The 288,358-nt window shown below is 42.5% G+C and overlaps 2 protein-coding genes and 2 long non-coding RNA genes across 4 annotated transcripts; 2 read left to right on the forward strand and 2 right to left on the reverse strand.

The window, feature by feature from the left end:
• Positions 1–12,652: 12,652 nt before the first annotated feature.
• Positions 12,653–59,647, reverse strand: LOC137352488 (uncharacterized). The gene is made up of 3 exons (XR_010969724.1): positions 59,521–59,647; positions 17,931–18,069; positions 12,653–12,731 (listed from the first exon to the last, which is right to left on the reverse strand). It is a non-coding gene; the product is annotated as an uncharacterized lncRNA (long non-coding RNA).
• On the forward strand, positions 40,249–73,479 carry gldn (gliomedin). The gene is made up of 10 exons (XM_068017999.1): positions 40,249–40,569; positions 51,932–51,983; positions 59,354–59,380; positions 59,497–59,595; positions 60,104–60,259; positions 64,912–65,019; positions 65,118–65,204; positions 65,291–65,416; positions 66,144–66,297; positions 69,041–73,479. Exons 1-10 carry the CDS (start codon positions 40,249–40,251, stop codon positions 69,510–69,512), a joined length of 1,602 nt encoding a protein of 533 aa, XP_067874100.1. The 3' UTR covers positions 69,513–73,479.
• Positions 72,701–225,259, reverse strand: dmxl2 (Dmx-like 2). The gene is made up of 44 exons (XM_068017998.1): positions 224,920–225,259; positions 200,206–200,331; positions 198,292–198,363; positions 190,015–190,093; positions 188,938–189,079; positions 188,050–188,116; positions 187,634–187,812; positions 186,179–186,362; positions 183,925–184,099; positions 180,225–180,440; positions 178,428–178,690; positions 164,639–165,296; positions 162,577–162,698; positions 160,417–160,506; positions 152,726–152,843; positions 152,005–152,121; positions 142,121–142,330; positions 138,463–140,151; positions 133,444–133,554; positions 129,471–129,640; positions 125,516–125,613; positions 119,815–119,980; positions 119,122–119,386; positions 115,685–116,787; positions 113,043–113,234; positions 112,343–112,419; positions 111,912–112,039; positions 111,495–111,743; positions 108,500–108,672; positions 107,977–108,113; positions 107,123–107,208; positions 104,871–105,072; positions 103,658–103,775; positions 99,964–100,029; positions 99,497–99,583; positions 96,452–96,573; positions 96,185–96,320; positions 94,795–94,855; positions 91,545–91,672; positions 81,802–81,879; positions 81,379–81,470; positions 80,730–80,782; positions 76,487–76,704; positions 72,701–74,281 (listed from the first exon to the last, which is right to left on the reverse strand). Exons 1-44 carry the CDS (start codon positions 225,004–225,006, stop codon positions 74,072–74,074), a joined length of 9,120 nt encoding a protein of 3,039 aa, XP_067874099.1. The 5' UTR covers positions 225,007–225,259; the 3' UTR covers positions 72,701–74,071.
• Positions 111,919–162,739, forward strand: LOC137352487 (uncharacterized). Its single transcript, XR_010969723.1, has 3 exons — positions 111,919–112,023; positions 113,707–113,865; positions 162,565–162,739. It is a non-coding gene; the product is annotated as an uncharacterized lncRNA (long non-coding RNA).
• Positions 225,260–288,358: the final 63,099 nt, after the last annotated feature.

A 288,358-nucleotide genomic window follows, 5' to 3' on the forward strand; every position in this document is an offset into this window, starting at 1 on the left:
GAAGGTAGTTTGGAGCAATATTGATGGCAGGTTACATATTCCATTCACCTGTGAGCTGAAATCTTCTCCAGTGGTGCACTGATAAAAGCACATGCATAGGATTCCTCTTTACACTGGTTTTAAGTTTTTAATCAAACCACATTAAATTAGCACACAGAGCAGTTCTATGCAAACACAGTAATCAGCATGATATCAGGAGAAAGTAACTCTCCCTCCACAACAGCACGCCCCCCCAACCCCAAATTGTTAATATAGTTAATTGAATCTTCCCCCTTCTCCTAGTGTGAGCCAATTACTGGGAGTGGGGAAGAAGGAATGAGAGTGAATAAGTCACATTTTATTTTATGAATTGTTATCTGGTGTATTGGGAACATAGCAATTGTCTGCTGGAGAAAGTTCAAGGTCCATTTAGTACGTCTTTGACCCTCCTGGTAGTATTATGATAAAATTCTAATGGATTTGTTGACTAACCATAGTAATCGGGGCGATGGTGGCACCGTGGTAATATCACTGAATTACTAATCTTGAGGTCTAAGCTAATCCCCTGGAGACACAGGTTCAAATCTTACCATGGTAGCTGGTGGGCCTTAAATTCAATTAATTAATTAATTGAAAGCTAGTCTTAGTAATGGTGCTATGAAATTGTTGTAAAAACCCATTTGATTCAGTAATGGGAAGAAAGTCCCTGGCCTACATGTGGCCCACGAACAATGAGGGTGACTCTTATATGCCCTCTGCAATGGCTTAGCAAGCCACTCAGTTGTCAAGGGCAATTAGGGATGGGCAACAAATGCTGTGCTTGCCAGCAATACCCACATCCCATGAAAGAATTTAAAAAACAGTCTCTATTAATTAGTCTACAGCAGGCTCAGATATAAGCAGAGGAAAATCCATCCCAGTGGTGAATAGCTTTGGGAACCATAGGTCCAAAGTTACCATTCAAAATCTGGGCTGATGTTCCAGTGTAGTACTGGGGGAATGCTGTACTGTTGGTAGTGCTGGCTTTCTGATGAGATGTTAAATTGAGGCCCCATCTGCCCTCTCAAGTGGGTGTAAAGGATTCCATAGCACTATATTGAAGAGAAGAGTATTCTCCTTGGTGCCGTGGCAATATTTATCCCTCAACCAACATCATTAAAAACAAATTATCTGGTTATTATCTCTTTGCTGTTTGTGGAACCTTGCTGTATGCAATATGGCTGCTGCATTTCCTACTTTACCACAGTGACTACAATGCAATATGTTGTACCAAATATGTAGTTACTCTGAACGAACTCGCAAACACAGTTTTTGCTGGGTCTACAAATAGTATTTTATTGGCTGTAAAGCACTTTGGGACTCCTGAGGTTGTGAAAGTTGTTTTGTAATTACAAGTCATTTTTCTTTTTCGCAATACAATAACAGCAGCTATTTATGGTTTAGTTTTTCTTTAATTTCCACTCCTTTTCTCCTGTTTATTTTTCTTTTCTGTTCATTTTCTCTTATTCACTTCTTTTCCTTTCTGGCTTTGCTCTTAACATCTCTTTATGTCCCTAATAGGGTGATGGTGTTATGTAATAAAGTAAGTTCGAGAATAGTAGCCAGCAACAGGATCCATTGGAGACACCTAGTCTGATTCAACTGTCAACAATAAGTATTCCAAGAGAAGAGAGATCTCAGCAAAGGAGAGTATCATGTGGTTGCATTTGCACTTAGAACCAGTCAAACCATTTATTCACATGCAACACATCTCTCTGTGTTCCTGCAGTATTTTGAACTACCTGGTGAGATTGCTATCACCATCACAACACCATCACAACAGACACGTTATTGTTCAAATTGTCAGGGCAATGTGGAGCTGGTGGTCAGACCTTGGGAATGAGTGATGCTCTGAGCTGCTGGAGTGAGAACCTCAACAGGCTCCTCTTCACCGGTCATAAGGAAAACAGAGAGGGTGAAATAGGTCTTGGGCCCTGCAACAACATAGACATGCAAGTGCAGTTGTAAATAAGGTGAGCTGTTTGATGAGTAATGTGCATTTTGTCTCTGTGATTATGCATCAAGATGAGAGTGAACTGTTGTTTGCATTCATCATAGTAAGGCCATATACTAAAAGTACACCATATGTCAACAAATATATCCTGCCTGCCTACCTGAGTCATGAAAATCTTGTCCTCATTGCTGCCATGTTCTAATGCATATGTCTAACAGCATTCACATCCTAAGTCATCTTCATTCAGGCATTGCGTGCAATGGCCAGGATTGAAGGTTAACTCTGAGCTCTGAAGAGCTCTGCTCCTCTTTGCACCACTTCATGGGATAAGAGCTCAAAGGCAGCACACGCCAAAGAAGCTGGCCAAATCCTCACCCTTCTTCTGTCATGGTAAATTTGCAGGCACCTCATTGAGTAGGACAGCTTTAAAACAATGATTAGCAGCCCTGCAAGAACTGGCAGCACTGACTGGATATCCTACTCAATGTACTTGGCGCTGTTCTTGCACATCAGACAACCTGTGCAGGAAACAGCTTGATCATGTTAAAATGAGCTGACCTCGCAAAATGATGCAAGGTTAGCTCCCTTTGTTGCTGGCTGATCGTGCGTCACAAGTACATTGTTCCCTCTTGCACTGTAATGGGGCCACATAATCAGTCCCATGGAAACCCTACTGGAATTATCCTAGGTACATCTAAAGCAGGTCAGAGAAACTCATGTCAGAGACTTACCTTTGGTGATGACTGACTTTCATGTAATATTCAGAGATACGTATCATTAAATGTTGAACCCTTGGCACAGATAATTGCATGGTATCCCTTACTCTGATGCATAGACATCAGTTGATGCTGTTATTGCATTCCATGTTCTCCTGGTTCTACTGGGAGTCACAATCTTTTGCTACTGGTCATTCAAAGAGGAGTACTAGAGCTTCAAAGGGAAAATCACCAGGGGACCTACAACCACTAAAAGGAATGGCCTACTCCTGCACCTAATTCATATGTTCGTATGAACTTTCATTAATAATGTAACACCTTTCGTAATCTCAGGATGTCCCGCAGCCAATGAGACATCTTTTGAAGTATAGTCACTATTATAATGTAGGGAAATATAGGGGTGAATCTTAATGCCCAGAAATGGGTGGGTTGTGGTCGTGTCAGAGGTTAAAGTACAAACATTCTGGAACAGGACTGGAACCCGCCTACTTCCATTTTCTACACTTTGTGCCCCACTCCCAATTGGGACACCCACCCCACCCCACCCCACAAACAATTTCTCACTCCCCAAATACACCTACATGCTCTTGTAGGCTTCAGCTCTGTGAAGCAGGTTCCCGCCCAAAAGGCTTTCAACCTGTCAATCAGGCTGCCTGTGGGCGGGAATTGGATTTAAAAAAATGAAAACAGCCCTGCAGTTAAATTCTGCGTGGGAAACCTGTTCCTCCGAGTTTCCCAAACTCACAGCAGCAAACCCCAACCCCCGAGTGCTCCTCCGCCACATTCCTGCACAGAACCTGTTTCCAGGCCAAACTCCAGGCTCTAGTAGCCAATTTATGCACAACACTTCCCACAAATAGAAATTCAATAAATGACCAAATCGTCTGTTTTAGTGACAGGACAACTCCTCTTCTCTTGCCTTCTGCACCAGACAATTCATCAAAATGGTTGATTGAGTGTAGTGCTTGTTACAGTCTTTTCAAGTACATGAGAAAGCATAATTGTTTGTAAAAGTTGAATTTTGCTTACAAATACATCTCTACAATTCTTCTTCTTCGGCCTCCTTGTCTCGAGAGACAATGGGTAAGCGTCTGGAGGTGGTCAGTGGTTTGTGAAACAGTGCCTGGAGTGGCTATAAAGGCCAATTCTAGAATGACAGACTCTTCCACAGGTGCTGCAGATAAAATTGGTTGTCAGAGCTGTTACACAGTTGGCTCTCCCCTTGCACCTCTGTCTTTTTTCCTGCCAACTGCTAAGTCTCTTCGACTCGCCACTCTTTAGCCCCGGCTTTATGGCTATCCGCCAGCTCTGGCGATCACTGGCAACTGACTCCCACGACTTGTCATCAATGTCACAGGACTTCATGTCGCGTTTGCAGATGTCTTTATAGCGGAGACGTGGACGGCCGGTGGGTCTGATACCAGTAACGAGCTCGCTGTACAATGTGTCCTTGGGGAGCCTGCCATCTTCCATGCGGCTCACATGGCCAAGCCATCTGAAGCGCCGCTGGCTCAGTAGGGTGTATATGCTGGGGATGTTGGCCACCTCGAGGACTTCTGCGTTGGTGATACGGTCCTGCCACTTGATGCCAAGGATTCTCCGGAGGCAGCGAAGATGGAATGAGTTGAGACGTCGTTCTTGGCTGACATACGTTGTCCAGGCCTCGCTGCCGTAGTGCAAGGTACTGAGGACACTTGGACTTTTGTGTTACGTGTTTATAATTCTACAATTATAAATTCATAAAATAATTAATTCCAAAAGTTCTGTACACTGCATCACTTTGGTTAGTGGCTGAATAGGATGAATTTCTGACCAAACATTTCTCCTAGAGGTGTTAAACTCTACTTCAAATTTACCTTAAGTGCACAAAAAAGGGAATGCAACATCAGACTGGTTTCAGTCAACTCCGCCATTTTGTAACTGGTTTAATTGGTAGCTTTTATCATTAAAGTTCAATGTGTGTCTTTGCCGCAACAGCAATAAAAATTGATTCAAGGCAAAGCTAGCCACACTAAAGTAAACCCTAAATGTATGAGAATATCACAATAGCCAGGATAATCCAATGCTGAGGCCAGTGAATGTTTTTTTTATTATCTTTAGAGTGTAGTAAGAGGATCAGATCACTAGATGGCAATCTCATCCCAACCCAGTCTTCACATCATTCACATGTAGGGCATTAGAGGAAGGAATGGGCAAGTGAGGAACAGGGTGGTGGAGGGGGAGAGGGGAATGGGGTTGGATAAACCCAGATTTCTACCTCCAATTTATTTCAAAAACAGGTTATATATATCAAGGGCAGGCCTTTACCGGCAGGCTCTAGGGCAAGAAAGAGAATTTTAGAAATGAGGCTTTGGTTGTCTGGGAACCATTGTAGGTCACAACGCATGGGGCAGATGGTGAATGAGATTTGGTGCAGTTTAGGACATGGGCAGCAGAGTCCTGGATGACGTCAAGTTTACAGAGGGTGGAACGTGAGAGACCAGCCAGGAGTGCATTGTAATAGGTCTAGCGGTAACATAGGCATAGATGAGGGTTTCAGCAGCAGTTGGGCTGAGGCAGGAGCAGATTCGAGCAATGTTAAGGAGGTGGAAATAGGTGTTCTTGGTGACGGGTCGGATTTGTGCTCAGAAGTTCATCTTGGGGTCAAATATGACACCAAGGTTATGCACAGTCTGCTTCAGCCTCAGTGCAAGACTTTAAACCAGGGAGCCTCACAACCCTACCAGGTCTGACTCTGAATCCAGATAGTCACAGAGGAGAAAACTGCTGAGTATCTGTTACTGCTGGATGCAGTACCTTTATTGATGATTCAACGAATGACAAGTACTCACGATGCTTAACTTCTGGCTTGCCCGAGAAGGTGAGATCGCCTTGTATGGTTGGTCTGCCAATGATCCTTCTCTCTGCACCTTCCAGTGACTGATCAAGGTGCTCGTTCTCAATTATTGTTTATTGTGGCCCTGGTCTGTTGGCCTTGGGCCATATTAGGTAAGGTTTGTTTCTGGCCAACTTGATTGGTTTTAGCTATTCTGCTCGCAAGTTCCTCATGATCAAGTGTTTCTCGTTTTTGCTGTTTTCTGCAACAGATCCAACATTTAAACTTTCTGCAATTCTGTGGTTTTCATAACTGTTTGCTCTAACCTCCACATCCTGCAGATAACTCTACAACTTTCCATTGGCTCCATGCAAATGTCAGTTCAACAGATTTGCTTCATGTGGTTATTGTTTTCCTCTTCTATCTTTCCCGCATAACCCTTTGCACACAATCCATCTGTTAAAGCTACAGATCTGTATACATGTATCAGGACAAGCTTACAGCAATACAAGGCATTGTAAATGTTATTTAGCAATAGCGGAATAGCATTTAACAATTATACGCGATACAAAGTTCTGGGCCCCCAGGAGCCTCAACCACCCTATGTTTCCAACGGTGTTTATATGTTTCAGTTAACAAATATAACACTATTACTTGCTGTACAATCATCAAGACATGCAAAGCTATTCTTATCCAAAGGTGTATCTGGGGATTCATACCTCCATTCCACAAATTGTCGCATCATGAATGGTTTCTCCCCAATCCAGGTATTTCCCGTTCAATTTCCCCAATCTGTTGGGAGATCTGCTAGAATCTAGAAATGAATGGATCCATTTATTTTATCCCTGAGGTTGGTGAGGTGTTCTGATAGTAAAGGAATATCATACCCGAAGTTGGCCAAGCATGCAGCCAGCTCGTGACCACTCATTTCATTTTCTACAGTAATATCAATGCTAGATGGCAAGTTAATTAGGTATATATTATGTGCCCCAATGGATCCCGTCCATTCAGGAACAATGCACCCCTCATGGTTTAAGGGATATGATCCATTACAAAAACCTTATACTTGCTACTGTAACAATATTCCTCAGATCCTTTGTAAACTATCCAAATAGGGACACTTTCCAAGTCTTCCAGTACCACGGTGCAGTTGATAACCTCACAATGCCAATCAAATCCGCACACGGGAAGTTCATGATCTAACAGGTCGTAGGGGCAAACCATACATTTCTTTTCCTTTGATATCCACCTAGATCTGGGGCCACTCGGATGGTTCCGTCCATCCAGGCCAGCCTGGAGGGAGGGTGTGAATACCTGACTCGACTGGAACCTTGAATGATGCCCAAATTCTCCACCTTAAATAAGGGGTTAACATGATCAAGGAACCTGCCTTAGTCCATTTTTGTCACAGTTCAGCAGGACTGGAATCACTTGAGTTAATTCTCTCGTTAAGCTTAGAGTATCATTCGACACCTCATGTTTGAGGGCTTGTTTCAGGCGTTCATTTGTAACCCAGGAGGGTAAATCCCCCTGCACGATCTTCCTAAGATTGGCCCTGGTCTGTTCCATGAGACAAGAACCATACATCACAGACGTCCTTCTTAGCTTGCTGGTCGAGATACATTCCTCCCTTCCCTGATTAATTCATTGATAGTGTGTACCAGGCATCCTTCATCTTCCACCAAGTTACTTAATTCCACTAAAACGAATTCCTCTTCCATAAACATCTGCTGCTGAGTTTCCATTATCCTGTAGACAGCTTGGCGGTTTCCATCTTAACTCCACATTCCTGACTTCCACTGGAAAGTTCTGGACTTTATAGAAATTTTACACTATATTAATTAATTTCAACATTGTTTTACTCCAAATGTTTGAGCCTTAGAGAAACTTTATTGTCCAATACTCATAGCATCTTTAAAATAGTAATCAAACATTCCCATTTAATTCCAGGCACTGCCATATTTTGTTTGTTGTCCTTTATCTTAGATGACATTTTGCTTTCTTAAAAATTACTTGCTAATTTATGTCTGACTTTTTGCATCTCAGAATTATCCCAATTTGACTGTCCCCTAGAGATGAATCTTCCCCTTGTGTGCTTGAAATAACAACTCATATCAATTTAGTTTATTTTATCAATTCTAATTTCCTGTGCCCAGGCTTGATGGGTTTAAAATAGTTCTTTTACAACAGAGACAGAGGTCCTTGCAAACAGTTTAATGGGAACGTCCATTTCTCCCATTTTCAATCTTTTTGGTCTTGGAAGATAACAAATAAAAAACGTAATTGAAAAGGCAGAGCCTTTAGTTAAAATTGTCAACATAGGTTTTTAAATTGTTAAAACCGTTGGATCACTTGCTATTTTTTGCTTATATACCATCATTATTTGTTAGAAAAACCTTCCTGCCCTGAAGCCCTCCATCTCATTACCCCTTCTCCTTCTTTATTACTCCCCTTAAAACATCATCTTTTCCATTAAGCTTTTCTCCACACTTCTTTGGGATTTGTGTCCATTTTTTGTCTGATTATGCTTCTTTGAAGTGCCTTGGGACCTAAAGGCAGTATTAAAATTTAAGTTGTTGTTGAACTTTGGAACCAATTAAAATGTGCTTATTGCAGAGCTTACTTAACCAAAATATATTTCCCATAGCAGTGAACTGGTAGGTAGAATAGGTAGTGCACTTTCACAAAATTATTCAGCCTTTGTCAGTTTATCCATGCAGGAAGAATCTACAGTGTCCAAATCATAGCATCCAGCTGCCAATGATTCCAGGGATCTGACCAGTTTTCATTGAAGTCGATATCCTGTTTGAATTTGGTCAGCTTTCACACAATTTGAAGGCAATCCTAACCAAAAATACCTTAGTTTATTTCACACCACATTAATCACAGCAGGTGCCATTAGAATTTTGCTTCACTGTAAATTTTGACAGCTACTCCATAGCCAACAGCTACTATTTAGCTATTCTATACGCCCAAATACAGCTCTACAATCACATATGGGGGGAAACCCAGATGGTGCAGTAAATTAGGCAATGATTTGTTATCTCTGGGAACTGAGTTCAAATCTCACATCTCAGGAGGCACAGAACTGTCGTTCGCTTGGCATTAAATAGGCAAAACCTCACTCCATAAGCAATGGGAAATACCCCACAGCTGCACTTTTCCAAAGTTGGAGCTATGGTGCTTAGTTGAGCAGAGTTCAGGAAACTCTACTTTGCATTTTTGTTTGCTATCCTGACCAGTGAGTGCTCGATGCTAACAGTAGATGCTTAAAATGTGAAGATGCTCCATTTCCCAGCATTAAAGCTCTCATTTCAATTAGTACAACCAAATATATTTAAAGATATGGTTGAAACTAGAGTATTTGAAATAGGGACTGATCACATTGCTGAACAGCAATTCCTTCTCAATTACAATGTTGACCTACTGCGCTGTAATGTTCTAATTCTACCTTTTTGACAAAGCTTCCGGTCACCTGTACTTATGTCTTCTTTGGCTCATTGTCATTATTTTAATCTGATTATGTTCCCATAAAGTACCTTGGGATGTTTTACTATCTTCTTCTTCTTCTTTGGCCTCCTTGTCTCGAGAGAAAATGGGTAAGCGCCTGGAGGTGGTCAGTGGTTTGTGAAGCAGCGCCTGGAGTGGCTATAAAGGCCAATTCTGGAGTGACAGACTCTTCCACAGGTGCTGCAGATAAAATTGGTTGTCGGGGCTGTTACACAGTTGGCTCTCCCCTTGCGCTTCTGTCTTTTTTCCTGCCAACCGCTAAGTCTCTTTGACTTGCCACACTTTAACCCCGCCTTTATGGCTGCCCGTCAGCTCTGACGATCACTGGCAACTGACTCCCACGACTTGTGATCACTGTCACAGGACTTCATGTCGCGTTTGCAGACGTCTTTATAGCGGAGACATGGACGGCCGGTGACGAGCTCGCTGTACAATGTGTCCTTGGGGGTCCTGCCATCTTCCATGCGGCTCACATGGCCAAGCCATCTCAAGCGCTGTTGGCTCAGTAGGGTGTATATACTGGGGATGTTGGCCACCTCGAGGACTTCTGTGTTGGAGATACAGTCCTGCCACCTGATGCCAAGGATTCTCCGGAGGCAGCGAAGATGGAAACAATTGAGACGTCGCTCTTGGCTGACATACATTGTCCAGGCCTCGCTGCCGTAGAGCAAGGTACTGAGGACACAGGCTTGATACACTCGGACTTTTGTGTTCCGTGTCAGTGCGCCATTTTCCCACACTCTCTTGGCCAGTCTGAACATAGCAGCCTTTCCCATGCGCTTGTTGATTTCTGCATCGAGAGACAGGTTACTGGTGATAGTTGAGCCTCGGTAGGTGAACTCTTGAACCACTTCCAGAGCGTGGTCAAAAATATTGATGGATGGAGCATTTCTGACGTCCTGTCCCATGATGTTCATTTTCTTGAGGCTGATGGTTAGGCCAAATTGGTTGCAAGCAGCCGCAAACCTGTCGATGAGTCTCTGCAGACACTCTTCAGTGTGAGATGTTAATGCAGCATTGTCAGCAAAGAGGAGTTCCCTGATGAGGATTTTCTGTACTTTGGTCTTTTACTATCTTAGAGGTGCTAAATTAATGTCAGTTGTTGATGGGTTACACTCAGTTTAATGTGAATACAGTTTTGGTAAAACATATTCCTAACAAGAAATTGAAGTATTAATAAAAGTACAACACATTGATTGTAGCAAAGTATTGTTAATCCAGGGATTGTGAAAGGCCTAGTGTATTACTGTTCTAATATGCTCCACAAAGGAGAGGCAGCACTGAGTTATTAGCCATAATTCATTCGTCAAAAAACTTACAATCTTAGCCATGCCATCCAAAGGACATACTCAAGCAGGGAAGGAAGGAGAGAACTCTGCTAGTCAACGAACTAACCAGTTGACATTGATAGAGGTATCTCCTCTGCACCATACATGGTGGGAAGGAAACCTGAAGATTTGTTTTGCTAAGATGGAGCAAAAAGGGAAAGCAAAAAGAAAGAGCAACACACAGCAGTAATAGAAGCTAATAGTTAGGCAGAGTGGGGAATTCTACCCAAGAATGAAACAAGAGTGATTCACTTTCAAAAGTTACAGTGAAGGATATTGCTCATCTCAGAAATATGCCTGAAATAATTTATTTCTTCAGAAAGTGTTTTCGCTGATCTAACTGACCAAAACAATTACTCAGAGAAACATAAACTCGAAGTTGAACATGATGTTACTGATAGGAGAAATTTGGAGGTGCCTCAACTTCTGCATATCTTTTGAAATACAAAAGGCTGTTGTGAAGTGTTCCAAAGTTGCTCTTTGCTCTACTATTTATCAGTATGAAAGAAGCCTGTGAATTCACTAAGCGCCTACACAGGGACTCAGAAACTTGCAGTGTTCACTGAGAGAGCTTCATAATGAACAAAAAGTATGATTATACTTAGTTGTTTTATGTAGAAAGCTGCAAATTCTTTGGCACTAAATTCTTTTTTCTGGTATTTATTTGAAATGGATGATTTTAAGATCTGTCCCACACATGCTGCCACTGATTTATGCGCTCAAAATACTTCAGTCTTGCAACAGAAAAAAACCACGAGCAAAATGAATAGACAGTGAGTAAAGCTTAGATGAAGAGGCACATTATCACTTTCATCGGGTGCGTAAGGTCACAAACAAGAGAAGGATGGCATTTTGTGAACACAATTAACAAAAGTCTAATGAGAAATTATAATGATACCCTGTAAGTAACCATGGGTTGGTTACACAATGGAGAACACAAGTGGCATTATCCATTTCTGAGAAAACGGATGAGCTATAATATTGGCTGGCAATGTGGATGCTAATTACATACCAGCAGAATCTGGGCCTTATACACATCAGCGGAGACACAGAAATCCACATAACATTTTTGGCTCAGCAAAAAAGCTGATTGAGATCAAGAAGGTAGACCACTCTCGTAGAAAATAGACTTTGTACCAAACATTGCTGGAAAAAGACTCTTTTGATAATTTTAGTTCCTCTGAGTACAGAGAAAGCAACTGAAGACATTCTATTTTGAGTTTAGTACTGGAAGGCAAAATAATAATTAATAATGTGAAGCTAGATTTTTCAATAATTCTTAGTTAATAGTAAAAAAAAATCACCCATTGTCCATTTTAATCGTTGATAGTTTTTATAATATCCCAAATTAGAAGGCGCTTTGGAAATGGGTCTGGTGCCGTGATTGAGCCTCAAAGCGAGTTGATAGTTGTGTAAGTATAACAGGGCAGTTTGCTGCCATTATCACTGATGACGCCAGCATGGAATGGGCATTGGATGGGAAATCCAGCAGCGATCAATCTTGTATCTGACAAACTTTCGATTAGGCTTTAAAGTGGACCTTAAAAACTCTTGCCAGTAACGGGGGTAATTTTATCTTAAATCACCAGGCAGATTGGGTGAAACCCAATATTACTTCTCCCATGACTTCACAGGGGGTACAAAACCAGCATTGCACTCCATCCTGTCAATTTCCCACAGGTGGGTTAGAGTAAAATTGCCCCCATTATTTCTGGTACATTTAAAATGTCAGGCATAATTATTTGTCTTTTATCCAATCTCTGCTGGCCAAATCATGGTATTATTGCATGAGATCAAAGATTCAGAGAAATGAAGGTTGCCATTTAGTCCTTAGCTTACCAAGGGTCACGCCAACTGAGTTGGTTTAGGCAGGGAAGAAGAACACCACATTAAAGCTATATTGGAAGATTTATTTTCAATCAAAAACATCTTCCAATTCAACTTTGAAGGACTGATATTACCGAAGACCTATTGCTCCATCATAGGCTGGTCTTGTGGTGTAATATCCCAGTAGAATGATGAGCGACTGAGTGACATTTGACTTCACAGACCATTATCACTGGAGCACTCCAATGTGTGCTAAAGATTAGCCAAATAAATGAAAGCCCTGTTATGTACAAGAGCAATAGTCACAATAAAAGCCAAACAGGTCAAAATAAGAATAAGCACTCCGCCTGAAGATAATTATTTCTATTTTTACAAAGCAACAAGGCAACCAGTCAAAGCCATCAGCACATTTATCTTTAGACTCACTGAATAACTGGTGTAGTGACAAATCTCACTTCACGCTGCTGTAAGTTCTGTTACAAAATGTCACTGTGCCCCTAAAACATCACCATTTTGTTGCTTGTGATGTGATGACAGCTGGGTCTTCTGAGATGTTTCATTTCCTGAAATGGTAATATCCATTAAAAAAAAACATGTTTAAAAAGGAATTTGTGACTATCTAGAAACTAGTTTATTGCATTGGGTAAAAGCCAAGAACAATACTCTTACTTTTTTTCTGATTGTTTATAATCTTTTACACATTGTGTGGAAATCTGCACAGTAAACGGTCACACACAAAACACACAAAACTTTTCAAAGAACACATTTTGGTACATTAGAAGTTGACAGCCACACTCGGTAACAAGATAGCTTGGCATTAATTCTGAGGCTTTAACAGTTTGGTTAAAATGTTTCTTCGGTTCATTAATGTTAATGAAAAGGTCAACATGTATTTATTCACTTTATACTTGCGCTGAATTTTTTACTGACATTAGTGAATGGAGGAAAATATATACCAAGGTGTTGAGGTTAAACTTTATTCATGATTCAGAACTGTTCCTACTTATAATAGGGATGCCAGCTCTGGTTGGATGAATTCCTGGAGGTTTTATCATATGATCTGTTGCCTCCAGCCGCCTCACCCCTCACACACTGATCATTGGTCACCCAACACATCCATCCTTGCAACCCACTGCCTTCTCACACTAAGGGCTGGATTTTATGAGCTCACAGCCGATCTCAACAGTAAGCTTCAAAAATGACAGCCCACCCGCGGGGGCCGCACAGCAAAGAGCTGGCGTAATCTCAAATACAGCGGCTCATTTAAATAGCTGGAGCAGGCCGCACCCCCCACCCCCCCCACACCCCCACCCCTGCAATCATGTGGAGGGGGCGAGCTGACTGTCACCGGCAATGGCATCAGCTGCCTGTGTGCAGGCGCTGACGCCATTTTTAAAGGGCTTTCAGCCCTGCCCGCTTATTAAAACACATATTCAATAAAATTAAATTAATGCATTTCTTTTGCCCCTCTCCCACCCCTCAATAACTATTACATTACCTATTTGCCTTTCCCCCTCCCCCCAAAACACTTACCTTTACCATCTGACCTTCCCCACCACCGCCTCCCCCTCAACTGCACAAAGTTTAAAGTACAACCCTTCTCACCATCCCCTACACCCATGATGTTAATTTGACCCGGTTCCCCCCCACCTCCCGCACTGACAAACTTACCTTCTCCCCTTTCCCCACCAGTGTGGTGCCTCGTTTCCCCAGACGGTGATCCGAAGGCATGGGAGTGCCAGCCACTAGACCAAAGATCACGGCGGGCCATCAAGATCAGAGGTAAGTAGATGTAAATACATTAATTTTATTAATTTGCATATGCTGATTGCAGTCCCGTCGCCAAGCAGCGGGTTGGGGGGGGGGCGGTGTCGGGTGGGTGCCACGACGATGCCTCACTGCTGCCAGGAGGATCAGGCTGGGCCCTGCCAATGTCGAGGTCTGTGGCGGGCCTCGTCCGGAACCATCTTCACACTCCCCACCCCCTGCGCCACAGATCCGGGCATTGAGGTCTCCTTAAAATCCAGCCCCAAGTGTAAAGTGAACAGACTTTTTGCTACTCAATTGGATGATTCTTGACTGTCGGTCAAATTTTCCCATATTTTAATAACTAATAAATGAAAGTGCTCAAAGGAAATAAAAACAACATACACATTCTTTTAATGGCTCTATGATTTTTCTCCTGGATTGATGCCAGCAATATCATAGAGGTTGACCTTTAATTCCTGGAGACTCTGGGCCAATGCCAGGGGGTTGGTAACCCTAACTTATAGAGGCCCTGCAGGTCCTGGGTCTCCTGCCACTAAGAGCTATTAGACTCTAAACGGGAACTAGAAGAGTTTTGGGGGAGAGAAACAAGAAGGTTTTGTTAGCTTCTAGACTTGACGACTCCAATGCTCTCCTGGCCGGCCTCTCATATCCCACCCTCCATAAACTTGAGCTCATCCAAAACTCTGTACCCCTATCCTAACTCGCACCAAGTCCCGTTCACCCATCACCCCTGTTCTCACTGACCTGTAACACCTCAATTTTTATATTCTTATCTCCGTTTTCAAATCCCTCCATGGCCTCCTCCCTCTCTATCTGTCACCTCCTCCAGTGCCTGAACACAAGAAATAGGAGCAGAAGTAGACCATATGGCCCATTGAACCTACTCCACCATTCAATACGATCATGTCTGATCTTAGGATTCAACTCCACTTTCCTGCCCGCTCGCCATATCCCATGATTCCCTGGGAGACCAAAAATCTGTCTATCCCAGCCTTAAATCTATTCAATGATAGAGCATGCACAACCCTCTCGGGTAGAGAATTTCAAAGATTCACAACCCTTTGAGTGAAGTAATTTCTCCTCATCTCAGTCCTTATGATCGGCCCCTTATCCTGAGACTGTGCCTCCGTGTGTTAGGTTTCCCGACCAGCGGAAATAATCTCACAGTGTCTACCCTATTCAGCCCCTTTAGAATCTTATATGTTTCAATGAGATCACCTCTCATTCTTCTAAACTCCAAAGAATACAGAGGATATAGAAAACTGAGATCTCTGTGCTCCTCTAATTATGGCCTCTAATTACGAGCCCCAAGTTTTGGACTTCCCTCCCTAAACCTTTCCACCTCTGTCTCCCTTTAAGATGCACGTTTTAGAGGAACGTATTTTTACACAATGTTTTTATTCAGTGATTGGCTTGTAACAGTTTTGCTGCATTTCAGTTTGTGGTTTAACTGCTCCAACAAATTGTGAAATGTGATTGTTACAGATGTAAACCAAGACTTGGTGATTTCATGTGCAGAGTCTGATGAAGGGTGGTAGAAACATGGAGTGTGGAGGACATTGGGATGAAGGGAGAAGTCTGACCGAAGACATCATCGCTGTGGCTCATATTGGACTTTTTAAAAATAAAGACAGCTTAACTAAACAGAGACGCACACACACAGGACAAGTCAGGACATGTCATTAAGGTGGTGGCCTAGACTATTACAACATCAAACACTCTTGTCTACAACAACTCTCATAGACAATGGCCTCTCTGGATATGGGTGAATGGCTTACTTCCTTCCTTATCAAGATGCAGATGTCACATCCATTGCATTATATGCATCTGAGACCACTCCTCCCCCCCCACTGCTGAGAGCAGGAAATGACCACACGCAGGTGGTCTTTTATAGCCATGGTGGGATTGATAAGACACTGAAACCCAAACGTATGTCCCAGTTCGAGATATTACTTTATATCTCCAGAAATCAGGGTCAGAAAGGGGTATAAAGCCACAGCCCAAAAGGACATTGTTGCTGCAGTTGGGAAGATGACCTGGTCAGTCACTGAAGACGTGAAGAGAACTCATTCGGCAGACCGACATCCAGGGACAAACTCGTGCATGGTGGGGTGGGGGGGGGGGGGGGGGGTGGTGAGGGTGGTGGTTACCAACTGCCAGTATAGTGAGTATATCTGTAGTTTGGGTATAAGGTAAATAAACTAGTTTGTGAAAACAAATACTTGTTATGTGCGTTTGATATCAAGAGTAAGGCAAGATCCCGCAATATTTGGGGAAAGTACCTAGGGTAAAGGGATGGCCAGGTTACAATCTTAAAACTTCCCTTTTTCATCATGCATTTGGTGAATTATCTGTGAATATTTAATGGTGTGATAGGTATGAATTACTGCCAAAACTCTCTGGCACTGAAAATGTACTTTTACAAGTGTAGAGTCTCCTTCCTTCAGATTTTAATTATTGCTGGAATGTTTTAAAAAATCAGAAATTTATTTTTACTTTTTCTTTTTCATTTTTCTCTCTCTTGATCCAATCTTTCACTCTATTTTGCTTTCTCTACGCTATTTTACATTGACTTAAATATTCTAGCTTACACTTCCTGGTTTAGACTCTGCTGTGCAAAATTTGGATTGGTAGCTCCCGTTAAGTGGACAAGTGTTGGGGGGAGGGGGGCATGTCAACCATCCTAGTAACCTGTTGGAGGGCAGATCGCCGGACTGCTGTGATACCCTGGAAACCCCTTGGCACTCTTTAATCCAGGACCATGATGGCAGCAGTCTGAGCTTGAATGGCAGAAAGCAGACCTTGCGTGACTTCAGAATGAGCTTCCATTGCAGCACTCAGACTTCTGGTGAAACTGCTTGCATTGCAATGAAAGATGAGACATCAGCCATTAGGTACTGCATCGTGCTTGGGTGTGCTGATGGAGTTGGCCACCTTTCAACGCCAGAAAGGATGGGCTTCAAGCTCTGCATAAAGCCCTGTGCCATATTGATGCTGGACCCCTCCATGCTCCTTGACGTGGCGATGTCTCATCTGACAACCCACAACACAGTCAGAAGCTGACCGCATAAACTCTGCGGAGAAGCATCGAAAGTGCAAGCAGACAGAGCAGGACACTGGCTCGAGTATCCCCCCTCCCTCAGGGCAACACGTATCCTCCCTGCATTCCAGGATTGGCCTGCTGAGTCATCGAGTCATCTGAGGACACACAAATCATGAACCCTGGCAGATCTCATCCTCGTTTCGAGGGACTGGTGATGGCAATGCTCCTTGTCATTGATCATAGGCCAGGGCCAGATGGTTTGCATCTCAGGTTGTTAAAGGAAGCCAGGGAGGAAATAGCAGATGTGCTGAGGATCGTCTTCAAATCCTCACTAGATACAGGAGAGGTACCAGATGATTGGAGGTCTGCGAACATTGTACCATTGTTTAAAAAGGCTGTGAGGGATAGGCCAAATAATTATCAGCCGGTCAGTCTGACCTTGGTGGTGGATAAATTGTTAGCATCTATTCTGAGGGACAGGATAAACTGCCACTTAGGCATGGATTAATCAGGGATGGTCAGCACGGATTTGTTAAGGGAAGGTCATGTCTTACTAACTTAATTGAGTTTTTTGAGCAAGTAACAAGAAGGATTGAAGAGGGTAGTGCAGTGGACGCATTTGACAAGGTCCCGCATAGCAGACTGGTCAGTAAAATGAAAACCCATGGGCCACAGGGGAATGTGGCAGGTTGGATCCAGAATTGATCCAGGCACAGGAAACAAAGGGTAGTGATCGACGGATGTTTTTGTAAATGGAAAGCTGTTTCCAGTGGTGTTCCACAGGGCTCAGTGTTGGGTCCCTTGCTGTTTGTGGTATGTATTAATGATTTGGACTTAAATGTGGGAGGCATGATTGGGAAATTTGCTGATGACACAAAAATTGGCCATGTAGTTGATAGTGAAGCCACTTGTTCCCGGTGTCTTACCACGCGTAGATCTAGCCTCTTACCTTTCCTCTGAATGACTCACAGTGTTAGTATCTGAGCTGTTGGCTGCAAGCGTGAAATCAAATGATGGTGCTGTATCTTTATCATCGCTCTCTCACTGCTGTGCCTGCACTGCCTGGGCATGTTGCACTTCTTGGGTATCTGTAAGGAAAAGAAGGCACAGGAGTACAAGGAGTGGGGAGGAAAGCAAGAGGTGCATGCTTACACCATCTGAAGCTTGTAAATCAGAAGAGTGTGGGATGAGGGGGAGGTGGGATGTGAGAAGGATGATTAGGTATAAAGGATACCATCATCTTCGATGGTTTCAGTGCCTCTGCTGGCCATGTACTCAGAAATAGCCATCCCAATAACAGTCAGCACCGCCTCCTCCATGGGGGTCAGCATATGCCGGTGCTGCTGTCTCCTGCCAGTTATCTTCTGCTGCCTCCAGTTGCATGCCACCTTGTCCTGCAAGAGAGATGCATGTGTGTCAATGAGTGTCGTGCAATCTGTTTGGCTGATGTGACTGTCATGGTTGAATAGTTGGCAGTGTCTTCAGGCTGAGATGTGGGTGTAAGGCTTGAAGCAGTGTGGAGTAGCGTATAAATACCGAGCATGAGTCATGACTGACAGAGACTGTTGGTAGGTGAGTGATGGGGCTGTGGTGAATTGAGTAGTGTGTGAGGCTAGTGGTGCAGTTAGTGGGATATGGCATTTGAAGTTGCACTCACTGACCTTGACCACTCGTGTGAGGTCATTGAACTTCCTGTGGCACTGCATCCTCAGGGTTAGACTTCCAATTAATAAGATTTAAAGCATGGATAGGATCAGACACAAATTGAATGAAAGCTATTTGCACAACATGGTACCTTAATTAATTATTCAAGAAACAATTTGTTCCCTTTAGATACTGATTTCGAACATTAGATTGGACTCTTGTATTGAAAGGGTATGTTGCAGCTCACTGCTCACTTCAAAGGATCACCTGGATTTTGTAACCCGGTCACCCTTTTACCCCAGGTACTTTCCCCCAAATATTGCGGGACTTGCCTGACTCTTGTATTTGTTAAGTATTTGTTCTCACAAACTATTTATCTTATACCCAAAGAGATATACTCACTATACTGGTAGCTGTTAACCTCACGTGCAAGAGGTCATCCACGGATGGTCGGTCCACCAAATGAGTCTATTCACTTCTTCTGGAAGGTCACTCTTCCAGACTGCAGCAACAATGTCCTTGCGGGTTGTGGCTTTATACCCCTTAATGACACTGGTCTCTGGACATATAAGGTAATATCTCAAATCAGGCTATCTGATTGGGTTTCAGTGCCTTATCAATCCCACCATGTCTATGCAAGACCACCTGCATGTGGTCACTTCCTGTTCTCAGCAGCGGTGGGGGGAGTGGGGGTGGGGGGTGGTGGGAGCAATCTTAGGTGCATATAATGCAAGTCTGTGTTTGCTGGCATCGCAATCACTAGGTGGCGCAGTACTTGCACATGCGCAAATGCAGCCTCTTCCACTGGAACGTCACTGTCTGCGATGTTCAGGCAGCTGCCAGGATTAAAGATGGCACTGCTCAATTTATCGCAGGAAATACTTATGGCTAGTTGATTCCGGCAAACTAACCTTGCATTAAGTTGGATGGAAGCCCAGTAATATGCTATGTAGTTATAGGATACTAACTGTAATCCTCAGATCCATTTAATATTCCAGTAATCCTATTAAATACAAAAAGTATTTTCTGATAGACTTTCCATTGGAAGATAGTGAATTGGCACCCCAATCGATGGAAATGAAAATCGGGCAGTGTATAAAATGTGTTGCCAATTCGTTATTGTGATTCATTTATATGACTGACCAGGACTGATTCCACCCGAACGCAGCTACTAGCTCCCGCCCCACTGGCAATTCTGACCCCTCGGCAACTCACTTTCTCCCCCTCCTCCCGCTCAGCCACTCGCTCCAGACTTTGCTGCTTCTCCCTGCCCCTCTTACCTGGCTGATTGTTCCACACTTGCGCCACCCCGCGAATGCGCTACTTAGTCCTGGCAAGATGTAGCTGCACATGTGCACAGCTTGGCGCACTCTCATGTTGTCAGCGGGCCACAGCATTGTCAGGAGTCACTTTGATAATGCAATGGATGTGATATCTGCATCTTGATAAGGCATGAAGAAAGTCATTCACACATATCCGTGAGGCCATTGTCTATGATAGTTGTTGTAGACAGAGTATCTGATGTTGTAATAGACTGGGCCACCACCTTAATGACATGTCCTGACATGTCTGTGTGTGTGTGTGCCCATTCAGTTAAAACTGTCTTTATTTTAAAAAGTCCAATATGCGCCTCAGTGATGATGTCTTCGGTCAGAATTCTTCTCCCTTCGTCTCGATGTCCTCCACACTCCATGTTCCCACCACCCTTTGTCAAACTCTGCACATGAAATCACCGAGTCTGTATTTACATAGAGTTATTTCTGGCACTGAAGGAGGCCATTTGACCCGTTGAGTCCATGCTGGTTCTTCACAGAGCTATGCAGTCAGTCCCACTTCCTGGCTTGATCCCCGTAGCCCTGCAAGTCTATTTCTCTCAGGTGGCCATCCAACTTCCTCTTGAAGTCATTGATCATCTCCACTTCCACCAACTTTGTGGACAGTGAGTTCCAGGTCATTACCACCCACTGCATAATAAAGTGCTTCCTCATATTCCCCCTGCATCTTTTCCCAAAACATTCAATCTGCTAATGGGAGCAGTTTTTATTTGTCTAACTTAAGCCTGTCATAATCTTGTACATTTCTATTAAATCTCCCCTAAATCTCCTTTGTTCTAAGGAGAACAACCCCAGCTTTCCCAACCTGACCTTGTAACTAAAATCCCCATCCCAGGAATCATTCTAGTAAATTTCCTCTGCACCCTCTCAAGGTCTCTCACATCCTTCCTAAAGTGCAGTGACCAGAACTGGTTGCAATACTCCAGCTGGGACATTTCCAGAGCCTTGTAAAAGTACAGCATAACTTCGCTGCTTTTGTACCTTTATTTATAGAGCCCAAATCCCATATGCTTTCCTAACCACTCTTTCCTTATGTCCCACTACCTTCAAAGATCGATGCACATGCATCCGCAGGCCCCTCTGTTCCTGCACACTCTTTAGAATTGTTAAGTATATATTGCCTCTCCTTATTCCTTATGCCAAAATGCATCACCTCAAACTTGTCAGTATTAAATTCCATCTGCCACCTCTCTGCCCTTTCTGCTACTCTATGTCCTGTTGCAGGCAGTTCATATCATCCTCATCCTGTTTGCCTCACCTCCAAGTTTGGTGTTATCAGCAAATTTTGAGATTCTACTCTGTATTCCAGGATCCAATCATTTACATATAAGCAAAAGAAGCAGTAGTCCCAGCACTGACCCTTGGGGAACACCACTGTCCACCATCCTCTAGTCTGAAAAGGAACCATTTACTATGACTTGCTGTTTTCTACCCTTAAGCCAATTTTTTATCCAATTGGACACTGACCCTCCTATTCCATGAGCTTCAATTTTGTTAACCAGCATTTTATGTGGTACTTTATCAAACACTTCCTTAAAATCCATATAAACAATATCCACTGCATTTCCTTCATCAACCTTCTCGGTTACTTCATCAAAGAATTCAATTAGATTAGTCAAGCATGATCTGCCTTTTACAAATCCATGCTGGATATCCTTAATTAACTTGAACCACTCTAAGTGTCTGTTGATATTTTCCCTAATTATTGTTTCGAAAACCTTATCCACCACTGATGTTAAATTAACTGGCCTGTAGTTGCTGGGACTGTCCTTACACCCACTCTTGAATAAGGGTGTCACATTTGCCACTCTCCAATCCTCCCACGCCTCCCCCGTATCCATATTACATCTTTAACAAGCACATTTTGCAATTTGTCGGCGCAGTTAAAGCACAAACTGAAATCCAGCAAAACTGTTACAAGCAAACAGCTGGAAAAAAAATGGTGTAAAAATACTTTCCCTTTACAATTTCACTCATTATCTCAGTTTTTTTGCTTCGCACTCTAATAGATATATGAAGACATATGTCAGTGATTATTGGAGCTTTGCAAAAGGTACGTGTAATCCTTCACAGAATTTATATATGATTCCTAAAGCTGTTGTGAAACAAAAATTTAAAATAAAAGACTTGTTTCCTGTACAGTTAAGCCAGAGCAGGTCACACAAATCCATGGATTTTCATTACCATGAGAGATCGAGACGTGACTTTGTTCCACCCATACTTGGGTGGGGTAGAGAATATCAAGGAAGAAGTGGTTGACACTGCAAGAGCGCACATCAATTTCCTTAAGATAGATCCGAAAAAGCACAATAGATTTTTGAAATGTTCTGAGCAATAATACTGGGCATTATAGCCCAGCTGTTGCTCTTGGCGAAAAGCATTGCTGAACAGTACTGACCAGCAATGTCAAGGGCGCATGATTCCTGCCTGGTTTCTCTCTGGGCTGAAATTCTTGTGCAAGTTTTAAGGGCAACATGTCCATTACGGCTAACCTGAGCTTGTTGATTTATACTTAAGGCCCTGGCCCACTAAGTTCCCATGTTGCATGGATGACATGCTCCTACTGGCTATATGAAACAGGCATTGCATCTGAGGCAGGTTCTACTGTTGGAACATTGACCCTTCTTATTATTCCTAATTTTCTCATTTAACTTTATATATCCCTGCATGCCCCTTAATTGTATTACCTCAAAGCTCCTTTCTTTCCCTTTCATCCCTGGTAATATATTCTTGTTATTTAATTGAATTGCATTCTGACGCCTCTTTTCAGGATAGTTATGAAGCATGCAGCAAATGACCATGGCCTATAAATTGGGTGGCACAGTGCCCTTTTCTCAGGCACTATGTGGCCTCCTAAGACCTAAAAATGGCAGTCAGGAAGTGCACCACCTGCCATATTGGATAAGGACAAACAAGAGGCATCCTTTACCCACACCTAAAGCAGGTATTAGACCCTTTGTGTCTCCAAATAAGAGGCCTAACAACCGCTTCAGATTCCTTCTACAATAGTGCTTTGCCCTCAGTGAATCAAACCTAGAGATCGCCTGCAACAAAAGGTAAGTTACTTATCTGCAAGCGCCAACCGAATCGCTGCTGCTCTCAGGCCACAAGATCCCCCATCCTTGACCTCTAGGTCTGGTCCTGATTTCTGGCCTCTGATCTCCTTGACCTCCAGGCTCGTGGAACTCAATTGCTCCCACCACCTGCCGCTTTGGCCTCTGACCTCTAGGCTCTCCACCCACTGATCTCTCCATCCCTCTCTGGCCATTGATCACTCACCCTGTAATATTACTTGATACTTGATTACTTGATATTCCGCCAGGTCCAGTGTGATGCCACTACCAAATGCATCTTCCCCTCCCCTCCCCTGTCAGCATTCCGAAGGGATCATTCCCTCTGCAACACCCTGGTCTACTCCTCCATTTTTCCCACCACCTTGTCCCGTTCCCACGGTACCTCCCCCTGCAATTGCAGGAGGTGTAATACCTGCCCATTTAGCTCCTCTTTCCTCACTATCCAAGGCCCCAAACACTCCTTTCAGGTGAAGCAGTGATTTACTTGTACTTCTTTCAATTTAGTATACTGTAATTACTGCGAATTTGGCCTAACCATCAGCCTCAAGAAAACGAACATCATGGGACAGGATGTCAGAAATGCTCCATCCATCAATATCGGTGACCACGCTCTGGAAGTGGTTCAAGAGTTCACCTACCGAGGCTCAACTATCATCAGTAACCTGTCTCTCGATGCAGAAATCAACAAGCGCATGGGAAAGGCTTCCACTGCTATGTCCAGACTGGCCAAGAGAGTGTGGGAAAATGGCGCATTGACACGGAACACAAAAGTCTGAGTGTATCAAGCCTGTGTCCTCAGTACCTTGCTCTATGGCAGCGAGGCCTGGACAACGTATGTCAGCCAGGAGCGATGTCTCAATTCATTCCATCTTTGCTGCCTCCGGAGAATCCTTGGCATCAGTTGGCAGGACCGTATCTCCAACACAGAAGTCCTCGAGGCGGCCAACATCCCCAGCATATACACCCTACTGAGCCAGCGGCGCTTGAGATGGCTTGGCCATGTGAGCCACATGGAAGATGGCAGGATCCCCAAGGACACATTGTACAGCGAGCTCGTCACTGGTATCAGACCCACCGGCCGTCCATGTCTCCGCTTTAAAGACGTCTGCAAACGCAACATGAAGACCTGTGACATTGATCACAAGTTGTGAGTGTCAGTTGCCAGCGATCGCCAGAGCTGGCGGGCAGCCATAAAGGCGGGGCTAAAGTGTGGCGAGTTGAAGAGACTTAGCAGTTGGCAGGAAAAAAGACAGAAGCACAAGGGGAGAGCCAACTGTGTAACAGCCCTGACAACCAATTTTATCTGCAGCACCTGTGGAAGAGTCTGTCACTCTAGTATTGGCCTTTATAGCCACTCTAGGCACTGCTCCACAAACCATTGACCACCTGCAGGCGCTTACCCATTGTCTCCTGAGACAAGGAGGCCAAAGAAAAAGAAGATTCACTGCTCACAATGTGGTCTCCTCTACAGTGGGGAGACCAAACACAGATTGGGTGACCACTTTGCGGAACACCTTTGCTCAGTCCGAAAGCACAAGCCCAAGCTTCCGGTTGCTGGCCATTTCAACACACCCCGCTGTGCTCATGCCCACATCTCTGTACTGGGATTGCTGCAGTGTTCCAGTGAACATCAATGCAAGTTCGAGGAACAGCATCTCATTTACCGATTAGGTAGGCTACAGCCTGCTGGACTGAACATTGAGTTCAATAATTTCAGAGCATGAGGGGCCCCCCTTTTTATTTTTATATTTAGTTATTTTTTCATTTTTCTTTGTTCATTTTATTTTAGTTTGTTTAATTTGTTTCTACTGTGCCTACCCACTGTTTTTTTCATGTTTGTGCTTGGGACCAGGGCTGTTCATTTTTCTGTCAATTGACACCCTCTCTGGCCTAACACTTTGTCTTTCACCACACTATTAACATACCATTTGCCTTTGCTCCATGACCTTCTGGTCGGTAATTGTCTGTAACCCTGTCCTATCAATACCTTCTCTTTTGTTATCTCTTACCCCACCCCCGCTTTACTTGCTTAAAAACTATTACATTTCTAATATTTACCAGTTCTGATGAAGGGTCACTGACCTGAAATGTTAATTCTGCTTCTCTCTCCACAGATGCTGCCAGACCAGCTGAGTATTTCCAGCATTTCTTGTTTTTATTCCAGATTTCCAGCATCTGCAGTATTTTGCTTTTATATTACTGTAATATTACTTGTTCCTTTGATATATGAACTATTGTAAGATACACAGAACTACAAGTAATAGCCAAAGAAAACATGAGTTTTTATTATAACTTAACTGGAACATATATAGATAAACGTACTGCACGAGCCACATCTAAACACCTCTCACACTGTCGGACAACCCCCACAACATTCTGGTCTTGTGTGACTCAACATCATTTCCTTCAGTGATCTTCACTTCCAGCTTCTTAAGGTGGTAATCTTAAGTTGCTCCCACAATGCCAGAAAGAATTGACCTTGCACTTCGACTCGCAACTGTGTGATGGAATGCAGATCTTTGTGAAGACCCTGACTAGTAAGACCATTACCCTTGAAGTTGAGCCAAATGACACAGTAGAGAATTTCAAGGCCAAGATTCAAGACAACGAAGATATACCTCCTGACCAGCAGCATCTAATCTTTACTGGGAAGCAGCTGGAAGATTGGCAAACCCTGTCTGACTATAACATCCAGAAAAAAATTAAATGTTGCCACAGTGTAATATTTAGTGGTCTTCAGAAAAAATATACCCCACTGCTGGCATGATATACTATTACACGTTCCATTGATATGTGAACTATTGTAAGACTCACAGGACTACAAGTAATATCCAAAGAAAACATGAGTTTTTATTATAACATAACTAGAAAATATACCTATAAACAGTTTGCTGCACGAGCCACATCTAAACACATCTTACTCTGTTGGGCTACAACCCACAACTCTCTGGTCATGTGTGACGCAACATCACTTCCTCCAGGGACCTTTACTTACAATTTCTTAAGGTGGGCCTCTTAAGGTGTTCCCACAACGCATCCCCTCCCTGGCCACCGATTGGTCGCACCTCCTTGGACCCGATCCCTTCTCCAAGGCCTACGATTTCCCCCCCTGCAAGGCCTGCGATATTTCCCCCTCCAAGGGCTGCAATCCCCCTTCTGAGGTTCACAATCCCTCTTTGAGGAAAGCATTGGAAAAAGTGACAAAGGCATAGACAACAATGGGATGAGGTAGGGTCAAAAATGGAAGTGGAAGTAAATGGTTTTAGTGATTGCTAGAACATAGTGTTGAACAAGACATTAAAAATGTGCACCATCAGATTCAGCCCAACCAAGCGGGCAAGAATGGGGTAAAATATAGGGCTAGGATATGGAATTCCTGGAGCCAGCCAAATGGGCTGGTTTTGGTTTTGCTGATATTTAGTGGCGAAAGTTACAGCTCATCAATGAGTTAATGTAGGACAAGCAGTCGGAATAACAATTGTGATGTCAAGGTTGGTGATGGAAAGGTAAAGATGGATGTACATATGGAAGCTGACCCCATGAATATGAATAATGCCATGTAGAGAAGGAGTAGGAGGGGGCCAAGGATGGGACTGCACACCAGAGGTGATCATCATGCCATGGGACAGAAGTCATTGCAGAAGATGTGCTGTCTATGTTGGACAAATTGGATGGAACCATAAGAGGCCCATGAAGCAGATACAGTGATGTCGACATTAAGTATGGTTGCAGAGGGGTTGAGATGAATAAAAATAGATCACACGTTGTCATTTTAGTCACTGTTTCAGTCAGTCATGGTTGATGAGTTTGATAAAGGCAGTTTGGTGCGGTAAACAGAAACCAGGCTGAAGGAATTCAAACAGGTGTTCGGATGAAAGGTTAGAATGGAATTCAGGAGTGACAAGGACTTTAGAGAGGAAGGAGAGGTAAAGCTGAGTTCATAGGGTTGGGGATGGGCTTTTTAAGGAAGAGGGTGTTAACAGTATAGAGTCTTAGAGAGAGATACAGCACCAAAACAGGCCCTTCAGCCCAACAAGTCTGCACTGACCATCAACAACCCATTTATACTAATCCTCCATTAATCCCATTTTCCCTCTCACATCCCCACCTTCCCTCAATTCTCCTACCACCTGTCTACACTAGGATCAATTTTTTTTTTACAATGGCCAATTTATCTGTCAACCCACAAGTCTTTGGCATGTGGGAGGAAACCAGAGCACCTGGAGGAAACCCACACAGTCACAGGGAGAGATTACAAACTCTGCACAAGCAGTACCCAGAACTGAAGCCAGATCACTGGAGCTGTGGTGCTAACCACTGCACCACTGTGCTGCCCTAATAGTGTAGGATTAAGGACAAAAAAAGCTCTCATCAAGTATAAGACCGTATGAATGAGTGTAAGAATAAGATTTGGGAGTCGAAGAAACCAGTTATAACGTTTTGTGTGTTAAATTTGTGATAGCCACAATAAAAGTGTTATTTTAGTTACTTGAACAGGCCGAGATTTTAGCCTAGGCGGACGGGAGCCATCCACCGACTGAAAAGTCAGTGGCGAACTCCCTTCTGCCAAGCCTGGAGATCCAATCTGTATTTTGTGGGTCCCCAGGCTTTAATTGGTCTGAGGTGGGACTTCCACCCGGTTGAGGTAGGAAGCCCTGCCTAATAGAGCTACCGGCCAATCAGCAGGCCGGCAGCTCTCTGTGTCCCAGCAGCGCCACCGGAAGTGGTGGCCACTGCTGGGACTGCACCCAGCATCACGAAGACGACGTCGGGGAAACCCAGAACACAAGTAAGTTTCTGTTGCCTCGCTGGGGTGGTCGGTCGGGCCCCGGTGAGGCAAGAGTAGTCGATTGGGGGGACGGAGGGGTGGGGGGGCCTGTTGAGTGTTGGGAGTGGTTGGGGCATTGGGGAGGCCCTCTGTCAGGCACAGGGTGCCGGATCATGAAGGACCCCCCAGGACGTCAGAAAGCCGCCTGCTTTTAACATGCAGCTTTTCTCGTGCCTGGCCGCCCGACCAGCCGCAGATAAAATCCCCACGGAGGAGGAAGGAGGCCCTTAAGTGGCCGTCAAGTGACCACTTAAGGGCCTTGATTGGCCTGGGGCAGCCGGGCCATTTTTAGCCGCTGCCGCCCCGTGTAAAGTGACGATGGAGGCGGGAGCGGGTCGGGAAGGGCCCTGTGAGCCTCCCGCTCCATTTTACGCTCCCGCAACCCCCGCCACCTTCCCGCTCTTCGGGAGGGCATAAAATTCCGGCCACTAAATGTTTCTAGCAACAGTAATTCTTACATTTCCAAAGTTTTTAATGTGATGTAACAGGAAGGCACACCTGCTTTCAATCCTCTACAAAATTATACTCTTACCAAATATCTATTGAGAATATTAATTGATTTTTTTAAATGTAAGGCACTACCAGCCCTGTCAACCATTGCTATAATTTAATTTTCTTGCTTCATAGTAAGCCAAGTATCCACAATACAAAAGGGATATTGATTTTGCACTTCACTAGCATTTTGCATAAACACAGGACCAAAAGTTTATTCTCAGCTGATTATTGAAGAGTTTCTGAATTACTGGCACTTTCATTTATTATAGTAGAAAATACAAAGTAGCTTTTGGACTTTCAGGGCAGTGCATGTGAAACGATCTTGGTGTGTATGGACCGTGGCCTGTGTAATATGTATTCAAAATTACATTAACAATTGACAATGAATTATCCCTAATAGATGGTTGTAAGAACTACAAGAGACAAATGCTTTTGTACTGTTGTTGAATATGTAAAAACTGTTGAGTTATCTGATTTCTATGTAGGGCTCACAGCCTGGTTATTAGGCTGTGTCATACTGCAGATATCAGCATGACACCAGCTCTGCTTCATATGGAATTTAGCGCTAACAGGCTGTGTGTGTGTGTGTGTGAATATTTGGATCAATGCAGGCAGCTCTACTCTCTGGGTGGCTAATGGTTGGTGTAGCAGAGCGTGAGTGGTAATGCCAATCATCTAGTCATAGAATCATAGAATCTTGCAACACAGAAGGAGACCATTCGGCCCATCGTACCTGTGCCAGCTCTTTGAAAGATTATCCAACTTGTCCCACTCCTTCCCCAATTTTTGTTTTCCTTTTCAAGCATATATCCAATTCCCTATTTAAAGTTACTGTTGAATCTCCTTCCACCACCCTTTCCAGCAGTGCACTCCAGATCATTAGGAATGCACACCAACACACTGACAAATGGAAACAGTTGCCCCTTATTTACTCCATCAAAACCCCTCATAGTTTTATTATAATGTACTATAATGTTATAATAATATTGAAAGGTAAGTTTGTAAAGTATCCAAATAGTCAAATGAAAACTTCTAAAATGAGGCTTTGCATCAGGTTGAAATTACGTTACACCCAATGAGAAGCTCAAGACCTGTGTCTGGAATTTCAGCGAAAGAGCAGTGGATACATTGGAGAAATGACATAAACAGCCATTTACATTGTCTTTTTCGGAGGCAGACGTCGATCTTCCACCAAAGTTACAGCAGGAAGTCAGGGAATCCTTATGGAAAATTAACTCCACGACTCATGTAAGTTGTTGTATATCTCCCTGTGGTTCACTTGGGAGTGAGAGCACGAATTTGACTCGAGTTACAAATGGTAATTGTCCAAGTGTGCAACAGTGACGGGACACCTCGCTGTGTACTTTTATGTTCTATGGTGATGGACGATGTTCCCCCATACGTGGAACATTGACCTCATACTGTTACTTTGTAGCCTGTTGAACAGAGAGCACAGAGGGCCAAAAAGTACCCAGGATATGATCTTGGCAGTTGCACCAGAATTGCGCTCGCTGATGCCCTCCAGCCCTGTAGGATGTAGGGTGAGTGGAACAGCACCTAATCTGCATGGCATTGTTGGGGTTCCCACTCTACCACAAACACATCAAGGGCACCCGCCTGCTCCACACTGCTAAAAACCACAGTCCCTGCCTGCTATCTGGAAAACTAGCCAGTTCTCCATAACCAGGAAACACGATTCCCACCTTTCCTTGGTTTCCTTACAAAGGGGCTGAGACCCATTTACACTCATCTGAAGAAATGTACATCTCACCTCACTGACTGTACCAGCCTCCTAAAATATACGTGGTCCCAATTATACGTGCCAGGTAAGCAGTAACCTCCATTGTTGGAGCTCCTGCTTTTAATATCACTGGCTTTGTATCGGAGGGACATTTGCTCCCAGCAATTTTACATACTCACTAGAATTACTACAGAGTCCAGCAGAATGGCTGAGTAGATTTGGCCATTGAGTGCCATTTTTGCAGATGTTTATTGTATAAGAACAAACATAAGAATTAGGAGCGTGAGTAAGGCATACAGCCCCTCGAGCCTGCTCCACCATTTACTAAGATCATGGCTGATCTTCTACCTCAACTTCACTTTCCTGTCCTCTCCCCATATCCCTTGATTCCTTTACTTTTGCTCTTGAATTTGAGGCTCAGCCCATGGTCTATTGCTTTATTATTAACCACTGTTAGATATTTCTCAACCTCAGTATCACTGCCCTCTCATAACTGAACACTGCATTCCCTACAATCAGCATTTACCTTAACTGCAAAGCAGCTGGTCATACAGATTTTTAGCAGTGTGAATCAGTACCTTCAGAAGCAGTGGGGAAAAATTGGGGCATGGTGTGTGATATCGCTTAAGAAAAGGTCTGGACTCAGCAGTCATGTCCTCCACAATGGGATAACTTATCTACACTCGGCATTGATGTTGACACGTGAAGAATGACAAATTGAGCAAGACACTGGAGGTGTCGCAATCCTCCATGAAAGTCCACCTCCCCTGTGAAGCAGTACCTTTAGGAAAGGAGCAGAGAAATTCAGTTGGGGAGTGAAGACTGTCTTCCAAAAGTGACCTAATTCCAATTTGCATTGGCAAATCTTAGAAGCCAACATATTGGTTTCATTTAGTTTCCAATTTCCTGGCCCTAACTGTCTCTTCGTCACCATGGACATCCTTCTACACCTCCATCCCCCACCAGGATGGTCTGAGGGCTCTCCACTTCTTCCTTGAACAGAGGTCCAACCAGTCTCCATCCACCACCACCCTCCTCCACCTGGCTGAACTTGTTCTCACATTGAACATGTTTTCCTTTACCTACACTCCCTTTTTCCAAATAAAACATGTTGCTATGGGTAGTTGCATGGCTCCTAGCTATACCTGCCTTTTTGTGGGATATGTGAAACATTCCTTGTTCCAGTCCTACTCAGGCCCCCTCCTTCACATCTTTTTCAGCTACATTGAAGACTGTATCGGTGACATTTCCTGCTCTCGCCCAGAACTGAAAAATTTCATCAACTTTGCTTCCAAATTCCACCCTTCTCTCACCTTCACATGGTCCATCACCGACTCTTCCCTTCCCTTCCTCAACTTCTCTGTCTCCATTTCTGGGGATAGGCTATCAACAAATATTCACTATAAGCCTACAGACTCCCACAGCTACCTCGACTACACTTCCTCACACCCTGCTTTCTGTAAGGACTCCATTCCATTCTCCCAGTTTCTTCTTCTCCATCAATTCTGTTCTGCTGATGCAACTTTCCGCACCAGCGCTTCTGTTATGTCTTTTTTCCTCAACCGAGGATTCCCCGAAACCATAATTGACAGGGCCCTTGACCAGATCCATCCTATTTCATGTACTTCTGCTCTCACCCTTTCTCCTCCCTCCCAGAACCGTGGCACGGTTTCCCATGTCCTCACCTTCTACTCCACCAGCCTCCATATTCACCGGATCATCCTCTGCCTTTTCCATCACCTCCAGCATAATTCCACCACCAAACCCATCTCCCTTCCCCTCCCCTTTCAGCATTCCGAATGGACCATTCCTTCCACTCCCAATCACCCCCAACACCCCCTCCCCTTCCCACGGCACCTTTCCATGCACGTGCAGGAGATGCAAGACCTCCTCTCTCCTCACCATCAAAGGCCCCAAACATTCCTTCCACGTGAAAGAACGATTTGCATGTACCTCTTTCAACTTAGTACACTGTATTTGCTGCTCATGATGCTCTACATTGTACAGAGCAAATGTAGATTGGGTGACACTTTGCAGAACAACTCCATTCAGTTGGCAAGTGTGACCCCAAATGTTTGGTTGCCCGTCATTTTAATTCTCCACCTTGCTCCCACACTGATCGTCCTGTCGTAGGTCTCCTGCAGTGTTCCAATAAGCTCAACCTAAACTCGAGGAACAGCACCTCACCTTTCGATTAGGCACTTCACAGCCTTCCGAACTCAACGGGGAATTCAACAATTTCAGACTGTAACCTCTGCTCCCATTTTGTTTCCTTTTTCTTTGCAGGCTTTGGTATTAACCTCTTTTTCTCTTGCTTTTGCTTTTGAATGGCATCTGTTCATCATTCTGCTACTCACAACCCCTCTAGACAATCTTTTGTTTCTTTATTTGTTGCATTATCACTCCCTTTGGCCCTACACCATCAACTCTTCTGTCATTTAATCTCTCCTGTCTTCCACCCTATCACAGACCATCCCTTTTGCTCAGTTGCCACCTGTCCATTTGCTTAAAACCTATCACACTTCTTACTTTCCCTGTTCTGATGAAAGGTCATTGACCTGAAACTTTATCTCTATTTCTCTCTCCACAGATGCTGCCTGGCCTGCTGAGTATTTTCCAGCATCCACAGTATTTTGCTTTTGTATTGGTTTCATTTGTTATCTCCGTAGCTGTAAAAGTGTTCACAGCCATGATGATTGGTCTGTCTAACCCTACAATTGTAATGAATGAAACTCTTTTATTGAAATGTCTGACACTGATACTCTACTTAATCAGTTTGCTGTTTACATTATCAGTTGTTTTATGAGTTCAAGTACCAAGCAGTTGCTTCACAGATATTGTCTAGATATTGAAAGATATTTTCCCATTCCAACCACAAATACTGTGCTGGAGAGATTTGTTACTACACTAATAGCTTCTCTACTAATGCTCTTCACTGCCATCTATATAGGTTTTTCATTGATCTGCACCCTGAAGAGATAACAGTCTTGTCCATCTCTCAAAACCATTCTGACATCTATAGGTACCAGTTTCTAACTAAATTAATCAGCTTCACTTTCACTAAATGGAACCCAGAAGTGAAAGAAGCACATGAGGTATTAGAATCAGAGTTGACTAGGTATCAATATAATTACACCAAAGATTCAGAGATCAAGCAAAGGTTCAGCCTATTTAGAAATTAGTTTAATGTGTCACTTTCAGATGTACTGAACACAATTAAGTGAATTGGTCCTTTAGTCACTATCCATCTTCAACTGATACGGTTGAACAGTTCTTAAAAGTGAAATGGTTTTAAGAATTTATAATATTAAATGTAATTTCTAAGATTCTGATAAAATGCAGTCCAGATTATCCCATACAAAGTTGACTTTCTTGATAGCACAGCCAATGCATTAGATATTAAGTTTGCCTTGTATGCCACACAATCTTTATTTGGGCATCACCATTCTGTTCTGTCTCTGGGCGGTATCTTATATTCCCATTATAAAGTGTTATGAAGGTGCTTCCATTATTAATATTTTTTAAGGACTTGTGTTTAAAAGACTGTGGAAAATACCTGAGGAGATGCTGGACTTGTTTTTTTTTTAAAGGGTCACTGGAAGGACACTTGGTGCTTTGTTTAAAAACTAACACTTACTGGAAGTCACATGTCTGAAGCTAAGTAAACATCCAGAGCCTTATGGACTATGGAACAGTTTGGACTTAGTGAAGTCACATGTCTGGGTTTATGGCTCAGGAGTTTTGGTTTCATTTTGCACAGTTTGAATGTTCAGTTGGGATTGCAAGCTGCTGAGAGAGAGAAGCAGCTCATCCTGTTCCACCTCTTTGCGAAACCCTGAGAATCCAGTGTGAGAGCTGGAGAAACTGATGCAGCATTTCTCCTGAGAAGCTTCTGCAAGACTTCCTCTCGACATCTCCTGCAGAGAACTGCTCCAGAAAGATCCCAGTGACAGCCGTCTATGTGTACCTGGACTCCAGACCAAAGGGCCATCTGGAACATTCCATATCTTATCTGTTTTCTTCAAGAATGATTAAGTCTTTGGTCAAAACATTTTTGTTTTTGTAAAGCTGATCTCTGCAGAGAAAGCTTCTTTATTTTTCCTTTAAATGGCCACTTAAGGGCCTTGACTGGTGTGTGTATGTGTGCGTGTGTGTTGGTTATTTAGCAGGGAATATATTTATACTTTCATATTTCAACCTGTATGTTGATAAGCATTATACCCTCATTGAATATGTCTTATTCTATAATAAATTAATAATTTTGTTATTTATTTTAAAAACCTGGTTGGCAGTTTTTTTATTCTAAAACTAAAATAGATAAAGTATAATTGGCCATATCAGTAATTAGGTAAAACATTTACATATATGTTGCGTCCCGTGGAGAATCAGAACGAGAGAAAGACAGTGCATTTCTCCAACCTCGGTCGTAACAAATGCTACTTGAGACCACTGCAGCTTTCTACCAGTAGGTTAAGCTCTGGAAGCTATCTGCAACCTCATGAATGCACACTGAGGATTCATTGACATTTTTAAATTTTGTGCACAGTAGGACACTATATTAGGGTGTCAGCAAATTGGAAATGTCCCTTTCTACATCTGAGAATAGGCGTGTGCAGAATGTGAAAAAGGACGATGTATTGTCATATCAATTACATTTCAACTCTGTATCTCTGTAAAAGCGTATTCAAATATGTGTGTTAGTCTAAGAATCTATGATGTCTGTAATACTAATGACCACAATACTCGACTATCTACATCATCTTCTTCAGCACATCCAAATACCAAACCTCCAACCTTATGTGTGTCACTTCAAAATTCCACCTTTCTAGGATGCAAAATGTGAAATTCTGTTTAACTTGGCAAACATGTCTCATTCAAACAAGTGCTTAAACTGAGGCCTCAAAGACAGCTCTCAGCAACAGATTCTGATGGGTGCAGCCTTTTGTTCCTAACAGCTAAATTTCTCCAGTTATGAAATAGTTATGAAATACTGCCTTGGTTTTTTAAAATCAATTTAAGTTATTTCATGTGTGCCTCAAGTGACTCAAATATCACTGGAGTTGGGGTTAAGACATTTGAACCAATTTAATCCTTCACAATATTTTGTGGCAGGAAGAAAGGACAGTTGGCATATCTATTTCATCCATTAGCTTACCATTTGTTTCTTTTTTCTGTATTGACTTGATATGGATATCCATGTACAGACATATCTAATTAATTAGAAGCCATCAAATGGAATTGGGTCAACCATACATGTCCCCTTCAGTGAGGCAGAAATCTGCATCTTCTTGTGTTAGTTTGCTTACTGTGGTACTTAACATCATTGCATTAATTACTCAGCTGCTGCTCAGAATCATAGTGGGACATAGGGGGAGAGGGGAGAGGTTTGCATGAAAGTCTGATTCTATGAAAACAATTTCTGAATCGCCCAGTCCCAATAAACTAGTTGGTTTACATTTCTCCAAAATAGAAATCATATTTGAATTTCCCCAAAGGCTCATTCAGATTGCTAGTTGGTAGGGCTTTGGAACATAGGAACATAGGAACATAGGAGCTGGAGTAGGCCATTCAGCCCATCGAGCCTGCTCCACCATTCAATACAATCATGGCTGATCATCCACATCAATGCCTTTTTCCCACACTATCCCCATATCCCTTTATCTTATTGCTATTTATAAATCTGTCAATCTCTACTTTAAGCATACCCAATGACCGATCTTCCACAGACCTCTGGGATAGAGAATTCCAAAGTTTCACAATCCTCTGAGTAAAGAAATTTCTCCTCATCTCTGTGTAAGTGGCTTCCCCCTTATTTTGAAATTGCGTCCCCTGGTTCTAGACTCCCAACCAGGAGAAACATCTTACCAGCATCTACCCTATCTATCCCTTTCAGTATTTTGTAGGTTTCGATGAGATCACCTCTCATTCTTTGAAACTCTAGAGAATACAGGCCCAGTTTCCCCAATCTCTCTTCAAAAGATAGTTCTGCCATCCCGGGAACAAGTTTGGTGAACCTTTGCTGCACTCTATCTATGGTAATAATATCCTTCCTAAGGTAAGGGGACCAAAACTGCATACAGTATTCCAGGTGCAGTTCAAACAAGGTTCTGTACAATTGAAGCAAGACTTCACTACTCCTGTACTCAAATCCTTTTGCAATAAAGGCTAACATACCATTAGCCTTCTTTATTGCTTGCTGCACCTGCATGTTAGCTTTCAGTGACTTATTGACGAGGACACCCAGGTCCCTTTGTACAATAGTGGAGGACTGCATCCAAATACAAGGCCAGGATGAATTAATTTTGAGAGAAAAACACAGATTAGATTCCTTGAGATGTTAATAAAAGGTTATGTTGATAGCCAAATACATGAACGAAGTAGACAAAACCGACACAATTCCTTATTGATTAAACTGAATACACAGTTATGCACTGCATTTCATCCATGGCTTCAAAGCAGTGTGCTAGTTGGCAGGACTCCTTTAGCCAAGTTTATTGTCTCTTTCTCTCATCAACTTGTACCAACCACCCTCTTCTCCTCGTCTCAAGGATGTGATCAATCAGCCCTCCTTTGCATGCTTCATTGGGGCAGCCTCAAATCCCACTATAACTGATGTGAAAACCTTTTAGCAGCTTATCCTTTGGAAGGTTATGCCAATAATATCTCTAGAAAATAATTCATCTTGGCACTATATTTGGGTGCAATCTTCCACTGAACCACACCCATTAGCAGTCTGAATGACCCTCAGCCAAGTTTCAGATACACATTAAGTGTTTCATCATTTATTTAACACACACTGTTACTTTGCCTTGGACTCCAAACCTTATGCGTCATCAAAACTCTTTGATCTTTTAACAACTGAAAAGAACTGTCCCTTTATCTTTAAGAACAAAGTTCAGTGTATATCTGTACCCATCACTATCCATTTGTATTTCTGTTTCTTTCACAGTTTAGTCTGGTGAATTCTACAATGAGAAATTCCTGTCTGTACATAATATTGTGTCTACATATAAAAAGTACTAACTCTGGTCTTAACCTTTAGTCTGCCCCATATAGATTTATACTGTGCACTCAAATAAAGTTTCCTGCAAGCTAAAGGCTAAGCTTCACTTCTCATAAATCTTTCACAAAGGTTACTTCTCAGATATGAACTTAATGTGCAGACTTCATTCACGTATTGTTATGGGCAAGTTCATTAAAGACCATTGTTCATATTTAAATAAAAGTAGCTTTTACTACTAAAGGACTGAAATTGGTTGCTTCAAGGATGAGCTTCTTCAATTAGATGTAGTATATTAAGTTATAGTGAGGCTACAGCACAGAAACAGGCCATTCGGCCCAACTGGATAATCCTGGCATTTTGGCTCCACACAAGCTTCCTCCCACCCATCTTCATCTGACCCTATCAGCATTTCTATGATTATCCACATTTATATAAAGACTTAACATCTACCTACATATAGTAACCAAGGGGTGTAAGTGTCTGAACATTGACCAGCTGGGCATTGATGAAGTGGTAAAGTATGTGGTTCGTGAATGGCATGAACATAATTGCTCTGTGTCGAGACGCCTGGATAGCCATTTGGGTGCAAACAAGTGACTTCTTTCATCTTATACCACTTGAAGCATCAAGTGTTGTGATTGGGATGTTTAAAAACACATCTGAACATTCATTTCACAAGACCAAATGATAGTGGACTTGATAGCTTGGCGTTAGATGTCTTGGTGCTCATGACAATGGAATTAGTATTTGAGGAGGCATTTCATAGGCTTCCTCTTTATTAACGACACCTTGTGAAAAGTAACTCTTCAAATTGTTTTATTTCTGCTTTTCTACCAATATAGATTTTGGCTCCTTATTTTGACCGGAAAGTTAACATTTCAAGTCAATAACATTTCCTCAGAACTGGAAAAGGTTAAGGGATGTAACAGGTTTTAAGCAAGTACAGAGGCTGGGAAAGTGGGGTGGGGGGGGTGGGGGAGGGTAGAGGAAGAAAGAATGAAAGGGAAGGTCGATATAGGGGTGGTATTTAAGTGATCGGCGGTGAGCTCAAAAAATGATGGCCCGCCCGCACAGGTCGCACGTCAAAGAGCCACCACAATCTTTAGCGCAGTAGCTCATTTAAATAGCCGGGGCAGCCCAGACCCCTGCCCCCGATCAATCTCATGGAGGGGGTGGGCTGTCCATCCCTGGCAATGGCGTCAGCTGGCACCATTTTTAAAGGACAGCCTGCCCTGCCGCCCAATTTAAATTTTTTAAGTCCTACCCCCCAAAATTAAATAAATAAATTTATAGCACCCCTTTCCAACCCCCCAATAACAATCACAGTAACTATTTGCCCTTCCTCCCCAAAACACTTAGCTTTTACATCTGACATCCTCAACCCTTGCAAAACTGCATAAAGTTTAAGGTTCAACTCTTCCCACCATCCCCTACACCCATTACATGCATTTGACCCCAATCTCCACTCCACCACATTGACAAACGTACCTCCTCGCCTCTCCCCACCAGTATGGCGCCTCGTTTCCCAAGATCTGAAGGCGCAGGAGTGCCGGCCCTCAAGATCGCAGGTAAGTCTATTTAAATTTATTAATTTTATTCATTTGAATATTTAAATTGTGGTCCCGTCGCGCAGCGGCGGTAGTGGGGAGTGGGGGGTGGCGTCACGGAGCTTCGCCACTGCCGGGAAGATCGGGCTGGACCCTCCCTGCATCGTGGTCGGTGATGGACCTCATCTGGAGCCACCTTCAGGCCCCCGCCTCACCTCCACCACGGAATCCGACACCTGGGAAGAACAAAATCCTGCCCATAGGGTGAAAGGCAGGAGGGTTTAAATGGCAAAAGGGATGACGCTGCAAGGCAAACGAGGGTGGTAATGGGACAGGTATAGATGCAAACAAATAGAGGAGCTGCAGCAGAGCCATTACCAGGACTTTTCCAAAGAAGGGAGCAGTGATCATAATATGAAGTTGTTGAAATCAAATGTTGAGTCTGGAAGGCGGTATGGTGTTATTTTAGAGTTAATTTCTACTGCCCCCCCCCACTCCCCCGTCCCCCCATAAATAATAACATTCAGGTACTGTCCCATCCCAACCTTGATAACATCAGTAAATAAAGTTGCTATCCTTCTCTGAATATAATTGGGGACCCCTTTCTTTTGTGCATAAGAACAAAAGAAGTCGGAGCAAGAATAGACCATACAGCCCCTCGAGACTGCTCTGCCAGTCAACAGGATGATGGCTGATGTTCTACCTCAACTCTACTTTCCTACTTTATCTCCATATCTCTTGATTCCTTTATTGTCTAAAAAGTCTGCGATCTGAGTTTTAAACATACCCAACAACTGAGCATTCACAGCACTCTGGGATAGAGAATTCCAAAGATTGGAATTCCAAATAATAAGTCAAACAGATTGTCCTGTTTTACAAGGGACTAAATTTGCCTAGCTGCCCCCGAATAATAGCCCACTCGATCAGCTTGGCTACCACGTGTGGAGGGGCAAGCCAGAGGCACGCAGATTATCAGAGCTATGGCACAAGAATTACCACAGGAGATCACCAGGGGCATGGTAGGATATTATCAGGATGTTACAGCAGGTTGCGATCACTGCAACAGGATATTATCAGAGTTGTAGTAGGGCATTTTCAGGGATGCTGCAGAATATAATGAGAGATGCAGTGAGATAGTATCAGGAATACAGAGGGATATTATTAGGGATACTGGATATATCAAGTTTGCATATATTGCTTTACTCCGGGCAAAATAAAATAAAAATCCTTCGTTCCCGTGATTGGAAGTTCTGTAAGTACAGTTGGCCATTGTGGCATTGAAGGATACATTACACATTCTGAATGATGCTGCCCTGTATGACTCTTGTTGCTGAATGTCATGCTTGTAACTTTTCCACATCGGGCATGAATGAAGTGAATATGATTAATCTCAAAAGCAGCCTCCAGCCACTGACTCAGAGCAGCGACTGCATATAAATCAGGAGCCAGTCAAAGCCATAAAATGCTGCGACCAGAGGGTTGAATATTGGGTGAGTTCGTTAGCTTTGGAACCGTTTCTCTTTTTCAGTCTGACTGCAATTTGGAATTGCGCTGCCTCAGAGTTCGATGTGCCTGTTCTTGCCCATTGAGGGAGTATAAAGATGGCTTTCCAGACGGGACAGTCCAGCCCAGTGAAAGGGAGGGTTTTCCTTTCGGGGCTTTTGCTGATCACTCTGTTAAACTGTGCCGGATTGGTTTACCTCTTCTTGCAATGCAGTAACCTGAGATCCCGGCTGGAAACTATGGAGAGCCGCCTGGAGGAATTGTCTGGGACTTGGCCCATGGACTTTATCTCGCGTCTGACCCAAGATGACTCCGACTTGACTGAGCAGAGGAATCGCAACAAGAGAAGCCACCAGGAGCTGAGGAGCCGGGAGGAGGCCGAAGATACCATCATGATGATGACTTACTCAAGGATCCCGGTAGGTGAATTTTAATGATATTGTACCCCTCAAAAACTAGGAAGCAAAGATAACCAAATGAACCAGCAGCAAATTAAATACAGAAAACATCTATACTTAAAAAGCAGCATATTATGGAGTAACTTTGAGGAAACAGCTGAATTCTATCTGACTCCAGATTGGAATGTAATTGAGCCAAGCTGTCTCTGCACTTTCGCTTCCTAGTCATGAAACTTATGGCTAGTGTCAGAAGATTAAAGAGGAAATGGAGGAAATTGGGCCCTTGATTCTTGGAAGAAAGTGATTTAGGAGGTGAATACAATATTCAATGATTTAGAAAAAAGATACATTTAGAATCCTACTCCAGGAAATGCCAGGCCTATAAATTTTGAACAATGGTCTCAAACTGCTGGAAGGTTGATTTAGGACTTCAGGCAACAAATAATTGAATAGTGGAATGGATTTTTGGATAGGCAGAAACCTTGGGGTCACTTAAATGGCATTTGGATGCTATGATGGGGAGGACTGTGGACTTTGCTATATGAAACAGTTGAAATGGACAGAGTGATTTCCTCTTCCTTAATTAATATAGGTTATTTGACATCTCACTTTCTGCCAGCCCATGCAGTCTGGCTAGTTCAACACGTACACCTGCCATTCACTAGCAGGTGTTAACATTGAGTTATACATTAGGGGGGGCGGTCTGGCTATTCAAGGCCATGTTTAACAGCTGATAGTTTAATGTTTATGTTGGTCCTCATCAGCGTAAAAACAATCTAAGCTAATATAATTGCTTGAGCACCTTAGATAAAACTCCTGGGCTTTGAGTTACAGCTGAGAATTCTCACAAAGGTCCAAGGACAATGATCACAGTGCCATGTAGCAACACAAAGCATAGCTAGCATTTTGACAAGAATTAAGCAGCTTTTTAAATATACATGCAGGAGCTAAATTGAGGGAGTTTAATACAAAGCTGAGATTCAGACATACAGTAACATAGTTAAGGCATTGAGGTCGGGCCAGATTTTGCTGAAATAATAATCACATCTGAATGGCGCATGCTGTTATTAATGTGCAAATTGATCAGCAACTTGTGACGGGTCAGTGATGTCCCATGAATTCTGATTCGTTATTAGTTTGTGCCACTCCTGAGTTGCTGCATTTGCACGTTAATTGTCCATTAAACTTACCACAGAAAGTTAAGTCGAGTAATTATCAGTATAAGTACCCTTTTAATGACGTAACGATTGTTAATGACTGCCAGTCAATCTGTCTTTCCCAGAAAGTGAATAGTTATAAATGTGAACTCTCATTTCTTTGGGTTGTGAATTGTTTCGGAGATTTTAAAAATCACAAACTAACATTTTAAAATTTGTTTTGTTTCCTTTCTGTCTCCTTTTTTTCTCTTTCTCTTAATCCTATCTTTCTTTGCCTCTCTTTATTTCTCTTTCTGTACCTAATTTGGCATTGAGTATACCCATTCTAATTCACCCATTTGAATTCACCCTCCTTCTCAGTCCTTGCTCTCAAACATTTAATATCATTGATTAAGGAGATACACCGTTCCATTGTTCATCAGGGTTCCAGATGCCCTTAAACTTCCAGCAACTTTGTGGGCAAAAAGTATTTAAACCTAAACGTAGGTCTAACTAACAGAACACACATCAGATGCCCTGCTCCTGCAAAATCTGTCCCAACAGATCATAAACAGTGACTTTGCTGTTGTCTCCACCTAGGATATATTGGGGCAGAGATAGTAAGATTGGAGAAATGTGAGGGAAACTGCATAAACAGCCATTTATGCCCTCCTCCTGAGTGTTTGCTGATGGTCTGCCAAAATTATGGTGGAAGGTTGGGAAACCGCCACAGAAACTCTATCCCCTAATTCTTGAGGTCGTCTTCCTAATTATGGGTAACATGGTCATTTGAGACTTCAGGGAGTGGTCATCCCTGCCGTTGTGCGAGTTTCCCCAGGCTCAGGTAAGGGTTCCATGCTCAGGGTTACGCGCCTTGGCCAAAGGCGGAAGCCTTGAATTTTTGGTGGTGATGGCAGAAGAGCTAGAACCTTGAAGGCTGCTTACAGGCAGAGGATCCTTGGGGAAGAGGACTTTATATTTCCCTTAAAGTACACACGAGGAAGGCAATGGGAAACCACCTCATGTACTTTTTCCCCAGTCATATTGCTCATTTCTCATGGAAGGTAAGAAAAAGGGAGGCTCTTACGAGCAACTGAAGAGGAAAGCACAAGACCGTGAGGCATTGAGTAAGGAATAGAGGACCTGCCCTTGGGCAGATCGCCACTACTTTATAATCATCACCACTTATTCCTGGTATCATTCTAGTGAATCTTTATAGTCCTTTTTCCATGCCTTTAATATCATTCCCATAATGTGGTTCCTGGAACTGCATGCGATGCTCCATCAGTGGCCCAGTAAAACTCTTGCGCAAATTTAACAACACTTGCTTTCATATTCAATGGTAATTGTAAGATCCAGAATTTATTTTCCTTTTAATGAACTTTTATACCAATACTTACAACATTAAAAACGTGTATCTGTACCCTTAGATCTACTTTTCCTCCATTCTAACATTTTGGGGCCATTTGTCCGAATATGTGTTGCCTAAGAAAATTGCTCCTTTAGGGTAAACACAAGTATGCATTGTCTCTTTGGGGTTGTGTTAGTTCCTAGATTTCTTTTGGGCCTCCTTATCTCGAGAGACAATGGATACGCGCCTGGAGGTGGTCAGTGGTTTGTGAAGCAGCGCCTGGAGTGGCTATAAAGGCCAATTCTGGAGTGACAGGCTCTTCCACAGGTGCTGCAGAGAAATTTGTTTGTTGGGGCTGTTGCACAGTTGGCTCTCCCCTTGCGGCTCTGTCTTTTTTCCTGCCAACTACTAAGTCTCTTCGACTCGCCACAATTTAGCCCTGTCTTTATCTAGTTCCTAGATAACACCTGCTGATTGAAGCCAAGTTGATCTAAAGTGCTTGAGACTCGTTGATAGGACATGTCATACAGATGATCACAGAGAGATGATTCTTCCCACTTGGGTAGCGCGATCCTAGCTGGATAAGCAAAGGGAAGCTTAGCAGAATTTTCTGCTAGTAAGCTGCATGGTTTTAGTTAGTTAAATTCCAGCAGTACCTTGTGCATCGTTAGACGACTTAAATCTTTGGCTGTGGGTCAACCTGTGCCTAGGTTTTTTGAGTTTAGGTAAACGAGTTTGGCCCAATGATGAGAGGGTTCAACCAATTCCACATCTGGATTGCATTTAAGAGAGCGATTTTGACCTCACACTGTTCCAGGTGGCTTAATCCATCCCAGTTGTTGTACTGAACCCCACAAACCAGAAAGGGCCCTGGTCCGTTCTGCATTAAATGAACTAAGGCAGAGTGGTGGTGGAAATGTTACAATTGACCTCAGTTTGCCCCCAACTTGGGGGAGGGGAATCAAAAATGAGCATGAATTTTTCCTCCTGATAATTGTCCAACTATCCCTACTGGACATTGGTTGAAGCAGAATCGGTCTTAGCTGTAATACTCCTTTCTTTATATCTGTCACATTAACCTGATAACAGGTAGAATGGCCACGAAGGTGATATACCAGAGGGCCACTGAGAACCATAGAATTGCATTCCTGTCTGAGTCAGTCCCTTCAGAAGACGAGGTGAAAATACAGAAAAGAATGCAGTATTATTTGATATCATCATTAAATTACATTTTTAATATGTTTCAATCATTCTGAAATAAGAATACTCCTTTAGCACTAAAACCCCAACTGGTTCCAGTTTCTTTTCCTGTCTACCTTTTCTCATTCGCTTTGTGTTCCGTCTTACAGTGCTCTTAATACAGTTATCTACACTGCCTTCTATATACCTTTCATACATTCCTGTAAATTGATTTGAGCATTGTCTTTTTTTTTACCAAACTGTTGCTTGTGCTATATTGCACAACAACTCTATTCTATATTGATTGGTTCTTCTCCAGTGCTGAGGTGCTCTTTTATCAGCAACAGTAACACTGCAGTTCGCTCCTCCTCTGTATTAATGTGCAGTTCCATTGATAATGGGTATGGTAGTGAAATGCTTAGGTTACTGAACTAGTAGTTCAGATAGCTTGACTAATAATCATGAGTTCAAAATAAAAACAGAAAGTGCTGGAAATACTCCACAGGTCAGGCAGCATCTGTGGCGAGAGAAGCAGAGTTAACGTTTCGATCTGTGACCTTTCATCAGAACTGGCAAAGGTTCGAAAAGAATTAGGTTTTAAGCAAGTGAAGGGGGTGGGGAGAGGGTTGGTGGGGAAGAGAACAAAAGGGAAGGTGTGTGATAGGGCAGAGGGCAGGAGAGATTAAATAACAAAGCTGTCCTGGGACAAAGGCAAAGAGTGTGTTAATGCTTATGATGAAAGACAAAGCATTAGTCCAGAGAGAGTGTTAATAGCAGAATAATGAACAGCTCTGTCTATATGAAAAACAGGTACATGGTTAAAAAATAAAATAAAATAAAATGAAAATATAAAAATATAAAAAAGGCCAGTCATGCTCTGAAGTTATTCAACTCAAGGTTGAGTCCGCAAGGCTGTAGAGTGCCTAATTGAAAGATCAGGTGCTGCTCCTCGAGCTTGCGTTGATGTTCACTGGAACACTGGAGCAGGCCAAAGACACAAATGTTGGCATGAGAGCGGGGTGTGGGGAGGGGGGTGTTAAAATGGCAAGCGACTGGAAGCTTGGGTTCATGCTTTCAGACTGAGCGGAGGTATTCCGCAAAGCGGTCACCCAATCTGCGTTTGGTCTCCCCAGTATAGAGGCAACCGCATTGTGAGCAGCGAATGCAGTAAACTAAATTGAAGGAAGTACAAGTAAATCGCTGCTTCACTTGGCAGAAGTGTTTGGGGTGTTGGATAGTGAGGAGAGAGGAGGTTAAAGGGCAGGTATTACACCTCCTGCGATTGCATGGAATGGTGCCGTGGGAAGGGAACGAGGGAACGGGGTAATGGAGGAGTGGACCAGGGTGTCGCAGAGGGAACGATCCCTTTGGAATCATGAATTCAAATCCGGCTGTGACAGTTTGCGAATTTGAAATATGTTTTTTTTTGAATAATGTGGAATTAAAAGCTGATATCAATAAAGTGGCCATTAAACTGTTGCATAAAACCCAACTCATTCACCTCTGTCCTTTCGGGAAGGATGCCTGTCATTTATACTTGATCTGGCCTATCTGTGACTCCGCACCAATGTGGTTGACTCTTCAGTGGATATTCTTGAATATTCAGTGTATTCACACCTAATCTGTACTAATGCTTTGTCTTTCAACACACCATTAACATATTGTTTGCCTGTTCTCCGTGACCTTTTGGTCAGCTATGTGGCCTGGTCCAATCTGCACCTTCTCCTTTGTTATCTCTTGCCCCACCCCCACCTCACTTGTTTATAATCTGTGACTTTTCTAATATTTGTCAGTTCCGAAGAAGGGTCACTGACCCGAAACGTTAACTCTGCTTCTCTTTCCACAGATGCTGCCAGACCTGCTGAGTGATTCCAGCATTTCTTGTTTTTGTTTCAGATTTCCAGCATCCGCAGTATTTTGCTTTTATTTTAGTGGTTGACTCTGATGTGTCCTCTATCAAACTGTGGCAAAGAATAAGAACCACATGCATTGGCCCATATTTTGAGAATGAATTAAATAAAATGGATGGCAGTTTAGAGGAATGAGTTATAAAACTTAGCATGTGTGGTGTCACTCCCCCCACTCCACCCCGCCCCCCGCCCTCTGAGCTTCACCAGTACTGCATGTGGTAAAATACAAATCACCTGCAGCCTGAAAGTATAGCCAATGCAGAACCTTCATTTGCAAGGGACTCAGCCTTTTATTCCAAGACTTAAAAGGAAAAATTTGCATGGCTATGGGGAAAGGTCAAGGCACTAATTGCATAGCTCTTTTAAACAGCTGGCACAGGCATGATGTTCCAAACAACTAGATCATTACAAAAGAATTCACTCTGGATATAGTCTGGCTCTTTCTCCCCAGCCTGGCTTCCTTGGCACATTAGCTGATGTTCTGACAGTATGTTGTAAGTTGCCTTTACGATCATGTCACTTCACACCTTTTAAAGTTTGGTTTGAATAATTTCAGATTTAGCACTGGGTTATTATTCAGTAATAATACAATAAAACTGACAAACACAGTAGCTTAGATGAAATATAACTTATGTATATGTTACGACCAGGTGAGATAGGGGTCTGGGGGTTCCCTCTCAGCCTTTGCCTGGTCTAATCGTAATAGGGTTTAATTTTAAAAACAGTGTTTTTAGTTCCCCCTCAGTGAATCCTTGATCACTGCTTTCCAATTGTAAGGCAAAGAAATCAGACAGATTTTCTTAGATTTAAACAAGAAGTTTATTAATTTTAAACTCTAATTCGGTTAACAACTATGAATATACGACGCGACCACGCTAGCATGCATATGCAATAAACACACACGCAGATAGAGACAGAAAAGGTAGAAAGAATAAAGGGGAAAAGTTTGAGGCAATATCTGGTCATTATTTATGGTCCTACAAGTGCAATGTGGAGTCTTTGGTTGCCGATACGTCTTGCTGTTCATTGGGGCCCAGTGCACGCTTCAACTTCCAAGTCACACACCATCCTGACTTGGAACTATATCGCCGTTCCTTCACTGTCGCTGGGTCAAAATCCTGGAACTCCCTTCCTAACAGCACTGTGGGTGTACCTACCCCATATGGACTGCAGCGGTTCAAGAAGGCAGCTTACCACCACCTTCTCAAGGGCAATTAGGGATGGGCAATAAATGCTGGCCTGGCCAGCGATGCCCACATCCCATGAATGAATTTAAAAAAAACTTGTTTTGATTTTGGAGTCTTTTCTCTCTTGATGTTTACATGTCTTCATTGGGTCCGGAGGTTTGTGAGAACGCGAGAGAGAGCCAGGCAGGAGAGAAGCTGTCTTGTTCCAGGTTCCGTTACAAGCTCTGCAGTCTGACCAAACTGTCCTACGTCTAGTTCAAAAAGCCTGGACCAGTCAGTTAGTCATGTGACCAACTGGCTTAACCACTCCTGCGTTTCTGGATTCCAAAGCTCTTGGTGGGGGGTATAGTGCTGTCTCCCACCCCGACAAGATGTGGATCACCATTGCTCAACCCAATCTCTGTTAATTGAATCAGTGAGCAATTCTTTTGTCTCTCCAAGCACTGTTGCTTAGTATGCAAATGTCCTCCAGCCAAGTGTCAGGTGATCTCTTTTTAAACAAGTAATTTCTTCACTCCAGCAACAGTTTAAAATTAATGTTTATATGACAAAATTAATATGCCTCATTCTTGGCAGGTGGGGGTCTTCATGACATGTAGAAAATGATGCTTCTCATTTAGGTTGATGAAAAAGACAAAGCAGTTTAGACTAAAGTTAAGGTTAAAAACAGAAATCTGTATGCATGTCATTAAAATAAGAATATCGGTCAGTTATTCTAATTTGTTGGAGCCACACTTATTGCTTTCTTTGAGCAAGTAAACATTACTTCTGAACCTTTCTTCAGCACTATTAGTCATAATGTTCAAAATGTCCACCCAGTCTTATCTATATATACAACACAAAGTGGAATGAAAATCAGGTGGACTCTATAAAGAGCAGGCAACCATTGTACCTGATAGCCATCCAAATGGTGAAAATCCACCCCATTCATTTTAAAGAGGCAGTGAGGCAGCAGAAATAGAGAGAACGAGAGAGAGAGAAAGAAAGAAAGACTTGCATTTATATTGTATCTTACATAACCTCAGGATGTGGCAAAATGCTTTACAGCCAATGAAGTGCCTCCTTTTGAAGGGCAGTTTCTGCCATATTGTAGGAAATACAGTAGTCAATTTGCGAACAGCAAGGCCCCACAATTAACTAGGAGTTAAATGACCAGCTCACCTGTTTTAGTGATAGCATTTGCAAAACATTGGGATAGCACACATTAATAAATTTACAATATATTCAGTAGAGGAATTCTTCCGCCAAGTTTGTCATTCTTGATCCATTTCAGTGATTTCAGGATACAAAACAAATGTTGCAAGCAGCGAGATGAGGAATAATATAATCCATACACATGGAAATATTTGTGGGCTTTAGCTTTTCAAAGTGCAACTTTTGTTTTCAGTTATAATGATGGTTCAGATCAGTATTATATTTTAACAGTAACCACAAAAAACAAGTGCCCCGTAACAAGTTCTGTTGTCAAAGAGCATTGGAATTTAACTGGCAGTGTGATATTTTAATCTGCTGATTTTGTAAGTTGAATCCACTGGTTTTACTGCATGAACACGACTGCTCAGTTCTGTTCTCCCCAATGCTTTCCCAATGGGTAAAGCACAGCCATCAAATATTACTAAAAATAGATATGCTCTACTAAGTTTTCAATTGTTAACACAATACAGGTATAATTTGCATTTGTTAATAAGCAGAAATAAAACTAATGCATTAAAAAAATTAATTGGCTGATTTTTGAATAGCAGTCAATTACCTTTACAGCTTCTCTCAGAGAAACCACTAACAGATGACTGTGAAATATCTGAAGAAGTTTAAAGACAAGATGATCACATCAAAATACTGTATTTTGTAATTGATTTGACTATTGACACCAAAGATCCAAGAAAAAGGAAACTTTCATAAGTGTAATTCTGAAAAGTACAGTTTTAAACCTGTAATAATCAAGGACACATGAAATGGAGCCATGGGTAGATTGCTAACTTTGCTATCATTATAGATTTTTAAGGTCCATTTCGTATGGACATTATGGAATTAATAAGAACAAAGTGTTATCAAAGTAAATATGAACTCATATTTTATATCTTTGCCCCTCAGTGAATGATATTAAACATTGTATCCAAAACAACCAGATATAGGAATTAATTTATTACAAAACTAGACTTGAGGCGCCCTCGCGCCTCCCTGCATACTTCATCAGTGCCCACCTCTAATGGTGGGGCTGCCAATCTTTCAATGCTGGATGGCTTCCTATTGACCCTCCAGCCTCGGGAGCCGGCCCACCGTCCTTAATTGGATGCGGCACCCAGAGGTGGCAACGAAATTGGCAGCCTCCAAAATCTCTCTTGGTGTCCCATCGGCAGCATTTCCGGGTTGCCGACTTGCATTTTATCCCGACGGAGGGTTCTGGACCTGGGAACAAAAATTCTGCCCAAGGTGTAACCAGGAGGAATAACTTTTTTAAATAGTTGTATGAACATCATAGGGAACAAGTGTAAATTGCAAAGTAATATGTTTAAGAATGAAATAATAGATAATACTTAATGTAGAATAACGCTGCGACTGGGCCAACTTTGTCACAAGCCAACAACTTGCCTGAAGCCAACCCTGCCAACATTCTTCTCATTCTGAAAGTAAAAAACTAGCAAACTCAATTCAAGACTCCAAATTTCAAAAGAAAGGTACAATATTGAAGAAACCTCCTCGGCAATACTTTGGGCCAGGGATAGACGTAGGGTCAAGTTAAGATCAAGTCATAAGGTGCATTGTACATCATCTTGACATTTATCCATCTGCTTAATTTGAGTACTATCCGTCCTTTTAATTGCCCCGTGTTCACATTTCTTAATCTCATTAACAAATCTGATAAAACTAAAGAAGTGCAGTAGTCCTCTTCTATATTGTTGGAACAGTTGAAATATCAGATCCAGAACCGATCGTTACAGTGGGAGAGAGAATGCCCTGAAAGTTGTTCGCACACTTCAGCAACAACTTCTTTTCCATTCTTTCACGGGATGTAGGCGTCGCTGGCTAGGCCAGAATTTATTGCCCACCTCTAATTGCCCTTGAGAAGGTGGTGGTGAGCTGCCTTCTTGAACTGCTGCAGTCTGTGTGATGTGGGTACACTACCAGTGCTGTTCAGAAGAGAGTTCCAGGATTTTGACCCAGCGACAGTGAAGGAACAGTGATATAGTTCCAAGTCAGGATGGTGTGTGACTTGGAGGGGAACTTGCAGGTGGTGGTGTTCCCATGCATCTGCTGCCCTTGCCCTTCTAGGTGGTAGAGGTCGCGGGTTTGGAAGGTGCTGTCGAAGGAGTCTTGATGAGTTGTTGCAGTGTGTCTTGTAGATGGTACACACTGCTACCACAGTGTATCAATGGTGGAGGGAGTGAATGTTGAAGGTGGTGGATGAGGTGTCAATAAAGCAGGCTGCTTGGTCCTGAATGATGTCGAGCTTCTTGAGTGCTGTTGGAGCTGCACTCAGCCAGGCAAGGTGGAGTATGCCATCACACTCCTGACTTGTGCCTTGTAGATGGTGGATTGGTTTGGGGAGTCAGGAGGTGAGTTACTCGCAGAAGAATTCCCAACCTTTGACCTGCTCTTGTAGCCACAGTACTTATATGGCTTGTCCAGTTCAGTTCTGGTCAATGGTAACCCCCAGGATGTTGATAGTGGGGGATTCTGCGATGGTAATGCCATTGAATGTCATGGGGAGATGGTTGGATTCTCTCTTGTTGGAGATGGTCATTGCCTGGCACTTGTATGACTTTATCAGGCAGCGGGACTGATAGAATAGCTCCTTGGAGAGATGGCTTGGACTCTGGGCTGAATGGCCTCCTCCTGTGCTGTAAATGAGTCTATGACTCTATGAATGCAACTCCACTTATCAACCCAAGCCTGAATGTTGTCCAGGTCTTGCTGAATGTGGACACAGACTGATTCTGTATCTGAGGATTCACAAATGGTACTGAACATTGTACAATCATCAACAAACATCCTCACTTCTGACCTTATGATGGAGGGAAGGTCATTGATGAAGCAGCTGAAGATTCTTGGGCCTAGGACTTGCATTTATATCGTGCCTTGCTTTTTAAAAAGCCCCCAAATCAAAAATGACTTCACCTTGATATGAAAGTGGCTGTATAGTCACACTCTTAATTTTCTGGACTAGTCAACTTTTGTAGATTTCCGAAGAGGCAAAGAGGCAGCAATTTCCTTTCCACTTCCACACCCCCCTGTCATTTCCACTTTGTCTTTAGGCAGTATAGTTGCAGCTTAATGAGTAGTTTACCTGACTTGCCTAATTAGTGAACAAAACCTCCAGTAGGCCTTGTGATGAATCACCATAGCCCACAGCAACTGCTAATATTGTTAAAGCCACCAACTCGTTCAATAGCATTCTGCTATTACAGCTGCCGAGCACCAACCTCTGTGCCAAGCTGCCTTCTAATGAAAGCTTTTATAATAAGAGAAGATTGTTTTGAAGACGTGCGGGGGATGGCTATTTGAATCTAAGCCATTTTGATATCTCCAACAAATTTTAGATGTTGGAAAATATGCAGTCCTAAAAGTACATTAATGTTTTTATGAGGTTTTTATTATAACCATGGTTACATTTTTCTTTAGATTCGAATATTCATGGACTTGTGCAACAGCACCAGTGGAATATGCTTAACAGGTAAGTTTCTGAAAAGATTCTCATTTTGCATGGAATATAAAAGCAGAAAATTGAAATAGATTAAGTGTGGTTACTATCTATGAACTGTTCTTTAATGTTATGAATATAGCTAGTTATTCCCCAGAATTGTGTTGTATTCTGATAATTTTTTCGAACATGTGTTGTGGGTAAAATCAGGATTCATGAATTGTCTGTGGGGCTTGTGTGGGACGACACATAAATTGGTTGATGTTATTAGGAAAGTCTTAATGGGACAGTTGTGTGGGGGTGCCATAGCAACCTTCAAGATTGCATGTCTACATTATCATGACTTAGTTGATGTGAACTTTGATAAGCCTGCGAACTGTAAACAGCACTGACACATTGAAGTAAAGACAGAAAATGCTGGAAATACTCAGCAGACCTGGGAGCATCTGTGTGGAGAGAGAAACAGAGTTAATGTTTCAGATCAATGATCTTCCATCAGAAGTGGGAAAAGTTAGAAACATGAGAGGTTTTGAGCAGGTGAAATGGCGGAGGGTGGGAAAAAGAAGAAAAAGGGAAGGTCTGTGAAAGGGTGGAAGACACGAGTCATTGAATGACAAAAGAGTTAGTTGTTGCAGTCATGCAGGGCCAAAGGGAGTGGTAATGGGGCAAAAAAAACAGAGAAGCTAAAGATATTCCCAGAGCAGATGTGCTGTTGTCCGAAAGCAAAATCAAGGGAAAAACGGAAACATGCAAAGAAAAGGAAACAAAATGGGGGCAGGGATTATGGCCTGAAATAGTTAAACTCAATGTTGAGTCCAGAAAGCAGTAAAGTGTTTAATCGAAAGATGAGGAGCTGTTCCTCGAGTTTGCGTTGAGCGCCATTGGAACACTGCAGTCGGCCAAGGCCAGAGAGTCAGTGTGAGAGCCAGGTGGAGAATTAAAATGACAGGTGACCAGTCGGTCAGGCTCACGCTAGTGGACTGAACATAGATGTTCCGCAAAGCGATCACCCAATTTGGATTTGGTTTCCCCACTGTAGAGCCAACTGCATTGTGAGCAGTGACTACAGTATACTAAATCGAAAGAAGTACATGTAAATCGCTGTTTAACTTGGAGGCCTTGGACGGTGAGAAGAGAGGACGTAAAAGGACAGGCATTGCATCTCCTGTGCTTCCATGGATAAGTGCCGTGGGAAAGGGAAGAGGTGTCGGGGTGATGGAGGAGTGGACCAGGGTGTCGCGGAGGGAACGGTCCCTTTGGAATGCTGAAAGGGGAGGGGAGGGGAAGATGTGTCAGGTGATGGCATCATGCTGGAGGTGGCAGAAATGGTGGAGGATGATCCATTAAAGATGGAGGCTGGTGTGGTGGAAAGTGAGGACAAGGGGAACCCTACCACGGTTCTGGGAGGGAGGGGAAGGGTAAGAGCAGAAGTCCGGGAAATGGAATGGACACGGTTGAGAGCCCTGTCAAACATGGTGAGTTGGGGAGACCTTGGGTGAGGAAAAGGAAGACCCATCAAGAGCATTGGTATGAAAGGTTGCATCATCAGAACAGATGTGCTGGAGTCGGAGAAACTGCGAGAATGGGATAGAGTCCTTACAGGAGGCAGGGTGTGAGGAAGTGTAGTCGAGGTAGCTGTGGGAGTCCATGGGCTTATAGAAATTATTTGTTGATAGCCTATCCCCAGAAATGGAGACAGAAAAGTTGAGGAAGGGAAGGGAAGAGTTGGAGATGGACTACGTGAAGGTGAGAGAAAGGTGGAAATTGGAAGCAAACTTGATGATGTTTTCCAGTTCAAGGCGAGAGCAGGAAATCGCACTGATATAGTGTTTAATGTGCCAGAAAAAGAGATGAGGGAGGGGGCCTGAGTAAGACTGGAACAAGGAATGTTCCACAATCCCGCAGAAAGGCAGGCATAGCTAGGACCCATGCAGGTACCCATAGCAAAACCTTTAATTTGGAGGAAGCAAGTGGAGTTAAAGGAGAAGTTGTTCATGTGAGAACAAATTCATCCAGGTGGATGAGAGTGATGGTGGATGGGGACTGGTTGGGCCTTTGTTCAAGGAAGAAGCGGAGAGCCCTCAGATCATCCTGGTGGGGGATGGAGGTGCAGAGGGATTGGACGTCCTTAGTGAAGAGTCGATGGTTAGGGCCAGGAAATTGAAACTGTTAAAGTGATGGAGGGCATTGGAAGAGCCACGGATGTAGGTGGGAAGAGGCTGGACCGGGGAGAAAAAAAGAGCCAAGATAGGAAGATATCAGTTCAGTGGGACAGGAGTAAGCTGATAGGTCTACCAGGGCAGTCCTGTTTGAGGATCTTGGGAAGGGGGTAGATGTGGGCTGCTCGGTGTTGGGGGTTTATGAGGTTGGAAACTGTGGAGGGAAGATCTCCAGAGGAGATGAGGTCCTGGAGATAGTGTCTTGAAGTTCGGTGGTGGGGTCATGATCCAAGGAGAGGAGGTGTTGGAGAGCTGTTCAGCCTCTGCTTGGTAGAGGTCAGCTCCAGAGTCCTTGTTTAATTCCCTCCTGTCTCCCACCCAGAGGTGCAGGGATCAGTGGGCCACAAGATGGTGATGATCTCGCAGTCCCTCTCCTGCAGCCCCCACCTCTGCCGGTAGGGCTGCCGTACTTCCACAGCTGCAGTTCCTCTGATTGAGACTGCAGCCTTAGGAACCTGTCTGCCGTCCTTAATTTGACTGAGTATGGCATCAAGGAACCCTAGTAAAACTGGAGTCAATGGGAATCAGGGGGAAAACTCTCTGCTGGTTGGAGTCATACCTAGCATAAAGGAAGATGGTTGTGGTTGTTGGAGGTCAATCATCTCAGTCCCAGGACATCACTGCAGGAGTTCCTCAGGGTAGTGTCCTAGGCCCAACCATCTTCAGCTGCTTCACCAATGACCTTCCCTCCATCATAAGGTCAGAAGTGGGGATATTCGCTGATGATTGCACAATGTTCAGAACCATTCGCAACTCCTCAGATACTGAAGCAGCCCGTGTCCAGATGCAGAAAGACACGGACAACATCTAGACTTGGGTGGATAAGTGGCAAGTAACATTTGAGCCACACACGTGCCAGGCAATGACCACGTCAAACATGAGAGAATCCAACCATCTCCCCTTGATGTTCAATGGCATTACCATCGCAGAATCCCCCACTATCAACATCCTGGGGGTGACCATTGACCAGAAACTGAACTGAACCAGCCACATAAATACTGTGGCTACAAGAGCAGGTCAGGGGCTGGGAATTCTGTGGCGAGTAACTCACCTCCTGACTCCCCAAAGCCTGTCCACCATCTACAAGGCACAAGTCAGGAGTGTGATGGAATACTCTTCACTTGCCTAGATGGGTGCAGGTCCAAAAACACTCAAGTAGCTCGACACCATCCAGGACAAAGCAGCTCGATTGATTGGCACTCCATCCATAAACATTCACTCCCTGCAACACTGATGCACAGAAGCAGCGGTGTGTACCATCTATAAGATGCACTGCAGCAACTCACCAAGGCTCTTTTGACAGCACCTTCCAAACCCACGACCTCTACCAACTAGAAGGACAAGGGCAGCAGATGCATGGGAACACCACCACCTGCAAGTTCCCCTCCAAGCCACACACCATCCTGACTTGGAACTATACCACCATTCCTTCACTGTCACTGGGTCAAAATCCTGGAACTCCCTTCCGAACAGCACTGTTGGTGTACCTGCATTCCAAGGACTGCAGTAGTTCATGAAGGCAGCTCACCACCACCTTCTGAAGGGCAATTAGCGATCGGCAATAAATGCTGGCCTAGCCAGCGACACCCACATCCCGTGAACAAATTTTAAAAAAAGGTATGGATCCATGATTATTTTTAAAGGGGATAAGATTCTGCCCAAAAGGTCCATCACCAATTTTGCAATAAGAATGTTTGTGGGAAGTTTTAAAAAGGGATCTTCACAGAAGGTGTTTGATGCATCGGTAATGATTTACAAAGTCACATATAGGTTTCTTTAATAAAGATTTATGGTGGTGGGGGGGTGTGGGGGGCAGCTCCTCAGAGCTGCTCCACTGGCGTTACATCACCAGATGTGTGGTGGGAACCCCACTTACGCATGTTAACAGAGATTCTGCTGTACTTCCAGCAAAGTAATCCCAGCAGAGCAGGAGCAGCTCCGAGGAATTTCCTGGCCATTGTCTTAACCCTAGTCAGTAAGGAGAAGAGTAGGAAGGACAGTGAATGGAGCAGCATCTGCTCTGTACAAAGGCTCATTGCTGATAAGTAGCTTTATTACAAAAACGTGATGGGCAATTCCCTCCTAACACACATTCACAGACACACATATCCACCCACCTACACCTGCGAATACATTCATCCACACAGACACATACCCTTTTCTGGAAATGAGATACTGAAATGAAGTACCCATTTCTGTGCCATACTGGAGTACGCAGTAGTAACTCGTTTATATTACACTGCCCATTTAGCAATGTTTTATTTGGGATAATTGGGTGAATTTGATATGTCTGTTCACTCACAAACTCCTGTTTGTAGATATTGAATTCAGTAATTAACACAGAAGGTAGAAATCTAAACCTTCATCCATTGGGAAAACAGTAACCTCATTTAACCAGAAACTAACACTTAAATACTTTGTTTTAATGAGATGCTAATAAAACTGCACAGAAACATTTATCAGTATATAAGCAGATAATAAATTAAAGGTTTTTATTTAAACATTTAATCTGATCTACCTAATTTTTTGTGTTTGTGACAAAAATAGTTTATTTATTTTAAAGATACAGCACTGAAACAGGCCCTTCAGCCCACTGAGTCTGTGCTGACCATCAACCACCCATTTATACTAATCCTACATTAATCCCATTACCCTCACACATCCCCACCTTCCTCCTACCACCTACTTATACGAGGGGTAATTTATAATGGCCAATTTACCTATCAACCTGCAAGTCTTTGGCTGTGGGAAGAAACTGGAGCACCCGGTGAAAACCCACGCGGTCACAGGGAGAACTTGCAAAGTCCACACAGGCAGTACCCAGAACCAAACCCGGGTCGCTGGAGCTGTGAGGCTGCGGTGCTAACCACTGCGCCACTGTGCTGTTATTTTTGGATAGTTTTAGTTACTGCCTGTCCTTTTCAATCCAGTTAATACACAAGTAGTTTAAAACAAAACACTGCAGTTCAATGAAGTAGCAAACTTATTTTGAAAGTTTGTTGCAAGTATAGGAGAGCATATGTGAGTGTGAATGTGTGAGAGCGTGTGAATGTGTGCGAGAGAGTATGTGAGAGTGTGAATGTGTGTGTGAATGTATGTGAGAGTGTGTGTATGTGAGTGTGAATGTGTGAGACAGAGTGCGTTTGTGAGAGAATTCAAATATAAACAATACTGTCTGATTGTTTCAGTATTTGGCATTCTTTTGAATTTGAGAGTTCAGATATTCAAACTTCAGGGAGTCCCAGAATTTGTATTAAAATATTGTTCCATTGAATCATGGGGGAGAAGGATTTAGAAAATCCCACAAGATTGGAATCTCAGAGAAGCAACAAACCAGTATTGGGCAGTTCGGGAGAAACACTGGGGGTATTTTTAAATTCTAGTGTAAATTTAGCTGGTAGTGAGCTGTGCCCATGTGAAGGGGTTGGTGTGGATTGAGGGCATTTTCATAGTGAGGGCTGACTTACATTACTTGGACGAGCTGCCCTATCTGGGACTGATTGTAACCATTCCTGTCAACAATGTTTGCTATCATTTCCACCTTACTATGGGTGGTCGGAGCACCAATCTGTTTCAGGCGGTAAGCCTCCTTACGATGCAAATCAGGGTCTTACGACATAGTTAAGACCCTGTTAGTAATTTTCAGGGACACATGGGTGGACTGGCAAACCACGCCAGCATCCCGCCCATTCCTGCTGGCGGCTGGTCTTATCCACTTGGCGCCCCAGGACTCATTTCCATGCCACTGGTGAGCTGCATGCCCTGAATGGGTAGGTTGCTGGCTTCGGGCCTGCGATATTGGATGCTGTGCCAGCCTGGAGGTAGGCCCGGGGGAGTGGGGTGGTGAAGGGGAGAGGGGAATGCCTGGGCTGGAATGGCCTGCTGTATTTTTGTGCAGTCAGGAGGTCAACTTGGAAAATGCTCTGAGGCCATTTTTGGAGTGGGCAGCAGCAGTCTGTCACAAACATTCTCTCTCTTACAAACGCCTTTCTTAAAATTGTATACTTAACATCCATTGTGTTTTCTTTATCAATATACTCTGTTACTTCTTCAAAGAACGCTATTAAATTTGTCAGACATGACTTGCTTTTACAAATCCATGCTAGTCGTCCTTAATTAATCCATGCCTTTTGAAGTGAGTTAATTAATTTTATTCTGAATATCGCCTAGAGAAATTTATACTCAACCAATGTTAGACCGATTGGTTCAACTTTGATGAGGCACCACAGTGTGATTGTGCCCTTGGTGGAAGGCCCAGGGTCCCGCTGCTGGCACTGAAATTGGGCGCTGAGCCCGCATGGAGGACGGCAGGACCCCGAAGGCCGCTAGTTCAACAGTCTTGGCAGAACCACTGATAGAGGTGGCCGTTGCTGAAGCAGCCACCTTGGGAGCTGCAGGGGTAGCCACTGCTGCCAGGGGGCCTCTTTGTGGGCCACGGAGTGGCCATAAAGGAAGGCACTACCCCCTCCCCCTCCCCACCAGGAAGCTGCTGGGAGGCTACCATCCTATACCTGGAGGTCTCTCCACGCAGCAGTTGGGGGGCAGGGGGCATCACAACACCTGTAAAATGCCAGTGGGGGCAGAATGTGGTCAGTAAGTGCCCAATTAATAGAATTAATTGGCCACCTGCATCCACGTGGCGGGCAGCCATGCCACTGCCGTTCCTGCTTCTGGGAATACGCACGGTGGCGGAAAGATATTGGGCTTCCCTCCAAACACATTCCGCCACCATTTTACCAGCCCTCCCGCCTGCCAGCCCATTTCCAGAGGGCTGGTAACATCCAGCCCTGTAACTCAGCAAGAGAGGTATTTATATAAGCCCCTTTCGGGTCTTCCAAAGCACATTACAGGCAAAAAAGGAACTGATGTCTTAAGGAGAGGGAAGAAAGGGAGAAGTTTGATGCAAAAATGCAAGAGAAGTCAGCCCTTTCTGACTATTTTAAAAAGCTTTCGATACCCAATAACCAATATCCCTCTACTCCTTTGCTGAATGAGAAATTAATCCAGTTCCACGTTGAACATATCAATATGTATGGCATTTAATTGTTTACGCTAATAAGTTACACTCATAGTAAGGGCAAGCTATGATGTACTTACATTTAATACTGGTAATTAACATACACTTTAATCTATTTTTAATTAACCATATCTAAAATTCCCTCTCTTCTAAATTGTACAAATCAGGCCCACCAGGACCAGCTGGACTGCCAGGTAAGAATTAATAATTTACATCAATATTATTCTTTAAAACATCTGAGAAATTTTGACTAGCTTTTGTCACTATATGGATTTTAGACATATTTATTTCATTGATTATATCTCTTAAGGCCTTCCAGGTTTAGATGGATTACCTGGAATTAATGGCTCTGATGGACCCATTGGGCTTCCTGGACCACCTGGAAAGGAAGGCAAACGAGCTCGGAAAGGTAGTGAACCTTTTAAGTGCCTGTAAGATTCAGCAGTTTAACACAGAACCAGTCTTCCTGTTCATCTCAAATGGATTAACCTCACTGAGAATAGGGTGGACAGAGGAAGTGCACGGAACAGTGTTTAAAGCATTTGTCAGATATTATCACAAAGAGTAATTTCCAACCTCACCTCTCCTGAATGACTTAATGACGCATTTGGAGCCCTTTAAATGCTTTTGTATCTGCATACAAAACTTGCTGACATGAGGTGTCAGTCAAACCACTTGATCGGCAACAAAATATTTACAGCTTCTTTAGTTTCACCAGTCCAATTGACCAGGTGAAATATATCATGAGTTGGATGGCGAAGTTTAATAACCAGTCACTAAGGAATCGGTTGAGAAATTCTTGGATCTTGTGAGCATAAGACCTTATATTATTTATACATGAGTGCTTGTGTTTTCATAACAAAGTAATCAGTTGATTAGCATTTATATTAAAACAACATTTCTTCTTCAAATCGCAGCTGCCCCTGGGCCAAAAGGTGAACCTGGTGATTTGGGACCAAAAGGTGACAAAGGAGACCCTGGACCACCTGGTTCAGATGGGTCGCCGGGTCCAAAAGGTGAGCCAGGACCAAAAGGCGAAAGAGGGGAACCTTACAATGAGATCTTTTTAGAAGGTAAATTATTAGGTTATTTTGATATGGGCTTAAAGCTTTATTGCTAAGTGTGAGATACCCAGTATCTGTTTGCTAAAGAGTTATTCCCTTATATTTAGTAATAATATTTACGATGCTGAATCTATTTACAGAACACAATTCTAGTTGGATCTGTCCAAGTCAAGGTGTTGAAGAAAATTTAAAGTAAAACATGGTAGAGGTGAGGTTGAACTATCTCCCCTCTTATCTGAAAACCAAATGGCCAACAATTGAAAATCTTGGCGGGGGCTCCTCCATCACTAATACCCGAGGCCAGCCTGATGGTTGTCATTTTCAGGTTACAAATAGATGGTTGCACGCCCCACCCGGTTGTATCAGATTTTGAGCTACCTCACTCGAGGCCCAAAAAGGGACAGCGAATGGCTTTTGAAAAAAACAACTCAGGAAATGTAAATTTTTTTTTTTTTGGTGGGTCCAGGAGGAGCAGGATTTCCAGTTCAGTGTGGGCACGAGCTGATTCCCAGAACTGGCGCAGTGCAGCGGGCACCTGCAAGCTCAGCAGTGCCATGTTAATGAGCCCCAGGCTTCAAAGTGGCTTGGGCCTCACATTGGCACCAATGAGCGGGCTCCACCAGCTTTGCACTCATTTTGGGCGCTATTTGAAAATTCTCCTGGAAAGTCATAGAAAATTCCTCTTAGCTTAGATAGCTTAGAATTGAAGAATTCTTTACTGGGTAGATTTTTAGGACTAGTGCTCCTGGTGTAGAAATTCAGACATGGAGAAGCTTTTGCTGACTGTACCAACATTTCCAATGTGTTGCATGGAAAGAGGATGGTTAACAGCCAGGAGGCAAAGAGTGGGCATAAACGGGGTAGTTTCAGGTTAGCAGGCAGTGAATAGTGCCGCAAGGATTAGTGCTGGGGCCTCAGCTAGTTACAATCTATATTAATCACTTAGATGAAGAGACAGAGAGTAATGTATCTAGGTTTGCTGTTGATACAAAGGTAGAGGGAAAGGTGAGCTATGGGGAGGACACAGAGAGGCTGCGAAGAGATATAGACAGGTTGAGTTGGACTTTACCAAACCCACGACGTCAGGTTCTGTGGCGGGAGTTGTGGGAGGGAGGCAGAAAATGGTTCCGGCAATGGTCTGCCATGAAGGTTGACGCCGGGAGGGCCCAGCCCGATTTGTGGCGGCCTCTCTGCCGCTGGGCAATGGGACCTGGATTTAAATATGTAAATTAAATAAATTACAATACACTTACCTGGGATCTTACAGGCCCATCACGGTCTTCAATGCCACGGCTGGCACTCCCGTACCTTCAATTGCTCCGTCCCGGGAAAGCCAGCGTGACACTGGTGAGGAGGGGGGAGGAGTTAATAATTTCTGTGGTGGGGGGAGACACGGGGTCAAATAAATGTAATGGGTGTAGGGGATGGTGGGAAGGGGTGAACTTTAAACTTTGTGCAGTTTGTGGGACAAGGTGAGACTTAAAAGATAAGTGTTTTTGGGGCAGCTGGAAGGGCAAGTAGTTAATGTAATTCTTATTGGGGGGGCAGGGGTGTTAGAAATTTATTTTATAAATTTTGGGGGGATACTGCTTTAAAAATTCCAATTTCCCGCAGGGCTGGCTGCCCTTTAAAAACGGCACCAGCGCCTGCGCACAGGCAGCTGACGCCATTTCCGGGGATGGACAGCAAGTCCCCTCCATGTGTTTTGGGGGGCCACCCCGGCTATATAAATGAGCCGCCGTGCGGGAGATTGCAGCGGCTCTTTGGCGTGTGGCCCACACAGGCGGGCTGCCAATTTTTGAGATCAGCAGCAGGCTCTTAAAATCCAGCTCATGAAGTGAGTGGGCAAAAGGGTAGCAGATTGGGTATAATATAGGGAAGTGTGAAGTTATTCACTTTGGTCATAAGAATTTTTTGAAAAGATGTGAAACTTGTAAGTGTTGATGTTCAAAGAGACTTGGGTGTGCTTGTGCAAGGAATGCAGAAAGTTAGGATGCAGGTACCGCAAGCAATTAGGAAGGCAAATGGAATTTTGGCCTTTATTGAAAGGGGATTGGAGTACAAGAATAAAGAAGGCTTGCTATAATTGTACAAGGTTTTGGTGAGACCACATCTGGAGTACTGTGTGCAGTATTGGGCTCCACATTTAAGAAAGGATATACTTGCACTGGAGGCGGTGCAACGAAGGTTCACTGTATTGGTCCCTGGGATGAGAGGGTTGTCCTATGATGAGAGGCTGAGTAAATTGGGCCTATAACGCTCTGGAGTTTAGAAGAATGAGAGGTGATCTCATTGAAACATAAAAGATTCTGAAGGGGCTAGATAGGATAGACACTGAGAGATTGTTTCCCCTGGTCGGGGAATCTATAACACAGTCCCAGGATAACGGCCGATCGTTTAGGAATGAGATGCGGAGAATTTACTTCACTCTGAGGGTTGTGAATCTTTGGAATTTTCTACCCCAGAGGGCTGTGGATGCTCCATCGTTGAATACATTTAAGGCTGGGATAGATAGATTTTTGGTCTCTCAGGGAATCAAGGAATATGTCGAGTGGGCGGGAAAGTGGAGTTGAAGCCTAAGATCAGCCAGGATCGTATTGAATGGTGGAGCAGGCTGAATGGGCATTATGGTCTACTCCTGCTCCTATTTCTTGTGTTCTTGTGTATGAAGCTCTGCTTCAGGAGCATTAATTTATAAAATCTACCCTTCCGAGACATTATTCTTGTGGGCGTCACATTTATTGCCTATCCCTAATTACCCTTGAGAAGCTGGTTCTACTTCAAAGAGAATAGTATCCTTTCCTATGTAAACTTTCAGGGTTTATGAAGCACATCAACAAGTTATGTTATTAGCAATGTGTAAAAACAGAAGTTAAGTTATAGGGCTGATATAAGTAGAAAATGTGTGAAAGTTCTTGTCATTTTAACAAAAGTAGAAATGAACCAGTTAGTCTCTTTGTTAAAACAACAGACAGAGCAATTTAATGGAAGTTTTTAATACATTTGTTACTAATGATGCAGTGTGATCTAAACCCCTGTAAATGAAAAGGAAGAACTTTCTATTTATACGACACCTTTTAGATTCTCGGGTCCCAAAGCGTTTCGGAGCCAATTAATTAATTTTCAAATGTAGTCACTGTTGCTGTGTAGGCAAATACTGCAGCCAATTTGTGCACTAGGAATTTCCATGGTGTTCTCCATTGGTATATTGGTGAAACTGTAAATGAGAAGGCCTAAATGGCAAAAAAACTGTTGCTTTTCTAGGGTTTCCACCAATGTTCTCCTAAAGTTGCAGCAGGAGATCGGAAGAACCCCATGGTAATTCTCCCCTTTTATATTTAACTGTCATATTTTAAGCTCATTGTTAGTTTGAGGTATCAGTGCAGTATTATTTATTCTATAGTGCTGATTTTAACGGCCAAAATACTGGCAACAGGGTAGTAGCTGCCCCGAAATGGATTTGGTAATCTTACTGCGTTTATACCTCCCTAGCCATTACAATTTCCTAACAGGGGCCTATCACTGGACAGCCATTGTGTCCATCTGTTTCAGGCAGTAGATGTGAATCAGAGTTCTATGACATATATATGACTCTGATTGTCATATTAGGACAGAACAGTGTGGAGTGCACGCTCCAATCAAGTTACTGGCGGTACAGCCAAAGAGGCCCAGGAAATGTAAGTTTTAAGTCATTTTTGCAGGAGTGCTTCTCTGGGCTCCCCAAAAATAATGTGATGTCCCCTGCCCCAGCCTTCCCCTTCTTTACGATTGCCTGGTGTTGAGCTGGCCCGAATCTGGCGAGCTGCATCGGGACGCCTATTTGGAGTGGGGCAGCTCGCGGTTCTATTTAAACGAAGTGCGGGACTCAAAATGGCCCTGACCCCCTTGCTCCCAGCTCGGGCTGGTGAAGGTCTCACTCTGCTGGTTGACTACCTGGAAGAAGAGATCTTAGCTGTGGCACTCTCGCCTCGAAGTTCAGTAGGTTGTGGGTTGAAATTGCACTCCAGGGACTTGAGCAAAAGAAATTCTGGGCTGACTCTAGCATTCCAGTGCTGAGGGAGTCCTGAACTGTGAAGGTGCCCTCTTTTGGCTGAGTCATTAAACCAAAGCCACCATCTGCCCTCTCAAGTGGATATAAAAGATCCCACAACACTGTTTCAACAAAGAGCAGGGGAGTTTTCCCTGGTGTCTGACCAATATCTATCCCTAAATCAATATCACAAGAAACAAGTGTCATTATCACACTGCTGTTTGTGGGAGCTTGCTGTGTGCAAAGTGGCTGCTATGTTTCCTATATTACAACAGTAACTACACTTCAAAGGTACTTCAATTGACTGTAAAGCATTGAGATGTCCCGAGGTTGTGAAAAGCACAGTAAAAATGCAAGTCTTTCTTTTTCTTTTATGAAAATCTGCCCCTATGTGTGAGTGAACCTACTAGCAACTGAGGCTGAAATAAAACATTGCATCAATTCATTAATACAGTCTGGTGACTGTAAACACCAATAAATAAATGCACATATTCTGTAAACAGATTGTGGTTATTGTTTGTATAAATGTTCTGTTTATAGCCATTATTTTCTTTCAGTTAAGCTACATACCATGCAGATCATTAGTGAATCTTTACTGAACAGGTTTACATTTTTAAATACTTTTTTTCAGGTCAGAGAGGCCCTCCAGGACCACCAGGCCCTCCAGGTCCGGTAGGACCCCCAGGCCCACCTGGTTCCAAAGGGAAGTCCAGAAATCAGCAGAACACAGTCAGTCATGGTATTGTATCTCTAAATTCAAATGCTCTATAGAAATGTCTTTTGATATTTGATGAGTATCGTTGTCGGACCGGGCCTCACGATTGTGTTTAAATTTAGATGAAGCGCACGCTGTACGAAATGATGACACTTTAATCGGAAGAACATCTGCACAAAAAACATTGAGTTCCTTTTCGAAGAAATCCGGTACGATTTCATAACCATTTGTGTCTTAATTTTGGGATTCTATTGTGGTATTATTGCATTAATGCTTAAGTAATATCCTTCAATAGGACGCATCATAGAATCAGTGGATGGCCCTTACAATGTGACAAAGATAAAAAGCACATTTGGAGCATGGATGAAGGATGCTGCATCGAAGAATAATGAACCAATTTGGATTGTTGAGCACTTTTCAGGTTTGTTATATACTTTCATATGTTTTATTTTGCTGAATGAAATGGAAACGCAAGACTCAAGACACCTCAAAATGCTCTACATTTTCCTCTTACTAACATATCTGTTCAAATTAATTCAGTGCTTCACTGAGAAGTTGAGGATACACAGGTCAATTCTAGGATAAGACCATCAGATGAATAAAACCTTCAATTGGCCCTTCCTAAGTTCTGCCTATTATTGCTGTTTTTAAAAAACATGTGAAAATAAAGACAGGAAAAGCCCAACTGGTCCATTGAGCCTGTCTCAGACAATCATAATGCAAATGAGCACCAGTGTTTCCTCTTGCCAGCAGTCATGTAATCTCCTAGAAAGACAAATAAAATCCCTGGGCTAATCCAGGGGGGGAAAACACTCTGGGCAATTCCTCTCCTACCCCGAAGATGATCAAAACGAGTTTAGATCAGTGAATATGAGGTAAAATCCAGAATTCCCCACCTTTTTATATGCAGCACTAGCAACAGCTACGACTGTGTCCAGTTTCTGTTTGAATTGTAGTATTGGTTCACTTGTACCACTTTAAAATAGTAAAGATATCTTATTTTTGTGTCTACAATCTTCTGTTTCCATATCTCGACGACCAAAACTGAACACAATATTCACATCTTACAATTTATTGGCATTTTGGTTTTGTCTGCAGTTTACTTATTGATATTCTTATGAAGGTTTATCAATTCTTAAATTTTACAGGATCGACAGTTAAAGAATATGAAAATTTAGAAGCACTTAAGATTGGGAGCAACTTTAAGACGATAACATTGGAATACTTTTTTCATGGCTGTGGAAATGCAGTGTATAATGGTTCAATTTATTATCACAAAGGAGGATCTCATAATATTATAAAGTAAGTATATTATTTTGCTTTTTTAGAACAATACTGGGTATTAACTGATCAGTAATGACCTTCATTGGTAGGTTATTGACAGGCATTCCCTGCAGCCAGTGGTATTCCAAACAAGGAGCTGCAATTGTTTTCTGTGTCTGACTCGGTTAGCTAAACTATTTTTTTCCATGTGGTTTTGTGATACTAACATTTAAGTATATTGTTTAGATTATAAATCAACATGTTCTGTGAAAAGCCTTTATTGTTCCATTTCAACTTTTAATATGAAGATACATGCACTTTCTTGATTAATTTCTACAGATAAAAATCCATCATTTTTTATTATTGCAGATTCAATAGAAAATTATAATTTTGATTTTAACAGCCTTGTCCACAATTGCAGCTGCTTTGCAGTAAGAGATAGCAAGCTATTTAAAGTGCAAAGCAAGATGTGAATGTTTTACTTAATACTGCCTTGCAGTTATTTATTATAATGTATAAACTATTTATCAGGCTTTAAGCAATGACAATTAGGAACTGAACATTGGACAAATCAGGTGTGAGAGGCATGCATAAGGCAGAACATACCATATGTGGTAAGCTCAAGTCCAAACAGCAACTGCCTAAGAAAATGAAAGTCGTGCTGCCTGCCAGTATATCATTTCTGTCATTGTGTGGCAGCCATGGCTCAGTTGGTAGTTGTCTCACCTCTGAGTGAGAAGGTTGCAGTTTCAAGTACCATTCCAGAGATCTGAACACAAAAATCTAGGCTAACACTCCAATGCAGTACTGGGGAAATGCTGCACTCACAGGTGCCACCCTTTGCGTGAGATGCTAAACCTAGGCACCATCTTCTTTCTCAAGTGGAAGTAAAAGATTCCATAGCACTTTCATTCTAAAATAGCAGAGGAGTTATCCCCAGTAAAGGCCTGCTCGGGTCTGCAAAAAAAAACCCCGACTCGAGCCCGACAGAACCACGTACAACCCGGCCCGATTCCTTCCAATTTTTTCCGCGCGGGTCCCGTTGTGTTTCGGTCGGGTAGCAGGCCTTTAACTCCCCAGCACCTTGGCCAATATTTATTCCTCAATCAATATCACTTAAAAAAAATCTGATCATTACATTGATGTTTGTGGAATTTGCTGTGCACAAATTGGCTGTTGCGTTTCCTACATTACAATAGTGACTATACTTCAAAAGTACTTCATTGGCTGTAAAGTGCTTTGGAATGTCTTGAGGCTGTGAAAGGTGCTATATAAATGCAAACCTTTCTTTTTTCAATACTGCTTATTTGAAATTCAAGTTACCGCTAAAAGTAGCATTGCTGAGATTACTGCCAGAAAGAAAATATAGGGGTTTTTTTTCTCTCATATTCATCCATATAACAAGTAAATACATCTTGTAGTAATTCATTGCAAGTATTGTGATATCCACCCCAGAAGGTTGTGGATGCTCCTTCATTGAGTACTTTTAAGGTGGAGATAGATTTTTGGTCCCTCGGGGAATCCAGGGATATCAGGAGTGAGCAGTTAGGTGGAGTTGAGGATTGTATTGAATGGCAGAGCAGGCTTGAATGGCCGAATGGTCTACTCCTGCTCCTATTTCTTATATTCTTGTGATATGGGATAGTTTGGAGATATTGTAAAGGTTACAAAAAAAAAAAATCTAAAACTGGCTTTCAAATTTCTGTTTAAATGTTTGGTTGAATCTACCCCACAAATGTCATAACACAACTTCAACACAACATTCCCTAGTTAGATATACACAGGAATGGTATTAAGCCAGAAAAGTGAGTGGGATCATATAATTTCTATAAAGAAGCAGTTTATCTCATTGTGAGAGACTATCTAGGTGGATTATTGCATACCATCTGCTTTTCTAAATGAGATGTGATCCCTAACATTGATGACAGCAGTATTGGCTTGGTTTTGTCCTGTGTGGATATGCAATGTGTTGATCATTATTCTCCTCATATATGATCTCCAAAATACATTTACCTGACCTGACACGTTTAGGGAATGTAAACTTGGCTATATCCGTGACTAAGCTGTAAATAATTTTTCAAAAAATGTAGCCAATAGTTTCCAAGTTGTTGCCCGTCATTAACAGTGTGTATGTCCAGTGTTCACAGGCTACAACTGTGTCCATTTTCTTTAGTGGTTAGAAAACGGTGTCCATTTTTCTGTTGCAGACCATGCTAAAAGGTCTCATAAGCCTTCACGGGGCCGCTACACACACACTTCCAAGGGCAGTGACAGTGGCCTGCCTTTCCCTGTTGCATTGAAGGGTTGCTAAGGCAAATTATAGCCTAACCTAGAACCTTCCAGGTCTGTTTCAGCACCACCATGCTTCACATTTAATCATTAAATTAATCATCTTGAAAATATGTATGTACATATTTCTTTCTGAAATCTAACCATTTTGTTCAAGTTAGTGGGATGGGGTCTTCGCTCTGTATTATTGGCTAGGTCCATCATTATATGATTTTACCTGCAAGTTATGACAGATTTGCAAGATTCAATTTTTTTTTTGGATGAGAGGAAAGATGACTGAAAGACAGATCTAGGCAAGCTCATTAATCCCATCAAATCACACTTCCCATCACAATACAGGCAGCACTCACAAATGTTCCTGTAAAATGCATGCCCAGTCTAATCTGTTTAGCAGGAAGCTGGAGGAAAAACAATTTATAAAAATAGAGTAGATTTTAGAAAAGAATTGCAGCAAAGCACAAAAATGTACTGTTTTTCTTGGTGTTCGTTTTAGATTTCCACTTGATGGGAAACAACTCCAGCGCATGAAAATAGAAAATGCTTTGCACAACAATCGCAATTACCTCTTCCAAAATGCAAAGACATATTTTGACTTAACTGCAGACAAAAGTGGACTTTGGGTAATCTATGCTTCGAGTCATGATGAAAACATCATTGTTGGCCAAATTGAAATCAATGAGGAATCATTCTCGATTATTCAGAATATTAACACCACATACCCCAAATCAAAGGCTGGCAATGCATTCATAGCACGTGGGATTCTCTACCTCACTGATACTAAGGACTCCAGAATAGTTTTTGCGTTTGATTTGTTGAAAGAAAAACAACTTGACGTAAGCTTTGATTTAAGATCATCAAATGATACGCTTACAATGCTAACCTATGATCCACATGATCGCAATTTGTATACGTGGGAAAATGGCTACTTAAGGAAATATGGTCTACATTTCTTACCAGCTGAATAAATGCAAATGATTTTACAATAGAGAGCAATTATTCATCCACGTGTAACTGGTACAGCTACTAATTAATATGTTCATAATGTAAAATGTTTTTTCTCTAATGTAATATTGGCAAATGTTTTTAATTTTTGGCATATTTGCACACAACATATCTAACATTTTAAATAGCCCATGCAACTTCTATAATACATTGTATTGTATATTAAATTGTTATATAACATTTTCCTTCCATTAGCATTTAGAGATCTAGTTGGTATCAAATTGGTTTATGTGCAAATTTTAACAAAATAAGTATATGTTACATTTATACTGTAGTATGTGTTGCTGTGAAGTAGCTTCCATTTTGCAGTGACACTAAAGTTACAGTGCAATTCTGGGTTTAGGAATGGTGATGGACCTCTGTAACGCCCTCCCCCTCCTCCCCCACCACACCACCCTGCCTTCTGAAAGCAGTCTCGCAACCCATGGTGAATACTTCCAATGCAGTGTTGAATCTGGCTTACAAAGTGCTCATGGGGAATCTTTGACCATCTCCACACTTTTCAAACTCCCCAGACTTCGGTTAGATGTACTGAGTGCAGATGCTCTCACCCACACTCTTAAGACTGGTAGCCACATTATAAATGAACCCATACATAAATACCAAACATTCTACCTACATCTAAAAAAACTAACTGTACAAAATCTTGAATAAATTGTGGCTGTATATTCATACGTGCACATTAGATAAATGTGTGATTAGATAAATGCATCTATAGTAAACATCAAGTTGCATGCACAGTATAAACAGCATATTTAAATCTTTACGAAAAGACTTGCAAACATCTCTCTATTGCACAATTACACAAAAATTACCATGCCAGGTTTTAATATTGAACAATTAAGCAGATAGTATCGAGAATGAATTATATTGTGGAATCAATGACAATGAACATTAAGTGCATCTATGTACTTATTTAACAGATATTCTATCAACAGACAGCCCCGACTACCAATTTTATCTGCAGCGCCTGTGGAAGTCTGTCACTCTAAAACTGGCCCTTATAGCCACTTCAGGCGCTGCTTCACAAACCACTGACCACCTCTAGGCGCTTACCAATTGTCTTTCGAGACAAGGAGGCCAAAGAAGATTCTATCGTAAAGGAATTGAATCATAGAATCAGAGTCGTACAGCAGAGAAACAGGCCCTTCGGCCCACCGCGTCCATGCCGACTATAATGCCTATCTATACTAATCCCACCTGCCTGCATTAATTCCATATCCCTCTATGCCTTGCTCATTCAAGTACCTGTCCAGATGCCTCTTAAATGTCGCTACTGTTCCTGCCTCCACCATTCCAGATACCCACTATTCTTTGTGAAAAATTTACCCCTTTGATCCCCTTTAAACCTCCTTCCTCTCACCTTAAATCTATGCCCTCTAGATTTAGTCACCCTTACCATGGGAAACAGACTCTGGCTATCTACTATTATGCCTCTCATAATTTTATATACCTCTATCATGTCCCCTCTCAGCCTCCTTCGCATTCACATCCAAATCATTAATATATAGGACAAACAACAGAGGGCCCAGCACCGATCCCTGCGGCACACCACTGGTCACCGGCCTCCAATCTGAAAAACAACCCTTCACTACCACCCTCTGCCTCCCATCACCAAGCCAATTTTATATCCAATTTGCTAGCTCACCCTGGATCCTATGTGTTCGAAACATCTGGACCAGCCTACCATGCGGGACCTTGTCAAAGGCCTTGCTAAAGTCCATGTAGACAACGTCCATCGCCCTGCCCTCGTCAATCCTCTTGGTCACCTCCTCGAAAAACTCAATCAAATTCGTGAGATATGATTTCCCACGCACAAAGCCAAGCTGACTATCCCTAATCAGACCAAGCCTTTCCAAATGCATATAAATCCTGTCTCTCAGAATCCCTTCCAATAACTTTCCCATCACTGATGTAAGGCTCACCGGCCTGTAGTTCCCTGGCTTATCCCTGCTGCCCTTCTTAAATAAAGACACAACATTAGCTATCCTCCAGTCTTCCGATACCTCACCCGTGGCTAACGATGATACAAAAATCTCTGCCAGGGCCCCAGCAATCTCCTCCCTTGCTTCCCATAGCATCCTAGGATACACCTGGTCAGGCCTTGGGGATTTATCCACCTTAATGCGCTTCAAAACCTCCAACACCTCCTCCTTTGTAATGTTGATATGCTCCAGGATATCGGTGTTCCCTCCCTTGAACTCACTAGCTTCCATGACCTTCTCCACGGTAAATACGGACGAGAAACGATCAGTGGTTAATTGAATTTTGAACTGCTTAACATGCTAGCTGTATGTTGTTTATTTAGTAAGAAAGGAGTCATACATTTTAGTTCTATATTTATAATGAACTTCAATTGCATTTGCAATGGCAATAAATTGGTATATGTAAAGTAGACATGATAACACTGAATCATTCTTATAAATATTATCAAGAAGATAAGTTTAAGAAATTGAAAATACACCTTTAGCTTTTTGCAACATGGGAAACTGCAAAACCAGCATTGTGACATAGTAAATGTGCACAGTTGCTCCTGCGCACACAAGACTCCTGCTGTGTGCAGAGCAGTTGGGACACCTGAACTAATAGCACCTGCACTTTCCAGTTACCCATGTAGTCTATGAAAGATTTTTTGCACATACATTAAAGTTGGGTCCTTTGATCTGGATTTTTAGTTGTGTGATGTGTCATAAGAACAGGGTCTAGCTATAATTGTTATATGGACAGACCTTTCATGAGATTGACCTTAGTGTTGCCAACACAAAAGACCTAGGGAACTTATGCAGAGGTGGCAGATTTTAAGGTTGAAAACTTTTATGGGCAGTTTTATTTAAAAGGAGTGTCACTAATGGTAGGTGTGCTGTTCTCCTGCTGGTTGACAGCATTCAGATATCAAGATGATTCTCCCAGAGATCCCACAGCTTTGGCATATTACATTTTAGTGAGTCCCACAAGCTACAGTGGGATTTTTGCTTACATCTTTTATGGTAAGATTTATTTTCCGGGGTGACGATACAAACAAAGAGGAAGCGGGACTGTCACAATTTCAAGTGCCACTCTCCTGCAACTATATATCAATTTTGAACTCTCATCGATTAGCACTATTTTCCAATAATACAACAAAGATAATATGGTAGACAATTAGCTACACACATTAAAAATAATTTATTTGACTTACAAAGGTAAGCACAACTATTGTTTTAGTTACAGTTTCAAGCGCAGGATGTCCACAAGTCCATAACTTGCTCAGTCCACAAAGAAATGCAATGAATTTGTTAGAGAACACAGACACTATGTATTAGCAGAAGACAACTTCACAGACATGTCAAAATACTGATTGAAGGTCCTCAAATTTGACTTACCATATTTGTTAGCAACATGTACATACTGAAAACATAAAAATACCATGAAGTAAACAGTATATTACAGGCAAAATAGCAGACAATACACAGCAATGATTACAAGTCATGTTAATTCACTGATCAAAATAACTTAATTGGACATAATACATAAAATGTTGGGCCAATTAAGCCAGACATTCATCTAAGGAAATGCAACCTTTTACACATCAATAGAATTCTTTTTTTTTTTTAAATACCAAAGTTTTCATAGCTTCCTTTTAATTAGAGTGCAATGTTCAGATTTAACGGATAAACTAATAATACTAGTCCGGAATGAATGAAAACAAAAAAAACTACCTGGTTCCTGTAACTTTCAAGTATAGATATATAATGCCATTATTACAATGTGCTACACATTAGAATGTAAAGGTAAACAGCTTGTAATAGAAGTACAACAGTCTCAGAAGGCTTAATAAGTGTGCAAAAAAAAGACATAAAATTGTTGTTTCAATAGCTTTAACTTGTTGAGTGATCAAATTAAAAGTTCAGAAATAATTATAAACTGACATAATTAAACTGTATATCTTAATGACTGTGGATCTCTTTTTTTATTTTGCAAAAACTTGTTTTTGCATTGTAACTTTCAGATAAGACCATCTACCTGCTTCAGTGTCAACACTGAAAGTTCCCTCTGAGAGGAAAAGAATAAAATAATGAATTCAAATTCTATAGATCAACTCACGCCATCATTACATACGGGATTTCCCATTACCGGTGTGCTGATGGATTTTAACCACGGGCACATTTTTTTTTAATGTCCATACACTTACAGTACACCAAAAGATTTTGCATTGTGTTCACAAAGCATTACCAACAACCTGCAACTGCATTGCTTTTAAAAGAATAATACAGTACATGCATGCCTGTCCTCTGGGTTTATAATATATGAAATTCTTCAAGTCTTTATACCACAATGCCACACTATATTTCTTCAACTGACTTTCTTTTGCATTATATATATTTCAAATCTGCTCAGATCCACTGCTAATAGAAAACTTCTGCAAAAAGCTGAACCTTGGGTCCCTTCCCATTCAAACATAACTCTCTAGCAGCTTATGCATTCCCACAGCATATATGAGATGCCCCTGTTTTTAATAACCAGAACAAGCAACCCCAGCTAACTATAAGATGTCGAATATTCCAGGAGGGGTATTAAAATTGTCTGGTAAAACTCGTGTCTTCAAAGTTCCATCTGCTCCACAGGAAAAGATACGGTTGGCTGGCCTGATTTCTAGCTGGACAACTCCTGCACCAATGTTTCGAAAGATTGACTGTTTGGCATGTTCATTTGTAAATGAATGAATTAATCCATGACCTGTTAACCTCCACACCTGCAAGCCAAAGGGATGTAATGTTAGGAAAAAAGCTTGATAAGAACACTAATAATACTGAAGCTCAAAAGCCAATTAATGTTAGTTCCAAATCATTGAAAATGACCATTTATTCAAGATGTCAGTTTTCCATTAATTTTAAATTTGGTAAAAAGGTTATTTATAATACTGTTTTGTCATGGGAATGAAAATTGTTATGTATGGTTAAAATTTTAGGTTTACTGATTGCTTCTTAAAATTGTCAGGTATTTAATAGACTTTAAACAAATTGTTCAATAACACACCCCAACAATCAGTGTGTTCAATGACAAGCACCAACAGCTGGTTTTGAGACATTATCAGATGCTCCTACAAGTGCTTTGGGGCAAGGGATGGGAAGGACCGAGAGAAAAATTGCTCAAGAACATAGACAGTGGAAGTAGGAGAGAGATTATTACACAGAGTGATAACATAAGAGAACAGTGCCAATTGCCAAGTTCACAACTGGGTTACACGAAAGAGAACAGGCAGGGTTGTGCAAAATGATATGGAGAAGAAAAAGTGGTGCAACAAGGTTCATTTTGTGGGCCTGAAAATGGGTGATACCATTGGGAGACAGCAAAATATCATTTTATTTTCCTTCACAGTCAGAGTGACCGCACGCACAAAACTTGGAACCCAGGCAATCAAGACCCTTGGGCCAAAATAAAGTGCCAAATTGCATTACTAACATCAATCTTACAACTTTGCATCTAAAATAATAACTCTGCCAAAAAAGCTAGTATACCATCAGTATTTTATAATATTTTGCACCAATTATTCTTTTTACATAGGACTGGTGTCAACAGTTTGTGAAAAATGAACCACTCTTCTCACAGCCAATCTAATTTTAGGAGGTGCAGAGTCACAGCACAAGCTACTTCATATTTGCACATGAACCTGGAATTTAAAAAAATATCTGAGTCAACGGTCAGTGTGTGAAGATGAAATACGCACTGCTGCAGTAAAAGGCTCTAATTCTAATTTTGTCTAAAGAAACATTACTGGTGAGCATAGAGCAGCTTTGTTAAGTATCTGGATACACTGTGCTGGATTTTACTCCAGCGACAGGGGTTCCAAAAGCAGGCTGGAAGGCAGGGGGAGAACCCACGTAGGCCCTTCATTGGATCCTGGTGCAATTCCATGGCAGGCAGATAATTAACTGCTCGCTGTCAGAAACACTGTCAGAAACGGGATGAGCTCCTGCCTCCAGAGCTGTAGGCCAATTGGAAGGCCACCAGTGCCACTGGGAGCAGTGGACATTGCCAGTACTGCAGGAGGCCCTGCAGCATCGAAGACAAAGGAGAACCTGGGACAGATAAGTGGGGTCGGGGCCTGTCTGCCAGGCCGCGGGAGGGGGTGGGCTTGAGGGAGCAAGGGTGGCGATCATCTCTGGGGCCCTGGAATGCCCCCCAAAGGAGGGACCTTCCCTGACCCCGCTAGGAGGTCACCAGGCCTTAGCTGGTGATATCTTCCTGTGGTGACGAGACCCTCTGCCTTCTACAAAATTGAGGTGGAGGCGGGAAGAGGCCCTTACGTGGCTATTAATTGGCCACTTAAGGGCCTCAACTGGCCTGGGGCGGGAAAGCCGTCCTTGGCCTTCCCCACTCCGGACAAAATGGCAGGGGCCCGGGCAACATCTGGAATGGCGCCCCTGCCATTTTATTTGCCTTCCCCCCCCGCCTCCGTGCCCGTTTCCAAGGGCATCAAAAAATTCTGCCCACTATAAATGACCAGGAAATATTAGATGCTGACATTTAATTGGTCATTGTGTGGGCAATATGGGACGAGCACATGAACACCTATATTTTTGGAATTTTATAGTCTCAACTTTCAAACAGTATGCAGCTCAAATAAAAACACAGAGGCCCTGGACGTCTAGAGGCTGTGATCCCAGTTGTAACACTAGAATTGCATCCATTGGTGTTCCTAGTGCTGATCTTATCTGACACACAAGCAAATTCTGGACTTGTATCATTGATGTGCAATGGCCTCCATTCAGTTGATTTTTTTTTCTGTAGGGTGAGCTTAGAAATAAAATTGATGTGAATTATTTTACTGATCTAGATGAGAACATTAAAAATGTAGCCTAGGGTAATTTCAATGGGTAGAACCCAGGAGCTCAGGATTTAGACAAATATCTTTGCTGAAGCTGCCTCTAGAATAACGTTTTGCCTGAAGCCTTACCTTCATATTCCCTTCTGCTGAACCTGTAATGAAATAATCTTCAGTGGAGACCAAAGCAAGGGCCTTAATAGCAGAATCGTGCGCCTGAAAAGTGTGTAGCAACTGCCTCTGCCTTATGTCAAAAATGCAGACAAAGCCTTTCCTGCCTCCAGAGATCAGAAGTTGCTGCTTTGGTGCATATTGAAGCACTGTGGCACCATTGTCATGGCAGACAAAACCTAAGGAGATTAAAAAGAGAAAAAGAAAAACCTTCAGTCTCAAAATATATGGTCATAGAGTCATACAGCACAGAAAGAGGCCCCTCAGCCCATCGTGTCCGTGCCCGCCATCAATCACCTATCTATTCAAATCCCATTTTCTAGCACATGGCCCGTAGCCTTGTATGCTCTGGTGCTTCAAGCGGTCATGTAAATACTTCTTAAATGTTGTGAGGTTTCCTGCCTCTACCACCCCTTCAGGCAGTGCGTTCCAGATTCCAACCACCCTCTGGGTGAAAAGTTTTTTCCTCTAAACCTCCTGCACCTTACTTTAAATCTATGCCCCCGGTTATTGATACCTCTACTAAGGGAAAAAGTTTCTTCCTATCTACCCTATCTATGCCCCTTATAATTTTGCATACCTCAATCAGGTCCCCCCTCAGCCTTCTCTGCTCTAAGGAAAACAACCCTAGTCTATCCAGTTTCTCTTCATAGCTGAAATGCTCCAGCCCAGGCAACATCCTGGTGAATCTCCTCTGCACCCTCTCCAGTGAAATCACATCCTTCGTCTAGTGTGGCTACCAGAACTGTACACAATACTCCAGCTGTGGCCTAACTAGCGTTTTATACAGCTCCATCACAACCTCCCTGCTCTTATATTCTATGCCTCAGCTAATGAAGGCAAGTATCTCATATGCCTTCCTAACCACCTGTGCTGCTGCCTTTGGTGATCTATGGAAAGTACACCAAGGTCCCTCTGTACTTCCTAGGGTCCTACCATCCCTTGTATATTCTCTTGCCTTGTTGGTCTTCCCAAAATGCATCAGCTCACACTTCTCAGGATTAAATTCCATTTGCCACTGCTCTGTCCATCTTACCTGCCCGTCTATATCGTCCCGTAATCTAAGGCTTTCCTCCTCACTATTTATGATGCCACCAATTTTCGTGTCATCTGCGAACTTACTGATCTTACCTCCTATATTCACGTCTAAATCATTAATGTACACAACAAACAGCGAGACGTCCCAGCACCGATCCCTGCGGTACACCACAGCTCCAGGGACCCAGGTTCGATTCTGGGTACTGCCTGTGTGGAGTTTGCAAGTTCTCCCTGTGTCTGCGTGGGTTTCCTCTGGGTGCTCCGGTTTCCTCCCACATGCCAAAGACTTGCAGGTTGATAGGTTAATTGGCCATTATAAATTGCCCCTAGTATAGGTAGGTGGTAGGGAAATATAGGGACAGGTGGGGATGTGGTAGGAATATGGGATTAGTGTAGGATTAGTATAAAATGGGTGGTTGATGGTCGGCACAGACTCGGTGGGCCGAAGGGCCTGTTTCAGTACTGTATCTCTAAATAAAAAAAAATAAAATCTTCTGCCTCCTGCCACTAAGCCAATTTTGGATTCAATTTGCCAAACTGCCCTGGATCCTATGGGCTCTTACCTTCTTGACCAATCTCCCATGCAGGACCTTATCAAAAGCCTCACTGAAGTCCATGTAGACTAGATCAACTGCTTTACCCACATCTACACACCTAGTCACCTCCTCGAAAAGTTCAATCAAATTTGTTAGACATGATCTCCCCCTGACAAAGCCATGCTGACTGTCCTTGATTAATCCCTGCCTCTCCAAGTGGAGATTAAGCCCATCCCTCAGAATTTTTTCCATAGTTTCCCTACCACAGATATTCGACTCACTGGCCTGCAATCACCTGGTTTATCTCTACTAACCTTCTTGAATAATGGTATTACATTCGCTGTCCTCCAGTCCTCTGGCAACTCTCCTGTGGCCAGAGAGGATTTGAAAATTTGTGTCAGAGCCCCTGCAATCTCCTCCCTTGCTTCACATAGCAGCCTGGGATACATCTCATCTGGGCCTGAGGATTTATCCACTTTTAAGCCCGCTAAAACCGCTAGTAGCTCCTCCCTTTCAATGCTAATTTGTTCAAGTATATCACAGTCCCCCTCCCTGATCTCTACACCCACATCGTCCTTCTCCATAGTGAACACAGATGAAAAGTAATCATTTAAAACTTTACCCACGTCCTCCGGCTCCACACACAGATTGTCACTTTGGTCCCTAATGGGCCCTACTCTTTCCCTGGTTATCCTCTTGCCCTTAATATACTTATGGTAAGCAGAACAAATTACCTGCACATAAACACAACTGTAGAACCTGAATAAAAATTGTAGCAAGTTTTATTTTAGATTATGCTCGTCAGCATTTAACAATTTCCTGTTAAACCACCTGCTACAAATTTCACAACAGCAGGCAAATGGAGTGGCAGATATCATGAATTCAGCAAAATTGGGAAGGGGTGGGGAAAAAAAATCAAACTTGTGGCATATGGTGCTTTGCATCCAGAAATTAAATAATTAGCACAGACACTTTTTCATATGACTATTTCTAGAAATCAGTCTCAGCATTCAATTATGTCAACAGTGAACCTTTTTTTTAAATAAAAAAGTCCAGATTTATACAATGTGGGGCCTCTATCTCACTTTTCTGCTTTCTCCCGAATTCTTTGGTGTTTCCCCCTTCTCCAGCCCCATAGGCAGCCCCATCAGACCACCCATTACCCTGCAGTAAAACTGTTTTGAAGGCAGCCAAAAGCAATCCAGAATGAGCAAAAACATCTTCTTAGAAGTCTAAATTGACTTTTGTCAGTAATGGGCTGAAAGACACCCAGAGGTTAATCAGCAGCCTTAAAGGGCAAACCAGCAACTAACCTTGATGTAGTGACTGAGCCCTTCAAACTGCACTGCTGAAGGGTCCTTCCTGCCTGTTAGCGTCACAAATTGCTAACCAGGTTTGTCATGCAGGTGTTGAGGCTGACCAATATCACAAGTGTAGGACCCTTATTTATATATTTTATTCATTGTTTTACATATTTCTGGCTCACACCTTTGACACCGACACAGCAACCTGCTCCAAAATGACGGGCAGCATCCTTTTGATGCAGAATGAGCGCACACACCCAGACAAGTGACAGAACAGTCCAGCAACAACCCCTTCTGGGGTGATGCTGCATAAAGGTGTTTGAGATGGTCACCTTTGCACCATTCCAACGTACCATTCCCAAAATTTGATACTGCAGCATGCCCATGTTAATTAGAGGTTAAGTATGCCAGAGCCCCATAAATGGCTAGTGCCATTTTGATACGTGTGACTCTTGATAAACCTGGTATGCCTTCTTTCCTCCAGTACTTTGATTGGACTACTTCTAAAGAGTTCATCAGGCATAATGATTAGTCAAACATTCATATATTATAGGGATGTCACTGAAGTCTGCTAGTGAAGTTCGAACAGCTTCTGCCCGCATGACATCTGCCAAAGTGAGGTAATTTCACCTCAATGTGCAGATGCAGGTGCCAGTGGGAGGGTATGAACCAGCTCTCGAGCCACCTGACCTGCTTGGTATTGCTCAGTATGAGTTCCTCTGTTCATGAGTTTCCTTGTAGGAAACCGTTCAACACCATTAAAGGGAGCTGGAGACAGAAAATAATAAGAAACAGCTGGCTCAAAGGATCATGAAAGTCAGCAAGGAAAAAAAAGCAAATTCCAGAAGAGGTCAAAAAACACATTTTGAAATTTGTACCCTTTAAATGGCAGCTTGTCTGAAGGTACATCCCTGGCAATTCTAGATAACAGGGCCCTGAATTTCTTCAGGGCATGGGATCCTCCCACCAACAGATGGAGGAGGCTTTCATCCCATCAGTCTGGGTGGAATCTAAACATTGGTTCCAGGATTAAAAGGCCGATGATTAAACCAGCACACCACTAATGTTTTTCTTTATTAGAAGACGATGGATCAAAGAATACTAGACAAGCTATGTCTTCTGGCTGTAGGTCAATCACAATGTTTGCATATGTAGAATAAGTTTGTGTTTACAGACAGAAGTCACAATAACCTTTTAAAAGTAAACTCTTTGCATTGATTCTCAAAAAAGGGATAATTTCATAGGATATTATTACAATGTAAAAAAAAGCAAAATAATCACAATTTTATCACCAAGAATTTTAAGAATTACAACCAGTCATCTTACCATGCACAAGACTGTTGTGTGGTGAAATTAGTGTGTCCCATAAACAAACATTTCTGGAAGGAGAAACAGAAAATGCCCATTAGTATACAAACTAACATTTTCAACATCTTGCTAAAGTTCAGTAGTTCCATCTTTACAGGGAAGACAGATGTAGGTAAACAGATTTCCAGTCACATTAGGGTTAGGGTATATTATTCATTTCTTGGTCCTGGACAGTGGTGTCTTCTGTACCATCAAGCTATAGCATGTGGCTGTGAACTCCATGCCAGACCAACTCTATCCTTACTGCTGAAGGTTCCTTGGGTCACAAACTCCAATGTTATTTCAAACGTGCTTTACAAAATAATAGAGTGCAGGGGAAGGCATATATCCTGTACCATGCAGAAGAGCTTCTTTACATGGTAGCAGGAACGATTCAGGAAACGATCTGGTTCAGAGTTCAACCCTAGCTATGCACTACTGAATTAGTTAACAAGATAGAACCTCCAAAAGATAGTTACAGAAGCAGTTAACAAATTGGATCCTAAGAAAGTATACTTAAATAGATTGAGGAAAAAAACTTTTAAAACAATGATTTTTAGAAATGTACCTTTTTATATCTGGCAACAAATGTTCTCATATGTCAATATCTCATTACAGTTCATTGTACCTGTTGTCATTAGAATGTCCTGCTGTAGTTATGAGACTTGAGGAGGTAACGAATGCAAAGTCACCAGCAGCTTTACTGTGACACTGCCAGCTCTGCAAATAAACAAGTAAAAACTTCTATTAACACAACATTTTGAAAGGAATTCTACAGCAGCATTTCCTTTGGTAAACTTTGCTTTGCCTCCTAAGCTGATAGTTCATGTTGTTACAAATTACTTTAAGAACTCTGTCCCTGAAATGTCAACACATTTAATCAGTACATTTGTCTAAAATCAGACATTTAAACTCATCTGCAGAAGGCGCTTGGAAATATTGAACATAATTTTGGCATGTCTGCAATATCTTCAAAGAAATTATTTATTTCAACAAAGGCAAGAAAAATCATGTGTTCTTAACAAATTACAAGACTGCTGATATAACTTACAAGATAAGGTTTAGGATTAGACCCAGTTTGGTTGACTTGCCAAAGGCTCAGAAAACCTTCTCCATCTGCCACCCCCAACTGTTAGGGAAATAAAAAAAATAAGAGTCATAAAAGAAATCATTTTATTGAAACTCTTTTTCTGGCTATAGCCTTCTTCAGAAAAAAATATTGAATGGAGTAACCAGCAATGCAGTAAAATGGTGCACGTTTTAATCAACAAAGAACAGAAACACAATATGTAATAGTTTGATCAAGTTAACAGAATAAATGCCATAACTGTTAAGAGATCTTTTACAATTCTTAAACTTGCTGGTATCGATTTACATTTAACACTTATTAGAAATTAGAAGAGATATGTTGAAATTCATACTTATGAGAAGCAAAAGAGGAATATCAAAGTCAAAATAAAAGCAAAATACTGCGGATGCTGGAAATCTGAAATAAAAACAAGAAATGCTGGAATCACTCAGCAGGTCTGGCAGCATCTGTGGAAAGAGAAGCAGAGTTAACGTTTCGGGTCAGTGACCCTTCATCGGAACTGACAAATATTAGAAAAGTCACAGGTTATAAGCAAGTGAGGTGGGGGTGGGGCAAGAGATAACAAAGGAGGTCTAGATTGGACCAGGCCACGTAGCTGACCAAAAGGTCACGGAGCAAAGGCAAACAATATGTTAATGGTGTGTTGAAAGACAAAGCATTAGTACAGATTAGGTGTAAATACACTGAATATTGAACAGCAGCAGTGCAAACATGAAAAAAAACAGTGGGTAAGCAAACGGAACAAACAAAGATGAAATGAAATAAATGCAAAAAAAAATTGTAAAAAATGTAAAAAAGAATGTTAAAAAAATGAAGAAAAAGATAACTAAAAATGAAAATAAAATGGGGGGCTGTCATGCTCTGAAATTATTGAACTCAATGTTCAGTCCGGCAGGCTGTAGTGTGCCTAATCGGTAACTGAGATGCTGTTCCTCGAGCTTGCGTTGATGTTCACTGGAACACTGCAGCAATCCCAGGACAGAGATGTGAGCATGAGAGCAGGGGGGAAGTGTTGAAATGGCAAGCAACCGGAAGCTCGGGGTCCTGCTTGCGGACTGAGCGGAGATGTTCCGCAAAGCGGTCACCCAGTCTGCGCTTAGTCTCCCCAATGTAGAGGAGACCACACTGTGAGCAGCAAATACAGTATACTACATTGAAAGAAGTACAAGTAAATCGCTGCTTCACCTGAAAGGAGTGTTTGGGGCCTGGGATAGTGAGGGGAGAGGAGGTAAATGGGCAGGTATTACACCTCCTGCGATTGCAGGGGAAGGTGCCATGGGACGGGGGTAATGGAGGAGTGGACCAGGGTGTCGCGGAGGGAACGATCCCTTCGGAATGCTGACAGGGGAAGGGAGGGGAAGATGCAACTGGTAGTGGCATCACGCTGGAGGTGGCGGAAATGGCGGAGGATGATCCTTTGGATATGGAGGCTGGTGGGGTGAAAAGCGAGGACAAGGGGAACCCTGTCACGGTTCTGGGAGGGAGGGGAAGGGGTGAGGGTAGAGGTGCGGGGAATGGGTTGGACACGGTTGAGGGCCCTGTCAACCACAGTGGGGGGAAAATCCTCGGTTGAGGAAAAAGGAGGTCATATCAGAAGCACCGTCATGGGAGGTAGCATCATCAGAGCAGATGCGTCGGAGACGGAGAAACTGGGAGAATGGAACGGAGTCCTTACAGGAGGTAGGGTGTGAAGAAGTGTAGTCGAGATAGCTGTGGGAGTCGGTGGGCTTATAATGGATATTAGTAGACAACCTATCCCCAGAGATGGAGACAGAGAAGTCGGGGAAGGGAAGGGAAGTGTCAGAGATGGACCATGTAAAGGTGAGAGAAGGGTGGAAATTGGAAGCAAAGTTGATAAAGTTTTCCAGTTCGGGGCGGGAGCAGGAAACGGCACCGATACAGTCATCAATGTACCGGAAAAAGAGTTGGGGGAGGGGGCCTGAGTAGGACTGGAACAAAGAATGCTCGACATATCCCACAAAAAGACAGGCATAACTAGGACCCATGCGGGTACCCATAGCGACACCTTTTACTTGAAGGAAATGCATGGAGTTGAAGGAGAAGTTGTTCAATGTGAGAACAAGTTCAGCCAGGCGGAGGAGGGTGTTGGTGGATGGGGACTGGTTGGGCCTCTGTTCCAGGAAGAAGCGGAGAGCCCTCAAACCATCCTGGTGGGGGATGGAGGTGTAGAGCGATTGGACGTCCATAGTGAAGAGGAGGTGGTTGGGACCAGGAAACTGGAAATTGTCAAAATGACGTAGGGCGTCAGAAGAGTGACGGATGTAGGTGGGAAGAGACTGGACCAGTGGAGAAAAGATAGAGTCTAGATAGGAAGAAATAAGTTCAGTGGGGCAGGAGCAGGCTGACACAATGGGTCTGCCGGGACAGTCCCGTTTGTGGATTTTGGGAAGGAGGTAGAAGCGGGCTGCCCGGGGTTGTGGGACTATGAGGTTGGAAGCTGTAGAGGGAAGATCTGTAGAGGGAAGATCTCCAGAGGAGACGAGGTCAGTGACAGTCCTTTGGACGGTGGCTTGATGTGCGGTGGTGGGGTCATGGTCCAGAGGGAGGTAGGAAGAAGTGTCCGTGAGTTGGCGTTGAGCTTCTGCAAGGTAGAGGTTGGTACGCCATACGACAACAGCACCACCCTTGTCTGCAGGTTTGATGACCATGTCGGGGTTAGACCTGAGAGAACGGAATGCCTCAAGTTCAGAGGGGGACAGGTTAGAGTGAGTGAGGGGGGCAGAGAATTTGAGACGACCAATGTCTCGCCGACAGTTTTCAATGAAGAGATCAAGAGCGGGTAAGAGGCCAGGGGGAGGGGTCCAGGTAGAGGGAGAATGCTGGAGGCGGGTGAATGGGTCTGCTGGTCGGGGGGAGGACACCTGGTCAAAGAAGTGAGCCCGGAGGCGGAGGCGACGGAAGAAGAACTCAACGTCATGCCGAGCACGAAATTCATTGAGGTGGGGGCGTAAGGGGATAAAACTGAGACCTTTGCTGAGTACAGAACGCTCAGCATCAGAGAGGGGGAGGTCAGAGGGTATAGTGAATACACAGCAAGGGGTCAGATCAGAAGAGGGAAGTGAAGCAGAGGGAGGATCTGGAGGGGCATTAGTCCCCATCAGCTGCTGGAGCTTGTGTTCCTTAACACCTGAAAGGAAGAAAAAAAAGTTTTTTGTTAATGCGTCGGATGAGACGCAAGATGAAATGAAACTGCGGAGCAGAACAGCTTTGAGATAAGATGAGGCGGTGCTGCTGGAGAGAGAGGTCCAGTGTGTGCATGTGGCAGCGCACATTCCTTTTTTTAACATTCTTTTTTACATTTTTTACAATCTTTTTTTTGCATTTATTTCATTTCATCTTTGTTTGTTCCGTTTGCTTACCCACTGTTTTTTTTCATGTTTGCACTTGCTGCTGTTCAATATTCAGTGTATTTACACCTAATCTGTACTAATGCTTTGTCTTTCAACACACCATTAACATACTGTTTGCCTTTGCTCCGTGACCTTTTGGTCAGCTACGTGGCCTGGTCCAATCTAGACCTCCTTTGTTATCTCTTGCCCCACCCCCACCTCACTTACTTATAACCTGTGACTTTTCTAATATTTGTCAGTTCCGATGAAGGGTCACTGACCCGAAACGTTAACTCTGCTTCTCTTTCCACAGATGCTGCCAGACCTGCTGAGTGATTCCAGCATTTCTTGTTTTTAATATCAAAGTCAAGGTGGCTGAATGGAGAATAAAAAGCATAAAGTGAGTTGATACTGAATAATTCTACATCAGAGTGCCACTTTTACAATCTAAACTTCTCTAATTACAGTGCAAGCAAAATATTCAACAATTACACATATAGTTATTAGTTTGAATACATCAGGGTACCCTGAAGTTTGATGAGCCTCGAATGTTATCTGCTGTCTGAACAACTGTCTGTTAAATCATGATGCCCTCAATGTGTTTGCATGAAGCCCAGCAAAGCACTCGCTCAATCAGCTTTGTGCTCATTCAGGTTTCTCAGTGTTAAAATTCCTCCACAGTGCTCAAACATTTTGTTTAATAAATCTTAAGAATTGTTTGCAAATAGCTACAAACATTCCCCCTTTCATTCCTTACTTCTCATGGGATTTATTTAAATTTTCCTTTTTGTCCTTTCATAAGTTTGAGAGAAAAAAAAAACTCTCACCACTTCATAATGATCAATGCCAATGTTTATCTGCACAGTTGACCAATTAAAAAATACATGAATAGGCTGGCTTGGATATGCAGATAACCACCCGAATAGTACAAAAAGTCTGGATATTAACCTTCAGAAACAGAACCTGATTGAAGTGCTAATAAAGATGACAAAGCACATTAAAAGGTAACCTACTCTGTAAATTTCAGTCCAAACTAACCCTATAACATCTGTGCCTTCCTACCCCCAAAACCTTCCAATCCAAGTATCATGTTACCTCCATGGCAGCAGACAACACACCAAGCATCTAGGAAACCTGGGATGAGATGTCAGCTGCTAATTAATAGAAGAGAGATGGAGAAAGATGTGGAAACACATTAACAATCTGCATTCACAGTAGAATCTCCAAGAAGCTCAATGCAAAATCATTCAAATGTACAGGAACCCACATAAACTCAAATTTCCCTACTCCCTCAGAAATATTGGAGGACCTGCAATTAGAATCCACTTAAACATACTCCAAATCCAACCATTCTGAACAACCTGGAAAGGCACAAAGACCACAATTAAACTTTGCAAATCCCGAGATCTGACATCTGCCTTGTAATGGGGACCCTTCCCCTCTAAGGTATATGGATTTGCATACCACTTAAGTGCTGACAACAAGAAGGTGCACACTTGAGGGACTAGATGGCCGAGTAAGCTAAACAAAAATTGGTCCTTCACCTCTGGGACCTTGGTCCAAATGCAATTAAAGTCTTATCAGCTGGCTGTAAAGATCTTGACTGAAATTACTTTGAGTGGTCTCAATTCAGTTTGTCGTAGACATAACCCGAGCAAAAAACTATGACCAATTTGATATTGAAGACTCGCGTCTTCCCCTGCCATGGCATATTACCAGCGATGGGAACTTCAGCAGTGCTACTGCCTGCCGAAAGGCCAGTTGAGCCACTTAAGGGCCGCTTCCTGCCGCCATGTGGGGAGACCAACAGGTAAACCCTGGCAGTCTCCCAGTGGGTTCCGGGGCGCCACAGCTACAGCACCACCGTTTGAAGGTGAGCACCCACCCGATCGCTGGGGCCTAGGCATTGAAGTGCCCTCATCTTTCAGCCTCACAGTGGCCATCGTTAGTGGTGGCGCTGTCGACCTTCTAATTGGGCTGGCCATGTTGGAGGGGGCGGGCCACCATCCTCTATCAGACAGCGGCTTGTTAATTGGCCACCACCGGCAAAATGCCATCCCAGGGACCCACTGCCCGCTGGCTTGGGGTAGGTTCCTGCTTTCGACCCCAGCAGCAGCAGTTCTCACCATCCAAAAAAAATTCAGTTCTTTGAGTTTGAAGTCGAGGCACATTGTTAGACAATAGTAGACTGAGCTTGACTCTAACATCATTATGCTTGACCTGGGAATGCTGACGCTGGGTGCCCAAAATGGAAGTACTAACATTCCACACTAAAACGAACCTCAGTGATGTTGAGAAGCAATAATGAAAAAGGACCAATGGACTACATGCTTCCAATTCACTTCAGTATGCTACAGTGCCATACTGTGTTAAGAACAAGGTACTGCAAGAGGAAAGGCATGAAGTTCGCAACTTGTTTGGTGTAAAGAACTGAAAAGACAGCACAAAATCAAAATAGAAAAATAGCTTTAAAATAGGCAAAGGAAAGCTGAATTAGGCTGTTTTGAACTTGATTTTATATCAAACCTGTGGGGTGGAAAAGCATTTCATAATGAAAGTAATCCTTCGCCCTCAACAACAACTTGTATTCATGTAGCACCTTTAAAGTAGTATGTCCTAAGGCACTTCACAGGAGTGTTTTCAAACAAAATTTGACACAGCCATATAAGGACATATTATGATAGCTGACCAAAGAAGTAGATTTTAAGTGCCTTAAAAGGAGAAGAGGGAAGTACAGAGACAGAGAGGTTTAGGGAGGGAATTCTAGAACTTGGGGCCTAGGCAGCTGAAAGCACAGACGCCAATAGTGGAGCAATTAAAATCAGAGATGCACAAGGGGCCAGAATTGGAGGACTCTCAAAGGCTTGTAGTGCCAGGATGGAATCATTGTAGGTCAATGAGCACAGAGATGATGGGTGAATGGGATTTGATGCGAGTTAGGAAGCAGGCAGCTTTTTTTTTAAAGATTTGTTTGTGGGATATGGGTGTCACTGGCCAGGCCAGCATTTATTGCCCACCTCTAATTGCCCTTGACAGTGCTGTTAGGATGGGAGTTCCAGGATTTTGATCCAGCTGAAGTATATGTAGGGTGGAAGATGGGAGGCCGGCCAGGACAGCATTGGTATCATTAAGTTAACAAAAGCACGGATGTGGGTTTCAGCAGATGATAAGCTGAGGCAGGGACGGAGTTGGGTCATGTTATGGATGTGAAAGTAGGCGGTCTTAGTGATGGAGTTTATATACAGTTGGAAACTCATCTCAGTGTCAGATAAGATAGGAAGGTTACAAACGGTATGGCTCAGCCACAGCCATGGAGAGGGAGAAATTCGATGGCTAAAGAGCAGAGGTTATGATGGGGACCGAAGACAATGGCTTCAGTTTTTCCAATATTCAGTTGGAGGAAATTTATGCTCATCCAGTACTGGATGTTGGACAAATGTGACAAGTCAGACAGTGGAGAGGTCGAAAGAGGTGGTGGCGAATTAGAGCTGGGTGTCGTCAGCATATGTGAAACCTGTCTTGTTTATGGATGATGTCGCCAAGGGACAGCATGTAGATGAGAAACAGGACGGGGCCAAGGATACAGCCTTGGGGGAATCCAAAGGTAAAAGCGAAGAAAAGCCACTGTAGTTGGTTTTCCAGGTACGACTGGTCAGCTAAGAGTACAACCAGACAAGGGCAGTCCCACTTAGATGGATGACAGAGGAGAGACGTTGGGAGAAGGATGGTATGGTCAACTATGCCAAAGGCTGGAGGAGGCAGGTCCAGAAAGATGATGAGGGAGAGTTTACCATGATCACAGGGTAATATTTGTGACTTTGACTAGTGCCGTTTCACTACTGTGGCAGAGGTAGAAACCCAATTGGAGGGAATCAAACGTGGAGCTGTGGAAGAGATCGAAATGGATTTGGTAGGCGCCAACTTGTTCAAGGACATTGTAAAGGTAAGGGAGGCTGGTGATGGAACGGTAGCTTACGAAGACAGATGAGTCCAGGGTGGGTTTTTTGAGGAGAGGATTAATGTTTATTTTAGTCTTTGGGGTGAAGGATAATTGAGTGCCCATTAGATTGTAAATTAATATGCTGCAGTATTTTCAACCATTCTTTTTCCTCCAGCCACTGAACCTTATCATCACTGCAGCAGCAATTTAAAAATAATCGACTGGCCCATGAAGCTGAACCTCCTGGGCACAGCAAGTACAGGATTATCAGCTGGGTTAGAATGCATGCACATAAAGGAGACTAATTGATTTTCCTGTCCCTTAATTTAAATAGATGAATTATCAATTGGGCCTATATGAATGTGCACTCCTCCCTGATTTTCCTGTATTTGCTGCCTCCAACATTCCTTCGAAGCAGGAATGTGCCATGCAGGGGACACACAGACTGCGTGCAAGCAGTGGTCCCTATAAGATGTGCTCATGCGCAGCCTTGTGGCAATCTTGAAGGGACCACGCAGTGCCAGCTGCACATGGCAAAGAGAAATTAGAGGGAACATTGGCTGCACCCAAGTTCGCAACCAGGAAAATCTACCCAATAAGATTTGAAAGCTTTCCAAAAACTAAGACTTTAAGCAAAACATGTCAGCACTCTTGCCTGAGTCAGAAGGTTGTGTGTTCAAGTCCCATTCCAGAAATGTGAGCATTTAGGAATGGGCAATAAATGCTGTCCTAGCCAGCGATGCCCACATCCCATGAATGAATAATAAAAAAAAACATAATCATGCATACTGAGGGAGAACTGCACAGTTGAAGATGCCGATTTTTGGATCAGACGTTAAACTGAGGCCACACTTGTCTTTTCAGCCAGATTTAAAAGATCCCATGATACAACCTGAAGTATTGTGGGGAATTTTTTTGTGGGATCTTGTTGTATGCAAATTGGCTGCTGCCTTTCCAACATTCCAACAGTGACTACAGTGCTTTGTGACATCCTGAGATTGTGAAAGAAATATGGGATCATACAGCACAGAAGGAGGCCATTTGACCTGCTGTGCCTGTGACAATTCTTTGAAAAAGGTATACAATTAGTGTCACCCCCCACCTGCCAAAACTGAGGTACACATGAGTTCTCCACATGAACATTAAAACTTCAAGTTGCAAGCGCCTGACTGTAAAGACATTTGCATGGTAACTAGCAGAGTTGGAACAAGGGACAACGGACCATGCCCTGACCCATTCAACCAACAATGGACTTTTGATTACCAGACATTGAAGGTGGGGGAAGCTAGAATTCCAGGTTGACTGCTGAGATAGCAGAATGCACAAAGACAGAAGAAGTGGTCAGACCAGTTTTAGTCACATGACTAGCTGGCTGTTGAGATTTGAACTTCCAACAAAGGATTTGGACTCAAAGCTCCTGGCTTGAGAACACCTGTCTCCTGTCTGCCTGCTCCCATCTCCTTCCCACGGAACTGAATCTTGTGAAAACACATGAACCTCAAAGACAGAAAAGTCTCCTACGTGAACAAGATTTAAGCAGAATACTGGGCCCCAACGAAACGCAAGAATTACCTACAAAAGGACTATACCGAGAGCTCGAAGCACAGTAACAAGATATTGCCTCAAACTGTTCCATTTTATCTTTTCTTCTCTTTTCTGTCCCTATCTGCATGTATATATCGCGTGTGCATGCTAGCATGGGCGCGTCGTATATCTGTAGGTGTCAACTGTATTAGAGTTTAAGTCTGTTTTAATAAATTTCACTTTTCTCCTTTAAACCTGAGAAAACCCAGTGTGTTGATTTATTCACCTTATAATTGGAAAGCTGTGAACAAGGATTCACAAAGGGGGAGCTCAAAACACAGTGTGTTTAAAATTCAACCCTGTTACAATAAGACCAGGTGAAGACAGCAAAAGACCCCTAGCCACATTTCTCACCTGGTCGTTATCGTGTGCTTTCTTTCTTTGTAGAATTGTTCTGCATCGTGTTTAAGTGCTTGAAACTTTCAGCAAAAGCTAGCACTATGTTAACTGATTCCTTTAAAAAAACGAGATATATATCTGGGTTGGATTTGGACTGAAGTTTATAAAGAAGCGTATGTCCCTAGATGATCAAATACTTATCGGAGACATTAGCTATTCTGCTGCAAGGACTGTGGAAAGTACATCTTTATTCAACATTGACTGGGTGTTGCACAATGTTACAATAAATATTCTGCATTTTCACTTCAGTACCTTCGGGAAACCCATAAAAAGAATTACAGAACCTTCCTCAAAAATTAAACAAATTGGGTAGAATGTTAGAGCAAATGTAACCAGATTTTGGAGAGAAAAGGTTGACAGCTGTATTTGTTCCTTTATGCTTTATATTATTAGTTAAATTAAATCTTACAAAGACTGCAATAAATACTAACCTTATTGCCTTGGGAATTGAAATGTAGTCGAGTAACCCTGGCATTGCCAGCTTGACGGAAACATATAACCTGCTGTGGCCGATTCCATTCAAACATTCGGACGCTTCCATCTTGCGCACCTGTAAGATCTGATTGACGTAATTGCAAAGAATAAAATCTTAGTTCATGGGCTAATCAATACAAATATGTAAAAATACATTATTTTTGTGCCTAATAAAAATTGAAAAATGTGTGTTTTGTTTTCCTTGCATAAAAAAAAGTATCCTCTTACCAAGCCTTAAAATGGTGACTCAGTTCTTTCTGTAACTTCAAGGAAATTAGCTCTTATCACTATGAATTAGATTAATGTGCTAAGTGCAAATGCCAAGTCCTGTGGTTTGCAAGTGTTAATGCAAAGTGTCTCTGAAAATTGGATCCTGCCATTCAATTCAGAATCAGGAATTAACAACATAAATGTCACCAATATGTAACATCAGACTTTTTTTTTAAATGATGCATGTTGTAGACAAAATCACAAATGCAGCAGTCCTCTCAAAGGCAGAGTTCCCAACTGTGTTGGCACTAATCAAACAGAGGGGGGGATTCGGTGGATCGGACATGTCTGCAGCATGGAAGACAGTTGCATACCCAAGGACCTTCTGTATGGTGAGGTAGCTGCGACCAGACGACCAGGGGGGTGCCCAAAGCTCCGCTTCAAGGATGCTTGCAAGCGTGACATGAGGCCCTAAATGTCGACTATTGCACCTGGGAGTCACTAGTTGGCAAAAAATGGAAATAGTGACACATCCTGTGGACTGATGTACACTACCATGATGATCAATGACTACAGTAGCTTGGCAACAGGTGCCAACGCCGAAAACAACAACTCACAGTGCCACTTGGCAGCTTCACATGCAGTACTTGGTGCAGAACTTCCCTCTCAAGGATTGGCCTTCATAGCCATCAGCAAACGTGCACCAAGAGAAGACACCTCACCTAAATGGATTGTTTTCTGTGTGTCCATCATCTTTTGTCAGTGGAAGGATACCAACAACAGTGCATGTTGAAATTGGCTTATGAGCACATGTGAAAATGCTCATGGACGGTCCTGGAGCTATAATGTATTGTATCTTCTATCTGTTCAGTAATGTCTTTAATGCTCATCTATTCTCCTTCTTCAAAGTAATTAAGCAGGACCCATCTGCACACACGTTAGTCCCTTTTCACCTTTTACTGAAAGATGTCGAGGAAAAAGAGCCGTGCGAGCACATGGCTCATACGTTTCATGTGAAACGCCTTACCTGAGGGATACAGCTTGAGACTATATTCTATTATAAAAGGGCAACTTTATTATCATTCACCGTGCCATTTCTCAGAACTTTGTCTTGTATCAAAACACTTTTTTAAAAATGCAGTTCATGTCCCAAAACTTCATTGCACAGTTTACACATTGCACAGATGATTATCGTGAAAATTGAATACAATGTTCTTTTGGGCTTATTCCTTCCACGAAATAATGATGATCTCTTTAGATAATGTCACTTTGTCTTGGTCGCAGTACTCTCACCATTAAATCAGAAGATTATAGATTCATGCCCCACAACAGACTTGAGCACATAATCTAGGCAGACATTTCAGTGCAGTACAGAAAGCAAGGCATTGTTAGAGGTGCCATCTTTCTGATGAGACATCAAACTAAGACGCAACGGGGTGGGATTCCATGACATTTTTGAAGAACAGCAGGGAGCTCTCAGTGTCCTGGTCAATATTCCTACTTCAACCGATAACAGCAAAAAAAAATGAGGTTAACTGCAAATTCATTTCATCCACTGTTTCTTGGAACTTGGTGAGCAACTGGATTCCACAAACAAACAAAACACTTAAAAATCAATCTGTCACTAATAAAAATCTTCTATTCTGTTATAAGGCACTATATAAATTCAAGTTCTTCTTTCTAATGACAACCAGCTGCCGCACAATTTGCACTTTTTTCTCTTTTTATCTTTCTCTCCTGTAGACAGAGACTCAATAGGAGTTTGGCTCTTTTGGTGTTAGTAATACTCTAATCCTTTGCCCAAGGATGGAGTATTCTAGTTAGATTGAAGATATGTCAACATATTATATAAACCTAGAACTTTGTATCAGCCACAAATTAAGTACTAGTATTTTCTATTTCTATTCAATCATTGGCTAAGGCTTTAGCAAAAGTAGTGGGCTGAATTTTGTCAACTTAGTTTTTTTTTTAAAAAACAGGCGGTCCCTTAATTTCCAGGTCCATAACTCAGAGGCAAGAGCAGCGCACTTTCTGGTTCAATCTTGCAGAAGGCGTCCAATTAAGAATCTGCTTCCGGGATTGCCGTCCAATTAGGGATGGTGGGCAGGTTCAGGAAACTGGAGGGCGAATCAGCACACATGTTCTAAAGGATGGCCGGTAGCCTTCACTGTGGCTGCAGTGACAGTGCTGCTGAAGAGACTGTGATACAAGATGGCGGAGCGAAATGGATGCGAGATGTAACTGAAGGAGTCGGCAGGCATTTCTTCACCCCATGTACCAACCATGACAGCATTCTCAATGAGAAACTACTGCAATGGTGAGCCTCTGCCTGCACATGACTCAGGTTTGCCATTTTCCCCATTTAACGTACAGATAACATGTCATTTTCATGTCACTCCGACCTGTGAGTTGATGAGTTATAGACACAGCGAGGGTCCTGTGCGCCTCTGGTAAAATTCCAACTGTCCTGGGAAAGTGGCTCTTAATTACTTCCTAAACAACCTCAATTGGCTTCCTGCTGCTAATGTGCAGGTAGCCGACATCGCACTCAGCCCGCCCTGGGAAAAGGACTGGAGGTGGAAACACGTGGGCAAACCGGCACAAGGCACTTTTTTCAAATTTTTCTGACTCTTGCCTCCAAACCCACCTCCAAGGGCCTGGGAAAATTCCCATTAAGTTCGAATTGAGTTAAAAACTAAGAGAAAAAAAAAAAGATGAGTAACAAAATCAGCTTAATCTCAAAACAAAAATGTTGGAAATACTCAACAGGTCTGGCAGCATCAGTGAGAGAAACAGTCTTAACATTTCAGGTCATGACCTTTCATCAGAACTGGAAAAAGTTAGAAATGTAACAGGTTTTAAGCAAGTACAGAGGCAGAGAAAGAGGAGCTGGGAGAGAACAGAAGGGAACATCTGTGATAGGGTGGACGGCATAAAGGATTAAATGACAAAAGGGATGACAGTACAACATCAGCTTAACCTCATTTTAGTACTCACAATACCGGTGAGCTGGATGGGAAGTCATCCTCTTCACATTGTTTAAGTTCCTCTTTATGAGCTACGACGACAGAAAAGACATCAATCATTTACAAAAGCAGTATCATAGATTCATTTTTTTTTAAAACATCAATGTAGTATACAGAAAACAAATGTAATTGTCACTTTATTATTTTTGTGTCAACATTTCTTCTAATTTATCTATGCTGACTTTTTGAACAAAAGAATTCCAGCCCAGTTATATATGGATAAATACCAAATGCTTTTCATTTTACTGAGCAAAGCAGCTTATATTCACAAAGTTAATTTTGACAATTTATTGATTTTGTAGTCATTTTATTAACAAGGAATTGTTTCTGTATATTATCACATTATTTAAAAAGGTGCAATTACTAAAATAATTTACAGTTGAGACATTGAAAGAAGCAAATTCTTAATTATATTCATTTTGCATTTTTTTTTGGAATGGTTGCCGTTTTTCTCTATCAGTTTTCTTCCTTCACCTCCTCTCCTGAAGGTGTTGACTGCTTGCTGGGATAGAGTTCCAGAAGTGCAGTCTGCCCTACAGTATCTATCTCTGACTCTGAGGCCAGTGTGAGCAACCTTTTTGCTTTCCAGGCTAAAATCAGCTAATTAAACAGGAACTCAACAGAGGCCTGAATTCAATCCAGAGACCTTCCTTGTCTGGAAGGCTCAGCTATTTGCTGGATACATGTACTGAGCAATTGGGGAAACTGAATTAATTTCTTAAAAGTACATATTTCACATCAGATGTAAATGCTCTATAGATCCACATGCAACAGCTAACAGAATTTAACATATCAAAAACCAACAAAAACAATTCTTCGAGTAACCTCTTCTGATTGGTAAAGTTTGCAAATGAATGCTTACAAGCTCATTCTACATTATCCATACGCAGAATTGAATTCACATAAAACAAGCAGTTCAAGTTTCAGGATGCCGTGAATAAATAGAGAGGTTAGAAACAATTTAAAATTGGAGAGGAGAATATATGGAGCCTATATATATGAAGATATTATAAAAATGAGAAAAAAAGAGGTTGAGAGAGGAATAAAGAAAGCAAAGTGGGAATGCAAAGCAAGCTCAAAAATGTATCAAAAACAGCAAGATATATCAGTAAAAAAAAAAGCATTGTTAAATGTGAACAGAGTTCCCGAGAAGAGGTGAGTGTGTTAGTAGAGGATAAATGCAAATATTTACTGAATCCTCAGCATTTTGCTTTTAACTGCTTCATTATCTACCTCCTCCCCAATATCGTTTTTGTAACCAACTGAAGAGGAGGTAAATCCTAAATTTGTTAAAAGATGAGCTATACTAAATTTAAAAAAAAACAGTATGAGACAAGTTAGCTGTTTAACTCTGGACGTACCACACTAGCTCCTGTACTCGTTTGCCCACTTCCTAGCCAAGGCATCGACGAAGAGGTAGAAAGCTGGCTAGATCCAAAATGAGTTGTACTAGTTTGGCTAGTGCTCACAGTTGAGCGATGCTCAATATCATCAGAACTATAAGAAATCATCATGAATGAGTTACAATTTTGGGTAATGCAAATATTGCATTTCAAATTTAAACACAAAAGCATCTGGATACATATTACATTTAAAAGTATTTCAATGGATTAAATAAAGTTTAGTACCTTCTAGAGTCTCTGTCTGAATCTTCACCAATCCAGGTATAAGGCTGAGCAGCTAGAATTGCAGATACATCAAGTTCTTGCACATCATGAGTAGAAGCCAAAGCCATCTCATTGGAATTTGCCTTTTATAAGGGGGGAAAAAAACAATTCAAACAAAAAGAAACCAAAATAAAAGTACAGAAGAAAATAGTCTATAATGAACTGGTATTACCAATGACATTGAATATTACAGGTAGATCCATCAAAATACCAATAAAAAGAAAAAACTGCAAATTGCTAGTTATCTGAATGGAATAGAAAATTATGGAAATACAAGGCTGGAGATTAGTTCAAAAGTAGAGAGTGGGGAGGGGCTGGGGATGGGGATGAGGAATTGATGCTTTGAGTCCAGGAAACACAGGACACTGTTTTGCTGAATGTCCTGAAGTTTTTGACATTTTTTTTTTTGCATGTTTCCTACCCACAGCCAGGCTGGCGGCTAATCAGGTGGGAAATCCTGCAACACAGGACCACAGCTGAACTAAGCTCAGAGCAAGCAGGTGTAGTGCGGGGGGTGGGGGAGCTTGTTGTGGGGGGCAGGGGGTGGCAGATTGTGTGGTCAGGGTGGGAGGCAGCCATGCAGGGAGGGTCCAATCAATGGTGGGGTGGGGAAGCAGATGATGGTTGGGAGAAGGTTGCGTCAAAGGGGAGAGGACTGGGGGGGTTTATTGTCAAGCTTTTTGTGCCTGGAGAAAACACTCCTGCTCCTCCTGACCCACAAGCCGTGCTTTAAAGGCACTTACATTCTGGACTCAGCCCTTCTTGCCTTTGTTCACCTGAGGCCTGGGATACCCAGTTGACTATGTTCAAAACTAGAATCACTGCTAAAGTGAAGGCACACACCCTTATTAAAATATTTAAATGACCAACCCATCTCCTGTGAGCAGATTGGTCGCCTGCCCTTGTTAAAACCGAAAGTGGCAGGGTTCAAGGGACATTAGTTCCCGATTCAGATATCTGGCTTTTTAATCTCCCACCTGAACCAAACCCACCCGCTTTGCAGGTTAAAACATCTCCCCACCCAGAGTTAATCAGTCCGCATCTGTAAAGTGAAGTGGCAGGTTAACATCTTGTTAACCTTCATCAGAATTGAAAACTGAAAAATAAACACGACCTTTATGTAGGGGAGTAACAGATAATACAATCGCAGATAAGTAAAGCTGATGGTTCAATGACCTACAAACTGCTAATGAGAAAACAGATGACATAAAAGACCATCTCAGTGAGGTAACGAAAAGATATTAAAACAAAGGAACATACAAATAGCCAAGACGTGAAAAGGTATGAGCGACCTCCACCGAAGAAAAAGAGTAAGGAAATAGGAGAAATTTGGAAAAATTTTTAAAAGTGCAGGAATGAATTACTCTAAGATCAGACTAACTACCTACCCTTCATTCTACTATCATCCATGTACCTATCCAAGAGTCGCTTAAATGTCCCTAATGTATCTGCTTCTACTACCACCGCTGGCAGCGCATTCCACGCACCCACCACACTTTGTGTAAAGAACCTACCTCTGACATCTCCCCGAAACCTTCCTCCAATCACCTTAAAATTATGCCCCCTAGTGATAGCCCTTTCCACCCTGGGAAAAAGTCTCTGGCTATCCACTCTATCTATGCCTCTCATCATCTTGTACCCCTCTATCAAGTCACCTCTCATCATCCTTCGCTCCAATGAGAAAAGCCCTAGTTCCCTCAATCTTTCTTCGTAAGACATGCCCTCCAGTCCAGGCAGCATCCTGGTAAATCTCCTCTGCACCCTCTCTAAAGCTTCCACATCCTTCCTGTAATGATGCGACCAGGCGGCACAGTGGCGCAGTGGTTAGCACCGCAGCCTCACAGCTCCAGCGACCCGGGTTCAATTCTGGGCACTGCCTGTGTGGAGTTTGCAAGTTCTCCCTGTGTCTGCGTGGGTTTCCTCCGGGTGCTCCGGTTTCCTCCCACCTGCCAAAGACTTGCAGGTTGATAGGTTAATTGGCCATTATAAATTGCTCCTAGTATAGGTAGGTGGTAGAGAAATATGGGGACAGGTGGGGATGTGGTAGGAATATGGGATTAGTGTAGGATTAGTATAAATGGGTGGTTGATGGTCGGCACAGACTCGGTGGGCCGAAGGGCCTGTTTCAGTGCTGTATTACTAAAACAAAACAAAAAAAAAACAAAACAGGAAGTGCTGAAAATACCAAAAGCAGAAAACAGATTAAAACCTGAGCCTTAAAATGTCTCTTCCCCTCAGAAATATGTCCTGAAAAAGGCTCTACCTCCAAAATCAACCTGCTTCTCCTTCGCCCAGAGCCTAACAGACCCACAGCACATTTTCAGTAACCTAAACTCCATTGAAAATGAAAGACGTTAGGATTTGAAGTTATCCCAAATCCTCCTTCCATGTGAGAAAGCAGTTTATATCGACTACCTCCAACCTGGTCTTGTGTATTTGCTTTTCACAATGTACTTTTGTCTATACTGGGGAAACCAACTGCATATCATCGAACATCTCTGCTCCCCGACCTTGTCACTTTTGAGCTCCCATTCGCATTTTGACCTTCCATCCTTTGCTTCCTAAAATGTTCCAACCATGCTCAATGCAATCTTCAAGAACGGTACCATAACCTTCTCTTGGGCAATTTAGAATGCAACAAGTCTTTGTAATGTTATATACAAGTCTGGACACTACCAAAAACTGAAAATTTACCACTTGAGAGCGCTGAGTTTATTGCACAAGCCTAAGCACAAATGCGGAGGCTACTCTTGGTCATACAAGATCCAGCAAAAATGTGAAGTGCGGTTTTAATAATTGTTTGAAATATACATCACAATTAATACCTACTGGTAGGTGTAGTATATCAGCAATGGTGTTTCAACATGCCAAAAAGAGATTAAAAGGATACAAAAAGAACAAGACTGATTCCAAAGGGTTGACAGTTAATGCCTGTTGGTAAAATATTTCATCTGATGGATTAAAAAGGACTTTTTATGGCATTTATAAGTCACTTATTTTTCTTACCTTATTAATTGCAAATGCCATTATGGCATCAGAATCTTTGTGAATAATTTTTGCTTTTCTACCTGGATAGCCCATGTCTGCTTCAACCTAAAAGATAGTATTACACATAATAGAGTATTGATCAAGGTTATTAATATATCTTCACACCTTAAAAGCGATGTACCGATGATGCTGTTTGCCAGTAGAAATAAAATATGCAGCAAAAAATTTAAAAATCACCAGCGTTACTATTTGTTTAATGGTTTTAGCTTTGCAGCAAACAGTTGTATATAAACTTGCAATGTAATCCTTTTGAATTTGCACTGAATGACATATTTGCACTTGCAATGTAGCCTCCACAGACATAACAACGAGATAGACCTCTGCATGTGTACAATTATTTACTTTCACACGCCATTAAACAAGATGTTGAAGCTAGTGCATTTACAACAGCTGCTAAGGATGAGGGGGTGGGTAAGGGATGCTACCTTGTTGCTTCCATGATGCTCCGCTACGCAGTTTGGTTTGACTTGGTCCACATGGTCTTCTACTGACTACATAACACAGCACACAGTCACAGCACATTACACATGCACAGAAATAAAAAAACGAAAATGAATAAAATGTTTTTACTGAATTAAAAAAAAATGAAACCCTGGCAGTATTACACTGGCAAAAACGGCTAATTTAATGTATTGAGCAAATTCTTACCTATAAACTTCATCAAATTTTGCCTTCTCTTTTCATACCAATAGGGTTTCAACCTTTTTCTTATGCAGATGAGGCACAATTACCAAACTGTTCATCAAATAAGTTAATGCGTTTGAAGCATAAATCCAGGTAATTACTGGGTTTCTACATTTAGATCTGTGGCTCAACCATTAGAATCAGGAGTGGCAAAATGTTTCTATTGCAGAGATCATGCTGGTTGCATACAAGAGGAATGGAACTAAAACTACAAGAACAACCTTATTGCGGAACACCAAGAACAATGACTTTGCAAAAAAGGGGGCAGTGGAGAGAGGGATATAGGAGGGGGCAGCAGACGATGGAAGAGGGAAGAAAATGAGCCCAAATGATTCCCACACCGAAGACAAAAAGAGGGCACTGAAAATTGATAAGGTGAGATAAGTAAGACAAGCATATTGTCTGCAGCATCTGTGGAGAGAGAGGCGGAGTTGACGTTTCGGGTCAGTGACCTTTTGGATTATACTTCATGGTGGATTTTCTTCATTGTTAGTTCTGTTTATGGGCGGCACAGTGGTTAGCACCGCAGCCTCACAGCTCCAGCGACCCGGGTTCAATTCTGGGTACTGCCTGTGTGGAGTTTGCAAGTTCTCCCTGTGTCTGCGTGGGTTTTCTCTGGATGCTCCGGTTTCCTCCCACAAGCCAAAAGGCTTGCAGGTTGGTAGGTAAATTGGCCATTATAAATTGCCCCTAGTATAGGTAGGTGGTAGGGAAATATAGGGACAGGTGGGGATGTGGTAGGAATATGGGATTAGTGTGGGATTAGTATAAATGGGTGGTTGATGGTCGGCACAGACTCGGTGGGCCGAAGGGCCTGTTTCAGTGCAATATCTCTAAACTCAACTTTAAAATCTTACCATAAGTATGGGGAAAATGTTCCCAGACTCACTGAACAAAGTGGACACCTGACTGAGCAGATAACACTACTAGAAACACTGTATAGTGGGGTGAAGGACAGCTTCAAATGGGAAATTTGGATCCTGCCTTGTCAGGGAAAATACAAAAATATCCTTAATCTACCAGTTCGTATCACACTACTACTGGTGGCAGTGGTAGGGTTTGCGAGAGACAAAAACTGTTGCTGCAGTACATCATTAGCTATTGGGACTAGTAGCAAGTAAGTTACGATCACCAGCACACCTCATACAGAAGTTAAAGGTATGATCGATTACCAAAGTAGTAGTCAGAATATGTTTGGAGTAGTTGACTCCATTTTGAAGTTGGAAATCCTGGACCTACTGAGTGACAAATGCAGTGGTTTCTTTTAGAGGTGGTACAGGCAGCTAAGAGCAAGGAGAATTTATTCCTTCAGTCTATAATGCTGATCCTGCTGGTGAACATGGTCATCTCCCATTCAAAAAAAAAATCTGAATTGCTTCATTCGTACCTGCTTGAATATCGAATTAATCAATGGCTAATCAACCCTTCTAACTTGCCACCAGGCAAAATGTGCAAAACTTTGAGGGAATAAAAAGTTCATAAAAATAAAATCTAAGTAAATACTGTTTCCAAAAATAGATTGTAATAAACGAAGTCAATATTCTGTGAAGTTAAGTGAAGAAATGTCATGAAGAAGCAGAACTTCATGACAATGCTTGTGAAGTTACCATGCGGTCACAAACAGTACCCGAGTTCACTTTGGTTCGCACAACTTTTGTGGGAAAACCTGCAGTTTGCAGAGAAAAGTAGAAGGTGGTTGATTTTATTTGTAGTGTGAGAATTATCTACAGCCTTACTATTACAAGATTCAAATCATGATGTGATCTGGGGAACAATAGGATATTTATTTTTTCATCTGTGAAGAGACTTCTTGCAATCTGATTGATGCATTTGGAAAACCTAATGTTATGTGTAGAGAAGGCAAAGAGGAAGCAAGCCACAATTCAGAATAAACAGGCAAGTTATAGGCCTAAATGAACAATACTGCCAGGACTATAAAACAAAGAGGCAAGCAGTAGATTGATGATGTGCCTAACTTATTCAAGGTAATTCAGTGTGCATTTCCTGATGCTAATATTAAACCAAATTGGATTAGCATTTAAGAAGTAATGAAGTTGATAGGGTTTCTAGATAATTCATTTTTTTAAGATGATTTCCTTCCAATGAGTCTGACATGGAATGCTAAGTCTGCATGTACTGTAACAACTGAGATTGCACAATAAGTGTAATATTTGGATCCACCCCACCCCTATGTTCTTCCTTTTCCTACTCTTCCTGAAGGTGGGCATAACTCCACCAGCATTAGTAGATCTCTGGTACCTCACAGACTCAGACATTCTTCATACAAAACTCGAGACAGACTTTGTTATGGGCAGACCTGTTGATGGAGGGGGAGATGGGGGCAATCACACCCAAGCACAGTTGTGGCCTTACCCAATATGCACACACTTGACCACTTTTTCAGCAAGGTTCACTGGGTACTCAACATCAGTCTTAGTATGGCTTAGCTCCACACCCTGCAATGCGATTACCTAGCTCCTAACGTATTTCTTAAACATTGCAGTCACATAATTGCTAACAGGAATGCTAAAATTTAGTTTAGTGAAACCTCTTCCATTAACAAAAAAGTTAATAAATATGGATGCAAGATTACCAGGTTTAATATAGAATATTGTAAAATAATTAGAAACACAAGTTAACAATGGGCAAAGAATTTCCATACCCTTTCTGGTTTTCAAGTGTGACAATGGTTAGACAAGTTCAAAACTTGGGTTGTAAATTGGACAGTGAAAGCTGTGATTACATGGTCAGCATAAGGCCTGGACAATTTTAATTCCTGACCTGAGGATACAAGAGGTAGGGTGGTGGGGGGGCCGGGGGTAGGGTGGTGGGGAGGCCGGGGGCAGGCGGGGAGAGAGGTTTCTGGAGTTGCTGTCAGTCAGAAGGTGAGGGCAGCAGAAGCCCAATGTTTTCTTGCGAGGGTTGAGAAGCAGTCCTGTTCTTGGTGGCTCACAAGGAAATCAAAGAAATGTAATGCAATTCCTAGGCCTCATAGATTGATTGACTTGCACTTTCCAGAGTAAAACTTGCATTGGAGTCCTAATTGCATCATAGGACCCTAACATTTCAATATTAATGAGCTCTCCCCTGCTTGCAGTGGAGGCCCAATGTTGCCAAAAACCCAGCAGTTAAAATGGCAGCAGGCAGGAACACAGCGGGAAGCGCCTGACGGTCATTTTAACCAACCATCTGCTTCGTTCCCACCGGATGAACAAGTTTAAAATCAAGCATTCGGGCTCTAGTTTAGTATTATAGTTAATACTAAATTGACTCCTTCAACTGAATTAATACAAGTTGACACATCATCATTAGCATCATTTATGTTAAGCTTTAAACAGTCATACCAAATATGCATCAGATCTTTAAACCTATAATACTAATTCCAGATATAAAAATTTAAAAAAGGCAAGAACTTTTGTCTTTATCCCCATTTACCTCACTTTGTTTTCTTTTCTTTGTGAATATAAATCTTATAAATGTGTCTTGCAAAATTTCTTGTTTGACCAAGAAGTGCCACAGCCTTTTAACAGGAAAAGTGGAATAATGTCTTGACCTGAAGTAAAACAAATAATAGTGAATTTGGTACATATAATCATAACTGAGCCAATAAATTCACAAGTCTAACTTTAGTGAAAAATATTATTTATCACCTACCAATAATTTAAATTTTAGTTGGAAGTTCATATTAAGGCAAGATATCTGACTAAAACATTTCATGTAAACACAATTATTAGCATCATTTGCGTTAAGCTTTGAACAATCAGGACCTTGGCTTATCTTCCCTTTCCTAATGCAGAATGCTGAGCCCGGTGGCAGCACCCTTGCTGAGATCAACCAACTCAGCACAGTCCAAGATCAAGCGTAGGGTCTCCTGGCCTGTGTGGTTCAAACAATCATTGGATAAACTCTTAGCAATTAGGGAAACACTACTTTAATTTTTGAAGCATTACTTAATGTAGATTATAAATTGAATAGTGCTCAAGTTAACAAATCAGGAAAGATGTCAGGGAGCTTTTGGTATGTAAGTCATTAAAATGGGCAGCTCAGTGTTAGCAGGTGCTGAAGAACTGAAATTAAATGATGGGTTGTATAGCTAAAGGTTTGATTCATAATTCTAAGGGGATGTTGTTGAAGTTGTATCTGAACTTGGCAATATTGCATCTGCTGTTTAACTTTGACCTCCATATTTCAGGCAAGATATGGAATTATTACAAGGCCAGAGGAAGGTTATGAGGTGATTCCTGAACTGAGAGCATTGAGACTCTCTGGAGAAGAGGAGAATTATTTGATTGATGACTAAGATTTTCATGGATATGGAGAATTTGGATCCAGCAAATTAAACGCAGACTTTAACTAGAACTGTCATCAAGAAAGTACTATTTTTATATTTCTTCAGCTAATCTAGCAATCATCTATGATGAAAGAGTTTTCGGCAATTATTTTATACCTTGTGATCTTTGTTTCTTTTTCAACAGATTTAGAACAGTAAAATTAAATTCTCTGAACAACTTGTTTGTTTTGAAAATATCTAATGCATTTTTTCTATGGAGACAGGATACGCACTGAAGACACATAATCAGAGTTAGCAAAATACTTATTTGACCTTCTCAAAAAAGTATTCAATCATCTTTTCAGTTTGTTCCCTTACTTGAATGGAGTGTTTTCTGGTTCAAGCATTGCTTTGTGTCGCAGAATGGCTGGTCCACCAGCTGCAGAGAAATCACTTGGATAGGTGTTAATGTAGTTTGGAGGTGGGCCTTCAAACTGTTCCATTTTCGCCTGAAGTAATTGTTGCCAGTTTTCTAAGGTTTTAATAACAGCATTACCCAATGGCGACGTTACTGGGAGATCTGTGAACAAAAAAAGGCATTTACTTTGAAGAATACAAAATTGAAAGTCACTTTATAAACTGTTTACACTTCTTTTTAAAATAATATTTTGCATTTCAAAAGAAAAGTGAAGGACAATGAAGGCTTTGGTGAAGACACAGAAGAGATTTACTAGGAAGATTCCAGGGATAAGGGATTACAATTACGTGGATAGACTGGAGAAGCTGGGGTGGTTCTCTATAGAGCAGAGAAAGCTATGAGGAGATTTTATATAGGTGTTTATAATCATGCCACCATCAGGTGGCAGGACTATATCTCCAACACAGAAGTCCTTGAAGCGGCCAACACCCCCAGCTTATACACACTACTGAGTCAGCGGCGCTTGAGATGGCTTGGCCATGTGAGCCGCATGGAAGATGGCAGGATCCCCAAAGACACATTGTACAGCGAGCTCGCCACTGGTATCAGACCCACCGGCCGTCCATGTCTCCGCTATAAAGACGTCTGCAAACGCGACATGAAATCGTGTGACATTGATCACAAGTCGTGGGAGTCAGTTGCCAGCATTCGCCAGAGCTGGCGGGCAGCCATAAAGACAGGGCTAAATTGTGGCGAGTCGAAGAGACTTAGTAGTTGGCAGGAAAAAAGACAGAGGCGCAAGGGGAGAGCCAACTGTGCAACAGCCCCGACAAACAAATTTCTCTGCAGCACCTGTGGAAGAGCCTGTCACTCCAGAATTGGCCTTTATAGCCACTCCAGGCGCTGCTTCACAAACCACTGACCACCTCCAGGCGCGTATCCATTGTCTCTCGAGATAAGGAGGCCCAAAGAATAATCATGAAGGGTTTAGAGTAAATAAAGTGAAATTGCTTCCAATGGCCGAAGGGCTGATAATCAGAGCACAGATTTAAGATGATTGGCAAAAAAAAAGGTGACAAGAGGAAAAACTTGTTTCTTTACATAATGAGTGGTTAGGATTTGGAATGTACTGCTGATAGGATGCTGCACATAGATTCAATAGTAGCCTTCAAAAGGGAAGTGGATAAATACTTGTAGGAGAAACAATTGCAGGGATATGGGGAAAGAGCAGGGGTGTGGGACTAACTGGACTGCTCTTTGAAAGAGACAGCACAGATGTGATAGTCTTAATGGCCTCCTTCTGTGCTGCAATATTCTGTGATTCTATACAAAATAAAGTATGGTATTGACCATCGTTCTTTTGAACAGCTCAAAGGTCAATTTAATGTGTACGATTACTAATTTAAATATGAAATCTTAATTCAAACAAATTTGTTAGGCGATACTTAATTTGAAATTTTATTTGGCTTTTAGAACAATGAATTATACATCATTATGGGACAAGTGTTCTTCTCCTCCCCCAAAAGACAAGATTCAGAGGGTCCTTTTTAACTCAAAGGTGGCATTACAAGAAACTTTGAAGAAAAACTGATGCTTTTCACGCCTGATTGGATTTTTATCCCCTTTAGAACTGTCAATGGGAAATATGGATGCCCAGGACCACAGGCTTCAGTCTGTTAGTTGCCTATTATCCCAGCCACATAAACCTTACATTACTGGATTTCCTTAGATAGAAATTACAGCAGTTTTCAAATTCTTTACAACTACTGAAGGTTACAATGTAATCATACATCGGCATTTTGGCAAGATTAACACTTGCTGTTGCAGTATGGATTGGAAATGTTTGCTACGTTACTGTGAAATAAGTACCTTTTTAAACCTGCTCCTGATACTTCAAAATAGTTTACTTTTAAGCATTAAAATATGTTAAAACTTTTACACCTGTCCCTAAATGTAGAAGAAAATAATGATATAATAAAACCGCAAGACAAAGTATTCTAACTCTTAACAGCTCATTAACAACTGCCTCCACAAACAAAACCCTTTCCATAAAGTAGCAAAAGGTTAAATATTAGTTGTTCAAGAATTGAAAAGAGTAAACTTTTAAAGACATTTTAAATTTCAGATTATGATTTCGTTTCAAATGCAGGCTGATTTGTTCTGGCTTTCACATAATAATTCAAATAATAACTTCAATAGAAAAATATCATACCTGCAAACTCCAATCCTGCAACAGGAAAGAAGTTTCTCACATTGTTCAGTGCAAGCTTAACCATTCCTAAACGTATCAGTGCCCAACTGTAAAATAAATGCAAATGCCTTTACCAGACACAAACTTTTTTTTTTATTCAAACAGCAACATTAGGGCTAAATTGCAGAGTCCCAACTAGGTCCATCCTACCTGTTAGGTAACTCCAATGAAATATATTATGGGGAACTTTTGTTTTTACAGCTTCAGTGCAAACAACAGGAGGACGAGTCTTAGGGCTGGGTTGGCCCAGTCGAAGCCATCTGGCCCTAGGAATCCCCTTTAAAGCTTTACAAATTCTTCTTTGGTACATGCCAGCATTTACAAGTTTCTGGCTCAAGCTCCAACAACCGCCCTGGCTACCTGGTCAAGTCATAATAGAGGTACACAACCTTACCATTGTGCTCAACAAGATGATCTTATTACTCTACATCCAGTCATAAAGTCTATACTTTTCATACTCTGGAACATTGTCTGTTCATGTCCCTATCTTCCTCTTTCTTTGCGGCTTAAACCCTAATCGCTATCAGTGGAGAAGCCTATCAAGAATCACCAAGTTTGTGATACAACTGACATCTCGTGAGAGCATCATTTACTTATATAAAAAGGAGGAAATACTTTGAATAGCGAAACAGAATTGAAAGAACTTCCTCTACACTTTATTCCCTTCAAAACTGCATTATACACATTCTGTAGCCTCTTAAAACAGTTATAACAAACAACTCTACAAGCAACTTGCTGTCTCTTGGCTTTTTAATAGTAACATTTAAATATTGAATGAAGTGGTTGTTACTGTAACAAGGATCCTTTTAACTAACCTGTAAGAGTTAGGATCTGAATGCTCTTGTAGCTGAGTGTCAGAAATAAAAGCATCATCCTCGCTGTCGTCATCATCACTTGGGATACTTTCATCTGAGTCATACATAAATCCACTCTCAGATGGGGGTAGGAATGGCTTAAAGCACAAATACAATAATGGATTAAAATGGGATTAGGTGAAGAATTTTGACAATATATGGCCGTTGACAATATTTGTGCTATCCTGGTTAAATTCAATAATGATGCAATGTGTTCAATGAGAACCTTGCTCCATTATTTTGCAGCTATTTTTGTACAGAATTTGTCAGAAGCATTTGGGGAGGGGGTGGGGGGAGAAATTCATTAGTGTAGCATTGCTTCTGATGCCCGTGGAATTGCTTGCCCCTAGGGAATCGAGTGCTAAGCATGACTTACCTTGATTATGAAAAGGCTGAAGCAAATAATCAAGTTATGACTAATTCAATCAAAATATTATTGGATCAATAAAATAATTACAATACATTTTAAATATATTGTTCGCACCTTGGCTACAAAATAATCCCACATACTGAGCTCAGGTGGAATAAATTTTTCTTTGTATGATGGTCTCTCTGCAGGCACAGGTGGTGGTGGTGAAGTCTCCTTTACAGGTCTACCAGGAACCAACATCTTCATGTTAAATCTCCGTCGATATCGGTCAATATCCTCTGGAGGAACTGCTCAGAGAAATGTGATAGATATGCTGAGAGAAATCTTTTGACTGTGTAGTTGCATATATAGATAATAATGGTTGACCTAAACTCAAATAGCTCAGTTTAGCATTATCCTCCCAAGATCCTGAGATTAATAATCCAAAGAAAACAGACTGATGGCTCCGCACCTTCAACAGGTATCGTTAAAACTTGACCAGAATCATACTCAAACAAAAAAAGTCTATTTGTCCAAATTATTAATACTGTTTGTTTCAATCACCATAAGCACAGAATATATTCAAAATTAATTAAAAACTGTAAATATGCTTTCAAATGAAAAGCATGAAAGTTAGCAATGATTCTACACAAATCTTTGTCCAGGTGTGAAAGGGGAACATGCATTGATCAGTTGATGCAAAAGCTGATAATCAATTGAAGTTCTATTAAAATCCTTATTTTGTACAAACTCAAAATTCTACTCAACTCATGTGAAATTCATTCATATAGCTGATATGAGCACAGTTCCAAAATTTATTTCAATTTAAAATAAACTTTGCAGAATTATTTTTTTAATCAACATTCCAAGTCAAAATCAGTACTGCATCAGTAGTTACACCTTAAAATAATGGACAGTGAATTTGGATGGGCTGTCAAATCGGAGTTCGATCTGATCCAGCCAGTGTTCCGCTGAGCAAGTTGTGTTAAAATTATCTCCAGTGAAAATTAGTTTACAGATCACAGCAAAATAGCATGCCCTATAAAACAGCGGGGTCAGATAATTATGTTAATTTACTATAGTTTTGCTACTTTGATCAGACACCGCCAAACTGCTCAATTATGCCAGCCTTGCACTATACTCAAAATAATACTATTTTTAATCTCATTATGCTAATTACAAAATGATATTTGTTTCTAAAATGTTTAGCTAAATATAAAAAGCTAATCAATAAAGTGTATTCCTACAATAAAATGCACCTTTGAGATTGGATACCAGCTTTAGGGAAGTTTAAATCTTTTAACTTTTTTTTGGAAATATAGCCTTATTTACAGATCCACAGAATTTTTGGGAAGAGAAAAAAGGAAGAAATAATTCACTCACAGGGCAGGAAAGACTGCAAAACGAAGGAAAGCACACAAAACTCCACAGCAACCAACACTGCCACTCACCATCCAGTCCTGTTATGTGTTGTGTCCCTGTCTCACAGCTGGGAGACACAGGCACAGCTACTGGTTCTGTCTTCAAGGCAACATTTTGCTCCAAATTTGGTACAGCTGAAACATATGGTTCACCTGCACCATAAATTAGGTTTTTCTATAAAATTACCTGCTATCCAAATTTAAATGGTGCTAATTCTGCAATGGTTGATGCTGGAAAAATACTTCCGCAATGGGCTTTACATTCACCAAACTCAAAATACTTGGTAACTGCAGATTATTGTTTTTAAATGACAAATATATTCAATAATTTTACACTGAATAAAACTAAACTACCGTACCCTTTTAAAAGGGAACCTTAGGGCTTTCAATGGTCATTTAATCAATAAGCACTACCTAGTTATTGAGGGACAGGGACTGGAAGAGTTCAAAAGTTGATTGCTATTTTGAATGTTGGAAAAACATCTGGAACTCACAACAGTTGTGACACAGCCTACGTGTATAGGAAACTGTTACGTTTTCTACATAAAGAATTTCCTAACAGTTAAAATAAGATTTAGAGCTTGTAAACCAGAAGAGGGACAAAAATAATTCTCAAGTGTGATGAAAAATACAAGTATAAAATATCCAGCACCATCAATAACAATGCAACAAATGAAATCTAATAAAAGATATAAAATAATTAGAAAGCAGCAACATTCATGTATCCCCCCATACTGATGGCTTAATTTTATGGTCCTCTGGAAGGCAGGATTTCAGGCGGGTTGGGGTAGTCAGAGAATCCACGTGGAGACGTCTGCCATGGAATCCGATGCCGCAATGCTACATCACGATTCTGTCAGAGGCAGTGAAGTGCCATGGTGGCACTTCTGCCCTGAAACGACAGCATGATTGTTTAACATCTGTTAAACGCTATTTAGTATACATTTGAATGTCGATCATTGCGATATTACCAGGTGTTCGCAATCTTGTGTTGGACGTGAGGCACACATGTGCCTTCAGTTCCGCATCTTTGAAAAGCTGGCGCCAGCGAGGCAAGACTCCTCGATGTCTTGAGAGGGTGAGTAACCTTACTGGTGTTGTCTAGGAGAAGTGGATAGGTGGGAGAACTCTGCAAGTGGTTTGTCTGTGAAGTGGGGTGGAGGGCAAGAGACACGGACATCTGCCATCATTAGATGAATGCCCACGAGGGCTGCTTGCACAGAGCATGAAAATTTTTAAACAGATGCGAAGCCTCAGGAAGGCACTGGTGACAGCACACTAATGCAAATGCAGGACTGGCAGCCATTTAAAGATGGCGCCGGCACCTGCTCCAGTATCAGGCAATGCCGTGAAGGGCATCTCCATTGCCACTCCGCCATGCGATGTTAAAGGGCCACCGCTATCACAGGTGGGACTGCTGCCATTTTGCGCACCCGCCGCTGGACTAATAAAATTCAGCCCCGAGAGTGCATGAAGAAAAGGAGTACAGGGCCAAATAAATCTGGATGTGATGCCAGAATCAAAACCTAACAGTTTAAGACAAAACCCATGCACCCCCCCCACCTATCGATCTCAGTTTTAAAATTAATTGATCTAGCATCAATTGCCACTTGCAGAAGAGAGTTCCAAACTTCTATCACGTTACTATGTTAAATGCGCTATACAAATGCAAGTTGTCATTGCTGTTGTTTTACAGGAAATAGACTTACCTGGTGTAAGCTCTGGCCGTTTTTTTGGTTTTATTATAGTTTTTGCACCTCCTCCAAATACTGCAGCCCAGGTTCGATTATTTAGTGGATGAGCAACTAATCGAAAGAGCTCTTTACTATCTTGAGTAGCAAGACCGTGGATCAAAAGACTCAGATAGACACCAATCACTGCCTCACAAAGCAGCACGTTCAATTTGGGTTGATCTTCTTCTTGAGCTGTTCCAAGAAGATTAATCAGTGATGAAACACCTGGAATAAACAAATGGTATATTTTATTAATTAGTCACGTAGGAAGAAAGCATTCTAGTAGATTAATTGAGTAGTTGCCATCTTGTCCATACATACCTAGTCACGAAGTAGAAAAAATATAAAGTTTATATCATGTTTTTAATTTTACAATATATTCTTCCATCTTACCAGGCCAATGTGAAGGTGAAGAGTTTGGGGTTACATGCTCTTCGATGCTTTCAGTCCGCAATCTACGCCTTTCACCCAATAGAAGTCCCTGATAAACCATTCCTGTAAACAGGTTTGTAGCTGTTTGACTGTTAAAAGAAAATTACAATTTTTAAAGACATCCCTTCCATAAACTGAAGACAAAATTCTGATGTTTCTTATTAAAAGGACAAACTAACCACTCTAGAATTACTACTATATAGAAACCAATTTGGAGATGTTCATTTAAAGTCTGGTTATAGATTAATTTTTGATCATAGAGTAGCCTGGATTAGTCAATTGGATCTCAAGCACATTTTTCTTTGTGAAGACATTTTACAGTAAAACTGACTGAATCATTCTATCCCCACTACACCAGTTTGAAGAATGTCATCATAAATGAATAAATTTACCTGTAGCTGTGGCTGTCACATAGAGATTGGTAAATACAGGCTGAGAGCGAAGCTGCCAAAGTGTGCAGAATGAAAACCTAATAAGAAATGTAATACATTCAAAAGTTGAAGGATAGTTGGGGGAAACACTTCACATCAATATAAATATGGCCTATAATTGCATTATCTTTTCAGCAAATACTGCCTTCGTTACTAAATACAATGCTTAAAAATAAGTGAGGCACACATTGGAAAAGCCAAGGATTAATGGTCCCCAAGTATGCACAGGGGTACTGCTAGAACTTAACCAACTGAAACGGTACAGTCTATCAGCCCACAGCTTGTTTAGTCAGGAACAAGCTAAATATTAAGCTAGTGCTTTTGTTTTATGAGCTAACTGGAGCCAAGTGGGAAGAATTCCAGTTTGCAGTGACAAGGCAATCTTTCTCACACCTATTAATGAGCCAATCTAGTTGGACAGTCATCAATCATACCCTGATGTGCTATAGACCGATCTGGCTCAGATACTGGATACTAGTTTTTCACTGAGGTTGGCTTGATTGCAAAGTTCTATTGCTTACATGTCATTTTGAACCCCATTGGGTATGAACCCCATTGGCAGATCTCTATTTTCTAAAAGATGAGCTTCATAAGTAAACTAACTACTGTAACCAATACTACTAGTGTTTTCAAAGACAGCAAGCCATTCTAAAATTACCACCTTTTCATCCTTATGACCTGGAAGAGGTGGAAAACTCATCTGTACCACTGTGTACATGACATCATGGATGTGGTTACTCAAATGCATCACAGGGTTGGCTATCACAGTTTTGGTTGAAGCAATGCTTGCAGAAAGGAGGGGCAAAGTGGTAGGTAAAGGAAGAGGAGACTGAAGCTGTTTCACGGTAGTTTCCTATCAGATGAGAAAAATCAGTATGAGACATAATCATATGCAGCCATATAACAGACTTAACATGACATTCAATTGCTATAAATTGTTTACTCGTGATAGACTGAACAACCGGTTATGGGGACGAAAACATGATAAAGAATCAGCATTTCTCTACAAGTAACCTGCTTAGCAAATCCTATGTTGTACAAATATAAAATTTGTTCTAATATCTTACATGCAAGACAAAAGCTCTGGAAAGCTGACAGTCCCAAAACAGTACAACTGAAAGACAGCCCTGGATTTAGGTCAATGGCTACTACCACTGCATCAAGGCAACTGAGTAACTGTAACTTAAATTCTTTATTACATTGTGGGCTGGATTTTGTGTTGGAGGCAGACTCCCAGCGCCAGGCTGAAAAAGTGGAGGGAAAGCCTGCTTCTGCCTTTTTGTGCCCCCCAGTGACTCTCTGGTCTTTTTAAATCTATGTTTCAGGAGTCGGATGCCCATCTCTTTAAAGACAGGGATCCCACCTCCAAGAACTGCCAGCCAATCACAGGGCAGGAAGCTCAGCAGCATCACCAGGAGCAGTGGCCGCAGCCAGTACTAAAGAGGCCTTAGACCCAGGCCCAGTGCCAGAGACCTGCACGTTAGGTAAGTGAGGCAGGGTCGCCAGGGACAGTCCAGAAGGCTCCAAGGGGGGGGGGGGGGGGGGGGTGGAGGAAAGAGGGTGGGCGTGATGTCCAGGTGGAGGGGAGTCCTGGGAGGTGCACTGTTTCCCAGCTTGGGCCCTCTGTGGGCCACAGATTGCCCGCAGAGGAGGGAACCCTCACCACCTGATCGCTGGTAAGATCCCCAATTGGCCTCTGGCCGGGAAGGTCGTTGTCAGCCTATCCCGCCGCGGGAAGATCGGAACCAGGAATTCCAGCATCAGGTTCTGCAGTGGGCAGTTCTACCACTATTCTCTGGCAGCCCCCCACCCCACATCATGATGTAAATTTGAATAGTACAAAAACTCTACTGGACGCAATGCTGGACACAAAGAACGATATGGCATCATACCAGTGCACAACAATGATCCTGAGCATTTCCCTCTGTATTAATGGATGCTTCTTCTTTTAAGAGACATTGTAAGGATATAGCCATAAACCACAGGAGACACATTGGGCTGAATTTTCCCAGCCAAACGGAGACAGATCTGGAGGTGGAGCCAGGAGCAAATCGGAAAGTTCCTGCCTCTGAGCACTTTTGCCGGAGGCGGAGTCACCATGGCACCGGCTACCCAGCAGTGGCAGGTAGTCAATTAGCCCAATTAAGGGCAGGGTGAGGAGGCAGCGTCCCTGCGGCAGGTGGGGAAGGCCATCAACGTCGCCACTCGATCATGCCAGCACAGACCTGCTGGGATGCAATAGCCACAGTCATGGCCGCAGGCATTTCTGTGGAGGGGCGTCCCCTCCATAGTGATGGCCTGACTGCTGTGACCACGCAGGATTTTTTTTGTCTCGATGCTGCAGAGTGTGCCTCCATTTTGAGGTGCCCTCACGGACTCCTGCCTGCCTTAGCAGTGCCCACCTCTCCCGGTGGGGCTGTCAGCCAGGCATCACAGCGGGTCGTCCTATTGGGCTTCCCGCTTCCCTGGTCCATCTGCTGTCCTTAACTGGATGAGGCTCACGGAGGTGGCTTCTTAACTGGCTACCTTTGGGAAGATTGTGACCGACTTTCTGCTATGGCCACTTCCAGGTTCTCAACCTGGAATTGAGGCTGACGTCAGGATCACAACACAACGGGAAAAATTCAACTCATTCATCTTATTTTTACTTTGGATGCACAGTGACAAGATCCTCCCTCCACCACCGCCCACAGAGCCATTTTGATGGATAGGACTCAGCTGCATAATATTGGTGAATTAGCACTCAGATGCAGGGAGGTGGGGTGGGGGGGGTCCCTGATTTGGGGTTGAGGGAGGGCGTAATCCAACAGCTCCTGCACAGAGCTGAGCTATAAGTTTGGACGTAAAAGAGGAGGATGTAACTGGCCAGGTTTGGCAGGGGGTGGGGGTTGGTAGGGTCTTACTTTGTATATTACAAGAATGCTCCCACCTGAAACAGACAGACGTACTGGCTGCCCGTTTCATGATGGGTCAAAAATGGCAGCAGGCAGATTGGCAGTGGGAATAGGAAGGCAAGTTCAGTGTTGTAATTTACGCTACTGCCCTCTTCCTGCCAGTGGAGGCCATGAAAACCAGCCCCATTCTTTTTTTCTTTATGGCGTGGGAAATACAAAAGCGAAGAGAAAAAAAGTGGAAAATAGAACACTTTTAGCCACTGTATTTGAAAAATGGGTAACGGCATGAAGTATAACATGTTACTTCATCTTGGACATTAGCAAGTAGGGCTTTGAGATTGTCACAGTTAAAACCATGTGGCTGTATTTCATTCTGCTTCATTTATTAAGCAATTCTTGAGTCCTTTACCTGCTGTGATTCTTGTAATAGAAAGATAAGTTCCATTCTGACTGAGGCTAAGCCACCACCCTGAGCTCCATGCAAACTGCAGTAGCTTAGAAACACTCTAAGCAAAGCTTGATTTTTCCGCAGCCATGATTTCCGTCTTTCTGCATGTTCTTGCTTTGCTTGCAGCCTCCGTCGATCAATCTGATGCCTCTCATATGAAGCTCCTTCCGTGTTCTCAGTTAATTCTTCCAGGTCAAATGAGCTACTGGTCTTTTTATCTATTTCAATAGCAGAGTCTTTAGGTTCAGTTTTATAATTGCAGATTTGATGCATGGCATAGATCTCTTTTTCTAACCAGTTGTACAGCTGAAATCGGAGCTTCCCTCCATCAACTTCATATCCTGTAGCCAACGTCCTAAGTTCAGTCATTAGAATTTTCAAGCATGCTCTGAATTTTAATTGTTCTGCTATTACATCAACTCGAGAGTCAGAAGAAGTGGAATCCTCTTTCGGAAGAGGTTGAGCCTCTTCAGGAACACCTTTTTTCTCATCTTCAGCCATATGCTCTATTTCTGCATCTTTCATGGTCAACCCACCTGCGTCCTTCTCTTCAAATTCATCTTCGTTTTCATCATCCCACTCAAGTTTTAGCGGTTCTTCAGCAAATGTCACTACTGGCTGACTCCAATCAAAGCCAGCAGAATTACTAATTCCCCATTCCAGACCACATGAACCTGTTACAGTCTGTAACCAGTCAGCATCTTCGGTGCTTTCTCCATGTTTTGTTACACATACAGTTTTAGCACCATTTTGGTCTTGGGCACTCAACCTGCAGTTTTCACTTTTGAAGGATGTTTTTGATTTTTTCATGACTTTTGGTATTTTAGACAGTACTTCAAGAGCCAAGACAGGACAACCAACTTTAAAATGAGCATTTGCTGTGGAGAAAAATAACTTCCTCTCAATGAGGTTGATTTCGTCTTCACTGCTTTTCTCTGATGCAAGTCCAAATGTAGCCATAGAGCCTTCAGGGGTAGCAAAATGTCTACGCATCAGCAAGGGGTGGGCACGGACATAATTGTAAAAACTGAACACTACTGGATTGCAAGATTTTATGAGGACTCCTGAAACATAACAGGAAAACATGTTTACAGTGGTTACTATTTAGAATTACAAAGTTAGACATAATCAGCTTGAATTTTATGAGCAACCCTCTATGCAGTGGAGTTAGCCTTCACACAAATAGTGAGGTCCGAGGAGCCCCAGATATTGAGCCTTGGGATCTCATTCCTTTAGAAACGGCATTGCGGGAGCAGCTCCAACCAGGCAAGTGGAGGGAAGTCTGGAACACTTACAAAGCAGCAGTAAGTGATGGCCTTACTGGGGGGTGTGTGGGTCTCGGTGGGGGGGCGTGGGTGAGTGGGTCACAAGGGGGTTGAACATGGGTCTCGGGACGAGCAATCGGTGGTGGGAGGGGACAGCTTCAGCCAGAAGCAGACTACGGGATTGGGGCCTGGGGAGCTGGGAGCAACAGTGAGTGGGATAGTGCTTTTTTTTGCATGTGACTTTTAAGGTTCTTTTCCGAGTGCAGCATGCGATAGCGCTGGCTGCCTCAAGGCAAACCAATGTTACGCAGCAGGCACCTGAAGCAGGCGTTTGGCCTCTGATTTGCACATAGTTAACAGACATTTCATTTGTCTTTACCAAATATGGCAGGGCTTTGCACTTCCAGTCAGACGTTTGTGCATGCTTACAGCCCACCATTCTGGGACACTTGGGCGTCTGCCTTGTGCCTGAATAAAGGGCGCGACGTGACTCTATTTCTAGGATACGTGGCTAAAATCTAGACACACAATAAAAACCACCCAATATATGCAGATAAAGTGCCACATAACAGGCTGGTCAGCAAAGTTAAAGCCCGTGGAATAAAAGCGTCAGTGGCAGCATGGGTACGAAGTTGGTGGAATGACGAGAGAGACTAGTGGTGAATAGTTGTTTTTCAGACTGGGAACAAGGTATATAGTGGAGCTCCTCAGGGGTCAGTATTAGGACCATTGATTTTCTTGATCAGTATTGATGACCTAAACTTGGGTGTGCAGGTCACAATTTCAACATTTGCTTAGATAAAACTTAGAAGTATTGCAAACTGTGAAAAGGATAGTGATGGACTTCAAGAGGACATAGACAGGTTAGTGGAATATGCAGAAATTTAATGCAGAGATGTGTGAAGTGATACACCGGCACAGTGGCGCAGTGGTTAGCACCGCAGCCTCACAGCTCCAGGGACCCGGGTTCGATTCCGGGTACTGCCTGTGTGGAGTTTGCAAGTTCTCCCTGTGTCTGCGTGGGTTTTCTCCGGGTGCTCCGGTTTCCTCCCACAAGCCAAAAGACTTGCAGGTTGATAGGTAAATTGGCCATTATAAATTGTCACTAGTATAGGTAGGTGATAGGGAAATATAGGGACAGGTGGGGATGTTTGGTAGGAATATGGGATTAGTGTAGGATTAGTATAAATGGGTGGTTGATGTTCGGCACAGACTCGGTGGGCCGAAGGGCCTGTTTCAGTGCTGTATCTCTAATCTAATCTAAAAAAAAACCTTGGTAGGAAGAATGAGGACAGGCAAAATAAAATAAAAGATACAATTCTAAAGGGGGTGCAGGAGCAGAAGGTCCTAGGGATATATGTGCATGAATCACTGAAGATGGCAGGGCAGGTTGAGAAAGAGGTTAATAAGGCATACGGGATCCTGAGTATTACAAATAAAGATAGAGTACCAAAGCAAGGAAGTTATGGTGAACCTTTATAAAACACTGAATTGGCTTCAACTGCAGTACTGTGTACAATTCTGGGCACCACACTTTAGGGATGATGTGAAGGCATTAGAGAGAGTGCAGAAATAAATTACGAGAACTGTTCCAGGGACAAGGGACTTCAGTTATGTGAATAGATTGGAGGGGTTGGGGCTGTTCTCCTTGGAGAAGGTTTAGAGGAGATTTAACAGAAGGGTTCAAAATTATGAGGGGTCTGGACTGTTCCCACTGGCGAGAGGGTCGAGAACCAGAGGACACCAATTTAGGTGAATGGCAAAAGAACCAAAGGCGACGTGAGGAAAAACTTTTTTTTTTTAGGGAGTGGGGGCTTAGGATCTGGAATGCAGTGCCTGACTGTGGTGGAGGCAGATTCAATCGTGGTTTTCAAAAGAAACTTGGATAATTATCTGAATAGAAAAAATGTCAGGGATACGGGTAAAAGGTGGGAGAAGTGAAACGAGCCAAGTGGCTCTTGCAAAGAGCTGGCACAGACATGATGGGCTTAACGGCCTCCTTCTGTGCTGTAACCATTCCATGATTCTATGATCACTCAAGAATTTGACCTTAAATGTATAGTTTTAAGCTGAAAGTATAACACTGACAATCAAATGATTAATATTGTGTATTCTTCACTTGATTCTTCATACCTGGATGCTCTTCACTATCCTTTGTAGGTTGTTCCAGTAATGTATCTAATGCCTTAGAGTAATCTTTCAGAGTCCAATATGCAATGCTTCGCAGAAATGGATCTGGATGCAGTTGGCTAGGTACAAATCTGGACCCATCTGTCTTACAGCCAAGAACTTTTCCATAAAGGATGGATTTACAAGTAGAAGATGTTTCATAGTCAGATTCATATAATCGTGCAATAACCATGGCTAATTGGATATCATCCATTTTTTCGAGACACACCTGTTAAGACATGGCCAAAAACCCGGCATCTGAGTACGTTCAATAAAAGTCAGAAAAACACGCGCAAGCCCCGATTAAATAATTGCAAATCAATGTGAAGGAAAAATAAATTTTATTCTGCTTTGCAACACTTGGATCTCTGAATATTAAAAATAAGGTAAATACATTTTCTCCCCAAAAAATAAAAAATGACAAGCAACCATTTTAATGTTAAATGTTATTGAAACTTAAAATTAAATGCTGTTATCTATTAATTTAATAATCTTGGCCCTTTAAGCAAATATCCTTACAAAGCTGAAAAAAAACTTCACAGCTTTAGCTCTGAAGAGTTATCCAGTTACGGCAGTTAAATATTAAAAATGAAAATGCTGTTTAGACTGGATGTTGCCTTGAAGAAAGTCAATGATTTGAACAAAGAAGAACATTACCTCAATAGCATCCTTTAAAGAACCAGCCAAAAGAAAAAATGCTGCAGACTGTTCAAAGCGCTGTTTACCCAGCAAAGCAAATGCATTTTTCAAAGCTGCTTTACGCCATCTGTCTTCACTAAAATTATGTTTGAAAAATTCCGTCATCTTTCGATCATGCTGAGATCTAAAAAAAATACACACAACTTTGAAATGTATTCCTGTTAAATTTGTACGTATGCAGTTGCATTAATACCAGTAATTGGATAAGTAAAAAACAAATCATCTACTTTGCACGCTCCGCTTCACTCTTCAAATGTTATGCAGCTCAAAACATCTTAGGAGTGAATTGGTAAGTTTTCTCGGTTCGACAGAAACCAAGTTCTTTAACATGCGCATGGACAGATTTTCAAGATGTTGTATGTAGACGGTAGTGCATGTGGTTTTCTACATCACATAAAGTATCATTCTGCCAGTTCTTTTTTGCCAGTAAGACCACTCTAAGTAGGGGAGGTGGTGGCGTGATGGTATTGTCACTGGACTAGTAACCCAGAGACCAATGGTATCTCTCTGGGGACACGGATTCGAATCCCACCACAGCAGAAGGTGGAATTTGAATTCAATTAATAAATCTGGAATTAAAAGCAAGTCTAAGGATGGCCATGAAACCATTGCCGATTGTTGTAAAAACCCATCTGGTTCACTAATGTCCTCTAGGGAAGGAAATCTACTGTCCTTGCCTCGTCTGGCCCACATGTGACTTCAGACCCAGACCCACAGCAATGTTGTTGACTCTTACATGCCCTCTGAAATGGTCTAACAAGCCACTCAGTTGTATCAAACCTCTACAAAGTCAATAAAACAGTAGGAAATCGGACAGACCACCCGGAAACTAGGCATTGGAAAGGACAACGGCAAACCCAGCCCTGTGACCCTGCAAACTCTTCCTTACTAACATCTGGGGGCTTGTGCCAAAGCTGGGAGAGATGTCCCACAGACTAGACAAGCAACAGCCTGACATAGTCATACTCAACGAATCATACCTTACAGACAATGTCCCAGTCTCTGCCATCACCATCCCTGGGTATGTCCTGTTCCACCGGCAGGACAGACCCAGCAGAGGTGGTGGCACAGTGGTATACAGTTGGGAGGGAGTTGCCCTGGGAGCCCTCAACATCGACTCCAGACCCCATGAAGTCTCATGGCATCAGGTCAAACATGGGCAAGGAAACCTCCTGCTAATTATCACCTACCGTCCTCCCTCAGCTGATGAATCAATACTTCTCCGTGTTGATCACCACTTGGAGGAAGCACTGAGGGTATCAAGGGCGCAGAATGTACTCTGGGTGGGGGACTTCAATGCCCACCGCCAAGAGTGGCTTGGTAGCATCACTACTGACCGAGCTGGCCGAGTCCTAAAGGATATAGTTGCCAAACTGGGTATGCGACAGGTGGTGAGGGAACCAACAAGAGGGAAAAACATACTTGACCTCGCCTTCACCAATCTGCCTGCCGCAAATGCATCGGTCCATGACAGTACTGGCCGAGTATGGCATCAATGAGCCCTAGCAAAACTGAAGTCAATAGGAATCGGGGGGAAATCGCTCTGCTGGTTGGAGTCATACCTAGCACAAAGGAAGATGGTTGTGGTTGTTGGAGGTCAATCATCTCAGCTCCAGAACATCACTGCAGGAGTTCCTCAGGGCTCAACCATCTTCAGCTGCTTCAATGACCTTCCTTCAATCATAAGGTCAGAAGTGGGGGTGTTCGCTGATGGTTGCACAATGTTCAGCATCCGCAACTCTTCAGATACTGAAACAGTCCGTGTAGAAATGCAGCAAGACCTGGACAACATCCAGGCTTGGGCTGATAAGTGGCAAGTAACATTCGCGCCATACAAGTGCCGGACAACGACCATCTCCAACAAGAGAGAATCTAACTGTCAACCCTGACATTCAATGGCTTTACCATCGATGTATTCTCCACTATCAACATCCTAGGGGCTACCATTGAACAGAAACTGAACTGGAGTAGTCATATAAACACCGTGGCTACAAGAGCAGGTCAGAGGCCAGGAATCCTGCGGTAACTCACCTCCTGACTCCCCAAAGCCTGTCCACCATCTACAAGGCACAAGTCAGGAGTGTGATGGAATACTCTCCATCTCTCTGGATGGGTGCAGCTCCAACAACACTCAAGAAACTTGACATCATCCAGGACAAAGCAGTCCGCTTGTTTGGCACCCCATCCACATTCATTCCCTCCACCACTGACACACAGTGGCAGCAGTGTGTACCATATACAAGATGCACTGCAGCAACGCACCAAGGCTCCTCAGACAGCACCTTCCAAACCTGTGACCTCTACCAACTAGAAGGACAAAGGCAGCAATTGCATGGGAGCACCACCACCTGCAAGTTCCCCTCCAAGCCACACACCATCCTCACCTGGAACTATATTGCCGTTCCTTCACTGTCGCTGGGTCAAAATCCTGGAACTCCCTTCCTAACAGCACTGTGGGTGCACCTATCTCACATGGACTGCAGTGGTCCAAGAAGGCAGCTCACCACTACCTTCTCAAGGGAAATTAGGGATGGGCAATAAATGCTGGCCTAGCCAACGACGTTGACATCCCATGAATGAATAAAAAAAAATGTTTTGTGTAATATAAAGGTAGACAAATTGTACCTTCTTGTTCAGGTCCAGACCTTTACTGTTGCACTCTCGAAACAAATTACTGATGGTGGCTGGAGCTGGGTTTAAGACTGCCTCCTCCAGTATAACCTTACCAACTAAGTCAGTGCAACTTTCGTATTTATTTGGAAAAATTTAATCTACATGAGGACTTCTTTTAAGTAATTAAATGAATAGTCAATTAAACCTTCAATACGCTATGTAGTTTAGTTTAGAGATACAGCACTGAAACAGGCCCTTCGGCCCACCGAGTCTGTGCCGACCATCAACCACCCATCTATACTAATCCTACACTAATCCCATATTCCTACCACATCCCCACCGTCCCTATATTTCCCTACCACCTACCTATACTAGGGGCAATTTATAATGGCCAATTAACCTAGCAACCTGCAAGTCTTTGGCATATGGGAGGAAACTGGAGCACCCGGAGGAAACCCACGCTGACACAGGGAGAACTTGCAAACTCCACACAGGCAGTACCCAGAATTGAACCCGGGTCGCTGGAGCTGTGAGGCTGCGGTGCTAACCACTGCGCCACCCCACCCAGTATGAGTCAGCTGGAATGAAACATTATAGTGAACCCACTGAAAATCAGTTCTCTCAGCACGACTACCTTAGAAGAGGGTTCGTAGCTGCAATGTTAAAATGCAATCCTAGTCTATATGGTTCAGCTACACACTGGTTAAATGTGCTAATCAATGAAGGAAACCCTAGTTTTCATAAAATTCCCAAAGCCACTTTTACTCAAACTGTATCTGTTGACAGTCTTGATTTGTGATTGTGAACATTGGTATAAAGAAATAATTTAATACATGTGGCATTTCCTAATTCCTCAATATTTTTAATTAAATATAAACCTTTCTGGTCCTCAGCACTTAGCTACTTCATGCACAATTCCAAATCTTTTCTGAAGGTGAATATGCATAACAGTAACCCAAAGTCCAATATGTCAAAATTACATATATAATAAAAGCAAGAAATGCTGGAAACACTCAGCAGGTCTGGCAGCATCTGTTCTGAAGAAGGGTCACTAACCTGAAACGTTAACTCTGCTTCTCTCTCCACAGATGCTGCCAGACCTGCTGAGTGTTTCCAGCATTTCTTGTTTTTATTTCAGATTTTCAGCATTTTGCTTTTAATTTATGTTAAAATTGCAATTGTCAAAATATGTTCCTCCACCAACTTTGATTTTTACAACTATGCCAACACTTCAGTTTAAACTAATTCCAAATTTTTGTGGTTTCAGTGCAGAAGGGAAGTGACCATAGGATATTATTGACTTCAGTGTCCTTTCATAGGGCTTCCAGTAGTCATGAGTATGAGGTGATAGCCACCCATTCAAGGCAAAATGTTCAGTGCTCTCGACTTGAAACAAAAACATAGTAGCAATGAATTTTTCATAATGTACCTATACTGTCATCAGAGAATCTTGCCAAAAGCAATGATAAAAACTTCCGATGGCCAGTAGAAAAGTATCTATACTGTTAAGACTGAAGCGGGAACAATGTACTGTCAATTCAGTCCCATCACTCCACAGGTTGCAGCATATTATTAAAGTTTTGCCACCCAACCGGAAAACTGCCGAATTAAACACTCTAGTAATCTCAGAGTAAAACAGAGCAAACGAAGTATCTTTAGATAACAAATTAACTATTTAGTAAAAACTAAATCTTAAACACTATTAAGATAAACTTATGTCTAAAGATCTTATAACTTCATATTTTAACCTAGCTCCACCTCCCCCCCCATTCACACACACACTCAAAAATCAACAGTTAACCAGTTAACCAGTTTAGTGTCCTAGTGTAAAAATAATCAAATGCCTATCGAAGTCTTCACGTGGATTTGATGAAACAGTCCTTCAATAGTCATTCAAAGCACTTCGGCTACAGCAGGCATCAAACAGTTCTTTAAACAAGGAGTACAGCAATGGGTCCACTCTGATTTTAAAACCAAGTCTCTCAGTCAAAACTTTACTGCGAATTCCAGAAAGCACAATCAGTCAAGACAGATTCAATCTTGACGTAAAGACTTCTTGGACTGGAAGTAAAGAAAAAGGAATTTTGCTACCTCCAGCAATACGAATGGTCTCTTCAAATGTTTTTTTCCCTCCTTAGTCAATTAACACGGCCTGTAGCTCATTGTAGAATTTCTGCCGAAAGAAATAGACAGCTCCTTCCTCCAGTAAGCATGCTTCGCTGCTGTCTCTCAAAACTGATTTTATCTGGTTTTTACAGTCAAATGGAGACATTATACCATGTGACCTCCTCACTCTCCTGCAGTTACCTAGGTAACTGGTGCAGCTGTGTCACACTGTTCAGAAATCTAAAACTTCTCTCTCTGTCTTAAAGGCACACTGTTTCAAACAGAGGAGAAAAAAATATAGTTCCGTGATAATACTGAAGATAAATTTGGTGCAGCAGGTATCAAAAAGAACACAAGTCCGATATAAATATTCAAGCTAGCTGAAGGACAGCAAAGGCTGGAACTTTTGTGAAAGATTATAAAGTATGAGTGTATGAAAAGCAGTCAGCACTATGGAAAGTACCAATGAGGATTTAAAGTTAACTGTGCCAAAATCATCCAGTTGACAAAACACCCATCATGGGCTAATGATGGAAGCTTGGGATAGCAGCAGCAACATAAGAGATGTACTCATTCTTTCAAATTAACTAAAATAAGGAGAGGATCCTAATGCTTGAGCAAAAGTTAAGAAAAACTAAAATACCCTTCCATACTGAAAGACAATTTTGATGAGATGAAGAACAGGACGTCATTAAACATGAAAGAATTCAGACCAATTTAGTCAAATCAGTTATATAAGTAAAAATAGACAGCTTTATCATTAGGGTTTAGATAAGGAAGATGCCTTTGCTCTAGAAGTATCTTGCACATGCTTCTTAATATTCAGTGTTAGCTGTGTGCAAGACACAACTTGGGGGAAGAATAGATATTAATGAGAAAGCGTCAGAGTGTTCCATTTGTACTAACTGACCTTAGCATGCATCTTTTTCATTGGACTTACCTGAATAAGCCCCAGAGTACAGCCTTTTTCTTTATAGCAAGATAAAATAATGCAGCATCCATTGCAGCATTATTTCTTTGGAAAGCAGCTTTTGCAACCTGTGTAAAAAGAGAAAATATAACATTTACATAAGAACATAAGAAATAGGAGCAGGAGTAGGCCATTCAGCCCCTCAAGCCTGCCCCGCCATTCAATAAGATCATGGCTGATCTGTCCCAGTCCTCAACTTCTCTTTTGGGCCTGCTCTGCCTAACCCTCGACTCCCAGAGATTTCAAAAATCTATCTACCTCCTCCTTAAATACATTTAGTGACCTAGCCTCCACAACTCTCTGAGGCAGAGAATTCCAGAGATTCATCACCCTCAGAGAAGAAATTCCTTAGCATCTCAATTTTAAATGTGTGCCCCCTTATTCTGTAATTATGTCCCCTAGTTCGAGATCCCCCACTAGAGGAAATATCTTCTCAACATCTACCCTGTCGAGCCTCTTTAAAATCTTATATGTTTCTATCAGATCACCTCTCATTCTTCTAAACTCCAATGAATAAAGGCCTAACCTGTTTAGCCGTTCTTGATAAGACAACCCCTTCATCCCAGGAATCAGCCTAGTGAACCTTTTCTGAACTGCCTCCAATGCCAGTATATCCTTCTTTAAACACGGGGACCAAAACTGTACACAATACTACAGGTGTGGCCTCATCAACATCCTGTACAGTTGTAACAGGACTTCCCTATTTATAAACGCTAACCCCCTAGCAATAAAGGCCAAAATTCTATTTGCCTTCCTAATTACTTGCTGCACCTGCATGCTAACATCTTGTGTTTCAAGCACAAGAACACCCAGATCCCTCTGTACTGCAGTTTTGTAGTCTTTCTCCATTTAAATAATCTGCCTTTTTATTCTTCCTACCAAAGTGAATTACCTCACACTTTCCCACATTGAACATCATCTGCCAAATTTTTGCCCACTCACTTAACCTATCTATATCCCTTTGCAGATTTTGTGTGTCCTCATCACAACATGCCTTCCCACCTATTTTTGTATCGTCAGCAAATTTGGATACTCGACACTCTGTCCCTTCCTCGAAGTCATTAATGTAATTTTACAAATCTGTCCTCTCAATTTTGCAGAATTGGGAATTAAGAGTCATTGATTAAAATAGAAAATTGTGACTTAATAGCTCCAATTAAAGCATGGTTGCAGCTGAGTCAGGATTGGCAATGATATATAACTGGGTATATCACTTCTAAGGGAGTAAGAGTAGTAAGAATAATTAGAGTACTAAAGCATAAGGATTTAAATAGACATGTGGTCTAAACAGAATCCCTTTGGGATTGAGCTGACAATAGCTGGAGGTCAGCCACATTGTTTAGAGCCTATTATGGATTGCCAAACTGTGGAAAAGAAATTGCGGATAAATCAGTAGACAGATTGGTAAACAGGACTGTAGATTTGTAATTTGAAGTATTTAGAAGATCAAAAAGGCAACATGTATTGCAGTAAGGAGAGAAGGTAAGGAGCATCCTGAAGATGGGAGTTCCATAAATCAACTTGAAACTTAGAAAAAGCATTTAGTTCTTATATAGCAGATAATGAAAATGAAAGTCAAGGCAAATTTAAAGATGATACAGAAAAATGACAAAAATATATAATGACAGCAATGATAGCAAAAGGACAAAACTTACATTTATATAATGCCTTTAACATAGACAAAAGTTGCAAGGTGCTTCACATGGTGTAAGGAAAACAAACCCTGAGCCAAAGGAGGAGAAATTCATTAAGGTGATCAATACACTTGATCAAAAAGGTGGGTTTTAAAGAGAGGATGGTGGGGAGACAATGGAGTTCGGACCTTAGTGGCTGAAAGCATAGCCTCCAATGGTGGAACAAAGGGGAAATACACAAGAGGCCAGAACCAGAGGAACACAGTGTTCATGGGTAGTGAGGGGTGGGGTGGGGTGGGGTGGGGTTGTTGGAGGTTACAGAGATAGAGAATGGTGATGCCAAGGAGGGATTGGAGCACAAAGATTTTAAATTGGTGGACTAGGAGCTAATGTAAATTGGGGTGCGATGAGTGATCGTGACTTGAGTGCTGATTTTAAAATGGCCCATCCAGTGAAAATGGGCTGTAGTGGAGGTAAAATGCTATACACCACTTACTGCCCGATTACCACTCTGCCATATTTACTGGGTTCTTCCAATGGACAGCCCAGGCACCCACCTGATTTACGAGTTAAGTCAAGAGTTCCCTGTTCATCATTGCCGTCAGTAATTTTTATTCATATTTTATGGATATTCATTAAACCAGTAATGACTCCATAAAAATAATTCCGCAAAAAGAATATACTATAGTGCAGCCCAAAATGTCACTGGTAAAGAATGCCATATAATTCCTGTGTGGGCAACCCTCAGTAGTACTGCTTTTCTTTCAATTACCTCTTGTGAAGGAAGCAATGCATGCAGAGGTATTTATCATTCATGGACATTGGCAGCCCTCCAATATCACACCGAAGTGGTATTTTTCATGTAGAGTCCAGACAGTGAGCTCTAGCAGGTTATTCAATCAATCATCACAGAAATCACGACCAAACTTAACCTTGGACTGAATTTTATTCTTGCAATGAGGGCCCCGACAGTGGGCCGGAAGGTGGGGGTGGGGGTGTGAACCCACCTCTGCCCTCCATTGGACCCCGAAGCAATTCCATGGTGGGCAGCCAATTAACTTTCTGGGAGTGGAGGGGGAGGGGAAGATGGGAAATTCCCCCCAATTCTGTCCGGCGGCAGGCCCCTCCGCCTCCCTCAAAAATGAGGTGCAGGTGGGAAGAGGCCCTTAAGTAGCCATTAATTGGCCACCTGAGGGCCTCAATTGGCCTGCAGCGGGAAGGCCATCCTCGGCCTTCCCTGTCCTAGTACAAAATGACAGGGGAGCCCGGGCAACGCCAGGAACGTTACCTCTGCCATTTTGCTTGCCCCCCCACCCCCCACCTCCAAGGGCAGAATAAAATTCTGCCCCTTGTCTCAACCAAACTCAACCAGTGACATAAGCACCCCTTTCACCATCAGTAATTAAAGGCTATTTCCACCCCTCCCCCGCTAATTCCATTTAGTGTGCTCCTTCTGACACTCGACTGGGACAGGTAACTCAACACAGACTAAAATCAAAAAAGGTACAATCTTGGTCCACATAGCTCTATTCCACATCATGGGCTGTAGACTTCCACTGAATTATCAGGGAAGTGACCATTCCACAGCTACTTAAAAAAAAAAAATCTGTTGTTAGTTTAAGAAGAATGAGAAATGATCTTACTGCAACATATAAGATCTGAGGGGTTTGACAGGGTAGACGATGGGAGGATGTTCCCCCTAGTGGGGGAATCTAGAACTAGGGGGTCATAGTTTCAGAGTAAAGGGTGGTCCATTTAAGATGGAGATAAGGAGGTAATTTTCTACCCATGACAGCTGTGGAGGTGGAATCATTGAATATATTCAAGGCTGAGATAGACAGATTCTTGAACTATAGGGGAGTCAAGGGTTATGGGGAACAGCCAGGAAAGTGGTGTTGAGGCCAAGATCAGATCAGATGGCCCTCCTGAATGCCGGAGCAGGCTCAAGGGGCCGTATGACTGACTCCTGTTATTTTTTATGTAATGTTCTTAGAACTAAGCGTATAAATGGAAGGACCTGCATCACTACAACAAGTCCATGTTGCGAAGAGGTAATGACAAATTATGAAAGAGTGATATTTTTATTTTTAAACTGAAAATTATCAGCTTACATTTTACTGGCACGAAACCTTTCTCAATAAAGCAAAACACTTAAGACGAGTTTTAATATTTCCCCCAATGCCCCGCGCCCAAAGTTTATGGAAGTTTGATTTTATTTTAATGCATATGTTTATCCACCATTCTTATGTACTCGTTTGTGAATTCCTAACATGAAGTTATAATTAGAATACCTTCTCAATGGTCTTGCGGAGTGTATTAATGTTTCGAACCCACCAGCCTACTCCCATGGCTTTCAGCTCAGACCACTGAGGATCTCCTTTCTGCATGGCAGGAATCATATTGAGCAACTCTTCCTCAGCTTCAGAATGAAAGGCCCAGGCAAAGTGGCATGTAGACAAGCCTACAAAAAACAATAAAAATTTTCATGTCCAATAAAAAGGCATACTGCCTCAAGTAGAAATTTGAACATGTCAAACATAATCCTACATTAAAGATTTGCAAAACAATTAGACTGGATACCTCAATCCATGACTGAACAGCTTAAAAGCAACAAATAACATGACTAAATAATCTATATGGAGAAGAAAAATCGTTAACACACAGAACATAAAATACATTTTCTACCAAGTATATTTAAGAGTTCTGATTTAGATACAAATTAATATCTACTTAACATATATATTCAGACAGAGAAATGAAAGTCAATCCCCTGCTCCATTACTTCTTATAACTTAAATATGTGAAAGATGTGCTCATCTTTCCCACAATTTCCTATTTGTATCCCATCAGTCTGTTTTTTATCCTCCCATAGGACCAAGACATAGGATTAAGATTACCAATGGCATCCTCTGTGACTGCAACCTTGGTGCAGGATACCTGCTTATCCTCTGCAAGTTCCCTGTGGACTACTCCATCCTACTCTACTACCTCTTCTCTGTGGTCCCCTCTTTATAAAGATCTTTGTTTGGTTCCACTTCCACCTGTCCCAACATAGCCAGTGCCGGTTGTCTCTGCATACAGTCATCCCTGGAATACCCAAATATGTCATCCTTGACCCCTCCTTTTACCATTTACATGTTGCCCCTCAGAGATGCTTCCATAGGCACTGGCTCAGTTTCCACATACATTATAAGGACTCCTACCACTCAACTCTATGACCACCTGTGCCATTACAATACTTATCCAACATCAATTCACAGCTGAACCAGAACCTCTTGCGGCTACATATTTGGAAAACTGAAGCTAATTTATTCAGCTCTTGCCCGACTCCATTTCCCTCCCTGGTTTTCCGTCATCTCTAATCCTGCTGCTGGTCACCATCTTTATCTTCTCCTTGAAGCAGCTTGGGACACTTACAAAATTTAAGTTACTGTAATTTAGACAACAATTTACTAATTGCTCCAATAGCTTCTGTCAATTTTTTCAAAGTTAATGGTATCTTACAAAGTCAAAACAATTCCATAAAGAATAGTCTGTTTCTCATGGGATACAAATGGCTCTGTGGCTGAATGCACTGCTCAGTGTCCCAGTAAGCTATACAGAATTAGATGATCCTAGGTTGATCCTTAGTCTATATGGAGTTAGCAGAAGTCAGCTATGGAACAACCAGGTGCTACAATGGGCCTTAGAACCTCTGGGCTAGGAAAGGGGACTGTCTTGATTGCAAGTGCACATTTTGACTGTGGACAAGGACGTGGTTTTGCTTTGCTATGATGCTCTCATTATTTAGGCACACACTCAAAGGGCTGAATTTTATTAGTGCGCCGCATGTCATGGCAGTGCTCTTTGAACTCAGTGGCCTTCCAACACGGAGGCGCCACCGCTGTGTCCTTGCGATATTTTGCGCGGGGGCTCAGTTAAATAGAGGAGGCGGAGCGGCCACCCCCGTTGACTTAGAGGGGACGGCTGCTCCATACCCGGCAATGGCGTCCGGCGCCATAGCGCAGGTGCCATTTTTAAAGGGCTTTGTGCCCTTAGCAACAATTAGAATTTTTAAAGAAAAATGATTTGATAATTTTTATGAAAAAAATCATCAAAAGCTGGAAGCCCTTTCCCAACCCAAGGGCTACTTTATAGGTCAGTATGACAAACAATAAATTTATTCCCATCCCGAACTTTCCACGCCAACCTCATCACATTTGCCCTTCAACCCATTCCCACCATCCCCACAGCCAGTAAAAAATGCGTTCCCCGCTTCTCCCCACACCCCCCCCACACTAATTTCAGTCCTCCCCTTCCCCATCAGTGTCTCGCCTCAGAACTCCGGATGGGACGGCCGCCTGGACCAGGTAATTTGATTAACATGTTATCATAATTAATTTTAATATTTAAATGAAGGTCCCGCTGCTTGGCGACGGGGACCCGCACCGAGACCTCGCTGCTGCCAGTAAAGTTTGGCGGGGCCTTCTCAGCATCAGGGGTTGTGCCGGGTGGTTCCCGCAAGTATTTTACGGGTCCCCCGCCATGATCCCCGACGTCGAGGGGCTGGTAAAATAGAGCCCAAAGAGTCAGTTAGGTAAAATACTAAAGGATTTTTACTGCATAAGAGAATGACCAAGCACAAGTTAGCATCTACAGAGAAGGAAGAAAATTGTACAGAAAAAAAGAAACACTATTGCTGATGTTCTCCATTATCCCCAATTGTTAACAAAAAAGATTTAAGTTAAGCACAACATAAGCCTATGCCGAATGAACAAAATATTTTTAACCACAGACTTGGCACTATAATAGTTTTTAAAAAAAAGGTCTTGCTACTATCAATTGTTTTTAAGAGTAACTGTGTTTCAAAGAACAACCAGAACTTTTTTATTTTAGACAAAACATTTACAATCACTATATTCATAATTTTTCATTTTGTAGCTCCCCAACTGCAGCAGTTTCTTCCTTCTGTTGGACATGATTATGTTATGAGACATGTAGCTGTCACCATAGCTTTCCAGCTGAAAAAAAGTAGTTCACTTCATTTTTTCCCTTTGTGCAGTGCTCTACACACAGCCTAATTAAGATTTTGTTACATTGAGACAACTGCAACTTGCATTTCAATAATACTTCAGTAATACAAGTCAGGAGTGTGATGGAATACTCTCCACTTGCCTGGATGGGTGCCACTCCAATAACACTCAAGAAGCTCGACACCATCCAGGACAAAGCAGCCCGCTTGACTGGCACCCCATTCACCACCTTCAACATTCACTCCCTCCACCACTGACGCACAGTGGCAGTAGCGATGCACTGCAGTAACTCAGCAAGGCTCCTTCGACAGCTTCCAAACTCATGACTTCTACCAACTAGAAGGACAACGGCAGCAGATGCATGGGTACACCACTACCTGATAGTTCTCCTTCAAGCCACACACCATCCTGACTTGAAACTATATCTCCGTTCCTTCACTGTTGCTGGGTCAAAACCCTGGAACTCATTTCCTAACAGCACTGTGGGTGTACCTACACCCCAAGAATTGCAGCGGTTCAAGAAGGCAGCTCACCATCATCTTCTCAAGGGCAACTGGAGATGGGCAATAAATGCAGGTCTAGCCAGCAATGCCCACATCCCACGAACAAATAAAAAAAATACTGATTATGGCAAAGAATGGGCACAGAATTGACATTGAGCAGGATGAGAAAAAGGGTGAGGAGGGGAAAATGTACAAAGACAACAGCCTTAAAAGAGATCTGTAAAGGCAAGGAGGGAGGTTGCTGGCAAAGATGGTGAGGGAATTCTAGAGGGCAGGGGCAAGAAAGTTAATGAGTAGCCACCACTAAGTATGACAAGAAATGAGAAGTAGGCTGGAGAACCAGTGGGTGTAGACAGGAGCGTAGGGCTGGTTGAGCTCTCCAGGTTAGGGTGGCCAAGAAGGGAATTGTTGCTTAACAAAGGAAATTTTAAAGTTCAGTCACTGGGACACAGGAAGCCAGTGAAGCTTGGTGAAGACAGGGGCAATGGGGATGTCAGCCATAGGCCAGACAAGTATTAGCCTCAGTGGAACTGCAACTTCATATGTTCTGGGTTAGAATCCAGTGCTCAAGTTGAGTGCTCAAGGCTTTTTCTGAGAGGGGATTGAAAAAGAAATGACAGACCACATTGCTAGTTTACCAAAATAACTTTGAACATAGTCTTCATTACACTATTTATGGGAGTTCTACAAATAATTAGAATAAAGCTCATTATTAAATTGTCCAATGATACTTTGCCCAAATCTCATACCTTGATGCAAGAGTTGAAGCCTATAGACTGGAGGCAGAGATGTCAGCAGACATGTATGCAAGCGCATGGCAAGCAAGTAACGTAAACCGCATTCATCCAGAGTCTCACCTCCTACAAAGAACAAAAGAAATCACAAAACATTCAATCAGATTTTACTTGAGCTGGCAATAAACAGGACAAACCAACAGGGATGCTTACTTTGAGGTTTCACTCTGCTTACTATTACATTAGCTTTCACTTCAAATATTGTTTGCATCAGAATTATAGTAAATATTTGTTTTAGAATGGTGCCTACAATTAATGTGCTTTTTAAAAATTCCAATACCAATTTTTTTGTTCAACAATTGTGATTGTACAGCTGTTTAATGTTACTTCAATTTCATCCATGTTAACATTTTTTAGAGATTAGAGATTAGAGATATTTGTACTATTCAGAGACAATTCTATTTTTTGCACCTAGGTAAAGATGGTTAAAATTAATATTGTAGTCAACAATATAACATTGATTATATCCAACATTGAGGAGGGAGGAATTGTACATAACACAGCAGTGTCACATGAAGGAGAGAGAAAAACAACTCATTGACGGCTGCGATAAAAATAATTTACATCAAGTACAAATTAAAAACTTAGAAGTTTTACAGGCATTCCTTTGGTTCACATTGATGCGTTTTATTTTAAAAATACAGCATCACTCAAAATATTTCTTTACTCATATGGAAGAGAAAAATATCATAATAGGGAATATTGACTATTTGACCTAGCAGGGATTTTCAATTAAAACTTCAATATATTTGTACTGTGAGCTTAGAATTTTAATACTTAATCCTAAAAAGTCTAGCATTCTCTTTGTCACCCTAACAGAGAGAAACTGGTGCCAGAGGGAGTTCATATGTTAATGAGTTCATCCAGAAATTAATGAGCCAGGCAGTGAAACTTTTATCCATAACAACCTGGCATAAAAGGTAATTTATCATCTCATTTCATACATTTCTAGTAAGCATTAGACAGAGACAGGAAGAGTGACGAGGTCCTGCAGAGGGAGTTAGGTAGAAAGTTAAAGGACAAGACCTCCAGGGTTGTAATCTCAGGATTACTCCCTGTGCCACGTGCCAGTGAGGCTAGAAATAGGAAGATAGTGTAGCTAAACACGTGGCTGAACAGCTGGTGTAGGAGGGAGGGTTTCAGATATCTGGATCATTGGGATCTCTTCTGGGACAGGTGGGACCTGTACAAGAAGGACAGGTTGCATGTAAACTGGAGGGGCATAAATATCCTAGCTGCGAGGTTTGCTAGCGTCACTCAGGAGGGTTTAAACTAGTGTGGCAGGGGGGTGGGAACCAGAGCAGTAGGTCAGCAGGTGAAATAACTGAGGGGGAACTAGTAAATAAGGCCAGTAAGACTAAGAGGAAGAGCAGGCAGGGAGATATTGCTGAGCACAGTGGGACTGGTGGTCTGAAGTGCATTTGTTTCAATGCGAGAAGTATAATAGGTAAGGCAGATGAACTTAGAGCTTGGATTAGTACTTGGAACTATGATGTTGTTGCTATTACAGAGACTTGGTTGAGGGAAGGACAGGATTGGCAGCTAAATGTTCCGGGATTTAGAAGCTTCAGGCAGGATAGAGGTGGATGTAAAAGGGGTGGGGGAGTTGCATTACTGGTTAAGGAGAATATCACAGCTGTACTGCGGGAGGACACCTCGGAGGGGTCATGCAGTGAGGCAATATGGGTAGAGCTCAGGAATAGGAAGGGTGCAGTCACAATGCTGGGGGTTTACTACAGGCCTCCCAACAGCCAGTGGGAGGTAGAGGAGCAGATATGTGGACAGATTTTGGAAAGATGTAAAAGCAACAGGGTTGTAGTGGTGGGTGATTTTAACTTCCCCTATATTGACTGGGACTCACTTAGAGCTAGGGGCTTGGATGGGGCAGAATTTGTAAGGAGCATCCAGGAGGGCTTCTTGAAACAATATGTAGATAGTCCAACTAGGGAAGGGGCCGTACTGGACCTGGTATTGGGGAATGAGCCCGGCCAGGTGATCAAAGTCTCAGTAGGGGAGCATTTCGGGAACAGTGGCCATAATTCCATAAGTTTTAAGGTACTTGCGGATAAGGATAAGAGTAGTCCTCGCGTGAATGTGCTAAATTGGGGGAAGGCTAATTATAACAATATTAGGCAGGAACTGAAGAATTTAGATTGGGAGCGGCTGTTTGAGGGTAAATCAACATGACATGTGGGAGTCCTTCAAACGTCAGTTGATTAGAATCCAGGACTGGTATGTTCCTGTGAGGAAGAAGGATCTGTTTGGCAAGTTTCGGCAACCTTGGATAACGAGGGATATTGTGAGCCTAGTCAAAAAGAAAAAGGAAGCATTCGCAAGGGCTAGAAGGCTGGGAACAAAGGAAGCCCTTGAGGAATATAAAGAAAGTAGGAAGGAACTTAAGCAAGGAGTCAGGAGGGCTAAAAGGGGTCATGAAAAGTCATTGGCAAACAGGATTAAGGAGAATCCCAAGGCTTTTTATACATATATAAAGAGGGTAGCCAGGGCAAGGACAGAGGAGGGAATCTATGCGTGTAGCCAGTGGAAATGGGCGAGGTACTAAATGAATACTTTGCATCAGCATTCACCAAAGAGAAGGACTTGGTGAATGATGAGTCCAGGGAAGGGAGTGTAGATAGTCTGGGTCATGTCGCTATCAAAAAGGAGGTGGTGTTGGGCATCTTGCAAAGCATTAAAGGTAGATAAGTCCCCAGGGCCTGATGGGATCTACCCCAGAATACCGAGAGAGGCAAGGGACGAAATTGCTGGGGCCTTGACAGAAATTTTTGTATCCTCATTGGCTACAGGTGAGGTCCCAGAGGACTGGAGAATAGCCAATGTTGTTCCTTTGTTTAAGAAGGGTAGCAAGGATAATCCAGGATATTATAGGCCGGCGAGCCTTATGTCAGTGGTAGGGAAATTATTGGAGAGGATTCTTTGGGACAGAATTTACTCCCATTTGGAAACAAATGAACTTATTAATAAGAGGCAGCATGGTTTTGTGAAGGGGGGGTCGTGTCTCACTAACTTGATTGAGTTTTTTGAGGAAGTGACGAAGATGATTGATGAAGGAAGGGCAGTGGATGTTGTCTATATGGACTTCAGTAAAGCCTTTGACAAGGTCCCTCATGGCAGACTAGTACAAAAGGTGAAGTCATACGGGATCAGAGGTGAGCTGGCAAGATGGATACAGAACTGGCTCGGTCATAGAAGACAGAGGGTAGCAGCGGAAGGGTGCTTTTCTGAATGGAGGGATGTGACTAGTGGTGTTCCGCAGGGATCAGTGCTGGGACCTTTGCTGTTTGTAGTATATATAAATGATTTGGAGGAAAATGTAGCTGGTCTGATTAGTAAGTTTGCGGACGACACAAAGGTTGGTGGAGTTGCAGTTAGTGATGAGGACTGTCAGAGGATACAGCAGGATATAGATCGGTTGGAGACTTGGGCAGAGAAATGGCAGATGGAGTTTAATCCGGACAAATGTGAGGTAATGCATTTTGGAAGGTCTAATACAGGTGGGAAGTATACAGTAAATGGCAGAACCCTTAGAAGTATTGACAGGCAGAGAGATCTGGGCGTACAGGTCCACAGGTCACAAAGTGGCAACGCAGGTGGATAAGGTAGTCAAGAAGGCATACGGCATGCTTGCCTTCATCGGTCAGGGCATTGAGTATAAAAATTGGCAAGTCATGCTGCAGCTGTATAGAACTTTAGTTAGGCCACACTTAGAATATTGCGTGCAATTTTGGTCGCCACACGACCAGAAGGACATGGAGGCTTTGGACAGGGTACAGAAGAGGTTTACCAGGATGTTGCCTGGTCTGGAAGGTATTAGCTAAGAGGAGAGGCTGGATAAACTCGGATTGTTTTCACTGGAATGACGGAGGTGGAGAGGCGACATAATAGAGGTTTACAAAGTTATGAGTGGCAAGGACAGAGTGGATAGTCAGAAGCTTTTTCCCAGGGTGGAAGAGTCAGTTACTGGGGGACATAGGTTTAAGATGCGAGGGGCAAAGTTTAGAGGGGATGTGGGAGGCAAGTTCTTTACACAGAGGGTGTGGTGAGTGCCTGGAACTTGCTGCCGGGGGAGGTGCTGGAAGCAGGTACGATAGCGACGTTTAAAGGCATCTTGACAAATACATGAATAGTATGGGAATAGACGGATATGGACCCCAGAAGTGCAGAAGGTTTTAGTTCAGACAGGCATCAAGATCGGCACAGGCTTGGAGGGCCGACTGGCCTGTTCCTGTGCTGTACTGTTCTTTGCATTCACTCAAAATGGTGGCAGAAATTATACTGCCGATTTCAACTGGGGCGGGAATTTGGGCAGTCCCACGAAATTGTGAAGCCAGGAGATTTTAATTCCTGGACTGGATTTGCAAAGCCCAACACTGAGGTGGCTGAAACCGACGGGAATGACATCACTGCCTGTGGATGGCATTGAAAATTGGTGGTGGGGGAGGTCAGGTCACTGCTGGGAAATGGTCCCGAGCAAAGAAAGTTCAGATGTGGGGGAGGGGCCAAGTCCACTGTCAGGGGCATGGGAGGCACTCTTGTTCCACAGGGAACCTTGAATAATTTATTCTGCCTAATATTACTTTCCATTGATATCAATAGGAAGTAAAATCAAGTGGGTTTAAAACAGGCAGCTGATCAGATTCCCACGAGATAAAAAATTTCCCCCTCTATCTCCGTTCAAAAAATTACATTGTAATATTTGGTATATTAAATACATTTATAAAGAATTTAACAGTCTGGAACTATTTATGAAACTGAACAATGAACCAATTATCTGATGCACTGCAATCTTTAATTGTTGCTCTTAAGCAAATAAATATGGTGCTGAGCTGACAAAGTAAAATTATTGGTCAAACCTTGTTCCATTGCTACTGTACAAATGCTTAGGATTGTGCTCGCACCATTGACAAATCATATCTTGATTTAGAAAATAATCAAACAAAGTTATTATATACATACCAGAGTAGTTCTTGTCTCTATTTTCATTAACTTCTGTGCTAGTGGTAGCCACTGTGTCAGCCAAAGCTACAAGGAACATCTGTTCTAGTCGTGTAAGACCTGGCAAGCTTGAGTGCATCAGGTGACTGGAAAGCACACGGGCATGTTCTGGCCCAAAGTATGTTGGTCCATACTGGGACAGATTTATGACTTTAGATCTAGATTCCTTCTTTTCAATTACAAAGTCAACAAAGTCATCTGTGGTTACACTTGGAGACTGAAACAAATCAGCATACTGATTGTCCATTTTCCTTTTACTTTGAGCTCGTGAACCTTTGTCTACTTTTGCAGTTTCTTCAACAATTTTGTAGGATGTATCTTGATCCGCAGACAGCAATGCGTAAAGTGGTAGAGGTGGAACTGAGTCTATCTCAGTATAATCACGCGCTCCTTCTCTTCCTGCTATAATTGTATCTTTTCCTGTACTTCCACTTACACTGATGGTTCGAGAAAGGTGACGTCTAGGCCCTCCTCCCTCTCCTGGGTCTTTATCCCTAAATACTGCAACTTCTCCAGCAATACATTTAACCAAATGTGAAAGAATTGCCGTAGCTCTGCGCACCTTGCCCAAATCCATAAGCTCCAAAAGCTGAGTGGGGTGATATTGAGGAAGAGTAGGAGAAAGAATGTGAGCAGCTTCAAACAATCCACCATCTTGAACCATTCCTGGGACTCCAAATACATCATCTACACCAGTTGGTGCATCAGCAACACTGTGTCGCTTTGAAAGAATTTTAGTCTCAAACGGGGAAGCATCAGCTAAATCTTCAAAAGATGACAAGCTCCCACTGTCAGCGGCATTTAATGATTTTGTAGAATATTTCCACTGTGCATACACATGCATTTCACAGTCCATCCCAATTACCAGGATGCCATCTCTCACCCAGGACAGAGAAACTGGAAGCGAAGGAGTTCCATCTACTGAAGACACCAAATCCACACATCTCAGCAATACCCATTTTGACTTGGTTCCTTGTTTAATGCTTCCCCCTAGTGGCAATGTAATAACAGCCAGTCCATCTTTGCTACTGGCTTGTTCAGTTACAATCCCTGACAGTCTTCCATACATGAGAATTTTGGAACCGACTCCCACTGTAAGAATGTGAGAGCCATCTTCTTTTGATACCCAGTCCAAATGCACTAAATGTTTTATGTTAGACGTCATGTGGTGGCCTTTAAGATGAAAGTCTGATTTATTATACACAAATAAATTGCTGTCTACACTAACCCTAGAGTCCAGGACACCTCCAACCTGTCCTATACCATCTAAATGAACTGTCTGCTCCAACACCCACTCTGATCCTCCAGTAGATTCACACTCAAATATGGAGACATGCATCGTGAACTCTTTTGACGTAATGCCGTTAGGCTGTACAGGTTCTTTATAAGCAACAGCCAAACGTCCGGTGTATGAGCAGCTCACAGCCACTGGTCGTCCAGTAACACTCACTGCACTATCACTGTGTTCTCCTTCCTCATTCATCAAAGGCCAGGTTTCCCACTGATATGCATGTACTTTCTCTAAGTTTTCAGAGTTTGAATATTTATCCACAGTACATCGCCAGAATCTCACTTTACCATCAGAGCATGATGTTACTATTAGATAAGGTGCGAGGCAGACTGGATAGATTGAAGATGAACTCAAGTGACCTAAAAGAAAAAAAGAACTATTGTAACAGTGAGACATTCGAGGTTTAATTTGTAAAAATAAAATTCTACCCTGATTTGTGCCCAGAAAGTATATCACAGTGTGTTTAAGGAGTGTTACTATTGGTCTCAGTGGCCCCTGGTTAAAAAGGGTCTGGGAACACAAAAGAACAGCCAGAGTTGCTCCCCCTGAACACTATTTAGTAACCCTTAATGGAAGGTTCAGATGTAGGGCTCTCAATTTTACCTACGCGTAATAATTGATATTAATATGGCCAAGTTTTCAAAAGCTCAATAAAACAATTTTATGTATATGCATGTTGTACATATGCTTTTACATTAGCTGTTCTGTATTTAAAAAAGCAATGCATAAATCTAAATAAAAACACAAAATGCTGGAAATACTCAGCAGGTCTGGCAGCATCTGTGGAGAGAGAAAAAGAGCGTTAATATTTCAGGTTGATGATCTTTCATCAGAACTCGTAGCAGGTTATAAGCGAGTAGAGGCAGGGAAAACATGGGAGAACAAAAGGGAAGGTCTGTGATAGAGTGGAAGGCAGAAAATATTAAATGACAAAAGGGATGATGTTGCAAGGCACAAGGAGATGGTAATGGGACAAGAAACAAAATGGGTCTCGAGGAGGTGTAAATGACAAAAGGCCATGAGGCCTCTATCATGTATGTTCAATGACCCAAGGGTAATAAAACACCCAGCAAAGTTAACCTCAGCAAGAATAAGACAATGGAAGCTTTTGTTTAAAATGGTATAAAAGACATACAAAGCTTTACATAGCAATATATAGAATATAGACAAATTTCTAGTCATAGGAGTGTGTGTACTGCATAGTATTACATAGAATTTACAGCACAGAAACAGGCCAGTCAACCCAACATGAACTGCCAGTGTTTATGCTTCACATGAGTCTCTACCCACCCATATTCATCTAACCCCATCAACATATCCTTCTATTCCTTTCTCCCTTGTGTTTATCTAGCTTCCCCTTAAATGCATCTATGCCAGTCCCCTCAACTATTCCTTGTGGTAGCCAGTTCCACATTGTAACCATTCTATGGGGCAAGAAGTTTCCCCTGAATTAACTATTGGATTTATTAGTGACTTTTGTATTTAGGGCCCCCAACTCTGGTCTCTCTCACAAATGGAAACACCTTCCCTGCATCTACCCTTTCATAATCTTAAAGACTGCTATCAGGTCTCTTTTCCAGAGCCTCAACCAATTCAATCTTTCCTAATAAAATATAACCTCTCGGTTCTGGTATCATTCTAGTAAGTTATGGACCTTCTTCAGTATGCTCATACATTTTAATAATAAGACGACCAGAATTCTGCATGTGGTTTTAAGATGACATTTTGAAACAATAATAAAGGTCGCTAACTTTCAAAACATGTTACTGTCTAGCTTTTTAAATCTATTAAAAAGGGTAATGGAATTATCCCAACACATGCATCCCGTCAAGTAGTACTTTTATTACCTCGTGTCATGTTGACTTCCATCATGTTTTTCTGTCACAATTAAACTTACTTAACCTCTGATTTAGTGCCCAAGCTTGGTGACATTGTGGCTTACTTACCCAAGACCTCCAAGCTGCATCTCCAAGACAGATAATGCTGATGTTTCTCACTACCACCGACCTTGGATATACTACAATTTGGCTTGGTATCTTTTCCCTGCTCAATGCCACTTCTTGCATGCTTAATGGATCTTTCAACACCTGACCCAACCTTAAACCCCTACCAGCGCCAACCCAGTCTCCACCCATGTTAACCTCACCCAACTCAGCAACACGCTTGAAGCCATTTCCTCCTGTTGTGCTAAAAGCTGCGTCCCTGGCCACTGATGGTACTGTGGCTTATGGCACCACTGCAGAGCTTGACCTTGAAGTCATATTGGACATGCACACAGATATTGAGAAGAAAAAGACTTTCCGTGCTTTAAATACCAGAAACAATTACCTGCAGAAGGAGTTGCTCGGATTACTTCCACTCCCTCAGGTATGTTTAACTGCTGACTGTAGACTAATTCGGAGCTAAGTATCAACTTGCTAGCAGTCTGAAGATTAGCAACTGACGCAGACCGTGGAAGAGGGCTCAAAACAGAAGTATTTGGAGATAGGCTAAAGCTCTTTACTTCTGGTACAGATATCTGATTATCTGATGTGCTCACTTGTTTGACAATAGTTTTGTTGTGAGGAGAAAGAAAAAATATAAAAATTAAAAATTACAAATTTGCATTTTTTTTCTAACAATCTGAGAAGCTCGCATTTTCAGTGGAGTAAATGCAGCACACTGTCCAGTACAAAATCATACAGACCAAGATATCTCAGGCTCAATTCTGAGTGTGCGGAGGAATCTAATCTCAAACAGGGTAATGTATGGGGACTCTATAACTGGCCTCAGCATTCTGTAGTTGCTGGGTAGGTGGAGCTGGGAAAGAATAGCTAGAGCTCCCACTCCTGATTGCTATCCAATCATCCTGCTGGAAAGTACACTTGTGTGACATCAGGCAAGGACAGGATTCTTTTGCCTGTCAGGGTAAAGTAACCTGGTGGCATTTACTATCTGTGCCATTTGAGAAATTTACTGAAAATTGCTGCAAGTGGAATTGTACCCAGACAATGTCATCAAGAGAGGGATGAAAATAACAGAAAAAAAAACATACAAATTAGGAGGAGTAGGCCACTCGGCCCTTCTAGCCTGCTCCGCCATTCATGGCTGAACTGATTACTCCACATTTCCACCTACCCCCGATAACCTTCCACCCCCTTGCTTATCAAGAATCTATCTACCTCTGCCTTAAAAATATTCAAAGAATACCAATTCTACTCTCTTACCATTACAGAACATAGCTATTTCTTAAAGAGTCAAGTGTCCTAGTCTCAATCACCCTTGCCGGCTGTTGATCATCTTTTGTGTATAGACCTCTCCTCCAACACAAGGTCAGAAGTGGGGATGTTCACTGATGATTGTACAGTGTTCAATACCATTTGCAACTCCTCAGATACTGAAGCAGTCCATGCCAACATGCAAATACCTGGACAACAATGGGCTAAGTGCCAAGTAACATTTGTACCACACAAGTGCAATGCAATGACCATCTCCAACAAGAGAGAATCTAACCATCTGCCCTTGACATTCAATGACATTACCATCGATGAATCTCAACCACCGATATCCTGAAGTTTACCACGGACCAAAAACTTAACTGGATCAGTCACATAAATACTGCGGATACAAAAGCAGGTCAGAGGTTATGAATTCTGCGGTGAGTAACTCACACCCCAAAGCCTATCCACAAGGCACAAGTCAGGAGTGTGATGGAATACACTCTACTTGCCCGGATGAGTGCAGCTCCAACAACGCTCAAGGAGCTTGACACCATCCAGGACAAAGCAGCCTGCTTGACCAGCATCCCATCCACCGTCTTAAACATTCACACCCTCCACCACCAGCGCACAGTGGCTGCAGTGTGTATCAACTACAAGGAGCACTGCAGCGACTTGCCAAGGCTCCTTCAACAGCACCTTCCAAACCAGCGACCTCTACCACCTGGAAGGACAAGGGCAGCAGATGCATGGGAACACCACCACCAGCAAGTTCCTCTCCAAGTCACACAACATCCTTACTTGGAACTGTATCGCTGTGTCAAAATTCTGGAACTCCCCAACAGCACCGTGGGTGCACCTACACCACATGAACTGCAATGGTTCACCACCACCTTCTCAAGGGCAATTAGGGATGGACAATAAATGCTGGCCTTGCCGCGATGCTCACATCCCACAAATGAATAAAAAAAAAAGTTCCTGGCAAACGGTATGCAGATCGCAAGCTGCGTGTGGAGATTCGGGTTTGATCAGTGGCGAGTTCAGTGAAGGGGGGAGGAGGTGCTCCATTTTTCTACTTTTTTTCCCCTACTTTGGTTCTTGCTTCAGTGCAGTGGAAAGAGCTGGTTGGTGAGTAACTGGTAAGCTATTCTACATTTAAAAAATAGTCTGTAAAGTTAAGGTATGGCAGGGCAACTCTGCAGAGTAAAATGTACAGCCTATGGCATGTGGGAAATCATAGACTCACCATGTGTCCTAGACAAACACATCTGCAGGAAGTGTCACTGGCTGTAGAAGCTTGAGCTCCGGGTTTCGGAACTCGAACGGCGGCTAGAGTCACTGTTGCGAGGCAGAAGACCACATGGAAAGCACGTTTGGGGAGTTGGTCACACTGCAGGTTAGGAGCATGCAGGCAGATAGGAAATGGGTGACTGCCAGGCAGTCTAAGAGAACCAGGCAGGTAGTGCAGGAGTCCCCTGATATGATCTCATTCGCTGATCGGTTTTCCATTTTGGATACTGGTAAAGGTGATGGTTCCTCAGAGGAGTGCAGTCAGAGCCAAGTTTGTGTTACACAGGTGGCTCAGCTGCACAGGAAGGGAGGAAGAAGAGTGGAAGAGTAGTTGTGATAGGGGATTCGTTAGCAAGAGGAACAGACAGGCGTTTCTGCGTCAATAAACGTGACTCCAGGATGGTGTGTTGCCTCATCCTGCCAGGGCCAAGGATGTCATGAAGCAGCTGCAGGACATTCTTCTGGGGGATGGTCAACAGCCAGAAGTTGTGGTCCACATTGGTACCAACAACATAGGTAAGAAGAGGGATGAGGTCCTGATAGCACATTTTATGGAGCTGGGAAGGAGATTAAGAAGCAGGACCTCAAAAGCAGTAATCTCAGGATTACTCCCAGTCCCACGTGCCAGTGAGCACAGGAATAGGAGAACTGAGCAATTGAACACGTGGCTGGAGAACTGGTGTAGGTGGGAGAGCATCAGATTTCTGAGACACTGGGACTGGTTCTGGGGCAGATGGGACCTGTACAAGATGGATGAGTAGCATGTTAGCAGGACTGGGATGAATATCCTCGCAGGGAGCTTTGCTGGTGCTATTGGGGAGGGTTTAAACTAAATTGTCAGGGGGATGGGAACCTGAGAGGGAGCTCAGGTTAGAGGGAAGCAAAACTAGTAACTTGTCAGGAGTATGCAAACCAGAACATAAGAACGAGGAGCAGCAGCAGGCAATTCAGCCCCTCGAGCCTGCTCCGCCATTCAATACGATCATGGCTGATCTCATCTTGGCCTCAACTCCACTTTCCTGCCCGTTCACCATAACCCTTCAACCCATTACTAATTAAAAATCTGTCTCTATCTCCTCTTTAAATTTACTCAATGTTCCAGCATCCACCGCACTCTAGCATAGTGAATTCCACAGACTCACGACCCTTTGAGAGAAGTAATTTCTCCTCATCTCTGTTTTAAATCTGCTACCCCTTATCCTAAAACTATGACTTAGATTGCCCCACAACAGGAAACATCCTCTCTACATCTACTTTGTCAACCCCCTTAATTATCTTATATACCTCAATTAGATCTCCTCTCATTCTCAGATCAGTATCAGAGAAGAATACCAAGTTGCACAGAATACTGGGGGAGATAGATAGCACTACAGTAGGGAACAGTAAGTTATTAGGTTGGTTCAGGGTAAGGGAGCGAGTAATAAAGTCTGAATCAGGGTTAATGTGCATGTGCATGAATGCACGGAGTGTGGTTAATACGACTGGTGAGGTACAGGCGCAGATTGCCATGTGGAAATATGATGTTGTGGCTATAACAGAGATCTGGCTCAAAGGAGGGCAGGACTGGGCGTTAAATATTCCTGTAAAAAAAGTGTTCAGGAAAGATAGGAAAAGGAAAAAAAAGGGGAGGGATGTCAGTATTGATTCAGGAGAGCATTGCACTGCTGGAGAAAAAGGATGTCCCAGAGGGGTCGAGGACAGAATCAATTTGGCTAGAGCTAAGGAACAAAAAAGGTGCGGTTATATTGCTCGGTGTTGTCTATAGACCACCAGCTAGTGGGAAGGACGTGGAGGAACAGATTTGAAAGGAAATTACAGAAAGATGCAAAAAAATTATAGGGTAGCTATAATGGTGGACTTCAATTATCCAAACATAGACTGGGATAATAGTAGTGTAAAAGGCAGTGAGGGGCAAGAGTTCTTAGAGCATGTTCAGGAAAATTTTCTACAACGGTATGTTGCTAGTCCAATGTGAAAGGAGGCACTGCCAGACCTAGTTCTTGGGAATGAGGTGGGCCAGGTAGATCAAGTATCAGTAGGAGACCATTTAAGGGACAGTGATCATTGCATCATAAGGTTTAGGCTGACTATGGAAAAGGACAAAGAGTAATCCAGAGCAAGTATAATTAACTGGGGGAAGGCCAACTTCAATAGAGTAAGAATGGAGCTGAGGGGAGTAAACTGGAGTCAAAAGCTGGCAGGAAAACCAGTAGATGAACAATGGGCTACCTTCAAAGAAGAGATAGTTCGGGCACAGTCAAGCTATGTTCCCTCAAAGGGGAAAAGTAGGGCAAACAAATCCAGAGCTCCTTGGATGACAAAAGAGGTAGAGGTGAAGATAAAGAAGAAAAGTGTGGTTATGACAGATGCCAGGTAGAAAATACTATTGAGAACTAGGCTGAATGCAGAAAGTCCAGAGGGGAAGTGGAAAAGCAAATAAGAGAAGCAACGAGAGAGCATGAAAAAAGACTGGCAGCTAGCACTGAAGAAAATCCCATTTTCTGTAGGCATATAAATAGTAAAAGGGTGGTAAAAGGAGGAGTGGGGTCAATTAGGGACCAGAAAGGGGATTTACACATGGAGGCAAGGGCATAGCTGAGGTATTAAATGAATACTTTGCATCAGTCTTTACCAAGGAAGAAGATGCAATACAGGCAATGCTAAAAGAGGAGGTAAGTCAGACACTAGAGGGGTTTAAGATTGATAAAGAGGAAGTATTAGATAGGCTGGCTGTACTTAAAGTGGACGAAGCACCAGGACCAGATGAGATGCATCCAAGGATACTGAGGGAAGTTAAGGTGGAAACCGCTGAGGCACTGGCCATAATTTTTCAGTCTTCCTTAGACTCGGGGGTGGTGCCAGAGGACTGGAGAATTGCAAACACTACACTCTTGTTCAAAAAAGGTGTGAAGATAAGCCCAGCAGATACAGACCAGTCAGTTTAACTTTGGTGGTGGGAAAATTTCTAGAAAAAATAAGTCAGGACAAAATCAACAGTCACATGGACAAATGTGAGTTAATTAAGGAAAGCCAGCATGGATTTCTTAAGGGAAAATCATGTTTAACTACCTTGCTGGAGTTTTTTGAGGAGGTAATAGAGAGGGTTGATGAGGGTAATGCTGTTGATGTGGTGTATGTGGACTTTCAAAAGGCATTTGATACAGTGCCACACAACAGACTTGTGAACAAACTTGTATCTCATGGAATAAAACGGACGGTAGCAACATGGATACGAAACTGGCTGAGTGACAGGAAACAAACAGTAGTGGTTAATGGATATTTTTCAGCCTGGAGGAAAGTTTGTAGTGGAGTTCCCCAGGGTTCAGTGTTGGGACCCTTGCTTTTTCTGATATATATTAATGACCGCAAGGGGAGGTGGTGGCATAGTGGTATTGCCACTGGACTAGTAACCCAGAGACCCAGGGTATTGCTCTGGGGACATAGGTTCGAATCCCACCACATCAGAAGGTGGAATTTGAATTCAATTAATAAAAATCTGGAATTAAAAAGCGAGTCTAAGGATGGCCATGAAACCATTGTCGATGGTTGTAAAAACCCATCTGGTTCACTAATGTCCTTTAGGGAAGGAAATCTGCTGTCCTTACCTGGTCTGGCCTACATGTGACTCCAGACCCACAGCAATGTGGTTGACTCTTACATGCCCTCTGAAATGGCCTAGCAAGCCACTCAGTTGTATCTAACCGCTACGACGTCAATAAAAAGGAATGAAACCGGATGGATCACCCGGCATCGACCTAGGCACCAAAAATGACAACGGCAAACCCAGCCCTGTCGATCCTGCAAAGTCCTCCTTACTGACATCTGGGGGTTTGTGCCAAAGTTGGGAGAGCTGTCCCACAGACTAGTCAATCAACAGCCTGACATAGTCATACTCACGGAATCATACCTGACAGACAATGTCCCAGACACTGCCATCACCATCCCGGGTATGTCCTGTCCCACCGGCAGTAGGGAGGGAGTTGTCCTGGGAGTCCTCAACATCGACTCTGGACCCCAGGAAGTCTCATCAGGTCAAACATGGGCAAGGAAACCTCCTGCTGATTACCACCTCAGCTGATGAGTCAGTACTCCTCCATGTTGAAGAGCACGGAGGAAGCACTGAGGGTGGCAAGGGCAGAGAATGTACTCTGGGTGGGGGACTTCAATGTCTATCACCAAGAGTGGCTCAGTAGCACCACTACTGACCGAACTGGCCGAGTCCTAAAGGACATAGCTGCTAGACTGGGTATGCGGCAGGTGGTGAGGGAACCAACAAGAGGGAAAAATATACTTGACCTCGTCCACACCAATCTGCCTGCCGCAGATGCATCTGTCCACGACAGTATTGGTAGGAGTGACCACCGCACAGTCCTTGTGGAGACGAAGTCCCGCCTTCACACTGAGGATATCCTCCTTCATGTTGTGTGGCAGTACTACCGTGCTAAATGGGATAGATTTCGAACAGATCTGGCAATGCAAAACTGGGCATCCATGAGGCGCTGTGGGCCATCAGCAGCAGCAGAATTGTACTCAACCACAATCTGTAACCTCATGGCCCGGCATATCCCCCACTCTACCATTACCATCAAGCCAGGAGACCAACCCTGGTTCAATGAAAAGTGCAGGAGGGCATGCCAGGAGCAGCACCAGGCATACCACAAAATGCGGTGTCAACCTGGTGAAGCTACAACACAGGACTATCTATGTGTCAAACTGCGTAAGCAGCATGCAATAGACAGAGCTAAGCGATCCCATAACGAACGGATCAGATCTAAGCTCTGCAGTCCTGTCACATCCAGCCGTGAATGGTAGTGGACAATTAAACAACGAACTGGAGGAGATGGCTCCACAAATATGCCCATCCTCAATGATGGGGAAGCCCAGCACATCAGTGCGAAACATAAGGCTGAAGCATTTGCAACAATCTTCAGCCAGACGTGCCGGGTTGATGATCCATCTCAGCCTCCTCCTGAAGTCCCCAGCATCACAAATGCCAGACTTCAGCCAATTCGATTCACTCTGCGTGATATCAAAAAGCGACTGAAGGCACTGAATACTGCAAAGGCTATGGGCCCTGACAATATTCCGACAACAGTACTGAAGATCTGTGCTCCAGAACTTGCCGCGCCCCTAGCCAAGCTGTTCCAGTACAGCTATAACACTGGCATCTACCCAGCAATGTGGAAAATTGCCCAGGTATGTCCTGTACACAAAAAGCAGGACAAGTCCAACCCGGCCAATTACTGCCCCATCAGTCTACTCTCAATCATCAGCAAAGTGATGGAAGGTGTCATTAACAGTGCCATCAAGCAGCACTTGCTTAGCAATAACCTGCTCAGTGACGCTCAGTTTGGGTTCCGCTAGGGCCACTCAGGTCCTGACCTCATTACAGCCTTGGTTCAAACATGGACAAAAGAGCTGAACTCAAGAGGTGAGGTGAGAGTGACTGCCGTTGACATCAAGGCAGCATTTGACCGAGTATGGCATCAAGGAGCCCTAGCAAAACTGAGGTCAATGGGAATCGGGGGAAACCCTCCGCTGGCTGGAGTCATACCTAGCACAAAGGAAGATGGTTGTGGTTGTTGGAGGTCAATCATCTGAGCTCCAGGACATCACTGCAGGAGTTCCTCAGGGTAGCGTCCTAGGTCCAACCATCTTCAGCTGCTTCAATGACCTTCCTTCAATCATAAGGTCAGAAGTGGGGATGTTCGCTGATGACTGCACTATGTTCAGCACCATTCGTGACTCCTCAGATACTGAAGCAGTCCCTGTAGAAATGCAGCAAGACTTGGACAGTATCCAGGCTGGGGCGGATAAGTGGCAAGTAACATTTGCGCCACACAAGTGCTATACAATGACCATCTCCAACGAGAGAGAATCTAACCATCTCCCCTTGACATTCAATGGCATTACCATCGCTGAATCCCCCATTATCAACATCCGAGGAGCTACCATTGTCCAGAACCTGAACTGGAGTAGCCATATAAATACCGTGGCTACAAGAGCAGGTCAGAGGCTAGGAATCCTGCTGCGTGTAACTCACCTCCTGACTCCCCAAAGCCTGTCCACCATCTACAACGCACAAGTCAGGAATGTGATGGAATACTCTCCACTTGCCTGGATGGGTGCAGCTCCAACAACACTCAAAAAGCTCAACACCATCCAGGACAAAGGAGCCCGCTTGATTGGCACCCCATCTACAAACATTCACTCCCTCCACCACCGATGCACAGTGGCAGCTGTGTGTACCATATACAAGATGCACTGCAGCAACACACCAAGGCTCCTTAGACAGCAACTTCCGAACCCGCGACCTCTACCAACTAGAAGGACAAGGGCAGCAAATGCATGGGAAAACCACCACCTGCAAGTTCCCCTCCAAGTCACACACCATCCTGACTTGGAACTATATCGCCGTTCCTTCACTGTCGCTGGGTCAAAATCCTGGAACCCCCTTCCTAACAGCACTGTGGGTGTACCTACCCCACATGGACTGCAGTGGTTCAAGAAGGCAGCTCATCTCCATCTTCTCAAGGGCAATTAGGGATGGGAATAAATGCTGGACTGGCCAGCAATGCCCACATCCCATGAATGAATAAAAAAAACCTAGACTTTGGTGTATAGGGCACAATTTCAAAGTTTGCAGATGATACGAAACTTGGAAGCCTTGGTGAACTGTGAGGAGGATAGTGTAGAACTTCAAAAGGGCATAGACAAGTTGGTGGAATGGGCAGACGGGTGGCAGATAAAGTTTAATGCAGAGAAATGTGAAGTGATTCATTTTGGTAGGAAGAACATGGAGAGACCATATAGAATAAAGGGTACAATTCTAAAGGACGTGCAGGAGCAGAGGGACCTAGGTGTATATGTGCATAAGTCATTGAAGGTGACAGGACAGGTTGAGAGCATGGTTAATAAAGCATACAGTATCCCAGGCTTTATTAATAGGGACATATAAAGTACAAGAGCAAGGAAGTTATTTTGAACTTGTATAAGACAATAGTTCGGCCTCAGATGGAGTATTGCTTCCAGTTCTGTGCGCTGCACTTCAGGAAAGAAGTGAGGGCACTGGAGAGTGTACAGAAAAGATTCATGAGAATGGTTCCGGGGTGAGGAATGTCAGTTATAAAGAAAGATTGGAGATGTTAGCCTTTTCTTCTCTAAGGGAAACATTTCTGAGATGTGATTTGATAGAGGTATTCAAAATGAGGAGTCTGGACAGAGTAGATAGAGAGAAACTGTTCCCACTTGTGAAAGGATCGAGAACGAGAGGGCAGAGATTTAAAGTATTTGGTAAGAGAAGTAAAAGTGACATGAGGGAACACTTTTTCACGCAGCAAGTGGTTAAGGTCTGGAATGCTCCGCCTGAGAAGCTGGTGAAGGCAGGTTCAATTGAAGCATTCAAAAGGGAATTAGACAGTAATCTGAAAAGGAAGAATGTGCAGGGTTACGGGGAGAAGTACCAGGAATGGAACTGAGGGAATTGCTCTTTCAGAGAGTCAGTGCAGAAACGATGGGCCAAATGGCCTCCTTCTGCACTGTAACAATTCTATGATTCTGACCTCTAAATCTATGACTTGTTTTCCCATTAGTTACCACATCAAAACTTTTATTTGTTTATATAATTATGCAGCACAAACCTGCTAGAAACAATTTCATATATATTTTGTACTTCAATGAAGAATTTAATAAGTCAACTTCTGTACTGTATTTCCAAATACTTACCAACACGAGGCTGCACAGATTTCAAATGGAGATGCCACATGTGAAGAACAGATTGCCTCTTGTCTCTTTCTATCACCACAAGGTAGAACTTTTCAGAAAATGATGGTGCACGGTATCCTTAAATGACAGAAGTTTAAATAATTCAAAAAGCAATGAAAAATTCCCACTGTAATCAAAGGAAGTATAATAGGAAAATTCTGTGCCTGGCAATCATTTATGAAAATCTAGCATAAGTGTAGAAGAATGACTGAAAATAAAAAAGATTTACAGAGCACTATATCATGTCCTCAGGGCGTCCCAAAGTGTTTTTGAAGTGCAGTGACTGGTGTTCATAAAGGCAAACATAGCCACCAATTGTGTACAGCAAGATCCCACAACAGCAAATAAGATGCTCAGTTGATGGAGGATTTTTGTGAAACTCCCTATTATTTTAAGTACTACCATAGGATGTTTTATATTCACTTAATAAGTGTGCTTTTTACATGTCCTCCAAATATCAGCACTTCATCAATGCAGTGATATGTCAGTTGAAGTTATTGGCCTAAATCCTGGAATGTAACTGGAACATAATACCTTTAGACTTGGAGGCAAACAGAGCGACCAACTGAGCCAAACTCATTAACAGCAGCATACAACTATAGAGGAATATTATCTATACATATTTATATGGAGTTAATCAAAGAAAACCATGTTAAAATCCCATTTAATTGACTTTGTATACCTTGTGCTGGTTGACTAAAAGAAAATTCTTGCTCCTTATTCATTTCTTCTTTCTGTGGTTTATATCCCAAAATAAAATCTTCTTGAAACACATGAAGTAGTTGCGTGTTTGAGCCACACTGTAACAGGAATATAGTAGAAGTGGTGTTAGTCACATTCCTACATAATAATCACTGAAAATCTGAAGGTTACTTGTAATTTTATCTAAGTTTCTTTATTAAATGTGCTGTTATACTACAGGTCTCAGATGTCTCATGTCAGTACCTGTGATATGAGATACAGGGCTGTTCAAGTTATGATCCAGGTTATGCTGCTGACTGCATTGTTTTCCCACCAGTGATAAAGAAGCCTACTCAACAGTTGGCTCCCTCCTCACACTGAAAGCTTGTGAAATTTTTTAATTTGGTTTTGCATTGGGATGGAGTTGATTTACATCCAGCAAGAACCCCAAACGTTAAGACTACTGCGTGGAGGGGGTCTCACACCTCCTTGCCTTAATCGGGCTCCAGAGTTAAGATCAGCAACCTGATTTTGAAATTCTGCAAACATAATAACTTTACTTCAAAAGAAATTCATTGATTACAAAGCACTTTGGGTTATCCCAACAGCAAAATAAAGCAGTAAATAAATATAAGTTCTTTGCTATAACACTTCTTTTACATTGCATCAATGCAAAATTGATCATAAAAAAGAACATTAGATCTGGATTTACAAATACTTTGACATGACTATTAACTACAATTTGCAGTTAAAAAAATGCATTTTTAAAAAAACAAAAAGTTACAAAAGGAAGAACACAAAGCAGCATGTCAAAGAAAACAAATGAATCAGCAAAATGGCACTCGCATCTTCTAATAACCTTGTGGGTATTGTATAGCAACTGTGATAAATCATTCCTGAATCATATAATTGTATGTAACAAACTGAGAGAATCATAAATAAACTAGATTGGGCCAGATCAAATAGCGCCTAAATTAATAAAGTCCAAGTCTTTAGCATTGGCCAGCCTTCCTTAGACACTTGAGGCGCTTTGTCCAGAATTGCTACTCCCTGTATCATTCAAGTCCAATTAAGTCATTCAGCCCTCGAGTCTGTTTAGCCATTTGCATTTGTGCAAGACATGGTTTCCAACTTTTCAGAAGAAATTTTCTAAGTATATACCGAAGAAAGAAGTGTTCCAATCTACAAGATCAAACTGGCCCCTTAAAATAGGCAGAGCCAGGAGATAAAAGACAGATCTTTAAAAATCCTCTGAGGAAAGATAAGGAAAGAGTTCCTGTTAAATAATCCAATCTACCTTTTTCCCAGGTCTGACCATCCAAACAATACACAAGACCTAGTTACCTTACTATTTATTCATTTAAAACAAAAAGCCCTCACAAAGATCGAGCTAAATGACGCCTGAAGCAAGTGTATTATTAGGATTTGGGTTACAAGTCACAGAGCACAGAGGCATGGGGAGAGACTCACCTTCAAATGTAATAACATGAATAAAAGGGCCAAGTCCCATTAACGGCACAGTAACAATGCAAAATACATTCTACTAGCCAACGGAATAGTCAACACTTTGTTTTCCCCTAATTCCATGGAAAAGGTACAAAACAGATTGGAAGACATGAATTAGTTTGCCTATTCTTCGAAGAATGAAAGTACCCTACAAAAGTCCAAGTGATCCAATTTATACTTGACAGTGACAATGTTGAAAAATTGCTTGTAACAGAAGGAATTCATGAATGCACATTTTAAAAAGTTACCTAATGACAAAGGTTAAGTGTTACTTTATCCATTAAAATGTGCATATCTGGCTAAAAAGCTGCCACTTATAGTATGAACTGTTGTGCCTAACGCGCACTCTACTCTTAAAGAATCCGTGGAATCCGACTGGTGAAAGGTACATCAATATTTTATTCACACACTAAATTATCAAGTACAAGCTCTCACTACTTGCACAGAATACTACCCGTCAAGACACGAGGTGATCAGTCTCGGGCTTGCAGCTGCTCTTCTGTTCTGAGCCCCTGGCTGAGGGTATCTTCTCGAGTGTTCTTCCCTGGGGTTCTCGTACCTTCCTCAGTTTCAGTCAGGGGTTAAATCTGGTTTCCAAGACCCGCCCCTCTTACTTACTCATAGGGGTCTGGTATAATGACATAATGATAATTCCTTACTTGGCTCAGTGAGAACCTGTTCAAAACTTCACAGTTTCCCATTGCCTATTATGAGTTTAATTATATCTGGTGTCCATGACGACTCCCTTTATCTGCTACATGCAAGGACTGTGTCTGGGATTCTCCTCAATATCTTTTCTGTACTATCTACAATTCCTTGGCCATCTGTGTGCTGTTGTCCCTTTCTACCTATCCTCCTTATGTTTTAACACACTGTTCATTGTTGTGTGGCTAGCCCCTTTGTTTTAACTAAGTTCTTATGTGTTTTTGCTTTATGTGTTTTTACTACATGTGTTTTTACTGGGTCCACAGAACAAAGTAAATTCAATGTTACATTGTTGAAATGGCATTTGTTGGGATCCATCATTTAGCCATACCTCTCCCATTACTCCAAACTCCTATGTATGATTATCTGGAAAAATAAGGGTCAGCAGCGAAGTCAGATGGACTCTATTACAAGTGTGTCGTCCTTTTCAACCAATTTTCCTCTCTATACTTCACTTAGACAATACTTAATGCCAGGCAGTAAAGATGAAAATCAATCCCACGGTGTTGTCAATTTTAAGGCAAAATTTAAAAACTGATGAGTTATTAACTTTTGTCTTTAAAACCAGCAGTTACATCAAGAAATGTGTTATGTACAGTTACAAGAATTGTAGAAATTTGACATTGCTCTTATAGAATATCAAACTATAGAGATTTGATTAATCTCTTGTAAAACAGCTCCTCAAAACACTGGCCAGCATTTTATCTCAAATTTTGGTTGTCATAACACAATTATTAAAAGTATGACACCATTTTATACCCAGAACTATTCAGATAAGATACTCCAAAAACATTTCAATTGCTTTTTATTATGACGCCACAAAAATCAAAACCAACATAAATTATTAATATGAATGTTATCAAACTAACCACTACCTAGTTTTGCATCTGCCTACTCAATCTACATCCATCTCATCATGAAAGTGAAAGGTAAACAATTTTGCTAGATTAATAAGGGGCTGCATTTTAAAGAATGCCTCCAACGTGTATACCCGATTATCTACTCCTACCTCAAGTAAACTATTTTCAGCATAACAAAATATTTACTGCTTTAACTAATGCTCACACAACTGTGCTTATTTAACAACTGGAAAGTGATTACGTTAGCAGGTAATTACTGAGTAGTTTGTTTTATTCTACAATTTATGTTTTGCACTAAAAAGCTCACACATTTTTAGATATAGTCTGTTCTATACGATTCACTATACAGTATATATTATGAATCAAATTGCTTCCTGTGGTTTACTGTAGTATTGTGAGCATTCATTTTAATCTCTGTTAGAATCATCTAGTCGTGTTTAGTAATGATCTGAACTAAAAACATCTTTGCTGTTGCTTGCCTTGAGGCAGATGTAACACGCGCCACTGAAATCTAGAAATTCATCTGATATCAATCAGGCCATTGATTTCTCTCAATTCTGTTTGAAGTGTTGCTCCAGGAACAGGAGAGATACTCTTGGTAACTGAAGTGATTTTATATTGTTTGCACAGACTTTTGTGACATTCCAGTCATTTCACAAAAATACATTTCTTGTTGAGACTAATATGCTCTATAGTTTCACCTTTGTCAATCAACTCAAGGCAATACAACTGGAGCCTCCTTCATTTAGTATCATATGTTCTATTACAAGGAGAGTTTCGGGAAAATAGAAAAACATCTACCATTGGAGGGCAAGTTGTTTAGAAGAACAACAATTGTGATTCAATAGGCAAGTTATGAAAAGCAAACTCCACCACATAAGGATGACAGAGAACACTCTTCTCTGTGCAGTGGTGACATCAATGCAAGAATATCCAAGATCCACACTTTGAGCCTATTATAAGACTATAGCTGTAAATCAGGAAAGGGAAGGAACAGCATATGTGTTTTTTTTATTCCTTCTATTTCTTTGGAACAGCTGCAAACAAAAATCCCTTTTTACCCCCAGTTAACCGGTTGTGTGTGTGTGCATGAGGGCTACAATAAATAAGGGGCTTTAATATTTCAATTCATGTATATGTTTACTTCATTATTGGTTAAGACTTGGTTTCTAATAAACGGATAGTTTTGTTGTTTATTAAAGAAACCTGGTTTGTGTGCTTTATTCTGGGGTAAAAGTAGAGTATATGATTGATTGTTTCGGTAAGTGGGAAAATTTAAATATATGTTGTGACCTGTGGAGAAGTGGGACTGAATTAACAGTGCACTCCTCCCGCCTTGGTCCTAACAGCAGGCACAGCAAGTAATTAGGAAAGCTAACAGAATGTTATCGTTTATCACGAGGGGAATTGAATACAAAAATAGGGAGGTTAAGTGTCAGCTATAAAGGACATTGGTGAGATCACATCGAGAGTACTGCGTACAATATTAGTCTCCTTATTTAAGGAAGGATGTAAATGCATTGGAAGCAGTTCAGAGAAGGTTTACTAAACTAATACTTAGAAGGGACGGGTTGTTTATGAGAAAAGGTTGGACAGGCTAGACTTGTATCTGCTGGAGCTCAGAAGAGTAAGAGGCAACTTGATTGAAACATATCATAAGATTCTGAGGGGTCTTGACAGGGTGGATGTGGAAAGGATGTTTCCACTTGTGGGAGAATCTAGAACTAGGGGTCACTGTTTAAAAATAAGGGGTCACCCATTTACGACAGGGATGAGGAGAAATGTTTTCTCTCCAAGGGTCGTGACTCTTTGGAATTCTCCCTCAAACGGCGGTGGAAGGAGAGTCTTTGAATATTTTTAAGGTAGAAGCAAGGGGGTGAAAGGTTATTGGGGGTAGGCGGGAATGTGGTGTTGAGGTTACAATCAGATCAGCCATGATCTTATTGAATGGCGGAGCAGGCTCGAGGGGCGAGTGGCCTACTCCTGCTCCTAGTTCATATGTTCGTATTAAAATTGCAATCTCCTGAGGTACACCTGCAATCAGAGGAAATATGCACAGAAAATGTGCTCCCAAGAAAACAGAGCACCAAGCTATGTTACCCAGTTTCTATTTTGTTAAAAGCAGGGAAACAATTCCCAAGTGGCTGAAAGTGACTACCTATACTCAAGGTCTGTCATTGGGCCAGGTGAGTCTTCTAATAATTTATAAAGAAACTCATCCCAAAAGGAAGAAAGGTCTGCTGGAATTAGGGGCGCGGCTACTACCTGAGCACAATCTAATTAATGACAGATATGCAAGTGCTATAGCCATGGATGAACTGAAAAGCAGACAGGCATATTGTGAACACTCTAAAGGCAGCTATGAGGCTAAATAACAGTATTCACGGAAGCAACTAGCACTACATGAAACTTGAAGAATCTGATGGCACGGCCAAGTGGAAGAAGGCAATCTGGAGTTCAGTTACAACTAGTCAGTGTCTGAGCAGACTGCTGGATTATTTTAGATCAAGGGACCATTTTGGCCTTCTCCTTTATAAGTATTTTCAGTACATCACATAGACCCAGGAAAAGGCAGACTCTGCTCTATTTTCTGGGAACAATAAAGTAATGGAAATTACAGCCTCTCGCTTTTGTAGCCTGCCGTAACATCTTCAATAGCCTCCAAATCTAGCACACAGCTCACTTTATAAACCAAAACAAAATTTCAAACTGAAATGTAAAGAATAACTCAATTAGGACTCAACCCCAACATTCATATGCTTTACTGCACCCTCACACACCTCACTGTTGCAAGCCTCTGACTCACAGCTTGCACACAATGGTAGCTATGACAGCCACAGCACTTTTGACCTCATTGAGGAGACGGTGGCAAGGTTTATAGGGAGGGCCATGACCATGATAGGGCTAAAGCCATTGAAGATGACAATATACTCATACCTACTCCTTCTTCCTACATCCTACCTCACAATCTCGTCTGACTGAGAAGCTGCTGATGGTAGAAGCATGCACTTCTTACTTTCACCTCTCCCCTCACCACAGCTGAATTTTATCAGCGCGCCGGCACCCCGCCATATTACGTGTGGGGGCTCATTTAAATGGAAGGGGGTGGAGCGACTGCCCCCTGATGACATAGAAGGGGCCGCCACTGCGCCCCCGGCAACAGCATCCAGCGCCACCACGCAGGCGCTACTTTTAAAGGGGCTTCAAGCCCTTCAGTGATATTTAAATATTTAAAGGTCCGGTCTCCGGGAATTAAAAATGTAATTGTAATTCAATTTTAAATTCTGTCTCCCACCTCCCAATGGGTAACCTATATATAAATTGTGCTTTCCCCCCAGAATAAACTTTTGACTCCTGAACTTTCCCCCCCGAAATTTGTTTCCTTTGACCCTCAACCCCTTCCCACCATCCCTGCAACCAATAAGTATTTTCCCTGCTCCCCCCAATCACCCCCGCCCCCCAGCCCTGATAATTTTATTCCTCCCCACCAGTGTCTTGTCTCGGAACTCCATTGTAAAGGGCCTCCCTGCCACGACCCATGGCATCAAGGGGCTGATAAAATTCAGCCCCACAACTTTACCCTTGTTCCCTTTCCCTTTCAGCTACTCAAGAAGGCAGTGAACGAAGAGCAAGAAGATAGTGAAGATGAAGACGCACTGTCACTCTTTCACAATTGCAGCCACCAGCTCAGATACTGACACTGCCCTTAATTTAGAGGCTAGAGGCACGTGGTGAAACACCAGGCACAAGTGTGCTGTAGGCAGAGGAAAAAGGATAGCGCACGTGTCAGCTCACTGCAGGGCAAGGTCACACGCTAGTTCTGCTGCACTGAACTCAGATGATGACTTTGATGGACCAGGTTACAGAAGGCAGCTGATGGGTGTACACACCCAAATGCTTGGTGCACCAGAAAGTCTGCAATCAATGTCAAGGAGCATGAAGGAGTCTGGCACTAACTCGCTACAGTGGTTTATGCAGAGCTTGGAACTCATCCTTTCTAATATGAAACAGATGGCTACCTATAGCAGTATTCTTGTAGAACCAACCACAATGAATTGTCTAGATGGCCGATATCTCAGCTCCATTGCAACGCAAACACTGACCCAACATTTGAGTGTTGCAGTGGAAGCTCACGCTACTGTCATGCAATCACAGCCCGCTGCCACGGAAGATCAGACTGCCATTATAGCTATGGACACCAGTGATCAAAGGGGAATTTCTGCGAAGAGAATTCTCTTCTTTCAAGGCAAGCATGATTCACTGGTGTGTCTCAAAACTGGATTTACCTGGTTATTACCCATAGTTAAATTGAAACATTACACCATGCGACCGCTCTCTCCTGCTGTTGCCTAGTTAACAGGCACAGCTGTGGCACACTGTTCTCAGAAATCTAAAACTTCTCTCTGTCTTAAAGGTACACTGTTTTAAACAGAGGAGAAAATAACACAGTTCCGTGTCACTAATTAGTATTAGAATTTTGTAAACTATTAGGTCAGGGATTGCTTTTAAGCTTACTCTCACCAATTCCAAAATCAACAAAACCTGGAGTTATAACAGTCTGAAGTAGGGACAAAGGAAGACAACATTAATGTAAAATTCCACACCAGTCCAAATTTCTAACCTGAGCTGTTATTACATCCAGTTCAATAATACAACCTGGTCGAGCTGTTGATTGCTGGCTTACTATGTTGAATACTTCTCCAACAAATTTCTACAAAAAAAAGAGACATCATAAAAATATTAAATACAACAGTTGCAAATACAAATTACACTGTGCAGAAATACTGATTCCATTCAAGCCTCATTAATTTTGTCTTAAAGCATTCAAGATTTTGGTAAATAAGTAACCGAAGTTGCCCAATTGTTCACATAAATTTAACAACTTGGAACAATATGGCAAAGAAATTTCTGGGCTTAGGATGGTGGGACAAAGTTGTAAGCTGGGCAAGGGACTAGAATTTGGGTAAGACCCATGTCCATCAGATCGCTGTCCCTTTTTAAAAAAAAGATTGTTGAGATTTTTTGATGGGGGGCCAGGTGCCTAAGAGATAGGAATAACATCCTCCCCTGGACAGTTTCAACCTATTGCCACAAAGTGTACTTATTGCATAAACTGGGAAGTGGAGGACTAATGCTGCTTTCCCAATGGCAGACCATCACAGAACATTAGGAAAGTGGTTCTATGGAAACCGGCCACATCTTTTTATAATTTTGTTCTTTAGCCTAAACCGGCGGTCTCCACCATTCTTGGCCCCTCTGTGGGGCAGATATCCAGGAGACACCATAAAAAATGTAGGCACTTAACTCTTCATAATAGTCGATCCCTTCCCTGGTGATGGAAAGGGGCTTGAGGAGTTAAGTCCCCATACTTTTTTTTTTAAAACAACATGACTAATTCTATTAGGTCAGGCAGCATCTGCGAGAGAGAAACAGAGTTAATGCTTCTAGTCCGCGATCCTGCATCAGAACAGGAGTTGTACACAATTAACAGAGGAAATATTGTGCACAATGCCAATATTGTTGCAATATTAGATGATCTCCAGTTTATCGAACCAAAATGTTAAAAGTTTCTCTCTCCGCAGATGCTGCCTGACTTGAGTATTTCCCACATTTTCTGGGTTTTTTTTCAGATTTGCAGTATCCATGGTACTTTTCTCATCCTCTATGACCACCTCATTATGAGTGCAGCTATATACCAAAGTTGGTCCAATGGCAAAGCCTTCATTCGGAATTTGCAAAACAAATAGTTGTAGATGGCTCCCCAAAGCATAGTGATCTCCAATCTGCAGGTCCTTCCTCACCTGGAGCAAATGGATGGAAGAGGTCCAAAAGGAACCAAGAGCAAATAGAAATGGCTGTTACAAATAAGGAAACCAATACTTTAGGGAAAAAGGTAAATCGTATTAGAAAGCGACTATATATTGTGCAAGTGTTGAACGATACCCATTAGCAACACATAACAGCCACAATAATTCCAAAATGATTCTGTGACAAGTATATTATGTGATGTAAAAATATTAAAACATTCATATTCAGTGCACATGCTGCTGAAATCCTCATTCATGCCGTAGTCACCTCTATATTTGATTATTTCAAGGCTCTTCTCTCTGACTTCCCATCTTCTACCCTCCATCAACATTAGCTCATCGAAAACTCTACTGCTTGTATTCTACTCTGCACCAAGTCGCATTCACCCAACATCACTGTCGTTGCTGGCTTACATTGACTCCCAGCCCAACATCTTGATATTAAAATTCTTATCCAATTGTTTAAATCTCTTATTGGCCTCACCCTTCTCATCTCTGAATCCACCTCCAGCTCTACAACTGCCTCCCCAGACTCTCCACGCCGTGAACTCTTTTCCCCTCTACACACCCACCCCACCCCCTTGCCCCACCACTGGCAGTCATACCTTCAGCCATCTCGATCCAACACTCTGATATTCCCTTCTTAAACCATTCTGCTTCTCCATCTCCACCTTCCTCTTTAAGACTCTCCTTACAATCCAGCTCTTTCACCAAATATTTGGTCACCCGGTCTGATATCTCATATATAAGAAAATGAATTGTTTTTATGTTCAAAGTTATTTAAGAACATTTTATAATGACACGATGGCCTTCACAGCCATCAGCAAAGGTGCACCAAGAGAAGATACCCCACCTAAATGGATTGTTTGCTGCGTCTCCATCATCTTTCGTAGATGGAAGGATGCCAACATGATAATGACAGTTAGCATAATGATATTATTTCTGAGTTTCTGTTTTTGTAGCCATTAACCTACTGAGATTTCGGGATCAGAAAGTTCATCCAGAAGTTTCCTAGCATCAATCACAGCCTGATAAAGCCGGAGATTCTGACCATCAGAAGCGACAAAACAAGCACTAGCGGAGTTGCAGTAAGTCCCTAAAAAGGAAGTGGAATATAATTGTGTTTAGTTATTTTACAGTTGTAGATTGTATTAAAATTGTTTTTAAAGGTATCACTGCAAATAAAGTAATAAAATTTAATAGTTAACTTTGTAATACTTGTATTCTTTTATATTTGTTTAAAGAGAATAAAACAATGAACAATGGGGTATATTTTACTTGTGTATAACGCTTTAACATTTTTTCATTAAACACGGGAGATGTGGTAAAACAATTATTTTTAAGCTTTACTCAGCCAAATATAGCCCAATATTTTCAAAGTTACTCCAAATGCTTTTGAATACAAAATACAGATCAGTAAAAAAAAAAACACCTACTCAGGCTACACATGATAAATTTCCTGTTCTAAATACTACCAAATCCCTGATACAGCTGTTGTGATTGTTTGGTACTAGAAATTTGTTAATTACATCAAACTGAAAGGTTACATACATGCTTGGTTTCGAGAAGTTCAAATGTTTCAGAATGCAACAATGATCCTAGATATGGGTTTTGATTTTGAACCAGAACTTCACTGAATTAGTAATGGATGTCATAGCACAGCACAAGTCCGTTACAAATTCAGGATTTAACACCATCAATAATGGATATTGCATCTACCACATAAGAGAAATATTTACAGCAATAGAATACTGTAGGCTAAATTGTATTTAAAGCAATCTGCTCAAAAATGAACATTAATCAACCAAAAAATAATTTGTAAGTTAGCACCAATATATTTGAATAATTCGTTGTTTTAAAATACATTACATAGGTATATTGAGTCCAGATGATGCAGTGGGTTAGCACACTGTCTTTTCATTTCTAGGATCCAGATTTGAATCCAACCCAAGCTAATGGATTTCCCTCTACTGATTGTAAAGGCCCTACCTAAAATAGCCATTGATAGTTCAACCAGTTTTCTTTAGGCATGGGTCGACAGCACAAAACTGACCACAGAAATGCTGCCAAATTGGCTCGCCTGGAAAGTTTCACATCCAGTAATATTTTAGACACTGGGGTAATATATCAGAGAGAGTTTTAACCTTTGGGTCTGCTTGGAGCAGGGGAGGCTGGCAGCAGGCCAGCAAAGAAGCTAAAGATTTTCCAGCCTGTCAATTTCGCAGCTCAGTCAATTCCTGCTTGTTGACCTGGCGAGTTTCAGACAGACTGGGAAACCCATGTGCTGGCACTTAAAGCTAGAATCCTGGGTTAAATCTTCAGTCAATTGGCGTTTTGTATATTTAAAATCGCAGACCAGCCGAGTCCATGGGGGTTTCCCGTACGCTTCGAGACTGCCGCAGTTAAAGGTGGAAGATGGTGGGTTCCTGTTGGCTTCTCGACACGCTGGCATTATTTGATGCATTAACCCCCGCCATCACATGCACAGACATCCGCAGCCCCCACGTACACATTCCAGGTTAAAACTCCGCCCCCCACCCCCATTGTGTGGGAGTTTCTGTATTGTTTTGTTGTCTTTAATTTTACAGGCTGCAAATTTTGTTAGTGTTTTCCAGAAAGGCCACCTGAAGTGTTCATCGGAGCTTGAAGATAGATGCTTTCAAAAAAGTCAATGTTTAGAAACCAAAGTAGTGTTATTTATCTTTTCATATGGCTTACCTTTATTTAAGAAAAATTAAAGCAGTACACTGATGTGATTTTGATGGATGCAGAAAATGAAGATAGATAGATCAGGGAATTTATAAGTAAAATAGACTCTGAAAAGGCCAAGTGTGTCTCCAATTTTCCACGATGGATTACTTATCTTACCAATAACGAATGAAGTATAATGATGCTTAATGTTCTTGATAACTATGAAAACAGTTTGAAACTGTAACAGCATGATAAAAGATTCAATTAATTTATAACAAACATGCCCACAATCAACTCTTCTGATTAAAATACAACAGTATCCAAACTCATTTTAATCAAACTCACCGAGGCAATAGCTTGGGATCAATGTTGGAAGCCAGGCCACATTTGAAAAAGCTGAAGTATGCAAGGAATTGATACGTGCCAGCTCTGAAACTCCCCCAGAATATGACAACGGTCCTATTGGATCCATACGCCAAAGTATTAGTTCACTGTAGATGGCATTAGGGTCATGAAATGTTCGTGTAGCAGCATTTTTAACCTGCTGTGAAGTTGGCCCTTTTAAGGACTTTACAGGTTCTACTGTGAGCTTTTCTTTTTCAACAAAGTCAGCTTCAGGAGTCATTAGCGCATTGTGATGTGAAGAGGTCAACAGCAATGGCAGCACTGAATGACAAGCCAAGTCATTTAGATGAAAACGATGTCCACAATATCTAAACTTGTGCGACACGATTAGAACTGTGGTGAAGGCAGATTCCTCAGCAAAAGTTACTGCCCATTGGTTTAGTGATCCATCAATGTGTTTTGAAATCATCATAACTGCTGGAGTGATGATATTTAATTTTGAGCTACTCAGACAATGGGTCATCCCATTGATATTTGGATCATTATCTGTAAGGTGCTTAACGTTTTTAACAGTACATGCATACATCATGATATTTTTGCTGAGGGAGTTAGCATCACCAGTAGGAAAGGCAACAGGAATCCGAGATGAAAATGCAACCTAAAATATAAAGAGAATCAGATATTTTTAGATAAAATACTATGATAATTATCTAATGACTGAAGGAAGCAACAAGTTACATTTATGTCAAACCTTTTAACATAGTAAAATATCTCAAACAGATTCAGAGAGATGAACTGAAGGGTCAAGCAAAGGAGGCAGCAGTGTTAATTGAGGTAACTGAAGGAATAGTTAAAGAGATAGGTTTGAAGTATGCTTTTAAAAGGAGAGAATTGAGAATTAAGTCAAACAGAAGTTTGCCAAAATATATTGGTCATTTACATGAAAATAATCAGTAATTCAGTGATTAGAACAGTCTTAACAATTCAGCAAAAATCACAAGTGTTTCCTGAACATAAAATCCAAATGCTTAGATTGTTAAACTATGGAAAATATTATGCACTGTAATCTGGAAAATAATGTTACTCAGCTTTTACAAACATTTCTTTTGTCGGGTGATCATATATGAAATATCATAAGCATGTGACGAACTGTAACAGGCTTAACTGGATCAAAATTTTTTTTAAATGGTCTTCATTGCCACTATTCATTCTACAATTTTTTCAATCTGAATTCTTTTGGGCCTCCTTATCTCGAGAGACAATGGATACGCGCCTGGAGGTGGTCAGTGGTTTGTGAAGCAGCGCCTGGAGTGGCTATAAAGGCCAATTCTAGAGTGACAGGCTCTTCCACAGGTGCTGCAGAGCAATTTGTTTGTCGGGGCTGTTACACAGTTGGCTCTCCCCTTGTGCCTCTGTCTTTTTTCCTGCCAACTACTAAGTCTCTTCGACTCGCCACATTTTAGCCCCGTCTTTATGGCTGCCTGCCAGCTCTGGCGAACGCTGGCAACTGACTCCCACAACTTGTGATCAATGTCACAGGATTTCATGTCGCGTTTGCAGACGTCTTTAGAGCGGAGACATGGACGGCCGGTGGGTCTGATACCAGTGGCGAGCTCGCTGTACAATGTGTCTTTGGGGATCCTGCCATCTTCCATGCGGCTCACATGGCCAAGCCATCTCAAGCGCCGCTGACTCAGTAGTGTGTACAAGCTGGGGATGTTGGCCGCCTCGAGGATTTCTCGAGGGTAAAGCAGTGGATGTGGTGTATATGGATTTCAGTAAGGCGTTTGATAAGGTTCCCCATGGTAGGCTATTGCAGAAAATACGGAAGTATGGGGTTGAAGGTGATTTAGAGCTTTGGATCAGAAATTGGCTAGCTGAAAGAAGACAGAGGGTGGTGGTTGATGGCAAATGTTCATCCTGGAGTTTAGTTACTAGTGGTGTACCGCAAGGATCTGTTTTGGGGCCACTACTGTTTGTCATTTTTATAAATGACCTGGAAGAGGGTGTAGAAGGGTGGGTTAGTAAATTTGCGGATGACACTAAGGTCGGTGGAGTTGTGGATAGTGCCGAAGGATGTTGTAGGGTACAGAGGGACATAGATAGGCTGCAGAGCTGGGCTGAGAGATGGCAAATGGAGTTTAATGCGGAAAAGTGCGAGGTGATTCACTTTGGAAGGAGTAACAGGAATGCAGAGTATTGGGCTAATGGGAAGATTCTTGGTAGTGTAGATGAACAGAGAGATCTTGGTGTCCAGGTGCATAAATCCCAGAAGGTTGCTACCCAGGTTAATAAATCTGTTAGCTTTTATTAGTAGGGGGATCGAGTTTCGGAGCCACGAGGTCATGCTGCAGCTGTACAAAACTCTGGTGAGACCGCACCTGGAGTATTGCGTGCAGTTCTTCTGGTCACCGCATTATAGGAAGGATGTGGAAACTATGGAAAGGGTGCAGAGGAGATTTACTAGGATGTTGCCTGGTATGGAGGGAAGGTCTTACGAGGAAAGGCTGAGGGACTTGAGGTTGTTTTTGTTGGAGAGGAGGAAGAGAGGTGACTTAATAGAGACATGTAAGATAATCAGAGGGTTGGACAGGGTGGATAGTGAGAGTCTTTTTCCTCGGATGGTGATGGCAAACACGAGGAGACATAGCTTTAAGTTGAGGGGTGATAGATATAGGACAGATGTTAGAGGTAGTTTCTTTACTCAGAGTAGTAGGGGCGTGGAACGCCCTGCCTGCAACAGTAGTAGACTCGCCAACTTTAAGGGCATTTAAGTGGTCATTGGATAGACATATGGATGAAAATGGAATAGTGTAGGTCAGATGGTTTCACAGGTCGGCGCAACATCGAGGGCCGAAGGGCCTGTACTGCGCTGTAATGTTCTAATTCTAATTCTGTGTTGGAGATACGGTCCTGCCACCTGATGCCAAGTATTCTCCGGAGGCAGCGAAGATGGAATGAATTGAGACGTCGCTCTTGGCTGACATACGTTGTCCAGGCTTCGCTGCCATAGAGCAAGGTACTGAGGACACAGGCCTGATACACTCGGACTTTTGTGTTCCGTGTCACTGCGCCATTTTCCCACACTCTCTTGGCCAGTCTGGACATAGCAGTGGAAGCCTTTCCCACGCGCTTGTTGATTTCTGCATCTAGAGACAGGTTACTGGTGATAGTTGAGCCTAGGTAGGTGAAACAAACATCATGGGGCAGGATGTCAGAAATGCTCCATCCATCAATATTGGCGACCACGCTCTGGAAGTGGTTCAAGAGTTCACCTACCTAGGCTCAACTATCAATCTCAATTAGCAAGAGGAATATTGGGACCATTTATATGTAATAACTAGCTGGTATTTGTTTAGTTTACAAAATCTTTCTTCATGACGGAATAAGAAGTAGGTGCTCACGGGCCACAAGAATGCATAAGATTAGGTACATAAGGTACAATTACATGAAAGTTACGCACGTTCTTATACAACAGAACCAGATACCAGAATAACTTTTCCATGCTAGATCGATATTATTACAGATTTTATACTGCTTCCTTTTATAATAAGAAAGCTGCAACTGAACTGTACTCTGTGAAGGCATCATATGATTAAAGTAAGATTTTAACTGAACCCTGCCTTAGAGATAAACATTGGCCTGCTCCTGCTCCTTTTAGCCCATTGAGCCTGTTCCGCCATTCAATATGATCATGGCTGATCACCCACTTCAATGCCTTTTTCCCACACTATCCCCATATCCCTTTATGACATTGGTATTTAGAAATCTGTAAATCTCTGCTTTAAACATACTCAACGACTGAGCTTCCACAATCCTCTGGGTTAGAGAATTCCAAAATTTCACAATCCTCTGATTAAAGAAATTTCTCCTCATCTCTGTGTAAGTGGCTTCGCCCTTATTTTGAAATTGTGTCCCCTGGTTCTAGACTCCCCAGCCAGGGGAAACATCTTACCTGCATCTACTCTGTCTATCCCTTTAAATATTTTGTGTATTTCAATGAGATCACCTCTCATTCTTTGAAACTCTAGAGAATACAGGCCCAGTTTCCCCAATCTCTCTTCATTAGGACAGTCCCGCCATCCCAGGAACAAGTCTGGTGAACCTTCGTTGCACTCCCTCTATGGCAATAATATCCTTCCTAAGGTAAGGGGACCAAAACTGCACAAAGTACTCCAGGTGCAGTCTAACCAAGGTTCTATACCATTGAAGCAAGACTTCACTACTCCTGTACTCAAATCCTCTTGCGATAAAGGCTAACATACCATTAGCCTTCTTTATTGCTTTCTGCACCTGCATGTTAGCTTTCAGTGACTTATTGACAAGGACAGCCAGGTCCCTTTGTACATCTACACTTTCTAATCTCTTTCCATTTAAGAAATACTCTACACATCTGCTTCTCGTACCACAGTGGATAACCTCACATTTTTCCACAATACATTCCATCTGCCACGTTCTTGCCCACTCACTGGCCGGAATTTTACGCTGCCCCAGCGGGTCGGAGGGTGGCGTAGGGGCGGCAGGATCTGGGAGGCCTATCCACCCTAATTCCGCCTCCAGACAACTTTACGACGGTTAGGCGGGGGGGGGGGTAGGGGGAGTGGGAAATGGATCGCCCGAGGCCAATCAAGACCCTTGCCACTTAATAGCCCTCGCCCACCTCCACAGGTATTTTACCCGTGGCAAGCGGGTGTGCTGGGGAGGTGAAAGGCTGCTCAGCGATAGCTGCCGGCCTTTTCTCGCCGGAGGGCGGGGGGGGGTACGGGGCATGGCAGTCAGGCACAGGGTGCCCGGTTGAGGGCCGCCCTTGCCTCCCAGCCCACCCCCCGGACCCACAACACCCCCCTCCCCCCAAAAGGACCACTCCAGTCTCACCAGGGAAGGATCGATCCCCCTGGTGAGGCATCTCCCTACTTACCTTCCCTCCTCGATCCATGGCGTCGGCTTGGCTGCAGGCCCGCTGATTGGACGGCAGCTCACTGAGGCAGGACCTCCTCCCTCAAGTGGGTGGAAGTCCCGCCTCGGGACAATTAAAGCCTGGGGATCTGTTAAATTCAGGACGGATCCCCAGGCTAGGCGGAAGCGGGTTTGCCACCGACTTTCACGTCGGAGTCCGGCTCCCATCCATCCACCAGAAAATTACGGCCACTAGGTCTGTCCAAATCCTTTTGAAGCCACTTTGCATCTTCTTCCCAACACACATTCCCACCTAGTTTTGTCATCCGCGAACTTGGAATTATGATGTTTGGTCCCCACATCCAAATCATTGATATATATTGTGAACAGCTGGGGCCCCAAGTACTGAACCTTGCGGTACCCCACTAGTCACAGCCTACCAATGCGAGAATGACCAGTTTATTCCTAGTCTTTGTTTTTTTGCCTGTTACCAATCCTTAATCTATGCCAGTGTATTACCTCCTATCCCATGAGCTTTAATTTTGCTAACAAACCTCCTGTGGGGGGACATCAAAAGCCTTCTGAAAATCCAAGTATACTATGTCCACCTACTCCCCTTTATCAGTTTTGTTAGTAACATCCTCAAAAAAACTCCGACAGGTTCGTCAAACATGATTTCCCATTCTTAAATCCATGTTGACTATGCCCAGATTATCTAAGCGTCTATTTATCACATCCTTTAGAACAGATTCTAGCATTTTCCCTACTACTGATATAAGGTTAACAGGTCTGTATTTCCCTGTTTGCTCTCTCCCTCCCTTCTTAAATAGTGGGGTGACATTTGCTACCTTCCAATCTGCAAGAACCATTCCAGAATCTACAAAATTTTGGAAGATGATCACCAGTGCATCCACTATCTCCATAGTTACCTCTTTCAACACTCTGTGACTTATCACCTTCAGCCCCATTAATTTCTCCAATACTACTAATTTCCTTCAATCCCTAATCCCTTGGATCTCTAATTCTGGAAGATTTTCTGTATCTTCCTCAGTGAAGACAGACACAAAGTAATCATTTAGCTTCTCTGCCATTTCTCTATTCCCCATTATAAATTCTGACTCTGCCCACAATGAATCTACGTTTGCCTTAGCCAAATGTTTCCTTTTTACATACAGCTTTTACAGTCAGTTTTTATGTTTTTTGCTAGTTCACATTCATATCCTATTCTTCCTTTCTTTATCAGTTTCTTGGTCCTCCTTTGCTGTATTCTAAAATCTTCCCAATCCTCAAGTTTACTATTATTTCTAGCAACTTTATAGGCCTTTTCTTTTAAACTTATACAATCTTTAACTTCCTTTGTTAGCCACAGTTGACTGCCTTTACTTTTGGGATTTTTGTGCCTTGAAGGAATGTATAGTTGCTGTAAACTATGTAATATTTCTTTAAAGACTATCCATCGCCTATGTACTGTCATAACTTTTAACGTTTTTTCCCAATTCACCTCAGCCAATTTGCCCTTCATACCTTCATAATTTCCTTTGTTCAAATTTAACACCCTGGCTTCAGATTGAACTACCTCACTTTCAAACATAACATAAAATTCTATCATATTATGGTCAGTCATCCCTAAAGGTTCTTAAACAAGATTAATTAGTCCTTTCTACATAATACTAGATCTGAAATGACTTGTTCTCTAGTCAGTTCCTCAACATACTGCTCGAGAAAACCATCCCTAACACACTCGTCCCCTGCAGCATTAGTGCTCATTAAGCTTGCCTAGTCGGTGTACAGATTGAAGTCACCCATGTTTACTGTATTACCCATGCTACATGCTTCTCTAATCTCCTGATTAATACCATGCCCCACACTACCACTACTGTTTGGTGGCCTATAAACAACTCCTACCAATGTTTGCTACCCCTTGCTGTTTCTTAGCTCCATCCAAACAGGTTCCACATTTTGTTCTTTCGATCGGAAATCCTCCCTTACTAATGTACTGACCCCATCCCTGATCAGCACAACACCACCTCCTTTTCATTTTTGAAGGATGAAGTAGGGAAAACAATGACTTGGCATCCTGCATCATTATAAGCAATAAAATACAGGTTCTTAAACATAGTTATCCTGGAGGCAAAACAAACATTGAACTGTAAATTTGTAATTTTACATAAATTACTTAGTGAAGGTGCTCAAACCTTTGGATACAATTCTATCAAACGTTCTGTTAAAGAAGGGCATTGAGGTAAAATATTGAAAACTAGGCAACATAAACAAGTTAATTATCTGGATAAATCATGATTAAACAACAATGTGATCTCACATAATTAATTGGAGAACACTACCAGTTTCATATAAATGGTTCATAAAATACTAGCTTTGATATCCTCTAGCCAAAACCCTGTAATTAACCACGAGTGCCTGGTAGGACACCTCCAAATGAGAGAAGTTTGCATGCACTGAAATTTATTTTAAATCGTTCATTTTTAATGTTTATTTAGTTTCAAACATCAAACTCATGTTTTTGGATATTGATGGTAAAAGTTTGGAAATCTTGGAACATGTCTTTTAAATTAAGCCTTGACTGTTCTGCTTACTGACTTAAAATGTCAAAATCTCAAATTCCCATCATTTTCCAAAGAAAACTTTTCAACATTGTAAGATATGAACAAATCTGGTTATAGATTTAAATATAAATATATATTTTAAATATATGTATATAAATCTGGGTCTTGACAGGGTGGATGTGGAAAGGATGTTTCCCATGTGGAAGAATCTAGAACTAGGGGTCATTGTTTAAAAATAAGGGGGTCGCCCATTTAAGACAGATGAGGAAAAAGTTTTCTCCGAGGATGGTGAGTCTTTGGAACTCTCTTCCTCAAAAGGCAGTGGAAGCAGAGTCATTGAACATGTTTAAGGCAGAGGTAGATAAGATTCTTGATAAGCAAGGGGGTGAAAGGTTATCAGGGGTAGGTGGCAATGTGGAGCAAGCAGTTCAGCCATGAACGTACTGAATGGCGGAGCAGGCTTGAGGGACCAAGTGGCCTACTCCTGCTCCAAATTCGTATGTTCGCAAAGATCGAAAGGTTTTTTTTTGAATAACCTGGATGTACATTCAAACAAAAAAAAAGTGGAGCCTGTATCAAATCCAATTACAGGATTCTGGCAAGTTTGTCCCCACCGCTGCTATAACACCCATGTAAAAACTTGATAACAATAATGCTAAAATTAATACAATGACAGTTTTGGAATTCCTAAACCTGTAAAAATAGGCTTGCATGCATCCTAACATAACAACACATTTACAATTTCTGGAAACTGCACAATATGTAGTATTGGATCAAACTTCTATACAGAATTAAGTTTTTTATTTAAACAGGCAGTTCTAGCCATTGAATCGTATTGTTTAGAGAAAGGACTGAAATACACTGTTAGGGCTAAATTTTAGGAGTGTGCCGCAGTTCGCAGCGGCATACCCAAATGGCGGTGTGCATCCCACACGGATGCGCCGTCCCCGAGCCCCTGCGATATTACGTGCAGGGGCTCATGTAAATAGAGGGGGCAGAGCGGCTGCCCCTGATGTAGAGGGGGCAGCCGCCGCGTCCCCGGCAAAGCGCCACTGAGCAGGTGCCAGCGCCATTTTTAAAAGGGCTTTAAGCCCTTACAATTAATTTTAATTTTTATAGGTCCATTAGTAGTAATTTTTATTAAATATAAAATTAAGTGATGGAGGCCCTTCCTCAATCCCCCCAATGGTCATTTGATTGCCTGAAATGACCAACAATTGGCTTTTTCAAAGACCCGAACTTCCCCCCCACAACCTTCAATCTTTTTTTTCCCCGTTCCTTCACCCCTTCTGCTCTGAAAATTTTATTCTTCCGCGCCCTCCACAACCACCAGGTTCGTGCCTCGGAACTCAATACAGAGTTCCAAAGGCGCGCAAAGGCCGAACGGAGGCCATAAAATCGGCCTGGGATGGCTGCCACCTGCAGGTAAGTTAATTTAAATATTAGAGTTCATTGTAATAGAACAAAGAACAATACAACACAGGAACAGGCCATTCGGCCCTCCAAGCCTGCGCCGATCTTGATGCCTGCCTAAACTAAAACCTTCTGCACTTCCGGGGTCCGTATCCCTCTATTCCCACCCTGTTCATGTATTTGTCAAAATGCCTCTTAAACGTCTCTACGGTACCTGCTTCCACCACCTCCCCCGGCAACAAGTTCCAGGCACTCACCACCCTCTGTGTAAAGAACTTGCCTCGCACATCCCCTCTAAACTTTGCCCCTCTCACCTTAAACCTATGTCCCCTAGTAACTGACTCTTCCACCCTGGGAAAAAGCTTCTGACTATCCACTCTGTCCATGCTGCTTATAACTTTGTAAACCTCTATCATGTCACCCCTCCACCTCCGTCGTTCCAGTGAAAACAATCCGAGTTTATTCAACCTCTCCTCATAGCGAATGCCCTCCAGACCAGGCAACATCCTGGTAAACCTCTTCTGTACCCTCTCCAAAGCCTCCACATCCTTCTGGTAGTGTGGCGACCAGAATTGCACACAATATTCTAAGTGTGGCCTAACTAAAGTTCTGTACAGCTGCAGCATGACTTGCCTATTTTTATACTCTATGCCCCGACCGATGAAGGCAAGCATGCCGTATGCCTTCTTGACTACCTTATCCACATGCGTTGCCACTTGGTGACCTGTGGACCTGTACGCCTAGATCTCTCTGCCTGTCAATACTCCTAAGGGTTCTGCCATTTACTGTATACTTCCCAACTGTATTAGACCTTCCAAAATGCATTACCTCACATTTGTCCAAATTAAACTGCATCTGCCATTTCTCCGCCCAAGTCTCCAACCGATCTATATCCTGCTGTATCCTCTGACAATCCTCATCACTGTCCGCAACTCCACCAACCTTTGTGTCGTCCGCAAACTTACTAATCAGACCAGCTACATTTTCCTCCAAATCATTTATATACACTACAAACAGCAAAGGTCCCAGCACTGATCCCTGCGGAACACCACTAGTCACATCCCTCCATTCAGAAAAGCACCCTTCCACTGCTACCCTCTGTCTTCTATGACCGAGCCAGTTCTGTATCCATCTTGCCAGCTCCCCTCTGATCCCATGTGACTTCACCTTTTGTATCAGTCCGCCATGAGGGACCTTGTGAGAGGCTTTACTGAAGTCCATATAGATAACATCCACTGCCCTTCCTTCATCAATCATCTTTGTCACTTACTCAAAAAACTCAATCAAATTAGTGAGACACGACCCCCCCTTCACAAAACCATGCTGCCTCTCGCTAATAAGTCCATTTGTTTCCAAATGGGAGTAAATCCTGTCCCGAAGAATCCTCTCTAATAATTTCCCTACCACTGACGTAAGGCTCACCGGCCTATAATTTCCTGGATTATCCTTGCTACCCTTCTTAAACAAAGGAACAACATTGGCTATTCTCCAGTCCTCTGGGACCTCACCTGTAGCCAATGAGGATGCAAAGATTTCTGTCAAGGCCCGAGCAATTCCTTCCCTTGCCTCCCTCAGAATTCTGGGATAGATCCCATCAGGCCCTGGGGACTTATCTACCTTAATGCTTTGCAAGACACCCAACACCTCCTCCTTTTTGATAATGAGATGACTGAGACTATCTGCACTCCCTTCCCTAGGATCATCATCCACCAAGTCCTTCTCATTGGTGAATACTGATGCAAAGTACTCATTTAGTACCTCGCCTATTTCCTCTGGCTCCACACATAGATTCCCTTCTCTGTCCTTGAGTGGGCCAACCCTTTCCCTGGTTACCCTCTTGCTCTTTATATACATATAAAAAGCCTTGGGATTTTCCTTAATCCTGCTTGCCAATGACTTCTCATAACCTCTTTTTGCCCTCCTGACTCCTTGCTTAAGTTCCTTCCTACTGTCTTTATATTCCTCAAGGGATTCATCTGTTCCTAGCCTTTCAGCCCTTACAAATGCTTCCTTTTTCTTTTTGACGAGGCTCACAATATCCCGCGTTATCCAAGGTTCCCGAAACTTGCCAAACTTATCCTTCATCCTCACAGGAACATACCAGTCCTGGATTCTAATCAACTGACGTTTGAACGACTCCCACATGTCAGATGTTGATTTACCCTCAAACAGCCGCCCCCAATCTAAATTCTTCAGTTCCTGCCTAATATTGTTATAATTAGCCTTCCCCCAATTTAGCACCTTCACCCGAGGACTACTCTTATCCTTATCCACAAGTACCTTAAAACTTATGAAATTATGGTCACTGTTCCCGAAATGCTCCCCTACTGAAACTTCGACCACCTGGCCGGGCTCATTCCCCAATACCAGGTCCAGTACGGCCCCATCCCTAGTTGGACTATCTACGTATTGTTTCAAGAAGCCCTCCTGGATGCTCCTTACAAATTCTTCCCCATCCAAGCCCCTAGCACTAAATGAGTCCCAGTCAATATAGGGGAAGTTAAAATCACCCACCACTACAACCCTGTTACCTTTACATCTTTCCAAAATCTGTCTACATATCTGCTCCTCTACCTCCCGCTGGCTGTTGGGAGGCCTGTCGTAAACCCCCAACATCGTGACTGCACCCTTCCTATTCCTGAGCTCCACCCATATTGCCTCGCTGCATGACCCCTCCGAGGTGTCCTCCCGCAGTACAGCTATGATATTCTCCTTAACCAGTAATGCAACTCCCCCACCCCTTTTACATCCCCCTCTATCCCACCTGAAGCTTCTAAATCCTGGAACATTTAGCTGCCAACCCTGTCCTTCCCTCAACCAAGTCTCTGTAATAGCAACAACATCATAGTTCCTAATATGGAGATGAAGGGCCCAACGCCCGGGGGCGGGGGGCTGCACCAAGGTCCCCCCACTGCCAGTAATATGCGGCGGGCCCTTCTCAACGTCGCGGGTCGAGGCGTGCCTCTCCCTGCAAAATTTTACAAGCCCCCGTGCTGCGCCCCGCGGCGAAGGGCCAGTAAAATTCAGCCTCTAGTCTGGCCTAAGAAACTCCAAGATGCTAGGCCAGTATAAAAGATGACCACTTTTTGTAACCAGGTCAATCACTAAAAGTGAAAACTTATACTTTAATCCAAGTGCTGAAGATAGGTAATTGAACAGATATGATGGGCTGGAACGAGTGAAGCAGAAATGGGTGGTGGTGGGAAGGCTAAATAGTCATTGATCAGGCAGAAAACTATCCTGTCAAATCTTCAATTAAATTGGGCAAGAGACTGTGACAAGGCCCAATGAAATGTGGCCAGTGATAAGAGTCAACATTATAGGCCCAAAAGTTGCTGAAGCAGGGCATCTTCCTGCGTGCCCCATTCACTAAACCTTTTTCTTCAATCTTCAGCTCCACATTGCTGGAAGTGCAACCCAATAACAGCACAATAAGGGTAAGTAGGACCTTGGTGAACGACGGGACCAGCAGTCTAAATCCTTAACCAATTTAAGGATAGAGAAAGAAGGAGGAACGACGTAGAGGGAAATAGGGTGAATTAGAGCCAAATTAGATATAGAAAGAAGAAGGAAAGTAAGTTTGGATTGTGAGCGAAAAACAAGAGACAGAAAGGAAAAGTAAGAAAAGTCAAAATTTAAAATTTTTAATTTTAAAACCTCTAGCAACAATTTACTGTCTGTAAGAATGAGATTCTTCAGTTTCAACTGTTCCCTTTCTGGACCGGAGAAGTTGAATGATATTGCAAGTACAAAAATGTCATCATAAAAGGGTCCTTATGTTGTTAAATACCAGCCCTAACATTCTGTGATGAGTTTAATTAGTTTTAACAGCACAAATGCAGCAATTTCTTGAAACTCAATGGGGAGGTTGATGGTGCGCTCCCATTTCCGCGAGGCTACCAGCAGAGTAGCGCAAATCATCCAGCAATGTGTGGTGATTGGCAACTCTTCCTTCCAACAAATTGCTGGATTATTTCCACACTAATAACACTATGCACAGTAAACTCATCATTACTTTCCCAGAAAATTGTGGGCTAATGCATGGTTTCAATGTCATCTGGAAATCTTCTATTTCAAAAGCACTTTACTGAGCTATTCCAGATCTCAAAATGGGAGTCATTGCAGGCATTAGCTCTCAACACACCAGACAGCTGACAAAAGCACTTTCCCTGCATTCCACGCTCTCAAAAAAACTTGGATGATGTTTCTGCCCAATGAGAATGTACACTGCTGAAATTAAACTTGAGGAAAAGAATGACAGCTAAAACAATTTTCATCTTCAGCTTAGAGCAGGGAACAAGGAATTTAAGGTAAACATTAACTCAAAATTGCCAATCTTTGTTTGGCAACCAATTGAAAAAGACAATGATGACTAATAAATACAAGGCCAATAAAAAAGGACCTACTGGTTTATTGTTAGCCCTGGGATTTGTAAAAAGCCAAAATGTCTCTATAAAAATCTCTTGGAAAGAGAAGTGGCAATTTAAAAGAATAAAAATCTAGTGCTATTCAATAGTCTAGGAGTGGAAGACCAGACCTAAGGTAGACATTATTCCAGTCAAAACTTCAAGTAATGTTGTGATTTACATTAGAATCCCACTTTGAATAGAACCTCAAATTGATTTGTAATTTCTTAAGTACAAGATGCTGATTAGTCTTGAGAAAACGATTCCAACAGTTTCGAAGAAAACAAAAGCAAGTAATGAGTATTTTAACTGTGCTAAATAGCACATAAGTTGATTGATCATAATAGATCCACTATATGCTTAATGCACCCAACTGTTCAACTCCCTACTGAACTTTTCTTATAATTTCTAAGCATACATCATTATATATCAAATGAGCAAGTTTGGCTTTTGAAATGTGGACTTTATTCAGTTTAAAACAACTACTTTTTAAAAATCTTTTATCTGTACCTGGACTTGTCTGAATATTCCTGGGTGGTACTCATCTAAATACTTCACATGCCATACTAAAAATGAACCATCTACAGGATGGATTGTAAACAGCATATCAGCATTCCTGTTCCACTCTGTTTGCAGTGCCTCAATTTTTCGATCTAACAATATGGTGGGCAGTGGAACAACCGCAGAGGACGGTGTCGATACTTTGGTGCTTCCATCTTGCTCAACCTCTTCATTCTCATATTCTGATCCTTTCTCTGAAGTTTCATCTTGTTCTGTGAGAAAGAATAAATAAATTAGTCCCATAATACAGCACAGAAAATTGTGCGCATCTACAAATATACCCAGTGCATTCTTTAATAAGCAGACATGACTTGTATATTTTATTTTGATCTTCAGTGCATTCCACAATCTGCAACAGATTAAAGGAACTCATTTTCAAGTGTGAAGTTGCTCCAAAATATAAAATATTTTGTTTTAAAAAAGAAAATATCACAATTTAATCAAAAAAGCCTATATTTTCATTCATCACTTTTAAAAAAAAACTCATCCAATATTATTCAATTAGCAACTGATCTTGCATCCAAGCCACTTAACAGAAAATAGGGGAATGCTAGTTTTCTTTGTAACCAACAGTCCATTAACAAAGTTGCGCTTTCCCACAATTTTGTTAGGAGGTCATTAATTACAGGAAAAAAAAAGGTACTCATGTTTTAAAATTCCACAGGTATTTCAAGCCTAGTTCTTTGCAGGCAACAAACATAATACTCTGTTCTATTCTTAAACTTCTTACACCTCTTTTTTAAAAAAGGCAGTTATTCTTACTTTTCAGAACTTCATATCGACCTTTCCAATCCATAACGTCATAAAGCAATATAGTATCTCAACTCATTTTAAACTTCCTGAACATTAATGTGAAGTTTTTTATCTTTGAAGAAAAACTGCCATTCAGCAAGTAGCTGAGCTATGAGACCAGGACAGTCCAGTCAACATAAATGGCTGCCATTTGATCAATGTGCCTCAAGATGACATTGGTACTGAAAATGCATTACAGTATTCAGCATAGCATTCTGAAAAGCTCAGAAAGTATTTTCCTACACTGTCATCTATTATATTCCTTTCCCCCCACCAATACTCACATTTTAGTTGCTCCTTCCATTGCCACATACCATTACCCAACCATGACTGGTTCTCGTTCATCTATCACATAAAAGGACTCAATAGTGCAGGGTAAGTACACTGGACTTCTACCTCCAGGCCTTGGGATTGAAAGCAGGTAAGATTGGCATGATGAAAGACTCTAATGATAGCTGTAAGGGATTACATATGATGCAAGCTCGACCAATCTCAATTCAACTAGAAGGGACAGCATAAAACTGCCCAATATTCAGAACTCAGATACAGTGCAACAATAGCTGGTCCAGAAAATGGAAATAATACTGATGCAGCAGGCGATGCTCTTCTGAGGTTTAAGTAGCGCATTCTGTGGCAGTGCACAGCAGACGTTATTGATGATTACTTCAAATGCTGTTGAATCAAAAGCTAGAAAACATTTTATAATTGTGACTGGGATAAAAATTATTTTAACCATTCTACAGTAAGCAGCATAATGCCTTATAGTTTCAAACTATCCAATTGCATCAATTGCTATCAAATAAAACTGACTGCCTAGTGTTTGTTCCCTCTTTAAATCCCCTGGGCAAGTGGATAGGCAGATAAACTGAACAGAATGCAACTATTAGTTAAAAAGCAAATCCTGTAGTAGATTAAACTGTGCTCACATATTATAAAACAAAACTGTTTACTTGCCATGCACATCAGTGTCGAGTTTCATTTTCAATCCATTCTGACTGGCAGTGTCAACTTCATCCTCTACCTGCTGATCTGTGAGCTTTCTCAATTGCTCCATAAATATTTCCATAGATGATGTGAAATGCAGCTCCTTATTGTTCAGCCAGTGAATCACAAAATTTCCTCCTCCTTCTTCTATGTTAAAAGCTGTGCCAGCTAGTGCTGGTGGAATATCTGTGCATGACAATTGAAAAATCATCTTCCTCATAATACATTAAACTGAGAAATATTTTCATCTCCAACTGAAAAATATTATGCATCAAATCAAACTAAACCAATGGTACTGTTCTCTTTTTAAGACTTTAACATTGATCATGTTCAAAAAAGATTTACTATGTCAATAAACGCAAGGGAACTTTAAAAGAACTCTGTGTATGAACAACTTTTCTATTTAAACTTCCCATCTGTACCTGCAGCCCAACACACCCGCACTGTAAACACTTCCAACCAAAACCAAATCTTGTTTAGCAAGGTAGGAGGATTGACTGAAGTCATCTTTCTAAGGTGTCTCTAGATTAACCTTAAGGGTCATCGTGAACATTTCCCGATTTGATTTTGATTTGATTTAGAGATACAGCACTGAAACAGGCCCTTCGGCCCACCAAGTCTGTGCCGACTATTAACCACCCATTTATACTAATCCTACACTAATCCCATATTCCTACCACATCCTCACCTGTCCCTATATTCCCCTACCACCTACCTATACAAGGGGCAATTTATAATGGCCAATTTACCTATCAACCTGCAAGTCTTTTGGCTGTGGGAGGAAACCAGAGCACCCAGAGGAAACCCACGCAGACACAGGGAGAACTTGCAAACTCCACACAGGCAGTACCCAGAATTGAACCCGGGTCGCTGGAGCTGTGAGGCTGCGGTGCTAACCACTGCGCCGCCCTCACAGCTAAGTGGAACATGCACCGCCCCTTGACAATATTCTGGTAGAAACTTGGACAGTAGCTACATCAGGATAGTGCCCTCCGCTGACCATATCAGAATTGGCAGGGTCAGGAAGGAGCCTACCAAAGCAAGACTTGGTTTGGTGGCATGTCTGAGACAATCCAGCCCACCAATGCCATAGGAAAGTCCTCATCCCATCATTTCGAAGGCCTAGGTTTGAAACCAAGCCCTGATCCCTTTCAGTCAAGTATACCAGATGAAACCAGAAGCACATGTGTGGATTTTATGCTGGATCCTTGTTAGAAGCAGAAAACTGGACTTGGGGAGTTTCTCCACCCTGGCCTCACTACTATTGTACTATGATGTTGTAGGAGCACAGATGTTTCACCCCTACAAGAGTGGGCTGAATTTTATAAACCCTATGACATCAGGGGTCGTGGTTGGAGGGCCCAGAAAATCCTTCCAGGAGAGGCCTGCCAAGGGCCTCGATGCTGGGAAGGTCCTGTCCCATTTTACCGGCAGCAGCGAGGCCTCATGGTGGCCTCCCCGCCGCATGGCGATGGAGACTTTATTTAAGTATATTAATTACATTAAAATGAATGACTAAGGGCTTACCTTGTAGCAACGGCCGGTTGCCAGAAGTCCTGCGCCTTCGGATCTCCATTCAGAGACCTGAGGCACAACACTGGTGGGGAGGGGGAAAATTGAAATTTTCAGGTTGGGAGGGGGAAAACAGCAAAAACGAATGCTATCTGTTGAGGGGATGGTGGGAAGGGGTTGAATATCAAAGTACAGAAAGTTTGGGGAGTGGGAATTTACATTTTTTGAGGGGGAGCGGAGGAAAAAGAGTTAACGGCTTATTCGGGGGGTGGCGGGGGGGTTGGAGGACTGCAGGTGTGAACAAATTTTAATTTCAATTTTTAAACAAATCTGTGCCCTTAAACATGGAAATTAAACTGAAGGGCTTGAAGCCCTTTAAAAATGGCACCGGCGCCTGTGCAGTGGGGGGATGAGTGGCGAGCTTTCAAAATTCAGCTTCACTTCTCCCTATCTACCCTGTCCAGACCCATGATTTTGAATACCTTGATCAAATCTCCTATTAATCTCTTCTCCAAAGAGACCAGCCCCAGCTCCTCCAATCTATCCACATAACTGAAGTTTCTCATCCCTGGAATCATTCTTATAAAACTTTTCTGCACCCTCTCTAATGCCTTCAAATCCTTCCTAAAGTGCGGTGCCCAGAACTGGACACAATACTCCAGTTGAGACCGAACCGATGTTTGAAATAAGCTCATAACTTCCTTGTTTCTGTACTCTATGCCCCTATTAATAAAACACAGGATCCCATATGCTTAATTAACTACTTTCCCACCCAACCTGCTACTTTCAATGATTTGTGCACATATACCCCCCCAAGTCCCTCTGCTCCTGCACCCCCTTTAGAATTGTACCCTTTATTTTGTTTTGCCTCTCCTCTTTCTTCCTACCAAAATGAATCACTTCACACTTCTCTGCATTAAATTTCATTTGCCACTTTCTGCCCATTCAACCAGCCTGTCTCTGTCCTCTTGAAGTTTATCACTAACCTCCTCATAGTTCACAATACCTACAAGTTTTGTGTCATCTGCAAATTTTGAAATTGTGCTCTGTACACCCAAGTATAGGTCATTAATGTAGATCAAGAAAAGCAATGGTCAAAACACCGATCACAAAGGAATCCCACTGTATACCTTCCTCCAGTCCAAAAAAACAACTGTTCACCACTACTCTTGGTTTCCTATCACTCAGCCAATTTCATATCCTTGCTGCTACTGTCCCTTTTATTCCATGGACTATAACTTTGCTGATAAGCCTATTACGTCACATTTTATCAAATGCCTTTTGGAAGTCTATGTACACCACTTAAACCGCATCACCCCCGTCAACCTTTCTGTTACCTCATTAACACAAGAACACAAGAAATAGGAGCAGGAGTAGACCATATGGCCCAACAAGCCTGCTCTGCCATTCAATATGATCATGGTTGATCTTAGGTTTCAACTCCACTTTCCCACCCGTTTGCCATATCCCTCGATTCCCTGAGAGACCAAGAATCTGTCTATCCTACCTAGCCTTAAGTGTATTCAACGATGGAGCATCCATAAGCCTCTGGGGTAGAGAATTCCAAAGATTTATAACCCTGAGTGAAGTAATTTCTCCTCATCTCAGTCCTGAATGATCAACCCCTCATCCTGAGACTGTGCCCCATGTTTTAGATTCTCCATAACTTGCTTGAGTTTTTTTGAACATGATTTGCCCTTAAGGAGCATTCCTGCTCCTCCTGGCTCCCAAGCAATCGTACCAAAGAATAAAAAAAAATTACTTACCTAAGCCTCTTCTGGCAAATTTGCTGCATCATACCAGTTTTCGCTGGCGATTTCACACCTATTCTCCCCAAATAATCATAAAAATCATGTTATGGCACCGATTAAGTCATTGGGCCACAACTTTCAGATTTAAATTAGGCTCCCAACTGCCTGCCTTCAAAGTTGGTGAAGATAAAATATCACTAGCTGGGAACTAAACGACCTAGGGTGAGAAAAGTGACTTGGATGATTTAAAATCCTCCTACATCTTGTGCTTGCCGGGCAGTGGGTGAAATTCTAGCTTCAAGAAAGTTACTGTCACCTTTCAACAGTCAGTTAGTTTGTATTAAAAATGGGTCTGATTATCTTAGTTTGGTTAAAGCAATTACAGTTCTAGTTTTACTAATCCTAACCTGTATTAGGATTAATGCTTGCTGCAATATGAAAGTGACAGAGTGCATTAGCATAGTGTGAAATCTGTCTGTGGACTTCATGTGATCCTAGTTGGCTTGGCAAAACTTCCATATGGGCAGCGAGAACCGAAGATCTGCGACGACGACTTCTTAGATGTTTTAAATGGTGAATTGTCTGCAAAACACATTAACCCAATTAACCGGTGCACTAATATTTAGATTAAGAGTATAAATTTTAAAACCTCGGGCCAATACAATTTAAAAATAATTAACAGTCTTCCCCAAGGTATGGATGATTGGATCTTCTATCTTTGCAGATTCAAACTTTAACAACTGCTGGCAAACCAGGCTTTGCTCACCAAATATAAATGAGCCACTCACAACATGTAATGCTGTCACCATGAAATCTTATTCGATGTATTGTGTCAGAAAGTCTTTATAGCACAAAGGGATTTATAATGGTACAAGATGACAGGAAATGCATAGAAACACAATATTCTTAATATAGATTGTAGCAGCGTCTCTTACGGGTATCTATTCTGATGCATGGTGCTACAAGAAATCAATAGGATTAATAAAGTTGCAGCTAGCATGCGGCAGACATTAAGTTTGCGAGCATAAAATCTATCACTTTTCTGATCAACTCATGTAACGTCTACCTTTTAAGTGATTAATGCTGATTCGCTCAACTTTCGTGTCTATCAGGAAAAGAGACATTTTAACCATTCAATTGCTTATTTTTTTCTCTTAAAAATATCATTCTGGCAGCTGCAGTTTTCCACACAACAAACCAATGCTGTTGCTTTCTTTTTAACAAACTGGTTTCAGCTGTCATCTGGATTTTTGACCCAACTGGGTATGAATAAAAATTAAATAATTCACAGGAATAAAACACTAAAGTGATCCAACTTATTTCAGAAATACCTCTAATATCCTGCACAGGCCTGACACTCTGTTTGGGACAGCTGAACCTGAGCTCTTCAAGTATCTGGTTTGCATTGTGTAACTGGACCTCATCTTAAAGAAAAGGCTCAAAGACTCCCACATTAGACTAGAGTCACTTTGCGCACATCATACTCGTGGATTAAGATTCCAAGTTATACAGCAGTATCACTATTGGTGTCACCTTGATTGATTAAACCTCCCAGAATACAGATTAGGCCAATAAATTTGCTGAGTCTAAAACAGAACAGGATCAAGAACAGCAAAACTGGCAAAAAGGAAGCTGCAGCACATGGTGACAGGGCATTTCTAATACTTTGAAAACACATCTATTACCTGATTGAAAAAAATTAATTCTTCCAGAATGCTGCCTTCACATTGCAGAATCAGGAACATAATAATTCTCCAAGCTGTTCACTACATCCCCAGCACTGAAAAACAAGCACATCCTTGCTTCCCTCAAGGAGGTCCAATGATTTTAGTTTGAAGACTCTACTACATTCCCCAGCACTATCCCCACTGTGATCCTTTCGCAGATCAAGGGTGTGACAACATGAAACATCACAACTAGAGTCAGGCCCAGTGAGCAATGCCATGGGGAATCAGGAGGGTTGCAAGAAACAATATTTAGCCTGTTGTGCTATTAAAAAATTGGGTTCAAAACAAGTTGCAGCTCAATGTTTAGGTTAGATGTCCATTTTTAAATGACATACTATGATTTCATCTTTTTAGCTACTTTAAAAAAGGCTCCACTTTTTAAAAAATCTCTCTCCTTGTAAAGAGACGTGTAATCTTTTGAAAACACTGAAATATGCCCTTTCAATGTCTGAACAATTTTGGCATGAACAAAGAAAACAGCAGTACATACATACCAGAATATTGCATTTGTAACCATAAATATTTTGTAAAAACCAACACCGACACCTTTTAGGTTGGCACATGGGTGTAAGTTTTGCACGGCCACATGTGCAAATGCCCCACTGGTGGCATGGGACTTCACAAAATTTACCTCATAGTTCTTCAAAAATGTATCAACTTGGAATTACAAATCACTTGTACTTACTTCAAAATTACCTTTGACAAAGCAAAAAGATATATTTCCTTCCTATAATCTATTGATTCAAATGGATGACTCATTTTTCTTCTTACACGTGTAAGAACTGTCAGTACTATGAAGCATCATATTGGCGCAGCATAAAACAAGCAAACTAGATTCGTACTGATTAATTGACATGAATGAAACAAAGCATACTAATTGTTTATGATTTCAATCTAAACTCTCTTTCCATTTTAAAGCTTTAGAAATGATTACCTCCAGAGCATGTTGAATTTTGTCTTTCTGACTTCCACCGTAAGGAAGATTGCTAGTTGAGGTACTAATGGTAGACTCTGTCATTTGTCCCCCAAGAAGACTATCTTCTGGCAATAAGGTTTCAGCCCACAGCCGGCAGACACCATCTTGACACGAAGTCAGTAGTACATTGCACACAGAACTCCTGCAGACAGAATATATTGGAATCTCACACTCCAAATCCAATGCAGAAGGCTCTTCTATTTTACTGCAGTCATTTTCCAGTACACATACACAGTCAGAGAGTTTAAAGCAAGAATAGGCTTTGCAAGACTGAATTATAGTGGATGCAGAATGAAATTTTTGTAAGTATTTTTTGACTTAGCTTCATCTAAGACCAGCTAGATTTATATTATTTGGATTTCTAATGATAAAAGACACCAGAACCTCACGTTTACAAGCAATGTCAAGCTTTTTTCAAAGACTACCATTCAGCTCTTCGGTATTCTCTCTAAACATGTGAAACCATCCACAGAAATGTGAAAAGGTTACACAGGATACAGAAAGATAATGCAAACATTGCACAGCAAGTGCCGTTCCCACTTGAGACCCAATGACACGATGTACAATTTCCTGCTGAAACACTGTAATCTTTTTTCTCTCCAGTATCTTTTACTTTTGTTTTCATATTTAATTGATCATTTAAGGAAATAGAGGGACAAAGTATTTGTGTCAAACTCATTTCTCCCATCCTAAAACAATTAACACTTTCTTGGGGTACAGTTCCAATATGCAGGGCACCTTCCAATAGGTCACTCAAATTGCTATTGTTCACATGTGAGTCTTCACAGTGAGTGCCAGTAGGTTGTTCAACCACAGCAGCCATCATAGCCAAGCACAATCCTATTCTCACCCAATGTCCACACATATGGGCATTTCCATGAAGCATCACTATATGGCAATCAGGACTGGAAACTGTTGCTGATTTTCCCACCAGTAAACCCTGGGAGTTAAGTCCAAATGCAGTGTCCTTAATCATAGTCCTAGTTGAGCTAGCTAATGCAACACAGACAGAGCTTCAAACCTGGAACTGCCTTCCGAACTTCATTTTCAAGATAAGAGACAGCAGTACTGGAAATGGAAGTTTTTCCATCCTTTATCAGCATCAAGTACTGCCATGTCAAGAACACAACAGACCAGAAACCAAGCAAAGGTTCCTGTGCATCTTAATTCGAACTCAGAAAAACACCCCTTTGCACTGTTATGGCATTTTAAATTCCACTGCATCCCTATTGTCTTTCTGGGCAAGACCGAAATGCATTGTAATTTGCTAATTCAACACATCACTCAATACTGTCCCATTAAAAGGGCTAATTTGCACTTTGGCTTCTAAACAAGTTGAGCTATCCAAAATCCAAATAGCAAATAGTAAACTCGAACTGCATTTACTGTGATGAAAGTGAACATGTCTCTAACCTTGGCATATATTTACTAGTCTTCCGCCATGAAAATCCCGTTACTGCACGAGGATGTGCCAAGTACACAAAGGAGAAGTGTACAGAAGTAGAAGCACTCTTCTCCCCAAGAATTTCTGCACCTACAACTGCAGACTTCCAGCCAGTGGTAAGATACCATACTTTCAGAAGGGAGTCATCCTGCACAGAAAAACAAAAAAAAATTGCATCTGGTGATAGAACTAGAAATAGTAAACATTTACAAAAATCAAGTCCTTCATATTGAAGTTACCGTTTCACAAATACAGCTAGTAATCTTATTTTAGCGGCTACATTTTTCAACAATTCACTTCAAATTTTTAAACATGCAGTTGATGCTAAAACATAAAATAAATGCTACTGCTCAATTAGGCAAGAATTTATTTTTCAAAATCTTACTTTTCCTGCTGTTGCAAAGTATTCTCCATCAGGGGACCACTTCATGAGATATATTGGAGTAGCAGTCCTAAATGGACAAAATTGGATATTTTAATGTTGTATATTCAAACAGATCAGGTTTTTAATTGATGGAAAGGTTCGTTTTGACTGGTTATGTAACTTTATCACTAATCCAAAAGTTAATTGTGTCAACAAGAATTGGAAACATATTTTGGAAAATTATTAATTCAATTACAACAAAGATTCTAAAGGTAATAAAGTGCCAGCCTTGACTCAGTGGTAGCACTCTCAGTTCTGAGTCAGACAGTTGTGGATTCAAATGCCATTCTAGAGGCTTGAGCACATAATTCAGCTGACACTTCACTGCTAGGAGTGCTGCACTTTCAGAACTTCTGGCCAGTGATTGGCTCCCCTCCCAGGACATACATTTAGACGGTGAGGCAAGCAGTTCGACAGCGGACATAAATAATGCTAATGAGGCGACAGGCCTCATTTTGGGCCAGCCTTGGCACTTCTTGTTCCAGTGTGTATAGATCCTGGAGGGTGGTGGTAATTGACAAAGTACCTCTTGTAATTAATAAAAAAATCCTTGACCTGGCATACCCCAAGATTTCAGGCGTTTCATAATTGTTATAAAATAAAAAATTTCAGTCAAGAATTCCGAAATATAGCACAGTAGAACTCAGAGAAGGCAGTCTACACACAGAACAAATGTCAGCAGTACAAGAAAACAAACAAAATATGACTGTCAGATAAGGCACCCTTCATACAGAAGTTCTACCCGAAAGCCTTTTAAAATGATGGATATCCTTCCAATTGAACCAGGTGGACAAAGACACCAAAAGAATTAAACTTTAAGGAAATTATGATGTTTTGATGGGTTCTTACTTGCACTGCCAGATACATTTCCAATCATTTAAATCTGGCTGTAATTTACATTCCTCAGCATGACTACTTTCTTCCTCCAGAACGTCACCAGAGGGAAGCGACCATAACTGTAGGTGATCTGTAGCAGTCAATAACTGGTTACCTACAAAAAGGAATAAAATTACAATAAATGCAAGCCTAATTTAGCATTACAGCTGAAGACCACAGATTAGAAACTGCACTCCTGATAGAGGTAAACAGGGTTTCTTTGGAGACAAGATGGTACTCTTGGAAATGGAAGCTCAGATTCAAATGAACTCGGTGTCAAACTCACAATCTGATACCTGAACCAGGCAGGCATGCAACACTCCAGAACACTAATAGAATCTGGATAAGTAAACGAGTCACTGGGCTGGGAATTTTCCCACTTGGTTCTCAGGAACGTGAAAGCTTCTGCCCAACAAGTAGGATGCTCCTACCTTGACAATGAGCAGGTAGCTTACCAGTGCTCTGTGCTAATAAGTAACATAGTTTTAGCTTGTGAAACTCTAGCAGTGGCCTTGGACAATCTTTGGGGGTTCCTGAGACTTGTCTCTGCCAACTTGTATGTAAACTTTTTGGACTTGCGTAATTGGAGTATGCACTCTGTATTGGGCAAACAAAAGTTCTGCAGCTATAGAATTCCAAGTAGCTTGAATTGGAGCAGTTCCAAATGTTAAACTGCAGAGCTTCAAACCCAAAATATATTCTATCACCAAGATACCCTGCTTCCACTGCATCTGCACAATGTCCACTCTAGTATTTCCTTTAAAGCACCAAAAGAATATCTTTCTGAAGTCTTGCATGCTTCTTTAGGTGTTGACAAGGAAAAAATAAAAAACTAATTCAAAAGTTACAAAAAAGTTATTTTCTTTAACCACAGTAGTTTAAGATTCACATTTTAAAAAATAAATCAAAAAACAAATCCAGATGAAGAGTGTGTTTCAACAACAATTTCTATTTACGTAATACTGCCATTTTGAAACTTTAAAAAAGATAAAACAAAATTACATTAAGTAGAGTTACTAGAACAGCATTTCACCATACAAATTCAGTTACCTTGCGGATCCCAAGCCAAGTTGTATGCCATAGACTGGAGAAAAAACTGCCCCGTCTTTTGCCATTGATAGTTTAGGACCTGTAGTTTTGGATAGTATTTTTTTTTGAAAGATAGAATAAATATTTTAAAGCAATTTTATTTCAAAAAGGAAATAAATGAAGCCTATCAAACAACCAATAGTTCAAAGAAAGCAATTTGGGCTTGAATTTCATTTTTAAACTGTTATCACCCAGATATATTGAAAAATTATAGGAATTGGATTTTCACATTGATGCTTTCAAATTTCTATATGCATTAAAAGAGAAAATGGCTTCAAACACAAAATCCAATTGAATTAATATCAACTGAAACTCAACTGCTGAGAGTTGAATCTAATATGATACACTATTCCGTTGCACAAACAATTTGTTTTCGAAAGTTAAGCCAAGCACCAATATAATTCTGCCAAACTGCATACCTCAAGATTAAAGTATTTATTTGAGTTCTGGAAGTCACATTGTTAGTTGTTTTGCCAATGTCCTACAATTTTATGCAAAACAAATAAGTCCATAATGTGACAGCTACTCTAGCAGGAAGCGCAATTATACTGCCAAGTCCAGGTGCCCTGCCATTTGATAATGCATGCATTATTCTCCGTCAATCAATACACAAATTATTTTAAACAACTAGGGTCACGGCATTGTGCTCTCTGCTCTGACACAAGGCTATCTTGATCTTCATTATCCAAAAAGAGGTAACTGTGGCGGCCAGACATTCTGACAACGCGCCTTAAAGTGACTCTCTTTCTGTACTGACACACTGATACTGGAAATTAGATGATTGGGATCATCTTGATGTCTGTACCAGGCAATGGCAAACACTAAGCCAAGGTACACTCTAGCAATTTGACATGGCATGTTCTATATCACATACAAAATGGTTTCAAATCCTTTCATTATGCAGACCTTACAGGCTGAGTCTTGCAACTCGAACTCAAATTCCACTGTGCTGGCTAAGCTTTGCTCCATATTAACTGGTGCTCCAAGCCTTGGAACTCTGCTAACATTAAGCTCAGAAACAAGCCATAAGTCACCAGTAGTGCAGTTTATTCTAGACAGATAGACAATGGAGACTATCATTCACAATGTGACCTCACAGATCAGTCTGAAATTAATTGCAGGCAAAATCATGTTGGAGTTGGGCAAGTTGCATCTGATTTTTGCTGAGAAACAGATATTGAGCATATGTTTAGGATTTGGATTAAAAACAGAAAGTGCTGGAAATACTCAGCAGGTCAGGCAGCATCTGTGGAGAGGGAAGCAGAGTTAACGCTTCAGTTTTTATTAGTATTTCCTGCTGAGTATTTCCAGCACTTTCTGTTTTAATTTCAGATTTCCAGCATCTGCGGTATTTTGCTTTTATTTTAGGATTTGGATATTTCTCTGCACTCTTCATAGCATTAATCTTGCCTATTCAAGGAATACAAATGTAGCTCAACAAACCAAGTCACTGATTTAGGCCTCTTTTAGCTCAATTTTCAGTAGTACAAGTAGATCTTTCACACTGTGTCAGAGGACTTTTTAAAGCAATCCCAACACTTTCTCTGAGCTCCTGTGTGTTCGTAGCAGTGTTGCGGTCACTCTCCAGTGAATATATTAAATCTAGTCTTTGGATTCTCTTATTTCCACACTGCTTCAGTAGTAAGGATTTCTGTTGCAAGTAAAAAGACTTACATTAAGAAAGTGCCTTTCATGACCACTGGACATCTCAAAGTGCTTTACAGGGAATGTAGTACTTTTTTTTTGAAGTGTAATCACACAGTGAACCCTCACAACATTTAAGTATTTAGATGAGCTCTTGAAATGCCAAAGTATACAAGGCTAAGGGCCACGTGCTGGAAAATGGGATTAGAATGCTGTGCCTGATAGCCGGCATAGACACGATGGGCCGAAGGGCCTGTTTCTGTGCTGTATAACTCTATGACTCAGTGGCCACAACCTATAAATACAGCATCACAGAAACGTGCTTACAATGTGAATTTCCATTATAACTGGTAACATTTAACATTAAAAATACCTATGTAAACATACAAAAGTGACCAGAAATAACGACAAGATGAGGTGAAGATTGCAGACTGGAAATGCACACAAAGACAGGGTTTTTATTAGAACTAGTTGATCTTCCATAGGAGAGATAGGGATTAAAGGCCCAGTGTGGTGTTCAAGTGACAATGGCTGAGAAGATAGGGGAAAATTCAGTTTCATTTTAAAGTCATACATTCTTCTTCGGCCTCCTTATCTCGAGAGACAATGGGTAAGCGCCTGAAGGTGGTCAGTGGTTTGTGAAGCAGCGCCTGGAGTGGCTATAAAGGCCAATTCCAGAGTGACAGACTCTTCCACAGGTGCTATAGATAAAATTGGTTGTCGGGGCTGTTACACAGTTGGCTCTCTCCTTGCACTTCTGTCGTGTTTCCTGCCAACTGCTAAGTCTCTTCGACTCGCCACACTTTAGCACCACCTTTATGGCTGCCCGCCAGCTCTGGCGATCACTGGCAACTGACTCCCACGACTTGCGATCAATGCACAGGACTTCGTCACATTTGCAGACGTCTTTAAAACGGCGACATGGACGGCCGGTGGGTCTGATACCAGTGACGAGCTCGCTGTACAATGTGTCCTTGGGGATCCTGCTATCTTCCATGAGGCTCACATGGCCAAGCCATCTCAAGCGCTGCTGGCTCAGTAGGGTGTATATGCTGGGGATGTTGGCCGCCTCGAGGACTCGTGTTGGAGATACGGTCCTGCCACCTGATGCCAAGGATTCTCCAGAGGCAGCAAAGATGGAATGAATTGAGACGTCGCTCTTGGCTGACATACGTTGTCCAGGCCTCGCTGCCGTAGCGTAAGGTACTGAGGACACAGGCTTGATACACTCGGACTTTTGTGTTCCGTGTCAGTGCGCCATTTTCCCACACTCTCTTGGCCAGTCTGGACATAGCAGTGGAATCCTTTCCCATGCGCTTGTTGATTTCTGCATCGAGAGACAGGTTACTGGTGATCGTTGAGCCTAGCTATGTGAACTCTTGTACCACTTCGAGCGTGGTCGCCGATATTGATGGATGGAGCATTTCTGATGTCCTGTCCCATGATGTTTGTTTTCTTGAGGCTGATAGTTAGGCCAAATTGGTTGCAGGCAGCCGCAATCCTGTCGATGAGTCTCTGCAGACACTCTTCAGTGTGAGATGTTAATGCAGCATCGTCAGCAAAGAGGAGTGCCCTGATGAGGACTTTCCGTACTTTGGGCTTCGCTCTTAGACGGGCAAGGTTGAACAACCTGCTACCTGATCTTGTGTGGAGGAAAATTCCTTCTTCTGAAGATTTGAACGAATGTGAGAGCGCAGGGAGAACATCCCAAACAGTGTAGGCGTGAGAACACAGCCCTGTTTCACGCCACTCGGGATCGGAAAGGGGTCTGATGAGGCGCTGCTATGCTGAATTGTGCCTTTCATATTGTCATGGAATGAAGTGATGATACTTAGTAGCTTTGGTGGACATCCGATCTTTTCTAGTAGTCTGAAGAGACCACATCTGCTGACAAGGTCAAAGGCTTTGGCGAAATCAATGAAAGCAACGTAGCGGGGCATCTGTTGTTCACGGCATTTCTCCTGTAGCTGGCGAAGGGAGAACAGCATGTCAATTGTGGATCTCTCTGTTTAGTTTAGTTTTTTTAGTTTAGAGATACAGCACCGAAACAGGCCCTTCGGCCCACCGAGTCTGTGCCGACCATCAACCACCCATTTTTTTAATACTAATCCTACACTAATCCCATATTCCTACCACATCCCCACCTGTCCATAGGGGCAATTTATAATGGCCAATTAACCTATCAACCTGCAAGTCTTTGGCATGTGGGAGGAAACCGGAGCACCCGGAGAAAACCCACGCAGACACAGGGAGAACTTGTAAACTCCACACAGGCAGTACCTAGAATTGAACACGGGTCACTGGAGCTGTGAGGCTGCGGTGCTAGCCACTGCGCCGCCCTCTGCTCGAAAGCCACACTGTGCCTCAGGGTAGACACACTCAGCCAGCTTCTGGAGCCTGTTTAAAGTGACTCGAGCGAAGACTTGCCCCACTATGCTGAGCAGGGAGATTCCATGGTAGTTGTTGTAGTCACCGCAGTCACCCTTGTTCTTATAGAGGGTGATAATATTGGCATTGCGCATGTCCTGTGGTACTGCTCGCTCATCCCAGCACAGGCAAAGCAGTTCATACAGTGATGAAAGTATAGCAGGTTTGGCACTCTTGATTATTTCAAGGGTAATGCTGTCCTTCTCAGGGGCTTTTCCGCTGGCTAGAGAATCAATGGCATCACTGAGTTCCGATTTTGTTGGCTGAATGTCCAGCTCATCCATGACTGGCAGAGACTGGGATGCATTGAGGGCAGTCTCAGTGACAACATTTTCCCTGGAGTACAGTTCTAGGTAATGCTCCACCCAGCGTTCCATTTGCTTGCGTTGGTCAGTGATTGTGTCCCCTGATTTAGATTTGAGGGGGTGGGGGGCGATCTTCTTGATGGTTGGCCCAAACGCTCTCTTAATGCCATCATACATTCCTCTGATATTTCCGGTGTCAGAGGCCAGCTGAATACAACTGCATAGGTGTTGCCGGTAGTCATTTGCGAAGCGCCTGGCTGTTCTTTGTGCAGCGCTTCCGGCTGCTTTAAGTGCTACGGATGTTAACTCGCTGGGGGCTTTCTTGTAGTTCAGCAGTGCAATGCACTTAGCGGCTATGACAGGTTCCAGCTCTTCAAAATGAGATTGAAACCAGTCTGCATTCTGCTTCACACGTTTGCCATAGGTGGTCATTGCTGAGTCATAGATGGCATCTCTGATGTGGGCCCACTTGGTCTCTGCATCCCCTGTAGGAGTGTTTTGAAGGGCTTTTTCAAGTGAATTTAGAAACATGTAACAGCTGTGGATGAGAAATTCTGCTAGTGTTGATGCGCGGGCAGCCCTTCTGCTTGGGGTGATGCAGCTTCTTTGGTTTGAGTCTAACCTTGCTGCACACCAGGGAGTGGTCGGTGTCGCAGTCCACACTGTGGAAGCTGCGTGTGATTTGAACGCTGTTTAAAGAGGCTCGCCTTGTGACGATGAGGTCCAGCTGGTGCCAACGACGTGATCTTGGGTGCCTCCAAGAAACCTGGTGACAGGGTTTAGTGTGAAAGAACGAATTGGTGATGCAGAGGTTATGATAGGTACACAACTCAAGCAGTCTCTGTCCATTCTCATTCATCCGTCCAATGCCACAGCGCCCAAGGCAGGAAGGCCATGAGTCATGGTTGGCCCCAACCCTGGCATTAAAGTCCCCCAGCAGGAACAGGTGTTCGGTATTGGGGATGCTACTAATGATATTATGGAGTTCCTTAATTTTATCCTTAGTTTTAGATCATATTTTGACAAAGCTTCAGGGAATTTTGGAAGCAGAGAAGTAGAATCCGTTACACCATATATCTTTCTCTGCCATACTAGCTCAGGAGCTGGGAGACACAAAACCGAGGCACTAAAACATCACTAACAAGAGAGTGTAATTAGAGTGTGACAGTTTTAAATAGGCAGTATGCATTATAAATGTAAACACAGGAATTTATAACAGAAAAAGTTGACACAGGAAGTACACTCAGATACAAGAGTTTTAATGGTCCAGATTTTGTGTGTTAATTATAAGCAAGGCTATCAGTGCACACTGTTATTACAAGATAAATCGGACAGAGACTTCTGACATGGACATGCACATTTAAACGTGCAAATCTGGAAGCTGCTGTCAGAGATACCCCTCTCGTCCACAGGGTGTGCTGTTGCAGTTCTCATCAACAGACTCGGCAATGAAATGACTACAACAGGGTGAACTTGCTGAACTTTCCCACTAGCTCCGCATGAAAAGTGGCTGAAAAACTATTAGGATTGGCGCATTCAGGAGTGAGTTTTAAATGGCATGTGATAATTATTTTTTTCATTTGTTCTGGGGATGAGAGTGTTGCTGGCAAGACCAGCATTTGTTACCCATCCCCAATTGCCCTTGAGCAGGTGCTGGTGAGCCACCTACAACTGAACGGCTTGCTAGGCCATTTCAGAGGGCAGTTAAGAGTCAATTACATTGCTGTGGGTCTGGGATCAAATGTAGGCCAGACTGGGTAAGGACTGCAGATTTCCTCCCCTGAAAGACATGAGGTGAACCAGATGGGCTTTTACAACAATCCAGTAATTTCATGACTATTAATGAGACTAGGATTCTTTTCTAGATTTATTAATTGAATTTAAATTCTTCCAGCTGCCATGCTACAATTTGAACTCATGTCCCCAGTGCATTAGTCTGGACCCCTGGACTACTAGCCTAGTAACATTACTACTATGCTACCGTTCCCTTCTGAATGACCTCTTTCCCCGGAAAAATTAATTTTACAAGTGTGGACTTTCATTTTCAAAGAAAATTAGTATTGGAGACTTTCTTAAAAAATTTAAATAACCTCTTTTTTCCATCTTGTGTATCTCTCTTCCTTAATCCCATCTGTATTTCCCAATCTTTATGGAGGTTTTTGTACATAATTTAAAATCTAATTTATACTTTCTGCTTTATACTTCCCGGTCTGGAATCTGCACATCTCAAAGAGGGTTCTTCAATATGATTGGTTGAAGACCCACTCTGTTTCTTGCCCTGCTCACAGCTGTCACCGATACCATATAGAGGGAGCACGCTGAAAAAGATGCCAGATTAGAGGAAATCTATGCTGAGAAGCCCACAAAAACTCTGTAGGAAGCTGCAATGGAGGTGAATAGCAAGTGCCATTCCTTTGCCACTGACATCAAAATCCAGGGCAATATATTTTATAAATGGGATCAGAAGTATTTTTGGACTGGCTAAATAATTTTGACAAATTCTTTTTCTCCATCTTAGTAAAGTTAGATGTAGGAGCTTAAAAAGTGGCGTGTGGCTATTCTTCAAAAAAGCAACATAAGTATCAGGGATGAGGAGATTCTGTTCAACCATCCCTTCAATACATTAATTCTCATACTGCAGTTTGAATGCAGTACAATTGGGGCAGTTTCCAGAAAATTTTGAAAATAATGATTTCAGGAATCTGCTTAGTCAGGAAAATAGGTCTTATTTGAAATTGATCAGTAACTATCAAGATACAGCAGTAAAGAATGTTGCTGTAATTCTACCTTTATACTGAATTCATTAGTGGTACTTGTGAAACTGTGAATTATACGAACACAGAATACCATTGATGCTAACTGCCATATCATATTAAAAGAGAACAACCTATACTAGCTTGAACAGAAAGCAGAATGGCACAAGAAACTGGCACAGCTACTAACTGGAGACAACAGCTTAGCAGATCATCTTTCTCCCATTCTTGAGGGAGACTAAAATGTGGAAATAGCAGCTAAATGCTTTTCTATCGAGTTCGGTTCCGTTGGATTTGAAACAATGATTGACTTTTCTCAGTGTGAGCCACAAAGATCCAGAACTCCCCGTTTCATGTTTGACCATTATTAGTGCACTGGCACAAGTATAAAACTCTACTGGCTGTTCCTTTATAATACTATACCAGCTTGTTAGCTAGAGGTTACTTGATTTGGAACAAGGGTGAAATATTTCACTGTGGGATTTTTTTTTTTAAAAAGCTTACTCCAGGCCCTCTTTAAAACTGAAGCAATATCTGCACAACTGCAAATTTTGATTCAGAGGAGAATTTTAGCTGAACTGAGCTCAGTAAGTCTCTTTCTCCAAGGTTTCTTGGAAGGTTCCTCTGCAGAGAATTGGTATGAGGAAGAGGTTTGTGTGGTCTTGGCATACTTCTCATTTATCCATGATGAAACTACAATTCTCCATTCTAGATCTGTTTTTGTTAAAGCAGCAAAGGCTTGGTCGTCTATCTTTTTTGGACAACATCAGAATTCAAAGGATAAAAAGACCTTCCAGTGACTTTATCAATATTTTTTTTTAAAAATTGGAGTAATACAAGTGGTCTAGATCAAAAAATATTATTAAAACTAAAAGTGGAACAGCTTATTTTCTGTAAGGTTTACACTGAAAAAATTATTTCCTCTATTTTCCAATCTTGCCACATATGTGAAGAAAATATATAGTTTAAGATATTATATAATATAATTTACAATGGCATAATTTACAGAAATTTAACTGATAACAGGCTCATCTTTAATGAAAATTAACAAAGGATTGCATTGCAATTTATTTTTAAAGGAACAGCTGGAGTAAGTGGGGAATACTTACAAGTTTCCTTTTGTAATGACTTACAGGTACTGGCTCAAAAATGCAAACAGTGTTCCCATAAGAAGCAGCAATCTAAAAATGACACAATTAAAGCTGTTTATTCACTGATCTCACATGGTCCTATAGTCATGTGTATATAATGGAAGTCACACCAATTTCCAGCACTACAATTTCATTTCAGTAGGCATCATGTTATGAAATATCACTGCAGTTTAACTTGTGATATGGTAACACATTCCTTATATCTATCTAAAATTAAACTTTCTATTTGATTCACTTTACCAAACAGTAACTATTTCATTAAGAGAAAACAAAATCAACACTAGCTAAACTGTGTAGGTTCTTTGATCATACTGTTGCATATCTAATCAGGAGTTAACAGCTGCTGGAAGGCATTTCCTGGAGACGAAAGGCTGGATTTTTGTAGCCCCGCTGCCGGGTGCGACAACAGGTGCGGAACACGATGGCAGTCTCCCACGGGACCCACGCTGCCACGATTATGCGGCGGGCAGCCTCTTTACATATAGACGGCAGACGCCCCACCCAATCACGTGGCGGGGGCGGACTTGGCAACACTGTTCACAGCGTCACCTGTTGAAGGGGCCATTTTTAAAAGGTTGCCAGCCCCGCAAACAGCACACCATAACACAGAGTTCACACCTTCATCCCCATACCCAGAGTGCAGTGTTCACCCCTTCCCGCCCCACATACCCAACAGAATGCAGAGTTCATCCCTTGCCCACCTCGGTGGCGCCAGGTTTCTCTATATGGGAAAGTAAAGATGCATGAATGCTGCACTTCGTGCTGAAGATCGGGAACTGAAGGTAAGAGCGCTACGGCTTACATTTTAATTCATGCAAAGATATAATTTTTAAATATGCCAACTCGGGTCCCGTTGCAGAGCGGCAGAGGGGCCGCCACGGAGCTACCCCTCTGCTGGGAAGATCGAGCCCAGCAATCCTGGTGTCTGGTTCCGTGGTGGCTGCTATCGCTCCAATTGTCCGCCCCCATCCCCAACCCCCAGAACCAGACATCGGGCTGAGTATGGGAGCACATGCTCATATATCCAGGGGTTTGTATTTATCTTGATTGGGCTGCAATGAGGCAAGGTTTAACATCGCAATTTCAATTCAAGGAAATACTATTCAATGCAAAACGGTGTACATCCACACTGTGGTCAGCAGGATTATGGCAATGTACTCCTACATTTTATGGTAAATTGTACTGCTCACAATGCTGCTTATAAGGAGCACCTCATACCTGTCGTCGACATGGACAAGGCTCAAGCACATAAATCAATTGTATAACTTGTGGATAAGCCCCAGCAGCGGGTGGGGGAGAAATCTCTTTATATTAAAGACAAGTCCGAGATGACAGGACTTGTGAGGGAAGCTCTGACCCAAGTCAACTCACCAGGACAGAACTGGTAATTGAATATTTGAGCCAAGCAGATGTGCTATACTCCAGACAACTACACGTGAGCAACTAGCCATCTTGGATTACTTGAGGCTAGGATTCTTCATTCTAGTTAACCCAAGAGGCCAAAGTCTTAATTGGTCGAATTAGTCCTAAATGTTCAAACTGAAGGAAGTTTACCAGTTATCTGCTCGGGTAAGCTGCAGTTTTATCTGATTAAACGTCACCATTACCCCAGCAGATTCGTGGCTGCCCCCCAGCCTTTATTCAGCACAACCACAGTTATGGTCTCTGGACCTAAAGGATGTGGCCCTAAGGTTTATTTGGAATCCTTAGATAGAATAGTGTTAAATATTTCATATTTCTCAGATAAAGCACAGTCATAAAATATCCGTAAATGAACAAAGTTTAAACATATTATATGCACTGTATTTAGCACAGTTAGAACATTTCTTGATATAAGGTAGAGCAGAGTACTCAAGTCCAAAAATATCATACCCTGCCTTGCTGAAGGGAGCATTCCACACAGCCAACTTGGATGTTTCCATGTTTAGCACCTGGGATGATCTGAACACATTCAAAGTCACTTCCAAGAATCACTATGTCACATCCTGACGCATATGCCTGGCAAAGTAGAAATCATAAGTAACAATTAACTAACCTCACAAATGTTTTCTAGCTAAATTAAAGCTTCACGAGATCATGGGAGAAGCTACAAGTAAATGAAGAGAATTAATTTAATGGGAAACAGGATTGCCATGAATGATAACTGAAGTTAAATCACAATGACTTCCATGATGGCAAATCTTATTCAGTATTTACAAAATTATCAAAAAATGAATACATTAGACACATTTCTGAAGGCATTGTTATTGGTATATTCAAAACACACACCACACCTCCCACATACACACATCCCACACCACACACCCCCTCCCCCACCACGCACACACCACTCCCCCATGGTGTTGCGTGCAGATAAAAATAAATCGTATCTCTCTCTACAACTTTTCTCTCAATGTCTACCAATTCTTTTTGTCCTTCAGTTTGTCTCATGTTTTCTTTTTATCCTTGCTCTGTCTTTCACACAATTCCTCTTGTTCATCTCTCTGCTATACTATTTTGCTGACACTGCCTTTCTCTTTCTGTAACTCTACCCTTTCATCCGCCTAATCTCTATTGTGTTTCCCACTGCATCGGTATGCATCCAACACATTAGTTTTCAGATTTACTTACTTAGTTTGTACCTTTTATGTTTTTGAAACAGCAGGAGCAATACTCAGCAAATCAGCTGATCTACCTGTTCAAAAGTTGAGCAAGGCTATCCATTAGTTTAAAATGCACACTTGTAATCTACAGCAACCTGCTATGCTGGGGAGACAAGTCTGGAACCAGAAAGGGTGCTATTTTAGCAGGCCTGGAGTCATTGACAGTGCACCCCAGAGTATCAGTAAAGAGTCTCTTTGATAGCGGAAATGAGATGATTGGGAGCACCTGGGTACTTGTCCGTGGAAATGGCCAACATTATTGTGGAGTGAGAAATAACTCACCAATTCATATATAAAAGATACTTTTTAAGTACAAATATTCACAGTAGAAGAAATGCAATAAGCATCTTTCATCAATAAAGAGCTGTTACTAGATTTGCCCATTACACAGTTACCAGCTGTTGGCAAAATATCTATTCCTCTTATTAATTTACAGTTCAATTTCACACAATAATTAATACTGACATATAAATGATAATGTTATACACAGCTCCAGCAATTTAATACAGCATCCCAAGACACACAGAGCACTATATCAAAACACATACGAACACTGCTCCTTATCCAGATCTTTCACTATGCCAATTTTAATCAAAGATTCAATAGGCACGATGCTGTAGGACTCCAGGCAGCAGACCATGATTACTAGTTGATACCACTTAGGGTTTTCTTCCGATCAAGAACTGCAAAGTTAAATTATTTATTTTGTAGTAAATAAGCTGTAAACCTTTGTAAAAGTTAACCAAGGAAAGACTGCTTATGGCCCTTCAGCAGAAGTCTACAACGTTAATTCTGTCAGCTTATGCAGTACGAGTTATTCAGGAATGATGTCAACAATACAAGGAGCTGGAAAATCGCCAATATAACTGATGTGTTTGGAAAATATATCTGCATTTAATACAATCTAACTTCAATTCAAAGCAATTGGGGTACAAACACACACTTTATTTCACATTAAAAAAAGCAATATGCTTTAGTATGCAATAGACAATACCCTCAAAAATATTAGTATGATTTACAGAATCACTGTATGGAGCACTGCTGACTTTATCATCAGTACTTCCTACATGCAAGGCTAACAGTGCTGCAGGCAGTCATACGGACATTTAACATCACGAGCTATATTCAATATAGTACATAAACAACATAATTAAATTCAGCACTACACTAAGTTGCATTATCCATTGAGTCAATTCCTGGAACACTCCAACACAGAGCACTTGAAATTTCTTTGAAATTATTATGCAAAATAGATAACTGGTAGTCGGAGGGGATGGCAAGAACAACCTGCACATTTTGATGCAAACAGCACTCACTGCTGGCCATTTGGTGTGTCTTTGGTGTTTAACCAGAGTAAAAAGCAGAACAGAAGTGATTTCTGCCTTTTAAAAATGCACACAATTAGAGAGGTAAGGCAGAATGATAAATGTTAGCAGTAAACCTCTCCAAAATGTTGAATGAAATATTTCAAAAATCATGATCAATTGAACGGTGACTATGTTGACAACTCTTGTATGTGTCTCTTTTTATTAACAGCATTTAGTTATTGACTGTAGTATATAGGGAACATGTTACCCCTGGATGAAGAACAGTAACACCATTAATGCTCTACCTCATTTCCACACTACTTTCAGTTCAGTTCTCTTGCATCAAGATCAAATTCCATTTGGTATTAATAACACAACAGGTTAAAGAACTACAATTCAGGGTCAGGAGAGATCTGTGTCTCTTCTTCAGGATTTCTATACCTCAAGCACTTTTCCAACGATCTTCAACAAATATGTGCTCCAATGGAAATCAAATGTGATTAGCAACCCATGAGTTGAATGTTGCAACTGGGGAAAGTTTACAAGCTTTAGAGTTATGGTGGATGGATATCATCACAACCCATCAATCTCAGTTATTTGGACAGAACTTTGTGCTTCACTGGGAGTATAAAATGGGCAGTAATGGACTGTCCAACTGTAACAATCCCACCCAATTTCACTTTCCCTTGTGGCCAATCCACTACCGTCTACCCCTGCCGAAATTGAACGTTCCACTCATTAACTTCTCCAACAAGTTTAATACACAATTTTCGACCCATAAATCAATTCTGATTCTATCACACTGCAACGTTTTGATTGCAGCTCGTCATTCAGAAGGGAAGTTAATCTAGTTGATAGTAAAGAAAGTAAGATCAGAGGAGGAACCACAACAACTCACCAAAGTTCCACGACAGAACCGCCCAAACCCATGACCTCTACCATCCAGAAGGACAGAGGTAGCAGGTGCATGGGAAAGCTTCACCTCCTAGCTCCCCTCCAAGTCATATATTACCCTCGCTTGGACATATATCATTATTGTTGCATGACCACTGGCAGCTGAAGGCGGCTGCTCGCCAGTACATTCTCAAGGGCAACTAAGGATGGGAAATAAATTGTGGCATTGCCAATGATGCTTATATCCCAAGAATGAATTCTTAAAGAAGGGTTAGCTGAAGTTTACAGAGAGCAGAGCACAAGAGGCCAGTTACGGCAGCACTGGAATTGTTGATAGTCGGGTGAACGTTTCAGCAGCAGATGAGCTGAGATAAGAATGGAGGTGGGTTATGTTACAAAGGTATAAGTCTTTTATAATGGAAAGGAAGATGGGATTGGAAAGGAAGATGGGATTGGAAAGGAAGATGGGATTGGAAAGGAAGATGGGATTGGAAAGGAAGATGGGATTGGAAAGGAAGATGGGATTGGAAAGGAAGATGGGATTGGAAAGGAAGATGGGATTGGAAAGGAAGATGGGATTGGAAAGGAAGATGGGATTGGAAAGGAAGATGGGATTGGAAAGGAAGATGGGATTGGAAAGGAAGATGGGATTGGAAAGGAAGATGGGATTGGAAAGGAAGATGGGATTGGAAAGGAAGATGGGATTGGAAAGGAAGATGGGATTGGAAACTCAGCTCAAATTGGACGCTGAGGTTGCAGATGGTTTGATTCAGCATGAGACAGTATCCTGGGTTTTGGCAGAAGCTGAAGACGATGGCATTGGCAATCACAATGTTCAGAGGAAACAGTGGCTCATCCAAGATTAGATGTCAGACACGCAGGCTTACAAGTGGCACTGGAGGAATTGAGGGAACTAGTGGAACAGTTGAACTAGGTTTTGTTAGTTGCATAGAGTCTACAGCACAGAAACAAGCCATTCGGTCCAACAGGTGTATGCCAGCATTTATGCTCTATATGTCCCACCCATCTTTATCTAACCCAGCATATCCTTCGATCCCTTTCTCCCTCATGTGCCATCTAGCTTCCCCTTAAATGCATCCATGTTATTTGCCTCACCTACTCCTTGTGGTAGCGCATTCCACATTCTTACCAATCTTTGGTCAAAACATTTTCTCCTGAATTTCCTATCGAATTTATTATTGACTATCTTGTATATAAAACCTCTAGTTTGGACTCCCAACAAGTGGAAACATTTTTTCTATGCCTACCCTATCAAACCCTTTCATTACTTTAAGGACTTCTATCAAATCAACCCTCAGCCTTCTCTTTTCTAGAGAAAAGAGCCCCAACCTGTTCAGCCTTTCTTGGTAAGTATATATTCTCAGTTCTGGTATCATCTTTGTGAATCTTTTTGCACTTTCACCAATATTTCCATATTCTTTTTATAATATGAAGACTAGAACTCTGCACAGTACTCCAAGTGCGGTCTAAACAAGATTCTATTCAAGTTTAATATAACTTCTTTGCTTTTCAATTCTCTTTCTCCAGCAATGAGCCCCAGTGCTTAGCTTGCTTTTTTAAATAGCCTTATTTATTGTGCACCTCATTTGCCCTAATACAATGGAATGCTTGCTAGGCCACTTAAAAAGGCAATTAAGAGTCAACTACATTGACATGGGACTGGAGTGAATATAGGCCACATTTCATCAGGACAACAGGTTTCCTTTATTAAAATGACATTAGTGAATGAGTTGGGTTTTATGACAATCTGACAGCTTCATGATCATTTTTACTGATATCAGCCTTTTTATTGCCAACGTTTTAAAAGCTGAATTCAAATTTTCAAGCTCGTGATGGGATATAGATCCACGTTCTCTGGATTATTCATCCAGGCTTCTAGATTACTAGTTAAGTTAAAAAAAAAATCTTTGAGTAACTGTGCAACTTTTTTTTTTAAACGGAAGTATATTTTAAAAACATATACTTTTGTTAAAACAAAATGTTGCAGTTTCTCAAAATAACAGCATTTGCACAGAATGGCTCGTACTTAACTGAACTCATGAGAAACCCCACCAAAATAGAGCTTAGATTTCCAGGAATCGTGGACAAGATTCCTTATCAAGCACCATCAGATGCAAGCTTGTCCATCCGGAGTTAAATTATGCTGGATACAAATGGGGTTCCAGACTGAGCTTAGATCCCTTTGAAGAAGCTGTCAGCTTGTTAAGAAAGAAGATTGAGGTCATGCTAGTTCTGAACAAATCATTTTTGTCATCACCTTTAGGGAATGAGACATACAGTTGAAGGCACTGGATACTGCAAAGGCTATGGTCCCTGACAACATTCCAGCAACAGCAATGTGGAAAACTGCCCAGGTATGTCCTGTGCACAAAAAGCAGGATAAATCCAACCCGGCCAATTACCGCTCTATCAATCTACTCTCGATCATCAGCAAAGTGATGGACGATGTTGTCCACAGCGCTATCAAGAGGCATTTGCTCAGCAATAACCTGCTCACTGATGCTCAGTTTAGGTTCCGCCAGGGTCACTCAGCTCCTGAACTCATTACAGCCTTGTTCCAAACATGGACTGAACTGGACCAGCCACATAAATGCGGCTGCAAGAGGTCAGAGGCTGGGAATTTTGCAGCGAGTAACTCTCCTCCTGTCTCCCCCGGTGCCTGCCCACCATTTAGAAGGCACAAGTCAGGAGCGTGATAGAATACTCTCCACTTGCCTGGATGGGTGCAGCTCCAACAACACTCAAGAAGCTCAACACTATCCAGGACAAAGCAGCCCACTTGATTGGCAACCCAGCCACCACCTTCAACATTCACTCCCTCCACCACTGGCGCACAGTGGCAGCAGTGTGTACCATCTATAACAGAGTTATCCAAACCTTTTCGCGTGGTGGGCCAGATTATAATTTTTATCTTACATGGGGGGCTGGTGAGACAATTTAGGAAAGATAAGGCATTAAAATTTATCTTACTATCAAATCAACAAACGTGCATTTTTGCAAAAAAGCTTTAAATGAGAAGACTAATTTATTAACTTACTTTCTGGTCATTATATTAGACATTAATTTAGTCAGATACCTGGCATTTCTTTTGCTTGCACAAGTAGTTACTGTTTGCCCGTACACTCTTGTAGCAATGCGGAATATTCTGGATAGATGTCATTCTGTCCCCGCTGACTCACTCACTCTCTCTGACCCCCTTCCCTTTCACCCCTCGCTCTCTGCCCCCTTCCCTTTCCCCCCTCTCGCTCTCTGCCCCCTTCCCTTTCCCCCCTCTCGCTCTCTGCCCCCCCCTTCTCCCCCCTCTCGCTCTCTGACCCCCCTTCTCCCCCCCTCTCGCTCTCTGGCCCCCCCTTCTCCCCCCCTCTCGCTCTCTGCCCCCCCTTCTCCCCCCCCTCTCGCTCTCTGCCCCCCCTTCTCCCCCCCCTCTCGCTCTCTGCCCCCCCTTCTCCCCCCCCTCTCGCTCTCTGCCCCCCCCTTCTCCCCCCCTCTCGCTCTCTGCCCCCCCTTCTCCCCCCCTTTCCCTCTGCCCCCCCTTCTCCCCCCCCCTTCCCCCCCTTCCCCCCCTCTCGCTCTCTGCCCCCCCTTCTCCCCCCCTCTCGCTCTCTGCCCCCCCTTCTCCCCCCCTTTCCCCCTCTCGCTCTCTGCCCCCCCACTTTCCCCCTCTCGTTCTCTGCCCCCCCCCCCCCCCCTTTCTCCCTCTCTGACAGTTGTAGAGAGCGGGAACGCTCAGCAGATGGATCAGTTTTTTTTTTAAATCTCAAGTCAATTCCACAGCTGACAGATCCTGACATCGGGAATAGCAGTTTCTGAACTTCAGACAGATTCGGGGTCTGTCTGACGTTCAGAAGCTGCTGTTCCCGATGTCAGGACCTGTCAATTGTGAAACTGATTTGCGATCTTTCTTAAAAGCCGGTCTGACAACGTGGAATTTCTCATCTCCAGTCACGTGCCCCTGATGAGGATGAGGAACAGCCCCGGGTACAATTTACAACCGGATGCTGGACAGCCCTGATCTACAAGATGCACTGCAGCAACTCACCAAGGCTCCTTCGACAGCACCTTCCAAATCCATAAACTCTACCACCGAAAAGGACAAGGGCAGCAGATGAATGGCACACCACCACCTGCAAGTTCCCCTCCAAGTCACACACCATCTTGACTTGGAACTATATCGCCGTTCCTTCACTGTTGCTGGGTCAAAATCCTTCCTAACAGCACTGTTGGTATACCTACACCAGAAAAACTGCAGTGGTTCAAGAAGGCAGCTCACCACCACCTTCTCAAGGGCAATTAGGGATGGGCAATAAATGCTTGCCTAGCCAGGGACGCCCACACCCCCCAAATGAATTTAAAAAGTTACATCAAGTGTATAGCACAGAAACAAGTCAATCGTCCCAAATGGTTTATCCCAGCATTTATGCTCCACACAAGCTTCCTCCCACCAATCTTCATCTAACTCCATCAACATATTCTTCGACTTCTTTCTCCCTCCCAAAAGCTTGCTGTTTGTCTGCACTATGTTGCTGAGTGGTAGCTCGCAGATGACAAAGAGGAGGGACCAAGAATAGATCCCTGAGGGACTCCCAATGCAATTATTTATAGGTGGGTAGAGAAGCCATGCGTGGATACCCTTACTACAATTGGATAGATACGAGTGGAACCAAACAAATGGGCGATGCAGCTGAACAAATAGTTCACTGGTTCATTCCTCAGGGCAATGCCTTGACCAGAGTCAAGCTGCCTGGTTCAAATTTCAAACAAAGCTTGGCAGTTAACTGTCAGTCACCATAAACTGGTGCATTCTCCATGGCAATGCCTCTACCAGAGTCCACTTACCAACCAATCAGCACTCTCTTCTCATACAGTTTAAATTTGTTGCTTCCCTTACATTAGTATTCTTGTCCTGATGAGTGCAAGACGAAAAGCTTCGACAAAATGTCTTTATTTTCAAAAATACTCAAGTCTCTACGTTGGTAACGCTCACATGTTGTTAGAGGTGTGGGTGGAGAAGTCAGGGAGAGGGGTTTAAGAAGATGGTTCATAGTGGAGAAAAGACACCAGTAGCTATGGCTGCTCTCCAGATTAATCTTAGAGTAATGGCAGTTTTGGCAGAGGAGATTGAGGGCCAGTGGAGCTTGAAGAGAGGGAATTTAGAACAATACTCATCATTTTATTTGCTCCTGGTAGTGTTTAAAATAACATGTACTGTATTACTGAATGTTTTACAGTATGTTGGGTTATCAGTGCAAACTATTGAAGACTAGTGATATGCTTAGGTTTTATTATTTGCATAACTGGGTAATCAAGATTTCAAACTCAATGTTTCAGTGTCGGAGAGTACACAAAATGCTGCACATAGCATTATGCATTAAAGGCCATAATGTTAAGGAAGTCACAAGATCTTCAAATAATCTGCAATAATGTGTGGTTAAGCCACAATGTATGCATTAGCCACATGGCTAATGGCTTAATCACAATAGTTGAAATTGAATTCAAAATCCTCTGTGTAACTACTGCAAACACTCAGGTAAGTTGAGACTAAAATTGTAAGAATTTTATGAATAGATATCCAAGCATATCAGAGTTCAAAAATACAAAAAAATTAAATGTAGTAAATCACAAACTGATACTGATAACGTGAAAAGGAAAATATGAGTTTTCTCCTCAAATTAAAGTTTAATTTCTATGTCTAATTGTTTTCCACAAATTTTAGTTTTTCATTGTTATATTCAAAATAATCTTCAGCTCCTTCCATTTCAATAAATATAATAAACTGAATTAAATGGGTACCACAATAACTGAAAGGACAGCCGTTGGCTTGTCGCAAAGAGTGAAAATAAAATTCAAAAAGCTTGTAAATCACCCTGTTACTCCAATCAGTACTGTTTCCATTGATTCCACCCTGCTGCTTAGAGCCATCTGTCAATTAACCCAATGTGCACCAATAAAAATGTCAAGCAATCATATGCTCAAAACAACAGTGAAAGAGAATTTTAAAAAATTAGCTGTCAATAGCTATCTTACCACTACATGGAAAGCATTTTATAGGTGGTCTTTGATAAGAATATGTCCTACAGATTTCATTTTTAAAAATTTACATTTCAAAAAAGTGGGTATTTTTAATCACTTGTAATTTGGGGCATGTGTGCAATTTTGCTGTGCAACATATACAATGGAGAAACCCATCTGAAAAACTGAAGCAGCTTAATTTTAAGTGCTACGGTTACTATTAAATATTGCATTTAATATGAAAATATTTTACACACTACAAATGTAGACTCCATCACCTCAAAACAAGGCTAATCTCCTGATTTATCAATTTCCAAACAAATACTACAACTAGAATTTTCTGGTGATCCCAAACAGACCTCTAAAAGCACTTCTTGCATGGTTAAAATGGATTTTACAACCCTTATTATTAAATCTTATCCTCCCAAATAACTACAAGCTCAGTACAGTTGGATATGACTGGTGCATTCTTGGTCAATACATTGTAAATTACTTAGTGTCTATTCTATCTAGTTTATTAGTGTAATGTTTTGAAGTTGAATTATCCAATAAACATCTCCACATTTAGACTGGGAATTGGTTCTCATGTACAGTAGTCACACATTTAATTAATGTAACTTTCAGATCCTGATTCAGTAACAGGTACGGATAATGTACTAAGAATTCAAACGGGCTTCTAATCCACATGAGGAAAATTACAGCAATCCCCATTAACAGCTATTAAAATGATAGCAGAAACAAGATTAATGGTTAGAATTTCTGCTGGAGTTCTCACGATCTTCTAGTTTACAGTTTTTCTCCAAGGTTCCCACCAAACTGCCATGATTACAGTAGACAGTCAGGACAGACCCTGCAGAAATTCTACCCTTAAGGCGACTAATGGAAGAAGTGAGCTTAAAAGTGAAAGCACAATATCAAGAATCCTAAATGGGGGGAGAAGGAAAAAGAACTTGCATTTATATAACACTGTTCACATCTACAGAACATCATAAAGCACTTCACAACCAATGAAGTATTTTGGAATAGAAACAGAAAAGACAGGAAATATTCAGCAGTTCAGGCAGCATCTGTGGAGAAAGTTAACAGTTCAGGCCGATGACTGTAAAAACTGGAAAAAAGTTAAGTGTAGTAACAAGTTTTAAGCAAATACAAAAGCAGGGAAAGGGGTGGGGAGGAAAGAACAAAAAGGAAGGTCTGTAATAGTGCGGAAGGCAGGAGAGATTAAATAACAAAAGAGATGAGGCAAGGCAAAAGGGGATGGTAATGAGACAAGTAAAGAAACAAAAAGATGGGTCTAGAGAGGCGTAAATGGCAATAGTAGAATCATTACCAACAGATGCTGTCCGGAAAAATGGGGACAGTGGTTATGATCTGACATAGTAGAACTCAATGTCGAATCTAGAAAGCTGTAAAGTACCTAATCAAAAAATTAGGTGCTGTTCCTCGAGCTTACCTTGAGGTTCACTGGAACAGTATAGGAGGCCGAGGGCAGGGAGGTCAGAGTAGGAACGGTGTAGAGAATTATAAATGACAGGCAACCGGAAGCTCAAGGTCACACTTGCAGACTGAGGTGTTTCGCATAACTGTGACCCAATCTCCATTTGGTCTCCCCAACGTAGAGCAGACTGCATCATGATATACTAAATTGAAAGAAGTACAAGTAAAGCATTGTTCATTGGAGGCCCTGGAGAGGAAGGGGGCAAAAGGGCAGATGCTGCATATCCTGTGCTTGTACAGAAAGCTGCCGTGGGAATGGGAGGGGGCACTGGTGGTGATTGAGAAATGGGCCAGGGCATTGCGGAGGGAACGGTTCCTTCAGAAAACCGAAAGAAAAGGGGAAAGATGCGTTTGGTGGTGGCATCACTGTGTAGGCGGCAAAAGATGAATGCGGAGGCTGCTAGAGTAGAAGACGAGGGTGAAAGGTGAGGGCAAGGGAAACCTATCGTGGTGCTGGGAGCCGGGGAAGGGCAAGAGCAGAAGTGTGGGAAATGAATGAACACCGTCAACCATGGTGTCTCACTTTTTCCAGTTCTGATGCAAGATCACCAAATTGAAACATGAGCTTGGTTTCTCTCTCCAAAGACACCGCCCCACCTGAGTATTTCCAGCATTTTCTGTTTTTATTTCAGATTTCCAGCATCTGCAGTATTTTGCTCTGTAGAAGTACTTTGGAAGTCAAATCATAGTTGTATTGTAGACAACATAATTCGCTGGCTCTTCAAATTGAGATGGGATCTTTTACATCCACCTGAGAGGACAGATAAGATCTTGTCTTTTGGATGGGAGGTTAAGCTAACACTTCCAACAGCCCAACACTCTTTCAGTACGCAGTGAAGTGTCAACCCAAATTATGTGCTAAAGTATCTGGAGTAGGGCTTGAACCAACAACCTGCTGAACCAAAGGCAAGAGTGCGACCAGTAAACCAAATTTGACAAAGCTATCCAAAAATGTCTCCACTATTCAAATGTCTTTTTTGCTCTCCAAAACTCTGTCGGCCAGATGGCGAACCTAATCTCTAGCACTCTGCCTGCAAGTAGGTACAGTTTATGTCGCACTAAAAGATTCTTACTGTTTCCAGTTATAGTTTATGATTTTATATACAAGTTTTATTATACTGGTCCCCAACATCAGGAGGGAGGTTATTTTATTACTGGAAACCTTGGGCTAACTTTAATGCGCAGACACACTGGGTTCCAATAGCGTGTGGAAACCCAGAAATATGTTAAGTGAGACTGTTAGTCAGTGGCTTTTAAACTCAGCCACATCGTTATCATTTTCCTTCCAGATTTTCTGTCCAATAAGCAGAGGTGGGGGTGCGAGGACCAACGCGACAGTCTCAATTCCTGTTTAAAAGGGACAATTTAAACCTGCAAGGCAAAGACTGCCCTGCTTCACAGATTCACAGACATGGATATGCTGCTGGGAGCTGTGAGCAGCCAGAGGGAGATGCTCTTCCCCAGCATGGGAGGAAGAAGCCCGCTACGGAGACAAAGGCGGCATAATTGGAGGTTGCCAAAGTGGTCAGCATCAGGAGCATGGTCACACAGCTGGATTTAATGCAGAAAGTGGTTTAATGACCTAAGCAGGGAAGGAAAGGAGAGTACAGTGCTACATTCACCTACATTCTGCTGTATCATCCCACCTCCTCAAGCTTACTCCGTCATATCATTCCTCACACCCACTTACCTTGCAGGTACACCCATCCTTTTCTTTATTGCCACTTCCTTAAAATCACCATCTATCCAGTGACCACACCCATTCACCCTCATCCTTATGCAATGTCATGCCTCTCCCTCAGTCACTATCACCAAATGCACTTTATCCATGCCATTACACTATCCATACCTCTTTTTCTTCCCTCCTTGCAGGAGAAGAAGGAACAGAACACCGGGGAGCGGGAGAGAATTGGAGTGGGCCTCCCACAGATCACACAGCTGACAACTGCATAAGAACATAAGTCTCACCTTGCCACCCACTTCAAGGGTGCACCATCACAGGACTCATGCTGACCATGCACTGGCTCAGATACGCACACTTTGGTGGAACCATTATGGCAGGTAATTGGGTTTTCACCTTGTGACTCATACTTCGCAAGTGTGATAAGAGCAGATGGTAGAGAAAGGGGACAGCCCTCTCCAAGCTCTGCTCAGCAGGACACAGATGTTGTACCTTAGGGTGCCACCAATGAAAGGAGATAATGTGCGATACACTGGCAGACCTTCAAAGTGGACTCATCATGATTGCAGAGACATTACAGAAATCCACCTCAATCATGAGGGGGGTGATATCACAGGTCATTGGGATGATGTAGCATGGCCAGCACTATGGTCCATCATACACAAATGAGTCCATGCAGGAGTTCAACACCAGCGTGCAGACTCCGGATACTAATATATTTGCCATCTTAAATAGGTTGATATAACTTAGCCTTGGTCTTCCAGGGCTGCACTGATCTGCACCAAAGCAGTAACACTGAAGTGCGGCTGGGCCATGAGAGGGATGATGCCGAAAGGTATCGTGGAAGCGGGGACTTCACTCAAAGTGCTTCCATTTCTCACCTACAGTTCACATCTGTTAGTAGCCCACTTTATACCTCATCTCCAGATGGCTGAGGCTGCCCCTGCACACATGCAGCTGGAACAGCCTTTGGTGACCATCATGTGCTCCAAAACCCAGAGGATGTTAGCCAAGAACATCTCAGCAGTCAGAGAAGGGATTCGAGCAGCCTGCCTCTATCTCTGCTGAAGCTAGACAGGTTGCATCATGTAGGAACAGTAGAAAAATGTACGCACAGGTGTCTGAGAAAATGTTGTTTTAACAAGTTTCTGTTTATTTACATCACAGAAATATTATTCATTTAAACCATTTTCCCATCTTGTCCATTCTGGGGTGCTGAGTGTTAAGTGGCCTTCTAAGTTGTTTGCTGCTAAGTTTGAGGACATGAATTGATTGGAACCAATGGGGGACTGTTGAAGGGGTGGTTGGTGGTTACAGTGCTGGTTGGAGGGGGGGGGCGGGGAGGAATGGGGGAGCAGCAAGCGTAGCGCTTTCATTTCCATGTGACATGGGTCTAATTAATAATAATCCTTATTAATTTAAAGATTAATAAAGCCACCCCCAGCATCCCAGGCAGCAATGAGAGTGGCTGGGAATGCATTGCCTTAATTACCTTCCTTCTCCAACCTCTTCCTCCTTCCCCTCCAAATTGTCCACGGAGGATCTGAGCTCTTCACCTTGTTCCTCCTGCTGGTTCAAACCTTGCTGTTGCTCAATAGTGTGCAGAGCACAGCAAACCACAACCACTCTGGAGAACCTGGCTGGTGCATACAAAATGGCTCCTCCAGATCTGTCAAGGCACCTGATGTGCATCTTCAGCATGCCCTATGGCCTGTTCAATCACACATCTGGTAGTAATATGGCATTCATTGTAGTGCTGTTGTGCTTCAATTCTCAGGTTTCTGATGGATGTAAAGTTTGCAGTGGATATCCCTTGTCACCTAGCAGACACTCTTTATGTCTGCTTTCAGGTCCAAAGTGATCAGGGACTCCTGCAGGATGAACCCATCACAGCAGCTGCCCAGGAATCTGCACACCTGCATCTATTTGTGGTTGCGCACCACCTATACATTGAGGGAGTGGAATTCCTTGTAGTTGACAAATACCTCTGGTTGTTCTGGGGTGCCTCGATTACCATGCGCGTGCAGTCAATGGTGCCCTACACCTATGCAAAGCCAGCCAGAGCCACAAAGCCAACCATCTGATCATTCTGACTGGCATCACCACTAAATGTTGGCATAATTGCTAGCCCTAGCAAACAAACCATCAGTCAACAGTCTTATGCATTTGCGATTGGCCAAATAGGAGATTCTGGATATGAATGCGGCACAGCCCTGGAAGCATCCAGAGGCAAAAACATTGAAGATGATGGTGACTGAAAGTCACTGATAACGTGTGGTCATAGGGTCCAGGAGGCAGCAAGTCTTCTTCTAGGAAGCTGCAGATGTCTGACACCACCAGGTATGACATCCTGAGCCTCTAGTAACACTGATGTTCAACATGTCAAGGAAACCCAACCTCTGCCTGTATACCCGGTTTCAGAGGTATCTGCTGTGGAGCTACAAGTCTGTGAATTTGTGCTGGTGATCTTGGTCCACATCTGAGGTCCAATCTAAGGCAGCATAAGTGGCGCCCATCCTGATTGGACAGAGCAAATCGCCAAAGTGCAGGAAGTAACTTACAAAGTGTAGAAAGTAATCTCTCAGCAAATGTACTGTGAAGAAATCTTTTCCCACTGAAGCCAAGAAAGCAGCTCGAGTACTGGGTATTTATTGGTATATTTCACCAAGACTAATTCAGCCCCCTCAACTGCCACTGTGTACTCGCTTTCACTGGTGAGTCTCAGGATGCCCAGGATACCCATGGACCCAAGTTAAAGCCAAAATGTGTGTGAATATCATTCTAATTGAACAATTAGCAATAGTAACTGGCAACCCCCATCTCCCTAGGAGTTTGTGCATATGCAGCCTAGCATGCTCATGATACATACAGAAGTCAGTGGGTTGGAACCAGTTTCCTGATGCCCAGTTTTAACCCCCACATACCTCCAGTTTAAAATTCAGCCACTTGAATCTGTGTCTAACTATTCATACTATTATAACTGCAAATAAGGTATTTTCAAAAGATATAAACAGACTTTTATGGAGACCTCAACTTCAATCCATTGTAATCCATATAAACATTACTTGCATATTCAAGTTCATAATTAGAATTGCAAACTACATTTAAATGAAACAATAGCAATCTTCTGGGTTCCACTATATGTTAAAATTATGAACAAATCAATTTTTGGGCAAGTGGGCCTTCAAAGCTTTAAATATGCTGCACAGAGCTTCTGCGCTTGTGCAGCCCAGCAGAATAATTAACAGACTGAGGAAGCACAACCAAAACAAGCTAAACATGAACTGAAGCAAGGAAGGGGGTGCCACAGTTTTGAAGCATCTGATGTAGCTAAACAAACTTACATCCTATTTAAAATAATGAACTCTGTTGAGCAATCCACAAACTTTTGTGCCCAGTAAAAGTGAAACTTCACCACTGCAATATCAATGAGCTTAAGCAGTAGTATGACCAAGGTTAGCTATTGCGGATACACTGAAGGAACTCATTCACCACCATTATGGATGCTTCCTATCTTTTAAGGACTTAAGAAATAGAAGCAGTAGACCATACGGCCAATCGAGCTTGCTCCGCCATGCAATATGATCATGGCTGGTCTTGATCTTCAACTACAATTACACTTTCCTGCCCACTCCCCAAATCCCTTGATTCCCAAGACCCCAATCTATCTATATCAGCCTTAAATGTATTCAATAATGGCACATCAACAACCCTCTGTGGTAGAGAATTCCAAAGAGTAACACCCCTTTGAGTGAAGAAATTTCTCCTCACTCGGTCCTAAATGATTAGCCCCTTATCCTGAAACTGCACCCCCTTGTTCCAGATTCCTCAGCCAAGGGAAACAACCTCTCACTATCTACCCTGTCAAGCCCCTTCACAATCTTGAATGTTTCAATGAGATCACCTCTCATTTTTCTAAACTCCAGGGAATACAGACCCAATTTACTCAGCCTCTCATCATATGACAACCCTCTCATCCCAGGGACCAATCTAGTGAACTTTGTTGTATTGCCTCCAATGCAAGTATATCCTTCCTTAAATATAGAGCCCAAAATTGCAGACAGTAGTCCAGGTGTGGTCTCCCCAAAGCCCTGCACAACTGTAGCAAGACTTCTTTATTCTTGTACTCCAAGAATTGATGACGAGATGGTGGAATAGTGGGTAATGTCACTGAACTAGTAATCCAGAGGCCCAGGCTAATGTCCTGGGGACACAGGTTCAAATCTTGTCATGGCAGCTGATGGAATTTAAATTCGATTAATTGTTTCCTTAAAAATCTAGAATTGAAAACTAGTCTCAGTCACGGTGCCATGAAACTATCCATTGTCTTAAAAGCCCATCTGGTTCACTAATGTCCTTTAGGGAAAGAAATCTGCCGTCCTTACCTGGTCTGGCCTACATGTGACTCCATACCCACAGCAACATGGATGACTCTTAATTGCCCTCTGAAATGGCCCAGCTAGTCACTCAGTTGTTAAGGGCACTTACGGATGGACAACAAATGCTGGCCTTACCAGTGACAGCCACATCCCATGGAAGAATAAAAAACCCTTTGCAATAAAGGCCAGCGTGCCCTTTTCTTTCCTAATTGCTTTCTGTACCTACAACTAACTTTTTGCATTCCTTGTACGAGTACACCACCTCTTCTATCAATATTTACAAGTTCCATGCCTTTTAAAAAATATTCTGCTTTTCTATTCTTGCGACCAAAGTGAAGAACCTCAATATAACATAATAATTAGTGCAGGAAAGAAAAGGGAAAGGGAACCAAAAGATGCTAAAGGGATATTTCAAGGCTGTATGACAGATAATCCACAGCCCAGAATTATTTCCAAAATGGACAGCATGATTTATTACCCAAAGGAGGTAATTATTTAAATATACAAGTCTTCACTTTTTAATTAAGCCCAGAGATAGTACCCTCACCACAGCGAAAGCCTTCTGAAGTTTGCACAGGATGCTTTCTGACTTACTCAAATCAAAACTTTTCTTTCCAGTTACCCTTTTCCCCTCCTAAAAGTTATGATTCATGCTAGGGTATAGTTCCACACACACTAGCTGCCTTCCGAGGCCTCACCCAAATGGTTCACAAGAACCAATAAAATGACTGTTAGCAGGCTATTTAACCGTAGGGAAGTATATAAAAAAAAGTGTAACCTTGTCTTTTCCCAATGTCCACATACATTTATCTCCCTCCCGAGCTTGAGGACATGGAAGCAATTGTGGCACGCTGGCACTATCCTGACTCAAATCAGCTACCTCCCCACAATCCAGGGTCTAGCATGAAAGCTTCCTGTTTTGTATCCCTCAATAACAACTTGCATTTATATAGAGCCTTCAACATAGTAAAACATCCCAAGGCATTTCACAGAAACATGGATACAGGTTTCTGCAGATGAGTTGAGGCAGGAGCAGAGACGGCAACAGTACAGAGGTGGAGGTAGGCGGCGTCTCTCCTCAGGTTCAGTCCCTCTCTCCTTCAAATCTGCTGTCATCACCCCTCCCCTGAAAATAAAACAACCCTCGACCTCCTCTGCCCTTGCAAACTACAGTCCCATCTCCAACATCCTTGAATGCGTCGTCTCTTCCCAAATTTGTGTCCAACTTTCCCAGAACTCCATGTTTAAATCCCTCCAATCAGGCGGCACAGTGGCGCAGTGGTTAGCACCGCAGCCTCACAGCTCCAGAGACCCGGGTTCAATTCTGGGTACTGCCTGTGCGGAGTTTGCAAGTTCTCCGTGTCTGTGTGGGTTTTCGCCGGGTGCTCCGGTTTCCTCCCACAGCCAAAGACTTGCAGGTGATAGGTAAATTGGCCATTGTAAATTGCCCCTAGTGTAGGTAGGTGGTAGGGAATATGGGATTACTGTAGGGTTAGTATAAATGGGTGGTTGTTTGTCAGCACAGACTCGGTGGGCCGAAGGGCCTGTTTCAGCGCTATATCTCTAAATAAAAAAAATTCTGCCCCTGCACCGAAATGGCTCTTACCAAAGTCTCTAATGACATCCTATGTGACTGTCCCGCTCAACCTGTCTGCAGCCTTCAAAACAGTTGATCACAGTTCCCTCCTCCAACGCCTCTCCACCATCATCCAGCTGGGTGGGGCTGCACTTATCTAGCTCCATTCTTATTTATCTAATCATCAAAGAATCACCAAAGAATCACCATCAATGGCTTCTCTTCCCATTCCCGCAGTTACCTCTAGTGTCCTCCAAGGATCTATCCTTGGACGACTCCTATTTCTCATCTACTGCGACATTATCTGAAAACAGTGTCAGTTTCCACGTGTACGCTGACAACACACAGCTTTACTTCACCACCACCTCTCTCGACTCCTCCAGTGTCTCTACATTGTCAGACTGCTTATCCAACATTCAGTAATGGATGAGCAGAAATTTCCTCCAATTAAATATTGGAAAGATTGAAGCCATTGTATTCAGTCCCATCCCTCTTCATGGCAACAGTCGGAGGCCGAGCTAGACAGTTGGCAACCTCGGTGTCATGTGTGACCCCGAGATGAGCTTTCAATCACATTTCCACATCGTCACTAAGACCCCTGTTTCTACCTCTGTAACACTGCCCATCTCTGCACCTGCCTCAGCTCTGCTATTGAAATTCTCATCCATGCCTTTGTTACCTCCAGACTTGACTATTCTAAAGCACTCCTGACCGGCCTCCCACATTCTACCCTCTGTAAACTTGAAGTCACTAAGACTCTACTGCCTATGTCCTAACCTGCACAAAATGTGGTACACCCATTACCCATGTGCTCGTTAACCTACACTGGTTAAACGACACCTCAATTTTAAAATTGTCATCCTTGCTTTCAAGTCCCTCCATGGCCTGACCCTTCCCTATCTCTGTAACCTCCTCCAGCCCTTCCGACATATCTGTGCTCCTTTAATCCCAGCCTCTTGACTATCCCAGTTTTTAAATCGTTCCACCACTGGTGGCCGTGCTTTCAGATGCCTAGGCCCTAAGCCCTGGAATTCCCTCCCAACACCTCTCTGCCTCTCTACCTTTAAGACACTCCATAAAATCTACCTCTTTGACCAAGTTTTTGGTAATCTGCTCTAATATTATCTTGTTTGGCTCAATGCCATATTTTGCTTTATAATGCCTCTGTGATGTACCTTGGGATGTTTTATTAACTTAAAAGGTGCTATATAAATACACATTGTGGTCTTTGTGATGGAGACAATATGGCATCAGACGTTCAGCTCGGCTCAAATGTTGCAAATAGTTTGGTTCAGCTTCAGGACAGTGGCCAAGGAGAGAGATGGAGTCAATGTTTAGGGAAGAGGATTTGTGCAGATGCTATAAGTGACCCAGGGAAACTCCGTTGTTACAACATGTTTCTGTCACACATGATGCTGAGTCACCCACTCCACCAAATGGGGAACAATATAATAAACTTTGGCATTGGTGGTGGAGGGAATGGATGTTCAAGCTGGCAGATGAGGTGCCAATCAAGCTTTATCCTGAATGGTGTCAAGCTTCTTGAGTGTTGCAACTGCATCCAGACAAGTGGAAGGTATTCCATCACATTCCTGATTTGCGCCTTGTAGCTGGAGGAGAGGATTTTTGGAGTCAGGAGGTGAGCCATTCACTGCAGAATACCCCAATCCGTCTTATAATGGAGGAAAGGTCATTGGTGAGGCAACTGAATATAGTTAGGCCTAGGATGTTGCCATGGGGAACTCCTAAAGCGATGCCCTGGGCTGAGATGATGGAGCTCCACAAACCACAACAATCTTTTTTTGTGCCAGCTATGAGTCCAGCACTGGAGAGTTATCTACCTGACTTCAGTTTTACTAAGGCTCCTTGGTGCCACACTCAGTGGAATTCTCTCTTCACGTCAAAAGGAAATAGCTCACACCTCTGGAATTCAGCTCATTTCCACAATTGGAGTAAGGCTGTAATGAGGTCTGGAGCCGAGTGGTCCTGGCAGAACCAAACTGAGCATCAATGAGTAGTTTACTGGTAAGCTAGTGCCACTTGATAGCACTGTTGATGACTCCTTCCACTTGGCTGATGTCTGAGAGTAACCTGATAAAGCGGTATTTGGCTGGGTTGGATTTTTTTCTGGATAGGACATAGATGCTGGTGTTGTATCTGTACTGGAACAGAAAATAAGGAGAACCCCCTGCTCATCTCCAAATAATTCACCTGAATTGACATACAAAGCCTTGGTTTAATCGGTTTTCCAAGAAGACAGTGCCTCCATCAACAACAACTTGTATTTATTTAGCACCTTTAACACAATAAAGCATCCCGAGCAACTTCACAGGAATGCTTTCAAAAGAAAATTGGCATCAAGCCACATAAGGAGATATTAGGGTGGATGACCAAATGCACGATAAAAGAGGTAGATTGTAAGCAGCATCTTAAAAGGAGGAAAGTGAGGTACAGAGTGAGAGAGGGGAATTCCACATAGGGATGGCGAGGTCATGGAGGGAAATTAAAACAAAGATGAGAATTTTAAAATCGAGGCTTTGCTTAACTGGGGGTCAATGTAGGTCAGCAAGCAGAGGGATGATGGGTGAACAGAAGCCGATGCAAGTTTGGACATGGCAAAAATTACCTCAAGTTTACAGAGGGTAGAAAATGGGAGGTCAGCCAGGAGTGCATTGGAACAGTCAATTCTATAGGTAACAAAGGCATGGGTAAGGCTTTCAGCAGATGTGTGAGGCAGGAAGAGTTGGGCAATGTTACGGAAATAGGCAGTCTTAGCGATGGCATGGATATGTGGTCAGAAGCTCATCCTGGGGTCAATTATGACACCAAGGTTGCAAATGGCATGCTTCAACCTCAAGACAGTTGCCAGGGAAAGAGATGGTGTCAGTGCCTAGGGAACAGAATTTATGGCACTCACACAGTACTGTCCAGAAATGTTGGCCTGGAATATTTACTTGTCTGATCTTGAACTCAAGGCAAGAGTGCCGTAAACTTTGTTGAGCTGGTACTTATAAATCAATTTGTATATGACAGAAGAAAAATCACAACAAAATTTAGCTTATCAAGGTGCTACAAAGTAAAAAGCAGCATCGAACCATAGAAAAATTACAGCACAGAAGGAGACCATTCAGCCAGTCATGTCCATACCGGCCTAAAAATACTAGCCGCCCAATGGCGCAGTGGTTAGCACCGCAGCCTCACAGCTCCAGCGACCCAGGTTCAATTCTGGGTACTGCCTGTGTGGAGTTTGCAAGTTCTCCCTGTGTCTGCGTGGGTTTCCTCCGGGTGCTCCGGTTTCCTCCCACAGCCAAAAGACTTGCAGGTGATAGGTAAATTGGCCATTATAAATTGCCCCTAGTATAGGTAGGTGGTAGGGGAATATAGGGACAGGTGAGGATGTGGTCGGAATATGGGATTAGTGTAGGATTAGTATAAATGGGTGTTTAATGGTCGGCACAGACTCGGTGGGCCGAAGGGCCTGTTTCAGTGCTGTATCTCTAAATCAAAAAATAAATCTAAATCAAATGTAACCCTTCCAGTGTCTGGTCCATAGCCTTACAGATTACAGCACTTCAGGTGCACGTCCAGGTACCTTTTAAAAGAATTGAGGGTTTCTGGCTCCACCACTGTTTCTGGTAGTGAATTCCAGAAACCCACCACCCTCCGGGTGAAAAGGTTTTTCCTCATGTCCCCTCTAATCCTTCAACCAATCACCTTAAATCTATGCCCCCTGGTAACTGACCTCTCTGCTAGAGGAAACAGGTCCTTCCTGCCGTCTCTATCGAAGCCCCTCATAATTTTGTACACCTCTATTAAGTGACCCCTCAGCCTCCTCTGTTCTAAGGAAAACAACCCTTACCTATCCAATCATTCCTCATAGCTGCAACTTTTGAGCCCTGGCAACATTCTTGCAAATCTCCTCTGTACTCTCTCCAGAGCAATTATGTCCTTCCTGTAATGTGGTGACCAGAACTGTATGCAATACTCCAACTGTGACCTAACCAGCGTTTTATACAGTTCCAGAATTACATCCCTGCTTTTGAATTCTATACTTCGGCCAATAAAGGAAAGCATTCCATACGCTTTCTTCACCACTCTATCTACCTGTCCTGCCACCTACAGGGACCTGTGGACATGCACTCCGAGGTCTCTCACTTCTTCTACCCCTCTCAATATCCTCCCGTTTATTGCATATTCTCCCGCTTATTGTGTATTCCCTCGCTTGATTTTCCCTCCCCAAGTGCATTACCTCAAACTTTTCTGGATTGAATTCAATTTGCCACTTTTCTGCCCACTCAACCAAACCAGACTCCGGAGTCTACAGCTATCCTCTTCACTATCAACTACATGGTTAATTTTGGTTTCATTAGCAAATTTCCCAATCATATCTCACACATTTAAGTCCAAATCATTAATATATACCACAAACAGCAAAGGACCCAACACTGAGCACTGTGGAACGCCACTGGAAACAGCTTTCCATTCGCAAAAACATCCGTCAAATCCTATCCTTTGTTTCCTGTCCCTGAGCCAATTCTGGATCCAACCTGCCACATTCACCTGTATCCTATGGGCTTTCATTTTACTGACCAATCTGCCATGTGGAACCTTGTCAAATGCCTTACTAAAGTCCATATAGACCACATCCAATGCACTACCCTCATCAATCCTTCTTGCTACTTCCTCAAAAAACTCAATTAAGTTAGTAAGACATGACTTCCCTTAACAAATCTATGCTGACTGTCCCTGATTAATGCATGCCTTTTTAAGTGGCAATTTATCCTGTCCCTCAAAATAGATTCAAAATTTACCCACCACCGAGGTCAAACTGACCTTCTTTGTCCTCCTTGTCTCGGGAGACAATGGGTAAGCGCCTGGAGGTGGTCAGTGGTTTGTGAAGCAGCGCCTGGAGTGGCTATAAAGGCCAATTCTAGAGTGACAGACTCTTCCACAGGTGCTGCAGATAATTATTTAGCCTATCCCTCGCAACGTTTTTAAACAATGGTACAATGTTCGCAGACCTCCAATCATCTGGTACCTTTCCTGTATCTAGTGAGGTTTTGAAGATGATCCTCACAGCATCCGCTATTTCCTCCCTGGCTTCCGTTAACAACCTGGGATGCAATCCATCCGGCCCTGGCGACTTACCCACTTTCAAGGATGTCAGACCCTCTAGTACTACTTCTCTTATTATGCTCATCGTATCTAATATTTCACACTCCTCCTCTTTAACTACAATGTCTACATCAACCCTCTCCTTTGTGAAGACAGAGACAAAAAACTCATTAAGAACCCTGCCCACATCATCTTCATCCACGCACTAGTTCCCTTGTACATCTCTGATAGGCCCTACCCTTTCCTTTGTCATCCTCTTGCTCTTAATGTACTGATAAAACATCTTCATGTTTTCCTTGATTTTACCTGGCAATAATTTTTCATGTCCTCTCTCTGTTTTTCTAATTTCCTTTTTTACTTCATCCCTGCACTTTCTATACTCCTCTAGGCTTTCTAAAGTATTAAGATTTCTGCTACCAGAAACAAAATAATATCATGGTAGACCTATCTTCTACGATAACTGTTGTTAGGAATTTGTTACATCTGCAGTAATTTAAACGTCAGTTTGGGAAGAAACTCCTTTGCATTTAAGTATGCAGGGAATTGCGTAGCAAAATTCTGGCAAATGAACAAAATGCACCAAAATGTTTATTGAGTCTGTGTAGAAGGTTCGTTTCCGTTCTGCACTTCTCGATTGCATGAGTGAAGGGAGCTTGATTTCGATGGGTTTCGCTGTGCAAACGAGTTTTCTCCATCATTCCCATCCAATTGAATATAAACACAGCACAGTACCGATCACTGTACATCATGCAGTTTCCGGAATATCAGCATCGGTTTGAATCGACACGCAGTACTGCCCTGGCAATGTTGCATTACAAAACAACTTATGGGAACCTGTTGGAAATTCTAAAGGACGTCACCATCAGCCAGTTTCAGCACCATGATTTATTAATGCGATCAAGCCAGCAATCAGTAAAAAGCCAATGCAACATCAGCCAACTCGCAACGAACGCAAGGAATTTAATGACAACGTTTTTGCAAGCACAATAAGGCTGAAACCCAAATGGAGAAACGGGAAATGTATATTTGTGCTGATGCTCACGATTGCTTCACAGAATCATGAGAGCTGCAGAGCTGGGGGTGGGGGGAAAGAGAGAAGGGCAGAAGAGAACAGCTGAGCAACTGCTCTCCCATTTATTCGATCTGCTTACTGTGAGAAGCCTGGGGAGAATTAATGCTAACAGCACTCAGGCATGCACCACCCCTGTAAATATAATATATTGCAAGTGCAAGTTAATTCAAGCTTCAGTGCATATCTACTGGTTCCCCACATAGTCAGAGGGCCTGCTGCACCATTGCTAGCTGACAGTAACGGTGCATTGAGATTAGAAGATGCAGGTCTGCTTTGATGGGTGACACTTTGCACTCATCATATTGGTTGCTGGTCACATTATTTAAAGTCGCCCTACAACCCGGGTCAGGCCTGGAGCCGCAATGCATCGGAGCAAACCCCACACTCCTTTACCGTGAACGGGATGTCAGCGACGCCCCCGACCGAGTAGCAGTTCTCTCCGGGGTTGACAGCTCCGGTCAGCACCTGATGGAGATGCATCCTCTCGGCCCGGTCCAGTGCGGTCCGGCCGCCTCCACACCTTGACACTCAAAGCATTCCGACTCGGCTCGGTCTCACCTCAATTAAAAAGGTTTTTTTCTCTCTCTCTCTCTCTCTGTCTTTCTATTCCTTCTTTCTGAGGAAAGATGAACCAAAATAAAAGCGTCTCTCTGTGTAAAATGAGCCGGACTGTCCGCCTCGCTCATCTCCCGCTCCGCTGCTTCGGTTTATTTTGAAATGCCCGGATCCTCCCGTGCCGCTGCAATGGCGGCGCGCATGCGCGCCCCCTATACCCTCGACCGCGTCACCTTCACCCGAGAGCGCGGGCGTGTGACGGCGACGCGCGAGACGGGCAGGCAGGGGTGAAGGGGTGACGTAACCGGGTGGCATGTATCCTTTTGCCGCATCAGCTGCTGCGCTTTGCACTCCAGCCACTCTCTTGTGGGACCACTGAGCTTCTAGAAGCATCCTTATTTCCTCTGATTAGATTACTGGTGCATTTTGCCTTGGAAGAAGTAGGATTTCCCTGCGGGATCCTTGTGCTTGCAATTGGAATGTCACCCTACAACTCTCATTAATTAATTGTCACGTGTCTGTACTGCCTTGCTCAGGTCAATAACAACATTTTAGCTCCATATAGTTTCCTCCTTGCACAGGGTGAAATGTACTCTGCCACACCCGACCCTGCCTGGATTTACAGGTTCCAGTCATTAGTATAGCCTACTCCTTGACCTGAGGAGCAGGAAGGACTGACGGTTACCATCCAAAAACAGCAAAGTGAAAAAGCCCTTCAAAACGCTCCTACAGGGGATGCAGAGACCAAGTGGGCCCACATCAGAGACACCATCAATGACTCAGCTATGACCACCTATGGCAAACGTGTGAAGCAGAATGCAGACTGGTTTCAATCTCACTTTGAAGAGCTGGAACCTGTCATGGCCACGAAGCGCATTGCACTGTTGAACTACAAGAAAGCCCCCAGCAAGTTAACATCCGTAGCACTTAAAACAGCCAGAAGCGCTGCACAAAGAACAGCCAGGCACTGCACAAATGACTATTGGCAACACCTATGCAGTCACTTCAGCTGGCCTCCGACACCGGAAACATCAGAGGAATGTTCTCACTTCGCCAGCTACAGGAGAAATGCCGCGAACAACGGATGCCCCTCTACATTGCTTTCATTGATCTCACCAAAGCCTTTGACCTCGTCAACAGATGTGGTCTCTTCAGACTACTAGAAAAGATTGGATGCCCACCAAAGCTACTAAGTATCATCACCTTATTCCATGACAATATGAAAGGCACAATTCAGCATAGCAGCCCCTCATCAGACCCCTTTCCTATCCTGAGTGGTGTGAAACAGGGCTGTGTTTAGTTTAGTTTAGAGATACAGCACTGAAACAGGCCCTTCGGCCCACCGAGTCTGTGCCGACCATCAACCACTCATTTATACTAATCCTACACTAATCCCATATTCTTACAACATCCCCACCTGTCCCTATATTTCCCGACCACCTACCTATACTAGGGGCAATTTATAATAGCCAATTTACCTACCAACCTGCAAGTCTTTTGGCTTGTGGGAGGAAACCGGAGCACCCGGAGAAAACCCACGCAGAAACAGGGAGAACTTGCAAACTCCACACAGGCTGTACCCAGAATTGAACCCAGGTCGCTGGAGCTGTGAGGCTGCGGTGCTAACCACTGCGCCACTGTGCCGCCCTGTGCTGATGCCATTTTTAAAGGGCTTGCATGTTGTTCCATCTGCTGTCCTCCCCCCACCCCCTCCCCTGCCCCCATAAGACCTAGAAATACCAAGGCAACATAAAGGAACAAAAACCCAATGTCAAGTTTCTCCCCCCCCCCTTTCTCCTGTGTCTGGGAGGGGTGGGGGGGAGCTATCAGAGAATTGTTTTCAGAAAGTCATGCAGTAGATTGGAACCTGTTAATAGAATAGAACCTTTTCATCTGTTTATGTTTTGTATTGCCAGCAACAGTATGTAAGGAGTTAAAATTCAAGGGTAATTCTCTAAGAGATCATACAGGTTTATTGCAGTGATGTATGCTGCTAACTTGGTGTCTATTGCTTAAATAGCTGCAACTGTTTATTCTGTGATGGAAACCACACCTGCCAAATGGAAACATATTAATTTCATCATATGGAACACTATGTGAACCTTTTTATTGGACATTGCACATAACTTGTTTAAAAAAAAGACCACAGAGTTGAATGGCTGAAAACATGGTTGTACATTTGCATTCTGAGAGATAGTTGAAGAGAGAGACAATGGGAATTCTCACTGATTAATTTTCAAGATTGATTTGGACAATCATAATAACCTTTTTTGTCTGTGTAAGAGCCAGAGCTCCACACCCCACTGTGTGTGACTGGAGAACTTTGAGAATGCACAACCCTCACAGAAGATGCTGTTTCAAACAAAGAGCCTGTTACATGACTTGCCTACTGGCCAGACTGGGAACTGTTTGAATTGTGCCTCACAGAAAGGTTTGGGCAGACTGCAATTTGAAGCCCAAAGAGAAGGAAGCTCTCTCTCCCTGTCTCTCATGCAAAGTCCCAGGGACCCACGGAAGCAGCTTAAACCTCAAGACAGAGGACCTCTTCAGCATTCTGGTACCAGAGAAGCAAGTTTGAAAGTGTGCATTGGGCCCCAGCGAGAACTACAAGACCGCAATTCCAACCAAAGATTTTACAGCAAAACTAAAGACAGTAACTGAATTCCATTTACTACTCCAAATCCACCCTCCCTTAATTCTTTCTCCCCTTCTGTATCTTTGTGTGTGTGTGTTTATCTGATATGCAGGCTAGCATGGTTGTGTCACGTGTTTTAGTAATTTTAACCGAGTTAGAGTGGTAAGGCTAATAAACTGATATCTTTCTTGTTTAAACCTGAGAAAACCTGTCTGATTGGTTCATTTACACTTACAATTAGAGAGCAGTGAGCAAGGACTCACTGAGGTGTTAAGCTAAAACACTGTATTTTAAAAGATAAACCCTGTTACGGCCAAATCAGGAAAGGGGCAAGAGGGGAGACCCCTTCCTCACCTGGTTGTAACAATTTGATCATGAGCTTCTTTGTTGTAGCCTAAGTTTGGCAATCCATCCAGTATTTGTGGGGTAGGTGCAGACTTCTGTGGATGACTGGTGATCTAACGTAATTATAAGAGTTGCAGTGTTCCATTGCTTTTCTGTTTTTCAGGACAGCGCCAAAGTACAGTTCTGTAACTACATCTGCCTGAAAAGGCAGTTACTGTCAGCCTTTCAACCAACAGATCAAAGTTTCCATCTTTTAAGTTTGCGCCATAGTACCAGAAAGCTAGGGCAGGTTGTATTCATCCACATTTAGAAAGAAAGTTACACCTATTATTTTATGTATCTGGGAGAATAAAGAAATGCATGATTCACTGTTTTACATGGTATACTGTAGATTTATCTGTTTATTTAAAAAAAACTTTTTGTTGATTCATTGCCTAAGTCTCAGTTGGATAGAATGCATATTCAGTTTAACTTTCAAAGAGAGAAAAATCATGTGGTGGCACATGATACATTCCAGTAGCTGGCATACAGTGTAAGGGTTTTATTAGCCTCATGACTTGGTTGTATTTATTGATGTAAGAATTCCTTGTGTGTAGCAACAGCAGAGATGTATAAAGATTTCCTCTGCTACCCATAGTAAAATTATAAATTGGATCATGGCTAAGCTGCACCTCTTCTCCATTTGCAGGCTTTCGCTCTCTAACTAGGGCCCTACTAAATTCACAGTCAAATTTTGCAAATTTCATGGTCATGGCATTTTAAGAATCATGAATTTAATGTATCTAAATCGTAAATTTCACAGTGTCACAACAAACCATGAAAATGACCTATTTAAAACACAAAAAAAGACAGGGGAGGTTTCTGGTTCCAAATGGCATTTATTGTATACTGAAAAACTATTGTAAAAAGCTGACTATAAACAGGTCACATTTTTTTACTCACTGATGTCAGCGGTTGAATGTAAGCATGGAGACTCACATACGTTAATCTGAGACTTCATCTCCTCAATGTGCAGCAAAAAACTTCAGTCGGTAGTCATGTTATAGTTTATTGGCACTTGGCAAGCAACTACCATTTTGCACATTACGTTGATTGAATACTCACAGCTCTGGGTGATCAAGTTTTCCTATTGGTATGTTGGCGCTTGCAAAAGCATTCACAGGTTCCATTGTAACCAATTGACGATTCTGAGCTATCTGTCAACTTCTTAAAAAGAGATGAAATCATTCATGTTTTTTGCGTGTTCGATTTCCAGCAGTGCAGTGTTGGATGTTCTCTTTTTGCTGTGTTGGCTTTCAGACTCTAAGTGACACTGAACCGTTGCCCGCCATGTGTGATCCAATGAAACATTGAAGCTTGTACAAAGCAGTATTCCACCATCAGCAAGCAGAATTTGGCTTCCAAATTCTTTCACTCGATGTGCTGCAGTAATGGTTTCTGTGACCATTTTTTATTTGCTCATTCTGGCATTCACACTTGTTGCTAATACTTGAGTCTGCTTCTCTGAAAACTGCAACAGAAGCCCTCCCTCCTCTACCAATCAGAAAGATGAGCCTTGTGCCAATCACTAAACCATGCAATGTTCGCAACATGCCCAGCAATCAACAAGGTGAGCCTTGTGCCAATGAATAAAACGCGCAAAGTTTGCAAAATGACTGATTTTACGGAGGACCTGAGATTTTACAATCCGTGATGCATTTTTCACGACTAAGAATTTGGTAGGGCCATACCTTAGATCCCCTTACCAAAAAACAATTTATGAATCTAGTCTTGAAAATTTCAATTGATCCAGTGTCCACAGCTTTTTGGGGGAGTTCCAGATTTCCCCTTGTGTGGAAAAAACCCTTCCTGATTTCACTCCTAAACAGTCTAGCTCTAATTTTAAGATTGTACCCAGTTGTTCCAGTTCCCTCCCCTCCCCCACCACTAAAGGAAATATTTCCTTATTGAATCCCTTAGTCATTTTTAATACCTCAATTAAATCATCCCTCAACCTTCTAAACTCAAGGGAATAGAAGATAACCTGGCCTTACAATTTAACCCTTTAAGCTCTGGTATAATCCTGGTGCATCGAAGTTCTCCCCCTTCCAAGGCCAAAATATCCATCCTGAGGTTCGGGTGCCCAGAACTAAATGCAGTCATCCAGATGCGGTCTAACCAGAGCTCTGTACAACTGAAATATATACATGGACATTAAAATCTCTTTATTCTTCTACAGCTCCTAGTCTTTCACCATTAAAAAAAATATTTCAATCTGCCTGCCTCAGATCCAAAGCTCAGGATTCTTCAACGATCCTCGCGCAACTGCCAACATATGGTAAGTGATATGTGGCCAGCAGGTCCAGGAATGCTCCCTCCAAAGTACTTGTGATCATCCCCACTCCCACCACCTCCGCTCCCTCCCCACCCCTCCCCCACCCCCAAAACCATTTCCAATCCAAGTGCCTCCAAGAATTTATCCAAGGGCCAGTGATGGTACCATTAATCTTATTGTTGTTCATGGAACTTTTCTGTACCCGAATTGACTGCCATGTTGTCAACAAAAGCGGTGGCATTTCAGAAAGTAATGCATACATTGGCTGTGAAATATTTTAAGACATTCTGAAGATGTGAGAGATGTATGTAAATGCAAGCTTTTTCCTTTCAATTACCTGAAGGATCAGGGCACAGGGACTTCAATCAGGCTCTTTAGGAATGCAGGAAGAAGTGCTGCAATTCAAGAAGACCAAGAAGGAGCAGCCACTACAATGGCCATCAACTCTGCCTTTTGTATTCTTGATCAATTACTCCATCGTCAGTACCCCTTCTTCACCTGCTACTCCTTCCTCATTGTTAGAATATGCAGTACTTCCTAACCCTCTGCATCAGTAAGTCACCAAAAAGGGAAAATGTGGACTGTCGCTTGATGCTAACACAAATGGCAATGCCTAATTGTTCCCATTATGTGTGAGGAGAGAAGTTGGTACTTCTATAAGTACACTTTGCCAATTTATCTTTAAAATTGTCTTTGAAAGCAATGATGTAGAAAACTCATTATCCAGGTGACAACATTGAACTGTTATCCTAGCTGCTGCTCAAATCAGAAGATAACATGAATTTGGAATGTGCTAGCTAGTAAATGCCTCTTTCTCAGCTCCTCAATAGGAGTGCCTTCTACTGTTCCTATGTGAACGTTGATGAGGATCCTTTGTTAAGGAAGTGTCTACTGCTGTTGTAAACCACATTTCTCAGTGAAAGTGACATTAGTTGGCATTGTTGGTAAGATCTGTTTAGCAAATTTCATGTTAATGCATTAGCTTTCCTGTACAATTCTAATATGCAAATGCAAATACATGCGACCTCTTTTTGGAAAACCACCACCTTCACCAAACATCATTTCACAACTATTAATACAAGAATAAACATGGCTTCTGCTGACAATGTTTGCAATATCTTAAACTATCAAATTTCATGTAATGCATGTGACTTCATAGTGTAATTGTATGTACTGATGTTTTCCTCTGGAAGAATGATATTTTAAGCCCTTCCTCCGTCACCTTTCAAATGTTCGTACATGGAGGATATGTGATAGAAGTGCTTTGAGACGCACCTCATATATTTGCTCTTTTAATTTTCTCCTTTCTCTGTCTTCAGATTTTGGGAGAATATGGGATCACTGTGTTATTTCTAATGATTGTCTTATGGTTTTATATAAAGGTGATGAAAGCACAGACTTCTCTTAGGACAGTGCTTCTGTCCTATACTCTTTGGCCTCCTTATCTCGAGAGACAATGGGCAAGTGCCTGGAGGTGGTCAGTGGTGTGTGGAGCAGCGCCTGGAGTAGCTATAAAGGCCAATTCTAGAGTGACAGGCTCTTCCACAGGTGCTGCAGAAACATTTGTTTGTCGGGGCTGTTACACAGTTGGCTCTCCCCTTGCGCTTTTGTCTTTTTTCCTGCCAACTGCTAAGTCTCTTCGACTCGCCACACTTTAGCCCCGCCTTTATGGCTGCCCGCCAGCTCTGGCGAACGCTGGCAACTGACTCCCATGACTTGTGATCAATGTCACAGGACTTCATGTCGCGTTTGCAGATGTCTTTAAAGTGGAGGCATGGACGGCCGGTGGGTCTGATACCAGTGGCGAACTCGCTGTACAATGTGTCCTTGGGGATCCTGCCATCTACCATGTGGCTCACATGGCCAAGCCATCTCAAGTGCCGCTGGCTCAGTAGGATGTATATGCTGGGGATGTTGGCCGCCTCGAGGACTACTGTGTTGGACATGGGGTCCTGCCACCCGATACCAAGGATTCTGCGGAGGCAGCGTAGATGGAATGAGTTGAGACATCGCTCTTGGCTGACATATGTTGTCCAGGCCTCGCTGCCATAGAGCAAGGTACTGAGGACACAGGCTTGATATACTTGGACTTTTGTGTTCCATGTCAGTGCGCCATTTTCCCACACCCTCTTGGCCAGTCTGGACATAGCAGTGGACGCCTTTCCCATGCGCTTGTTGATTTCTGCATCGAGAGACAGGTTACTGGTGATAGTTGAGCCTAGGTAGGTGAACTCTTGAACCACTTCCAGAGCGTGGTCGCCGATATTGATGAATGGAGCATTTCTGACGTCCTGTCCCATGATGTTCGTTTTCTTGAGGCTGATGGTTAGGCCAAATTTGTTGCAGGCAACTCCAATCCTGTCGATGAGTCTCTGCAGACACTCTTCTGTGTGGGATGTTAATGTAGCATCGTCAGCAAAGAGGTGTTCCCTGATGAGGACCTTCCGTACTTTGGTCTTCGCTCTTAGGCGGGCAAGGTTGAACAACCTGCCATCTGATCTTGTATGGAGGAAAATTCCTTCTTCTGAAGACTTGAACGCATGTGAGAGCAGCAGGGAGAAGAAAATCCCAAACAGTGTGGGTGCGAGAACACAGCCCTGTTTCACGCCACTCAGGATAGGAAAGGGGACTAATGAGGCACCGCTATGCTGAATTGTGCCTTTCATATTGTCATGGAATGAGGTGATGATAATTAGTAGCTTTGGTGGACATCCGATCTTTTCTAGTAGTCTGAAGAGACCACGTCTGCTGAAGAGGTCAAAGGCTTTGGTGAGATCAATGAAAGCAGCGTAGAGGGGCATCTGTTGTTCACAGCATTTCTCCTGTAGCTGGCGAAGGGAGAACAGCATGTCAATGGTGGATCTCTCTGCTCGAAAGCCACATTGTGCCTCAAGGTAGACACGCTCAGCCAGCTTCTGGAGTCTGTTTAAAACGACTCGAGTGAAGACTTTCCCCATACGCTGAGCATGGTAGTTGCGGTCACCGCGGTCACAGGCCTAATAAACCATGAGTTTGGTCCTAAGGGTCAGCTTGGTGTTATTCCATGCACGTTTCGCAAGTCAGCTAAAGGTGGTAGCTGCTTTCCCGATGCATGTATCAACCTCTGCATCAAGGGACAGATTGTCTGTCATCATGGACCCAAGGGAGCTGAATTTGCTAACCACTTCCAGTGGGGTGTTATTTCGTGTGATCAGGGGCAGAGATGTAACACCTTGTCCCATGACCATGGTTTTCTTGATGCTTTTAGTCAAGGAGAACAAGTTACAGGCATGGGAGAGACAGTCCATTAGTCTTTGCAGCTGAGTTTCCGTGTGAGCGACTAGCGTAGCATCATCAACATAGAGGAGTTCTCTGATCATGACGTGGTGTGTTATTGTCTTTGATTTGTAAAATTCAGTTTATGTCTGCTTCTCTTTAAATGATGTGTAAACTCATCTCACCACATATATTAAGCATTAACATGCAATTATCAGAGGGCATATCATCTTCACTTCCCAAGAAAGAGTTAATTAATTTCTTTTTAAACAGCAGCCAAGTAAAATGGTATCTTTGCTGAAGATGATTTGATTCATTAGTGGCAACAACAGAGAAACAACCAGTCACCATTTACTTTTAATAACGCTCCTTTTACAATTCTCAGATATCAAAATTGCCACTTAGGAGGGAACTCCTTTTAGGGGGTGACCATTCTCTGTCTGTTACAGTCATCATGTGTGCTCAGAATGTATTATGGTGTAAGCACTTTTACAGGGTCTATTGCAACCTTTTGCCCACAGTCTTAGAAGTATTTTTAAATATAAATTGGAGTATCACAAGTTAATTCACAGAACTGGGATTAAAGAATTTTTGTTCAGTAAGCAGCACTGAATAGGGAACATGTAAATTTACTTGTGCCTGATCTTCCTAAGCACACATCATGTTCTGATGCCCACACACAGACAGAAGTTGAATAGTGCATGCCTCTAAAGAACCTGCCAGATTTTCCCTCCATTAAATTAAATCAAGAGAAAATTGGTTTGGCTCCTTTAAGGTTTGTGCAACGGCCCTATCATTTTCCGATATTTGCTGCAACTGTGCACAGACCCAAGAAAATCTCCTGTTAGGTCTCAGCAAAAATGACAGGGATGAATTCTCACACTTAACCAAAAAGCAAAGATGCCACAATAGGCAGATTCTTGCCTGTTGGACATTCCTGGCAGGACAGCCATTAAAGGTAATACCAAACAGATATTGAGCACCAACTATAAAGTTGCAAGCATATCTGTATTTAGCATTTCAGAGGCAGAGAATAATAACAAATGCAACAGAGTGTTAGTGTCATGAAGACTCCCATCTGCCAAGAATGAGGCATATTAATTTCATCATATGAACATTAATTTTACAAAATGATTCTTGACAACGCAGCCGGCCGCTGACGTCATCAGACTGCGCCAAGCTGTGCACATGTACAAACGGGCTCCTGCTCTCTACACATGCGTGGCATTCCACATTGCCAGGACTGGTTGGCGCATGCGCAGATGACGTCATCGCATAACGTGGGGAGAGGGTGGCCGAAGCCCTTGGTGGTGGCGGTTGCGGGTGCGGGTGTGCTCTCCTCCTCCCCCCCCTCCCGCCCGCTCTCTCCCCCCCCACCCGCTCTCTCCTCCTCCCCTCTCCCGCCCGCTCTCTCGCCCCACTGCCTGCTCTCTCCCCCCGCCCGCTCTCTTCCTCCCCCAGCCCGTTCTCTCCCCCACTGCTGCCCACTCTCTCCCCCCCCTGCCTGTGCTCCCTCCAGCCCGCTCTCTCCCCCCTCCAACCCGCCCTCTCCCCGGCCCCCGCCCACTCTCTCCCCAGCCCGCTTTTTTCGGCTACTTGCTCCCTGCTTCCCCCGCCCGCTCTCTCCGGACATTGTGTGCTGCCATGGGTTTACGTTGCCTTTGTGTGATTATTTGAGCAGCGCCATCTTTAGTCCTGGCAGCTGACTGAATGTCGCAGACTGTGACGTTTTAGTGGAACAGGCTGCATGTGCCAGTGCAGCGCCACTTAGTGGTTGCGTTGTCAGCAAATGCAGCCTTAATTTTAAACTGTTGCTGAAGTCAAGAAATGACTTGTTTTATAAGAGATCACCAGACACTTAGCTGGAGGACATTTGCATACTAAGAGATAGTGCTTGGAGAGACAAAAGAATTGCTCACTGATTCAATTAACAGAGATTGGGCTGAGCAATGATGATCCACATCTTGTCGGGGTGGGAGACAGCACTACAACCCACCCCCCCCCCCCCCCCACCCCACCCCCCATGAGAGTTTTGGAATTCACAAACGCAGGACTTTGTTTAAACAGTTAGTCACATGACTAACCTGCTGGCCAATTTGGAGGTTTGGTTTGTGCTCACAGGACAGTTTGGTCAGATTGCAGATGGTAACTGAACCTGGAACAAGACAGCCTCTCTCCTGGCTGGCTCTCTCTCGCTTTCACACAAACCTCCGAACCCATTGAAGATACATAAACCTCAAGAGAGAAAAGACTCCTACATTGAAACAAGTTAAAGCATGTACTGGGCCCCAACGAACAGCAAGACTTACCGGCAACCAAAGACTCAACATCAAACTCAAAGGACTGTAACTACAATCCATCTATTGCCTCAAACTTTTCCCCTTTATTCTTTTCTACTTTTTCTGTCTCTATCTGCGTGTGTGTTTATCATGTATGCATGCTAGCATGGTTGCGTCGTTCATAGTTGTTAACCGAATTAGAGTTTCAGATGAATAAACCTACATCTTTCTTGTTTAAATCTAAGAAAACCTGTCTAATTGATTTCTTTGCCTTACAATTGGAAAGGGGGAGCTAAAACATGGTGTTTTTAAAATTAAACCCTGTGACGGTTAAACCAGGCAAAGGCTGAGAGGGAACCCCTAGACCTCTATCTCACCTGGTCGTAACAGTTAGTATAGACACTTGATTGCCAAGCAATCGATAATAATTATTTTGTTATGACCAGGTGAGGAAGGGGTCTAGGGCTCCCCAATAAGGCTTAACTTTTAAAGCAGTGTTTGTTTTGGCTTCCCCTCAGTGAGTCCTTGTTCACCTTGTCCTTGAAAACCAGACAGGTTTTCTCAGATTTAAACAAGAAAGGTGTAAGTTTATTAACCTTAAAACTCTAACTCAGATAAATACTAAAAATACATGACGCGACCAAGCTAGCATGCATATGCGATAAACACGCACGCAAATAGAGACAGAGGAGGAGAAAGAATTAAAGGGGAAAGGTTTGAAGTAATAGATGGAGGACAAAGACATAAATAAATATGGGATGTCCCTGTTGAGTATCAAATCCCACTCTAGACAGATAGGTGTGGATTACATTACACGCAGCTACTCAGACCCACACAAAGGAGTGCCAAGTTGGTTCAGTAATAACAATCTTACATCAGAGTCAGAGGTTATGAATACTTTAGAATTTGAGCAAAAATTCTAAGCTGCTAATTTAGGCAGAGATCATTATTTTTAGATGATATGTTAAACAGAGGCCCTATCTGTCTGTTCAGGTGGGCATAAAAGATCCAGGAGACCTTGTCCAGAATAATAAGGATTCCTCCCTAGTGTCCAAGCTATTGTTCATTCTTAAAACAGCAGCACCAAAATGGTTTAGCATGTTGCTGTTTATAGAACTTTGCTGTATGAAAATTGGCCGCTGCATTTGTCTACAAAAGTAGTAACTACAGTTCAAAAATAATTAATTGCTGTGAAACAGTTTGGAAGACTTGATATGAAAGATCCCGCACGATTATTTGTTTTTTGGGGGAACTGTCAAAACATCATCTCTTGCTCCATATTAAACAAAACAAAACATGTAGGCTTAGCTACAAATTTATATAAAAATAAATAATCTAGAAGTTCTTCTGACTAGGAAAAGGGGAGGTGAGAGTGGTTACCCTTGATATCAGGTAGCTTTGACCAAAGTGTGGCATCAAAGAGCCCGAGTAAAATTGAAGACAATGGGAATCAGAGGAAACACTACACTGGCAGGGGTCATGCCAAGCACAAAGGAAGATGGTTGTGGTTGTTGGAGGAAAAGCATCTCAGTCTCAGGATGTCACTGTGGGAGTTCCTCAGGGCAGTGTCCTAGGCCCAACCATATTCAGCTCCTTTATCAATGAACTTCCCTCCATCATATGGTCAGAAGTGGGAATGTTTGCAATGATTGCACAATGTTCAGTCCCATTCATAACTTCTCAGATAATGAAACAATCTGTGTCTGCATGCAGTAAGACCTAGACAACATCAAGGCTTGGGCTGATAAGTGGCAAGTAACATTTTTGCCACACAAGAGACAGACAATGACCATCCCCAACAAGAGAGAATCTAACCATTTCCCCTTGGCATTCAATGGCATTAGTATCGCTGAATTCTCCAACCATCAACATCCTGGAGTTACCATTGACCAGAACTTAACTGGACCAGCCACATAAATATTATGGCTAAAAGAATAGGTAGGAGGCTGGGAATTCTGTGGCGAGTAACTCACCTCCTGACTCCCCAAAACCTATCTACAAGAAACAAGTCAGGAGTGTGATGGAATACTCCCCACTTGCCTGGATGAGTGCAAATCCAACATTCAAGAAGCTCAACACCATCCAGGACAAAGCAGCCATCTACAAGATGCACTGCTGCAACTCATCATGTCTTCTTCGAGAGCACCTTCCAAACCCATGACCTCTACCACCTAGAAGAACAAGGGCAGTAGGCCCATGGGAACACCACCACCTGCAAGTTCCGCTCCAAGTCACTCACCATCCTGGCTTGGAACTATATCACTATTCCTTCACTGTCCCTGGATCAAAATCCTGGAACTCCCTTCCTAACAGCACTGTGGGTGTGGTCGCACCAGATGGACTGCAGCGAATGGTTTGCAGCGGTTCAAGAAGGCAGCTCACCACCACCTTCTCAAGGCCAATTAGGGATGGGCAACAAATGCTGGCCTTGTCAGTGACGCCCACATCCCATGAAACAAATAAAAGAAAATCCACTACTGCTCATTTTATCCTGCTGCTAAAATTTTAGCCCCAAATTCACTTTACAAGCAATTTGATACAGCAATTAGACAGGATAAGGTAATCCTGGGTTGACCAAATGACCTTCCCATTTGTAAGTATATAGTGAAAGTAAGCTTCAAGTCTTCTGAACCGTCTGTCCATTTTGTTCCAAAATTGTTAATTCCATAATTGAATTGGTGTCAGCTGTGGCTCAGTTGGTAATACTTTTGTCTCTGAATCACAAGGTTCTGTGTTCAAGTCCCACTCTAGGAGTTGAGCATAAATGTCAAGGCTGACACTTCAGTGCAGTACTGAGAGAGTGCTGCACTATTACAGATGCTGTTTTTTGGATGATGAGTTAAACCATGACCCCCATCTGTCCTCTCAGGTGGATGTAAACAACCTCGTGGCACTATTTCGAAGGACAGCACGGGAGTTCTTCCTGGTGTCCTGGCCAATATTTATCCGTCAATCAGCATCACAAAAACAGATTATCTGGTTATTCTCACATTGCTGTTTGTGGGGGTTTGTGCGCAAATTGACTGCTGCATTTTCTACATTGCAACAGTGACTACACTTTAAAAACACTTAATTGGCTGTAAAGCACTTTGAGACATCCAATAGTCATAAAAAGTGCTATATAAATGCAAGTCTTCCTTTACTGGTTCACTGTGCATCAGTCATGCTGTTTTAAAGGCTCTTTCGGCAGCCCGGCAGCTTTAGTGCAAATGGTTTCTGATTGACCATACATTTGTGAGTTGGTTTTGACACACTGAGATTCTGAAGATTGCAAAAGGTAAAGCTCTACATCCCTGATCATGTGTTAAAAAGGGAGAAAATGTACTCTGTCTGCCAAGAAGAATTTTATTTCCAGAAGACATAGAAATGACAAAGAGTTTATTCAGCCAGTGTGAAATGTGCACTAGCACTATAGATATGGAGGGTACCCTGATTGGACCACAAAACTCTGCCGTAGTAAGGATTCCAGTTCTTTGGGCAAAATATTCCTTCCTTCATCATTACCAGTACAAATAGTTAATGAATCATTCATCTTAAGGTTGTTTATAGGATCTTGCAATGTGAAAAATGGCAGCTGCATTTGCTTACGTAACAGCATAGAAAGATAGGGAAATATAGGACTGGTGAAAACTGTCCTGTTCAGCTGGTCGATCTCAATAATGCATACCTCTCAATTACCTACTTACTCAAATATCTATCCAATAGTTAAGGCATTTCAAGGTAGTTAATAACATGTGAACTGCTTTCAGATGAGAGAAGTGATGAGATACTGTGTAAGTGAGAATCTTCTTTTCAAACCCATTTTGTCTTCAAATATTCATGATATTATGCACTTCAAAAATAGTTTATTACACCTGAAGTGCTTTGGGTTATCCTGAGAAATGTGATATGAAGGGCTATATAAGTGTAAGTTATTTATTTCTTGCATGTATTAAAGCGTTTATCTGTTTCCATTCTCTCCTTAAAGCACAATAACTAATCAAATAAATGATTTTATTTGTTATTGTTTGCTTGCTCATTTAACCTCCTAAACCAATTCATTTGACAAGTCCGATGAATTATGTTGTATTTATTTAATTCAGTGAATTAACAGTAAGTTTAATTTCAGTACATGTCATTGAGTAATATAAATGCAATCATAGTGGAAGCTTTTATTTCCCTGAGAATCAGATTCAACATAGGTTCCGCAGACTACATGTTATTGACGTCATATTGCTTGTAAGGTTTTCATGCAAAGGTGGATACATAATTAAAAATGTCATAATCTAGTTCAATATTTCCAATTTACCAGCCGGCTTTGCTGAGCTAACCCAATTTGATCATCGTACAAGCATCTGCAGTGATGTACAACCAGATTTCGATAGTACAAATACTGCAAGTCAAGTTTTAAGCCCATTTCGTAGTTGGCGACCTTTGATCATCTAAGATTCCGCATTACGGTCCATCAAGGTGAAAGTGAGTGGAGTTATACTTTAGTTCTTCTTGGAAAGATACAGAAATGTGGCTTATCTACTCAGTAGTGTGTGTAACTGTTTTAATTCAACATACACTGAGCTTACATCCCAACCTAGAAAACTAGCTGAAGGGGACCAAATGCTTCAAAAAAATTGGCTCAGATCCAGAAATCTATGATCATCTATGATTTTGTGCATTCTTGTGAACCCTGGCACCCAGGAAATTCTCTGTGTCCTGTTGAGATAATGCTTCCCTTCCATCGGGAAAATGATAAGCATGTTGCTCATTGTCTCTGCCACTTCCTTGATGCATCTAAGGGACGCCAACTGGCTAATTTGGCATATGTCAGCATTGGTGACATTGTGGTGTCAATCTTTAAATGCAGTAGTGAGCTTCATGCCCATGGAAAGGGCCATTCCTTTGGTGCAAATTATTTCTGGGTCTGGTTCCAACAGATGGTATAACCATGTGATAACCATGTGAAATAAAGATACATGTTCAGGAAGGACTGTCTGGATCAGTAAATGCAAGTCCTGAGATAAGGGCAGTTGCATACATAATGAATGAATTGCAACTAAACCCACCTTTCTTGTCCCTAAATCTATGATCAGCACTGAAACCCCCAAAGGAATTCTCATCCTGTCAACTTTACTTGCTGTAAATGAAGCAGCAGCTGAAAGCAATATCTTTATAAGAAATAGAGTTGGAAATGAACGTTTTGCATTGCAAAAAAATGGTCTAAATGGCAAGAAAAATAAATGCACCAATAAAAATGGAGATAAAGCAACATCATAATAATAAAAATTAATCTTGGCAATCGAGAATTAAAAAGTGATGTTCATCTTTAAGAAGCCTACTCCCTCAGGAGCTGACATCCACACACTGCGGTACTGTTTTCAAATAGCAAGCAGTGCGGCCAGCAAGGAGTGTTGTGACCAGGTGAGAAAGGGGTCTAGGGGTTCCCTCTCAGCCTTTGCCTGGTTTGACCATAATAGGGATTAATTTTTAAAACACCGTTTTTAGCTCCCCCCTCAGTGAATCCTTGTTTACTGCTCTCCAATTGTAAGGCAAAAAAATCAACCAGACAGGTTTTCTTAGACTTAAACAAGAAAGGTGGAAGTTTATTAACCTTAAACTCTACTTCGGTTAACGACTACGAATACGTGACGCCACCACGCTAGCATGCATACGCGATAAACAGACAGACAGATAGAGACAGAAAAGTAGAAAGAATAAAGGAGAGAGGTTTGAGGTGACAGCTGTGATTTATTTAAAGCATTTTGAGTTCGATGTAGAGTCTTTGATTGCTGGTAAGTCTTGCCATTTTGTTGGGGCCCAGTGCACACTTTAAAACTTGTTTCGATGTAGGAGTCTTTTTTCTCTTGAGATTTAAGTGACTTCAGTGGATCTGGAGATTCATGAGAGATAGACAGAGCTAGCCAGGAGAGAGGCTGTCTTCTTCCAAGTTCAGTTGCAATCTGACCCAAACTGTGCCGTGAGCAGTTCAAACAAAAACCTGGGCCAGCAAGTTAGTCATGTGACTAGCTGTTTTAACAAACTCCTACGTTTGTGGATTCTCCATCTTAGCAGACACCTGGAATGCTGGCTTTCTTAAATATTCAATGTCTGGTGATCAAAATCCATTTGGGTTAATTGGATCAGGGAGCTGTTCTATTGTCTCCAGGCACTGTCTCTTAGTATGCAAATGTTTTCCAGCCACTGCTGATCTCTTTAAACAAGTCATCTCTCCCTTCCAGCAACAGTTTAGAGTTAATGTTCAGATGACAAAATTAATATGCCTCATTTGGGCAGGCGGGGTCTTCATGACAGGAGGCAATGAGAAGGTGCAAGTTTTGGGAAATGTTGGGTACAGGTTGACATCCTTGCATCTACTAAAGATGATGGACATGCAGCAAACAATCCATTTCAGTGGTGTGTAATCTCTTGGTGCACCTTTGCCGATGGCTGTGAAGGCCAATCCTTGAGAGGCAGGTTCTGCCACAAGTGCTGCATGTGAAGCTGCCAAGTGATGCTGTGAGTTGTTTTTGACGTTGGCGCCTGTTGCCAAGCTGTTGTAGCAACTGGTCGTGGTAGTGTACATAAGTCCACAGGATGTGTCGCCATTTCCCTCTTTCACCAACTAGTGACTCCCAGGTGCGATAGTCAGCATTTAGGGCCTTCATGTCATGTTTGCAAGCATCCTTGAAGTGGAGATTTGGGTATAACGAGGTCAATTTTGGAGCATCAGCATACAAAATGCCACTACTTTTCATTGTCACAAAATATGACTCACAACATTGTGAGATGACAATGAGACTCTGCAGCTCCAGCAGAGTCTGGCAAAAGTTGGCTTCCTGCTGCATAAGAGTGGGGACACAAGTATTGAAAGAATAAGATTTATTTTGTTGGGATGCTTTGGGGCAGCGTGCCCCCAGAATATTTTGATTTTTAATACTTTATTTGGCACCTTCAGCTTTTCCCCTCCCTTCAGCCCACACAAAGGTTCTATTTCCAATTTCTCCCCCACCGCCAAAGATCTCCTGCCCGAATGTGCTGCTGCAAACTCCATACTTCCTGGCCGTATGCTGTAGATGGGAATTCTCAACTTTGCAAGAGTTCTCATCCATGATATGCAGTGCACCAATCACTTAGAGCTGTAGTGCCCAAGGTAGGAGCTCCATAATGGTGCTTTGAGAAGGGCTGGTCCCTTCCAATTACTATCTGCACAAGGACATATAGGCACTGCTCTAAAACATTGACTTCTCAGACAAAGAAACTCTAGTATCCCTGCCACTAGCCCAGATATGATAAGCTTCCAAAGTACAGCCTTGGAATCCAATCTAGGACCTTTCTGGTCGATATGTCTTAGTACCAGACAAAAGCACTTACCTACTCTCGTACATATAAAAGCGTTGAAGCAATCCGCATATATATTTTCATGTAAGATTACAGGAACAGTTTAAACAAAATGAAAAATATGTTAGTGTCAGGGAATCTGATTGTTGGTGAGTGTTATTACCAGGTGAGAAAGAGGTCTAGCGTAAAGGCCTGCTACCTGACCTGAAGCTGATGGGACCCGACGTGTCGGGTTCGGGTTGGGTTGGGTTGTACTTCCGGGTCCAGCATTTGGGTTCAGGTCGGGCCAGGTCGGACACGATCCATCACAGGTAAGTGGCTCCACAGTTAACTTAATTTTTGGACTAGAAAGATGGTTTTGTTACAATTATTTTAAGCTTGTGCAGATCAGCAAGAAAGTGAAAAACAGAAGGTAAGTTAACTAATGGTCGGGTTGGGTCGGGTGCAGGAAAAAATGGAAGGACTCGGGTTGGATTGGGCTCGCGGTCAGATGGGGTTCTGTTGGGCTTGGGTTGGATTTTTTTTTGCAGACCCAAGCAGGCCTTTAGTTTGGGGTTCCCTTTCAACCTTCACGTGGTCTTACTGTAACAGGGCTTTATTTTTAAACAGACCATGTTTTTAGCTCCCCTTTGGTGAGTCCTTGTTCACTGCTTTCCAATTATAAGGCAAAGAAACCAGCACTAACAGACTCTCTTAGGTGTAAAGAAGAAAAGTTGAAATTTATTAAACTTAAACTCTAATTTGGTGGACGCCTACGCATACACGACGCGCCCACGCTAGCATGCATACACGATACACACATGCAAATAGAGACAGAAAAGAGCAGAAGAAAAATAAAGTGGAAAAGTTTGAGGCAATATCTGAAGAGTTGTTGTTACGGTTCTTCGAGCTCACTGTAGAGTCCTTGATTGTAGGTAGATCTTCCTTTTCGTTGGGGCCCAGTATTCTTCTTAAACCTTGTTTACTGCAGGAGACTTTTCTCTCTTGTGGTTTATGTGGCTTCAGTGGGTTTTGGAGTTCCATGAGAAAGAGATGGGAGCAGACAGGAGAGGCTCTGGCGAGCCAGCCAGGTGAGGTCTTTTCAATCCAGGAGCAAAGAGCTTTCTGCCCAAACTGTTTGTACAAACTCAAAAAACTCAGGTTGCCCAGCAGGTTAGTCATGTGACTAGCTGGTTTGACCATGTCCGTTTGTGTATTCAGCCATCTTAGCACTCAATCTGGAATGCGAGCTCCCCCACCTTCAATGTCTGGCAATCAAAAGTCCATTGTAGATTGAATGTCAGGGAATGGCTGCTTTGTCCTTCCAAACACCGTCTGTTAATATGCAAATGTCTTTTCCAGCCACGGTTGATCTGTTTAACAAGTCCTCCCCTCACTCCTGTAACAGTTTAAAATCAATGTTCATGACAAAATTAATGTGCCTCATTCTTAGCAGGTGGAGGCCGAGCATGACAGTGAGATTGAGGGAAAGAAGAGTAGATGTCAGCCTAGGTAAGATCGTAAATGTGCAGAGATAAAAAGAAATCTGAAATAAAACAATGACTTACATTTTGTAAGGTCTTCCAACATCTGCAAATAAAAGGGAGACTGATGGTTCACATTTTGAAATCTGATGAAGGGTTGCTGCCCAAAACTTTATGCAACCTTTCCTTTCTTCAGATGCTGATGGGCCTGCTGCATATTTCGAGTATTTTCTGGATTCACAACATAAAAGCAGATGATTATTAGGATATTCCAGCTGAAGTAATAGGAAGTCACGTGACCCTTACTAGGAAACCAGTAGAGGATGGTGGCAAAAGGGTAAGAAATATTCTATTTTATGTATTATGCACTTTTATTCTGGCGTTTGATACTGACTTGCATGGTATCCTGTATATATTTATTATAAGCTTATATGGCACATGCAATTACACACAGCAAAAATCTATATCTGCTGTAAAAGATACAAACCCCAAAATGCACAACCAAAAAAATTTAAAGAACACAGAAGCAACATTCCAGTGTTTTCACTTTTGTGAAAAGCGTCTGTTTGTTTTCAAATAATATCTAAGTATTTGTAACAATCGTTTTTAAAAGTGACCGCAATGCTGCAACTATAGACAATTCAGAAGCCCAATTTTCTGCAACCCCTGTTGGACATCATTCCAGGGAAGCTACAGCTATTAGCATATGTCACACTGACCTCCAGCTGTTCTCATAAAATGCAGAATCACAGGAGAGGTGGTCATTGATTGAATGTGCTCTTATGGTTGAATAACTCAATTACGCTCAAGGGATGTTCTATAGAGTTGTTCAATTTCGAGAGTGTGGCGTTGGCCAGAGAGAACACAGAATATTGATTCTTGGGGGCCTTATGAAGTGCGTCGACAATAAAATCAGTCTTTGGGGAGGAGTTGCACAGAGAAAAGACAAAATATAAATTTTTGAGAAAGAAGGCAGTGCTGCATAGTTCAGTAATGAAACTGATTAAACGACAGTGAATATTATAATTCTCGAACAAGTACAGAATAGGTATTCACTCAACAACAGACATATTTTGTTCCTATAATCCTGTGGCTATCTGAGGTTGAGGATTTATAGTAATTTATCAAGCGAAGGTGACCTTGAAAGAACTCAAATTAGTAACAATGGGCTGAATTTTTAGACCCCAGTGCGGGTGAGCACGGAGGTGGCCAGGCATGGAATTTTGAGGCAGGATGGTGGTGGGGGTGGGGGGTGGGTAGCAGGGCTACCCACTCACAAGGAGCAGGTAGCTAATTAAGCCTGTTTAAAGGCCTGTTAAGGCCTAATGTCAGAGGTCGACTAGAATTCTGTCATGCCTTTTTCTCTAGGTCTTTCTATTATGAAAAAGCTCAAATATTCTGTTCATTGAACCACATGAGATCAATACCATGGTACTGATAGAAAAGATTTTCTGATTTTGATCAGTAAACTGAAACATCCTGCCATTTAATTTCCTTTGGCAATGCACTAGATGAAGCATACAAGTGATATTCCTCTACGTGCTAGCTAACATGGTCTTTAGCAGAACTGCCTTGAAATAACAACAAATTATTTTATGCAATTAGTTATAATTAGAGATGTTAGAACAATGGCATGAAATTTTCCATAACCTTATGCCACCACCGGTGTCTCAGAAAGAGTTACCTAGAAGTTAGTTTTGTACTGCCCTGCCGGCATAAACCAAGCACAGGGAACATTCTCTGTGGCAGAACAAGTAGGCCCAAGGCCCACCCAATATTGGGCCTTGACCTTGAACCTCATTTATATCAGACCTCTGTGTTGCTGGCAGTGGCTCTGAGGCACATCTTAGAAGTGGGGGGGGGGGGGGGCGGGGGGGGGGGGGTGGTGCTGCATTCAAGTGGTCAGTTGGAAGGAGAGTAGACCAAAAAAAGGAGGGAAGTCAGAGGTTGGGATTGGGAGAGGAAAGGAGGAAATCAGGAGGGTTGAGCTGTGGTTGGCAGTGGCCTGCAGATTTATTTTGGAGTAAGAAGGACAAGATCAACTGAAGGCAGCTAAAAGGCAGTGTATTGATGAGAACAAAGTTAGAAGAGAAATGAAGCTCCTTTTCCCTGTACCAGTATCTATTTTATTTTTTGCATAGTCTGCCTTTCAGATGGCTGGAGTCTTATCCTCAGCAAGGAGACATGATCAAACCTTTTAAGTATATATAACCAAACTGCAGGAGAAAATTCTTTACGCAAGGAGTGGTTAGAATGTGGAAAAAAACAGAAAATGCTGGAAATATTCAGCAGGTCAGGCAGCATCTGTGGCAAGAGAAACAGAGTTGACGTTCCAGGTCTGTGTGGCCTTTCATGTGAAACTTGTTACCACGTGGAGTAGCTGAGACCAATAGCATAGGTGCATTTAAGGGGAAGCTAGACAAGTCCCTCAGAGAGAAAGGAATAGAAGGATATGTTGTGAGGGTTCGGCAAAGTTGGATGGGAGGCTCCAGTGGAGCATAAACACCAGCACAGACCAGTTAAGCCAAATGGCCCATTTATATTCTGAAAATTCTGTGTAATTACCACCATTTTGCAGTTTTTATTTTCAAAGTTCTACTCCTGAAATATTGAAGATCCTTTTTTGCAACCAATGCTGATACATATTCCAAGCATCTTCTATTTTTATTCCAAATTTTCAACCTTTTTATTCTTTTCATCTTTACAGGGTGGCTGTTCTTTTCTGGCATATGCCAGTAGCACAATAACACAGAATCAAACACATCGGGGGGAAATGTTATGCTCTCCCCCGTGGCAGGTTTGCAGGCGACGCGGGCATACTTTGGGTGAGATGGTGGCGGGAGGGGACCCCGCCACCTTCCCACCTCCCCCGAAATTAAATCCAGGGCAGGAAGGCCTGTTAAAGACCTTCCCAGCCCGCTGCCTATTGAAGCCCTTAAGTGGGCAATTAATGCCCAATTAAGGGCCTCATCCCGCGACCACTGCAATTAGCTGAGCGGCGGGTAGGCCTGTCACCACTTAGGAAGCACGACAAGAAAAACCGTACGGGTTGCTTGCCAGCTCCGGGAGAGGGTGGGGGTTCCTCATTAAAAAGCACAGTGCCTGAAAGAGGGAACTGGCATCGGGAAGGGGGGGATCTACTGCGAGCTACCCCCTGCCCTTGATGCTGACCCCTTTACAGCCCCAGTGACCCCCATAGCATGAGACCCCTCCTGCCCTGACCTACCTGTGGCCTGAGTCCAGCACCACTCCTAGTCCTTGGGTGGGTGCTTCACTGCTGTGGTGTTGCCCAGTTAAAGAGCTGCCATTGTACCGTTAAGTGCCTAATTGGCACTTGATTTGGTGGGCCTCCCACAGAAGGGTGGCATAAGGTGCTTGGTGGTGCTTTTGCTGAAGGTCGAGACCCCGTCGCCAAATAAAATCCCAGCCAATGTTAAAGACGGAAAGCTGTAAAGTGCTTAGTAGAAAGATGAGGCGTGTCCCTTGAATTGGCAGTGAACATGTTAAGGCCGAAAGGTGCAATAATATATTTAGAGCATTGAAATTCATCAACACCACGAGCAGAAAATTAAAATATTTTAAAACAATCTTTACCATCAAGTTCAGAAATATTTACAGTGGAACAATAACTTCTTTGTTATTTGTAGGCATTGTCATGCATGCGCTGGAAAATTCCTCTCACGATCATCATTCACTTTAATTAATCACTACAGCATTTGTGCCAAGAAAGTACTTAGTAAATTCATCTCATCAAACAAAAACCACCAATCACCCTCAACAATCTATACTGTCATTATTCACAGTAACTCTATTCAAGGTTGGCTCAAATCAGGACCGTTTTGATGCTGCCAGACCTGCTGAGTGAATCCAGCATTTCTTGTTTCCGTTTCATAACTAATTGCCTGGCGGCCGCCTGAGTTATTTAGCATGTTGCGTTATATAATTAATTATAGTACAATCATTTCAATTCCTACATAAAGAAATAAAGAACATGAGCTCTCCTCAAGTTCCTTTCAAATGCTTTGGATAAGTGCACAGTCAGATATTTTATTTGGAAAGAAGCTTCAGTGACTTATTGGATGAGAAGACTATTGATAAGGGAACAGAAAATGGGAGGAAGCAAGTACGGGGGTGGGGTGACTCCTCATAGATATCCTGAGATTTCTCGGGTAGCTGATTGTATCTGATCTATCATATGTGACTCAATTTTATGGCAACAATTTATGTGGAAGAGTAAATGTCTGCTAAATGCAGTTGACCAAAGTCAAGCTCAGATTGTTAGTGCATTGGGGTGAATCACAGTATACAAGGCTGAGAGGATTGCCTCCACATATAGAAAGTGATTAAATAAATAGCATCTTTTGTTTGCCCGATCTGCTCAACAAGCTGACAGCAATGAACATGATATTGTCATTGTCCTTTCAGACAGATTAAGGTAAGCTAGCAATAAGGCAACATCCAGTAGCTGAGCTTGACCAAATTGTCCAAGTACTTGCATTCTGAATATACGTTCAATTTTTATTTTAATTTAAAAATTGTTTATAAATGTTTCAAGCATTTCCAGTTGTACTACAAAAACATCTTAGAATAATATCTGTGCCTGAGGCAAAACAACAACACTGACCTCTATAAAGGACAAGAAATGACAGATAGCTAAGTAGGACAACAAAGATCTTGATCAGCTTAGGGAATGTCTGCAACAATCCAAGCAGAGCTTACTTCAAATGAAAGAGCCCTCTGGTTTAGAGGTTTACAGAGAGGAGGAGCTGACTGAAGCTGACCAGATTCACAACTGCAATGATTCAGAATTTAGATCAAACTTGATTCCTACTGGTTGAACTTTAGAGAATACATCCAGATAACCTGTGAAGCCAGGGGCACCTAAATCAAATAGTTGGGATATAGTGGTGGGAATGTATATTACAGCAAATGAAATAATCAGTCTATCTCTGGGTCCGAAGGTACCGGTATAGGAAGATTCAGCATAGAGTGCAGCAGATCTGAATCAATGGTGAGCCTTTAGCAGCCTTAATAAAGTGCAGGATCATCCCCCAATATCTCCATTCAGTCTACTGACTGAAAAGCCGGTGGTGAACCCGCCTCCGCCTGGCCAGGGGATCTGATCTGTATTTTGTGGATTCCAGGCCCTTAATGACTCACAGAAGCAGGAAGTCCCACCTAATGGAGCTGCCAGCCAATCAGAGGGCCGGCAGCTCTTATTCCCAGCAGCGCTACCGGAAGGAAGATGTCGGGGAGCCCCAGAATGAAAGTAAAGTTTTGGGGCCTGGCTAGGGATGACTGGTCGGGCCCTGGTGAGGCAAGGATGGTTGATTTTGGGGATGGGGGGGCGGGTGGGAGCGTGTTGGGTATTGGGGGTGCTTGGGGCAGTGGGGGTGGCTCTCTGTCGGGCACAGGGTGCCTGATAATGAGGGCCACCCCCACCAGGCTGTCAGAAAGCCGCCTGCTTTTGTCAGGCAACTTCCCTCGGGCCTGGGCCACCCAACCAGCCACGGGTAAAATCCTCATGGCGGCAGGTGGAGGCCCTTAAGTGGCCGTTAACTAGCCACTTAAGGGCCTTGATTGGCCTGAAGTGGGCGGGCCATTTTGCGTTGCTGCCGCCCTGCTTAAAGTGGCAGCGGTGGCGGGAGGGGGTTGAGAAGGGCCCCCTGAGCCTCCCGCTCCATTTTACGCTCCACCCTCCCACCCCATCACCTTCCCGCACTTTGGGAGGGCATAAAACTCAGCCCACAGAGTCATTTACAGCACAGAAGGAGGCCATTTGGCCCACCGAGTCCATGCTGGCTCTCCACGGAGTTATGCAGTCAGTCCCACTCCCTGGCTCGATCCCCGTAGCCCTGCGAATCTATTTCTTTCGGGTGGCCATCCAACTTTCTATTGAAGTCATTGATCGTCTCCACTTCCACCACACTTGTGGCCAGCGAGTTCCAGGTCATTACCACCTGCTGCGTAAAATAGTTCTTCCTCACATTCCCCCTGGGGTTGCAATTTCAAGCTCCGGGACTCAAAAGGTACACACTCTGCACTTGTAGAAATGGACTTGATAGTGCTCAGTCCCCACACTTTTTACCCCGATCAGAAATACCAATGGATTTAGACCACATGCCTAATACACATATTATGAAATGTAAATGAGGGGAATAACTCAGAAAATAATTTTCCTTCCATTTACCACTTAGAAACATTGGGTGTCAGGAATGTTTATGCATTACTTGCATCCAGCAAGTTCTGTAGAAGAAGAATTTAAAATTTTAAAGGCCAGCTTCCCTACTGCAGAGGAATTGTTTGAAGAGAAATTGCAAAATTCAATTTTATTTAAACAAAATCTTTGCTCTATACTTATGCAGCGACTAGGCGATGCTAAAAAATCCCTCCCTATCAAACATGGGCACTCCACCGACATGGCGTGGGCACCCACCCGCAATATGCAACGACTCCACCTCCAGGATTAGGGTTGGTGGGCATCCCTGGAAGCCCCGAACCATCCTAGACTCAGCACTATAAGGTCTCTCCTGAAATATCAGGCCCAGTGTCTGGTGAGATACCAAAGGAAACCATTGAATTGAAATACACTTATGTATTTTGTTTGATTATCTGTTTAATTGGCAGCTCTTTTGACTCTTAGAGACACATATTTAAATCTGGTCATTCTTTCAACGTATTTTTCAGCCTGTTAAACCGAGGTCCTGTCTGCCTTCTCAGGTGGATGTGAAAGATCCCATGGCACTATTTATAAGAGCAGGGAAGTTATCCCTGGTGCCCAGGCCAATATTGATCCCTCAGTCAACATCACAAAAACAAATAATCTGATCATTATCACATGGCTGTTTTGTGGGGGATGGCTGTGCAAATTGGCTGCCATGTTTCCCACATTGCTACAGTAACTACACGTCATTGGCTGTAAAGCACTTTGGGGCATTGGTAGTTGTGAAAGGCACTACATAAATGCAAGTCTTTTTAAGTCTGCTAAAATTGATTAGTCCATCAGAGAGCTATTTAGAGGAGAGAGAGTGTCTGTGGAGAGGCTAGAGCAATCTTCATTTTATGGCCTTCCCGACTTGAAGAAGATCACATAAGAACACACAATACAACCAGTAGACCAAAATTCAGGTACAGAGATTTTCTGTTCAATCTCTGGGCTTTCTACAAAGTACTGAGATATTGGGCAGGTAATGCCAACTTCATGCCATTGCCCACAGGACTGATTTCAGATACTACACTCAAGAAAATTGTCTGAAATAAAAACACCTAAAACATAATACCCTGCACTTGGCCAGAGGCCACATTGAGCATCTTTTGCCATTCTGTGAAAAGGATGCACATGTCAGTTCGATACCTTAAAGCCCGTCCTTTCCACAGAAGCAATTAAAGTAAGTAGGCCGAATTTTACCGCAAATTTCAGGAGCCCGATGTCGGGCCGAAAAGTGGGTCCGAGCCTGCATTTGCTCCTGATGGTGTTGGCCCAATCAAACAGCTGGAAACTCTGAAGCCTCAGCAAGCCCTCCAGGAGAAGTGGGCGCTGCTGAGGCAGGCAGGAGACCTTGAGGGCGCCTCATAATGGAGATACCCTTGGATAGGTAAGTAAAAATTAAAATTTCGGGGGCTGAGGACAGAAGGGAAAGCCCCTCTGGGGGGATTGTTGGTGCTGTAGGGGCTGACTTTTGTATCCGTGGTTCCCTCTTTGAGCCATGGAGCATCTGGCTCCGAAGGTCCCTCGGACTCCTGCAGAGAGGCTGCCTCCGTGCAGCTGGCGGTCTCCCCAAGCGGGGTGGGGGGGGGGGGTGCAGTGGGGAAGGGGGGGGTGGGTGGCCCATCCTTGGCAAAATGCCATCAATTCCTTAAAATATCCTTTAATCGGGGGCTTTAATTATGCAAATAGACTGCCTGCCTTGCAGCCTGCCTCCTGCCCGCTGCTGGGAAACATCTGTGTTGGGAAGCCGTCTGGATGCACCTGCCTGCTATTTTACCAACTTCCCCCCACCTCCCCCCTCCATGACCACCACCTAGGACCAGTAAAATTCAGCCTAGTGTGATAAGGAAACAATAGTACCAATCCTGAAAAGACATGGTAGTCACATTTACATGAGGCCTCAAACAACATTAAGCAATGAATGAGGTTGGGGGGAGGTTGGGGTGCGGGGGGGTGCTGTCACCTCCACTGAAGTATGAGAGAAACGGAGAGATTGCTGTCTAATGGCTTGGAACTGCAGCTCTCGCACCATCACCACAATGAAAGTACCTACTCCAGGATCATTTTTTTACAAGTTGCCTCCTTTGTTCGGATAATATTTATAAACGGGCTTAGAGCAAGTCCTTTTTAGAAAGAACAAACACTGCAGATATGATTTATATAATCTCAGGGGAATTGAAACAAAACTGATATACTATCTAGCCACTTTTGACCTGCTCCTAATCAGGAGTTCCAAAGGTCATCACAACAGAACCTAATAAAACAATTAAATAATTAAGCCACTCAGCTCAAGCAAGTGAACCAAAGAAAAGAGCTAATTAGACCTCTGGCAAAGCCAATAGTTAAAAAGAACCCATTTTAGATAGCTGCATCGCTCATTAACTCATAAGCAGATTAGTTGAACAGTCTACAGAACAAAGTGCAGAGTCAATAGAATGTTAAATTTTCTAGCAATTAAGTCATTGCTTTTAAGTCCTCTCCTGTAATACACAGGCTAGGGATTCTATGAATTGTTGTTGGTAGGGCAGGTGAAGGAATGGCTTTGCTACTGCAAAAGTTGAGAATTGGGAAAGTATTTCATTGACATCGCCTGTGAAATGACTACTGACAGTTGTGCTCATTATTCCTCAACCCATTCCTATGCTACTGATTTTGGCATGTTAAAAATCGATACTCCTGTAGTTTGGTGAAAAAAATTCCTGGAAACAGAAATACACTAATCTGGCAAATGAGGCTGTTTTTCTTTAACTTTCCTTAATGATTGTTTCTTCACCTAGCAGTAAAGGGTTTTAAGTATAAAGGCCTGTTTGAAAGCTGGAAGTGGGGAAACATAGAGCTACACTGATTGCTCAGTGGCCAGATGTGAAGCAGCAGTTCTGGTGTCCACACAGGATAGACTGAAGGAAAGAGTTTATCTCTCTCCCATCACCGTCTTTGCATAATTTAGCCTTCAGCCAGCTCAATCAACACTTTTTGGCTTATTCATTTAATGATTATGTGTGATGTTTGGTTAGAGTGACAGTTCTGAGTGGGCCAGCTGGGTACAGTGCAGCACACATGGGTGATGGTAGGAGTGGCTGTTTCATCTATTTAAAAAAAGAAAAGCTGGTAAGCCAGAAGCTCTGGGCTCATCTTGTATGACCAGCTGGCTTGTGAGAATCAGCTGAGCAGGGAAGGAGCCGACCAGCTGCAGAGGGTCGGAAGTAAAAGTTCTAGATTGGGGGAAGGCAAATTTTATGAAACTGAGAGGTGACCTGGTGAAAGTGGACTGGATACAGCTACTTGAAGGAAAATTAGTGGCAAATCAATGAGAGGCATTCAAAAGCGAGATATTACAGGCACAGTGTAAGCATATCCCCACAAAGATAAAGGGTGGTACTGCCAAATCTAGAGTCCCCTTGTTATCTAGAAGCTTGCAGGGTAAGTTAAAGCAAAAAAAGAAAGTTTATGATGATCACAAATATCTCAATACTTTAGAAAGCCTAGAGGAGTATAGAAAGTGCAGGGGTGAAGTAAAAAAGGAAATTAGAATAGCAAAGAGAGGACATGAAAAATTATTGGCTGGTAAAATCAAGGAAAACCCCAAGATGTTTTCAGTACATTAAGAGCAAGAAGATAACTAAGGAAAGGATAGGGCCTATCAGAGATGTACAAGGGAACTTATGCGTGGATACGGAAGATGTGGGTAGGGTTCTTAATGAGTTTTTTGTCTCTGTCTTCACAAAGGAGAGGGTTGATGCAGACATTGTAGTTAAAGAGGAGTGTGAAATATCAGATACGATAAGCATAATGAGAGAGCAAGTACTAGAGGGTCTGAGATCCTTGAAAGTGGATAAATTGCCAGGATTGCATCCCAGGTTATTAAAGGAAGCCAGGGAGGAAATAGCAGATGCTCTGAGGATCATCTTCATTAGATACAGGAGAGGTACCAGATGATTGGAAGTCTGCGAAAGTTATACCATTGTTTAAAAAGGGTGTGAGGGGTAAGCCAAATAATTATAGGCCGGTCAGTCTGACCTCGGTGGTGGGTAAATTATTAGAACCAATTTGGAGGGACAGGATAAATTGCAACTTAGAAAGGCACGGATTAATCAGGGATAGTCAGCATAGATTTGTTTAGGGAAGATCATGTCCTACTAATTTGATTGAGTTTTTTGAGGAAGTAACAGGATGATTGTTGAGAATAGTGCAATGGATGTGGTCTACATGGATTTTAGTAAGGCATTTGACAAGGTCCCACATGGCAGACTGGTCAGTAAAATGAAAGCCCATGGGATACAGGGCAATGTGACAGGTTGGATCCAAAATTGGCTCAGTGACAGGAAACAAAGGGTAGTAGTCGACTGATGTGTTTGCGAATGGAAAGTGGTTTCCAGTGGCGTTCCACAGGGCTCAGAGTTGGGTCCCTTGCTGTTTGTATTATATATTAATGATTTGGACTCAAATATGGGAGGCATGACTGAGAAATTTGCTGATGACACAAAAATTGGCCGTGTAGTTGACAGTGAAGAGGATAGCTGTAGACTCCAGAATAATATCAATGGTTTGGTTGAGTGAGTGGAAAAGTGGCAAATGGAATTCAATCCAGAAAAGTGTGAGGCAATGCATTTAGGGAGGGCAAACAAAGTGAGGGAATACACAATAAACAGGAGGGTATTGAGCGGGATAGAAGAAGTGAGAGACCTTTGAGTGCATGTCCACAGGTCCCTGAAGGTGGCAGGACAAGTAGATAGAGCGGTGAAGAAGGCATATGGAATGCATTTCTTTATTGGGCGAAGTATAGAATACAAAAGCCGGGATGTAATGCTGGATCTGTATAAAACACTGGTTAGGCCACAGCTGGAGTATTGTGTACAGTTCTGATCACCGCATTACAGGAAGGACATAGTTGCTCTGGAGAGAGGACAGAGGAGATTTACAAGGATGGTGCCAGGGCTTGAAAGTTGCAGTTATGTGGAAAGCTTGGATAGGCTAGAGTTGTTTTCCTTAGAACAGAGGAGGCTGAGGGGTGACTTAATTGAGGTATACAAAGTTATGAGAGGTCTAGATACAGTAGACAGGAAGGACCTGTTTCCCCTAGCGGAGAAGTCAATTACCAGGGGGCACAGATTTAAGGTGATTGGTAGAAGGATTAGAGGGGACACGAGGAAAAACCTTTTCACCCAGAGGGTGGTGGGTGTCTGGAATTCACTGCCAGGATCGGTGGTGGAGGCAGAAAGCCTCAATTCTTTTAAAAGGTACCTGGACATGCACCTGAAGTGGTATAAACTGCAAGGCTATGGACCAAGTGCTGGAAGCTGGGATTAGATTGGGCAGCTAGTTTTTTCAGCCGGCACGGACACGGTTGGCTGAATGGCCTCCTTCTGTGCCATAATTTTTCTATGGTTCTATGTTTCTAAGTAGAATACTGAAGACAGAGAGAAAATCACATAGCTTGTCCCAGCTTCTATTTTGTCCTCTTGCTCTTCCAGCATTATCTGTGAAGTTTCTATTCCTTATAAAGCCTAAGGGAACTTCCCAATGTATGTATGTCCTGGTAAAATTCTGGCCCTTCTCCTGTACTCCTGCTGGAATTGTCATAGGAGTGTGCCATTATGTCTGTGACTGACCCTACCTCAGATCCTATCATCTTGCGGGGGTTTATTTGAATATGTCTTTGTGATTGAAGCCGTATTTGAGCTTCAGATGTATACTTACATTTTGAAACCATTTCTAAGCCAAATGGCTAATCCAATTGAGCTGTCCATATGAAGCTATCAGTGAGACAGATAGGACAGAATGACTCTAGATTGTCAGCAACAACCTGAAAATGAAGGTTATTATTCAGGCTTGTGTGCAGTTCATATTACAGTTTGGTATGGCAGATATGATTGTTATTTTCTATCTTCAGAGTAAGGAAAATTAAACCTGTAACGATTGAAAACCTATTGACATTGCTTCTGCTAATTTCCATTTGCCGTTTAATAAATCTCTTGGGCAGGTCATAGCCCAAGCCATGATTTAGTGAAGTGTTTATTTTACTGACTTTTGATATCAAAGGAAATCACGTGACAGCATGTGATATAACCACTAAATGGGAATACAATGACAAGGATTTACTGTTTCATCTCAGGATTCATTATAAATGACCTAGATTAGAGAGGTGGAGGTGCACTCCAGGTCATTCCACTGCTACATTAGTCAGCATTGTGACCATTTTATCCCCAAAAAACAGGGGCACTGCATACCAGTTTCTTCCCCATTGTTCTTTAATGCACTGGAGCTGATATTGGCTTATTTGTAGCATTGCCACCACTGAGCCAGAAGGTCCAGGGTTTAAACTCTATTCCAGATAGTCCTGGCAAGGGGAGACTGGGGGTTGATATCGAGCAGGATATTTGTGTTTATTAGGATTGGGAGCCACCCACCCCCATCCCCACCCCCACCCCCTCCCCCTCCCCCTCCCCCTCATTGTATGGCATGAGGAATGAAAGGCTTCAGTTACTTGGAGGCACTAAAGAAACTGGAGCTGTTCTTCTTGGAGTGGAGAAGCTTCGGTAGAGATTTGATCCAAGTGTTCAAAATCATAAAGGGTCTTAGTAGAGTAAATAAGAAGAAACTGTTTCCAGTGGTCGAAGGGTCAGTGACCAAAGATGATTGGCAAAAGGAGCACAGGTGACATAAGGAAACCATTTTTATAGTGCATTGTTATGATCTGGAAAGCACTGCCAGAAGAGGTAGTGGAAGCAGATTAAATAATCACTTTTAAAAGGGAATTGGATAAATACTTGAAGGGGGGAAACTTGCGGGGCTGTGGGGAAAGGGCAGGGGTGTGGGACTAATTGGATAGCTCTTTCAAAGAGCTGGCAAAGGCACGATGGGCTGAATGGTCTCCTGTGCTGTATCGTTCTAGGATTCTAAAGATTGTGGGAGCCAATTAAAAACCATAGCGAGTTAACCATCTTTATAGGGTATAAAGACAGTTATGGCCATGGAAGGAGCATTCACATCGTAGCGTGTCACACTCTTAATCCCCCTGACAATCCTTTCACTGCTTCAAGTAGTTCTCTAAAGGAAACGTGTAAAGACACAAAAATAACAATCACTCTACAATTCTTCACAGGAGGTTTTTAAGATCATGAGGACAATTTTAACCCTCCCCAGCCAACAGAAACTGGGCAGGTAGGAGTTAAAATTGCTCAGGTCACTTACCTGCTTCAGGGCCGCCTGGAGCTGACCTGCTGTGATTTTTAACTCGCCATCTGAGCAGGCAGCAAGGACACCTGCCCAAAGCTGGCAAGGGTCCTTTTTAATATATGCATGTTGGATCATAAAAGATAAGTGAGTTGAATTATGGCTGATGTATTCTGCTTTCATAGTAGTGGGTTTCCTCCTTAAAACTATGTTTAATTTCCTTTTTATTTACATTGAATTAGTTACACTGTACAGTTCTGAAAGGCTACAAAATAGTAAAGCACTGTGCACAAGAAATGATTTGTAGAATAGTCTTGTCATTCATGAAACAACATTGGAAAATAGTGATGACTAATATCAGATACCAGGGGCTGAATTTTACCAGCCCCCCGCTATGAGGTAGTGGAAGGGGCCCAGAAAATATATCCGGGAGAGGCCCGCTTTGGGCCTCAACGCCAGGAGAGCCCTGCCTCATGGCGAAAAAAATCCTTAACGTATTTAAACACATGATAATAAAGGAACTTAGGGCGGCACAGTGGTTAGCACTGCAGCCTCATAGCTCCAGCGACCCGCGTTCGATTCTGGGTGCCACCTGTGTGGAGTTTGCAAGTTCTCCCTGTGACTGTGTGGGTTTTCTCCGGGTGCTCCGGTTTCCTCCCACAGCCAAAGACTTGCAGGTTGATAGGTAAATTGGCCATTATAAATTGTCCTTAGTATAGGTAGGTGGTAGGGGAATTGAGGGAAGGTGGGGATGTGGTAGGAATAGGGGATTAATGTAGGATTAGTATAAATGGGTAGTTGATGGTTGGCACAGACTTGGTGAGCTGAAGGGCCTGTTTCAGTGCTGGATCTCTAAATAAAATAAATAAATAACCCACCTTTCCATGACTGCTGTCCCACGACGATATTCCGGATGGTGGCCAGAAGTCCCGCGCTTGCAGATCTCCGTTCAGCGATCCCAGGTGGAAGGTGGGGGGGAGCGGGAAAAACTGTTGCTGTTGGATGCGGGGATGGTGGGAAGGGGTTGAAGGGCAAAGATATCTATATTTGGGGCTGAAAGGTCAGGACCAGCAGAACAGTTTTATTGAGGGGGGGGGGGGGGGGGTGGGGGGAAGGGAAATAAAAAGAGGGGCTTCATTCTTTATTGAATGTGAAAACTTGCATTTCTCTTTAAAAATGTAAATGCCTTGCAAGGGCTTGAAGCCCTTTAGAAATGGCGCCGGGGCCTGCATGGTGGCGCTGACACCATTGCTGGGTCGGAGCAGCCGTCCCCCCTCATCATCAGGGGCGGGTGTTTCGCCCCCTGCATGCCAATGAGCTGCCGAGAATGGTGGCGGACTATAAAAATTCAGCTCCAGGTATCTGGCCAGTAATAATAATACAGAAGCAAATTACTTCGAATACTGGAAATCTGAAATAAAAACAGAAAATGCTGGAAATACTCAGCCGCTCAGGCAGCATCTGTGGAAAGGGAAACAGAGTTAACGTTTCAGGTCGAAAACCTTTCATCAACTGCATTGGCTGCAACCTTTGAGCAAGCGGGTACATATAAATTCCCTTTTTACGTTCCAATGGCCCAGATTTTGCAGTCAGCAGCAAAGGAATGGTGCTCACTGTTCATTATGCTCACAGCTGCCCACAGGCATTTCGTGGGCATTTGCGTGGCAACTTATGGTAATTAGAAATCCATTGCAGTGTAGCATCCTATACAGAGGATTTGGGATATGTGTTTGAGCAGAGCAAGCGACAACATGTTTCCTCAACCAATCAGATTAAAGAATCTTCAGAGCCACGCAGAATCTAAACAATGAATTTAATTTTTTTTATATAAGTCTCCAACAATAATTAAAATCTAAAGGAATGAGATTCCACATTTTTCAATGTAAATTTACAGGGCCAGAGAGGTTGTTTGACAGTAATTATGTCTCACCATGCTGTTAAAAATTCGCTTATACGTGAATACACCCGCCTAACCTTTCCTGGCATGTTTAGTGATTAACTAGTGTTTAAGTACTGCAACTTCACGTCCTTCATGTGTTTTAATGCTGGATCTCTCAGTGAGGTACCAGTATAGTGAAGCTTATGGAGGAGCTGGGCAAATCAGACAGAAACTTCCTGATTTCCATGTTGATCTGTGCACTTGTGGACCCGAGAGGTTGCTGTCTGATTTATTCCACATTAGTGGTGAGGGGTGATAGTGTCACTGTTATTTTTGCAAAGATTGCATGACTTTAGCTATTTCAGCCGTCCATTCTGGAAATTATAAGCATTTGTATATACCCAAATTTAATTTGATTTCTAGAAGAAGATAAGTACTAAAAAAATAAGTACATTGTCAAGCTATTGCTCCTATTTGCACTGAAATAATGAGATCTGCTACAATTTTAGCACGAGAGATTTTTCTGAAATTTGCCTTCTACAGAAACAAATGAGAAAATTGTACTTTTGTGCATCTATAAAGCCTAAGAATTTATAGAATTGCTCTCATCTTTTAATAGTATATCAATATCCTTTCTACAGAAAGCATTAAAATTAAATTCACAAAACTATATTGCAAGTAGTCTTTTCAGCAGCTATGGCTTCTGAAGCATTAGTAAAACCCCAGACTTTCTCCTGTACATCATGTTCCACCTGGCATGGGTACAACTGGCAAAGTGTAACCCTCTGGATGGAGGAGATAAGTAATTACCTATCACCAAATATAAAATGGTTGTCATAGACAAAGGTTAAAAAAAGGAGCTGTTATGAATAAAGAGGTGTGCGTTCTTCCCCTGAATTAACAATCTACCAATGAAATTGGGAGAACACACAACTTTGGAATATGATTTTGTTCATGGTAATGAAGGCTAATAGCCAATCACTAGCCACCTGTAATAATAACCTGTTGCCACTATGCAAGCAACCAACAATTTATATGAATGGTATAAATGGCAGTATCTTAATTCCATCTTTGGCCCGTGCCATTTTTGGTGAAAATGGCTGAACAGTAACTGTACATAATGGAGCCCAGTTTAACAACAAGGCCCTGCAAGTACAAGTGAGTAGGTTTGGTGTGAATTTGCCATGAATTTGCAAAGAAGGCAGGAAATGAGATGAGAGTGAACTCTGGATCGAACACATAAAAGAACTGTTACCACCAGGTAAGAAAGGGGTCGAGGGTTCCCTCTCAGCCTTCACCTGGTCTTACCGTAACAGGGTTTAATTTTAAACATACCTTTTTGTTTAGCTCCCCTTTAGTGAATCCTTGTTCACTAATTTTCAATTATAAGGCAAAGAAACTAGCCAAACAAGTTTTCTTAGGTTTAAAGAAAAAAGGTTGAACTTTATTAAACTTAAACTCTAATTCGGTTAATGCCTACGAATACGCGATGCGCCCATGCTAGCGTGCATACGCAATACATACATGCAGATAGAGACAAAAAACAGCAGAAGAAATAAAGTGGAAACGGTTGAGGCAATATCTGAAGATGGTTTTGGGTTTTTGAGCTTGCTGTAAAGTCCTTGATTGTAGGTAGGTCTTGCTTTTCGTTGGGGCCCAGTATTCTTCTTAAACCTTGTTCGATGTAGGAGACTTTTCTTTCTTTAAGTTCATGTGTCCTCAGTGGGTCCAGAGGCTTGTGAGACAGAGATGGGAGCAGACAGGAGAGATCTTCTCACTCCAGGGGCAAACAGTCTTTGCTGAGTTCAAAAAACTCTGTGGCTAGTTCAAAAAACTCTGGACCAGCCAGTTAGTCATATGACCAGCTGGTTTAACCAGTCCTGGCTTTTGTGGATTGTATCACCTTAGCAGTCTCTGGAATGCTCTTCCTTACACATTCAATATCTGGTGATCAAAATGTGTCAGGGAATGGTCCTTTTGACTCCATAAGCACTGTTCGTATGCAAATGTTTTCCATCCAAGCATCTGGCAGCCCTTGTAACAGGCCTTCTCTTCTTCCCAGCAACAGTTTGAAATTTAATGTCCATATGGCAAAATTAATATGCCTCATTCTTGACAGGTGGGGGCCCAGCATGCCAGAACATTAATAATAACTTGGAAGCAAAAGTAGTGGCAGTTGTTAGGAATATAGAGGAATGCTGTGCTGACAGAAATATTAGCAAGAATGATATAACTAAATTAATCTATTAGAGACGTAAACAAAACAGTTTTATACAAATTGCTTTCTACGTCCCACAACTTGGAGACAGGAAGGAATTTCCATGGGTCAAATCCAAAGGCAAAACTGGCACACAACAAAAAGGCAAAGAATGCAACAGATCATAGAGTGAATAAACTCGGTAGATCTGTTCAAGATGGAAGCTTTTAAATGGCATTGTAACAGTGGGGATTGAAGAAGAGGGTTCAATATTAATCATATATTCTATACAAAGTGCTACAGATCAAAACACCAATGGTCACCAGTGCCACTTAAAATAGGCACAGATATGTACACAGAAATGTGCATAGTGATATTGATGAGAAACCTCAGGGTGAGGTACCAAACATGGTGAAGGAACGATTATATTTCAGGGGCCTAAGATTCCTTGACCTAACTTGGCAGTCTATGAGAAAATAGAATGTTCAAGTCATATAGAAATATAAGTAAGCAGTAAGTCGCTTCTTTGTTCTTAGGAGCATATGGAGCAGAGAAGGTTTACCTTCAAACACAGGGGAAATTATATGGTTTATGGGTCAAGTGTGAACAATCCAAGTCTCTGTTTCAATCTTGCTGTGGCTGTGCAAGTTATAGCCTGCAGTAGGTGATTATCTGTTAAGTTGGATAATTAGTTTTAAAACCACACAGTAAAAGGGGAGAGTGGAGAGCAGGTTTGGGAAAAAAAAGTATTGTATATGTGTGGAAAGCCATGCATTGCTAGTTTAAAAAAAGGCTTATTTAAGCCAATGTGTGGGATTAAAAGATGCACACTGGTGTGAAGAAGCAGCTCAAACCTCCCTCATAGGGCTAGATTTTAAGACCCCGTCACCGATCTCGGTGGCGAGCTCAAAAAATGGCGGCTTGCTTGTGCGGACCGCACGCCAAAGAGATGTCACGATCTTAAGCGTGGCAGCTCATTTAAATAGCCCGGGCGGCCACCCCCCCCACCCACCAATCACGTGGAGGGGGTGGGCTGGCCATCCCTGGAAATGGCCTCAGCTACCTGTGCTCAGGGGTTGGCAACATTTTTAAAGGGCAGCTAGCCCTGCCGCCTAATTTAAATTTTTAAAGGCAGACCTCCCAAAATTAAATAAATAAATTTCTAATGCCTCTTTCCCACCCCCCCCATAACAATTACATTAACTATTTGCACTTCTCCCCTCCAAAACACTTACCTTTAACCTTTAACATTTAACCTTTACCCCTCCTCCCCCCCCCCCAAACTGCACAAAGTTTACAGTTCAACGCTTCCCAACATCCCCTACACCCATTACATTTATCTGGCGCCATTAGCCCCCGACCCCGGCACTGAAAATCTTACCTCTTTCCCCATCTCCACCACTGTGGCGTCACCTTTCCCCGGATGGAGATTTGAAGGCGCGGGAATGCAGGCCCTCAAGATTGCAGGTAAGTGTATGCTAATTCATTCATTTTATTGATTTGAATATTTTACTTGTGGTCCCGTTGCCCAGCGGTGGGGTGGCCTCCACAGAACCTCGCCACCACCGACAGGATTGGGCCAGGCCCTCGTGGCGTCGAGGTCCGTGGCGGGCCTAATCCTGAGCCATCTTCAGGTCGCCCCTGCATTCCCCCCCCCCGCCCCACCCCACCACGGAACCCCATGCCTGGGGGAGAACAAAATCCAGCCCATATTCTTCCTCTAATGGTTCATGTTACAGAGACTCTTATGTGGTTAATGTAGAGATGAATATATAGTTCATATGATTTAATTATAAATGAGTTCTGTCAATGTTTGGTGTTATCACTGGGTCTTAGTTCTGAATCTTTTTTAAAATATTCGTTCTTGGGATTTGAACATCGCTGGCAAGACCAGCATTTGTTGCCCATCCCTAATTACCCTTGAGAAGGTAACGGTAAGCTGACTTCTTGAAATGCTACAGTCCATCTGGTGTAGGTACACTCACAGTGCTATTTACTGTAGCAGTTTGATACATCTGTGGCTTGCTAGGCCATTTCATAGGGCAGTTAAGAGTCAACTACACTGCTGTGGATCTGGGGTCACCTGTACGCCAGGGCAATTAGAGATGGGCAATAAATGCTGGTCCAGCCAGCGATGCCCAAAATCCTATGAATGAATTAAAAAAAAAAGACTGGGTAAGGGCGGCAGATTTCTTTCCCTGAAGAGTATTGGGGACAAGATAGTTTTTTACAACAATTCAGCAGTTTCCTGATCATTATTAATGAGATTAGCATTTTATTACAGATTTATTATTTAATTGAATTTAAATTCTTCCAGTGGTGGGGTTTGAGCTCATGTCTCCATTGCCTTAGTCTGGGCCTCTGGATTACTAGTCCAGTGATATTACCACTATGTTACCAGCCCCCTAAAATCTCAAGTTATACTATGATCATTAATTTATAATATCGCCTGCTGTGTAGAAATCAAAGGCAAATGGGAAAAAAAGTGGGTAGAATAGGCAATAATAAATAACAATCCCTTGAATAAACATGTCGTGATGTGTTTAAGAGCAAACCTTGAATAAGTCACTTCCTGAGAATATTGCCATGAATGAAAGGTCAGTAAATAATCCTTTTTTAGTAGAAATTCCAAAATTGAGGAGCTATCACTGTGATTTATTGACTGATTGATTCTCTTCCACCGCCCCCCCCCTCCCCCCACCCCCTCACTCTAGTTTTCCTTTATGTAGGCTCCCGCTTCCTTGCTTCCCAATTCTGTCTGCACAAAAGCCAGTTTGCTGCTGTGGAACCTTCTGCAACTAAGAGGCTGGTGCCACTGCATCCAACTTCTTGGCCAAGAACTGATGAAATTCACTCCCAACAGTGAGAAACAGGCTGGCAAATGTATGACCATCTGGTTGGATGGCAGGCTCCTGACTATCAGGTTGCCAAATGTCTGGGGTTTATTGGTATTGTAGGATTAGAGAAGGATAGGTGTAACCCAAAATTCTGACTACGTGGCATTAATGATTTAATTATAGGAACTGCTGATGGTATGTTGCAGTATGCAGACATGTGGTGGTATTGCTTTATTAGTGAAACTAAAGCTGCAATCATCCAGCCATCTCTGTCATTCCTTAAACTTGGAATATCCGCCCTTGCCATCTACAGTCGAGCTCTGGTGGAGTTTGTAGGTATTTCAGCAGAAATTGTTCATTTTCTTCTTCCTGTTACTTCAGCAGCCCTGGACCATCCAAGGACCAACCTGACCCTCCTCCTGACACGTTCTCCATGTAGGGCTTCATTGGCATCCAGAGATTGGAAGGGGAAGCAGGTGCAAGACAACAAGAATAAGAGGAGCAGGAAGTAAGAACTTGTTGGCTGTCAATGGTTTATAAGAAGTGCCGTTCCTCCAAGGCGTACATTAATTCCTTGTGAACTGGTACTAGTTCTATTTTAATTTTTTTTTAAAATTCAGTCATAGGGTTTAAGCTTTGCTGGCAAAGCCAGCATTTATTGTGCATCCATTACTGCACTTGAGAAGGTGGTGGTGAGCTGCCTTCTTGAACCGCTGCAGTCCATGTGGTGTAGATACACCCACATTGCTGTTAGGGAGGAAGTTCCAGGATTTTGACCCAGTGACAGTGACGGAGCAGTGATATAGTTCCAGGTCAGGATGGTGGCCAGAATTTTACGTGGCAGCGATGGCCCCGCCCACTGGCTGAAAAGTCAGGGGCGAGCCCGCCTCTGCTGGGCCTGGAAGTCACACAGCAGTTTTACGTGGCCAAGGCCCTTAATTGGCCTTGGTCAGGACTTCTGCCCCTCTAAGGCAGGAAGTCACACCTCCAAGAACTGACGGCTAATCAGAGGTAAGTGGTGGTCAGGCCTTGCGAGGGATAATCAGCTGGGTCACGGCGAGGGGGATGGGGGTCGATTGAGAGGACAAGGCGAGGTGTTGTAGCAGGGGTGCCTTGTGCTGCTGTGGGGGTCCCTCCATGGGCACAGTGTGCCCGTTCAGGAGGGCCCCCCAGCCCGCAAGGAGGCTGCCAGGTAAGACTGGGCAGCCTCCTAAGGGAACAAAGTGCCCATCCATCGCTGGTAATCTCCTGCCTAACCTCCAGCCCTACAATCCTTAAAGAACTCTGCATCCTCTGGTGTCATGTGCATCCCCCACTTCATTCGCCCCACCAGAGGTGGTCATGCCTTCAACCATTCAGAAGAATGTCCTCCCTAAACCTGTCAACCTCCACCTCTCTCTCCCTCCTCCTTGAAACCTATCCCTTTGACCAAGCTTTTAATCACCCCTCCTAATATTAACTTCTTTAGCTCGGCGCCATGTTTTTGCCTTGTAACACTCCTTTGAAGCACCTTGAGGCATAGTCCTACATGCAAGCTGCTATGGAAATAAAAGTTCTTGTTGAAAACCAAACATAGTAAACCCATGCCAAACTTTGAGCAATTAAAGGAGAATAGCAGGAATTCTTTCAGTCAGGGGAAGATAATGTTGCTTTTGCGTCAACAGGATTATTGACACAAAACAAAAATTAATGCACATATAAACTGAAGGCCTAGTATTGGTGCATAAAAAATGATAACTGATAATGCTTTTTTGTGCAAGCTAGAAGATCTGTTAATCACTGGATTATGGTGGCTATAACATTAATCACCTCTGTTTAAATATTTATTGAGATTAATTTCAATGTCAAATAAAGTACAACTTTCATATTAGCCTCGTCCGTTGTCTGTTCCTATTATGCTGGTAAATCACAGTTTTATTAATATTCATGGTGCAACATTACATCAATCATCATACTTCATTTTTCTCATTTAAGCAAAAATGCATATATATATCTGGAAAAGATGAAAGAACACATTTCAGATAATCTATAAATGATTCCATTAATCAAGTTTATAACCCACAATAAAAGGGAAGTAATGGCTTGAATGCTGCATGACATAATGAAAATAAACACTGACATGTCCTTTTTGCAGTACGTCAATGTGGGTAATCTTATATTATTACATCTTGAATTCTACATCTCGATCCACATAATTTGTTTAATATATAACAGTCACACTGACTGCATGCAGAAGCAGCCTTCTGTATTTTTTGCCCAAACATAAATTGCCTGTAGTCTTCGAAACAACTGTAATTAGTATGTCAAATTTTACTGGGGTGGAGAAACAGATTTTAGAAATATAATATATATGTTATGGCTGAGTGGTAATGATAGTATTTAAATTAGATTCTGTGCTAATTGATTTTTGTCTCTTTTATCCAGTTTTATGGAATCCAAATGCCAGTGTACTGATGCCTAGTTAAAGCTACGTTTTATAATGATTATCTATATCTGTTCTCACATAGGATTCTGGGTTTTTCAGGTGTTTTGGGGGAATTACATTCAGTGATTCTGCCCATGTCTCCATTAAAACTGTAAATCAGTGGCCTTGAATTATAGTTGACAGTGATTGTAACAAAATGCTGGTTAATGCACTGTTTTCTTTTTAGTTCTGGAATGTGGTTTGATTCTGACCTGATAAAATTCTCCTTTCTTGTGGTTGCAAGAGTTCCGAAGAAATGAGTTTGTCCAGTTTCAATCTATTTCCTAGTTGGGATGGATCCATCACACAACTACCTATAACTCAGCACAATTCGACATTAAATTGCCTACCTCAGGTAATGATGGCTGGTACTGGAAATGAAAATGTCAAACTGGGATAGGATGTACTCTAGGTATAAAGTAGAGCGATGCCGGCTCCATATCGAGACCTTCGAATGTTTGATGCTGACACTGGCTATGAAAAGTATTCAATTTCTCCCGAAATGCATCCATTTAAAAGCAGAGTTGATGGCATTTCTTTGGTATTCAGTTTCAAAGCCAGGAGAAACATTTTTGTTTAATATGAAAAGATACTGCTGGCTGTCTTAATCTCTGAAATTTTTTTTATCAACTCTTAGGATTATGCAGGCTGATCTAAGAGCAATATCAACGAGCAAAGTGCTCTGACTAGGATTCAACTCATCTTCACTCATGCCTTTGACTTCAAGCTTTTATTGTGGGCAATAACTTCTACAGCAAGAGTTTAAACTACAATAATCTGAACAACATGATTTACTGAGACCCCTTCATGTTTTACTAATAAGATAAAGCCATGGCAGCTTGACCTGTCTAAACTGCGCAATTAAGCCATGCATATGAGCGTAAAGCAATTACTGATACTGACCAATAATATTTATTGTCCAGTTTGGAAGGATTTTTTTTTTATCTCGACACTGTTAAAATTATTGACATTGAATTTTTAGACATGTGAATGCATCTCATCAGTGAGGCACTCTTTAGGATATTGGCTGCTAGTGCTACATCAGTGAACAAATTAAGCTTCAGAAATTCCCTTCCCTTCATAAAAAAAGAACTTTAACATACTTTTAAATTCTGCCAACATGTACTGTGAAACAAAGCTTCAAATTACAAAATGTACAGGGAACTTAAGTTAGTTAAATGAATTACAAAAGTATCAATGGAATTTATACATTCAAACCAAATTGTGGTATTTTCACTGATGTAGTTATTCTCCCTCTCCTTCCTAACACTGTATTTTCACCCTTTATGGCTTTCTGGGACAGTTACCAATTTCTGGCTGAGAAGTCAGTTGGTTGACTTATTCTTGGGCCTCTATTAGCTGGGGCCAGACACCAGAGACTGTGCAGGAACAGCCTGGGATGGTTCATCTGCCACATTTTCCTCATTCTCTGTAAGTATGTAGCTGTATAGTCTGTCCTTGGTGCTTTCTCCAGTGGCACAAGTTGCCAACTTGCTTTGTGTGTAATCATGTCTTGCGTTGTACCAATCCTGTGAGTGTGCAGGAATGCCAATGTGTTGTGACCACACACTGCTTTCATTCAGCAATTTTTGTTTTAAACCATGTTTCAATCAGGTGAGGAGGGGTCGAAGGGCTCCCCGCTTTACCAACTCCTGGTTTGACTGCAACAGGGTTTATTTCTTTTTAAAAGTGAATGTACTTACCACTTCAGTGAGTGAGTGTTTAACTATTTATGTGCTATGCTCATAAAAGAACCAATTGGACAGGTTTTCTTGAGTTTAACAAAGAAAGAGATTAGCTTTATTGTACCTCATCTAAGTAAAATAATAAGCTCCGCTCCAACTTTCACACACACACACACGCACTCAAGGATCACACACACACACATAAATAGGTGCTAGAGTGGGGAAGGATAGATTGGTCGGATTAGTATCCGGAGCAATAAAAATGGGTATACAGTCTGTGGAGTTTGGTGACTTGGTTGTGCTCCAGCTGACCTCGGTGGTCCTGAAGCTTCTGTCTTCTAGATGTGGCCAGCAGACTCAGTAGTCCTCCTGGAAAACCGCGATGTGGATGAGTTCCTTCACAGGATCTCTGTCTGCCGCAGTGCTGGGCTCAGATGGTTACGACCAGCAAGCAGGGTTCAAAACATGCCAACTGGACTGGGGAGAGAGAGAAAGAGTTGGAGGGACCACCACTTGGGTCTCTTCTGGTCAGTGCCAGTTGCTTGTCTGCTGCAGAGAGAAAAAAGCCAGCTTAAAACATACAGATGGTCGGCCTGCCACATGATGGCTCAATGGGTATTTCCTCTTGCAACTTAATTAGTTCATGTCTAGGGCATTCCTTCTCTCAGCCAGGGACCCATTGGTCAAGTGATTGCCTTTGAGTGATCCATCTCCACCAGTTGAATGTCCCAAGATTGCCTTTAATGTCTTGTTAATGGGGACTGGCCTGATGAGGCACTCCAAACTTCTCAAGTCATTGTTCTGGAGGGGACTGGCCGGACAATTAGACTCCCTCTCAATGCAGTGGAATGCAAGGGATTTTGATGCAAATTTCAGTGCCCAGTTTAGCTGCTAGCAGGCATCTATTTTTAAAACTTAATTTCCAGCAAATGGATTAAAAAAAAAATTATAATTCGGCCGAGCACATGTTTGTGAGAACCGTGTGTTTCGATGTACAGAAATTGTTTGTATTTGCAAGATTATCTGGCTGAGGGTGCCTGCAGTATAGAATCTTTTGGATCGATAGACTGTATGTGGTTGAGTCATGATAAAAAGTGACTCCAATTTGCTAAAAGGCATGGATCATTTTTCTACAAGGTATTCATAATAGTCAAGTTAGCTGAAACATCACATGTTGCTGCTCTGTTGGTTTTTTTTTTGTATAGGAAATAATGACCCTGTTTTAAACACTCCAATCTTCCTTGCACACTTGGTTCAGCCAGATGCCACACTATTAACTTTTCTTTACACTTTGGATAGTCCCATTTCTTTGCATTATTAGAAAGAGGCAGATTTCTCGGTTGCCTCCCTTCAGGTGAGAGTCCTCTTTGTTGTTTCGAACGGGTGCTCCATATCTGGAACAGCTATGTTAACTCCAATCATGATATCATTCAAATTACCTCAATTGGCAGGATCAAAACAAATGTGATGACACTGACACTCATAAATAATGCCATTGTGCCAAATAGCTGCCATCTGCTGTTTCTTATTTGCAGCTCCTGCTTGCAAGAGCCTCAAGCAAATGTACAAAAAAAAAACGACATCTTTTCCACACTGCCTAATTTTGTTTGATTTCTCTGTTGTTTATCTGGCTTATTACAGCCAAATGAAGTTCAACTATTTCGAATTCTCTTTTATAATCCTTCTTAATGAGTAAACCCTGCAAGTTACACTTTTCCCACAAAGAATTAACAATGTTAATTTTGTCAATTTTATGTTTACCTGTGTTTAGGAAATTGTGTTTTTGTTTATCTGCTTCTATTTTCTTATGTGTGCCAACTATAATTTTCATATCAGAATCTAACAGTCAGAATTGTGGATTATTATTGCTTCCACTGCTTGTTGATAGTTCGTGGTACTGGGCTGTGAACTGAAAAAACCTGCAGCATTGGTTAAGGAAAACTTGACTGGTATCTGGGCAAGTCAAATTGTGTGTTGATGAAATTTTTAGGACATATATAAAAGAGAAAGTTGAAATGAAGACATTAGGCTTCACTGGAGGACTCAACACTGTTACATTGAAGGATAGGAGTACCTCTGGTGATTCAGATACATTCTTACAGCTTTGCTTTCAATAGACCAGTCACTGGAACCAAACCTTGCCTCGTCGACCTAATATTTAATTAATTCCCCCGCGCCCCCCCCCCAACCACGTTCTCGCCTCGGAATTCCGTATGGAGTTCCGAAGGTGTGCAAGCTGCGTTGGGCGGCTGTAAAATTGGCGTGGGATGGCCGCCGCCTGCAGGTAAGTTCATTTACATATAATTGACACTAATTTGAATATGTAGATGAAGGGCCCACAACCTAGCCGGGGGGGGGGGGGGGGTGGTGCGCACCGAGGGGTCGGGGGTAAGGCAGGCCTCTAAAAACTGTTTTTAAAGAATGTAAGCCATGCTACTGTTTTTTATTGTGATTAATATTACATCTTGGAAAGTTGGAGATGCTTAGTACGCTGGACCCGAACGCCCACTTCGGGAGTCTCTTCAGTGTAAATACACAATCCATACAAATACACATGTATTGAGATCAGAATTTTAGCAATTTCATTCATATTAAAATAGCTGAAGCCATTGTGGAGATTGGTATTTCACACTTGTTGGGCTGAATTTTATGAGACCCTCAACGGCGTGGGTCGCGGCAGGGGGAGCCCGTAAAATTCTGCGGGAAGAGGCCCGCCTCGACCCCCAACACCTCGATGCCACCACCCCCCCCGCACCCCCCCCCCCTCCCCCCCGTCGCTACATATTCAAATTAGCGACAATTATATGTAAATGAACTTACCTGCAGGCGGCAGCCACCCCGCACTGATTTTACAGCCGCCCATCGCAGCTCATGCACTTTCGGAGCTCCATGGGAATTCCGAGGTGAGAACCTGGTGGGGATGGGGGAGGAATAACATTTTCAGGGTGGTGGGGGGGAGCGGCAAAAACGAATGCGGTTGGGTGAAGGGATGGTGGGAAGGAGTTGAAGGTTAAAGGAAAGAAAGTTCGAGGGGGTGGGGGGAAAGGTTGTTACGGCAACTTCAATGTTTTTGGGGCGGGGTAGGACAAATAAGAATCTAATTATTCCTTGAGGGGGTGGGAGAGGGGACTTGAAGTGTGCATAACATTTTATTGAAAAATATTTCAAAACCTGCCACTTTAAACATGAAAATGTAAATGAAGGGCTTGAAGCCCTTTAAAAATGGCGTCGGGGCCTGCGCAGTGGCGCCTGACACCGTTGCCGGAGATGTGGTGGCCGTCCCCTCTACGTTATTGGGGGCGGCCGTTCCGTCTCCTCCATTTAAGTGAGCCCCCATGCGTAATATCGCGGGGGCTCTTTGGCGGCACTTCCATGTCGGAAGGCCGCCTAGTTCAAAGCACGCCACCGCAGGGCACAGTACGCTAATAAAATTCAGCCCGTTATGTGAGTTACCTTTTTTGTGATTTATCATGTCATAGCAGAATAATGGAACAAACAAATACATATTATTCATAGAGAGACTTTATTTAATGTTGCTCTAAGGATTGGCCCTTATTCTGGGTCATAAATCACGGCTGTAGGGGAAATTCGCTATTTGCAATGAAATCATGAACAAGTAATAGAAAACACACATGATTTGACTATCTGTCAAAGACAAAATAAATATCTGCTTCTGTGATTTAATGTGCTAATAATAACTATCTTTACTGGCTGCAATAAGTAAAATATTTTTTCACAAAACTGCCTTCCTTAAAATTGTAATATCAAGTCAAGTGTAAAATAAAATGGTTTTTATACTTTAATATTTAGGCGCCTATGGTTTTATTTTATAGCAAACCAGAAGCGATTCCTCTTCATCTGATTGAAGATGTAATTGGTAAAACCATCACGGAGCTCCTCACTAGCACTCTGCATTGACCAGAAAGTAATAATAAGCTGTTCAATGAAAAATCATACTGGTTGCGTTTAGAAAGCGGAATTAGGTTTTTGCCTCTGCAAATTACTTCTCAAATTGCAGATCATAAAGTTTTGTTGTCCCAACAATTCTTTGATGCCTGATGGCGCAGAATGTTCTGGTGCCAGGAATCTGATTTTATAATCCACTTGTCAATTATAAATAGCATTAATAGGAAACACTTATTGATTGTAACAATTGTCGGAACAGGAACGAAGTATTGCAGTGGTTTTATTTGTCATACTGATACTTGGTTTGAGTGCAAATGGCATGTTGCAATCAATAATGCAATTGTGCAGATTTAAATAATGGCCTGGATTTTGTGGTCAATGACGAAGCCATGGTGCTCACCGCTGACGTCAAAGAAAGCTACCCACAATGACTTAGCGATCTCTGTAGTGTGGTTTTCCCCTTTCCTGTTTAACAGTTTAAATCTGGACCAAATCAAGGGCATATCTTCGCGTGCAGCAGCAGTGATGTCAGCAAACAGGTAAGCAGCCAATCACATTGAAGTGTTCACACACAGCAAACATTGAAGTTAAAAACACTTAATATCCTTCACTGTTAATTTAAATTTTCAGATTGTGAAATATGTATGACTGTGTTAAGATAGAAGCTAAAATAAACAGGCTTTTAAAAAAAGATATCTTTTAATGTTTTAAAAAGATAATGTGGAATTTTTAATCATTGTGGAGAAATTTGACATTCCGCAAATACCAAGTAAGTTTTTCATGTCCAGTAAGGGTGTTTAGCAGTAATTACGAAGTTGTATGCCTTTAAAAACCCAGTTACACATTACTCAACAAGGCATAACTTTTTCCAGGGCTTTTACAGAGAGATTAACAGCATTAAACTGGAAGTTCTCATTAATTCATGATTGCGAGGGAATTAGCAGTCTGGGGGAACCTCTGCAGCTCACCTTCTAGAAGAGCTACACTCACCGGCAGCAACTTTCAGACTTCCGTGTAATTATGTCCGAACTCCCAATGTTATTCTGATGAAAGGTCACAGACCTGAAACGTTAACTCAGTTTCTCTCTCCACAGATGCTGTCAGACCTGCTGAGTATTTCCAGCACTTTCTGTTTTTATCCCAATGTTGTTGTCAGTTTTAGTGGATTAATGACACATTAATTACCATCATTACCACAGCAAAATCCAGGCCAATATGGTAAATAAAAGGGGCAGAATCCTCTTGGAAAAGTCCCCGCAATTCTTAGAATCAGAAGAGCCATAAATTATGAAATTATGGCCAAGTGATACAAACGATGCATTTCAAAGGGTTTTTGCATGTGTAAACAAAAGGAAAAATATTTTCAAAATACTTTTCCCTGACGGTAATGCCCCTGTGTCATGAAGACCCCACCTGCCAAGAATGAGGCATATTCATTTCGTCATATCAACATTAATTTTAAACTGTTGCTGGAAGGAAGAGATGACTTGTTTAAAGAGATCAGCAGTGGCTGGAAAACATTTGCATACTAAGAGACAGTGCCTGGAGACAATAGAACAGCTCCCTGATCCAATTAACCCAAATGGATTTTGATCACCAGTCACTGAATGTGTAAGAAAGCCAGCATTCCAGAGTGTCTGCTAAGATGGAGAATCTATAAATGCAGGAGTTTGTTAAAACAACTAGTCACATGACTAGCCTGCTGGCCCAGGTTTGAAACTGCTCACGGCACAGTTTGGCCGATTGCAACTGAACTTGGAAGAAGAGAGCCTCTCTCCTGCCTAGCTCTCTCTCTCTCTCTCATGAATCTCCAGATCCACTGAAGTTACTTAACCTCAATAGAGTAAAGACTCCTCCATCGAAAGAAGTTTTAAAGCGTGCACTAGGCCCCAACGAAATGGCAAGACTTACCAGCAATCAAAGACTGTACATCAAACTCAAAGTACCATAAATAAATCCCAGCTATTGCCTCAAACCTTTCTCCTTTATTCTTTCTACTTTTCTGTCACTATCTGCGTGTGTGTTTATCGCGTATGCATGCTAGTGTGGTCGCGTCGCATATTCGTAGTCGTTAACCGAATTAGAGTTTAAGGTTAATAAACTTACACCTTTCTTGTTTAAATCTAAGAAAACTTGTCTGGTTGATTTCTTTGCCTTGCAATTGGAGAGCAGTGAACAAGGATTCACTGAGGGGGAGCTAAAAACACAGTGTTTAAAAAAATTAAACCCGGTTATGGTTAAACCAGGCAAAGGCTGAGAGGGAGCCCCTAGACCCCTTTCTCACCTGGTCGTAACACCCTGTAAAAGATTCTACTTTTAATCTCTCCAATTATAAAGTATAAATTGTAAATAAAATGCATTTCTTGATAAGTATCTCTGACATCACCTACCTCTGCCCCATCTGTTGCCAAAACGCTCACCTCCAGACTTGCCTATGTCAACGCTCTCCTGGCTGGGTCTCCCTTTCTTCACTCTCCAAAACTCTGCTGCCTATACCCATCTTGCACCCTGCTTACCCATATTCTAGTTCTTACAATTCTATCTTGTCTTTTTGTCTCCCAATGCCTCAAATTTAAATCTGCAGTCTTGTTGACGCAAAGAAGTTTAAAGGCCCATGGTTTCAGGGTGCCCTCCATGAGGCAGACTAAGTGCATGCTACAAATGTCTCATTACATCTATAGATATATTCGGTCACTCAGACCAAATATACTATGTAAGAGCACTCCTGTAGCTCCTGTAGGTAGTCCTTTTGGATTGCCACATTCATGTCAAATTCTACAAGGGGCTATATTTCGTTTTGAAAAGAGTCTTTCTGTAGCAGTTTCAGATTGTCGGATATGCAAGCATGTTGGTCTTGGAAGCTCAGGAGTTAAAAGCAGCAATTTTGAGACTGAAGGAGTAGGGAGCGTAAATCCTTCCAAAAGTTGACAGTCTGACAGTATCTATAGAATCTTGGAGTAGAGAGAGGTTGAATTCAACGGACTTCCCATGCTAGTTGAATTCAATTTTTCAGTGTATTATCTGGGACTATCTAAAGGACTTTTAACCACTGGTGTTTGATGTAAATTGTAGGCCTACAATGAAACTGTTCATTTACATTTTATATTCTGCATGACCGTACTGGCCTCAATGGGCACAAAGTTTAGACCCAAAAATGCTCCCATTTTTGCTGGTGTCATGTTACACTCAAGTATCCTTCCAATCTCATTGGAACACACCCTAACATAAATTGGGCAGAAATCAGCGTAAACAATTGGGGCCTAAGGAAAGTGCCAAGCCCACACCGTATATTTCTTTAAATATGAAAATTTAGGTTTTAACTCATTTAACTGTTGTCCATGCACATCAGGCAGAGGATGTTTAGGAATCTGCAATTATTGGAACTTTTCAATGTGTAATGTGACTCTTCCTGGTGCCATAAAAGTCCATTTATAGAAACAAAAAATAGAGAGCAAGATTAAAGTGAGGATCAATTAAAAAAAAGTCACTCGAAAAATTGCAATAAAACACCAGAAAAATTACTTTCTTTCTGGCCATGCCTGAAAATCTGGTGGCAATGTTAAGAGACCTCACGGAACAAGCACAAATGGAGGATACTTGGATTTGAGAGTTCGGGCGCAGCTGGTTTTGTGGGGATAGGTTCGTTCGGACAGGGGGGGGGGGGGTAAAAGATCAAGGAGACTTAGGTGCAGTGTATTTACACGCGGAACGCCCAAACTTCTGCCATGTTTCAAACCACGTAATTGGTTTGTACCCAGATCAAACTGTGGGCAGAGATAGAGGAAACTTTGGGCCACTTATTGACTGTTATAATGACCATCCAGCAGAGGGAGCTGCTATCTTGCAGAATACTTTTTAAAATTTCCAATAAAATGAGCACTTGGCTTCAAATGATTTTCCTCAAATGAAGCACTCTAATAAATCCGACCACTTCTTACTTCACTCCTCATGCAGAATGTTCTCAATGTACACACACACTTTGACGTATAATGCTGCTTGAGGTATGTATCTTCTTACTGTTGCAGTTAAGAACCCAGTGCAATGTCTCCTTTTCTGATTCATTTGTTTTCACGCGCTGAAAACAAAGGAACTTCCTTCCTCTCTCAAGTCTTCCCATCCTCCTACAATTCACTGGCTCTAATAATCCCAATTTTGGGATTGCCTAATCACTACTTCCTAGCTTGCCTTGTTTTCTCTCGCTTTTTCCTACACTTTATCCATCACTGAAATTTCTCAAATGGAAAAATACCATTCTGCCGGAAATTCATGATTTTAATATGCAGCAAACTATTTATCTGAATTCCATTAAGGAAAATCAGGCGAGTGTATAACGGGCGGTTGATCCATTACCACCTGTTTTACATTCTCGCTGAAGTTGAATCTCATCCCTATAATCTTTCATACTGTGTCACCCGGTTAAAAATGTGCATTGTTTTAATTTAATTTTTATTTCTTTTTGGCATTTATTGCCCATCCCTAATTGCCCTTGAGAAGGTGGTGGTGAGCTGCCTTCTTGAACCGCTGCAGTCCATGGGCTGTTGGTACACAGAAAGTGCTGTTAGGAAGGGAGTTCCAGGGTTCCAGTGCCTAGGTCAATGTCGGGTGGTCTGTCCAGTTTCATTCAAATTTTTAGACTTTGTAGCGGTTTGATACAACTGAATGCCATTTCAGAGGGCATTTCAGAGTTAATCGCATTGCTGTAGAGTCACATGTAGGCCAGACAGGTAAGGATGGCGTATTTCCTTCCCTATAGGGCATTATTTTACAATTGACAATGGGTTCATAATCACCATTAGATTAGCTTTTAATTCCAGATTTATTAATTGAATTCAAATTTCACCATCTGTCATGGTGGGTTTCAAACCCTTGTCCCCAGACCATTAGCCTGGGCCTCTGGATTACTAGTCCACTGACATTACCTCTAGACCACCACCTCCCTTAAATTGTAGTCAGTTATGAATTAACTTATTGTCTGAGGTACAAATATTACTAATAAAGGAGCTTTAATTCCTTAGGTCCTCAGCTGGATGCAGATTCCTAGGTCTTGTTCTGCTGGCTGCAGCTCATAATGTAAACTGGCCAGGTTTCAGGAAGCTAAGGGAAGGTGGATCTGCTAAAATATGGATCTATGATTTTGAAACTGGGATAAAAGGAGCCAGTTTTAGGGTGCATTTACCCTACAATTATAGCATCAGTGTGAAGTGCTTCACAACTGTGGCTTTAGCACAAATACAGCCTGAATTTGTGATCAAGGAAGTCTCACACTGGAGTCATAGAGTCATAGAGTTATACAGCACAGAAACAGGCCCTTTGGCCCATCGTGTCTGTGCCGGCCATCAAGCACCTATCTATTCTAATCCCATTTTCCAGGACTTGGCCCGTAGCCTTGTATGTTATGGCGTTTCAATTGCTCATCTAAATACTTCTTAAATGTTGTGAGGGTTACTGCCTCTACCACCCCTTCAGGAGTGTGTTCCAAACTCCAACCACCCTCTGGGTGACACAATTTTTCCTCAAAACCCCTCTAAACCTCCTGCCCCTTACCTTAAATCTATTGCCCCCTGTTTATTGACCTCTCCGCTAAGGGAAAAAGTTGCTTCCTATCAATGCCCCTCATAATTTTGCATACCTCAATCAGGTCCCCCCTCAGCCTGCTCTGCTCTAAGGAAAACAACCCTAGTCTAACCAGTCTCTCTTCATAGCTGAAATGCTCCAGCCCAGGCAACATCCTGGTGAGTCTCTTCTGCACCCTCTCCAGTGCAATCACATCCTTCCTATAATGTGGTGCCCAGAACTGTACACAGTACTCCAGCTGTGGCCTAACTAGTGTTTTATACAGCTCCATTATAACCTCCCTGCTCTTATATTCTATGCCTTGGCTAATAAAGGCACGTATCCCATATGCCTTCCTAATCACCTTATCTATCTGTGCTGCTGCCTTCAATGATCTATGGACAAGTACACCAAGGTCCCTCTGACCCTCTGTGCTTCCTAGGGTCCTACGATCCATTGTATATTCCCTTGTCTTGTTAGTCCTCCCAAAATGCATCACCTCACTCTTCTCAGGATTAAATTCCATTTGCCACTGCTCCACCCATCTTACCAGCCCATCTATATCGTCCTGTAATCTAAGGCTTTCCTCCTCACTATTTACAACACCACCAATTTTCGTGTCATCTGTGAACTTACTGATCATGCCTCCTATATTCATGTCTAAATCATAAGGAGTCAGCTTGGGGCATATTTGGGCACAATCAGTAAATTGACCATAAATTCTGCTTGAAACTGTGCTGGTTAGGTTTACATTGCTGCTAAAATACGTCTGTATAATAACAAACCAGGGCAAACAGCCAGCGTAATAGAAGGTAATCCTTGATTTACCAGTACTTATTTGCATTAAAAAATATATTCTTTGCTGTATTTAGAGTGGTAACCAGGTGTAGTTACAGATGAAATGATTAAAGGTTGAGGAAAATTGATTTGCACTGGACATAACTTACACTTGAGTGGCTGCAGCCTTTTGCACTGGTTCGACTGAGTTCACCCAGATTACGCTGATAAAACTCTACTATACAAGTTTTAAATTGTGCAAAGCCAAAATCAAAATATAACCAAGTAGTGTAAATGCAGGGAGCTAGTCCCATTCATTTGCTCTCTGCGAGTCTCCATATAAAGATGGAGCCCAATGCACCTACAGCGACTGGCTCTGCAACCTATGTATAAACACAAGAGAGTGGTGTACAGGCATCGGTCTCTCTAAACTGGTATGCAGTACGTTTGGACTTCTCCCTGCATGGCCATAGGCTGAGTTTTTAGACCCCGATGGGGGCAGGTGTGGAATTTTGCGCTGCCATCCGGCGTTCCGATCACCCAGCTCCATCCCGCCCCTGGGCCATTTTCCCGGAGATGGGATGGGGGTGCAGCAGGGCTACCCACCAGCAGATTGACCTTGTTAATGGCCTATCACTGCCTATTGTTTTTCAGTATTGAATTTTCCAGTCAGCCTCCAGGGCCCCAGAGGCGTCAGGGAACAGTGTAACTGTCTGGAGGCGGCAGACCGAGGGACCAGCACTCCAGGCAGGCTTAGAGGCCCTCCCTGCCTGTCTGGCTACAGCTGCAGCTGCAGGCCGCCTGTGGAGGGGTTCCCTCCTACAGCGGTGGTCCGGCTGTGAAGGGCTTTTTTTATTTGAAGTGTAAAAATGTTGGAGAGAGGGTGTTTCCATTTTGGGACGCCCTCTCCCTCACTTACATTGAAAGGCCAGTTTCTGCTTCTTCAGTGCTGGAAGGCCTCCAATTGGCCTTCCAGCTTCAAGAGCCTGCCTGCTGTTCTTAACTGGACAGCAAACCCTTCGTCTAGCGATTAATTAACCAATTTGGGGAAAATCACTGCCTTCACTGTTCCCCACACAGCGCAGGTTTCCGATCCCCATCAGAGCCTGACGACGAGGTCCTGAAGCCAATGGGGAAAATCCTGCCCATGTATCTGTGACCCAAAGATAGCCTTTTTGAACAAAGGGTTATAAGGATTTCGCAATAAGAGACTTTGAACAGCATGAATTGCTTTAACCAGGTTTTTAACCAGTAACAGTGTTTTGTGACAATAGAACTTGTGCGCTGAAATGTTCACGCTGTGAATGAAAGGCTAACAGTGGAGTTTTCTTTACTTCAGAAAGATATTGTGTAAAATGACGCCGTGAATATATCGGAACAAATAATTTGTAATTTAATGAGTTCGTAACAGCTGCCCCAGGGTGAAGTGACCTTTCCATTACCTGATTGGAATTTGTTGTGGCTGAACAAAATTCTCATCTCTAATCCCGAGAGCCAACCTAGAGTGGACTAATTGAATATCTTTTGCCTTTGCGTCCCAAATAAGCTACTACAATGCTGAGCAATGTTGATTTGTCCAAGTTTGGGTTAAAAACATGTGACTGCAAAAATCAATTAATGGCAGTACACTTTTGAAGTAATTTCCCTGCCTGAGTGTTAAACAAATACAGCTCGACCTGATCTTACCCGAAGGGAATGTTTGCATTTGCTTCATTTAAAAATACAATCAACAAATATGAGTGATGAAGCACATTCATAATTCATGAATTAATCACAAACTTGATTGGTTGTAAGTCTTTTCTCTTCAGCCTAATTCTAACCTGTGGGGCAAGAATATTTTGGTCACAGCACGATCCTGGATAAGGGTTGTTCAGGTCGGATATCAGACGCATTAACAAACTGGCACTGCCATATTCAAAAATGATCGAGCAAAAGATATAAAATGAGGTGGTCTGTGATTTATGATTAGCTTCTGTTACAAGGATATAAGCGGTGGGTAGCAATTTGATTGCAGTGTGACACCACAATGAAACAAGTGAGACTAACTGCATAACCTTAATAGTGACCACCGTAACACAACGCTTGCTGAAATAAAGAACATTTGAGGATATGGAGGAACTAGAAGGGTGATTCAACAACCTGGTGCTCCCCAATTCTCCTACCCGGTTCCCCGAGAGTGTGGGATCATGCAATTGTCCATTGTGTTTGAAATGAAGACTGTCATTTCGGTCATATGATTCTGCAGATTTTGTGACACTGAGATTTATAGCTGCTGCAATAATTGAAGAGGGGCATTTAATGTAGCCCAAAGCACTTCATAGTTGCAGCATCAGTCAAAGATTGATGCCAAGCCTATGAAGATATTAGGATGGCTAACCAAAAGCTTGGTTTTAAGCAGCATCTTAAAGGTGGAGATTTAAGCTTAGATTCTGTTAGAGATATAAATGGAGGATATCATCAGATATTGCTATGGTTTGCCAAGAGATTGGTGGGGGGGGGGGTGTGGGGGGAGGCGGGCAAGCCTGTGACAATAAAAGGAGCATAGGACGTTAGGGAGTAGGTGTCAGCTGGACTTCAGTGGGTGGCACTCTTGCCTCTGAGTCAGAAGGTGTTGGGTTTCAGTCCCACTCAAGGACTTGAGCACAAAAACAAATCTGGCACTCCACTGCAGTATTGAGGGAATGCTACACCTTTTGAGGTGCTGACTTGCAGATGAGATGTTAAACTGAGGCCTCATCTATCCTCTCGGGTGAATGTATAAGATCCTATGGCAGTATTTTGAAGAAGAGCAGGGGAGTTCGGTCCAATGTCCTGGCCAATATTTATCCCTCAATCAACATCACAAAAATAGATTATCTGGTCGTTGCCACATTGCTGTTGTGGGAATTGGGTACAAATTGGCTGCCGCTTTTCCTACTACAGTGACTACACTTCAAAAGTATTTAATTGGCTGTAAAGTGCATTGGGATGTCCTGTGGTCATAAAGAACAAAGAACAAAGAAAATTACAGCACAGGAACAGGCCCTTCGGCCCTCCAAGCCTACGCCAATCCAAATCCTCTATCTAAACCTGTCGCCTATTTTCTAAGTGTCTGTATCTCTTTACTTCCTGCCCATTCATGTATCTGTCTAGATACATCTTAAAAGACGCTATCGTGCCTGCGTCTACCACCTCCGCTGGTAATGCGTTCCATGCACCCACCACCCTCTGCGTAAAGAACTTTCCACGCATATCCCCCCTAAACTTTTCCCCTTTCACTTTGAACTCGTGTCCCCTTGTAATTGAATCCCCCACTCTGGGAAAAAGCTTCTTGCTATCCACCCTGTCTATACCTCTCATGATTTTGTACACCTCAATCAGGTCCCCCCTCAACCTCCGTCTTTCTAATGAAAATAATCCTAATCTACTCAACCTCTCTTCATAGTTAGCGCCCTCCATACCAGGTAACATCCTGGTGAACCTCCTCTGCACCCTCTCCAAAGCATCCACATCCTTTTGGTAATGTGGCGACCAGAACTGCACGCAGTATTCCAAATGTGGCCGAACCAAAGTCCTATACAACTGTAACATGACCTGCCAACTCTTGTACTCAATACCCCGTCCGATGAAGGAAAGCATGCCGTATGCCTTCTTGACCACTCTATTGACCTGCGTTGCCACCTTCAGGGAACAATGGACCTGAACACCCAAATCTCTCTGTACATCAATTTTCCCCAGGACTTTTCCATGAAAGGTACTACAGAAGTGCAAGCCTTTGTTATTTATTTAGAGGAATAATGAAAGGAGGTCTGACTGGGTAACAGGACGGGGAGGAGACAGGGAAGCTGGGTTCAGTCTTTATACTTCAGATCCCAGTTCATGCCAGTTCATTGCCACTGACTCACTCTGGTAGCTTCTGTGCATGTACAAACACAGGTATAACTATCAGTCAATGACCAAACCTCACACTGAATAGTAGCAAATTTGAACATGACTCATGAAAGATTATCAGGTTTGATCCTTTCTGAAGATTTTTTAAAATTATGTTTTCACCCCTTTTTAGATTATTTGAAAATTCTGTTGTTTTTGTCGAAAATATGAATGGGAAGGGGTGACATTGGGAGCTTATGCTGATACCAGGTCATACAGTACACCTTGTGTAGGTTGAAACTAGTCCTGTGAGACAGTGATGTCATAATCCTGGGGGTACACCCAGTGCACAATGTACATTCCACATTAAGAGTGAACTGCTGAAATTTGCTCGAGATTTGTTTCCTATGATGATAATGGTAATTAAATCTCAAGGAGGGAGGATTGCCTCTTAGCACTGTAATAACAGTAGACATGGTTTATTTTACTTTCTATGGTTCACTGCTGTTTATACTGTTTTAAAAAATGAGTTTAAATCGTTCCATGAACTACACGCCTCTCCTTGACAAAAGTTTTCCTTTCAAATTATGATGATTAACATTAAAGTAAAACAACCTGTGATTTACAGAGGCGCATTAGGAGAAAGCTGAAATGTACTAAACCAGTTATTGCAGAAGACTGCTTCGCTGTAACGAGGCAGAAACTGAACAACAGTCCTAGAATATTTGGATTCTTTACCTCTCAGTGTTTAAGATCACTAGTAAATCCACTCTACCCTCTTGAATCTAAACTGGTGGGCAAGGGGCAGGAATGCACAGGAAGAGGCTTTCAACATAGACTTCCCAGACATGTATTCAGTAACTTGTAAATTGCCTTTATAGGTATACAAGGACCATATCAATAAAATATGGTCCAGCCAAATCTTTTCCAACAGGCTTTCATAGAAAGGCAGCAATAGGGGGAGCCTGTTACCCAGCTTCAACCATGCTGCACTTACATTTATTACAAAAGTTTCATGGAATCTTTCCAGATTTCAGGAAAATGCTTGTTTCCCCCACTAGAATTTCTTGGGCATTCCTCCTGTTCCTCTTGCTAAAGCTACTTTAAATATAATTAACTACTTGGTAAAGAACATACTTGAGCTACTTTTATGCCAGGAGCAGTACGTTACCATTGCACCACAGCAGGAGTTAACAGTTATACAAAAACTTGAAAGTGAATATGAGCCACAGAAAGATCACCTGCATTCTGAGGGATGAAGAAACAATTGAATTAGTTCCATTCACTGAACTGTGTCTTAATTTCCTGTCCTGCGGCTCCAGAAATATCTGTTGTTAAACTGGTAGCTCGTATCCGTCCTCCATTCCCAAATCTTGCCAGTTATCAGATCCGGGGCTGAAAGATCTTCAGTAGCCTATGCTGGTTCTAAAATTTTCCCAACACCCATCCTGAGTCCTCATCCTAGTTGCAGCCTTAGTCATTCTTATCAGTGTCTGATGAAAGCCTATTCTGAGTTTTTTTAAACATTCTTCAGCTATGGGCATCACTAGCATTTATTGCTCTTGAGAAAGTGGTGTTGAACTATCTTCTTGAACTGTTACAGTCGGTGTGGTGAAGGTACTCCCAAAGTGCTGTTAGAAACATAGAAATATTTACTGCACAGAAGAAGGCCATTCAGCCCATCATGTCCGTGCTGGCTGAAAAAGAGCTATTCTGTTTTATACCACCTTCCAGCTCTTGGTCTATAGGTTACGGCAGCTCAAGTGCATATCCAAGTGTTTGCTAAATGTGGCGAGGGTTTCTGGCTTTACTACCCTTGCAGGCAGTGGGTTCCAAGCCCCTACCACTTTCTGGGTTAAAAAACCCCCCTCAACTTCCCTCTAATCCCTTCACCAATTACTTTAAATTTATCCCCCCTGGTTATTGACCTTTCTGCTCATGGAAATAGGTCCTTCCTACCCACTCTATCTAGGCTCCTCATAGGGCTGGATTTTACCAGCCCCCCGATGTCCAGGGTCATGGTGGGGGAGCCCGGAAAATACCTCTGGGAGTGGCCCACCATGGGCCTTGATGCCGGGAAGGCCCTGCCCCATATTACCGGCAGTGGCGAGGCCTCGTGCAGCGCCCCCACCACCAATCCCCACTGCTCGGCAATGGGAACCTAATTAAAATATTTTAATTTATTTAAATAAAGGAATAAATACTTACCTTGTTGCAATGGCTGTCCCTCTGCGATATTCCGGCCAGTTGCTGGAACTCCCACGCCGTCGGATTTCCATTTGGAGAGCCAAGGCGGAACACTGGTTGGGAGGGGAGAGCAGCTAAGTTTTCAGGCAGGGAGGGGGGGAAATGGGGAAAACTAAAGTGATTGATGGAGGGGATGAAGGGAAGGGGTTGAAGGTTAAAGGTTTTAAACTTTGAGGGGAGAAGGTCAGAATGGTGAGATTGTTTTGGGGGGGGGAGAGGGCAATTAATAAATTGATTAGTCTTTGAGGGGGTGAGAAAGGGGATTGAAACTTTGAATAAATTTTTAACTTTAATTTTTTCTCCCCTATGACTTTAAAAATTTACATGATTCAGAAGGGCCTGAAGCCCTTTAAAAATGGCGCCGGTACCTGCGCAGTGGCACTGGACGTCTTTGCCGGGGACAGAACATCTGCCCCCACTACGTTATCAGGGGCGGTTAGACCACCCCGGCCATGTAAATGAGCCACCACACTAAATATTGCGGCGGCTCCACAGAGCACATCTCGCACGTGTGCTGCGCTGTTTTTGAAGCTCGCCGTCAATCAATGTTATACACCTCAGTTAAACCTCCCTCTGTTTCAAGGAAAACAAACCCAGCCTATCCAATCTTCATAACTGAAATCCTCCATTCCTGGCAACATTGTAGGAAATATCTTCTGTACCCTTTCTGATGTGATCACATTCTTCCTGTAATGTAGTGAACAGAACTGTATACAGTACTCTAGCTACTGTCTAACCAGTGTTTTATACAGTTCTAGCATAACCTCCCTACTCTTATATTCTAGGCTTCAGCCAATAAAGGAAAATTTTCCATATGCCTTCTTGACTACCTTACCTACCTATCCTGCTATCTTCAGGGATTTGTACACAAATGCTCTGCTCCTCTATACTTTTCAGAATCCTACTATTTATCGTGTATTCTCCTGCCTTGTTTGTCCTACCCAAATGCATTACCTCACATTCCTCTGGATTGAATTCCATTTTTTGTTGGGTAGGAATTCCCAGGATTACGACCGAGTGACGACGAAGGCCCAAGTCAATTGGTGTTTAATTAGGAAGGGAACTTGGAAGTGATATTGTTCCATGCACCTGTTGCCCTTGTCCCTCTAGATAGTGGAGGTCCCAGTTTGGGAGGTGCTTTCGAAGAAGGTGCAGTCCCTGACTGGAATCACTATACCATTAATTGAAAGGCTGTCAATGCTGAAGACTCTGTTTATAGCTTTACCACAATATGTTTAGACATTTAACCTTCATCAATGCCCCTTACTTCAACTTTGACTTATTTTTTAACTCCTCAGGCTAACTAAATTTTGTTTGATGCTCAACGCACATGACCTAATTTCAACTTTATGTCTGTAACCAGCTCTAGTCTTTAGTAGAAGCCTCCAGTCAAAGCTAATCTCTTATCTGACAGCACACTCAAGCAATATTCAAAAACACGATGCACAAGCATTTCCCATCAGCTGCAGTCTTGCAGTACTGAAACCTGGCTCACATTAGGAGTTTTTTTTTTAAGTGAATACTACAAAAGGGCTGAGACACATCTGTCTCTCTCTGTAAAATGATAAATTTTTTATAATGCGTTGCTTTCTACAAGACAACACTTTTTCCCATAACTAACAAACTGCATGTACTAAATTAGATACAAAAATCTTGATATTTTTCTTTATTGCCTGTTTTCCTGATTTTATAAAAAGAACAATCTGCCAGTTCTTGGTTGCCCTGATAATACTTCCAGCACCACATGTTGCTGTAGTGTTCAGTGATGTTTTCGAGCCTGCTGCATGCTCAAAGCTCCAGTGGATGTTTTCTATGAAGAGCTGTGTTATTGCATACTGACAAGTTCCAGTCACGCCTCAGGGCACAAAAGCAATGGAGCATAAGATGAACTAAGTGCTGGAGTAGATAAGGTTTATTGCAGGAGTGTCAGAAAAGGCAACAACAAAAAATTAATAAAGAGGATTGTTAAATTCACAGGCCCATAGTATAAATCAGCCCCCTTTAAATGCACATGTTCCTTGAGATTGACAGAAACTAATTTTATATAAAATGTCCAGTTTAATTTGATCAAGAGTTTTTTTTTGGCCTTAGGTGCCAAATGATTAACATCAGTTTATTCGTCTTCCCTTTAATGGCGCAAAAAGTCTTTGCATTTACCTGTGCACAGTCCCAATTGATGCGGTATGTTTATTGAGACCATGAATACAGATTGTTATGGACAGGTGGGAAATGAGGGGGTGGTTTCCCTTTTCACCTCTCAACTGGCCAAAGACAGTGGTTTTATTAGAATTGTGTTTTAACCCTTCAGCGTTTTAATGGTCAATAAACAGACAAATGAATGGTTTTCTCATAGGTTTAAAGAAAGATAAATGTTTATTATACAATACCTGAAAATATTGGCAACTTCACCCAGATACTCACACATGCACACACGCAAGAAAAGATAGAAATTAAAAGATAGCATGCAGTTAGGTCTGGTGGTTTTAAAACGAGTTTGTTGTGAAACCTTGTCTGTTTCCCCGGGAGGGAGATTTAAAAACCGTGCAGGCCTGTTTTCCTTTTTCCTGGTTCACTGATGCCAAACTTTGGAAAATTTCAGGTCGATGGATGCTTTGGTTGCAGTCTTCTTTGGCCACAGTTCAAAGATTCTCTTACAATTTCTCAGGTAGGGATTTTCAAAGGTCACCTTTTTGTGCCTGCCTCTATGTAGTTCAAAGATGATATTCTGGCAGGATCCTTTTTCTTGCTGAGATGGGTCTCTCTTTGCCTTCTGGCATCTGGCTTTCTGCCTTCTCTGCACAGAAAATGTCTCTTATTAAAATTCCTAATCAGAGACTTGGACCAGAATTTTACAGTGCCCAAACTAGCGGGCTAGTGGCGAGTGTAAAATTGAGTGGGAG

The sequence above is a fragment of the Heterodontus francisci genome, chromosome 38 (genome assembly GCF_036365525.1).
Source record: "Heterodontus francisci isolate sHetFra1 chromosome 38, sHetFra1.hap1, whole genome shotgun sequence".
Taxonomy (NCBI): Eukaryota; Metazoa; Chordata; class Chondrichthyes; order Heterodontiformes; family Heterodontidae; genus Heterodontus; species Heterodontus francisci.

Bases quoted from the DNA above. Each gene is read 5' to 3' on its own strand.
- gldn (XM_068017999.1), top strand. From the start codon at position 40,249: ATGGCTTTCCAGACGGGACAGTCCAGCCCAGTGAAAGGGAGGGTTTTC. The intron at 59,381-59,496 runs GTAAGAATTAAT...ATATCTCTTAAG, and splicing joins AGGACCAGCTGGACTGCCAG to GCCTTCCAGGTTTAGATGGA. The intron at 59,596-60,103 runs GTAGTGAACCTT...TTCAAATCGCAG, and splicing joins AGGCAAACGAGCTCGGAAAG to CTGCCCCTGGGCCAAAAGGT.
- dmxl2 (XM_068017998.1), bottom strand. From the start codon at position 225,006: ATGCATCTCCATCAGGTGCTGACCGGAGCTGTCAACCCCGGAGAGAAC. The intron at 99,584-99,963 runs GTAGCATCCCTT...ACTATCTTTTAG, and splicing joins AGCATCATGGAAGCAACAAG to GTTGAAGCAGACATGGGCTA. The intron at 80,783-81,378 runs GTACAATGAACT...TTCTCCTTCCAG, and splicing joins GGACATTCTAATGACAACAG to AAATGTTTGTTTATGGGACA.